Source organism: Salvelinus alpinus, chromosome 19 (assembly GCF_045679555.1).
Source record: "Salvelinus alpinus chromosome 19, SLU_Salpinus.1, whole genome shotgun sequence".
NCBI lineage: Eukaryota > Metazoa > Chordata > Actinopteri > Salmoniformes > Salmonidae > Salvelinus > Salvelinus alpinus.
Window position 1 is genome coordinate 11,464,898 of NC_092104.1, and position 288,358 is coordinate 11,753,255.

A 288,358-nucleotide genomic window follows, 5' to 3' on the forward strand; every position below is an offset into this window, starting at 1 on the left:
CACGGTTTCTGGTTTGGGTCGGTTTTAATAGTCACAGTGGGAACAACATTCCCTATAAACTTCCTGATGAACTCAGTCACTGTGTCCGTGTATACCTGAATGTTATTCTCAGAGGCTACCCGAAACATATCCCAGTCCGCGTGATCAAAACAATCTTGAAGCATGGATTCCGATTGGTCAGACCAGCGTTGAATAGACCTTAGCATGGGTACTTCGTGTTTAATTTTCTGCCTACAGGAAGGGAGGAGCAAAATGGAGTCGTGATCTGATTTTCCGAAGGGAGGGTGGGGAGGGCCTTGCAGGCTTTTTGGAAGGGGGAGTAACAGTGGTCGAGTGTTTTTCTAGAGTGAGTACTACAGTCAATGTGTTGATAAAACTTCAGTATTGTTTTCCTCAAATTTGCTTTATTCAAATCCCCAGCTACAATAAATGCTGCCTCAGGATATGTAGCTTCCAGTTTGCATGAAGTCCAGTGTAGTTCCTTGAGGGCCGTCATGGTATCGGCTAGAGGGGGAATATACATGGCTGTGACTATAACTGAAGAGAATTATCAAGGGAGGTAATATGGTCGGCATTTGATTGTGAGGTATTCTAGGTGGGGTGAACAAAATAACTTGAGTTTCTGAATGTTATCACAATCACACCAACAGTAGTTAATCATAAAACATACACCACCGCCTTTCTTCCCGGAGAGTTCTTTATTCCTGTCTGCGTGATGTTCTGAGAACCCAGCTGGCTGTATGGACGGGACAGTATATCCAGAGAATGCCATGATTCTGTGAAACAGAATAGGTTACAGTTCCTGATGTCTCTGTGGAATGAGATCCTCGCCCTGAGCTCGTCTACTTTATTGTTTAGAAACTGAACATTAGCGAGTAATATACTCAGAAATAGTGGATGGTGTGCATGCCTCCTGAGTCGGATTAGAAGTCCCCCCGAATACCTCTTCTCCGCTGGCGGCGTCTTGGAGCAGCCTCTGGGATAAGTTCAATTGGGGTACGTACAAATTATCCAATTCGGGAAAGTCGTATTTCTGATCGTAATGCTGGTGAGTTACCGCCGCTCTGATATTCAAAAGTTATTTCTGACTGTATGTAATAACACAAAAAACATTCTGGACTAATAATGTAAGAAATAACACACAAAAAAAACTAAATACTGCTAAGTAGCTTAGAAGCTAGAAGCAGAGCCGCCATGTCTGTCTGTCGACGCCATTCCAGCAGTAGTGACCAGGACCCTGTTAAAATAATGTAAACATGAGTGGATTCAGTTGCTCTTTACTTTAACTTTCTATCATTAAGGCTACATAACACTGTCATATACTGTATACGGAGGATTCAAGTGAAAACTTACTTGGATCAGAAAAAGCTGTGCACTTAAAACAGCTCTGAAACAGCTCTGAAAAACCAAAGTAGCCAGCCATATGCTTGTTATCTAATTGCCCGGTAGATAATCTAGATTGATGTCTTCTGTATACTGTTTAACATCAAATCTACTGATACAGCTGGCTGACTGGAGGCTGAAGCTAAGGTGAAAAAAAGAAAGAAAGAAAAATGCTCAAGTGAGTCGTCTTTCAGTCTTGTACTCTGTCATTAGCCCCAAAACATTTTTCATTGTTCTTAGAAAGACTCATTCACTGACCCCATGCCTCCCTCTGCATGAACGCTGTCTGTTTCATTCAATTTAAACAATGGAGCATCTCCTATATTATTAAACCAGGCAACTAAAGCCTCTCGGACATGAGAGGTAGGCTTGTTCGGTATCCAGATTGTCTTGCCGACCTTGTGCCATTCTATAATAACAACACTGCCGCTATGAATGAAATTAATGGTAAATAATTTATTGCCATTTTCGAGTTACTTTTATTCTAAATAAGAATATGTTTCTAAACACTTCTACATTCATGTGGATGCTACCGTAATTACAGATAGTCCTGAATGAATCATGAATAATGATGAGTGAGAAACTTACAGATGCACAAATATCATACCCCCAAGACATGCTAACCTCTCACTGTCACGCCCTGACCTTAGAGAGCTGTTTTATTTCTCTATTTGGTTAGGTCAGGGTGTGATTTGGGTGGGCATTCTATGTTTTCTATTTCTTTGTTTTTGGCCGAGTGTGGTTCCCAATCAGAGGCAGCTGTCTATCGTTGTCTCTGATTGGGAATCATATTTAGGCAGCCTTTTTCCCACTTAATGTTGTGGTTAATTATAACTTTTTCTGTGTGTGTTTGTGTGCGCCACGGTTGCGTCACGTTTGTTTCTTTTTACCTGTTCTTTTTGTGAAAGTTTCACTACGATTAAAAGAAATGTGGAATTACATGCACGCTGCGCCTTGGCTCATCTATGACAGGGAGTTTGAAGACAGTGAACGTGACACTCACCATTACAATAACAGGGGAGGTTAGCATTTTTCGGGGGTTATGATATTTACGCCTATTTGCCCAATAATTTTTGTCCCCGAAAATGGGGGGCTATGTACAATAGTCTGCACTTTAACCTCAAAGTCATTGTATAATTTCAAATCCAAAGTGCCGAAGTACAGAGCCAAAACAACAAGAAATGTATAACTGTCCCAATACTCTTGGAGCTCACTATATATGGGTATTTCTATAAACTAGGGTACCAGACACTAGACAATTTGTTACATCTGTTGATAAGTCATAATCAGCCAATTTTTACATTAAGATAAGGGGGATCATACTTAGGTGCTATCTAGAACCTAAAAGGGTTCTTCAGCTGTCCCCATAGGAGAACCCTTTCAAGAACAATTTATGGTTCCCGGTAGAACCCTTTTGAGTTCCATGTAGAACCCTTTACACAGAGGATTCTACATGGAACCCAAAAGAGTTCTACCTGGAACCAGAAAGGGACAGCCGAAGAACCCTTTTGTAATCCTTGTATATTCCATCAATATATGCATTGCAAAATCGAATGCTTCTAACTAAAAGAGTCACCTTACCTTGATACTTAAAACCTAAATCGTTACTGTCGTTAAAACCTCTTAAGGATCCGCCCTTTAAAAAAAGAAATGTTGCCTAAAATGGCATACCCACATCTAACTGCCTGTAGCTCAGGACCTGAAGCAAGGATATGCATACTCTTGATACCATTTAAAAGGTAACACTTTGAAGCTTGTGGAAATGTGAAATTAATGTAGGAGAATAGAACACATTAGATATGGTAAAAGATAATACAGAGAAAAAAACATGAATTTTTTTTGTACCATCATCTTTGAAATGCAAGAGAAAGGCCATAATGTATTATTCCAGCCGAGGCACAATTTAGATTTTGGCCACTAGATGGCAGCAGTATATCTGCAAAGTTTAAGAATAATCCAATATATTGTACCAAGACTGCCCAAATGTGCCTAATTGGTTTATTAGTACATTTTCAAGTTCATAACTTCATAACTCCTCAAACAATAGCATTGTATTATTTCACTGTAATACCTATTGTAAATGCGACAGTGCAGTTAGATTAATAAGAATTTAAGCTTTCTGCCAATATCAGATATGTCTATGTCCTGGGAAATGTTCTTGTTACTTACAACCTCATGCTAATCACATTAGCCTACGTTAGCTCAACCATCCCACGGGGGACCCACCGATCCTGTAGAGGTTTTAAAATGGTTCTTCAATAATTACGCATAATACTTGTTGGATGCCATTTGGTGTCCAGCTGATTAGTTAAGGCATGATATTTTCACACATCCTCATCTGATCCAGGAAGGAATTGTCTGAATGACAGTCAAGTGATGAACAGCTGTTGTGGTAGTGCATGCGATTAATATTTTGGTGTCTCATTCTTTACTCTGGTGAAGACAGTTGTGTCTGGATCCACGTTGGATCTAATATCCCTAGCAAATGGATGTTGATCATCTGTTGTTGTCTGCTTGATTTACAGCAGAGTCTAGTTAGATTTAACATAGAAAGCATGAAAGTAATGAGTTCATGTTTCCAGATGCTTTTGTGCCTTGGAGTGGACACCAAGTCAAGTATGTGAAATCGTGTGAAATCGTGTAGTATACACTATTGCGCAACACCCAGAGCTATTCCTATTAATTATTCTGGATATAATGACAACAATTACATAGCCTAGTGGGCTTATTGACAATATAATCTGGTAATGAAATAACATGACAAATACACTTTGTTACCATGTTAGACCTGCAATTTTAATCAATACAAGGGGCTTGAAGTAGCCTACTTGAACTTGAATTTGAAGCTCAGAAATTCAATACTGAAGTATGCTTACCTAGAAAATCTGACATTTCCTAAATATGTTGCTTGAAAAGTTATTGTAATTATTGTAGCCAATTTATAAGATCTTCTGCACCCTTATAATTATCCGTAAATTCATTTTTGATCAGTTTTTGTGAGAGATGTGGCCACTTTCAGGTTGCTTCATTTGAATGGTGTTGTGCTACTCTGTTGCAGTAAAACCACGTGAGGTTATTATGAGGACAACAACATCTAATGTTGCCTTCAACTTGGCTTTCCATAAAAATTATTAAAAAAGGAACCTGGTTTTCGGTCACTTTCTCATGATAAAAACAAAGATGATGAGATTAATGCTACCGCTATGCATGGCTTTCTTATGTGTGCCTGCGTCGGCTACACAGGCTACAGAACATCTCTATCTGGTCAGGCAATGTCCACGTTATTCTCACATATTTTATAATAATTTGAATATCAGCGCATTGGCAAGGCCTAAAAATATTTTTTTTTCCCTAAAGTGGCCTACTTTTTTGACACTTTCTGTATACTTATTTTTTGGGGGGGAGGCGGTTCTATATTAGGCCCTATATGTACAATTATATAAATGATACAAGTGTATAACATTGAGTTGCCATTGTCTGGATGAACCCTGCTTAAAGGATGCATAGTCCTAGGCCTATGATGTTGCATATATTCACTTTTTTACTTTTTTCACTAAGTACACATGTGGAACTGCATAAAAATCATTTTTATTTTGGTTTCAAACCATTTTGAAATATTGATCCCAATGTCACACATTGGCCCCATTATTTATAGAAAGACCCATATGGTATACCGCCCAAGCCTAATAAGAGGTCCTTCAATAAAGAACAAGGTCATTCTGCCATCCTTATGATGGGTGAGGTGCATTCCTAATAGGAAATAAAACAGACAGACAGACACCTGCTCTCACAGCCCACTTGCTTCATTCGAGAGCACATCCTTCTCTCTTCATGAAAAAAGAGAGATAGGGAAACAAACAAAATAATCTCACTTTGTGTGAAATATGTTCTGCAGGGCACCAAAGTGCCGGTGGTTCCCTTGGTAACCAACGCTTCCCTGCTGAAGCTCAACCTCAGAGATAATTGGATGGAAGGGATGGGCGGGGCCACCATGTTAAAGGAGAACTGTTACATCACAGGGGGTGCTCTTCCAACCTCCGCTCCGGGGCCTCAGGGAGGCGGGGGTGCCACCCACACACACCTGTGTGCCACCCTCACCCCCTGCCACCCTGGTTGTGCCTCGACACCTACAGTAGGGCCCTATTTAAAATTGTCAGTGTCTAGCTAGCGCCACACACAGTTCATGATCCAGGGGAGAGGAGTGAGAGGAGAGCGAGCGTTGTTATTTTTACATAAAGGACCCTGGTTGGCCCTTAAGGGTCTACCTGCTGACGTTCATTCCCTCAGCAGTCGATATGTCAGATTGTTTCACCGCTGAGTGTATCATTATATTCACCGTCACAATTCCAATTGTCCTTACTGCAAACCTAATAACTGTCACTCCCAATGCCTTAATGACACTGCTATTAGAATAATAGGTTAACCGCTGACAAGAAGAGTATAGAAAATGATCCACTGTGGGATATACACGTAGATATCTGCTAAATTCAGATCACGTTAGGTTTTTACCATTGCATTAAGGAGCTCCATTTTCCCTAGAAACATCAAGACTGGAACAGACAAAACAGAATGCTTTAACTCCACTGTAACTCACCCTGCTTGACCTCAGTGTGTTCCTCTGCCAGAGGTTGACCTGGGGGAGAACAGACTGGGGAAGCATGGTACCCGGTCCCTTTCCATTATGCTTCTGGAGGACACCATCCTGGTCTCACCTCTCCAGGAACCAGCTCCCTGACAGGGATGCACAGCACCTGGCCCAAGCCCTGACCTCCAACACCAAGCTGGAGACACTAGCTCTCAGTCACAACATCATGGGAGATGCAGCCGGTAGGGTGTGTGTGTGTGTGTGTGTGTGTGTGTGTGTGTGTGTGTGTGTGTGTGTGTGTGTGTGTGTGTGTGTGTGTGTGTGTGTGTGTGTGTGTGTGTGTGTGTGTGTGTGTGTGTGTGTGTGTGTGTGTGTGTGTGTGTGTGTGTGTGTGTGTGTGTGAGACCTTAGCCACAACACCATGGGAGATGCAGCCGGTAGGGTGTGTGTGTGTGTGTGTGTGTGTGTGTGTGTGTGTGTGTGTGTGTGTGTGTGTGTGTGTGTGTGTGTGTGTGTGTGTGTGTGTGTGTGTGTGTGTGTGTGTGTGTGTGTGTGTGTGTGTGTGTGTGTGTGTGCGAGACCTTAGCCACAACACCATGGGAGATGCGGCAGGTAGGAACGTGTGTCTTGGGTGGGGTGTGGTGAGGTGCTGAATGGAGAGGAACTGTGCATTTACAATTAGAACAGCAGTGGTCCAAGAACAGCCTTGAAGAACACCTCAAATGTGCTAAAGAACATACCCAGCCATCACCTTCGTCTTAAGGTGTCTCGAGTCGAGGAGACATCAAGTTGGGACGTCTTGAGACACTTTGAAAGAGTATAACAAAATTCCAAAATAGGCCGTAAAAACATGACATTTTCCTATTCTTCTGGGCGAGGACTTTTTCCATTAAAGAATATTCTGTCCTGGCCTCCCGAGTGGCGCAGTGGTCTAAGGCACTACATCGCAGTTGCTAGCTGTACCATCAGAGATCCTGGTTTGAGTCCAGGCTCTGTTGTAGCCGGCTGCGACCGGGAGACCCATGAGGCGGCGCACAATTGGCCCAGCGTCGTCCGGGTTAGGGGAAGGTTTGGCCGGCAGGGATGACCTTGTCCCATCGCACACTAGCAACTCCTGTGGTGGGCCAGGTGCAGTGCACGCTGACACGACCGCCATGTGTACTGTGTTTCCTCTCACACATTGGTGCGGCTGGCTTCCAGGTTAAGTGGGCATTGTGTTAAGAAGCAGTGTGGCTTGGTTGGGTTGTGTTTCAGAGGACGCACAACTCTCCACCTTTGCCTCTCCCAAGTCTGTACGGGAGTTGCAGCGATGAGACAAGACTGTAACTACCAATTGGGGAGAAAAAGAGGTAAAAAAAACAAGATTATGTGTTCGAGTCACACAGTTATAAAGAAATGACTGTTATAAAGAAGACTGGATTAAAGTCTCCAGTCCACCATCACCTCTGGTATACAGTGCCTTGCAAAAGCATTCAACCCCCTTGGTGTTTTTCCTATTTTGTTGCATTACCTGTAATTTAAATTGATTTTTATTTGGAGTTCATGTAATGGACATACACCATAGTCCAAATTGGTGAAGTGAAATGGAAAAAATTACTTGTTTCGAAAAAGAAAAAAAAATTAAAAATGGAAAAATGGTGCATGCATATTTATTCACCCCCTTTGCTATGATGCCCCTAAATAAGATCTGGTGCAACCAATTACCTTCAGAAGTTACATAATTAGTTAAATAAAGTTCACGTGTGTGCAATCTAAGTGTCACATGATCTCAGTATATATACACCTGTTCTGAAAGGCCTCAGAGTCTGCAACACCACCAAGCAAGCGGCACCATGAAGACCAAGGAGCTCTCCAAAAGGTCAGGAACAAAGTTCTGGAGAAGTACAGATCAGGGTTGGGTTATAAAAAAATATCTGAAACTTTGAACATCCCACAAAGCACCATTAAATCCATTATTAAAAAATTGAAAGAATATGGCACCACAACAAACCTGCCAAGAGAGGGCCGCCCACCAAAACTCACGGACCAGGTAAGGAGGGCATTAAATCAGAGAGGCAACAAAGAGACCAAAGGTAACCCTGAAGGAGCTGCAAAAGCTCCACAGCAGAGATTGGAGTATCTGTCCATAGGACCACTATAAGACGTATACTCCACCGAGCTGGGCTTTACGGAAGAGTGGCCAGAAAAAAGCCATTGCTTAAAGAAGAAAATAATTAATTTTAATTTCTTCTTTGGCGAACACATTTGGTGTTCGCCAAAAGGCATGTGGGAGACTCCCCAAACATTTGGAAGAAGGTACTCTGGTCAGATGAGACTAAAATTGAGCTTTTTGGCCATCAAGGAAAACACTATGTCTGGCGTAAACCCAACACCTCTCATCACCCCGAGAACACCATCCCCACAGTGAAGCATGGTGGTGGCAGCGTCATGCTGTGGGGATGTTTTTCATCGGCAGGGACGGGGAAACTGGTCAGAATTGAAAGAATGATGGATGCCACTAAATAAAGGGAAATTCTTGAGGGAAACCTGTTTCAGTCTTCCAGATGTTTGAGACTGAGACGGAGGTTCACCTTCCAGCAGGACAATGACCCTTAGCATACTGCTAAAGCAACAAAGAAGTGGAAACATTTAAATGTCTTGGAATGGCCTAGTCAAAGCCCAGACCTCAATCCAATTGAGAATCTGTGGTATGACTTAAAGATTGCTGTACACCAGCGGAACCCATCCAACTTGAAGGAGCTGGAGCAGTTTTGCCTTGAAGAATGGGCAAAAATCCCAGTGGCTAGATGTGCCAAGCTGATAGAGACATACCCCAAGAGACTTGCAGCTGTAATTGCTGCAAAAGGTGGCTCTACAAAGTATTGACTTGGGGGGTGAATAGATATGCACGGTCAAGTTTTCAATTTTTTTGTCTTATTTCTTGTTTGTTTCACAATTAAAAATATTTTGTATCTTCAAAGTGGTAGACATGTTGTGTAAATCAAATAACACAAACCGCCCAAAAATCTATTTTAATTCCAGGTTATAAGGCAACAAAATAGGGAAAATGCCAAGGAGGGTGAATACTTTCGCAAGCCACTATAGTTCCCAGCACTTTGGCTGTTAAATGAACAGATGTATGTCCTAACTGCTCAACAAAAGTGAATCCCTTCAATTTCAAGGTCTCAATTCCCTAATCAATCCCTCAATGCGAGCGTGTTTCTCAGCCTTAATAACATCCGTTGCAGACAACTGAAAAGACTGCAGTCGGTGACGATCATTGAGTTTATAAAACGCATGCACTCACTCACACACACACACACACACACACACACACACACACACACACACACACACACACACACACACACACACACACACACACACACACACACACACACACACACACACACACACACACTAGTGGTGACATTTTGATGCAGAGCAGGCAGCCACAGACCACAGCTTCTGTAGTAGATTGTGGCATTCAAAGGTCAAGAAATCTCCTTCATTAAAAGTCTACTCAATTAGGACGTGGATGAAATTTGTGACATAAACCTTCTGGTGCTGACGAGAGTGAATGACAAACCAGACTGTGCAGGTTCAGACAAGATCTGCATAATTGAAACAGAGACAATTGCTTCGTTTAAGTAGGGGGAGAGGAACCATCTCCATGGTAATGTTATTTTTGAGCTTGTTGGTTGTACCTGCACCAAAACTCCAGTATTTTTCTTTCATAGCTTGTTCTCCATCTTCGTTCTAAATAGGGAGCAAAACAGGTGTTTTATTATGGCTCTTTCTCGTCCCTCTGCAGCAGACAGATGGTGAGCAATATGTTTGTGGAACATCGTATCACAATAAAACCACAGAACCAAATCGTGAGAATTGCAATACATATCGTATCGGTACCTAAGTATCTTATCGTGAGGTCCCTGGCAATTCCCCGCCCTAATGATTAACTGTGTCAATCAAGATATACTGACATTTTATTGGTTTACATTCACCTTTCTTCAATGCCACATTAGGTAAATTGAGAGCCATCACTATCTATAACGGTTAATACCATGTTTTGGAAGGAGTTCTGATCATTGTGATGAAAATGTCTTCACTGACGGTATTGCTCTCTCTTGCGTTTCATCTCAATTAGTCTACAGTGGCTCCCTCTCCTCGTCTGCAAATTGGAATTGGACTGGTGAAACCCAATTCCTATTGGGGTGCGGGGTAAATGTCAGATCATTTGACTAAATATTGTAGGCTACTGATATAATGCTGCCTTGGGGTAACACACCTAGTCCCTGGTTGACTGGACACCACCGCAACCTGACGCAAGGCAGGGGAGACCACGAGCTCTGAGGCCCCATGTGTCTGTCATCGATATCTATCCGCCAAAACGTCATTCATAAACCTTTTTAATTTCCATATGTACTAGGAAGCTAAGTGTTTGTTTCCTGGGCTTCAAGAATGTGACTGATCAAAGTGCCTCAGGCCTTGAAAAAATAATGATTGAACTGATTTAAAGTAAGGGAATATCGGTAAACAAATGTCATGGTCAAGACTATGGTGGAACCAGTGCAATGAATGAAGCTTACTCAGGTGTTCAAGAGCTCATATCAGACCGAGAGCCTAATGATGCTTAGGTAGATCTTTATGGGGTTTTATCAGGTTTCAGGTAAGACCCAAGTGCAGACTGTGTTGAAGTTACAATGTCCATTGCAACAACAGCGGCAGGCAAACGACAGGTCAAGGCAGGTAGGGCTCGATAATCCAGAGTAGCGGCAAAGGTACAGGACGGCAGGCAGGCTCAGGGTCAGGGGCAGGCAGAGTGGTCAGGCAGGTGGGCTCAAAGTCAGGACAGGCAAGAGTCAAAACCAGGAGGATGCGAAAAAGAGAGACTGGGGAAAAACAGGAACTGAGAAAATGCTGGTTGACTTGAACAAACAAGACAAACTGGCACAGGCAGACAGAAAACACAGGTATAAATACCCAGGGGATAAGTGGGGAAGATGGGCGACACCTGGAGTGATGTCAGAGACACGCACAAGGACAGGTGAAACAGATCAGGGCGTGACAGTTTTAGTTTAGAAAACAATCTTTCCGCAGAAGAGACAGTTACAGGGATGGTTAAACACAGCTTGATTGCCATAGCAACATCAGGGAAACTGGGCAGAAGGGAGTGGTGCTTCAAATACAGCAATTCTGCAACATCTTTAATTGAGCCTCTCATTCTCCTTAATTGCCGGCCTCAGCACATTACAGAAAGAAAGCTCTGGGGACAGGTCGTCTGGATACTGGACAGCCAATAAATTGGCAGATGCAAACAGATATTATCTTTAGTGGACAACATTACTTGAGGGCTCAAACAAAAAAAGCAGTTTGCGATTTCGTTCATACTGGTGAACCGGCATTTGAGATGTGTGGTAGCAAAATCAACAGTCTTATCTCTGGTATATCTTGGCGTGCATCATTCAAGACTAAGTTTAAATTGTGTGCAGCGCAATGGACATAATGCACAATGTCTCAGAAAAGACTGTCTGGGTAGCTACTATGGGCCGCTCACATACTGTAGCTACTATAGGCCAGTCACATACTGTAGCTACTATGGGCCGCTCACATACTGTAGCTACTATAGGCCAGTCACATACTGTAGCTACTATAGGCCAGTCACATACTGTAGCTACTATAGGCCAGTCACATACTGTAGCTACTATAGGCCAGTCACATACTGTAGCTACTATGGGCCTCTACATAGAACAAAAGAGAGAGAATACTTCAGGAGAATTGCTCGATGTATCATTTTTTATAAAAGTCTATAGTAAATAGCAGCTAAATACTGTATATAGCTATAGATAGTAAGCTACACTGCAAAATGAAACAATCTCTAGTAAGCTAGTGTTATTTTTATTTAACTAGGCAAGTCAGTTAAGAACACGTTTTTATTTACAATGATGGCCTAGGAACAGTGGGTTAACTGCCTTGTTCAGGGGCAGAACGACAGATTTTTACCTTGTCAGCTCGGGGATTCGATCTAGCAACCTTTCCGTTTAGCAACCTTTCGGTTACTGGCCCAACGCTCTAACCACTAGGCTACCTGACGCCAAGGTGGACTGACTGTATTATTTTGCATTAATAGACTAGTTTAAGCAAAACAACTTTCTATCCAAGCTGGGAGAGTGCGCGAGGACTTCTCATGTCATGCAGGTTGAGGTAGGCTTTACAGGACAGTTGTAAATGGTTTTTAAATCAATTGGTAGCTGATTAGTATGCTATTGCATCAAAAATGTATTTTACAATCTGCATTATTTAAAGGTCGAACTTTAATTTAAAAAAAAGTAATTACGTTATTGTCGCCAACCAGCAGTCTAAATGACAGCATTGCGACAATGTGTATAGCTCCATAAAATGTTAGGCTTAACATGAGAAAATTATTAGGCATCCCATATAAACATTTATCCATTAGCTAAAGAAAAGCTGTAGGCTACATGCCCTGGCACAACAGAAAGTATATAATCGATTCGATAGGCAGCCGCATACACATTTCAGCACCTTGGACAGCGATCGGTAGTCTATACTTTGTGAGTGGCTGTCTGGCTGACATATTCAATTTATTTGATTCTTTTTTAGGAAGGGGGGCCAGAGAAACCGTGTTACGCCAGTGCACCTAGTCCTCACCGTTTGAACGCCAGAGGCCAAAGAAAGCATAATGATAATTGTTAACCCATTTATATTGATTTCTCTGATCTTGTTTAAATGATTGATTAGGTGATCTATATCTGTCCCATAACGGTCTGGGGAAGGATGGAGCAGTAGCTTTAGGAGAGGCTCTAAGAGAAAACAACACTCAAGAGGACATCAATATAAGGGTTTTTGCCTGTTATGCTTATACACTTTTCTCAACTAACATTCAGAGTTATTAAACAGACGCTCCTAATAAAGACAGCATTGTAAAACAGAAAGTATTGGATTTAAACTCATGACTTTACTTGTTGAAATGTTGTTGCAAATCTTTATAAGACTTATGCCATCACTTCAGAATGTAAGAAGGTTCTTTGAAAGGCAACAGTTTTATTTTGCTTGCCTCACACCCTAAACACTTATTATTGTCTCTCCCCCACAGTAACAATCGGGTACCCCCTGAAGGTGCGATCCGCTAAAAAATAAAATAAAAAGTAACACAATAAAATAACAATAACGAGGCTATAAACAGGGGGTACCGGTACTGAGTCAATGTGCGGGGGTACAGGTTAGTCGAAGTAATTTGTACATGTAGGTAGGGATAAAGTGACTATGCATAGATAATAAACAGCGAGAAGCAGCAGTGTAAAAACAAAGGGGGGAGAGTGTCAATGTAAATAGTCTGGGTGGCCATTTGATTAATTGTTCAGCAGTCTTATGGCTTGGGGGTAAAAGCTGTTAAGGAGCCTTTTGGACCTATAATTGGTGCTCCGGTACCGCTTGCCGTGTGGTAGCAGAGAGAACAGTCTATTACTTGGGTGACTGGAGTCTTTTTTTGGCCTTCCTCTGACACCGCCTAGTATATACAGTACCAGTCAAAAGTTTGGACACACCTACTCATTCAAGGGTTTTTCTTTATTTTTACTACTTTCTACATTGTAGAATAATAGTTAAGACATCAAAATGATGAAATAACACATATGGAATCATGTAGTAACCAAAAAAGTGTTAAACAAATCAAAATATATTTTATATTTGAGATTCTTCAAAGTAGCCACCATTTGCCTTGATGACGATTTTGCACACTCTTGATATTACTTGGTTGTCAAAACAACAAATAGTTTGCATGGTACTTATTCTGCCACTCTAATTTATTACCCAACTTGCTAACACTGACAGCAAAGCTAGTAAAGCTGTTGCCTTATACTTACGTCACTGTTTGTTTACCCCTAGTTTTTTAACCTGTACGCTGGCCGGCTAGCGAGAGAAGTTAATCTCAATCTATTTCGCTGGTCTTAGATATATCACGTAACTGTAACGGGTGTTCTCCTCCTCTTCGTCTGAAGAGGAGGAGTAGGGATTTGACCAAAGCGCAGCGTTGTGAAATGACATGATATTTATTAAACAAGACGAAAAACGAACTATACTTGAATAATTAACAAAATAACAAAAACGATGTAGACAGACCTGGACATAAGAACTTACATACAACGAAGAACTCACAAACAGGAAAAATGACTACACAAACGAACGAACGGACAAACAAACCGAAACAGTCCCGTGTGGCGCGACAAACACAGACACAGGAGACAACCACCCACAACAAACAATGTGAAACCACCTACCTTAATATGGCTCTCAATCAGAGGAAATGTAAACCACCTGCCTCTAATTAAGAACCATATCAGGTCACCCATAAACCAACATAGAAACACATAACATAGACTGCCCACCCAAACTCACGTCCTGACCGACTAACACATAAAAAAATAACAGAAAACAGGTCAGGAACGTGACATAACCCCCCCCTCAAGGTGCGTACTCCGAACGCACCACCAAAAGTCTAGGGGAGGGTCTGGGTGGGCATCTGACCACGGTGGTGGCTCAGGCTCTGGGCGAGGTCCCCACCCCACCATAGTCAATCCCAGCTTACGTCTCCCCCTCCGAATGACCACCCTCCTATTACACCCACTTAATTTAAAGGGTAACATTGAGATAAGGGGCAGCACCGGGACAAGGGGCAGCACCGGGATAAGGTAGCTCAGGACAGAGAGGTAGGTCAGGATAGAGAGGTAGCTCAGGATAGAGAGGTAGCTCAGGATAGAGAGGTAGCTCAGGATAGAGGGGCAGCTCCGGACTGAAGGGCAGCTCCGGACAGAGAGACAGCTCTGGACTGAGGGGCAGTTCTGGATTAATGGCAGCTCCGGGCTGAGGGGCTGCTCATGGCTGGCTGACGGCTCTGGACGCTCATGGCTGGCTGACGGCTCTGGACGCTCATGGCTGGCTGACGGCTCTGGACGCTCATGGCTGGCGGACGGCTCTGGACGCTCATGGCTGGCGGACGGCTCTGGACGCTCATGGCTGGCTGACGGCTCTGGACGCTCATGGCTGGCTGACGGCTCTGGACGCTCATGGCTGGCTGACGGCTCTGGACGCTCATGGCTCGCTGACGGCTCTGGACGCTCATGGCTCGCTGACGGCTCTGGGTGCTCATGGCTCACTGGCGGCTCTGGCAGATCCTGGCTCACTGGCGGCTCTGGCAGATCCTGTCTGATTGGCGGCTCTGGCAGATCCTGTCTGGTTGGCGGCTCTGGCAGATCCTGTCTGGTTGGCGGCTCTGGCAGATCCTGTCTGGTTGGCGGCTCTGGCAGATCCTGACCGACGAATTGCTCTAGCGGCTCCTGACTGACGAACGGCTCTGAGAGCTCGGGACAGACGGGCGGCTCTAATGGCTCGGGACAGACGGATGGCTCAGATGGCGCTGGGTAGACGGATGGCTCAGATGGCGCTGGGTAGACGGATGGCTCAGATGGCGCTGGGGAGACGGATGGCTCAGATGGCGCTGGGCAGACGGATGGCTCAGATGGCGCTGGGCAGACGGATGGCTCAGGTGGCGCTGGGCAGACGGATGGCTCAGGTGGCACTGGGCAGACGGATGGCTCAGGTGGCACTGGGCAGACGGGCAGCTCTGGCCGGATGAGGCGCACTGTAGGCCTGGTGCGTGGTGCCGGAACTGGAGGCACCGGGCTAAGGACACGCACCTTCAGGCTAGTGCGGGGAACAACAACAGGGCACACTGGACTCTCAAGGCGTACTATAGGCCTGGTGCGTGGTACCGGCACTGGTGGTACCGGGCTGAGGGCACACACATCAGGGCGAGTACGGGGAGAAGGAACAGTGCGTACAGGGCTCTGGAGACGCACAGGAGGCTTAGTGCGTGGTGTCGGAACTGGAGGCACTGGGCTGGAGACACGCACCATAGGGAGAGTGCGTGGAGGAGGAACAGGGCTCTGGAAACGCACTGGAAGCCTGGTGCGTGGTGTAGGCACTGGTGGTACTGGGCTGGGGCGGGGAGGTAGCGCCGGAAATACCGGACCGTGCAGGCGTACTGGCTCCCTTGAGCATTGAGCCTGCCCAACCTTACCTGGTTGAATGCTCCCCGTCGCCCGACCAGTGCGGGGAGGTGGAATAACCCGCACCGGGCTATGTAGGCGAACCGGGGACACCATGCGTAAGGCTGGTGCCATGTATGCCGGCCCGAGGAGACGCACTGGAGACCAGACGCGTTGAGCCGGCTTCATGGCACTTGGCTCAATGCCCAATCTAGCCCTACCAGTGCGGGGAGGTGGAATAACCCGCACCGGGCTATGAACACGTACAGGAGACACCGTGCGCTCTACTGCGTAACACGGTGTCTGCCCGTACTCTCGCTCTCCACGGTAAGTACAGGCAGTTGGCGCAGGTCTCCTACCTGACTTCGCCACACTACCCTTTAGCCCCCCCCCCCCCCCCCCCAAGACATTTTTGGGGTTTACTCACAGGCTTCCTACCGCGTCGTCGTGCTGCCTCCATTCGCCGGTATCCCTCCTCGCACTGCGCCAGAGAATCCCAGGCGGGCTCCGGCATTCGCCCTGGGTCGATCGCCCACCTGTCGATCTCCTCCCACGTAGTGTAGCCCAGATCCTTCTCCTGCTTCCGAGCTAGTCCACGAGTCCTGTTTTTTTGGCCGCTGCTGCTGGTTCTCACGCTGCTTGATCCTTGTTAGGTGGGTGGTTCTGTAACGGGTGTTCTCCTCCTCTTCGTCTGAAGACTGTTTGTTTACCCCTAGTTTTTTAACCTGTACGCTGGCCGGCTAGCGAGAGAAGTTAATCTCGATCTATTTCGCTGGTCTTAGATATATCACGTAACTGTAACGGGTGTTCTCCTCCTCTTCGTCTGAAGAGGAGGAGTAGGGATTTGACCAAAGCGCAGCGTTGTGAAATGACATGATATTTATTAAACAAGACGAAAAACGAACTATACTTGAATAATTAACAAAATAACAAAAACGATGTAGACAGACCTGGACATAAGAACTTACATACAACGAAGAACTCACAAACAGGAAAAATGACTACACAAACGAACGAACGGACAAACAAACCGAAACAGTCCCGTGTGGCGCGACAAACACAGACACAGGAGACAACCACCCACAACAAACAATGTGAAACCACCTACCTTAATATGGCTCTCAATCAGAGGAAACGTAAACCACCTGCCTCTAATTGAGAACCATATCAGGTCACCCATAAACCAACATAGAAACACATAACATAGACTGCCCACCCAAACTCACGTCCTGACCGACTAACACATAAAAAATAACAGAAAACAGGTCAGGAACGTGACAGTAACTACTGTACACTGAACAGAAATATAAACACAACATGTAAAGTGCCGATCCCATGTTTCATGAGCTGAAATAAAAGATCCCAGAAATGTTTCATACGCATAAAAGCTTATTTCTCTCAAATGTTGTGCACAAATGTGTTTACATCCCTGTTAGTGAGCATTTCTGCTTTACCAAAATAATCCATCCACCTGACAGGTGTGGTATATAAAGAAGCTGATTAAATAGCATGATCATTACACAGGTGCACAATGCTGGGGACAAGAAAAGGCCACTGTAAAATGTGCAGTTGTGTCACACAACACAATGCCACAGATATCTCAAGTTTTGAAGGAGCGAGCAATTGGCACGCTGACTGCAGTAATGTTGAGCGGTTGTCAAATAATGAAATGTTAATTTCTCTACCATAAGCCGCCTTTTTTGGGCGAATTTTGCAGTATATCCAACTGGCCACAGATTACATGTAACCACACCAGCCCAGGACCTCCGGCTTCGTGATCAGCGAGATCATCTGAGACCAGCCACCCGGACAGCTGAGGGATTGCACAACCAAAGAATTTCTGCACAAATTGTCAGAAACCGTCTCAGGGAAGCTCATCTCTGTGCTTGTCGTCCTCACCAGGGTCTTGACCTGACTGCAGTTAAGCGTCGTAACCGACTTCAGTGGACAAATGCTCACCTTCGATGGCCACTGGCACACTGGAGAAGTGTGCTCTTCACAGATGAATCTCGGTTTCAACTGTACGAGGCAGATTTGCGGATGTCAACATTGTGAGCGGTGGGGTTATGGTATAGGCAGGCATAAGCTACGGACAATGAACACTATTGCATTTTATCGATGGCAATTTGAATGCACAGAGGTACCGTGACAAGATCCTGGAGGCCAATGTCATGCTGCCATCACCTCATGTTTCAGCATGATAACGTACGGTCCCATGTTGCAAGGATCTGTACACAATTCCTGGAAGCTGAAAATGTCTCAGTTCTTCCATGGCCTGCATACTCACCAGACATGTCACCCTTTGAGCATGTTTGGGATGCTCTGGATTGACCTGTACGACAGCGTGTTCCAGTACCTGCCAATATTTACAGCCATTAAAGAGGAGTGGGACAATATCCCACAAGCCACAATCAGCAGCCTGATCAATTCTATGCGAAGGAGATGTGTCACGCTGCATGAAGGAAATGGTGGCACGCCAAGATTCTGACTGCTTTTCTGATCCATGCCCCTAACTTTATTTTAAGGTACCTGTGACCAACAGATGCACATGTGTTTTATTTTAATTTTATTTATTTCATCTTTATTTAACCAGGTAGGCCAGTTGAGAACAAGTTCTCATTTACAATTGCGACCTGGCCAAGATAAAGCAAAGCAGTGTGACAAAAACAACAACACAGAGTTACACATTAACAAACGTACAGTCAATAACACAAAAGAAAAGAAAAATAGAACAATCTATGTACAGTGTATGCAAATGTAGAAGAGTAGGGAGCTGGGCAATAAGTAGGCCCTAGACGTGAAAATAATTACAATTTAACATTAATACTGGAGTGATAGATGTGCAGAAGATGAATGTGCAAGGAGAGATACTGGGGTGCAAAAGAGCAAGAGTGTAAGTAATAATATGGGGATGAGGTAGTTGGGTGTGCTATTTACAGATTGGCTGTGTACAGGTACAGTGATCGGTAAGCTGCTCAGACAGCTGATGCTTAAAGTTAGAGAGGGAGACATAAGACTCCAGCTTAAAAATCTTTTTTAAATTCGTTCCATTCATTGGCAGCAGAGAACTGGAAGGAAAGGCGGCCAAAGGAAGAGTTGGCTTTGGGGATGACCAGCGCAATATACCTGCTGGAGCGCGTGCTGTGGGTGGGTGTTTCTATGGTGACCAGTGAGCTGAGATAAGGCGGGGCTTTACCTAGCAAAGACTTGTTTGGCGACGGATATGTAGTGAGGGCCAGCCAACGAGAGCATACAGGTCGCAGTGGTGGGTAGTATATGGGGCTTTGGTGATAAAACGGATGGCACTGTGATAGACTACATCCAGTTTGCTGATTAGTGTTGGGGGCTATTTTGTAAATGACATCGCCAAAGTCAAGGATCGGTAGGATGGTCAGTTTTATGAGGATATGTTTGGCAGCATGAGTAAAGGAGGCTTTGTTGCAAAATAGGAAGCTGATTCTAGATTTAATTTTGGATTGGAGATGCTTAATGTGAGTCTGGAAGGAGGGTTTATAGTCTAACCAGACACTTAGGTATTTGTAGTTGTCTACATATTCTAGCTCAAAACCGTCCAGAGTAGTGATGCTAGTCGGGCGGGAGGGTGCGGGCAGCGATCGGTTGAAGAGCATGCACTTAGTTTTACTAGCATTCAAAAACAGATGGAGGCCACAGAAGGAGTGTTGTATGGCGTTGAAGCTCATTTGGAGGTTTGTTAGCACAGTGTCCAAAGAAGGGAGAGATGTATACAGAATTGTGTCGTCTGTGTAGAGGTGGAGAGAGAACCACCATTAGCAAGAGCGACATCATTGATATACACAGAGAAAAGAGTCGGCCCGAGAATTGAACCCTGTGGCACCCCCATAGAAACTGCCAGAGGTCCGGACCACAGGCCCTCCGATTTGACACACTGAACTCTATCTGAGAAGTAGTTGGTGAACCAGGCGAGGCAGTCATTTGAGAAGCCAAGGCTATTGAGTCTGCCGATAAGAATACGGTGATTGACAGAGTCGAAAGCCTTGGCCAGGTTTATGAAGACGGCTGCACAGTACTGTCTTTCATCGATGGCAGTTATGATATCTTTTAGGACCTTGAGCGTGGCTGAGGTGCACCCATGACCATCTCGGAAACCAGATTGCATAGTGGAGAAGGTACAGTGGGATTCGAAATGGTCGGTGATCTGTTTGTTAACTTGACTTTCGAAGATTTTAGAAAGGCAGGGCAGGATGGATATAGGTCTATAACAGTTTAGGTCTAGAGTGTCTCCCCCTTTGAAGAGGGGGATGACCGCGGCAGCTGTCCAATCTTTAGGGATCTCAGACGATACGAAAGAGAGGTTGAATAGCCTAGTAATTGGTTGCAACAATTTCGGCTGATAATTTTAGAAAGAGATGGTCCAGATTGTCTAGCCCAGCTGATTTGTAGGGATCCAGATTTTGCAGTTCTTTCAGAACATCAGCTGTCTGGATTTGGGTGAAGGAAAAGTGTGTGTGGGGGGGGGGGGGGGGGGGTTGGACAAGTTGCTGCGTTGCTGCAGGGGGTGCTGAGATGTTGGCCAGCGTAGGGGTAGCCAGGTGGAAAGCATGGCCAGCCGTGGAAAAATGCTTAACAAGAAATGTGTGGAGTGTTTGAAAAACAAGTTTTAATGACTCCAACCTAAGTGTATGTAAACTTCCGACTTCAACTGTACTTTGAAGAATCTCCAGGTTTGCATGAATATCCAAATGCAGAAGAATATTACAGCTGTTATTTGGACAGATACAGCTCACTAGTCCTAACTACAAGCTAACTATCAAGTTTTATGAAATACACATAGCTATTTAGATACAAACAAGAGTTAGCGACATACTAGTGATGAAGCGCTTCGAACACAGATAAATGTATCAAGCAACCGGAGCCCACAGCTTTCCATCATCATCGCGGCGTAATAGCCTGAAACCATGAGGTTCTTCCAACCTGGTTCTTGGGCAGTTGATGAAACTTCATTTGCTGTTCTTTTTCTCCTACTATTGTTCAGAGAAAACAGTACGCAACAGCTTTTCGGCATCTTAAAAGCAGGGTTACCTCGTTGGCTGATAATTGTGATGTACAGTGCATTCTGAAAGTATTCAGACCCCTTCCCTTTTTCCACATTTTGTTACGTTACAGCCTTATTTTAAAATGTATTAAATAAAACATGTTCCTCATCAATCTACATATAATACCCCATAATGACAAAGCGTAAACAGGATTTTAGAAATCACATTCACATAAGTATTCAGTCCGATTGCTATGAGACCCGAAATTGAGCTCAGGTGCATCCTTTTTCCATTCATCATGCTTGAGATGTTTCTACAACTTGAAGTACACCTGTGGTAAATTCAATTCAATGGACATGATTTGGAAAGGCACACACCTGTCTCTATAAGGTCCCACAGTTGACAATGAATGTCAAAGCAAAAACCAAGCCATGAGGTCGAAGGAATTGTCCGTTGAGCTCCGAGACAGGATTGTATTGAGGAAAAGATCTGGGGAAGGGTACCAAAAAATATCACCCGTCCAAACGGAGCAATCGGGGAAGATGGGCTTTGGTCAGGGAGGTGACCAAGAACCCGAAGGTCCCTCTGACAGAGCTCCAGAGTTCCTCTATGGAGATGGGATAACCATCTCTGCAGCACTCCACCTGCCACCATCACTTCGGTGAAGCATGGTGGTGGCGGCATCATGCTGTGAGGATGTTTATCAGCAGCAGGGACTGGGAGACTAGTCAGGATCGAGGGGAAGATGAACGGAGCAAAGTACAGAGAGATCCTTGATGATAACCTGTTCCAGAGCGGGGCTGGAGCGAAGTTTCAAAAAGTGAAGGGGTCTTGTAACGGAAAGCAAGTCGGAAAGCAAGTGCAAGTGGTGAGTTTAATAATAAACGGAACGTCAAACAATATAACAAACACGAGTAGCATATAGACATGAAACACATAAACAATACTGACTGGGGAAAGAACCTAAGGGAGTGCCAGTTATAGGGGAGGTAATAAGTGATGTAATGGAGTCCAGGTGTGTCTGATGATGACGTACAGGTGCGTGTAATGATTGATGCCAGGACCGGTGGTTAGTTTACCGGTGACTTCGAACGCTGGAGGGGAGGAGCAGTAGACATGACAGGTATGATTACTTTCCAAATGCACTGTAAATTCCAAACAACAGTCTATCTGTTCATGCTAACAAAAAATGGGTCGATATTATTTTTTTTTTTTTAGGTATGTTATAGTTTGTTGATTCAGACGATGTGGAAGTATGTTAAAAACGACCTAACAAGCATATACAACATGTTTATAGAATGATACAACATTTAATTATAATACTAATACATCCATTGTCGGGTTATGAGTAAAGTAGACAATTTAACATAGAAGTAACGAGAGTACCCTAAGGCTGTACCCTACTCGGAGGCGTGATCACGTTAAGCCCTATCTCGCCGTGCGTATCTATAAGGCAAAACAGACGGGGTTGGCATAGATTGTTGACAACATGTAAACTATATTTTGTCTCCAATGTTTATTGAAAACATAAAAACATTTTCACAATGGGTACTAGTCTCTCAAATCCATTGTTACAGTTGTTGGTTAGTTAGCTAGCGAATTTGAGACATATTAACATTGACATGAAATCAGTCAAAACACATTAAAAAAATATGAAACCTTTATTTAACTAGGCAAGTCAGTTAAGAACAAATTATTATTTACAATGACGGCCTACCCTGGCCAAACTCTAAACCGGACGACACTGGGCCAATTGTGTGCCGCACTATTGGACTCCCAATCACAGCCGGTTGAATATTGTCCAAAATAATGAAAAAACAGAGCACAGTAGCGTACAGTGCTGAGAATGTTCTTTCTTATCTTTTAGGAGTACGGTAGGTTAATGAAGAGCAGCTGATTGGATTACCAATTTTGAAGAATCCATTTGAGATATCCAAACTGGTGGAGAGAGTACTGGGTAAAGTGAAGGCTGTGAGGATCACGAGAGGAGGACTTGTTTCGATTTTTTTTATTTCTGAGGATCAGAAGGAATGTGTGTTGCGTCTTATCCGATTTGAGAAGTTTGACGTGTCGGTTGTGTCTCTTTGGAACATGACACCCCTCAAGGGGGTAATATCTGGCGTCTCTGGGAAGTGGATGTTGCAGAGATTAAAAATATTAATGGAGGGATTGATGCACATGGGATGAATTGTGTGGTGAATGAAGAAAAAGTGAAGGATATAAGTTATTTCGTTTTTTGATATGGAGTCTCTCCCAACTCAAGTGCAGTTGGGGTATATTAACTACAGAGTCAGAGCATTTATCCCAAGACCAGTGCAGTGTGATCACTGTAAAGCTTTTGGACATGTTTCAAGTGTTTGCAGAAAGTTGAAGCCAAGTTGTGGAAAATATAATTTAATGTGTTATAAGTGATGAATATGTGACATGTTGTAATTGTGGTGGGAACCATGAAGACACGTCTTTGGAATGCCTGACAAGGCTGAAGGAGAATGAGGTAGCCAAAGTCAGGGTTGTCCAGAGCATTTCATATGCAGTGGCTGTTAAAAAGATTGAGGGTTTGAATGGTGCTTCTGAAGAGTCCATTTGGTGGATAGGCCTTCACTGCAGGCTGCAGGGGTTGCCTTTCACCAGCAGGACCCAGATATGTTATAAAGGTTAAATAAAAAATATAATAAATATGTTAAAGGTTAAGAAGGTGGACTTTGTGGCCTTTATAGCTATGGTGATTAATGGCACTGCCAAGGTGGAGAGGAAGTCCAGGAAAATAGATATTGTGTATGTGGCTCCTGGCTGAGCGGTTCCTGGCTGGGACCGAAAGACTTCTAGGCAGAGGAGTTGCATGGAGTACTGTCACAAGCCTTTACCACCCTCTCAGGCTCTTGATATGGAGATTTGAAAGAAGAAATTAGTGGGAGTTTTGTTTTTGTCAATGTACTATTTTTATTTGGGTGGATTAAGTTTGTTTTCCCTATCACATATGAATTGTATTTTTACCTTGTTTTTCCAACCCTGTCCAGTTGGTGGGGGCAATACAGCTTTTTGGTTTGTAGTCTGTCATAAATCCCACACAAGAACAAGATGAAACGAGTCACTTACGATTCCCCACATGGCAGTTTATTTTCATCGTTGGTAGCTATCTGGCCATCCAGAATCATAACTCACAGACTTCTGCCACATTGAAGTGTGCGCATCGTTTTTGTGAAGTTGTCAGCTAACTTATGACAACAGGCACAACTCTGATATAAAGTATAGTTGTCGCTATTCCACGCATCTCCACATATATCATTCGATTCGTAACAACCTAACCATTACGAAACTTCTATTCAATCAAATAAGCCTCACGTAGCAAACTAACAATTGCTTTTTTTGTTGACCAAATTCGATACTCATTGTCTTCCATACAAAAAATCCCTCACTTCGTGGGTTTATTTTCGTGGACAGATTTTGGGCAGAGTAAAACCTCTCGCTTCGCCTTTTCCTCTCTGACTACAGCTAACAGTCAGATACTTATCCTTGGTTAAATATTAAACGGTTGATTCTGTTTAGCTCTCGTCATAACGTCACTACATAGCTCGTATATATAAAGATTCACACAAACGAGCGAAAGGTTTCCATTCAGTGTCTGGGGAAGATGGCGGCGACGTGTTCAATATTGCCCAAGGGCCAACTACTATACAGGAATGCTGTCAAGCTGCAGGTCGCAAGGTAAAGTGAAACCGTTGGAAGTTTTAAATGCTAACATTTACTCGCATCTTTGTTCAACAGAGCATGTACTTAACCTAATCTTACAAAGCGCAATTAAATACTTTGAGAATGTGAACCCTAATTATGTGAACTAGGTCGCTTTGAATCGTAGAGGGACGATATATCCAACAATAACTGCCTGCTAAATGTGTACGTTATGTGCAATTGTTGGTCAAATGATGAAGGTTCAACGATTGAAAGGAGGATACATCCTGATTAATGATGAAAAAGTTGCACTAACTGAGTCTACTAGCCTACTTTAATAATTTGCTGGGCACCTGAACTTTGACCCATTTCAAATGGGATCAACTGTGTGGTGTTATCACTTTTCCAATGCTGACACAATGTAACTAAACCCTTTGACAACATGGCATCTGAATAAAACAAACAACAACTACTCTATCCTTTCCTCCTACTGCAAATTCAAGTCAGCATGCAATATTCCATATTCTATATTTTAAGCACTAATGCCCGATAAAGTGTGGTATATGGCCAATATACCATGGCTAAGGGCTGTTCCCAGCACGACGCAACGTGGAGTGCCTGGATACAGCCCTTAGCCGTGGTATATTGGCCATATATCACAACCCCTGAGGTGCCTTATTGCAATTATAAACTGTTTACCAAGATAATTAGAGCAGTAAAAAATCAATGTTTTGTTATACCCGTGGTATACTTAAGCAATAAGGCCAGAGGGGTTGTCGTATATGGCCAATATACCACGGCTAAGGGCAGTTCTTGAGCACAACACAACGCGTAGTGCCTGGACACAGCCCTTAGCCGTGGTATATTGGCCATATATCACAATCCCCCGAGGTGCCTTATTGCAATTATAAACTGTTTACTAACGTAATTAGAGCAGTAAAAGTGTTTTGTCATACCCGTGGTATATGGTCTGATATATCACAGCTGTCAGCCAATCAGCATTCAGGGCTTGAACCACCCAGTTTATAATGTCTGTTATACATGCTATATTGGCCATATACCACACCACCTCTGGCTTTATTGCTTAAATATACCACGGCTGTCAGCCAATCAGCATTCAGGGCTCGAACCACCCAGTTTATAATCCCACTTTTAAAGTGATCCACTGCTAGCCTACACTCAGCTTTTAACTGCTTTGCCAGCTTTTGTAACGGCGTTCCTCCTCCTCTTCATCCGAAGAGGAGGAGCAGGGATTGAACCAAAATGCCGCGTCTTGATATGACATTATTTATTAAAGAAAACACGAACTTCACTTGAAACTAACAAAACAACAAACGGAGTAGACAGACCTGGACGACGAACTTACATGAAACACGAAGAACTCACAAACAGGAAAATGACTACACAAAATGACGAACGAACGAAACAGTCCCGTATGGTGCAACATAGACACAGACACAGGAGACAACCACCCACGACAAACACTGTGAAACTACCTACCTTAATATGATTCTCAATCAGAGGAGATGAAAACCACCTGCCTCTAATTGAGAACCATATTAGGTAGCCATTAACCAACATAGAAACAGAAAACATAGACTGCCCACCCAAACTCACGTCCTGACCAACTAACACATACAAAACTAACAGAAAACAGGTCAGGAACGTGACAGCTTTAGCATTTCCATTCAATCCATCTGATTTGAGTCAGTGACACCAGAGCAGATGATCTGTAGGCCTGTCAGACTGCTTGGTCAATAACTTGATTCAACCAAGTTCTTCTGAGCCACTACTAATGGACAAATCCATGACACTCTTGGATTTAAAATGGTAACACATCTTCACAAGTAATATTGGAAATCTTCTATGCAATATCCAAGGCAGGTCCTTGTAAATAACACATGAGTAATGCTGTTCTCATTCAACTGACCAGACTAACATAAATGGCTATTGATCACACTCATACCCAGGGTGTAGGCTACTCATCATAGCGTGATAATTGCAGTGCCACCAGTGGACTCATTTAGATTTCATGGCCTATACTGATCAGACATGTTTCTATTGTATATCAATGCCAAGTTGCCTGATCCTGCAAAAACTCTAAATTCTTTTGATTCTTTAAATTCTCAACAACAAAAAATTGTGAAGGAGGTTTTCAGATAAAGGATGGTTCCAGTCTATGTTTGTGCACGAAGTGGAGGCCAGGAAAGATGCCCACTCCAACCTGCTGTCGAAGAGTGAGACCAGCGACCTCTACAAAATTCAGTGTATGTAATAATATATTATATCCTAGCTGCATCAACACATCTATATACTCTTCTGCAGGAGTGGTTGAGGTTCAATAATAAACTAAATGTGAGACAAATACAGAAAATGATGTTGAATTGGATTCATTTGCTTTGTACACGGCATAGCCTCTGTGTGACATTTTATCGATCCGTCTCTTTGGAAAACAGTGAAAGGATCATCATAATTTAAGGCATATTATTACACCAAGGGACCTACAGGAAGATGCATGCAGATCTGGGGCTAAATAAAGTGAGAATGTGTAATTACATGGTATCATTACAATGCTATCATGTGTTTTGTTGTGACAAAAATGTCATTAGAAATGTCTAGTTCTCATCACATACTTTAACTTTGGATAGTTTGTCCTTTGACTTGTCTATAACTTTAGCCTGACCATTATAACCAGCAGGGAAATTGGGTAGGAAGACGATGATCCAAAAATAGTTTATTTGCAGAAGGAATAACGCATTAGTCTAATAATATGACTGATGCTGCTGAGTATGTTATATGATATTTCCCTTTTTTTAGCCTAATGTCCATCCACCAATATTCAGACTAGCTTATTCTGTCCCTTTCTCTCTCAGTTCACAATGTCAAGCCAGAGTGTCTGGAGGCGTACAACAATCTAGAGTGAGTTCATCTTTCATTTTTAGTTTTGCTCATATGTGCTGTAAATACTAACTGACAGTCTCCTCTTTTGGTAATTCACAGTAGATGTTTACTAGATATCTGTGAGTAGGACTGCACAATCGATGAAAATGCAGACATATACAGTATCTGTGATATTGTGTCTTTATACTTTCCCCCATGAATTCAGGTCTGAGGTGCAGCGCAAACTCCACTTAGACCAGGACTATCCCTGTGATGTTGTGGGGAGCTGGAATACTTGGTATGGCGACCAGGACCAAGCTGGTAAGTGGCAGAGACATCGGTGCATAACAACAGTGTCACGAAACCCTAATCGACTGTTATCTAATATGATCTGTTGATGTAATCTTATGTTCTCTGTTAACCCTGATCTAATGTTATCACATACCTTTTCCTGAAGATAGGCCTCTTGTACAATGATGTCACTCACCAGAAGCATCTAGCTGATGGAGGTAAACAGTTTGGCCAATACATCACTGACCTCTGCTGTCTGTTTGTTGCAGTGCACCTTTGGCGGTATACAGGAGGCTACCCAGCATTGACTGAATGCTTGACCAAATTGAACAACAATAAGGTAGGCTGTGTAAACTATATGTTTTTAGCATTTTAAAAGCAATTAGAAAGGATGTTCTGGACAAATCAGTACCACAACAGATCATTCAAAATGTATATCAAGTTATGTCAAATATTTGTAAATCTGATATTGTTATATACAGTTGAAGTCGGAAGTTTACATGCGCTTAGGCTGGAGTCATTAAAACTCGTTTTTCAACCACTCCACACATTTCTTGTTAACAAACTATAGTTTTGGCAAGTCAGTTAGGACATCTACTTTGTGCGTGACACAAGTAATTTTTCCAACAATTGTTTACAGACAGATTATTTCACTTATAATTAACTGTATCACAATTCCAGTGGGTCAGAAGTTTACATACACTAAGTTGACTGCGCCTTTTAACAGCTTGGAAAATTCCAGAAAATGATGTCATGGCTTTAGAAGCTTTTGATAGGCTAATTAACATCATTTGAGTCAATTGGAGGTGTACCTGTGGATGTATTTCAAGGCCTACCTTCAAACTCAGTGCCTCTTTGCTTGACATCTTGGGAAAATCAAAAGAAATCAGCCTAGACCTCAGAAAATAAATTGTAGACCTCCACAAGTCTGGTTCGTCCTTGGGAGCAATTTCCGAACGCCTAAAGGTACCACATCCATCTGTACAAACAATAGTACGCAAATATAAACACCATGGGACCACATAGCCGTCATACCGCACAGGAAGGAAACGCATTCTGTCTCCTAGAGATGAACGTACTTTGGTGCGAAAAGTGCAAATCAATCCCAGAACAACAGCAAAGGACCTTGTGAAGATGCTGGAGGAAACAGGTACAAAAGTATCTATAAAACGAGTCCTATATCGACATAACCTGAAAGGCCGCTCAGCAAGAAGAAGCCACTGCTCCAAAACCGCCATAAAAAAAGCCAGACTACGGTTTGCAACTGCACATGGGGACAAAGATCATACTTTTTGTAGAAATGTCCTCTGGTCTGATGAAACAAAAATGGAACTGTTTGGCCATAATGACCATCGTTATGTTTGGAGGAAAAAGGGGAGGCTTGCAAGCCGAAGAACACCATCCCAACCGTGAAGCACGGGGGTGGCAGCATCATGTTGTAGGGGTGCTTTGCTGCAGGAGGGACTGGTGCACTTCACATAAAGGATGGTATCATGAGGAGAGAAAATTATGTGGATATATTGAAGCAACATCTCAAGACATCAGTCAGGAAGTTAAAGCTTGGTCGCAAATGGGTCTTCCAAATGGACAATGACCCCCAGCATACTTACAAAGTTGTGGCAAAATGGCTTAAGGACAACAAAGTCAAGATATTGGAGTGGCCATCACAAAGCCCTGACCTCAAGCCTATAGAGAATATGTGGGCAGACCTGAAAAAGCGTGTGCGAGCAAGGAAGCCTACAAACCTGACTCAGTTACACCAGCTCTGTCAGGAGGAATGGGCCACAATTCACCCAACTTATTGTGGGAAGCTTGTGGAAGGCTACCTGAAACGTTTGACCCAAGTTAAACAATTTAAAGGCAATGCTACCAAATATGAATTGAGAGTATGTAAACTTCATGTCCACTGGGAATGTGATGAAAGAAATAAAAGCTGAAATAAATCATTCTCTCTACTATTATTCTGACATTTCACATTCTTAAAATAAAGTGGTGATCCTAACTGACCTAAGACAGGGAATTTTTACTAGGAGTAAATGTCAGGAATTGTGAAAAACTGAGTTTAAATGTATTTGGCTACGGTGTATGTAAACTTCCGACTTCAACTGTATAAATTTCAGAGTATCCTCATTGTTTTGGGGGAAAGCATGGCTCTACTACTCGCTGACGTGAAACAACTATTCTTCTTTAGTTTACTAATTCATGAATTTCAAACAACATGAAACTATTTTAAAGGAGTATCTGCACTTCAGGAAGGAGAGGAGTAAAATGCTGGTCTCACGGCGGAACCAGCTTCTTCTAGAGTTCAGTTTCTGGAACGAGCCAACACCCAGAAATGGACCCAACATATACGAGATGCGCTCATACAAACTCAAGGTAAGACACTGATTGGAACTAGAAACATGCAAACTGTGGTCATACAAACTTAAAGGGATACTTCAGGATTTTAGCAATGAGGCCCGTTATCTACTTCCCCAGAGTCCAATGAACTTGTGGATACCATTTTTATATTGCATTCAGTTTTAAGGAAGTCCGCCAACTAGTGGTAACGCAATGACTGGACGTCTATGGGAACAGCTAGCATGCAGACTTCCAGTCATCGCTCTAATGCTCTAGTTAGCATTTGTTCGCAAAACTACCTCTTAACTTCCTTCGTACTGGACGCAGATACATAAAATAGGTACCCACAAGCTAATCTGACGCTGGGGAGGTAGATAAAGGGCTTCATTGCCAAAATCCTGAACTATCCCTTTAAGATAAGTCCTTCGATGACCTAGACATACGAATTGCGCTCATAGAAACTCAAGGTAAGATACTGCTGTGAGGACACCCAGAGATATACAAACAGTGGACCGACAGAACACAATGGACATCATGTACCTAAGATAAGATAAACGTCTACTCTCAAACACAACCAACATGTCTGGCTTGACTGTATCTAATGAGTATGTAGGCCTACATCACACTGCATTTTGTACAGAACTGTATGTTTTGATTGCAGCACCTGCATGTCTAGGAGTATGGTATGTAAATGGGATACTGTTGCATTCTGTTGGTGAAGGACACGGGTGGTTATGAAGTTAAACGTTTCCTGTGTTCATACTTCAGTGTAATTATCTCCAGTAGCTAGATTTCCATCTAATTGGCGAAAGATTTTCATGTGAATATTCTAGAATCCGCATTAAGAAAATATGTGCATTTTTCCACCAGTGGCATGTTTCCAGCAAATGGACTTGTTCAGGGTAACAATCAGTATGTGATGATGTAGTGCACATAAAATGTACTTTTTCGCTTAAGTTTTCATGTTTTATTTTGTTTTATTTTACCTTTATTTATCTAGGCAAGTCAGTTCAGAGCTAATTCTTATTTTCAATGATGGCCTAGGAACAGTGGGTTAATTGCCTTGTTCAGGGGCAGAACGTCAGATTTTTACCTTGTCAACTCGGGGATTCGATCTTGCGACCTTTCGGTTACTAGTCCAATGCTCTAACCACTGTAGAGAATAAAAATCTATGTGTTCAATATGTTTACATTGCATTTTCAACTCTACCGATTAGTTTTATCACAGAAACGGTTGCATTAAATAGCAAATGTGCCTACTCTGGTCTTGCAACCTGCGCAATAGCTAACAGCTCGCAGATATACTGCATGTAGGCTGTGTGGGTTGTCTAGTCTACATCAGTGGAGGCAGCTGAGGGGCGGAAGGCTCATAATAATGGCTGGAATGGAGCAAATCAAATGTTATTTGTCACATGTGCTGAATACAACAATAACCAACAGTGCTGTTTTAAGAAAAACATTTTTTAATGAAAAATACAGATAAAGACTAAAAAATATATATTATAATTCTATAAGAAAAAGATGAAAATAAGATATTTTTTTTTACAATATCAATATTACAAATAATTAACTAGCAACAGTAGCGAGGCTATACACATGGGATTCCGGTACAGAGTCAATGTGCGGGGGCACCGGTTAGCCGAGGTAATTGAGGTAACCCGCACTGAACTAAAGGGTAGAGCTGCCGCTTTCAAGGAGCGGGACTCTAACCCGGGAGCTTATAAGAAATACCTCTATGCCCTCCTATGAACCATCAAACAGGCAAAGCGTCAATACAGGACTAAGATCGAATCGTACTACACTCTGACACTCGTCGGATGTGGCAGGGCTTGCAAACTATTAGACTACAAAGGGAAGCACAGCCAAGAGCTGCCCAGTGACACGAGCCTACCAGACGAGCTAAATAACTTCAATGCTCGCTTCAAGGCACTGAAACATGCATGAGAGCATCAGCTGTTCCAAATGACTGTGTGATCAAGCTCTCTGCAGCCTATGTGAGTAAGACCTTTAAACAGGTCAACATTCACAAGGCCGCAGGGCCAGATGGATTACCAGGACGTCTACCCCGAGCATGCACTGACTACCGGACGCCGGGGACTTCCGGAGTTCATCAGATGCAAGGTGGGATCCTTGAGTGAGCGATTGGGACTGCAATCGGACCTCTTCTCCATCCTACGTTCCCGTAGCCGATCATCGATCCGGATGGTTAAAGCGATGAGTGAGTCGAGATCCGTTAGTAGTTTTCGGGTTGCCAGCTCATCCTTTACCTCCTCCGATAATCCGTGCAGGAATGTGTCGAACAGCGCTTCAGGATTCCATGTACCCTCCGCTGCTAGCGTGCGGAACATCACCGCATAGTCTGCCAAACTGAGGGTGTCCTGCCGAAGCTTGAGTAACTTCCGGGCAGTCTCTCTCCCGGACACCGGCGCCTCAAACTTTTCTCACCTCCGCCACGAATACCTCCAGACTGAGGCAGGAGGCGGATTGTTGCTCCCACACCGCCGTGGCCCAGGCGAGTGCCCTCCCGGACATTAGCGTAATAATGTACACTATCTTTGAGTGGTCTGAGGGTAACGAAGAAGGCTGCAGCTCGAAAACGAGGGAGCATTGGGAGAGAAAAGCCCGGCCGGTTCTGGTATCTCCATCGTAGCGCTTCGGGGAGGTAAGCGGGGTTCCCGGGAAACCGGGGTGATTGCGCTGCAACCAGCCGGGTTACCGACTGGCTGGGAGGTTACCGTCGTGGTAGGCTGCCTGGTAGGCAACCCACGGAATTGCTCCCGCAATGCGTCCAATGCTAGGTCGTGACATTCGGCCACGTCCTGGAACCCTTCCATCAGAACGTGAAGCAACTCCTCATGTCTACTATTCATTAACTACAGCTCAACGTTCAACACCACAGTGCCGTCACCACAGTGCCGTCATCAAGCTCGAGACCCTGGGTCTCGACCCCGCCCTGTGCAACTGGGTCCTGGACTTCCTGACGGGCCGCCCCCAGGTGGTGAGGGTAGGTAACAACATCTCCACCCCGCTGATCCTCAACACTGGGGCCCCACAAGGGTGCGTTCTGAGCCCTCTCCTGTACTCCCTGTTCACCCACGACTGCGTGGCCATGCACGCCTCCAACTCAATCATCAAGTTTGCGGATGACACTACAGTGGTAGGCTTGATTACCAACAACGACGAGACGGCCTACAGGGAGGAGGTGAGGGCCCTCGGAGTGTGGTGTCAGGAAAATAACCTCACACTCAACGTCAACAAAACAAAGGAGATGATTGTGGACTTCAGGAAACAGCAGAGGGAACACCCCCCTATCCACATCGACGGGTCAGTAGTGGAGAAGGTGGAAAGTTTTAAGTTCCTCGGTGTACACATCACGGACAAACTGAATTGGTCCACCCACACAGACAGCGTTGTGAAGAAGGCGCAGCAGCGCCTCTTCAACCTCAGGAGGCTGAAGAAATTCGGCTTGTCACCAAAAGCACTCACAAACTTCTACAGATGCACAATCGAGAGCATCCTGTCGGGCTGTATCACCGCCTGGTACGGCAACTGCTCCGCCCACAACCGTAAGGCTCTCCAGAGGGTAGTGAGGTCTGCAGAACGCATCACCGGGGGCAAACTACCTGCCCTCCAGGACACCTACACCACCCGATGTCACAGGAAGGCCATAAAGATCATCAAGGACAACAACCACCCAAGCCACTGCCTGTTCACCCCGCTATCATCCAGAAGGCGAGGTCAGTACAGGTGCATCAAAGCAGGGACCGAGAGACTGAAAAACAGCTTCTATCTCAAGGCCATCAGACTGTTAAACAGCCACCACTAACATTTAGCGGCCGCTGCCAACATACTGACTCAACTCCAGCCACTTTAAAAATGGGAATTGATGGGAATTATGTAAAAATGTACCACTAGCCACTTTAAACAATGCCACTTAATATAATGTTTACATACCCTACATTACCCATCTCATATGTATATACTGTACTCTATATCATCTACTGCATCTTGCCATCTTTATGTAATACATGTACCACTAGCCACTTTAAACTATGCCACTTTATGTTTACATACCCTACAGTACTCATCTCATATGTATATACCGTACTCTATACCATCTACTGCATCTGCCATGCCGTTCTGTACCACCACTCATTCATATATCTTTATGTACATATTCTTTATCCCTTTACACTTGTGTGTGTGTGTAAGGTAGTAGTTGTGGAATTGTTAGGTTAGATTACTTGTTGGTTATTACTGCATTGTCGGAACTAGAAGCACACGCATTTCGCTACACTCGCATTAACATCTGCTAACCATGTGTATGTGACTAATAAAATTTGATTTGATTTGCCTTCAAAACTCATCACTAAGCTAATGATCCTGGGACTAAACACCTCCCTCTGCAACTGGATCCTGGACTTCCTGACGGACCGCCCCCAGGTGGTGAGGGTAGGCAGCAACACATCTGCCACGCTGATCCTCAACACTGGAGCTCCCCAGGGGTGCGTGCTCAGTCTCCTCTTGTACTCCCTGTTCACCCATGACTGCATGGCCAGGCACGATTCCAACACCATCGTTAAGTTTGCAGATGACACAACAATGGTAGGCCTGATCACCGACAACGACGAGACAACCTATAGGGAGGAGGTCAGAGACCTGGCCGGGTGGTGCCAGAATAACAACCTATCTCTCAACGTAACCAAGAGTAAGGAGATGATTGTGGACTACAGGAAAAGCAGGACCGAGCACGCCCCAATTCTCTTCGACGGGGCTGTAGTGGAGCAGGTTGAGAGCTTCAAGTTCCTTGGTGTCCACATCAACAACAAACTAGAATGGTCCAAACACACCAAGACAGTTGTGAAGAGGGTACAACAAAGCCTATGCTTACTTACAGTCGTGGCCAAAAGTTTTGAGAATGACACAAATATTAATTTCCACAAAGTTTGCTGCTTCAGTGTCTTTAGATATTTTTGTCAGATGTTACTATGGAATATTGAAGTATAATTATATAAGCATTTCATAAGTTTCAAAGGCTTTTATTGACAATTACATGAAGTTGATTCAAAGAGTCAATATTTGCAGTTGTTGACCCTTCTTTTTCAAGACTTCTGCAATCCACCCTGGCATGCTGTCAATTAACTTCTGGGCCACATCCTGACTGATGGCAGCCCATTCTTGCATAATCAATGCTTGGAGTTTGTCAGAATTTATGGGTTTTTGTTTGTCCACCCGCCTCTTGAGGATTGACCACAAGTTCTCAATAGGATTAAGGTCTGGGGAGTTTCCTGGCCATGGACCCAAAATATCAATGTTTTGTTCCCCGAGCCACTTAGTTATCACTTTTGCCTTATGGCAACATGCTCCATCATGCTGGAAAAGGCATTGTTCGTCACCAAACTGTTCCTGGATGGTTGGGAGAAGTTGCTCTCGGAGGATGTGTTGGTACCATTCTTTATTCATGGCTGTGTTCTTAGGCAAAATTGTGAGTGAGCCCACTCCCTTGGCTAAGAAGCAACCCCACACATGAATGGTCTCAGGATGCTTTACTGTTGGCATGACACAGGACTGATGGTAGCGCTCACCTTGTCTTCTCCGGACAAGCTTTTTTCCGGATGCCCCAAACAATCGGAAAGGGGATTCATCAGAGAAAATGACTTTACCCCAGTCCTCAGCAGTCCAATCCCTGTACCTTTTGCAGAATATCAGTCTGTCCCTGATGTTTTTCCTGGAGAGAAGTGTCTTCTTTGCTGCCCTTCTTGACACCAGGCCATCCTCCAAAAGTATTCGCCTCACTGTGCGTGCAGATGCACTCACACCGGCCTGCTGCCAATCCTGAGCAAGCTCTGTACTGGTGGTGCCCCGATCGCACAGCTGAATCAACTTTAGTAGACGGTCCTTGTGCTTGCTGGACTTTCTTGGGCGCCCTGAAGCCTTCTTTACAACAATTGAACCGCTCTCCTTGAAGTTCTTGATGATCCAATAAATGGTTGATTTAGGTTCAATCTTACTGGCAGCAATATCCTTGCCTGTGAAGCCCTTTTTGTGCAAAGCAATGATGACGGCACGTGTTTCCTTGCAGGTAACCATGCTTGACAGAGGAAGAACAATGATTCCAAGCACCACCCTCCTTTTGTAGCTTCCAGTCTGTTATTCGGACTCAATCAGCATGACAGAGTGATCTCCAGGCTTGTCCTCGTCAACACTCACACCTGTGTTAACGAGAGAATCACTGACATGATGTCAGCTGGTCCTTTTGTGGCAGGGATGAAATGCAGTGGACATTTTGGGGGGGGATTCAGTTCATTTGCATGGCAAAGAGGGACTTAGCAATGAATTGCAATTAATCTGATCACTCTTCATAACATTCTGGAGTATATGCAAATTGCTATCATACAAACTGAGGCAGCAGACTTTGTGAAAATTAATATTTGTGTCATTCTCAAAACTTTTGGCCACGACTATATATGTAGGTAGAGGTAAAGTGAATATGCATGGATAATCAACAGAGAGTAGCAGCAGCGTAAAAATGGAAACCATGTGTTTGATGTATGTGATAGAATTCCACTTATTCCGCTCTAGACATTAACACGTGCCCGTCCTCCCCAATTAAGATGCCACCAACATCCTGTGGTCTACATGATGAGATTATTATGGAAAATAGCGCTAATATTTTTATTTGTCAAAAGGCAGTCAAACATCGATCATCATGTCACCAAAGTAAGACCCTCGATATTTGTTAGAAAGCAGTGTCAAGCTCATCACCGTACACTTTCACCACCCTGTGAAGTTCATCATTACTTATTTCATCTGTAGCCTAATAAACGGCATGGTTTTCCAAGTCATGGTGGGAGGACCACACATTATATCATTGCATGACTCCAAGTTTACTTCAATATGATGGTTATTATATAAATATTTGTGCATCAAAGCCTTTCGACAGCCATTTCCCGCATAATTAATTTTACAGACACAAAAAGATCCCACCATGTCAAACTAACACATTATCTGTCGACATTTATACATTTATGTCGTGAGAGAGGCGTGATCATTTTTTTTATACGATATGACTTTACTTGCATAAAAACTGGATGGAAAAGTGGTTAAAGACATTGTTTTTCTTTTTCTCAACCAACTTTTAGCCTGGAACGATGATTGAATGGGGGAATCATTGGTAAGACTTCTCATGAGACTGCAATATGTACATTGTTTGAAAGAAATGTGCATGTACCATATGCATCTAAGTTGCATGTCATTTTGTAAATAATTAATGCAGAAATAAAGCTGGTATACAATAAGTAATATCAGTAAATGTTTCAGTAGAATGTCAAATATGTTCAATATTGACTGTATTCATTACCTATCTTGATAGGGCGAGGGCTATCAAACATCGACAGGAGAACGATGAGGCAGTTGGAGGGTTCTTCTCTCAGATAGGAGACCTGTATGAAGTTCATCATCTGTGGGGTGAGTCAGCTGATGATGCATAACGTATGCATAACAATGACACTATTTTATCAAATGAAGCCAAACAATGCTGTGTTTTTGGAATTATCCCAATGAGTTTGTGACAGACAGTTTACTACTATCAATACACGCACTATGGTGCAACACGTTGGATTATTGTTTATTATGTATGTCAATGTCTTTTGTACCTGCCCCTATTTGTATATTATGAATACATGCATACTAAATAATTTATTCCATCTACAGCCTATAAAGACCTTCAATCCAGAGAAGAGACAAGAAACTCTGCCTGGCAGAAGGAGGGATGGGATTCTAGTGTCTATTATACAGGTAGGAAAGAATACACACAAAACAAACACATAGACATCAATCAAAACCTCTCTGGCAATGCATTGTGCTTTTTGTCTTCAACTGTGAGAGAGGCTTCAGAATAATCATGTTTTTCAATTGCATCAAACTCTCAGTATTTCACTATGTTTGTATGTCTAAATGAATTGTCTTGTGGGTTGTCGGATCAGACACTGAAGTACATCCGTGAATACTGATAATTTCAAATAATTTAATGAAAACCATGTATTACTCCGTCTTGACAAAATATAGGCTGCTGTCTTTTTATCAGTGTTTCCCAACTTCGTTCCTCGGTTACCCACAACAGTACCCTGGACAAACTCATCCAGGGCTTGATGATTAGTTGACAAGTTGAATCAGGTGTGCTTGTCAGTGGCTACAATAAAAATGTGTACTGTTGAGGGTACTCACGGATTGGAGTTGAGAAACACGGTTTTAGATGTTTGATGTTGACCTCTAACCTCTCTCTCTGTCACATCTCCTCTCCTAGTGCCTTTGATCAGGAGCATGGAGTCTAGAATTATGATTCCTACAAAGAGTTCACCTCTGCAATAACCAGATTCAGTCAAGTTCCCGTTCTGGAAGACCAAAGCGAGAACAGATTATGGGCATTTTTCCATCGTGTCTCTCTCTGTCTTTTTCTCTTTTGTTGTAGGTGCAGATAACTTAGGCCTACATGTAGAGCTTGAATCTATGAACTGTGGTAGATGGAACATTTTGATGAAAACTAATGTTTTGATGCACTGGCAAGCCCTCAGTTTGAAGACTGCATTCAAAATAGAATCCAGTTTCCATTTTTGCTACCATGGTGAATAGGGGAGAGATTTTATTTCACCTAAATTGATAGATAAATTATATTTCAGGTGAATTATGTGCCAAACAAGGGAAAGGCAATCTTCAATAACTTCAATAAGGTATGAAGTAGCTATGAAACTGTGAATTAAATAGCTATGATAGGGAAATGAACTTGTTGCTACTGTATTATGATTATGCATCTTGAGTGTGTGAACATACAGGAGTAAGAAATGCCTACTCAGTGGACATGTAGAAGCTAATGCCATATCTCAGGTATAAGAAACCTATAGGTCAATGTGGGCTAATGTGAGTCTCTTCCCTTGTCAACCATCTGAAGAAGCGAATCAATAGACATAAGTAGATGCATCTTTGAACTGAGAAACATGAACACTGGATTATTAAATGCTAAGTAATCTTTTTCTATGTTTCATTGATTGTGTTTTATCTTCTTGTGATAGTGTCATGTTAATCTATTGAATTTAAAATAAAAAGTTATACATATTATTTGACCTGGAAATGTATTAAATGTATGGAAACATGTTTTTGCAGTGGTGGTATTTCAGACCCCAAGTTACAAACAGTGTTCTAGAATTGTTATTGTTTTGTGTATAGGTGTGATAATTAGGCTATGGGTATCAGATATTGTTATATCAGAATATGTTATTATACACTCTCATTCGTATTTATTTGGACAGTGAAGCTAAAACTTTTAATTTGGACAAATTCACTTGTGTAGCTTTAAGAGCAGGGGGCGTGTTATTATATGATGCCTTTTATTTGAATATACAGTAGTGGAGTCAGATTGCGTCTGATGATTTTCCTCTTTATCTGTGACTGACTAATTAATGCAAGACATACAGTTAACTAAGCAGCGAGCGTCTAGTACCCAGGAATGAAAATAACTCTCAAAACGTTAATTTAGGAACCTTTTATTGGATCGTTCATGCAAATAGTCAGGGATTCATTCAAACCAACGAGGGGATTGCGCTATTCAGAACCATGGATTTGCACATTCTGGATCACAGACTGCGAGTGACCAGCATTTGCAAAAATGGTCTGGTCAATTTCACTCACCCCCTCATCAAACTCATTTTCCTGCGGAACAGAGCAAGGTAAGGTTGTTTGCATGTCGAGATTATTTTAGCTAATTTAAAATCGTCAGCGATCCTAAAACCCGCAACAACAAAAAATAGTTCACACTCGCTGATAGCAGACATGCTTGCTAGCTAACGTTTGCTAATTTGTTAATCCTGTCTCACATTCATTTGCTATGTAAATGTTATGATATACTGTAGTTAGCGACGCTATCCCGTTCAATTAAGGCCGTAATTGTGCATGTCATGCTATGTCAATGTAGCCAGCTGCACCCCTAAACAATGATTAAAACGTGGACCAAAGGTAACCAAACAATTTAATGTGGTACACTGTTTATTGTACTTGTCGTCAATGAATGAGCACACCAGTTCAAAATGTATTAGTGTTTAATTTTCAATACTAATATCAGTCTTTCATTTGCTGAACAGTAGCTCAGTAAATGTAGCTAGTATTTGAGTGATCATTAGAAAACCTAAAGTATGTTTAGTTGTTATAGGCCTATTGGTAACTATGCCAACAAACAAAACACGTATTCAGTGGTCAGATACAGGTAGTCTTTGGGCAAAGTAATTAGGCTAGTCAACCCCACCTCACTTTCACTGTTTTCTATTCAGGTACTTGTCTGTTCTTACATGATATGATGATGAAAGCACTTTCCTTTCAATGGGACCTGATCACTTCCCTAAGACTTGTCTTGTCATGGCAAAGGCAGCTCTCTGGAAATTCATCTTTAAAGAGCCTGAATATAAAGCTTTTAATGTGTCTGGAACGGATGGTGGCTGCAGTGGCAATTTTTAGTTAATCCCTGGAAATCCTGCCTTTGTTATGTAATTGTTTATGACTCGGCCTGTCCTGCATATGCATCAGCCGGAAGAAAGGATTAAACATCTGGCAGATACTATACAGGCTAGCAGTATATTATATAGTAGTAGCCTATGTAATGGTAGGCCTATGTATTCAGAGGTGGAAAGGAGGCTCAACATACACGGTAGGCCTACATAGTTTGGGAAGAAATGCCATCCATGCCAAGTTGGAGAAGGCTTGGAGAAGGTGATTTTATAGCCTAGACCCCACTTTGTGTTCTGCGAGGTCTAAGCAGCTCTACCGGCTGTCTTCAAGGACTTGCTTATCATAAAAGTTTCACAGATCAATCCAGTAACATCAGTCTACCAGTTCAGGCGCCGTACTCCTCTGACAAGCGTCACTGATGATAGATTTGGCCTTGACCCAACCCCCCACCCCCCCCGACACTTCCTTTAGACGTGTAGAGACATGTACACACTGGATATATTGCTCAATGATAGCTTCTAAAGGTGTTAGTCACCTAAAGAGTTTCTCAGCTTCTCCCTCCAGTGAGTCATTAGTAGGTTATTCATTGTACCTGCTGGCCTATGGGTACACTTCATGACAGGTCAGCTACTAGGGTTGAATCCAAAGAAAAGTCAGAATGAAGTAGAATTGCCCTGTCATGCAGTAACAGCTTAGGGACTTAGGCTGTTAGCCTACATGGGTTTTGTCTCTCTTTGTTGTTGCTTTTCTAGTTATGTCATATTCTGTTGTGTCCTGGTTGTTTTCCTGTTTTGGGGTAAGGATCAGGCCATGTGGAAAAATAATGGTTTAGACTGAATTGTTTTGAGTTACCATGAATGCATTTGGGGAACATAACAACAACAATCCTAATATAAACAATGTTTTTTTTAGACCGCTTCACAATATAATTGGTTTTAGACTACAGATCTCCCTCTGCAATAAATTAGAATATTTGGCACAAAATCACTCAAAAGCAAACAACCATAGAAGGAATTTTAAGGATAGGCTACCTAACCACTCGGCAGTCAGCACAGTATAGTAGTAAACAGATCTTGTAGGCTGTTTTCTTGTTACAGCTCTGTCTGACAGTTTCTTCAGTAGCACCATTTTCATTCCTCAACAATCTGTTGTAGAATATCTGTAGGAGTGTATTATTGAATCTTAAGTAGCCTACTCTAGTGTTCAGCTGGTAATGGTAACTTTATTGATCATCTCTCTCTCTCACCAAGTTTCTGTTTCTTCTTGTCAGTGTTATTCTTCTGCTGAAATAAGCACTGTCAGCCTACATGATAAGGGTTTGAAGGAAAGGAGAAGGATTATCTCTCACCCAGCTGAATTTAGTGTCTGCTACAGTGTTCATCTGTAAGGCTGTGGTGGTGGTCAGGGATGCACACTCATACTGTATAATGTTAGCCAGTAGCCTATGTTGCTGCCTGCCTGCCCCCTTACCTCTGCAGCTTGCTAACGAGAGAGCATGGGTAGCAACTCTTTTTTTTTTTCATTTGCCTTCTACAGTAGGCAGTCACGGGCCCTGGGTTAGCAGCAGGGGGAGAGCTGGGTAAACTTCATCCATTGTTCATTGGAAGACATTCTGTGAAAGTGGAACGCCCATTAGGTCAGCCTCTAGCCAACCACAAGTTTAGACACAAACACCATGTTCATCCAGAGTTGGTGGGAGATGGTTCATAACACAGAACGCCATCACGGCTCACAACCCTCACCTTTCCTCTGATGGAACGCCAGTTCTCTCCTCTGTATTGGTAAAGAACATCATTTTGAGTGCCATTTTTTTCAAGTCTCTCTCTTTCACACTCACTTTTTCTCTTTCACTTGCTCTCTTCCCCTCACACCACAAAATAAATAAATAGTTTATCACCAATCATAAATGTGCTGACTGTGCCTTTTGTTGCATCATGGAGACACATGAGACTGGGGACACATGAGAATGGATGTTTACTTTTATCATCTAAGGCTGGAATAAAGAATTAGAATGTTAAACCTCCGTGTCAGGGCCGCAGATGTTTTGTAGAAGCTTTTATAGAAAATGTAGAATGACTAGCACAGAAACAGGAAACTATCCTAACCCAGCAACAGCGTCACGTAGATAGGAAGTTAAATACCCAGCTCCAAACCATTTTAAGAATGTGCCTGCATCAATTAGGCTACACTCTCCCTTTGGTAAAAAAAATATTATCATTAATGAGCTTTTAAATGTTTGCAACCTTAACAAAGCAGACTACCTGTTAGCACCATCCTCTCCCCCTTCTTCTTGCAGGCTTTACAATAACACGTCGGAAATCTAGCACTAAATTCCGAGGTTGAGAATGAAGCAAACCTTCACTGGCCTCGTTCATGCTCTGACGGGCACTGGGCTACCTAGCCGTATGTAGCTGTAGAGCCGGACAGGGTGAGAGGTCAACAGGAAGGGCTGACTGTGAGGTGACAGTAGACAATGGTCTGCTGAGTTAGCTCGCTGCCTTGCTCGCTCTACAGATGGCTGGGTGGAGCTATGTATTTTGTCCCCTCTCACTGGTTGCGTCCGAAATGGTACCCTATTCCCTACTGTATGGTGTGCAGTACACTACTCTGTAGGGAATAGGGTGCCATTTCAGATGCACGACTCTCTCTGGATTGATTGCCCTCTCTCATGAAACCAGCGGATTACGTTTTGCTGAGTAGAACCCTGTACAGGATTCTAGTGTTATACAGATGGGTGGATAGCCATGGGGGGGGGGGGGGGGGGGCGACGTTTTCTAACGACAGCAGAGAGGGATGTTGCTGTCTGTTGCTGAGGCAGAATAACACTGAAGAGGAAGGTGTTGCGCTGTTTAATCATCCAGAAGATTGGTCTGACTAACTCTGCGTTCGTGACAACGACCATAGGAGTTGACTATACAAGTCTACAGGACCAACTGATCTGGGGCCAGGCTATTTCCTCCTCTGTTTTGCAGCAACCTTGCAAGGGAGAAGAGGTGTGGTCTTGAATGAGCCACATACTGTATGTTTATGCTGAATGGACTTCCTGTTCTTTCACTCCTCTCCTGCAAAACTTCTACTTTGTATTATGCATAGTCCTCGTGAACCGATCTCTCCTGCTGGCCAGGGGGCAGTCTGCCACAAAGACAACATTGTGGACAGAGTGTCTCCAAAACTCCTCTGTCTCTGAGACCAAAGTATTTTGGGTTCAGGCCTGAAATAATGAAGCCAGTCGGAGTCCCCCGCTTACCCCAATGTACCCAGTGTTCCCCACTGCTAGGCAGCACAGCATTTGGCCTAATGAATGGGGCCCTCGAAAGAAGGACCGATCTGCCGTCCCATCTCAGAACGGCCGGGTTTGGCTCGGCTCTCTCTAGGATTAAAAAACACAGTGGGTGATTGAAGCAAAGCAGAGCCTTGTTCGATTGGGTGCACACATTGTGAGCAGACCAGGCATGCCGGGGGAATATTGGCACAGTGAAGACTAGAGTTTGGTGCTTGGCCAGAGGGCACTAGGTTTAAATCACCCCTAACTCACACACCATCGCCATACTACACAGTAACACTCATAGTGGCAATATGTTTTAGTTTGTTCTGAAAATGGTGATCTAATCTTCTCTCTCCCTTTCTCTCAGATGCAAGTTCTTCAGTTTGACAGAGACCCCAGAGAACTACACTGTTGTACTGGATGAAGAGGGATTTAAAGGTAAATGAGTCCTCCTTTGTATCAACCAGAGATGCACCACTTAACAAACCTCCACCCCCAGCCTATTCTCAATCACACTCCCTTAACATCCTGAAGTCAACAACTTCAACGTCACGTTTTTTTTTATGGCCGATACTCTTTTTCTTTGGAGGTATTTTATTCCCAATGTCTGTATCTCACAGATGTAGTTGACATTACAGGCACATATTGCCTCCAGGCCTTCTCTCTCTTTCTGTCTATTTTAAGAGGTGAAAGCTGGTGCAGAGAAGCCACAAGGGGCTGCTTCTGACAAATGATTCCAACCGGAACAGTTCCCCTTTTGAAGGGGAATAGATAGAGAGAAAGAAGCAGAGCAGAGCCTTGCAACACAATTAGACCCAACCAAATCATGAGAAAACAAAAAGATAATTGCTTAACTATTTGCACATCATTACAACACTATATAGACATGTCATTTGAAATGTCATTATGCTTTTGGATCTTTGTAAGTGTAATGTTAACTGTTCATTTTTGAGAGCGAGATCAGAGTCCTGGCACTGTTGTGAATAAATACCCTTAGTTTCCCAGCCTGAAAGTGTTGTTTTTCTTCATCCCCTGAAGTAATTGAAGTTCACTTCACACATTTTTAATTCAAACCAGGCTCATCCCTGAGAACACTGAATTGTTGCATGACAGTGCTCTTTTTATGTGGAATGAAATAGTCTCTATAGCAACTAATATAGAAACGCATTGCTATATAAGATTAAATAACATAGCAACAAAATACACTGAACAAAAATATAAAGTGTTGGTCCCATATTTCATGAGCTGAAATAAAAGATACCAGAAATGTTCCAAACACACAAAAAGCTTAATTCTGTCATTGTGTGCACAAATGTGTTTACATCCCTGTTAGTGAGCATTTCTCCTTTGCCAAGATAACCCATCTACCTGACAGGTGACATCTACCTGGTGTGACATATAAAGACCAGTACACAATTCCTGGAAGCTGAAAATGTCCCAGTTCCTCCACGGCCTGCGTGCTCACCAGACATGTCACCAATTGAGCATGTTTGGGTTGCTCTGGGTCGACATGTACGACATCGTGTTCCAGTTCCCGACAATATCCAGCAACTTCGCACAGCCATTGAAGAGGAGTGGGACAACATTCCACAGGCCACCATCAACAGGCTGATCAACTCTATGTGAAGGAGATGTGTCGCGCTGCATGAGGCAAATGGTGGTCACACCAGATACTGACTCGCATCCCTACTTTTTTTTGGTATCTGTGACCAACAGATGCATATCTGTATTCCCAGTCATGTGAAATCCATAGATTAGGGCTTAATTTATTTATTTAAATTGACCGATCTCCTTATATGAACTGTAACTCAGCAAAATCTTTGAAATTGTTGCAGGTTGTGTTTATTTCAATTTATTTTGGTAAACAATTTGTTAAATCCAGTACGATGCATCTGCTAGTGTATTTCACTGTATTTCAAAAGGTGATTGTGCACATATCTCAGTATACAACCCAATATCCTAGTGCACTTTCCTCCCACTTCCTATACTTCCTGTATAAATCAAATATTACATTAAAAGTTTCCCTGTACCGTGCCCATCCTGTGTGAATAGACTGATGCAACTAGAGCGGAGAGTGAGAGGAGGACCTGGTTGAACCCTCCCTGACCCTTGACCCCTTCTCAGACCATAAACACACACACACACACACACACGCTGTTAAGAAGTCTAGCGATAGAAGTACTGCACCAGAATCAGCTTACTCTCCCCAAATCTTAGACTGACCTTAGATCAGTCTCTGGGGGCACTTCATCCTACTCCCAAAATACTGTAGGAACGATGGTGGGGATGTATGGGATGGTGGAGAGTGGATGGCAGTGGGGGTGGGGTCCAATCAGAGGAAATGACTTAAAATAGCTGTGTAGACATAAGGTCAGGTTTGGAAAGTAGCAACTTTGCATTGGGCCTGTATGTACGATTGCTTTTAGAAAGAAGGCTTAACTTAGCTGTGGGTTTTCTGCTCAATACAGTATAGACCATTAGTGGATAGTCTTTGTTTGAGTGAAGTGGTGTGTGTGTGTGTGTGTGTGTGTGTGTGTGTGTGTGTGTGTGTGTGTGTGTGTGTGTGTGTGTGTGTGTTCTGACATTACCTAACCACCCCTCTCCCCCTGCAGAGCTGCAGCCCTCGGAGCATCTACTGGTCGAAAGTTCCGTGTGGCTGCCACTCAACGTGGTCTCCAACGGCAACTCCTCCAGCAGCTCGCAGGCGGTGGGCGTGACCAAAATTGCTAAGTCTGTCATCGCCCCATTGGCCCAGCAGCACGTGTCAGTCTTCATGCTCTCGACCTATCAGACGGACTTCATCCTGGTGAGTCCCCTGTCTCTGTGACCCCTTCAGTTATTACCTGCTGGGGCTTATTGAGTTGTCTGATGTGATTCTTTCATTGTTTTTCAATGTAATGTAATAGGCCTACAGGCCTCTGAACATTCTGTAACGTTACTCCCTCCTAAACGTGCCCCTGGTGTCTAACCATTACAACAGTTGCTAAGCGATAGCCATAGGCATCATGCCCATAGGGGGCACAAGGGCACAGATTTGTCCTAATTTTTCAGATTTTAAATGAATTACTGATCTTCCTTTTTAAGCCCACATGTTATCATTATTTATAAAAAGGAGGAGGGGGCACACTGACTGGACCAAGTAAAGTGTGCCCCCCCCTATTTTCCCAAGTAAGTGGTTCCTTCCAAGGTGCGCCTCAGAGCAAAGACACACAGCGTTTGATCTCCCTATAGCTGCCCGTGATGTGCAGGACTCTCAGGAGGTATGCTTGTAAATTAATTTGATCAAGCTATGTAGCCTACTGATTCCTTCTTGATGAGTACATTTAAAAATATATATATTATTGGTTCTCTCTAATACCTCATAACTAGCTACCAAGCCATTTTAGGCTATTAATCAAGTTCGAGTAGCTTGTCTAATTATCTTAGCTGGCATGCCTGCTGGCAAGGTTGCTAGACTTTAGAAAAGCAAGCAATAACTAAATACTGAATAAGACTCGCATTCCTTTCAATATTTTACCCAGATTTTAGCAGAGAAGCATATTTAGTTCCTTTAACAAAAGAACCATCAGTCAGGAGGATACAGACAGCTCAAGAGGTATGCTTTAATATGCAGAAAAATAAACAGACTTTTGACATAGAATTAAGCATAGGGATTATGACTCTATTGCAGGAATAAGCTGTTTCAGGTGTTTGAATTTTTTTAAATTCTCGAACTCAAACCTGCCATCCTCACTTACTTTGTGTCCCCTCAAATCCGTGTCAAAAAATAGCATATTACACAATGATGGAAGCAATGGGTCAAAACAGTGGGTCAAAGCGTTGCATGTAACGGAAGACGGCGATGATAAGTTGTGATGAAGTAGGTATAGCTTTGCAAAGCAGTTGCATTTGTCCCACTCCAAACGTAAAATAAATTTTATAAGTACAAATAGGCCATTAGTCTATTAGAAGTAATAGAAGTGACTACAATGTAGCTTCTTTTTATTTTTCTCCCAATGTCACTGACTGTCAGCCCGTATGTTGTCCGCTTACTGTAGGTGAGGTAGAAGGACCTGGCTGTCGTTATTAATACTGTCTTACTGTAGGTGAGGGAGAAGGACCTGGCTGTCGTTATTAATACTGTCTTACTGTAGGTGAGGGAGAAGGACCTGGTTGTCGTTATTAATACTGTCTTACTGTAGGTGAGGGAGAAGGACCTGGCTGTCATTATTAATACTGTCTTACTGTAGGTGAGGTAGAAGGACCTGGCTGTCGTTATTAATACTGTCTTACTGTAGGTGAGGTAGAAGGACCTGGTTGTCGTTATTAATACTGTCTTACTGTAGGTGAGGGAGAAGGACCTGGTTGTCGTTATTAATACTGTCTTACTGTAGGTGAGGTAGAAGGACCTGGCTGTCGTTATTAATACTGTCTTACTGTAGGTGAGGGAGAAGGACCTGGTTGTCGTTATTAATACTGTCTTACTGTAGGTGAGGGAGAAGGACCTGGCTGTCGTTATTCATACTGTCTTACTGTAGGTGAGGGAGAAGGACCTGGCTGTCGTTATTCATACTGTCTTACTGTAGGTGAGGGAGAAGGACCTGGCTGTCGTTATTAATACTGTCTTACTGTAGGTGAGGGAGAAGGACCTGGCTGTCGTTATTCATACTGTCTTACTGTAGGTGAGGGAGAAGGACCTGGCTGTCGTTATTAATACTGTCTTACTGTAGGTGAGGTAGAAGGACCTGGCTGTCATTATTAATACTGTCTTACTGTAGGTGAGGGAGAAGGACCTGGCTGTCATTATTAATACTGTCTTACTGTAGGTGAGGGAGAAGGACCTGGCTGTCGTTATTCATACTGTCTTACTGTAGGTGAGGGAGAAGGACCTGGCTGTCGTTATTCATACTGTCTTACTGTAGGTGAGGGAGAAGGACCTGGCTGTCGTTATTAATACTGTCTTACTGTAGGTGATGTAGAAGGACCTGGTTGTCGTTATTAATACTGTCTTACTGTAGGTGAGGGAGAAGGACCTGGCTGTCGTTATTCATACTGTCTTACTGTAGGTGAGGTAGAAGGACCTGGCTGTCGTTATTAATACTGTCTTACTGTAGGTGAGGGAGAAGGACCTGGCTGTCGTTATTCATACTGTCTTACTGTAGGTGAGGGAGAAGGACCTGGCTGTCGTTATTAATACTGTCTTACTGTAGGTGAGGGAGAAGGACCTGGCTGTCGTTATTCATACTGTCTTACTGTAGGTGAGGGAGAAGGACCTGGTTGTCGTTATTCATACTGTCTTACTGTAGGTGAGGGAGAAGGACCTGGCTGTCGTTATTCATACTGTCTTACTGTAGGTGAGGGAGAAGGACCTGGCTGTCGTTATTCATACTGTCTTACTGTAGGTGAGGGAGAAGGACCTGGCTGTCGTTATTCATACTGTCTTACTGTAGGTGAGGGAGAAGGACCTGGCTGTCGTTATTCATACTGTCTTACTGTAGGTGAGGGAGAAGGACCTGGCTGTCGTTATTCATACTGTCTTACTGTAGGTGAGGGAGAAGGACCTGGCTGTCGTTATTAATACTGTCTTACTGTAGGTGAGGGAGAAGGACCTGGCTGTCGTTATTAATACTGTCTTACTGTAGGTGAGGGAGAAGGACCTGGCTGTCGTTATTCATACTGTCTTACTGTAGGTGAGGGAGAAGGACCTGGCTGTCGTTATTAATACTGTCTTACTGTAGGTGAGGGAGAAGGACCTGGCTGTCGTTATTAATACTGTCTTACTGTAGGTGAGGGAGAAGGACCTGGCTGTCGTTATTAATACTGTCTTACTGTAGGTGAGGGAGAAGGACCTGGCTGTCGTTATTCATACTGTCTTACTGTAGGTGAGGGAGAAGGACCTGGCTGTCGTTATTCATACTGTCTTACTGTAGGTGAGGGAGAAGGACCTGGCTGTCGTTATTCATACTGTCTTACTGTAGGTGAGGGAGAAGGACCTGGCTGTCGTTATTAATACTGTCTTACTGTAGGTGAGGGAGAAGGACCTGGCTGTCGTTATTAATACTGTCTTACTGTAGGTGAGGGAGAAGGACCTGGCTGTCGTTATTCATACTGTCTTACTGTAGGTGAGGGAGAAGGACCTGGCTGTCGTTATTCATACTGTCTTACTGTAGGTGAGGGAGAAGGACCTGGCTGTCGTTATTAACACACTGGAGGAAGAGTTCAACATCTACAGAGAGGTGGGGGGAGAGTACTCGGCTGTTCTCTGCCAAGATGTCCGCAATGGCTTCCAGAAGAACGGCAAAGAAGGTACGTCGCAGCAGGGGGAGGGGAGGGGAGGGGAGGGGTGAGACTGAATGTATTGGAGGGAGTCACAGAAAGGGACAGACAGAGAGAATATATAATCTGTCTGTGCTGTTTTTTGAGGGAACTATGGGTAACAGAATAGCAATGTTTTCCAATAAAATCCCCCCACATGATAAAGTGAAGACATGCTTGTACTCTATAACACTACTTCTCACTGTTCCAGTGCTATAGGTTATTTCAGGTTGGGCTCAGGTTCTAAACTATTATTACCCTTCTGTTTCATATCCAGCCCCCCAGCTGACAGTGCACCCTTTGCTGATACCTCAGAACCAGTTCTGTGTGATGAGTCTGGACCCAGACACTCTGCCTGCCATCGCAACAACACTCATCGACGTGCTCTTCTACTCCAACAGGTGAGCTCTGCTCCACGCAAAACCCTTGTCCCTTTTATCAGAGTTGTTGCCTTACCAGTTCAAGTCAAGATGGCTGCAGTGTGAAATCCCTCGTTAATGCCGGGTTTATCCTTACTTACGGTAATGCTTCTGCCATATTTTTGTAAAAAAAAACAAAAAAACAGTTGTTTTAAGACGGCACATAAGTGTTCTTATTCTGAGTCTATGGTGTAAATGATTTTCTTCCCCAGTCCTAAAGAGGGCGCTCTTCCCAGCCAGGACCTGGATTGTATCAAGTTCTTTTCCTTCTCTCTGATCGATGGCTACGTCTCTCTGGTCATGGACACAGAGGCACAAAGACAGTAAGACTAATCTCCTCTCACTTCTCTTACATCTGAGCTGCCTTAGTTTCACTTTGTGGGTGGTCAATGGTGGCATAGCGGTTAGAGCAGTTAGAGCGTAACCAAAAGATTGCTACTGTAGTTAGAATCCTTGAGTCAAGACGGTAAAAAATGTCTGTGCCCTTCAGCAAGGCACTTAACCCTAATTGCTCCAGGGTCCCCATTGATAATGGCTGACCCTGGCCGTGACCCCACTCTCTGAGGGTCTTAAGATATGCAAAACCAAACTCCCCCATCTCCATTTCACACATGCGTATAATACACACAGGAAATAGGACATATAAGCACCCACCTAATTATTATTTGTAATATTTTTTTCTTAGCAGTCAAACTGCCGACGCGTTCATGTCATGTGACATGCACACGTCATTGTAATAGTATTTGGAAGATGAATACACAACGCAGAGTTTGAGAGGACTAAAAATTAGAGTACTAATGGTCAATAGCGAATTGTAAGTAGGAGTTGTGTTTCAGTTCAACATCTGTGGAATGTCACTCCTGAACTCAGAGCAACGTGTTCTACGTGGGCCACGTTTTCATTGGTCTGTACATTGAGTCTGGAGTTGGATACTTGTTATTTGGCCATTGGCCAAGTTGTCCTGCAAGGACTTCTGATTGGTCAACCCCAGGCTAGGGTGGGGGGTTATAAGTGGCATCCTGTCCTTTGTTCTGAAGGGGGGAAATGCTGAGGACAGGGGGAGACTGAACATCTGCCTCCCAGCATAACATCTTGATTTGTCCTCTCTGAATAAACCTATTTTTCTACCCCTGATTTGCTTTGGAGTTTGTGTTATTGAAGAATAGACATAAATTGCTAACATCATGTAGACGTTGTTTACACGTGACACTTACATGTTACGTGTCAGTTTAATATTTCATATCTGACAATGAACATGTACATGAAATGTCCATCTTATACAATGAAACAAATCTTATAAGACAACCCTATGCTTAGCATGACAGTAATATAGTACATGTAGCTAAAATAGGCCTATCACAAAGAACAGTAACAACTTGTTTTATGGTATATAAGAAAAAAGATTAGGCTAGTTAATATGCAGCCGGCACTCCTGGATCTAGGCCTAAAGTGCCATCGCAATGTATTCAGACTCTTTTTGTTATTATTCCACATTTTGTTACATTACAGCCTTATTCTAAAATGGATTACTTAAAAAAAAAAAAAATAGGAACATGTTTCATTTCATCCATTTTAGAATAAGGCTGTAATGTAACTGTGGGAAAAGGGAAGGGGTCTGAATACTTTCCGAATACACTGTATTTCAAAAATAAATATGGACAGCACCCAGTGCTGAAAGTTGAGTAGGCCAATTTACTAAAAGCTTTATTGGAGCCCTATTTAAGAAATAAGTAGGGTAGTCTTACCTGTTTGACAGACCCAATTATGCTATATTGGTCGTTATTTCCTCCAATAGGGAGAGTCTCGCCAGATCTTTCCAAAAGTGCTAGGAAATCAAATGCATCATCATTTTTACCCAGGCCTATTATTTTCCCATTTCAATCGTATATGACAACACCATGCTTGACATGACTTCTATCAGAAATTTTGCACGGAAACCTCCTCGGCCCTAAAAGTCCTCGCTTCCGGTCCTAAAAGTCCTCGCTCCGTGAGAGAAGCAGACATGAAAGAGAACTTTAGCCTACCGATGTCAACTAGATTTTTCATGCATTCATCATTCTATTGATTTATAACATTATTATGGTGAGCAAGGCTTCAATTCGTATTCTAGAGTAACAAGTAGGCTAATGACAAGCTGCATGTATCCAATTTTTGTTGACGAACAAATAGCCTACCAAATGGCAGAAATTATCAGCAGAAACATATCAAAAAAACAATAGAAATTAAATGTTTCAAGTTGTCACATGCACAAGTACAGTGAAATGCCTTTCTTGCAAGCACTAAACATAACAATGCAGTAATCAATAACAATGTAATACAGCAAATAACATGAGGCCTAGTGCTTATTTGACTCTTTTTCACACCTTGCTTTATTTGAAAGGATTTGACGATGGTTAGTTTAAGACTTCGAGGAAAACAGTGCAGCGGGTCATGATAGGCCTACACAGTTGAAGACATCACGCACGGGCCCCAAGGGCTATAAGCAAAGCAGCAAAGTTGATGGACACCTTAGAGACAGTGGATTGATGCATGTTGTATATATTACTATTGTTATTCAAAATGTGCCTGCAGTGCCATATAAGACATGTCAAACTCACAGAGGGCCGAGTGTCTCCGGGTTACGCTCTTCCTTTGTACTTGATTGAGGAATTAAGGTCACTGGTTAGTAAGGAACTCTCCTCACCTGGTTGTATCTGTCTTAATTGAAAGGAAAAAACAAAAACCAGCAGACACTAGGCCCTCCATGGAATGAGTTTGACACCCCTGATGAAAGAGGACACTTCTTTTGAGCCTAAAATAGAATAAAGAAATATGTAGACCCTCCCGCAGTTGAGACTTTACGGTATTATAATAGCACTATGGCTCCAGGCGTCACACAGACGCTAGTCAGGCGTTCAATGGTAGGCGATAGCCAGATGGTGGGGCTATTGCTCCTCCTGAATTCAGGCCTGTGATACTTGGTAGCAGCAATGACCAACACTGTGTGTGTCTGTGTGTATTCTAGGTTCCCTGCTGATCTTCTCTTCACAAGTTCCTCCAGGGAGCTGTGGAGGATGGTGCGCATTGGGGGACAGCCTCTGGGTTTCGGTAAACTATCTTTTAATCCATCCTCTGAAAGACCCACTATAAGTATGTTAGGATCATGCCCAACTCTAGCCTGGGTAGACTGATACTTATACTGATACCACAAATACTTAATTGTTGATCACTCCATCTCTCTTCTCTTCTCCAGACGAGTGTGGCATTGTTGCCCAGATATCCCAGCCCTTAGCCGACAACGACATCTCAGCCTATTATATCAGCACCTTCAGCTTCGACCATGCCCTGGTGAGCAAGCCTTTAGCTGCTGATGTGACACCCTCTGTCACCCAGCTTTACTCTACAGAACATGGAGTATAGAACTTTAGAAGAGGGTGTGTTCTGATTCTGACCAACAGAGGGCACTGTTCACCCCTGGATAAAGGGTAACGTGTAGTTTAATGACTGTGATCGGTTTTTTTATCCAAGAATACAGTAGCAGGTGTTTGCAACAGGGCTTATAAACATCACAAGAACGTCAGCAGCGCTATCAGATGACAGAATGAATGTTTGATTTGTCAGAGGATGCTAAATCAACCGCTTCCTGTGGACTTTCCAGCTTTTGTTGGTTTGACGTGTCTTCTGCACTATCTGCATAGTTGACACCTGAATGACACCGATAGTTTGACGTGAGATACCTGACTAAGAGATAAGCTGTCAGTCAGAATGCTTCTCATGCTGAAGACAATCGGATTATAAATGGAAAACCATCACGTCGCGGAACCTGACATATTGCTCCTGGACACGCTAAACACCTTCTTCGCCCACTTTGAGGATAACACAGTGCCACCGACGCGGGCCGGTCCCGAGGACTGTAAGCTCTAGTTCTCCGTAGCCGACGTGAGTAAGACGTTTAAGCGTGTTAACCCCCTCAAGGCTGCCTGCCCAGATGGCATCCCTAGCCGCGTCCTCAGAGCATGTGCAGACCTGCTGGCTGGAGTGTTTACGGACATATTCAATCTCTCCCTATCACAGTCTGCTCTCCCCACTTGGTTTAAGATGTCCACCATTGTTTCTGTACCCAAGAAAGCAAAAGTAACTGACCTAAATGACTATCGCCCCGTAGCACTCACTTCTGTCATGAAGTGCTTTGAGAGGCTAGTTAAGGATCATATCACCTTAGCTGACACCCACTGCAATTTGCATACCCCCCCAATAGATCCACGGATGATGCAATCGCCATCGCACTGCACACTGCCCAATCCTATCTGGATGAGGAATACCTATGTAAGAATGCTGTTCATTAACTACAGCTCAGCCTTCAACATGTGGCGATTATGACATTTTGTCAGCTGGGGATTGTCAAGCAAATAACTGCCGGTCTCAAGGTAATTGACTGTTAATTACGTGAACACATTTAGCCTACAAGCCACAGATGCAGACCTTTGGAACATCTACATTTAAAAAAAAGTATAATAAATCAATTTAATATACGCCATCACAATAAATCCATTATTTATTTTGGGTCATAGAAACATGATATGAAGGGTCAGAATATTCAGAAGGCCAGAATAGCGTACGCTTAGTTGTCTGTATGTTAGGCCCCAATATGGCTATGGGCTACACTAGTTCATTTAGCAGACAAGATATGCCTAAAAATCTGTGGTATTATTTTATGGTATGTACAATACAATTGAACTGAATAAAATAGAAAGGTTATTTTTTTCAAACGATTTCCAAGGAAGTGCGCACATGCGGGTATTCTGTGTTGAGTGGTTAACAAAAACAGGTCCTCCTATATGCAAAATCTAGAGTTGTCTTTGCAACTTTAGTTGTGATACAAATGTTGGGTTATATGTTTAGATTTTTAATACATTCTAAGGCTGCATGATGCGACTAATGATGATTTTGAAAAAAGTTGCATGAAAGGCATGAGCTCTGCTTAGTTTTTTGTGCAGGCTGCATACACTTCATCAGTCTCTCATGCACAATTTTTAACAAGCACTTGATAATCTACTAACCAGGCTTCCAGCGTAATGCCATCTAATAAATCCATGCCCTTTGCAGCCAGAGTGGCTGTTGTGCCCTTGGGCTGAATATATTAATTTTAGTTCCCTTCTCCCAAGCACCTCTCAAGCACCTCTCCGAAGCACTCCCTCACATGGCTCGCTCGGATATCTAAATTCTTATTAGCCAATTTCCGTCACGTGATCGGGTCCTTCTCACAGGTATCTCAGCTACAAAAGTAGGCTACAAGTGAATACCAACATATCGGAACGCAACTGCATTCTGAATTCTGAGACGCATATTGAAGATGTTAGAAGAACTGTCTACATTTAACCTTCAACAAGATGAGTAGGCCTAACGAACATTAAAAGCACTAGCCTATGTCAATCTACTCTCCCCCATTAGTACAAAAGTTGACCTATTCTAAAAGTTGTCCTTCTGTGCAATTAATAAATATTCCAAACCTACTCTGGGACAGTTGTGGGACGTGATAGATCCCAAATTAATACAACCACTCGCATGAAATAAAACACTTTTTTAATGCAACACGTTTAGCTTAAAAGGTTGATAGACTATTTCTTCACATTTATAAGCGCAGCAATGCGCACACAGCAGATGGCTATAAGCGCAAATATTCAAAAATGCAATTAACTAATGACCAGCAGCATCAGAGCTTGAAGAAGCCTAGTTACCATGACTAAACGGTCACGATTGGTGACCTCCGGTGTGGCGGTAATACTGTCACTGTAACAGCCCCACTTCAACCCCATAGTACCTTCCAAGCTCATCATTAAGCTCAGGACCCCCGGTCTGAACCTTGCCCTGTGCAACTGGGTCTTGGACTTCCTGATGGGCCGCCCCCCAGGTGGTTAAGGTTGGCAAAAACACCTCCACTACGCTGATCCTCAACACATGGGCCCCACAAGGATGTGTGCTCAGCCACCTCCTGTACTCCCTGTTCATCCATGACTGCGTGGCCACACACGCCTCCAACTCAATCATCAAGTTTGCAGATGACACAACAGCAGTAGCCTGATTACCGACGACAGACGAGACAGGGAGGAGGTGAGGGCTTTGGCGGAGTGGTGCCAGGAAAATAACCTCTCCCTCAAAGTCAACAAAATGAGGAGCTGATCTTGGACTTCAGGAGACAGCAGAGGGAGCACGCCCCCATCCAAATCGAAGGGCCACAGTAAAGAATGTCTTGTTAACAAACTATAGTTTTGGCATGTCGGTTAGGACGTCTACTTTGTGCATGACACAGGTAATTTTTCCAACAATTGTTTACAGACAGATTATTTCACTTATAATTAACTATCACAATTCCAGTGGGTCAGAAGTTTACATACACTAAGTTGGCTATGCCTTTAAACAGCTTGGAAAATTCCAGAAAATTATATGGCTTTAGAAGCTTCTGATAGGCTAATTGACATCAATTGAGTCAATTGGAGGTGTACCTGCCTCTTTGCTTGACATCATGGGAAAATCTAAAGGAATCAGCCAAGACCTCAAAAACAATTGTGGACCTCCACACGTCTGGTTCATCCTTAGGAGCAATTTCCAAATGCCTGAAGGTACCACGTTCATCTGTACAAACAAGTATAAAGTATAAACACCATGGGACCACGCAGCCGTCATACCGCTCAGGAAGGAGACATGTTCTGTCTCCTAGAGATGAATGTACATTGGTGCAAAAAGTGCAAATCAAATCCAGAACAACAGCAAAGGGCCTTGTGAACATGCTGGAGGAAACGGGTACAAAAGTATCTATATCCATAGTAAAACGAGTCCTATATCGACATAATCTGAAAGGCCGCTAGCAAGAAATAAGCCACTGCTCCAAAACTGCCATATAAAAGCCAGACTATGGTTTGCAACTGCACATGGGGACAAAGATCGTACTTTTTGGAGAAATGTTCTCTGGTCTGATTAAATAAAAATAGGACTATTTGGCCATAATGACCATCGCTATGTTTGGAGGAAGAAGGGGGAGGCTTGCAAGCCGAAGAACACCATCCCAACTGTGAAGCACGGGGGTGGCAGCATCATGTTGTGGGGGTGCTTTTGCTGCAGGATAGACTGGTGCACTTCACAAAATAGATGGCATCATGAGGGAGGAAAATGATGTGGATATATTGAAGCAACATCTCAAAACATCAGTCAGGAAGTTACAGCTTGGTCGCAAATGGGTCTTCCAACTGGACAATGACCCCAAGCAGACTTCCAAAGTTGTGGCAAAATGGCTTAAGGACAACAAAGTCAAGGTATTGGAGTGGCCATCACAAAGCCCTGACCTCAATCCCATAGAAAATGTGTGGGCAGACCTGAAAAAGCGTGTGCGAGCAAGGAGGCCTACAAACCTGACTCAGTTACACCAGCTCTGTCAGGAGGAATGGGACAAAATTCACCCAACTTTATTGTGGGAAGCTTGTGAAAGGCTACCTGAAATGTTTGACCCAAGTTAAACAATTTAAAAGCAATGCAACCAAATACTAATTGAGTGTATGTAAACTTCTGACCCACTGGGAATGTGATGAAAGAAATAAAAGCTGAAATAAGTAATTCTCTCTACTATTATTCTGACATTTCACATTCTTCAAATATAGTGGTGATCCAAACTGACTTAAAACAGGGAATTTTTACCAGGATTAAATTGCAGGAATTGTGAAACTGAGTTTAAATGTAGTTGGCTAAAGTGTATGTAAACTTCCGACTTCAACTATATATTGTGTATTCTAGTCAAGGCCATCCTATTCAACTATTGCTGTACATATACAATTGTATCCTACCTATTAATCAGATACACTATATGTTCTATCCACATACTGTCCATTTTTTGTCTTTTATCCCGTCCTATATACTTATACTCCGACATTGCTTGTCCTAATATTTCTTAGTTCCATTCTTTTACTTTTAAATTTGCGTGTATTTTTGCATATTTAAGTGATAATGCCTGAGAAGCCGGTGTTTGGAGGATATATTGGCACGGAGGTTGTTAGGGCCGAGACTTTGTCCCGGGCCTGCAAACCGTGCCAATATATCCTCCAAACACCGACTTCTCGGGCATTATCACTCTTATACAACTGGTTACTAATTTTTTTCAAATAATAATTGACATATTGTATTTAAAAAAATATATTTTGATTAATTTATTCATATTATTTCATTCTTCAAGTAGATATAATCCCGACACACATCTAGGTTTGCTACACAAGTGGGCTGATCATTCGTTCTATCTGTTCAGTTCTGTTCTGTTCGTTCATTCTAAATGTTCCATTGCCATACTGGTTGGCAATGTTCTTATCCCTTGGTTGCTAGCTAGCTAACTACAGCTAACTTAGTCATGTCAAAAAGCCAAAATAACAGCAAAATAGGGACATTTGCGTTTAAGGTGTTTTATATTGACATTTATTTGGATACATCTATATGCGCCCGAGTGGATTATTAATTCTTATTATTAATCGATTATAAATGCCTTTTTTTAAACTTTTTTTGCATGAACTGGTGCACGCATGTTTTGGGGCAGGGCTAGCTGAGAGGAAGTGATAGCCTGTGTGTGTCAGTCAATCACTCAGTTGGGTCTGTACTCCGACTGAGTGATTGACTGATACACTCACTCACAGTCTCTCTCTCTCTCTCTCTCACACACACACACACACACACACACACACACACACACACACACACACACACGGCAGGTGGTTAGAGCGTTGGACCAGTAACCAGAAGGTTGCAAGATCGAATCCCCGAGCTGACAAGGTCAAAATCTGTTCTGCCCCTGAACAAGGCAGTTTACCCACTAGGCCGCCATTGAAAATATGAATTTGTTCTTAACTGACTTGCCTAGTTAAATAAAGGTTACATAAATAAATAAATGAGCTAATGAGGCACGATTTCGCCTGGCATAGAAAATGTGCTCACTCGTCTGGACACTGTCGTTCAGAGGAGCTAACCAACTACACAGCTAACACAATCACTTCAAACTGAAGCTGGAAAGACTGCAAACTAGCTGCATTTTGTTTCGTTTTACCTTTTTTTAAATGACATTTCTTTGTACATTATGGCAGCTGATTCATGATTCATGTCGGAGAGACAGCAAGGTTTATACAAATCTCCGCTGTTGAAAACTAAAATGTTAGTCTAAAGGAAATGTGAGAATGACAAGATGATTTTTCTAGTGGAGATCAAGTTTATTAAGTGCCTGGCTGGACTGATGAGACCGTGGATTGCGCAGTCAGATGGAACAGAATAAATAGGCATTTCAACATCATAGATTTAGCCGGTGGTAACTTGTGGAATAGACAACAGTTGGAATGTGGTTTTAATCTATCAGCATTCAGGATTAGACCTGTTGTATAATGTTAGATATTACTGCACTGTTGGAGCTAGGAACACAAGCATTTCGCTACACCCGCAATAACATCTGCTAAATATGTGTATGTGACCAATATCATTTGATTTAAGATGCTGGTGGAGTAGGAATTGGAACCATATTCCATTCTGTTCTCTTCTCCTGTGTTCTACTGTAGGTACCTGAAGAGGACATAGTGAGTGTGACTAAGATGCTCCAGCAGCACAGGAAAGAGCCAGCCTGCTGATGGCGACCTGACGGCTTGGTCCATACTACTCCCCTCTCCGTGTCCTGGGGCAGTACAGGGCTGAAGAGAGATGCGAACTCCGTGCCTAGACTAGCACTGCAGCGTGAGCAGTATTAACCATAAACTTTGTTGCCATGACCACCAAAAGCGCTTCAAGGAAGGGGTGTCTGAAGAGAGCATCTTGTCTTCCCAGAATCCCCTGGGAGACGCACTGATTGAACGCTGCCAGGACCGCCGACCAATGCACACAATGGGTCAAGGGGATTGGTGAACTGAAGTACAGTTGTGATGATGGTAACACTGTACTTAAGGCCTGCAGGTATAATGCATTATGATGCGGTTATGTTTTCATTAGATGACTTGTTATAGGCATATATAACCCCCTCATGTCTTGTTATCGTCTCATAAAGATCCTGACTAAATAACAGCCATCGAGTCATAGCCCAAGCCTTGTAATAACGCATTATAAACGCTTGTACATGTTTATAACATGTAATAATGTATAATACCTGCAGTTTATAAAATGTAACCGTGAGGGATTTTCTTATGCTACTTACCTGCTTGCCGCAGGGCACAAACATGTTACTAGTACTATAAACAACACGACTGTCTTCCAGTGATGTTTATATCGTAATGCTGTGTCAGAACGCCACCCTTTGTGTCAAAGGTCAAGTTATTTAATGGTTGAGTGAATTATGTGAAGCACAACTTATGCATTGGTAAAAAATGATTCTCCATTGGTGCTTTTTATTCGCCATATCTTCACAAATTGTACTTGTAAGGCACGTAAATGGGATAATCGCACAAAAATAACTGAAGCTGCTCAGTGATGTGTCAGCACAAGTCTTATTTTGGACAATCACATTAGAGAAAAAAGACATACCAAAAAAATAAAAAGTAAAGTTTGAGGTGTATTGGTGGAAATTAGTGTTAATTGTTAAATATATCAGAATTATATTTTCTTGAAAAACGTACGCAGGCAAAACTAGGGGGAAAAAATAACATCCCATAATTACCAGGTTAAAGAGTAGCTTTATTCAGTGCCGTGATGCAGTTTCAACATCAATATTTTTTTAAGGGTCAACATTTCTGTACTTTGTCTTATTCTTCAATTTTCTTTTTCAATTTGCACAATTTAAGAAATGTATTATTAAATAATGTATTGGTTCTGGACTTCATTATGGATACGTTGTCACCTCATTTTTCCCCCAGTTAACATTTGATTGTTAATTTACTTTTGTATGGATGAATTTACACTAAAATAGCTTAGATATGGGTTTGAGACATTACACATACTTTGTCAAACTAAGTTATGCAATGTCTTCATGACAACCGTTGTGTTTCTTCAGTCTTGTTGAGTGGACTTGTAATCTATATTAGATGAGTGGGTGTGCATTTAAATGGGAGGAGAACGTTCCACACTAAACATGACATTTTTATAGAAATTCAAAGAAAATGTGACATTTCCTTTATTGGTTGTGGTTGAGACACCACTCTTATACTAGAGTTGATCAAGCCATCATAAGTGTCTCCTTCGCTCACCAGCACAGAAGAACTCTAACAGACTTACAATATGTTTGGTAAATATTTTTACTATACTCTTACAACAGTTAACCATTTGTGACATACTTGGATTGTTAAAAGAATAACCTACTATTGTTTGATTGTCAAGTTTTTGTGTGCATGCGTAAAGTGTGTGTTATGTCCCTAAGTATACATACACACTGTATAGCAACCATTGTAATAACCATGTTGCCCTTCACCAGTTTTACTCAGCGTCTTTCTAGTGATCAAGTTGGAGACAGCCCGTGCAGCACCCCACTCTGGAAATGTGGACAAGTATCAGAAGGCTTTAGTCCAAAACATAGAGCTTTCCAAATTGTCAGATCATGAAGCTGGCATCCTCCTGACTAGTTACGTAAGTAACAAGATGGAATTGAGGTGGTTCGGTCAATATCTTTGCCCGAGACCTGATGAATTGCATTAGCTCCCCAGGATAATGACTGGGCTTTATCTCAGTGGGCTAACCCAAGTATTGAGGGCCTGTAGGGAACCGGGGGTCACCGTGACAAACCGTAGTGACGGCCTCTTCTAGTGAATGAAATTCCCAAATTCCTCATGATTCGAAGTGATGACTTAACCATATGAGATCACGTGGGTTTTCTCAGAACTGCCCGTCGCAGTGTCACGGCAATTATTGTTTGAAGCTCAACTTTCTGCCAATATTCCACAGGGTTAGACAGTGATGACTGTTAACCCACATGATTTCATATGCTTTTCTCAGAACTGTATTATTCATGGGAAAGCTGTAACTACTGTGTAACAACCACCGATTCAGATCATAGGCTATAACGGTACCTTTTTACACTGCTCAGCATAGTTCTGAACTATACTAGAAAACAGGTCAATTGCACAAGGAGAATGTCAGTGAACTGATTTGAATTACCCCCCTCGTGTTTGCAGATGAAAACGAATGGCTTCCTGAACGGCCAGCAGGCCCCCAGCATGGATGGGGTTCCCTCAGCAACCATCGCTATCTCCACCACTAAGAAGAAGCTTCGGAACATCTCCAACAAAGCCATGATCTTCCACTGGCACATCAACGTGGTAACCAAATACATGACTGACATGTTGGAGGTCTCAGATAATGACACTCAGATTCTTCTGGGCCTCCTGAGGGATTCCAGGAACCGTCTCAAGAAACTCTCTGGCCGCGTAGAGGTGCTCCTGCAGATTCTGGACCCAAACACACCCACTACTACGTCCACTAAGCCCCAAGATGTGCTCCGTGATGACTATGAGAAGAAGATCTACGGCTGGGCTGTGCTAAACAGGCACAAGGATTTTCTGGCCATGGTGTTAAAGGAAGTTGCTGGCTTTAAGGATCACAGTGTGTGAGGATTATACGAAGTGGTTTGTCACCCAAGGGTGATTTTAGGATATTTATTCCAAAATAATCAGGTATTTCATGTAACTGAAGAATCGGGACAAAGGCCAACCGCCAATAATATAAATATGAAAGAGAAGAGTGTGATTGCTACACAGTATATATTTTATATCTATTTTTGAATTTATTTTTTGTTATTATTTTCAAAACAGTCTAGAACACTGTCTTGAAACAGTCTTGAATCAAATTCATTGGTTTGCTCTTACAGTTATCAAATGTTGTATTCATATTTAAGATACTCAGTTCACTCTCTTTTTAAGCTATTTTGTCCCTACTGCTCCTTGTCTATGGAGCCTCAATTATTCCCTTATGCCCCACACATGGCAGATACATTGAGGTCAATGAGGTAGTGGACAGTAAACCCAGTTTAGGGTTAGGGATCTATTTACCCATGAAGCTCAGGGATTTTGCGCATCAATTTTTTTATGACAACATCCCTGGTTGAGGGTATCCTGGTCGAATGAGTCAAAATTGAAGGAGCATCTCCTCCTGACTGAGCTGATGCACAGGGGTGATGGTGGTTGTGGTTATAGAGTGAAGTAGAACCACAGGAAGTAGTACAGGCACTTCCAGGACGATCAGGAAGTCCCAGACAGTGAAAGGCTATGTCTCAAATGGCACTCTATTCTCTAGTGAACTACTTTTGACCAGAGCCCAAGTAGTTCACTAAATTGGGAATAGGGTGCCATTTGGGACGCAGTCACTGCCTCCCTAATCAGTCACATCTCATGACTTCCTTCCTGCATCCTCACACAACACAGAAAGCAGGCTGACGTCTGTCAGTTTCATTCTGATGCTGGATACTAAAGCGTTGCCTATGCCATAGATGGTCATTGTATAATACAAATGTATGCATCCGTGTACTGTAGGTTGTTTTCGATAAGTGTCTGCTAAATGGCCTATTTAACGGTACACTATATGGGTTTGTGTTTAAACTTGCCACTTTTGGTCTCTTAGCTACGTCAAGTAGTGGTGGACTTTTTATAAACTGGACATTTGTGTTCAATTTGTCATGCGATTGATATGAACACCTCAAAAAGAAGAATCAAATGGGTGATGTTCCCTTCAAGAACTGGAGCTGTAGGTAGTAAACACTGTAAATGTTATATTTAATTAAAAAACAATATGAATACTGTAATGAATGACTACTTTTACTGTGTTTGTTTTGCCATTCATATTAAATGCTCAGTGTAGCCAAAATTCTGTTTTTCCTTTGTTTTGTATGAAATGTGTACAACAGCTGATGAAACAAACACTGTACATGTGAAACATGTGATCAGTGTTATTTCCCCAATAGTTGCCGGTTGAAAATCAACACAGAACCTTCCATTCTGCAGGTTCTGCATGGCTGGAGCTGTGGATTGACTCAGGACATCACCAGGCAAAAATAATAAAGACTCTAACAAACGTCTATGCCAATAACCGCTAGCTTTCAGGTTACATATTCCTACCATTAAGCTTCTATGGTAATGCACTGCTCAGGTCCTCTTCCCCGCTCCAATTCTAACTGTGGTGTCACACCCTGATCTGTTTCACCTGTCTTTGTGATTGTCTCCATCCCCCTCCAGGTGTCGCCCATCTTCCCCATTATCTCGTGTATTTATACCTGTGTTCTCTTTTTGTCTATTGCCAGTTAGTTTTGTTTCCCTGCTCCTGTTTTCTAGTCCCTCCAGGTTTTGACCGTTCTGCCTGCCCTGACCCTGAGACTGCCTGCCGTTCTGGACCCTTTACACTAGAGGTCGACCGATTATGATTTTTCAACGCCGATACCGATTATTGGAGGACCAAAAAAAGCCGCTACGGATTAATCGGACAATTTTTATTTATTTCTTTGTAATAATGACAATTACAACAATACTGAATGAACATTTATTTTAACTTAATATAATCCATCAATAAAGTCAATTTAGCCTCAAATAAATAATGAAACATGTTAAATTTGGTTTAAATAATGCAAAAACAAAGTGTTGGAGAAGAAAGTAAAAGTGCAATATGTGCCATGTAAGAAAGCTAACGTTTAAGTTCCTTGCTCAGAACATGAGAACATATGAAAGCTGGTGGTTCCTTTTAACATGAGTCTTCAATATTCCCAGGTAAGAAGTTTTAGGTTGTAGTTATTATAGGAATTATAGGACTATTTCTCTCTATACGATTTGTATTTCATATACCTTTGACTATTGGATGCTCTTATAGGCACTTTAGTATTGCCAGTGTAACAGTATAGCTTCCGTCCCTCTCCTCGCTCCTACCTGGGCTCAAACCAGGAACACATCGACAACAGCCACCCTCAAAGCAGCGTTACCCATGCAGAGCAAGGGGAACAACTACTCCAAGTCTTAGAGCGAGTGACGTTTGAAACACTATTAGCGCGCACCCTGCTAACTAGCTAGCCATTTCACATCGGTTACACCAGCCTAATCTCGGGAGTTGATTGGCTTGAAGTCATAAACAGTGCAATGCTTGAAGCATTGCGAAGAGCTGCTGGCAAAACACACAAAATTGCTGTTTGAATGAATGCTTACGAGCCTGCTGGTGCCTACCATCGCTCAGTCAGACTGCTCTATCAAATCATAGACTTAATTATAACATAATAACACACAGAAATACGAGCCTTAGGTCATTAATATGGTCGAATCCTGAAACTATCATCTCGAAAACAAAACATTTATTCTTTCAGTGAAATACGGAACCGTTCTGGCACAGCCAGAAGAGGACTGGCCACCCCTCATAGCCTGGTTCCTCTCTAGGTTTCTTCCTAGGTTTTGGCCTTTCTAGGGAGTTTTTCCTAGCCACTGTGCTTCTACACCTGCATTGCTTGCTGTTTGGGGTTTTAGGCTGGGTTTCTGTACAGCACTTATATCAGCTGATGTAAGAATTTGATTCTGTATTTTATCTAACGGGTGGCATCCATAAGTCTAAATATTCCTGTTACATTGCACAACCTTCAATGTTATGTCATAATTACGTAACATTCTGGCAAATTAGTTCGCAACGAGCCAGGCGGCCCAAACTGTTGCATATACCCTGACTCTGCGTGCAATGAACGCAAGAGAAGTGACACAATTTCACCTGGTTAATATTGCCTGCTAACCTGGATTTCTTTTAGCTAAATATGCAGGTTTAAAAATATATACTTCTGTGTATTGATTTTAAGAAAGGCATTGATGTTTATGGTTAGGTACAGTCGTGCAACGATTGTGCTTTTTTCGCAAATGCGCTTTTGTTAAATCATCCCCCGTTTGGCGAAGTTGGCTGTCTTTGTTAGGATGAAATAGTCTTCACACAGTTCGCAACGAGCCAGGCGGCCCAAACTGCTGCATATACCCTGACTCTGTTGCAAGAGAAGTGACACAAAGAAATTCATGTTAGCAGGCAATATTAACTAAATATGCAGGTTTACAAATATATACTTGTGTATTGATTTTAAGAAAGGCATTGATGTTTATGGTCAGGTACACGTTGGAGCAACGAGTCCTTTTTCGCAAATGCGCACCGCATCGATTATATGCAACGCAGGACACGCTAGATAAACTAGTAATATCATCAACCATGTGTAGTTAACTAGTGATTATGATTGATTGATTGATTGTTTTTTATAAGATAAGTTTAATGCTAGCCAGCAACTTACCTTGGCTTCTTACTTCATTCGCGTAACAGGCAGGCTCCTCGTGGAGTGCAATGACAGGCAGGTGGTTAGAGCGTTGGACTAGTTAACCATAAGGTTGCAAGATTGAATCCCTGAGCTGACAAGGTAAAAATCTGTTGTTCTGCCCCTGAACAAGGCAGTTAACCCACCGTTCCTAGACCGTCATTGAAAATAAGAATGTGTTCTTAACTGACTTGCCTAGTTAAATAAAGGTGTAAAAAAAAAATTGTCCCTAATTAATCGGCCATTCCGATTAATCGGTCGACCTCTACTTTACACCCTTTGTGGATTACTGACCCCTGCCTACCTTGACCTGTTGTTTGCCTGCCCCTGTGGTTGTAATAAACTATTGTTACTTCTACAGTGTCTGCATCTGGGTCTTACCTAAACGTGATATGTGGTTAATGCACTGCTCTGGTCCCCTTCCCTGCTCCACTCAGACAGCCTTAGCAAGATTATAATTTTTTTATTCCTTTTTGACCATTTAATGGGAAACTAAACTCAGCAAAAAAAGAAACGTCCTCTCACTGTCAACTGCGTTTATTTTCAGCAAACTTAACATGTGTAAATATTTGTATGAACATAACAAGATTCTACAACTGAGACATAAACTTAACAAGTTTCACAGACATGTGACTAACATAAATTGAATAATGTGTCCCTGAACAAAGGGGGGGTCAAAATCAAAAGTAGCTGTCAGTATCTGGTGTGGCCACCAGCTGCATTAAGTACTGCATTGCATCTCCTCCTCGTGGACTGCACCAGATTTGCCTGTTCTTGCTGTGAGATGTTACCCCACTCTTCCACCAAGGCACCTGCAAGTTCCCGGACATTTCTGGGGGGAATGGCCCTAGCCTTCACCCTCCGATCCAACAGGTCCCAGACGTGCTCAATGGGATTGAGATCCGGGTCTTCGCTGGCCATGGCAGAACACTGACATTCCTGTCTTGCAGGAAATCACGCACAGAAAGAGCAGAATGGCTGGTGGCATTGTCATGCTGGAGGGTCATGTCAGGATGAGCCTGCAGGAAGGGTACCACATGAGGGAGGAGGATGTCTTCCCTGTAACGCACAGCGTTGAGATTGCCTGCAATGACAACAAGCTCAGTCCGATGATGCTGTGACACACCGCCTCAGACCATGACGGACCATCCACCTCCAAATCGATCCCACTCCAGAGTACAGGGCTCAGTGTAACGCTCATTCCTTCGACGATAAACGCGAATCTGACCATCACCCCTGGTGAGACAAAATCGAGACTAGTCAGTGAAGAGCACTCATCGCCAGTCCTGTCTGGTCCAGTGACGACGGGTTTGTGCCCATAGGCGACGTTGTTGCCGGTGATGTCTGGTGAGGACCTGCCTTACAACAGGCCTACAAGCCCTCAGTCCAGCCTCTCTCAGCCTATTGCGGACAGTCTGAGCACTGATGGAGGGATTGTGCGTTCCTGGTGTAACTCGGGCAGTTGTTGTGGCCATCCTGTACCTGTCCCGCAGGTGTGATGTTCGGGTGTACTGATCCTGTGCAGGTGTTGTTACACGTGGTCTGCCACTGCCAGGACGATCAGCTGTCCGTCCTGTCTCCCTGTAGCTCTGTCTTAGGCGTCTCACAGTACGGACATTGCAATTTATTGCCCTGGCCACATCTGCAGTCCTCATGCCTCCTTGCTGCATGCCTAAGGCATGTTTATGCAGATGAGCAGGGACCCTGGGAATCGATCTTTTGGTGTTTTTCAGAGTCTGTAGAAAGGCCTCTTTTTAGTGTCCTAAGTTTTCATAACTATGACCTTATTTGCCTAACGTCTGTAAGCTGTTAGTGTCTTAACAACCATTCCACAGGTGCGCGTTCGTTAATTGTTTATGGTTCATTGAACAAGCATGGGAAATAGTGTTTAAACCCTTTACAATGAAGATCTGTTTAGTTATTTGGATTTTTACTAATTATCTTTGAAGGACAGGGCACTGAAAAAGGGACGTTTCTTTTTTTTGCTGAGTATATTACAGCAAGTAACTTACTTGTTACCCAGAACAATTTGATATATTGAGATAAAAACAGCTGGACTGGGCCTTTAATAGATGATTACACACAACATGAAAAACATGGCATTGTGAATGTATTCTGGTTCATAAATCTCAATGCATATCTTCAGCCTGAGCCGAGCTTTCTGTAGTGGCAGTTGCATCACTTTCTTGCACGTCAACTTCCTGAAGTTGAGAAATAGGTAGGTGTCATGGGAATAATACCGGCTGATTCAGTGGATATTTAGACATGCAACTCATCGGCCACGAAAACAAACTGAAGATGGAGTTTGGTTAAGCAAATAGCCACATAAAAGGAAACATCTTAATTGATTTTTCTGATGGGTTTTTACCTTGTGTGATGTCACATTGTAAGATATGAAGGAAGTTGATCATATCCTCATAACTTTTTTTCAACATGTGACGAAGCAAGATGAATATAAGACTGTGACCACTGTCAGTGGGCTGAGCAACTCATTCTTGGCTAAACTGACAACATAAGCAAGGAAAAACTAAATATATAATGACATATCAGATTTTATATGTGAAGTTAACTGCAGGTAATATTATGCAACATCTGTGTCCACAACTACACTCAATTACAACATATTACAGCAAGAAAAGTTTTGCAAATTATACACAAAAAGACCTACTCGAAAACCATGTGTACTTTAATTCATGTCTTTCAGTATTGGAAAATATTGTTGTAATTTTGCGTTGACTTCTTTCCCAGGACTTCTTAAAGCATTGTGCATATTGGTGATGATGGTCACTCTGGAGGCTCACTCTTTTCGCCGAATGAAATCACCCAGGGGCTGCAGGGTCAAGGAGCTAACCACTCTCACCAAAACACTCATCAATGACAGCCTAACCAGCTATGTAAGTAGCTACATCTGTCTTAATATGCCATTTAACAGACGCTTTTATCCAAAGCAACTTACAGTGAATATATAAAAATGTTGTATGTGATCCCAGCAGGAATTGAACCCACAGCCTTACTTGGAGTTGCTAGTTCTGCCATTCTCTTACCAACTAAGCCACACACCACCTGAACCAAACAATCTTCAGTAGCTATGTTTCCATTAACTTCCCCATTGATTTTTTTGTTGTCTATAAATGCGATAAATGCATTCTAGGGTGCTTTGCCATTTCACTATTTTGTTTCGATAAAAACAGCTGGTCGTAATGACGTCACACCTATACAAAAAATTAACAATTGCGAAATACTTTTGAAGGTACGCAGGCACGTACATAAAAATGTGGTGGTTAAAGTGTTTCCATTACCCATTTAGACAAATTGCGCATTAATAAATTGGCGACAGCCTGTATGCCCTCCCACCTATCTGTGTCATGCCTCAGGTAGCCCGCGAAAGCCAGCATGGATAGAATGCAATAATTTACTAATGTGTGTCATATAATAATTCTCATGTGCCAACGTATCGCCAAGGTCCGTGCCATGGTGAAACTTACCCTCCTGTAGATCTGAAATAATTGGATGTTGAAACTTACCAGCCAACCAGAAAAGCAAACCGATGCAGTTCAACCCGCCCCCCCCCCCCCAATTTTTTTTTTAAAATTGTATTTTGCAAACATTAGGCATTTAGAATGACATGTGGAGTGAAGGTTGTGGTTACATGATGACAACACGTGCCCCACGTACCTTCAAAAGTATTCGGCAATCATAATTTATTAGAAAAACTGTTTCCATCGTCATTTGTCGAAATTAAGTTCACAAACGAAAAATCCACCTGTAGAAAGGATAAAAATGTTGTCCATATTTAGAAAATGTCTCCAATCTTCCGTTTCCATTACACGTGATTTTTTGTTGTTGCCAATATTGCTTTTGTCGAATACACCTGGGTCAATAGAAACCTGCCTACTGACTGACTTTAGTAACCGTGTTTACTTACATACTGTACCTGTACAACTACTACTGTCCTGTTCCCTTGGGTCCCATCATGATCCTTTCAGTTCTTTACTTATTGATCCACGCAAATTCCAACATCTTCCTTTCTGCCAATTTGGAGAAAGACAAGTCAGTTCATGGGTCAAAATACCAACTGTTGTTACTGGGATAGTAATTGCCCTCTTTATTTAACTGAGACATTCTGTCCATGATAAGTAACAACGGAAAAACATTGACTTAAAACAGAATTTACTGAAGACATTCCATCATGTCAGAGTACATATTCTATTTTCAAATATTTTTTCCACAGATGGCAGCCAATGGACAGAACCAACCTTTTGCCCTGGGGTTCCCAGATCTGGACCTCAACAGTACCTCACCTTCCCCTCTGGAGAGAGCTCAGTGTGGGCTACACTTCATTGGCAAGACCCTGGAAAAAGTCGTCAAGGACCAAGAGAGTGACCTGAACCCAGATCACATATCAATGCACAACAACCTGAATGACTCTGTTACCATGGTGTGGAGGCTATCTGCCTGTCTGAAGATAACCATTGGGGGTGACTGCACCCAGAAGCCAGCCCACCCCGAGATGCCCAAGCCCCCCTTTCAGAGGAAGCGGTGGAGCATTACCCTGCTGGAGGAGTCACGGGACTTCCTGGTTTGGGTGGAATCTGTGGATTACAGAATAGTGAATAGTGGAGTAGTGGATTCCAGAATACCATAGATTCTATAATCACTGAGTTATATTTTATTTATTATAATATTAATGTATTTGGTGAATTTAAGGTATTTATTCGTCTTAAATGCTATTTATTCCGATATATTTCCTACAAATTTTATGGATGCTTTCTTTTAGTACAAAGTTTCAGCATATTACCAGCTCATGTCTATCTTGACTACAGCAACAGCATTTCTGTTTTCTTATAAAGCTGATTTGTATTGGAAGTTCTGCAATAATAATAATAATACCATTGCCAAACAGTGTCATGATGACATAGTTCTAATAGTTTGTGCTAAATTAAACTGTTTGCATACTTAGTGGACAGGCCTACACTGTGTTCCCTTCCCATGTGACAGTCATTAATCAAATTGCCATGAATGAACATTTGTCAGGACCTTAATATATTTTCTAATTACAAGACAGATTCTGTTTTCACAGCTTTCAGGATGATTAATTGTTTAGCTCTGGCCATGTTTCCCAAGTGGATAATTTAAAGGCATGAGAATTATTATATCTGCAGAGGGCTACTGTGCATCCCAAATGGCACTCTATATAGGGGCGGCAGGTAGCCTAGTGGGCAGGCAGGTAGACAAGTGGTTGGGCCAGTAACTGAAAGGTTGCTAGATCGAATCCCCGAGCTGACAAGGTAAAAATCTGTCGTTCTGCCCCTGAACAAGGCAGTTAACCCACTGTTCCTAGGCCATCATTGTAAATAAGAATGTGTTCTTAACTGACTTGCCTAGTTAAATAAAATAAAAATATACCTGCACCCTACATAGTGTATAAATTACAACCACTGAAAGCCCCTTCTTCAAATGAAGCGAGATGCTTCAAGCTCATCAAACACTTCTGAAGTTGATGTGATACTGTCCAAGTTTCTTATCTGCCACTTTGTGAAAAACTAAAAGATGTTTTCATTTTGTCATACTGTATATTAAAATATGCCAATTCTAGTTGATACAGCTCTGACCCCCGATAAACATCCAATATATAGAATGCTTTCATAGTGTGAAATACATAAACTTATTTAATAAAATACTGAGAATTATTCTGAAAGGGTCTGCGCAATATAAACCGTGAGCCGATTACTTTCACAGTCACTTTATTAAATAACCAGTCAGTCAATATCCATGCACGACAACACACAAAAGTAAAGACACATCTGTTATCATATTCAATAGTAAGGACTAAACAACCGATATCAACCTTCAGTATATCGTCAGGCTTTAAATACAGACCTTTATAACATGGGTCGTGTTCATTTTGCACCAAACAAAAGAAAACAGACTAAAACATGGGAGACTCAAACATTTTTAAACATTTTCTGTTGCGTGCCCTAATGAACATGACCATAATGTGGAACAACGGCAGCATGAGGTGAATCCTAACTGGTCTAAAGAGCGAATGAGACCTGATGATCATCACTGATGAAGTTATGAAGCTATGCACTTATGAAGTGTAAATAATATAGCTATATCACATAATATATATCACATATATATCACAGTATTTGTCCATTGTTGTGAGGTTACGATAGTGTTCTTCAGAGCCATATGTAGAGACTGTTACTCACATTACTTTATCAAAAGTTTCAACATGGCGTCTGTTATTGTCAGTCAAATCCCCTCTATACAGGGTTTGGTGGCTCCCATCTGTTAAGCACCGTATGGTGTCAGACGTTTCAAGGCCATTATGTCGACACAAGACGAAGGGGAATTCGGTCGTCCCACGGAGCATCAAGGTGTGTCTCTTGGCTCTTAGTTGGACCATTTCTTTACATTCTCGTAAGTCCCAGACAACCGTTATTAGTTTCTATACTGTCTCGTAGGTCCCAGAGGACCTTTATTCATTTCTATACAGTCTCATAGGTCCCAGAGGACCGTTATCAGTTTCTATACAGTCTCGTAGGTCCCAGAGGACCGTTATTAGTTTTTATACAGTCTCATAGGTACCAGAGGACTGTTATTCATTTCTATACAGTCTCGTAGGTCCCAGAGGACCGTTATCAGTTTCTATACAGTCTTGTAGGTCCCAGAGGACCGTTATTAGTTTCTATACAGTCTCGTAGGTACAAAACAATCATATAGGCAGGAGTTCAGGTGGGCTTTCTCCATAACAGTATTTTGCTTGTGGATTTCTGTAGGTATTTTCATGTTGGACACTCTACAGGAGCAAAAAGAGAGGGTAAACACAACCATTAGAATGTTTTACATCAATCTCTCTTGCCATCTCTGCATGACAGGATGTGGGTAGGGTCAGGGAGTGATCAGAGACCTGGGCCCAGATTCACAAAACCTTAAGAATACATTTCTCATTAACTGCCATTTTTTCAATAAAAGCTAGTTACATCGGTTGCCTAGCAACAGACATCTTAAGAAGCTTCATAAGAAAATCATTCAATCTTGTTAAAGAATTGCACTTACAAACTATCTTATGAACTTATTTTTTTCTTAAGAAGCTTCTTACATTTTCGCATAAGACGTGTTTTGTGAATCTGTTATCCTTGTTTGTTTCATGTAGACAACTCAACCTACCTGCGATGAAGTCCGACACTTGGCTAAACACAGCTCAAAGTGGTCCTCCACGGCTGTGAATAGGTTCTGGAAGCCATCTGCAGCTCTGTTCAGGAAGCTCTCTAGAAGAGGTTGCTGAGAAGGAGAGAATATGAGAAAGAAAGAGAGGGGTAGAGGTGCAACAGTCAGATCAAAATCTGGTACTTCTCACATGGATTAGTCATAACACAACCACTGCAAAAGGTTCAGATGAAAACAACGTAAATTTAAAGATGCCAGGGTAAGAGAGAGATCTGACTCCATCGACTGAAAATCCATGCACCCAAAAGATGTACATGCAAAAGATGCAAATTCTCATTTGGAACAAAACATTTTGCTGTTGGATGCAGCTCAACAACAGTGCCACAGCTTGAATACCTTATCAGGCTGGAGGCAGCAGGACACACAGTGCTCGTAGATGTTGCAGCAGCCATTGGCCAGACAGCTTTTACAAATGTACTGTCTTGAGCTGGGGGCATTGACATTACAGCAGCCATTCACCAGCAGATCATTTCTGTCACACACATAACCTGTGGGGACATTCACATGTACAATGGATTAGTGACTTGAATATTGAAGTGGTATTTTATAATACCTCAATGATAGGGGCTTTTCTCACATCATCTTTCCTTAAAACCCATTGGGGAAGAAGGACAGGGGGAGGGACCTTGGGCATTCTTCTCAAATACGGTTGAAAAGGGGGTGAGGAGATTGTGAGGAATCACAGAGAAAACAGTTGGAGAAAGAGGCATTATTTCCTAAGGGATAACAAGTGAGTGAATGAGTCCAGTTAGGTTCATAACTCACCCAGTTCATCTGTGAGCAGCGTTTTGCCCTGAATGGAGTTCCGGCACTGAGTGATCTGCCTGCTACTGTTGCCCAGGCTGAACCTGACTTTCCATGGGATCCGGTGATCCGGGTCCCTGGCCTCCAACAGGTTACGATCCCGTATGGTTCTCTCCTCCTGCATAACACATCACAACATATATCTCACACACACATCTTGTATAGCCAAAAGTCAAGACCTTGCTGCATGACAGATAGATAGTCAGGTGTGGTTTGACAAACTAGTTTAGCCTAGAGCTGGACCTCATATCAATCAAATGTATTTATAAATCTGTGTTCTGTGGACTAAATATAAACCTGAGATGTCAAGAGTTTAAATACCTGTTTCAGGGTGCTGGTTAGGAAGTAGATCAAAGACAGTCCAAACACCACACCTAGCACCCAACGTTTTCTCAGTAACCTTCTTAGCACCATGGCATGACGTTATTGGGAGATCCCTGATTGGATTGCAGCAATGCTAACTAGATAATGTTAGCTGGATAAACCATATGGTAGCTAGAGACTTCTGGTTCAACTGGGGTGTCTGGTTATGATTGGCAGTTTAGAAATCACGTTCAATAACTGAGAGCTTCGTTTGGTCAACACCACAACCTAACCCATTTTGCTGGCTAGCTAGCAATGCTAGGCAATAAACCATGGTAACTAACGTTAGCTAGCTATCTGTATACAAATACGCTGTAGAGAAGGACCACAGCTGTGCTAGGTAGGTAGCTACAAAGTAACGTACATATTCGCTAGCCGTTTTGGATAAAGACTGCTTTGTTAGACTGCGTCGCTGGAAACAAGCTAACGATGCTAGGCTAACTACTCACCCAGCTAGCTAGACTGACAGTTAACATTAGCTAGCTAACATTACCTGCCGTGAGATGCATTAGCTAGAGTTAGCTGGCTATAACTCTACAAAACATCCCCTACTGACAAATACCACATATTGTTGACGTTGCCTTCAGATACATGAGAGAAAGCTTAGAAAATAAACAACGTTTTCCCATGAAATCTGACGTCCACCATCAAAACAATTACCTATCACGGATGTGTGGTGGGAAAGTGAACGCTGATTGGCCGAGAGGAAATTTCAGTGACGTCATACAGGAAAAACATCGTCGGGAGCCAGGCCAGGCAAGCCGCAGGGGTGTGTAGGCAAAATAACTACACGGGAATGAGAATAATAAACAGAACGATGATTCAGGTGAGACCACCAATTCCCGTGGACAAATATTAATTAAGAATCATGCATATAAATCATGCAATAGAGAAACCAGTAAACCATTGTACTGTACATGTAAATGGTGGCGTGATGGTGCGACTGCCAACCATCATAGCTAGTTAGCGTTAGCTATCTGCGGTTAGCTAATTGTTGCAATAAAGTCTAACCAACCATCGATACTCTCCTTGCGGCGTTGTACTGTATTCACTTATTGCAGTCTGTGTGTCTGTCTGCACCCCACCATAGCCCTGGATCACTCGGGGATGAACTGGATGTGCCATGCAGAGAAGACACAGCAGCAACACGGATGGCATGCCCTTTGAAAGGTTTGAGTTCACGTCCTAGGACACAGGCATTTGCAGGTTCATCATCACAACCTGAAATTGTGCACTAAAGAGGATTAAATATATATATATAACTGGTTAACTTCAGGAGCCAAATCCATTGAAAGGCAATGCAAGAAATAGACAATAGACGACAGTCTTTGAACCGTCAAAAGATGCAGCTGATCCTCTCTCTGCTCTCCAGGAGCCGTAGCCAAACCCTTGGATCAGAAAGCAGCCTGGATGAAGGAGGTGTGTTTGACTGCCTGAAACCCGACTCGCCCACCTCCCCCCAGCAGCTCTTCTCCGGCCTGGTTGGGGTCGGGGTTCCCTCGGGATCTGGTGTGCCCTCCGCAAACTTTCAGGCGGCTGGCCTTGTTCTGGGGACTCCTCCAGACGTCTTCATCCAGATGACTGCCTCCTCCAGGGAGGAAGGGGGGCCACACCGCTCTGAGTGTGGGCCCTACCTCCCCCGCCCGCCCCCGCACCATCATCACAACCACCACCACTTCCACCAGCCTCTACAGCACCGTACATCCGGAGAGAGGCATGGGAGCAGGGAGGAGGCCTCGGAGGACCCCTCTACACCGGCTCCGGCCTTGTCGGAGCTGAAGCCTGTGGTCACCTGGCTACAGAGGGGTTTCCCGTTCATCCTGATCCTCCTGGCTAAAGTGTGTTTTCAGCACAAGCTCGGTAAGACTGGTTTTAGATCGCAATAAAAAAAGTGACTCTTACACTTGTGTAGTAACACCAATACTACACTGAAATACATACTATACTGATAAATACCTCACTGATATAAATACTACACAGATATGCTAGACTGATATAAAGACTACACTAATGACAATGTTTTTGTTAGTAGTTGCTTGGTAATTGTATAGCATTGGAGTTGGTCGTTTTGTGGAATAAGTAGAATAAGGAACATTTGGAAACTTTGGACGTGTCAGATACTGTGTGTGACTGACTGGTAACTCTTCTGTTTCTCTCTGGTAGGTATTGCTGTGTGTGTTGGGATGGCCAGCACGTTTGCCTTCGCCAATTCATCATTCAAGCACCAGGTGTCACTACGGGTAATTTTCACCTTTTGTTCAACTTTGATATGAGCGCATAACTCTTATACTTTTTATAAAAATGTGAGCTCATTATTTGAGTGTTATCGAGTCTATGTAAATAGCTAGCTCGAGAGAAAGTGAGAATATGCGTACATTAGTGATTAGTAAAGTATTTGATTATTTACTATTTGTCTGTCGGTGCATATCAGGAGGAGAGGTCTGTGGTTGTAGCTCTCTGGATGATCATGTTCCTATCTGGAAACATAGTGTATCTCTACTACACATTCAGTGCTGAGGAGCTGTACAACAGGTAGGGTAAAACCATGTCTTGTGGTTCTTTCTTATGGTATTGCACTGAAAACACTACAATGCACTGAAAACCTTACATTGTCAACCATCCAATATTTAGGCCTTATGGTTTACAGTTGGCTGACATTGACATTTACCTCTTTGATATTATTTTCTTTCTCATCGATCTGTATACTGTATGACTGTGGTAATTTATTCATTCAGTTTTGTCCTTTTTGTTGTTGTAATATGATTTTCATTGTCTTTAGGCATATGTTACCATGTGCCTTCTTGTCCTGTGAGTATTGATTTTCGTTTATCATTTCACCTGTTTTCACATTTTGTTTTGTCCTCAACATTTTTAGTCGTGTTGTTAATTTTTGTTAATGTCTTCAGTTGATCCATGAATGTCTCCCTTGTAACCATTAGAGACCAGACATAAGATATCACATCCATCCATGATCAAACCTCAACCTGTAAAGTACTGAAGTCTGTCTCATCTCTGCCCCCCCCCCCCCCAATCAGTCTGATGTTTGCAAAGCCCAACATAAACAGCTTTGACTTCTTTGATCTAATCTGGGCGGTGGGGATCACCGACTTTGTTCTCAAGTACTTTACCATCGGCCTGAAGTGTTTCATCCTGTTTCTACCCAAGATCATCCTGGCCTTCAAATCCAGGGTAAGAGCCTGTGTTAGTGTGTTTTTATATTCATAAAAGTTTTTACTGTTATCCTCAGGGTCACAGCTTGTGTGTGTTTTATGGTCATTAAAGTTTCCCTCGTGTCCTTGGGGTCACAGTGTGGGAGTGTGTGTATTGATGTCTTATCCACATGACAGTTTTGCTTATAACCTGTGGTCACAGAAAGAGTGTGTGTCTGTGATTGTGTATCTGTATGTGTACTATCAGTGTGCAGGTTTTGCACCTGGGGCTCACAGTATGTTTTGACCAGTGATTTATACATACACTAGATGACTGATAGGGGGCGCTGTGTCGAAGCCACCATGCCTCCATATTGGCATTCCTATACCTTTGTAAAAAATATTCTGGAATCTATAGAAATGCATTTATTAATGTCTATTTGTTTTTGCCATATTTATTCTGTTACAGACACCTTAATGCATACTTTTAAATGACATGTGAGCTAAACATATATTTTTAAAATATATACAAATATTTGCTTAAACTATATATTTTTGAGATTACTAATGCCACTGGCCCCACTACAACAACACATATTTAAATACATGTCATTTTGTCCATGAAACATTTAATTGAAATACTGTAGAATTCCATTAATTCCTATGGACAGCTGCTCCTACTGGGGAGTGCCAAAATTGCTGACCGGTGGCTTCAAAGCCTCTCATTGGCCAATATATAAAATCAGGGTTTATATACATCATTGGTTTTGACTCGGCTAATAAACAGGCCGATCAGAGAGTTAGGCTGCTGCCACTGAGCTCATTCACCCTGGGGGACTGCAGGGGTGCGGTCATCACTCCCTGGGGCTGGACCATTACTGTGGTGTGTGTGTGTGTGTGTGCTCCCACTACCCCTCACTTTCGGCTGCTGGGGAAGCCCGCGCCACGCAATCACTAAACCGACCGACCTACCAACCCCCACCTCAGCCACCATCCTCAGCCTTCCTGCCCCCCCCCCCCCCCCCTTAAAGAAAAAGACAGGCCAGACTCATGTACATTGATTTATTATTTGATTTAGTTCTACTCTACTGTTTCTTCAACATTGCTCCTTGGCTGGCTACATTTTTGGCACTGTCAGTACACTCCACTCCAGGGAAATGTATTTTCTAGTATCCATGCATCCACCTGAAGCAAGATTTAATGAAAACATGTTTTTAGCAGCTGAGGGGGATAACTCATAACAGTGGCGTACCCTGACTGCTGGTTAGGTTTTGATTGGTAGTCTGAGAGGTCAGCGTCACTAATGAAAAAAACCCAGCAGGAAGTCCCAGAATGCGTTGGAACTGCTGCCGTGGCTCAAAGTTTCTGGCTGGTGTCCAGTTTTTGTTTGACACATCCAGTGTGTGTGTGTGTGTGTGTGGGGGGGACAACAATGAGGAAAGATGAATTTCCTGCTTGCGGAGGTCTCCCACCCTCAGTCTCTCTGCTACAGGGGTTCCAACCCAGAGTGATTAATCTCTGTCAGGTGATATCCACATAACCATTATACATACTGTGATGCCACTGGGAATCCATTTCCTGTTCGTGTTGGCCTTCTGTTTTTGAACCCCCCCACTCCTCCTACACACACAGCAACAACAGGAACTTTTTATTTTTGAAGAGTACTGTCGCCTTGTCCTCCTAACTTCCCCTGTGGCATCCATTGGAGAGCGAGGAGGAGTGGCCTCTTAAAGAAAAGATGGCTGCCCCCGCAGGTTGACTTGCCTAGGGCTATACTGTGTGGGTAGCAGGTGAAGAGAGCCAAGTGGCTGCCAGTTTCTCTTGCAGTGTGGGGAAATTGCCTTTACTCCTGTGAAGCTGCAGCCTGCAGAGCCCTTGCCGGTGGCCATGCTTAGGCTGGAGCTTGTTGCTTGCAGTGTGCTGCTCCTCAACAGATAGGACTAGAGCTAGCCTTATATGTGCTGTTTTTTGGCCGTTTACTTAAACTTAAAGAAAAACTGACTCTATATTGAGGGAATATACACTTGTCTTTGAAGATTAAAATTAGTTTGTGATGAAACCTCAGTTTTTTTCTGTATTTCTCTTTTTCACACCATCTCAAACCACCCATCAACCACAGATATTGTTCAGATGAAACATAAAACATGTATTACATGCATTTCCAATGTCTTATCAGTGTCCTCCATGTGTGTGTATGTCGCAGGGTAAGTTCTACCTGGTGATAGAGGAGCTGAGTCAGTTGTTCAGGGCCTTAGTGCCCATCCAGCTGTGGTACAAGTACATCATGGGAGAGGACCCGTCCACCAGCTACTTCCTAGGAGCCATGCTCATTATCAGCTACAGCCTCTGCAAGGTAACGTAGCGCTAATATATCTCACCCACAGCCTCTACGAGGTAACGTAGTGCCAATATAACTCACTCACAGCCTCTACAAGGTAACGTAGCGCTAATATAACTCACACTCAGCCTCTACAAGGTAACGTAGCGCTAATATATCTCACCCACAGCCTCTACGAGGTAACGTAGTGCTAATATAACTCACACTCAGCCTCTACGAGGTAACGTAGTGCCAATATAACTCACCCACAGCCTCTACGAGGTAACGTAGCGCTAATATAACTCACCCACAGCCTCTACAAGGTAACGTAGCGCTAATATAACTCACCCACAGACTCTACGAGGTAACGTAGCGCTAATATACCTCGCCCACAGCCTCTACGAGGTAACGTAGCGCTAATATAACTCACACTCAGCCTCTGCGAGGTAACGTAGTGCTAATATAACTCACACTCAGCCTCTACGAGGTAACGTAGTGCCAATATAACTCACCCACAGCCTCTACGAGGTAACGTAGTGCCAATATAACTCACACTCAGCCTCTACAAGGTAACGTAGTGCTAATATAACTCACACTCAGCCTCTACGAGGTAACGTAGTGCTAATATAACTCAGCCTCTACGAGGTAACGTAGCGCTAATATAACTCACACTCAGTCTCTACGAGGTAACGTAGTGCTAATATAACTCACACTCAGCCTCTACGAGGTAACGTAGCGCTAATATAACTCACACTCAGCCTCTACGAGGTAAAGTAGCACTAATATAACTCACTCCTTTATATGTAGGTGGTGGTAGTTATATTCAACTCTGTATATTCAATGGAGTTGTTGGTATTGTGATTGCTAAATGTGGGTGGGTGGGTGGGTGGGTGGGGGTAGTGTATGTGCAAGAAATGCATGATAAATAGGCTAAAGCATGAAGACATCATGGGTGGCTACAGCTTTCAAAGTATTATGGGTTGAGATGAGACACTGGAGAAATTGAGTCAGAGTTGTTCATAGATGTGTGTCCTCAGAAGATTGCAAAATGGGACAGGACACTGCACCTCACTGAGTGGTTAAAGAATAGAACATTTCATTCAGCTAAGAATAGAAAAGGAACCAAAATATATTGACCTAGTAGAGAATTGTGTTAGTTAGAAAGAACGTCATAAGTTAGAATTTTGTAATGTTTTCAGGATAAAATTCAGTGGTCACCAACCCTGTTCCTGGAAAGCTGGAGGTGCAGGCTTTTGTTCCATCCCTGCACTAATGCACCCGATTCTAGAGGCTTAACTGTTTGTGTTTATCTTTCAGTCGTTTGACCTCTGTGGACGAGTATCAGCCATACGCAAGGCCATGGCAATTCTCTGCAGTTCTCAGGTGAGAAATTATTACTTTTTGTAAATACAAGTATCTGGGTCAATTCGCAGCCCACTTCACTATCCTATAGCCATTGAAGTAATATTTCTAGCAAAAGTAGTACACCTTCAACTGTCAACTGGTTGTGCCTGATCTTGCACTCTGATTTGAGTTATATTACTACATATACATTATTAGAACGCACAACATATACACTGAGTTGACACTGTATGGAATGGGAAGGTAAACATTTAAAAAATATATATGATTTAGTAATTTAGTAGGCGCTCTTATCCAGAGCGACGTACAGGAGCAATTAGGGTTTAAGTGCATTGGTCAAAGGGCACATCGACCGATTTTTCACCTATTCGGCTCGGGGATTCAAACCAGCAAACTTTTGGTTACCAGCAGCCTTTCGGTTAACCGCTAGCCTACCTGCCTTTGTCTCTTTGTGACCACCTACTTGCTGCTCTATCACCCATAGAGTTATGGTGTGAGAGCCAGCAGCCAGCAGTGCAGTGAAGCCGGGGACGTGTGTGCTATTTGTCAGGGCGACTTCAGAGACCCCATCGTTCTTCTCTGTCAGGTGAGGGGACATATATGAACCCATGGCCCTGGCTCTAGCTACTATCATCACTAGTATGTTATTCACTGCTAAGAGTTCCATGTTACATTTGTGTCACGTTGTCATTTTTTACCAACAGCTGATTGTGTGATATTGTGGGCAATCTGTGGTGTAGACAGTAAGTAGAGTAGTGTCATGTCATGGGTGAAGGAGTGCATGTAACGGTAAACTTAATTTTGTCTGTCTGTCTCCCCTCTAGCATGTGTTCTGTGAGGAGTGCCTGTGTCTGTGGTTCGACCGTGAGCGAACGTGCCCCCTGTGTCGATCTGCGGTCATAGAGACGCTGCACTGCTGGAAGGACGGCACCACCTCTGCCCACGTCCAGATCTACTAGTGATTGATGGCCAGATGCCCACCAGACACTGGGGGGCACTATGGAGTCCAATTTAGTATGCCATTAATGTATCAAGTCAGTTACTATACCTTCTCTACACCGCTGTCACTATCCCTATCACACTGCTTGTCTAAGTTTGGCTTCAGCCATGTCTTGCAAAGAAATAGAATATTAACTTATCTCAGTGTGACCCAGCACCGTGTGGTATGGGTTAGTATTCTGGCAAAGGGTACCTATAGTAGTATCTCAGTACATCAATTACTTGTTTGCTCATGTATTTAGTTTTATTTAGTTACTTATGCATTTCACCTGATTTCTAGTGTAGATTCAGCTTATGTTTAATGACATTATTTAAAATACAAAAACTTTCTAGAAAGTCACAGGTTCTGTTGTCTTTCATTGTGTTTCAGACTTTCCAATTAAACCATGATTTATGCAGTATTGTTCAACATTTATTGAATATTTTATGTTGTCACGATATTACTCATTGCATAATAATGATAGTATGAATGCATTTTTACTTTTCAAACTTGTATTATCTAGATTGAGCACAGAATTCACAATGTAATACATATTTAAATAGCATGTAAAGAACACATTCTTTATAAAAGACACAGATTCAGCGCTGCAAATTGAAAACTACAGTTTTTGTGATATATAAAAACAGCTTATGACTGTAAACATATAAATAGCATGCCCTTATATTTGCACATGATTTCTTGCACGGTTTCATTAACATTATCTGCATGAACACTGCTACAAAATGCTGAGCCCCCAAGACCATTTCAAAAGTTCCAAAAATTGTAACAGTTGATGTATTCCCCTCTCTTCAGTCATCAATATTTGATACAGCCCACAGCATTATTCACCTAATAAAAATAAACGACTATAGAAACAAAAAAACGGTAGGGAAAAAAATCGTATCAAAATTGATTTTCATCTGTAGTGATGGTAGAGTCCAGACTTTACATGGTCTATAATTATTACAGAAGCTTATCTAACAAGTACAGTGCAATTGTTCCACTGAGCACCATTTCAAGAATGCCCATCACAAGAGACAATGCGCCTAAAAGTAGGCTGCACACATTCTTACATGTATGTTTTTGCATACCAATAGGATATTTCAGTTAGGTAATTGACATCGTATATAGTGCATCGACAATTCAAGTGTAAATTCATCAACGTATGACAGTTACGTGGGCAATATAAGTACGTGTTTCCTTTGGTAACCGTCAGGGGAGAATGACATCACCGTTCCTTACTCGGAAGAACCGCCAGACATTGAGAGTGATGATACAAGTTACGTCAATTCATATCTGAATACAAATGAATTCAAAGCAATGAGTCAAATTATCTAATAAATGGGGGAAAATCGCACTGAGAAATGTATTCACGCAGTACTGTATCTTAGACCCACATGTCCTAAAGTATTATTTGAATTGAAAATGTTACTCAATCTCTGTGACATAATGTTATGTCACCTGAATTCAGAAGCACAACATTTTCCTTAGCCAACATAAAGTACAAAGAATATATGTCCTTTTGATTTTGATCAGATTCCTTATTTTTCAAATACCTGTTCCTAACAGTCTTGCTGCATGTGTGGCATGTTCATCATGACGACATGTCAGTGTGCACGCTGGACCTCGGCGCTCTGGCAGGCTGACTGGCTGGCATCCATTTTCTCAGTGCAAATATTCTGACAGCTTTCTCTCCTCTTCGGGATCATCTAAAATGGATAAATAAATAAATAAAAATGTTAGTGCATAATAAACTTTTAGATATTTAGATTTTTGTTCATAGTCTTTGAATAGTCCAACATAGTTTTGCTTATGAATAACTAAATTATAAATATTCAAATTGTAAATAAACTACATCTTACACCAACTATAGTTACATATTTATAACCGCAATTTACCTGCTGAACATTGTTGGGGAAAGTTGACAATCAACCGTCTATACTTGCAACCAAATTTGTTTGCGTTACTCATATGCTGCGTTCAAAACAACTCGAAACTGGGAACTCGGAAACCTCCGACTTCAGACTTCAGTACGTTCAAAACAACTGGGAACTCGGACAAAAACTCAGACTGGGAAAAATTATTTTGAACGGTCATTCAACTCGGAATTCGAACTCGGGAACTCGGGCCTCTTTCTAATGCTCCGACTTTCGACCAGAAGATTACCGACGTCATGATTTGACCTCGTATTTTTCCGAGTTCACAGTTGTTTTGAACGTGGCAATAGTGATGACGCGTACCTGTGAAGCTTACCTGTTGCTGGTTTTGCCTTTGCAGTGTCTTGCACCTACAGGTGTCGCTTTCTGATAAAGAGCATGAGGACTGTGATTTGTATTGCTGTGCATACAACGCGTTTAAAGTGGACTTTTCTATTAAACTCCAGTTTATCGTAATATCTGTTGTCTCGAGAGCCAACCGTCCAGTTTTTATCCATCTCGTCCCCGATCCTCCGTAGGCGGGAGGCGAGCGACTGGGTCCCGGAGCATGGTGAGGGTCCTTGGGCACAGATAATCGAGTCACCGGGTAGAGGCAGAGGCTGGTCTATCGGGAGCCAGCACATGTTCTCAAAAAATCTATGTATATTTATTATCTGTCCCTGTCCCCTCCTCTTATCCACTCATCGGTAATATGATCCTCTTTACTGTACGGATCAGATCTGGACTGTGTTGTTTCTCTCTCTCTCTTTCTTATATTATTCATGATTAAAGAGTCACATGGTGTGAGGGGTTTACATCATATTCTCCCAAAAGAGAGAGGTAATCATTAACTCTTAAAAACCCGCCGTCTCATTTTATCCGCGGAGGCTTTTGTTTGATATAATGGTCAAAGAGAGGTCTAGTTGAATAATCATAGGATTTAAAATAATAAGTATAATACATTTGAGAGTACTGTACCTAGAAAGTACACAATCGGGATCATAAACCGTTTTCTTTAATAATTGTGCATTTTCATTTAAACTTTATTCATTGTACGCGTTATTCTTTTTGAAATTAAAATATGAAACAATCCACTATTACAGACCCATGCGCCCATAATAAACTATGAGGAATTACATTTTGCGGAACTAATCTGATAGCAAAGTCTCTAGTCGGACAGGTTTTGGTACAGGACCTTACTGTTTTTTGTTTTGAGATGGGCTAGCTACAAAAATGTTAACCCTACCGCTTTGTTATTTTGTCTAAAAATAACAAGTTAAAGAAATATGTTGTTGTAACAATGGTAGAAAAATATGGCAGCGTTTACAGAGCGTTTGAACCAAGAACTGACAAGCAACATACCCGCACATTGACTCGGTACCGGTACCCCTGTATATAGCCTCGTTATTGGTATTTTATTGTGTTACTTTTTTCCTTCCGTTTTTATATACACTTTTGCAAATAATTTCTTACTTACTTTTAAAAACAGTTCTGCATTGTTGGTTAAGGGCTTGTACAGCCGTGGCCGTGGCCAAAATTTTGAGAATGACACAAATATTAATTTTCACAAAGTATGCTGCCTCAGTTTGTATGATGGCAATTTGCATATACAGTAATCCCTCGTTTATCGCGGGGGTTACGTTCCGAAAATGACCCGCGATAAGTGAAATCCGCGAAATAGAAAACTTTTTTTTTTTTTACAATTAGCAACTATTACATGTATACAAATACAGTGACTCACGTGTAGGCCGTTTCGTCGACATTATGGGTTTAGGAGATGTTCGAAATTACAAGATAATTTGGCCAATTTAATGTAAATTTGCCAAGCTGTTTTATGTACGTACACATAACTGCACGAGACGACAAAATGATAGCACAATTCGTAGCATGTTTTGATACAAGAAGCGGGAGTGAGTTTTTAGCGAATCAGAATGCAGAGCACAATGCACCAAAAAAAAAAAAAAAATGCATTATGAAAATCCGCGAAATAGCGAATCCGCGATAAGTGAACCGCGAAGTGGCGAGGGATCACTGTACTCCAGAATGGTATGAAGAGTGATCAGATGAATTGCAATTAATTGCAAAGTCTCTCTTTGCCATGCAAATGAACTGAATCCCCTAAAAACATTTCCACTGCATTTCAGCCCTGCCACAAAAGGACCAGCTGACATCATGTCAGTGATTCTCTCGTTAACACAGGTGTGAGTGTTGACGAGGACAAGGCTGGAGATCACTCTGTCATGCTGATTGAGTTCGAAATAACAGACTGGAAGCTTCAAAAGGAGGGTGGTGCTTGGAATCATTGTTCTTCCTCTCAACCATGGTTACCTGCAAGGAAACACGTGCCGTCATCATTGCTTTGCACAAAAAGGGCTTCACAGGCAAGGATATTGCTGCCAGTAAGATTGCACCTAAATCAACCATTTATCGGATCATCAAGAACTTCAAGGAGAGCGGTTCAATTGCTGTGAAGAAGGCTTCAGGGCGCCCAAGAAAGTCCAGCAAGCGCCAGGACCGTCTCCTAAAGTTGATTCAGCTGCGGGATCGGGGCACCACCAGTACAGAGCTTGCTCAGGAATGTCAGCAGGTAGGTGTGAGTGCATCCGCACGCACAGTGAGGCAAAGACTTTTGGAGGATGGCCTGGTGTCAAAAAGGGCAGCAAAGAAGCCACTTCTCTCCAGGAAAAACATCAGGGACAGACTGATATTCTCCAAAAGGTACAGGGATTGGACTGCTGCGGACTGGGGTAAAGTCATTTTCTCTGATGAATCCCCTTTCCGATTGTTTGGGGCATTCGGAAAAAAGCTTGTCCAGAGAAGACAAGGTGGGCGCTACCATCAGTCCTGTGTCATGCCAACAGTAAAGCATCCTGAGACCATTCATGTGTGGGGTTGCTTCTCAGCCAAGGGAGTGGGCTCACTCACAATTTTGCCTAAGAACACAGCCATGAATAAAGAATGGTACCAACACATCCTCCGAGAGCAACTTTTCCCAACCATCCAGGAACAGTTTGGTGATGGACAATGCCTTTTCCAGCATGATGGAGCACCTTGCCATAAGGCAAAAGTGATAACTAATTGGCTCGGGGAACAAAACATCGATATTTTGGGTCCATGGCCAGGAAACTCCCCAGACCTTAATCCCATTGAGAACTTGTGGTCAATCCTCAAGAGGCGGGTGGACAAACAAAAACCCACAAATTCTGACAAACTCCAAGCATTGATTATGCAAGAATGGGCTGCCATCAGTCAGGATGTGGCCCAGAAGTTAATTGACAGCATGCCAGGGCGGATTACAGAGGTCTTGAAAAAGAAGGGTCAACACTGCAAATATTGACTCTTTGCATCAACGTCATGTAATTGTCAATAAAAGCCTTTGACAATTATGAAATGCTTGTAATTGTACTTCAGTATTCCACAGTAACATCTGACAAAAATATCTAAAGACACTGAAGCAGAAAACTTTGTGGAAAATAATATTTGTGTCATTCTCAAAACTTTTGGCCACGACTTGTATTCGGTGCATGTGACAAATACAATTTGATTTCATATAAACGCCGAGCAACCGAACTCCAATGGTGACTCTCTTGGCCAACCAAGTCGGGAGGACTCTAAAAATAAGATTTTTTGTGAAAACGTAAGTGGAACTGAAAGAAGACAGAAGCATGTGTCATCTGCAACTTTACAGGGGAGCAGTGAATGAGAAGAGGACCAACCACAATGTATCGATAGGCCGAGGGCTTGCTAGGTGGAAGGACCAGTCCCTTGTTGGAGAGGATTCAAGAGGAGAGGATACGAAGGAAGAGTCAATACTACAGTGTGAAAGTTAACAAAACAAATTGGTGGATCAATTCATTCAAGACCTGGTAAGATGATGATGATCATGACAAGCCTACCAGTAGAGGTAGCCTACCTACCACTTCATTAAGTGGAACTCAATTTCATTGCTGATTTACTTATTTTTTGCAGAATGAGATAAATGACATTCCCTTCTTTGACGTTGAGTCGCCCTATGAGTTAGCTCTGAATATCTTCCAATATCTCAGATGGACAGAGTTGGGATGATGTGCTCAGGTAAACTAAGATCATGATCAGATCTGTCAGTCGTATAGAACTCAGAGACTACTCTGTTTTCACTTGAAGCATAAGTAGACCTGAACAGACCTTACACTGTTTTGTGCAACCCTAATGTGACGTAGGCCCTAGTAAGTGATGATGACCACTATCCAACATGTCCCCTTCAATGTCCTCTCCAGGTCAGCACGATGTGTAGTATAAGTACACCGTTCTACTTTGTTGTACCTAGTGATGATCACTCAATATGCTTCCACAGGTGAGCAAGGCGTTGGCCGTCCTGGCGGAGGACGATGTGCTGTCATTTAGGATGTGTCTGAAGGATAGTTATCACCACGGTACCTCTGTCTCTGACTCCCCCTGTTGGAAGAACACACTACGAGACTGCAGGAACTCTGAGAACACTGTGCACTCCAACTGGGAGGTAGGGGACAGCTTGGCTTGATAGGGTTGTGTGTGTCTGACTGCTTGGCTGTGTGTGTGGCACTTTAACTCAATGCATTTTTTTAGATAACACTTCATCTGAGTTTGCCCTTAAACCTGTGTAACGATACAGTATTAACTTAAACCTGTGTAATAATACAGTATTAACTTAAACCTGTGTAACTATACGATATTAACTTAAACATGTGTAACTATACAGTATTAACTTAAACATGTGTAACTATACAGTATTAACTTAAACCTGTGTAATAATACAGTATTAACTTAAACCTGTGTAACTATACAATATTAACTTAAACATGTGTAACTATACAATATTGTGTAACTATACAGTAACTTAAACCTGTGTAACTATACAGTATTAACTTAAACCTGTGTAATAATACAGTATTAACTTAAACCTGTGTAACTATACAATATTAACTTAAACATGTGTAACTATACAGTATTAACTTAAACATGTGTAACTATACAGTATTAACTTAAACCTGTGTAACTATACAATATTAACTTAAACATGTGTAACTATACAGTATTAACTTAAACCTGTGTAATAATACAGTATTAACTTAAACCTGTGTAACTATACAATATTAACTTAAACATGTGTAACTATACAGTATTAACTTAAACATGTGTAACTATACAGTATTAACTTAAACATGTGTAACTATACAATATTAACTTAAACATGTGTAACTATACAATATTGTGTAACTATACAGTAACTTAAACCTGTGTAACTATACAGTATTAACTTAAACCTGTGTAATAATACAGTATTAACTTAAACCTGTGTAACTATACAATATTAACTTAAACATGTGTAACTATACAGTATTAACTTAAACATGTGTAACTATACAGTATTAACTTAAACCTGTGTAACTATACAATATTAACTTAAACATGTGTAACTATACAGTATTAATTGTAGTAATAACATTGTAATTGCATAGGGACGCCGATAAACATTTCGACTTGCATGTCTTCCTACTCCTAGAATCGTGTTGGATCAATCAGCTAACTGCAGTACGACCTTTGAGAAGGTGCTGTGTGACATCAGTTTCTGTGACAGCTATGTTGTTGCCGATGTAAGATATACAGTATATTACTTGTTTTCAGTGTCAGAAGGGGCATGCAGCTGTGTTGATCAGCACATTTCCAGCCCACTGAAGGGAGATCAATAGACATTGAGCTGCTGTTTTGACTCAATAGACATTGAGCTGCTGTTTTGACTCAATAGACATTGAGCTGCTGTTTTGACTCAATAGACATTGAGCTGCTGTTTTGACTCAATAGACATTGAGCTGCTGTTTTGACTCAATAGACATTGAGCTGCTGTTTTGACTCAATAGACATTGAGCTGCTGTTTTGACTCAATAGACATTGAGCTGCTGTTTTGACTCAATAGACATTGAGCTGCTGTTTTGACTCAATAGACATTGAGCTGCTGTTTTGACTCAATAGACATTGAGCTGCTGTTTTGACTCAATAGACATTGAGCTGCTGTTTTGACTCTGTACTAAAAGAGACCACCACTTGTCTTTTAACTCCTTTTTTTTCATGTTCTTTTAATTCAACCTGTTGTGAAAACACAACAGACTTCAGCCTCTATGTTATGTCCCTTACAGCTACGGATTCTCACATGAAGTAAGCTACTTAAATTCGACTGGGCCTGGTGTACAGTAGGATGATAGTGTGACTTGAGCTGCTCAAATGAGACTGTTAAATGTTGTTTCAGGAGGCTGGGGCCCACAGGTGGTGGTCTGATTAAATTCTCCTCTGGCGCTGGTGAACTCTGGCTGGGTCCCAAAAGGCACTCTATTCCCTACATACAGAGGGCTGCCTGCTGCAGCAAATTGTATTCTCCCAGAATATCATTTCTTCTCCCTCAGGAGGCTGAAAATATTTAGCATAGGCTCTTGGATCCTCAACAAGTTTTACAGCTACACCATCGAGAGCATCTTTACTGGCTGCATCACTGCTTGGTATGGTAAATGCACCACCCTTGACCACAAAGTGCTACAGAGGGTGATGCGGACAGCCTAGCACATCGCTGGGGCCGAGTTCCGTGCCATCCAGCACCTCTATATCAGGTGGTGCCAGAGGAAGGCTCGAAGAATTGCCAAAGACTCCAGCCACCCAAGCCATAGACTGTTCACTCTGCTACCGTCCGGCAAACGGTACCGGAGCATCGGCTCTTGGACCAACAGGCTCAGAGACAGCTTCTACCCCAAAGTCATAAGCCTGCTAAATAGTCAATTAATGGTACCCAAACTATCTGCACTGACTCTATCTACGCACACTCAGTGAACTATATACACACCATATATACAATCACCCACACACACTACATTGACACTCCCACCCAAAACCCAAACCCACACACAGTCACATACAGTACCAGTCAAAAGTTTGGACACACCTACTCATTCAAGGGTTTTTCTTTATTTTTACTATTTTCTACATTGTAGAATAATAGTGAAGACATCAAAACTATGAAATAACACATATGGAATCATGTAGTAACCAAAAAGTGTTAAACAAATATATTTTATATTTGAGATTCTTCAAAGTGGCCACCCTTTGCCATGATGACAGCTTTGCTTGCATACTCTTGGTATTCTCTCAACCAGCTTCATGAGGTAGTCACCTGGAATGAATTTCAATTAACAATTGCGCCTTGTTAAACATAATTTGCTGCTACGCCCCTGTTGTTTATTTTACTCTTATTATTATATATCCTGATGCCTAGTTACTTTACCCTGCCTTAATGTACATGTCTACCTCAAATACCTCATACACATGCACATTGATCTGGTACTGGTACTCCCTGTATATAGCTTCACATTGATCTGGTACTGGTACTCCCTGTATATAGCTCCACATTGATCTGGTACTGGTACTCCCTGTATATAGCTCCACATTGATCTGGTACTGGTACTCGCTGTATATAGCTCCACATTGATCTGGTACTGGTACTCCCTGTATATAGTTCCACATTGATCTGGTACTGGTACTCCCTGTATATAGCTCCACATTGATCTGGTACTCCCTGTATATAGCTCCACATTGATCTGGTACTCCCTGTATATAGCTCCACATTGATCTGGTACTGGTACTCCCTGTATATAGCTCCACATTGATCTGGTACTGGTACTCCCTATATATAGCTCCACATTGATCTGCTACTGATACTTCCTGTATATAGCTCCACATTGATCTGGTACTGGTACTCCCTGTATATAGTTCCACATTGATCTGGTACTGGTACTCCCTGTATATAGCTCCACATTGATCTGGTACTCCCTGTATATAGCTCCACATTGATCTGGTACTCCCTGTATATAGCTCCACATTGATCTGGTACTCCCTGTATATAGCTCCACATTGATCTGGTACTGGTACTCCCTGTATATAGCTCCACATTGATCTGGTACTGGTACTCCCTGTATATAGCTCCACATTGATCTGGTACTCCCTGTATATAGCTCCACATTGATCTGGTACTCCCTGTATATAGCTCCACATTGATCTGGTACTGGTACTCCCTGTATATAGCTCCACATTGATCTGGTACTGGTACTCCCTATATATAGCTCCACATTGATCTGCTACTGATACTTCCTGTATATAGCTCCACATTGATCTGGTACTGGTACTCCCTGTATATAGTTCCACATTGATCTGGTACTGGTACTCCCTGTATATAGCTCCACATTGATCTGGTACTCCCTGTATATAGCTCCACATTGATCTGGTACTCCCTGTATATAGCTCCACATTGATCTGGTACTCCCTGTATATAGCTCCACATTGATCTGGTACTGGTACTCCCTGTATATAGCTCCACATTGATCTGGTACTGGTACTCCCTATATATAGCTCCACATTGATCTGCTACTGATACTTCCTGTATATAGCTCCACATTGATCTGGTACTGGTACTCCCTGTATATAGCTCCACATTGATCTGGTACTGGTACTCCCTGTATATAGCTCCACATTGATCTGGTACTGGTACTCCCTGTATATAGCTCCACATTGATCTGGTACTGATACTTCCTGTATATAGCTCCACATTGATCTGGTACTGATACTTCCTGTATATAGCTCCACATTGATCTGGTACTGGTACTCCCTGTATATAGCTCCACATTGATCTGGTACTGATACTTCCTGTATAAAGCTCCACATTGATCTGGTACTGGTACTCCCTGTATATAGCTCCACATTGATCTGGTACTCCCTGTATATAGCTCCACATTGATCTGGTACTGGTACTCCCTGTATATAGCTCCACATTGATCTGGTACTGGTACTCCCTATATATAGCTCCACATTGATCTGCTACTGATACTTCCTGTATATAGCTCCACATTGATCTGGTACTGGTACTCCCTGTATATAGTTCCACATTGATCTGGTACTGGTACTCCCTGTATATAGCTCAACATTGATCTGGTACTCCCTGTATATAGCTCCACATTGATCTGGTACTCCCTGTATATAGCTCCACATTGATCTGGTACTCCCTGTATATAGCTCCACATTGATCTGGTACTGGTACTCCCTGTATATAGCTCCACATTGATCTGGTACTGGTACTCCCTGTATATAGCTCCACATTGATCTGGTACTGGTACTCCCTGTATATAGCTCCACATTGATCTGGTACTGATACTTCCTGTATATAGCTCCACATTGATCTGGTACTGATACTTCCTGTATATAGCTCCACATTGATCTGGTACTGGTACTCCCTGTATATAGCTCCACATTGATCTGGTACTGATACTTCCTGTATAAAGCTCCACATTGATCTGGTACTGGTACTCCCTGTATATAGCTCCACATTGATCTGGTACTGATACTTCCTGTATATAACTCCACATTGATCTGGTACTGATACTTCCTGTATATAGCTCCACATTGATCTGGTACTGATACTTCCTGTATATAGCTCCACATTGATCTGGTACTGATACTTCCTGTATATAGCTCCACATTGATCTGGTACTGATACTTCCTGTATATAGCTCCACATTGATCTGGTACTGATACTTCCTGTACATAACTCCACATTGATCTGGTACTGATACTTCCTGTATATAGCTCCACATTGATCTGGTACTGATACTTCCTGTATATAGCTCCACATTGATCTGGTACTGATACTTCCTGTATATAGCTCCACATTGATCTGGTACTGGTACTCCCTGTACATAGCTCCACATTGATCTGGTACTGGTACTTCCTGTATATAGCTCCACATTGATCTGGTACTGATACTTCCTGTATATAGCTCCACATTGATCTGGTACTGGTACTCCCTGTACATAGCTCCACATTGATCTGGTACTGGTACTTCCTGTATATAGCTCCACATTGATCTGGTACTGGTACTTCCTGTATATAGCTCCACATTGATCTGGTACTGATACTTCCTGTATATAGCTCCACATTGATCTGGTACTGGTACTTCCTGTATATAGCTCCACATTGATCTGGTACTGGTACTTCCTGTATATAGCTCCACATTGATCTGGTACTGGTACTTCCTGTATATAGCTCCACATTGATATGGTACTGATACTTCCTGTATATAGCTCCACATTGATCTGGTACTGATACTTCCTGTACATAGCTCCACATTGATCTGGTACTGATACTTCCTGTACATAGCTCCACATTGATCTGGTACTGATACTTCCTGTATATAGCTCCACATTGATCTGGTACTGATACTTCCTGTATATAGCTCCACATTGATCTGGTACTGATACTTCCTGTATATAGCTCCACATTGATCTGGTACTGGTACTCCCTGTACATAGCTCTACATTGATCTGGTACTGGTACTTCCTGTATATAGCTCCACATTGATCTGGTACTGATACTTCCTGTATATAGCTCCACATTGATCTGGTACTGGTACTTCCTGTATATAGTTCCACATTGATCTGGTACTGATACTTCCTGTATATAGCTCCACATTGATCTGGTACTGGTACTTCCTGTATATAGCTCCACATTGATCTGGTACTGTTACTTCCTGTATATAGCTCCACATTGATCTGGTACTGATACTTCCTGTATATAGCTCCACATTGATCTGGTACTGATACTTCCTGTATATAGCTCCACATTGATCTGGTACTGGTACTTCCTGTACATAGCTCCACATTGATCTGGTACTGGTACTTCCTGTACATAGCTCCACATTGATCTGGTACTGGTACTTCCTGTATATAGCTCCACATTGATCTAGTACTGATACTTCCTGTAAATAGCTCCACATTGATCTGGTACTGGTACTTCCTGTATATAGCTCCACATTGATCTGGTACTGATACTTCCTGTATATAGCTCCACATTGATCTGGTACTGGTACTTCCTGTATATAGCTCCACATTGATCTGGTACTGGTACTCCCTGTACATAGCTCCACATTGATCTGGTACTGATACTTCCTGTATATAGCTCCACATTGATCTGGTACTGGTACTTCCTGTATATAGCTCCACATTGATCTGGTACTGATACTTCCTGTATATAGCTCCACATTGATCTGGTACTGATACTTCCTGTATATAGCTCCACATTGATCTGGTACTGATACTTCCTGTATATAGCTCCACATTGATCTGGTACTGGTACTTCCTGTATATAGCTCCACATTGATCTGGTACTGATACTTCCTGTATAAAGCTCCACATTGATCTGGTACTGGTACTCCCTGTATATAGCTCCACATTGATCTGGTACTGATACTTCCTGTATATAACTCCACATTGATCTGGTACTGATACTTCCTGTATATAGCTCCACATTGATCTGGTACTGATACTTCCTGTATATAGCTCCACATTGATCTGGTACTGATACTTCCTGTATATAGCTCCACATTGATCTGGTACTGGTACTTCCTGTATATAGCTCCACATTGATCTGGTACTGATACTTCCTGTATATAGCTCCACATTGATCTGGTACTGGTACTTCCTGTATATAGCTCCACATTGATCTGGTACTGGTACTCCCTGTATATAGCTCCACATTGATCTGGTACTGGTACTCCCTGTACATAGCTCCACATTGATCTGGTACTGATACTTCCTGTATATAGCTCCACATTGATCTGGTACTGGTACTTCCTGTATATAGCTCCACATTGATCTGGTACTGATACTTCCTGTATATAGCTCCACATTGATCTGGTACTGATACTTCCTGTATATAGCTCCACATTGATCTGGTACTGATACTTCCTGTATATAGCTCCACATTGATCTGGTACTGGTACTCCCTGTATATAGCTCCACATTGATCTGGTACTGATACTTCCTGTATAAAGCTCCACATTGATCTGGTACTGGTACTCCCTGTATATAGCTCCACATTGATCTGGTACTGATACTTCCTGTATATAACTCCACATTGATCTGGTACTGATACTTCCTGTATATAGCTCCACATTGATCTGGTACTGATACTTCCTGTATATAGCTCCACATTGATCTGGTACTGATACTTCCTGTATATAGCTCCACATTGATCTGGTACTGATACTTCCTGTACATAGCTCCACATTGATCTGGTACTGATACTTCCTGTACATAACTCCACATTGATCTGGTACTGATACTTCCTGTATATAGCTCCACATTGATCTGGTACTGATACTTCCTGTATATAGCTCCACATTGATCTGGTACTGATACTTCCTGTATATAGCTCCACATTGATCTGGTATTGGTACTCCCTGTACATAGCTCCACATTGATCTGGTACTGGTACTTCCTGTATATAGCTCCACATTGATCTGGTACTGGTACTCCCTGTACATAGCTCCACATTGATCTGGTACTGGTACTTCCTGTATATAGCTCCACATTGATCTGGTACTGGTACTTCCTGTATATAGCTCCACATTGATCTGGTACTGATACTTCCTGTATATAGCTCCACATTGATCTGGTACTGGTACTTCCTGTATATAGCTCCACATTGATCTGGTACTGGTACTTCCTGTATATAGCTCCACATTGATCTGGTACTGATACTTCCTGTATATAGCTCCACATTGATCTGGTACTGATACTTCCTGTACATAGCTCCACATTGATCTGGTACTGATACTTCCTGTACATAGCTCCACATTGATCTGGTACTGATACTTCCTGTATATAGCTCCACATTGATCTGGTACTGGTACTTCCTGTATATAGCTCCACATTGATCTGGTACTGATACTTCCTGTATATAGCTCCACATTGATCTGGTACTGATACTTCCTGTACATAGCTCCACATTGATCTGGTACTGCTACTTCCTGTATATAGCTCCACATTGATCTGGTACTGGTACTTCCTGTATATAGCTCCACATTGATCTGGTACTGATACTTCCTGTATATAGCTCCACATTGATCTGGTACTGATACTTCCTGTACATAGCTCCACATTGATCTGGTACTGATACTTCCTGTACATAGCTCCACATTGATCTGGTACTGATACTTCCTGTATATAGCTCCACATTGATCTGGTACTGATACTTCCTGTATATAGCTCCACATTGATCTGGTACTGATACTTCCTGTATATAGCTCCACATTGATCTGGTACTGGTACTCCCTGTACATAGCTCTACATTGATCTGGTACTGGTACTTCCTGTATATAGCTCCACATTGATCTGGTACTGATACTTCCTGTATATAGCTCCACATTGATCTGGTACTGGTACTTCCTGTATATAGCTCCACATTGATCTGGTACTGATACTTCCTGTATATAGCTCCACATTGATCTGGTACTGGTACTTCCTGTATATAGCTCCACATTGATCTGGTACTGATACTTCCTGTATATAGCTCCACATTGATCTGGTACTGGTACTTCCTGTATATAGCTCCACATTGATCTGGTACTGATACTTCCTGTATATAGCTCCACATTGATCTGGTACTGGTACTTCCTGTACATAGCTCCACATTGATCTGGTACTGGTACTTCCTGTACATAGCTCCACATTGATCTGCTACTGGTACTTCCTGTATATAGCTCCACATTGATCTGGTACTGATACTTCCTGTATATAGCTCCACATTGATCTGGTACTGGTACTTCCTGTATATAGCTCCACATTGATCTGGTACTGATACTTCCTGTATATAGCTCCACATTGATCTGGTACTGGTACTTCCTGTATATAGCTCCACATTGATCTGGTACTGGTACTCCCTGTATATAGCTCCACATTGATCTGGTACTGGTACTCCCTGTACATAGCTCCACATTGATCTGGTACTGATACTTCCTGTATATAGCTCCACATTGATCTGGTACTGGTACTTCCTGTATATAGCTCCACATTGATCTGGTACTGATACTCCCTGTATATAGCTCCACATTGATCTGGTACTGGTACTCCCTGTACATAGCTCCACATTGATCTGGTACTGGTACTTCCTGTATATAGCTCCACATTGATCTGGTACTGATACTTCCTGTATATAGCTCCACATTGATCTGGTACTGATACTTCCTGTATAAAGCTCCACATTGATCTGGTACTGGTACTCCCTGTATATAGCTCCACATTGATCTGGTACTGATACTTCCTGTATATAACTCCACATTGATCTGGTACTGATACTTCCTGTATATAGCTCCACATTGATCTGGTACTGATACTTCCTGTATATAGCTCCACATTGATCTGGTACTGATACTTCCTGTATATAGCTCCACATTGATCTGGTACTGGTACTTCCTGTATATAGCTCCACATTGATCTGGTACTGATACTTCCTGTATATAGCTCCACATTGATCTGGTACTGGTACTTCCTGTATATAGCTCCACATTGATCTGGTACTGGTACTCCCTGTATATAGCTCCACATTGATCTGGTACTGGTACTCCCTGTACATAGCTCCACATTGATCTGGTACTGATACTTCCTGTATATAGCTCCACATTGATCTGGTACTGGTACTTCCTGTATATAGCTCCACATTGATCTGGTACTGATACTTCCTGTATATAGCTCCACATTGATCTGGTACTGATACTTCCTGTATATAGCTCCACATTGATCTGGTACTGATACTTCCTGTATATAGCTCCACATTGATCTGGTACTGGTACTCCCTGTATATAGCTCCACATTGATCTGGTACTGATACTTCCTGTATAAAGCTCCACATTGATCTGGTACTGGTACTCCCTGTATATAGCTCCACATTGATCTGGTACTGATACTTCCTGTATATAACTCCACATTGATCTGGTACTGATACTTCCTGTATATAGCTCCACATTGATCTGGTACTGATACTTCCTGTATATAGCTCCACATTGATCTGGTACTGATACTTCCTGTATATAGCTCCACATTGATCTGGTACTGGTACTTCCTGTACATAGCTCCACATTGATCTGGTACTGATACTTCCTGTACATAACTCCACATTGATCTGGTACTGATACTTCCTGTATATAGCTCCACATTGATCTGGTACTGGTACTTCCTGTATATAGCTCCACATTGATCTGGTACTGATACTTCCTGTATATAGCTCCACATTGATCTGGTATTGGTACTCCCTGTACATAGCTCCACATTGATCTGGTACTGGTACTTCCTGTATATAGCTCCACATTGATCTGGTACTGGTACTCCCTGTACATAGCTCCACATTGATCTGGTACTGGTACTTCCTGTATATAGCTCCACATTGATCTGGTACTGGTACTTCCTGTATATAGCTCCACATTGATCTGGTACTGATACTTCCTGTATATAGCTCCACATTGATCTGGTACTGGTACTTCCTGTATATAGCTCCACATTGATCTGGTACTGGTACTTCCTGTATATAGCTCCACATTGATCTGGTACTGATACTTCCTGTATATAGCTCCACATTGATCTGGTACTGATACTTCCTGTACATAGCTCCACATTGATCTGGTACTGATACTTCCTGTACATAGCTCCACATTGATCTGGTACTGATACTTCCTGTATATAGCTCCACATTGATCTGGTACTGGTACTTCCTGTATATAGCTCCACATTGATCTGGTACTGATACTTCCTGTATAAAGCTCCACATTGATCTGGTACTGATACTTCCTGTACATAGCTCCACATTGATCTGGTACTGCTACTTCCTGTATATAGCTCCACATTGATCTGGTACTGGTACTTCCTGTATATAGCTCCACATTGATCTGGTACTGATACTTCCTGTATATAGCTCCACATTGATCTGGTACTGGTACTCCCTGTACATAGCTCTACATTGATCTGGTACTGGTACTTCCTGTATATAGCTCCACATTGATCTGGTACTGATACTTCCTGTATATAGCTCCACATTGATCTGGTACTGGTACTTCCTGTATATAGCTCCACATTGATCTGGTACTGATACTTCCTGTATATAGCTCCACATTGATCTGGTACTGGTACTTCCTGTATATAGCTCCACATTGATCTGGTACTGATACTTCCTGTATATAGCTCCACATTGATCTGGTACTGGTACTTCCTGTATATAGCTCCACATTGATCTGGTACTGATACTTCCTGTATATAGCTCCACATTGATCTGGTACTGGTACTTCCTGTACATAGCTCCACATTGATCTGGTACTGGTACTTCCTGTACATAGCTCCACATTGATCTGCTACTGGTACTTCCTGTATATAGCTCCACATTGATCTGGTACTGATACTTCCTGTATATAGCTCCACATTGATCTGGTACTGGTACTTCCTGTATATAGCTCCACATTGATCTGGTACTGATACTTCCTGTATATAGCTCCACATTGATCTGGTACTGGTACTTCCTGTATATAGCTCCACATTGATCTGGTACTGGTACTCCCTGTATATAGCTCCACATTGATCTGGTACTGGTACTCCCTGTACATAGCTCCACATTGATCTGGTACTGATACTTCCTGTATATAGCTCCACATTGATCTGGTACTGGTACTTCCTGTATATAGCTCCACATTGATCTGGTACTGATACTCCCTGTATATAGCTCCACATTGATCTGGTACTGGTACTCCCTGTACATAGCTCCACATTGATCTGGTACTGGTACTTCCTGTATATAGCTCCACATTGATCTGGTACTGATACTTCCTGTATATAGCTCCACATTGATCTGGTACTGATACTTCCTGTATAAAGCTCCACATTGATCTGGTACTGGTACTCCCTGTATATAGCTCCACATTGATCTGGTACTGATACTTCCTGTATATAACTCCACATTGATCTGGTACTGATACTTCCTGTATATAGCTCCACATTGATCTGGTACTGATACTTCCTGTATATAGCTCCACATTGATCTGGTACTGATACTTCCTGTATATAGCTCCACATTGATCTGGTACTGGTACTTCCTGTATATAGCTCCACATTGATCTGGTACTGATACTTCCTGTATATAGCTCCACATTGATCTGGTACTGGTACTTCCTGTATATAGCTCCACATTGATCTGGTACTGGTACTCCCTGTATATAGCTCCACATTGATCTGGTACTGGTACTCCCTGTACATAGCTCCACATTGATCTGGTACTGATACTTCCTGTATATAGCTCCACATTGATCTGGTACTGGTACTTCCTGTATATAGCTCCACATTGATCTGGTACTGATACTTCCTGTATATAGCTCCACATTGATCTGGTACTGATACTTCCTGTATATAGCTCCACATTGATCTGGTACTGATACTTCCTGTATATAGCTCCACATTGATCTGGTACTGGTACTCCCTGTATATAGCTCCACATTGATCTGGTACTGATACTTCCTGTATAAAGCTCCACATTGATCTGGTACTGGTACTCCCTGTATATAGCTCCACATTGATCTGGTACTGATACTTCCTGTATATAACTCCACATTGATCTGGTACTGATACTTCCTGTATATAGCTCCACATTGATCTGGTACTGATACTTCCTGTATATAGCTCCACATTGATCTGGTACTGATACTTCCTGTATATAGCTCCACATTGATCTGGTACTGATACTTCCTGTACATAGCTCCACATTGATCTGGTACTGATACTTCCTGTACATAACTCCACATTGATCTGGTACTGATACTTCCTGTATATAGCTCCACATTGATCTGGTACTGATACTTCCTGTATATAGCTCCACATTGATCTGGTACTGATACTTCCTGTATATAGCTCCACATTGATCTGGTATTGGTACTCCCTGTACATAGCTCCACATTGATCTGGTACTGGTACTTCCTGTATATAGCTCCACATTGATCTGGTACTGGTACTCCCTGTACATAGCTCCACATTGATCTGGTACTGGTACTTCCTGTATATAGCTCCACATTGATCTGGTACTGGTACTTCCTGTATATAGCTCCACATTGATCTGGTACTGATACTTCCTGTATATAGCTCCACATTGATCTGGTACTGGTACTTCCTGTATATAGCTCCACATTGATCTGGTACTGGTACTTCCTGTATATAGCTCCACATTGATCTGGTACTGATACTTCCTGTATATAGCTCCACATTGATCTGGTACTGATACTTCCTGTACATAGCTCCACATTGATCTGGTACTGATACTTCCTGTACATAGCTCCACATTGATCTGGTACTGATACTTCCTGTATATAGCTCCACATTGATCTGGTACTGGTACTTCCTGTATATAGCTCCACATTGATCTGGTACTGATACTTCCTGTATATAGCTCCACATTGATCTGGTACTGATACTTCCTGTACATAGCTCCACATTGATCTGGTACTGCTACTTCCTGTATATAGCTCCACATTGATCTGGTACTGGTACTTCCTGTATATAGCTCCACATTGATCTGGTACTGATACTTCCTGTATATAGCTCCACATTGATCTGGTACTGATACTTCCTGTACATAGCTCCACATTGATCTGGTACTGATACTTCCTGTACATAGCTCCACATTGATCTGGTACTGATACTTCCTGTATATAGCTCCACATTGATCTGGTACTGATACTTCCTGTATATAGCTCCACATTGATCTGGTACTGATACTTCCTGTATATAGCTCCACATTGATCTGGTACTGGTACTCCCTGTACATAGCTCTACATTGATCTGGTACTGGTACTTCCTGTATATAGCTCCACATTGATCTGGTACTGATACTTCCTGTATATAGCTCCACATTGATCTGGTACTGGTACTTCCTGTATATAGCTCCACATTGATCTGGTACTGATACTTCCTGTATATAGCTCCACATTGATCTGGTACTGGTACTTCCTGTATATAGCTCCACATTGATCTGGTACTGATACTTCCTGTATATAGCTCCACATTGATCTGGTACTGGTACTTCCTGTACATAGCTCCACATTGATCTGGTACTGGTACTTCCTGTACATAGCTCCACATTGATCTGCTACTGGTACTTCCTGTATATAGCTCCACATTGATCTGGTACTGATACTTCCTGTATATAGCTCCACATTGATCTGGTACTGGTACTTCCTGTATATAGCTCCACATTGATCTGGTACTGATACTTCCTGTATATAGCTCCACATTGATCTGGTACTGGTACTTCCTGTATATAGCTCCACATTGATCTGGTACTGGTACTCCCTGTATATAGCTCCACATTGATCTGGTACTGGTACTCCCTGTACATAGCTCCACATTGATCTGGTACTGATACTTCCTGTATATAGCTCCACATTGATCTGGTACTGGTACTTCCTGTATATAGCTCCACATTGATCTGGTACTGATACTCCCTGTATATAGCTCCACATTGATCTGGTACTGGTACTCCCTGTACATAGCTCCACATTGATCTGGTACTGGTACTTCCTGTACATAGCTCCACATTGATCTGGTACTGATACTTCCTGTATATAGCTCCACATTGATCTGGTACTGGTACTTCCTGTATATAGCTCCACATTGATCTGGTACTGATACTTCCTGTATATAGCTCCACATTGATCTGGTACTGGTACTTCCTGTATATAGCTCCACATTGATCTGGTACTGATACTTCCTGTATATAGCTCCACATTGATCTGGTACTGGTACTTCCTGTACATAGCTCCGTTCTTCTTTATTTTATTCCTTGTGTTACTATTTTATTATTTTGAAACTGCATCTTTGGGAAGGGCTCGTAAGCAAGCATTTCACGGTAAAATCTACACTAGTTGTATTTCACGTTAAAGTCTACACTAGTTGTATTTCACGGTAAAGTCTACACTAGTTGTATTCCACGGTAAAGTCTACACTAGTTGTATTCCACGGTAAAGTCTACACTAGTTGTATTCCACGGTAAAGTCTACACTAGTTGTATTCCACGGTAAAGTCTACACTAGTTGTATTCCACGGTAAAGTCTACACTAGTTGTATTCCACGGTAAAGTCTACACTAGTTGTATTTCACGGTAAAGTCTACACTAGTTGTATTCCACGGTAAAGTCTACACTAGTTGTATTTCACGGTAAAGTCTACACTAGTATTCGGCGTATGTGGACAAATAACATTTGACTTTTTTCGATTTGGGTCACTGCATTTTCTAAGATACTATGCATCACTATGAGATCCTTGTATAACCAGGGCTGAGTTTTAGCTGACTTTTTTTCCCCCGATGGTTTTTCGAGGTAAACTGATCAAATATTTCTCTCACTTTCATACAGTATCTTGTAGATGCACTGAGGAAGCAGAACTGCAGGTTGTGCTCTGATCTTGCCTAAAATTGATACATAAAACTTTTCATGGCTTGGAAGAGGGAAAGGCATGAATTTCTCCTGTTGATTCTTGGCTGAAGGACGATGCACTAATTATGTTGAGTGTTGTTACCTTCCTGACAAACCCTGAGATATCAGATGGAGTGTTTTAGCCTCCTTTCTCCCTCCCTCCCTCTGTCTGTCTGTCTGTCTGTCTGTCTGTCTGTCTGTCCCATTTCCTCATGCTGGGAGGCCGATGCTCAGTGAAGTGGGTGGTGCAGTAGCTAGCTGAAGTGGTATAAGTGATTGTAGCATGTACATTGGGGAGTTGAAGCTAGCTATCTTACCATCTTGTTTGTGCCACAGTGTCATTGGGAGCAAACTAGCTGAACGGGTTTATCTGGCAGCCCTTTGGTGCTACTCTCTGTGGTTATCTCTGTCTGCAGTTCTCTCCAACAGCCCAACCCAGCACCAGTCCTGACCCACATCCAGGTTCCAGCACCGTAAAGGAGCTGTGTCCATCTGAGGCAGCCCAGGGCAGCTGGTGCTGGGGTGGACCTGGGGTAGCTTGTCTCATGGCTCTTCTCATGCCGACTGTGAGGAACTCAGCTGCCACCTCACTCACTCTGCATGTCTCCAATTGACTAAGCTGCAAATGGGAAACTTGGGAAGCATTTGGTGTTTCTATGCATGTGCACAGAGAGGACTGTCTAAAGCTAGGATGAGCTAGCTATATCTGCTTAGAGCTACTGTAGGCCATAACTGATACCTGCCTGGTCCTCTTGAGCAGTATACATCAATGCTTCGTAAAAAGTGACTGTTTTAGGCTTCTATTCACTATGTCGCGAATCTCTTTAATGTTAATATAATCCCTCGTGTTGTGTAACGTTGTTTTCCGTCCCCCCAGGTACACGTCAGGGGATGTGAGACTGTGGGACACCCTCCACTAGGACTCTGCAGCCTCCTTCCTGAGGCCCCCTTCCTGCGGTCCAGCCCCCTTGACTGCAGACCTCAGCCCCAGACCTCACATCAGTCACGTCTGGTGTGGCTTCCTATGGCTATGGTGAGTGGGAGTCCTCAACTCTCCAGTCAACTTAATGGCTATTCCACTGGCTAGCCTTTTCTGGGAATTGTACAGAAAACGTTTTGCTTTCACAAGACTTGAAAATAACAGTTTCAGGGTGCGATTAGCAAGACACACATTCCACATTAGCGAGCTAGCTGGGCAAAAGGTTCCACGTGACTCGTGCTGCTGCATCTTGTACTCTGGTCTTGGATCTTGGACCTGCTACTCATGCAAGTCCCGGATTAGTTTCAGCCAGAGTTTGTTTGTGTTTCACACATGATTTGCAGCACAGATCAGGGTTCCAGATCCCTGGGAGGGTCCACACCCTGGCTCTGAGCCTGGAGAGCCCCACCTTAGGTACTGCTGCTGGGCTAGACGTCCGGCTGGACCAGCCTGATGACGGGCTACTGGAGGACCCTCTGCCAGGCCACGCTTCCCAAACCTGTGAGTCTCTCTCTCAATTCAATTTCAATTCAAAGGGCTTTATTGGCATGGGAAACATATGATTACATTGTCTCTCTCTCACTCTCTCACTCTTTCTTTCTCTCGGTCTGTCTCTTTCTCTCTCTCTGTCTGTCTGTCTCTCTCTCTCTCTCTCTCTCTCTCTCTCTCACTCTCTCTCAGCTTGATCATTTTAAAGAGGATTATGATAGAATCCCCTGATGCAATGATAGGGTGTCTACATTGATCCAGTCTGCTGTTGTGATTTCTCATATTTTAATTCCTCTATCTGTCACAGTCAATCCATTATGTACCATATTAGTTCAGTAGCAGTGCAACTGGACTTTTCATATGTGAGGTACTTTACTGTCACATGGAGTGAGAAGTCTAATCAGCAGGCTGAATAAAGTTCTAACTTTCATAACAGAGGCTCTGGTCACAGGAGGAGTCTATGGTCCTAGTGCCAGGGGCTGGGGGGAGAGGAGTGGACAGTGGCCCCCTGGTGGCCCTCTCTGCTGGGGAGACAGTGTACCTGCTGGCCCCTGAGGACCTGGAGCCCCGGGTGCTCCATACCGTCTACGGCCTCCCAATCACCTGTCTGGACGCCTCAGTGACACACGCTGCCCTGGGGGTCAAGAGCTGTGGCTGGGCCATGAACGATGGAGGCAAGGTAGGTGAATCAACATTGAATTGATTACAGTCTTTTGACAGGGTCGTATTCATTAGGGCATTCATTGAAACATGACAGACAATGAGGGTTTCTAATGAATACGACCCCGGTGGTGTTTTTGATCTACCGTACCTGGAGTTAGGATCAGGGTTACATTAAGGTAGCTATGCCAAAGCTAAGCACTAAGCAAATACTGAAGCCCAAACCATTATTTTTCCGAGTGCTCAACGCATTTGGGCGGCTATAAATTGGCCACCCTTTAATGTTTGTTTTTTAATTATATAATTATAGGGCTTAATTGAAACCCGAAGTGAATAGCATCCCTATCGTCACTCCAAACCTGCATTTCTCTGAGTCTGAGTAGCAAAACACCCATCTGAGTCTGAGTAGCAATGCACTAATCTGAGTCTGAGTAGCAATGCACTAATCTGAGTCTGAGTAGCAATACACTAATCTGAGTCTGAGTAGCAATACACTAATCTGAGTCTGAGTAGCAATGCACTAATCTGAGTCTGAGTAGCAATGCACTAATCTGAGTCTGAGTAGCAATGCACTAATCTGAGTCTGAGTAGCAATACACTAATCTGACTTTGAGTAGCAATACACTAATCTGAGTCTGAGTAGCAATGCACTAATCTGAGTCTGAGTAGCAATACACTAATCTGACTCTGAGTAGCAATGCACTAATCTGAGTCTGAGTAGCAATACACTAATCTGAGTCTGAGTAGCAATGCACTAATCTGAGTCTGAGTAGCAAAACACCCATCTGAGTCTGAGTAGCAATGCACTAATCTGAGTCTGAGTAGCAAAACACCCATCTGAGTCTGAGTAGCAAAACACCCATCTGAGTCTGAGTAGCAATGCACTAATCTGAGTCTGAGTAGCAAAACACCCATCTGAGTCTGAGTAGCAAAACACCCATCTGAGTCTGAGTAGCAATGCACTAATCTGAGTCTGAGTAGCAATACACTAATCTGACTTTGAGTAGCAATACACTAATCTGAGTCTGAGTAGCAATACACTAATCTGACTCTGAGTAGCAATACACTAATCTGAGTCTGAGTAGCAATGCACTAATCTGAGTCTGAGTAGCAATACACTAATCTGACTCTGAGTAGCAATACACTAATCTGAGTCTGAGTAGCAATGCACTAATCTGAGTCTGAGTAGCAAAACACCCATCTGAGTCTGAGTAGCAAAACACCCATCTGAGTCTGAGTAGCAATGCACTAATCTGAGTCTGAGTAGCAAAACACCCATCTGAGTCTGAGTAGCAAAACACCCATCTGAGTCTGAGTAGCAATGCACTAATCTGAGTCTGAGTAGCAATACACTAATCTGAGTCTGAGTAGCAATGCACTAATCTGAGTCTGAGTAGCAATGCACTAATCTGAGTCTGAGTAGCAATACACTAATCTGAGTCTGAGTAGCAATACACTAATCTGAGTCTGAGTAGCAATGCACTAATCTGAGTCTGAGTAGCAATACACTAATCTGACTTTGAGTAGCAATACACTAATCTGACTCTGAGTAGCAATACACTAATCTGAGTCTGAGTAGCAATGCACTAATCTGAGTCTGAGTAGCAATACACTAATCTGAGTCTGAGTAGCAATGCACTAATCTGAGTTTGAGTAGCAATACACTAATCTGAGTGTGAGTCTGAGTAGCAATACACTAATCTGACTCTGAGTAGCAATACACTAATCTGAGTCTGAGTAGCAATACACTAATCTGAGTCTGAGTAGCAATGCACTAATCTGAGTCTGAGTAGCAATACACTAATCTGACTTTGAGTAGCAATACACTAATCTGACTCTGAGTAGCAATACACTAATCTGAGTCTGAGTAGCAATGCACTAATCTGAGTCTGAGTAGCAATACACTAATCTGAGTCTGAGTAGCAATACACTAATCTGACTTTGAGTAGCAATACACTAATCTGACTCTGAGTAGCAATACACTAATCTGAGTCTGAGTAGCAATACACTAATCTGAGTCTGAGTAGCAATACACTAATCTGAGTCTGAGTAGCAATGCACTAATCTGAGTCTGAGTAGCAATACACTAATCTGACTTTGAGTAGCAATACACTAATCTGACTCTGAGTAGCAATACACTAATCTGAGTCTGAGTAGCAATGCACTAATCTGAGTCTGAGTAGCAATACACTAATCTGAGTCTGAGTAGCAATACACTAATCTGAGTCTGAGTAGCAATACACTAATCTGAGTCTATTAACAGTCTCTGGAACCCCAACAGGGAGGTGCACCCCAGTCTGGGTAATCTGAGACAGAAATGGGGCCAGTCGCTGGGGATTGTGGGTATAGAAATAGCTGAACTACTCATACTGGGCCGTGTTCCTAATTACTGTAGTATTTAGTTTACTCTTTACTCTTGATCCACACACACATGCACACACACACATACACCCACTGAACATGTTGAGTCTATTTCCCAATGTATCTGCTATTTGTATATACTGTATTATTGTGGTGTATCTAAGGGCCCTGCTCCTAACTGAGGCTGGTACCTTCATTTAGCCCTCTGCTAATTACAGGAGACTGATTTCATGAGGCTTTTTCTTCGAGCAAAACGCAACAGTGAAGGTACAATGCTGCGTACAGAGCCCTCCACACACAGTACTACAATACGTTGAGTTCCCCACAGCTGTGAAGCGAGCTGTAGCCTATTGTGTGTTTGTGTTAATGAGTCTGTTGTTAAAGAATGGGAAACAATGTTGTGTATGTTATTGTGAATTTTCCAGTACATATCTGGCAATTATTTATTTCAGAAGTTGTCTGCAAAACTAGTACTCTGTATGTGCTCTAGGTCATTGGACACCATTAGATATGCACCTGTCGGTTATTCTTGTAACTGTTATGGCCAACTATGGTTACACCTGCTGGGTCTTTTCCAGAACAGGGGTGTCCCTTTCAGAAGAGTTAGCAAGATGACATGTATTGGTTATTCCTGTAGAGTGCCAAGGTCTGTTGCTATGGTCCTACATGCATTATACTATTTCTGTGACTACATGTTCCATGTCCTAATATCGAGGCAATATGATAACGGTGGCTAAATGCCAGAGGTGATGAGCCATTAAGAGGAGTTAGTATGAGTATGACGTAAGAAAGACAAATGTATAACACGTGTGTGCCAAGACTGGAAGGAGTTGTATTCATGAACCAGCTCGGCTTTTATGATGAAGTAATAAAAAGTCTATTTGAACTCACATGCTCCGGTATTTGTGAAATATGATTGACCAAATATTTCCACGACAATGTTTGCTACAGCTTTTGTTGTTGCCTAAAATTAATTTGTAGAATATTATACTGTACAGTGCATTCGGAAAGTATACAGACCCCTTGACTTTTTCCACATTTTGTTACGTTACAGCCTTATTCTAAAATTGATTGAATTGTTTTTTCCCCCCTCATCAATCTATACACAATACCCCATAATGACAAAGCAAAAACAGGTTTTTAAAAATGTTTGCTAATTTATAAAAAATGTAAAACTGAAATATCACATTTATGTAAGTATTCAGAACCAGAGCGTCGCTGCACAGCTATTTTCAGGTCTCTCCAGAGATCTTCCATCAGGTTCAAGTCCGGGCTCAGACACTTGTCCCGAAGGCACTCCTGCGTTGTCTTGGCTGTGTGCATAGGGTTGTTGTCCTGTAGGAAGGTGAACCTTCGCCCCAGTCTGAAGTCCGGAGCGCTCTGGAACACATTTTTATCAAGGATCTCTCTGTACTTAGCTCAGTTCATCTTTCCCTCGATCCTGACTAGTCTCTCAGTCCCTGCCTGGTTTCCTCCAGACGTGACGCTTGGCATTCAGGCCAAAGAGTTTAATCTTGGTTTCATCAGACCAGAGAATCTTGTTTCTCATGGTCTGAGAGTCCTTTAAGTGTCTTTTGGCAAACTTCAAGCGGGCTGTTATGTGCCTTTTACTGAGGAGTGACTTCCGTCTGGACTCTCGACCATAAATGCCTGATTGGTGGATTGCTACAGAGATGGTTGTCCTTCTGGATGGTTCTCCCATCTCCACAGAGGAACTCTGGAGCTCTGTCAGAGTGACCATTAGGTTCTTCGTCACCTCCCGATTTCTCAGTTTGGCGATGATGGTTCCAAACTTCTTCCATTTAAGAATGATGGAGCCCACTGTGTTCTTGGGTACCTTCAAGGCAGCAAACATTTTGCGGTGGACATTTTTTGGTACCCTTCCCCAGACTTGTGCCTTGACACAATACTGTCTCGGAGCTCTACGGACAATTCCTTCGACCTTATGGCTTGGTTTTTGCTCTGACGTGAACTCTCAAATGTGAGACCTTATATAGACAGGTGTGTGCCTTTCCAAATCATGTCAAATGAATTGAATTTACCACCGGTGGATTGCAATCAAATTGTGGAAACATCTCTATGATGATCAATGGAAACAGGATGCACCTGAGCTCCAATTTGAGGATCCAATTTGGGCTTTAGTTGTAAATCGGTGTCATGCATTTCAGTGTGTTTCAAGATAAATATTTGCAAGATGTAGTTTTGTGACAAAAACCCTGTTTGAAAAACCCACTTAGTTAAACACCTTCGTCTGTCTCTCTCTGAAAGTTGAATGTTTTGTTAGGCACAGATGCTGGTACTTAAGTAATTAGTCGAGTGACTAGGGACCGGACCTAAATGGAACCTCTCTCTGTTGGTTAGACATTTCTTTGGCAGAGCTATCCCACTGACATCATTACAATGTTCTCATTCCTGATGATGTTATATTATCACTAAAGCGCCACATATTGGGCCGAGGAGAACATTTGAGGGAGAACTTTGCTGCAGTGCTTCCTCTCAAGGTTACAGCTAAAAAAAATTTTTTAAATCTTGTAAAATCAAGAGAGATGTCATATACAATGGCAAGAAAAAGTATGTGAACCCTTTGGAAATACCTGGATCTGATCTAGGTCACAACAATAGACAAACACAGTCTGCTTAAACTAATAACACACAAACAATTATATGTTTTCATGTCTTTATTGAACACACCATGTAAACATTCACAGTGCATGTTGGAAAAAGTATGTGAACCCTTGGATTTAATAACTGGTTGACCCTCCTTTGGCAGCAATAACCTCAACGTTTTCTGTAGTTGTGGATCAGACCTGCACAACTGTCAGGAGGAATTTTGGACCATTCCTCTTTACAAAACTGTTTCAGTTCAGCAATATTCTTGGGATGTCTGGTGTGAAGCGCTCTCTTGAGGTCATGCCACAGCATCTCAATCGGGTTGAGGTCAGGACTCTGACTGGGCCACTCCAGAAAGGCGTATTTTCTTCTGTTGAAGCCATTCTGTTGTTGATTTACTTCTGTGTTTTGGGTCGTTGTCCTGTTGCATCACCCAACTTCTGTTGAGCTTCATTTGGCGGACAGATATTCCTCATATTCTCTTGCAAAATGTCTTGATAAACTTGGGAATTCATTTTTCCATCGATGATAGCAAGCTGTCCAGGCCCTGAGGCAGCAAAGCAGCCCCAAACCATGATGCTCACTCGACCATACTTTACAGTTGGGATGAGGTTTTGATGTTGGTGTGCTGTACCTTTTTTCATCACACAAAGTGTTCTGTGTTCTTTCCAAACAACTCAACTGTAGTTTCATCTGTCCACAGAATATTATGCCAGTAGCGCTGTGGAACATCCATGTGCACTTTTGCAAACTTCAGACGTGCAGCAATGTTTTTTGTTGGTGTCGTGGTAATTTCCTGTATTACTAAATGAGGAGAGTTTACAAACCACACACAAGTCAGAGTTATATTTTAAACTCCATCTTTAATTATATGAGCTTCACCATAGCCCTTTGACTCTCAGATCAATTCAGTGTCTATAAATGAATTCTCTGAGAGTGCTTACAAAAGAATACTTAGTATCTTTTATAGCCAAGATACACCCCTCTCAACTCACATGACGAACCACAGATCTTAGGAACTTCACAAAGGGCCTTTTACTTGAGAGAGGAGTATCCCATAGCCAGATAGCATTAGCTATGAATTATCATTCAGTTTGGTCTCTTAGACGAGATTCTACTTCTCGTTCTTGGTACTTCCTAGTACCAAAATGTTACCTCATCCAATGGCATATATCAATTGTCAATTCTAGATACCCCCATCTCAAATACCTTCCCTCCTGGACAAGCTCACGGAGGGGAGTGAGCCTCTAGGTCATATACTAGGTCAAGATTCATGGAACATCAGAGGGGTAATACAATGGTTCCAGACACTGCCATACTCCTCCCCCCAATGGGAAAAGGAGGGAATGACTGGAGTACAGACATAGTGGAGCACTTCACATGGTTTCACAGATATATTCACCTATGAAGACAATGTTCAAACCTGACTTCTCCCTTTCTGATATTCTACATATTACCAGACATGTAAAAGACAAGCCTGACCTCTCCCCTCTCTGGGCCCCAAGTGACTTTTCCCTAGAGGAGAAAGGAAAATGCAACTGCCAACAGTATAGTCCAAAAGAAGACATTCTAATGACAAGTATAGAGTAAATAAAACATCTTATTTATCTATGTTACCTAACTAATTCTGATTCAGCTACGACATTGGACAGCAATATCTTCTTCCGTGGTGTCCTCTCATGAACACCATTCTTGTTTAGTGTTTTACATATCGAAAAGATGTTCACATGTTCCAGAGATTTCAGTCTTTAGCTGACACTAGGATTCTTCTTAACCTTATTGAGCATTCTGCGCTGTGCTCTTGCAGTCATCTTTGCAGGACGTCCACTCCTAGGGAGAGTAGCAACAGTGCTGAACTTTCTCCATTTATAGACAATTTGTCTTACTGTGGACTGATGAACATCAAGGCTTTTAGAGATACTTTTGTAACCCTTTCTAGCTTAATGCAAGTCAACAATTCTTAATCTTAGGTCTTCTGAGATCTCTTTTGTTTGAGCCATGGTTCACATCAGGCAATGCTTCTTGTGAATAGCAAACTCAAATTTTGTGAATGTTTTTTACAGGGCAAGGCAGGTCTAACCAACATCTCTAATCTCGTCTAAGTGATTGGACTCCAGGTCAGCTGACTGCTGACTCCAACTAACTTTTGGAGAAGTCATTAGCCGTGGGGTTCACATACTTTTTCCAACCTACACTGTGAATGTTTAAATGATGTATTCAATATAGACAAGACAAATATAATAATTTGTGTGTTATTAGTTTAAGCACACTATGTTTATCTATTGTTGTGACTTAGATGAAGATCAGATAACATTTGATGACCAATTTCTGCAGAAATCCAGGTAATTCCAAAGGTTTCACATCCTTTTTCCTGCCACAGTAGCCTACCAGCTCCACAGGTCTTCAATCTGACTAGGCATACATGTTGATGTCTCACGTCCTGTCCAAAATACTGCCGCTTAGGCCTCTTTTTTCCATATGAATTATTCTAAGACAACACTACTGATTGGATAATATTTGATATGGTAGTGATCATGAATTAAATCGAGCATTGAGTTTTCGTCTGTTTCATCTCTCCACTATAGACCTAGCTAGCTCATCTTCTCTGAATTATGCCAATTCATGATTAGCACGTTTTCGCTTCACTAATTAAACTGAAGAATTACAGCTTTTAATCAGCTTTAACAAGTCTATCGGTTTCATAGTGTTTCTGACAGCATGTTCCTTCTGCGAAGTGGGAAGTAAGAATTGCCAACAGACTCTGAGGCAGAATGTGTTATTTCATGAGAAGACATATGCCTAATTAAAAGCTGTGAAAAGAATGGAGGTGGCATCCAGACGTTTTCTCTTCACACCGAGGAGTTGAGGCATCACTAGGACTTGTTGCTTTTCCAGCTACATGTTTTAGAGGTATTATGACATGAATGGTCTTTGTAATGATCCTGTCTCTGTCTGTCTGTCTGTCTGTCTGTCTGTTTGCTCATGTGTACGGTATGTTGCTAAGTGTCTACATGTCTCGTGTATTTGTCTGTCTTATTCATGTCTTTGTCTATTGGCCTGTCTGTCTGGTGTCTGTGAGAGTCGGCCAGAGTCAGCTAAACGGTCAGTCTCCCTCTCCTCTGGACCTGCACCCTCCTACCCTTCCCCAGCCCAATTCCTCCCTTCCCTCTCTCCCCTCCCCAGCCAGTGGACTTGGGGGTCTAGACATCTGCTCAGTGCTCCTGTTACCCTGTACCCTGTACCCTGTACCCTGTACCCGCTGCCTCCATAGGTTACACACAACACATCCATGACATAGATTTGTTCAGTGAAAAGTGTGGCATGTTCCATTAGGATCCTTTCGTCGTTTAGGATCAATGGTCTGGATTAACTTCTGACAGTTGCTTTGAATGTGTCTTCAAACTCTGTGAGCTTGATATACTGTATTCATGCCAATGTTTGTTCACATTGGATCTATAAGTTAGTTCTACTTGTTTTTAAATGCATTAACCTACCTGACATCTGAAAGTCAAGTGTAAAAACAATGCAACATGAACTCAACTGACTGCATCATTTGACAATCATTTAGGGACATTCATCTTCATTTACTTAACAAAGGAACTCGTGAAGGGAGCGATTTAGGACAAATTATAGATGTATCATTTTATTTTTGTTCTAACTATCCCTCCAGGAATCCAGCAGCCACATTAACACGATGACTCTGCTGTAGCCAAAGCCACGAGGCCTTTCATCAAAGCATGCTGAGGTGCTCCCTAAACTGTTTCCATATTAGCGTCAAACTGCCTCTATACTCCCTTTCGCTGACAGCTCCTCCACATAATAGCTGGTTTGGGTTGCTTTTTAATCAAATCCCTTCCCCCCAAAACTGAGATGATTCATCGAAAAAAAGACAAGCAGACAGCCCCCTCTCATCCACTCCTGTCTCCTTCCCTCTCCTCTCCCCTCTCCTTCTCTCTCATCTCCCCTCTCTCCTCTCCTTCCCTCTCCTCTCTTCTCTATCCTCTCCACTCTCCTCTCCTCTCTTTCCATCTCCTCTCCCTCTCCTTCCCTCTCCCCTCTCCTTCCCTCTCCTCTCTCCTTCCTCTCATCCCCCCTCTGCTCTCTCCCTCCCTCCTCTCCTCCCCGCTCCCCTCTCCTTCCCTCTCTCCTCTCCTTCCCTCTCCCTTCTTCTGCTTCCTCCTCTACTTCCCTCTCCCCTTCTTCCTTTTCCTCTCCTTCCCTCTCCCCTCTCTTCTCCTTCCCCCTCTCCTCTCCTTTCCTCCTAGGCCCCTTCCCGAATCCCATCAAGCTGTCATTTTAAAGTCCTGTGTGTGTTTGTGTGTGTGAGAGTGTATCCTGTGTATGTCCTGTGTGTGATTTTGGCTTGCTCCGCTTGGGGCTAGCTCACATTAAGGCTGCCTGGCCCAAATAGGAGACACAAAACAATTGGCATCTTCTCAAGCCTTACATCATGCTGCTTGCTCCCTCTCTCTCTCTCTCTCTCTCTCCTACACACTGTGTCTCTCTTCTCTTCCCCCCCCCCTCTTCTCTTTTCTCTCATCCTTTGTTTAATGTCTTTATCTATCATTCCCCATTCTGTCTGAAGGTTGGCTAGTTTGTTTAGTGTTGTTTTGAAAAGAGAACCGCTCCAGCCACTAATTGACCAATTATAACACAGCCAGATTACATCATTTAAATAACATTTTAAAAGGCTTTTGTTATGGAGCTGGAGGGAACACAATTAATCATTCTCTTTGAATTAATATTGATATGCTTGTGGGTCAATGTCTTTCCTATCATATTCAAACCTTTTTGTTATTTAAGCTTTACAATACTGTATTCATAGCCCATTTTGCCAAGAAAATGTAGTGTTTATAATTACTGACAACCATTTTATTTAATTTAGATTCTGTTAATGTCGCTCCCTTAACAGCACAGAGATGAATTCCTGTGTAAAAGCGTAGGCAATGGAAAGTGTTGTGATGAGTCTCAGAGCTCAGACAGACAGAGACGGTGTGTGAGAGAAAAAAGTTGTGAGGATCAACGTCTGTCTTCACTGCTGCATGTCTCATGCTGCTGCTAGATGTAGAGTACACCATGAGCACGTTTTACACTCTGCTCAATCTGCTAAAATCCAGGTGTTATCTAACTCATGCTGCAGTGTCTGTAGCAACAGTATCCATTGCCAAATAACTCTGTTTCTATGTGTTACCTCTGTTTATATTCTGGTGCAGAATAATTTTTAGTAGCCAGTGAAGGAGTCTAACCCTCTGTGTAGTATTGTGTACAGATCCAGATATACAGTCTATAGACAGGCCAGTCTGAGGTGTCTCTGGGAAACTCAGCAGCAGACTTCTCCTGTGTCAACCTAAGAGACAGCCCCCCTCACCTGATGGTGTGAGGAAACAAAGACAGGAGGTATGGGACCCAATGTGTCATTACACCTGCTGAGTGTACACACACACACAGACATACATACACACACACTGGCACATTATTTTGCCTGTCAGATTTTAGCACCACAGTAGTACCAGATTAGATCCAGTGGCTCCCTTGGGTACACCTGCTGGGCTCTAGTCAGAAACAAACCTGTTTATTACAACACAATATTCCTCAACACACAATCACAGCTGATGAGAGAGAGAGAGATCAACTAAATGTATTGAAAGTAGTCTACAAAGTAGTCTATGCATACCTGGCAGAATGATATCATGATTATTTGCATCAATCCAGTGGGTAGTTGTTTTGCAAACTATACTAGCACACGTTCTACAAAAACACAGCTCAACAACAGCCTCTTGCTGGAATTAAAGGATAACTACACCCAAAAATCCTAGACCTCAAAAGTGCTCTCCTGGTGTGTTTTAAGCATTATTGTGGACTTACAACCAATATAGTTGTTTTTCTATAATAAACAAAATCTGATTTTGAGAGCGAATACCTGAAAAAACAGGAGAAACGGAAACCTGGAAAAACTAAACAGAGAAAACCTAAATGAAATCAGGCAGAAAATAAAATAGATTTTATAAGAGGGAGCTACGTGGATCAGCAGAGTGTTATAGCCTGGGGGTATTTGTGAGGGAGACAACGGGAGACAGATGCTGGCAGCCTTCACACTGCTGTCCTGTGGCCTCGCCATTCAGCCGCTAAAACACACACACACACACACGCGCACTGCATCTGCAACCTGGCTCTCAGAATGGGGGAAAGAAAGACAGAAAAGGAGCCAATTTCATTTGCACTTGTCCCTGACAGCGGTACAGGAGTTGGCAGGTAAAATAAATAAAAACGTTTTGGGCAGAATCCTTACCAATCAAACTCCTGCCATGACTTTCCTACCAAATTCATCAGGCAATAAGTAGACAGACTAATGCAGACAAAGCCCAGACAACTCTATGACTCGTTGTGAATAGCCAGTCTTTTAAAGGTGGAACCCCCAGCTCACCTGCAACAACAGCCAAAGTAGAAGAGTTAACTTTGTCCCTCCGCCTTATGTAGTCTTGTATGTAGTCAGTCTCTGATGTAGTAGTCTTGTATGTAGTCAGTCTCTGATGTAGTAGTCTTGTATGTAGTCAGTCTCTGATGTAGTAGTCTTGTATGTAGTCAGTCTCTGATGTAGTAGTGTTGTATGTAGTCAGTCTCTCTGATGTAGTAGTGTTGTATGTAGTCAGTCTCTCTGATGTAGTAGTCTTGTATGTAGTCAGTCTCTGATGTAGTAGTCTTGTATGTAGTCAGTCTCTGATGTAGTAGTCTTGTATGTAGTCAGTCTCTGATGTAGTAGTGTTGTATGTAGTCAGTCTCTCTGATGTAGTAGTGTTGTATGTAGTCAGTCTCTCTGATGTAGTAGTCTTGTATGTAGTCAGTCTCTGATGTAGTAGTCTTGTATGTAGTCAGTCTCTCTGATGTAGTAGTCTTGTATGTAGTCAGTCTCTGATGTAGTAGTGTTGTATGTAGTCAGTCTCTCTGATGTAGTAGTGTTGTATGTAGTCAGTCTCTCTGATGTAGTAGTCTTGTATGTAGTCAGTCTCTGATGTAGTAGTCTTGTATGTAGTCAGTCTCTCTGATGTAGTAGTCTTGTATGTAGTCAGTTTCTGATGTAGTAGTGTTGTATGTAGTCAGTCTCTCTGATGTAGTAGTCTTGTATGTAGTCAGTCTCTCTGATGTAGTAGTGTTGTATGTAGTCAGTCTCTCTGATGTAGTAGTCTTGTATGTAGTCAGTCTCTGATGTAGTAGTCTTGTATGTAGTCAGTCTCTCTGATGTAGTAGTGTTGTATGTAGTCAGTCTCTGATGTAGTAGTCTTGTATGTAGTCAGTCTCTCTGATGTAGTAGTGTTGTATCTAGTCAGTCTCTGATGTATTAGTCTTGTATGTAGTCAGTCTCTCTGATGTAGTAGTGTTGTATGTAGTCAGTCTCTCTGATGTAGTAGTCTTGTATGTAGTCAGTCTCTCTGATGTCTGTTCTGGCTGTGGGGGGCTGGAGTCTGTTCTGGCTGTGAGGGTCTGGAGTCTGTTCTGGCTGTGGGGGGCTGGAGTCTGTTCTGGCTGTGAGGGGCTGGAGTCTGTTCTGGCTGTGAGGGGCTGGAGTCTGTTCTGGTTGAGGGGGGCTAGGGGCTGGAGTCTGTTCTGGCTGTGGGGGGCTGGAGTCTGTTCTGGCTGTGAGGGGCTGGAGTCTGTTCTGGCTGTGAGGGGCTGGAGTCTGTTCTGGCTGTGGGGGGCTGGAGTCTGTTCTGGCTGTGAGGGGCTGGAGTCTGTTCTGGCTGTGGGGTGCTAGGGGCTGGAGTCTGTTCTGGCTGTGGGGTGCTAGGGGCTGGAGTCTGTTCTGGCTGTGGGGTGCTAGGGGCTGGAGTCTGTTCTGGCTATGTGGGGCTAGGGGCTGGAGTCTGTTCTGGTTGTGGGGGGCTGGAGTCTGTTCTGGTTGTGGGGGGCTAGAGTCTGTTCTGGTTGTGGGGGGCTAGAGTCTGTTCTGGCTGTGGGGGGCTGGAGTCTGTTCTGGCTGAGGGTGGTTGGAGTCTGTTCTGGCTGTGGGGTGCTAGGGGTAGAGTCTGTTCTGGCTGTGGGGGGCTAGGGGCTGGAGTCTGTTCTGGTTGTGGGGGGCTGGAGTCTGTTCTGGTTGTGGGGGGCTAGAGTCTGTTCTGGTTGTGGGGGGCTAGAGTCTGTTCTGGCTGTGGGGGGCTGGAGTCTGTTCTGGCTGTGTGTGGTTGGAGTCTGTTCTGGCTGTGGGGTGCTAGGGGTAGAGTCTGTTCTGGCTGTGGGGGGCTAGGGGCTGGAGTCTGTTCTGGCTGTGTGGGACTAGGGGCTGGAGTCTGTTCTGGCTGTGTGGGGCTAGGGGCTGGAGTCTGTTCTGGCTGTGTGGGGCTAGGGGCTGAAGTCTGTTCTGGCTATGTGGGGCTAGGGGCTGGAGTCTGTTCTGGCTGTGTGGGACTAGGGGCTGGAGTCTGTTCTGGCTGTGTGGGGCTAGGGGCTGGAGTCTGTTCTGGCTGTGGGGTGCTAGGGGGCTGAAGTCTGTTCTGGCTATGTGGGGCTAGGGGCTGGAGTCTGTTCTGGCTGTGTGGGACTAGGGGCTGGAGTCTGTTCTGGCTGTGTGGGGCTAGGGGCTGGAGTCTGTTCTGGCTGTGTGGGGCTAGTGGCTAGAGTTTGTTCTGGCTGTGGGGTGCTAGGGGTAGAGTCTGTTCTGGCTGTGGGGGGCTAGGGGCTGGAGTCTGCTCTGGTTGAGGGGGGCTAGGGGCTGGAGTCTGCTCTGGTTGAGGGGGGCTAGGGGCTGGAGTCTGCTCTGGTTGAGGGGGGCTAGGGGCTGGAGTCTGCTCTGGTTGAGGGGGGCTAGGGGCTGGAGTCTGCTCTGGTTGAGGGGGGCTAGGGGCTGGAGTCTGCTCTGGTTGAGGGGGGCTGGAGTCTGTTCTGGCTGTGGGGGGCTGGAGTCTGTTCTGGCTGTGAGGGGCTGGAGTCTGTTCTGGCTATGGGGTGCTAGGGGCTGGAGTCTGTTCTGGCTGTGGGGTGCTAGGGGCTGGAGTCTGTTCTGGCTGTGGGGTGCTAGGGGCTGGAGTCTGTTCTGGCTATGTGGGGCTAGGGGCTGGAGTCTGTTCTGGTTGTGGGAGGCTGGAGTCTGTTCTGGTTGTGGGGGGCTAGAGTCTGTTCTGGTTGTGGGGGGCTAGAGTCTGTTCTGGCTGTGCGGGGCTGGAGTCTGTTCTGGCTGAGGGTGGTTGGAGTCTGTTCTGGCTGTGGGGTGCTAGGGGTAGAGTCTGTTCTGGCTGTGGGGGGCTAGGGGCTGGAGTCTGTTCTGGTTGTGGGGGGCTGGAGTCTGTTCTGGTTGTGGGGGGCTAGAGTCTGTTCTGGTTGTGGGGGGCTAGAGTCTGTTCTGGCTGTGGGGGGCTGGAGTCTGTTCTGGCTGTGTGTGGTTGGAGTCTGTTCTGGCTGTGGGGTGCTAGGGGTAGAGTCTGTTCTGGCTGTGGGGGGCTAGGGGCTGGAGTCTGTTCTGGCTGTGTGGGACTAGGGGCTGGAGTCTGTTCTGGCTGTGTGGGGCTAGGGGCTGGAGTCTGTTCTGGCTGTGGGGTGCTAGGGGGCTGAAGTCTGTTCTGGCTATGTGGGGCTAGGGGCTGGAGTCTGTTCTGGCTGTGTGGGACTAGGGGCTGGAGTCTGTTCTGGCTGTGTGGGGCTAGGGGCTGGAGTCTGTTCTGGCTGTGGGGTGCTAGGGGGCTGAAGTCTGTTCTGGCTATGTGGGGCTAGGGGCTGGAGTCTGTTCTGGCTGTGTGGGACTAGGGGCTGGAGTCTGTTCTGGCTGTGTGGGGCTAGGGGCTGGAGTCTGTTCTGGCTGTGTGGGGCTAGTGGCTAGAGTTTGTTCTGGCTGTGGGGTGCTAGGGGTAGAGTCTGTTCTGGCTGTGGGGGGCTAGGGGCTGGAGTCTGCTCTGGTTGAGGGGGGCTAGGGGCTGGAGTCTGCTCTGGTTGAGGGGGGCTAGGGGCTGGAGTCTGCTCTGGTTGAGGGGGGCTAGGGGCTGGAGTCTGCTCTGGTTGAGGGGGGCTAGGGGCTGGAGTCTGCTCTGGTTGAGGGGGGCTAGGGGCTGGAGTCTGCTCTGGTTGAGGGGGGCTAGGGGCTGGAATCTGCTCTGGTTGAGGGGGGCTGGAGTCTGTTATGGCTGTCCATCAGGGTGGCCAAAGGCCAGGGCCTAATGCACGTCTTCCTCCTCTCCTCCTCTTCTCCAAATTGGTTGCTCTCTCACTCTTTTTCTGGAGTTTCCAGGGAGCAAATGAGGGTCCTGATTAGACCGGGGCTGTCTGGAATACTGCCTGATCATAAATGCCCAGGCCACAGATGGGGAGAGGGAGAGAGAGCCAAGGTCGTGCCCAGTGGTCCTGTGCCAGTAGCAAAATAGCCTGTCTGCAATGTCTCCTCTAGTAGGCTTTCTGTTTCATGGCAGTCTGTGACTCTGCACTATGTGTTAAAACATCAAATAGTTAGTCTAGTTTTCAACATACATTTATTGACCTCAACTATTAAGATTATGTTACAGTATTTGAGTGTCCACGGTACGATGATGTAATCCCAATCTGGTTTATGCAGGCCCGCTCTCACTTTGCTGTGTTTTCTAGTAGAAAACAAGGATCGGGATGATTAATGTGTAGTAGCGTATTCACTGGCAGCTTAGGAAAGACAGGGGCACACTTCAAACAGACTGCCAGACAGTAACTTTTAATCCCCTGAAACAACACCACTCAGCAGCCACGACCATGGCTGCATTTTAAATTGCACCCTATTCCCTATATAGTGCACTACTTTTGACCAGGGCCCATATGACCTAGGGAATAGGGTGCCTGTTGGGACACAGGCCATGTCTCGCCATACGTCTTAGTTACAATACTAATGCCCATTTAGCTATGCAACCCTGATTCGTTTAATTTCTTGAAGCGGAAATTTAATCTGTTCACCCCCAAATAAATTAGATTTGGTGTATGAACTTTTGGAAAGCTTTTAGCATGGACTCATCCTCTGGCTGTTGCTGGGGACCCAATAAACTGAAGCGGTGATGAACAGATGGGGCTGAGGTCCATGGGGCATGTGTGGCTCGTCAAACCAGACCCAAGAATCCTCCTCTTAGTTTTATTAATGCTACAGCACTGCCATAACACGGCCCAAAATGTCACCATATTCCCTATATAGTGCACTACTTTTGACCAGAGCCCCATATGGCTCTGGTCAAAAGAAGTGCACTATATAGGGAATAGGGTGGGATTTGGGACAGAGATCATGTTTAATCAGTTCAGAACACCTAAAATATTTGTAGCTTTGAGTGAATTAGTGTTATTGGTGGCTATAGTAACGACATGTTGGTTTATATGAGGGCAGAAGCAGATGAAAACCTCTCCATGCCACCTGCTCTTGCTGTTTCTACCTGTCTTTGTTGGTGTGTATCTTCTCTGATCATGTTTCACTGCTTCTCTGTTAGTTCCCTCTGTAATGAATTGTTCTGACACACCGCAGTTGCTCTGGTAACCTAGTAAAGATGAAATTACAACTTCCTCTCTGTGTGTTCCGTTTCAGTGTGAGGGTGTTTTACCGGTGCACCGGCTCCTCTGTGACATCACTGTATGACCTCCGTACATGACCTCCACATGACCTCCGTGCAGGCAGACGATTGGAAGATTGTGAGCGGCGGAGGCGAGGGATTGGTCTGCGTCTGGGAGATGAGGATGGGAGCCAACCTGTGGAAGGTGGGACAAGAGAGTTCTTTCTCTTGGTTGTTTAGTGTGCATCTGTTGACACATCTATTTGTTTGTGCCACTAAAGGCAGGTAGAGGACGGACATGTGCTGTTCTGCACTTATTCATATCCTCATTTATGTGTCTTGCGGTTCCTGTCACTTGTATGCATTTAAAAAATATTCAGCAATATGCAACATTGACCTATCAGGCTGACATTGGCAGCAAACCAACAGGTGCATCAGTATTGATTGATCAATTCTCAGCTCCTTAGTGAATGTGTTTGGGTTTGTGAGTGTTTGGGTTTGTGAGTGTTTGGGTTTGTGTGTGTTTGGGTTTGTGAGTGTTTGGGTTTGTGAGGGTTTGGGTTTGTGAGTGTTTGGGTTTGTGAGTGTGAGTGTTTGGGTTTGTTTGAGTTTGTGAGTGTTTGGGTTTGTGAGTGTTTGGGTTTGTGTGTGTTTGGGTTTGTTTGGGTTTGTGAGTGTGAGTGTTTGGGTTTGTTTGGGTTTGTGAGTGTTTGGGTTTGTGAGTGTTTGGGTTTGTTTGGGTTTGTGTGTGTTTGGGTTTGTGAGTGTTTGGGTTTGTTTGGGTTTGTTTGGGTTTGTGAGTGTGAGTGTTTGGGTTTGTTTGGGTTTGTGTGTGTTTGGGTTTGTGAGTGTTTGGGTTTGGGTTTGTTTGGGTTTGTGAGTGTGAGTGTTTGGGTTTGTGAGTGTTTGGGTTTGTGAGTGTGAGTGTTTGGTTTTGTTTGGGTTTGTGAGTGTATGTGTTTGTGTGTTTGGGTTTGTGAGTGTAAGTGTAAGTGTTTGGGTTTGTGAGTGTTTGGGTTTGTGAGTGTGAGGGTTTGGGTTTGTGAGTGTTTGGGTTTGTGTGTGTTTGGGTTTGTGTGTGTGAGTGTTTGGGTTTGTTTGGGTTTGTGAGTGTTTGGGTTTGTGTGTGTTTGTGTGTGTTTGGGTTTGTGAGTGTTTGGGTTTGTGTGTTTTTGTGTTTGGGTTTGTGTGTTTGGGTTTGTGAGTGTTTGGGTTTGTGAGTGTTTGGGTTTGTGAGTGTTTGGGTTTGTGTGTGTTTGGGTTTGTGTGTGTTTGGGTTTGGGTTTGTGTGTGTTTGGGTTTGTGAGTGTGAGTGTTTGGGTTTGTGTGTGTTTTGGTTTGTGAGTGTTTGGGTTTGTGTGTGTTTGGGTTTGTGTGGGTTTGGGTTTGTGTGTGTTTGGGTTTGTGTGTGTTTGGGTTTGTGTGTGTTTGGGTTTGTGAGTGTTTGGGTTTGTGAGTGTTTGGGTTTGTGAGTGTTTGGGTTTGTGTGTGTTTGGGTTTGTGTGTGTTTGGGTTTGTGTGTGTTTGGTTTTGTGAGTGTGTGTGTGTGTTTGGGTTTGTGAGTGTTTGGGTTTGTGTGTGTTTGGGTTTGTGAGTGTTTGGGTTTGTGTGTGTTTGGGTTTGTGTGTGTTTGGGTTTGTGTGTGTTTGGTTTTGTGAGTGTTTGGGTTTTGTGTGTGTTTGGGTTTGTGAGTGTTTGGGATTGTGCGAAAAATATATAAAAAATATTTAATTGTAATAAATGGTGTTTGTTGTTTCTCCTTCCTGTCTATTTTCAGGCACCCAGTCAGACACGTCCGGTTCAACACCAGCTCCCTGGTGAAAACCAACATCCCAGACGAAAGTCTCCACGAGGGGCCTGCATCACAGACGACGACCTCACAGCCTACTGCAGGTGACTGATAACGCACAGACCCTCCCTCACCCCTCTAACACTGACTCCCGCTGACACTCTAAACCCTGAAGGCAGTTTGATGCTAATGCTATTCATAAACATGGCATACCCCGGTTCTAAGTACTTCCTCAGGCTGTCCTATCCCAATACAGATCATTGCACAAGAAAATACTTCTCATACGTATACGTTTTGGGCTTAGTGCACCTCTACTTTGTTCTGCAGAGAACATTATGCAGAGAGCATTGGCTCATTCTCTCTGTCCACACGACACAGGGGACAGAGAGTAGTGTCTGTTGTTTAACTCACCTCATTCTCTCTGTCCACACGACACAGGGGACAGAGAGTAGTGTCTGTTGTTTAACTCACCTCATTCTCTCTGTCCACACGACACAGGGGACAGAGAGTAGTGTCTGTTGTTTAACTCACCTCATTCTCTCTGTCCACACGACACAGGGGACAGAGAGTAGTGTCTATTGTTTAACTCACCTCATTCTCTCTGTCCACATTAGACACAGGGGACAGAGAGTAGTGTCTATTGTTTAACTCACCTCATTCTCTCTGTCCACATTAGACACAGGGGACAGAGAGTAGTGTCTGATGTTTAACTCACCTCATTCTCTCTGTCCACATTAGACACAGGGGACAGAGAGTAGTGTCTGTTGTTTAACTCACCTCATTCTCTCTGTCCACATTAGACACAGGGGACAGAGAGTAGTGTCTGTTGTTTAACTCACCTCATTCTCTCTGTCCACATTAGACACAGGGGAGTGATCTGCCACTAGGACTTCTCTGAAGACTCTTCCTCCCAGGACCATGTTTTGCCCATCTGCAGGTCTCACTACGTAGAGTCATCTGGTTACAACATCGGCCTGGCCGTTCCCTATGACATCCTGTCTTGCTCTCACCCTTCCTACTGACCCACGTACCCAATCTACAACCAGGATTTTTATACACTGGTTGTGGGCCTCTGGACACTATATACTGTATGTGATGTGTGACTGCATTGTTCTCATATCCTGGTTAAATCAAAAATCGAATCAAATGTTATTTGTCACATGCGCCGAATACAACAGGTGTACCTTACGGTGAAATGCTTACTTACAAGCCCTTAACCAACAATGCTTTAAGAAGTTTTAAGAGAAATAAGTCTTAAGTAAAAAAAATAATAATAATTGAAAGTAAAAAATTTAAATGACAAATAATTAAACAGCAGTAGTATAGTAGTAGTATAACAACAGCAAGGTACAGAGTCAATGTGCGGGGGCACCGGTTAGTTGAGGTATTTGAGGTAATATGTACATGTAGGTCGGGTTAAGTGACTATGCATAGATAAGAAGACTGAATGCTGTGCTCACTGTTGTTTCATCAGTGTTCAGTCTGGTTTAACCAGGATATGGGGTCTGCACAAATCAAACCAGCTTTTATAAATCTGTTTGATTTTCCAAACTGAATTTAATTTTGAATTTTGTTTGTGAAGGTAGTGGTCCGTATTTTTTTTTAAAGAACCTCATGTTTCCTTATAAAGGTTGTCACGATCGTCGTAATGTGGAAGAGAGGAGGACCAAGGCGCAGCGTGAAGTGAATACATTCTTCTATTTAATAAACGAAGAAACGAAGAACCCTTGACAAACTTACAAAACAACAAACGAACGTGACGCTATAAATAAACAGTGCAGACACAAGCAACTAACACATAGACAATAACCCACAACACAAAACAGGCTACCTAAATATGGTTCCCAATCAGAGACAACGCAAAACACCTGTCTCTGATTGAGAACCATATCAGGCCAAACACATAGAAATAGACAAACCAGACATACAACATAGAATGCCCACTCAGATCACACCCTGACCAAACAAAACATAAAACATACAAAGCAAACTATGGTCAGGGCGTGACAAAGGTGTAAATGTACATTCAAAGCATTGGTTTTAATCTTGCTATCCACATTTTGTATAGTGAGTTGTTTAATTGAACTTCTGATGTAAAATAAATGAATTCAGAATAAATGCATTGTCATGATGGGATTATATTTTGTTAAAGAGATATTGAACTTCACACTGATACAGTATGCTCCATAAATTGAACAACAATCAACTAATCTTTCTGCTTAATTTACTTCAGTGGAACTGCGTAAAGTGCTTCTGTATTCACAAGAAGATGCACGCAAAACACAAATAATGTTGACATTTTTCATCACAATTTATTTATTTTGAATTAATAGAAAATGTATATAAATTACTGTCAAGGCTATTGCAAGTTCTTTGGGCATAAGGCACAATATCCATTTAATGTATTAGAAATAGAATTTAAACAAAAAAGTAGTGGTGAAACTTACAACTTACAGAGAGTGCTGTAAGTCTCCCTACCAAGGCCATAGCAGAGGACAGTGTCCAGTGTTTCAATTGGAAATGCACAGACATAATAAAGCTCTGTGAAGTAGATAAATGAGTCCCAAGTGTATTCTCTAGCCCTGTAGGAATGCACTGTGCCCTGTGTCTCAGGCTCTGAATGTGAGCCAGAATAAAAGTGACCCTGGATGCCATTGCCAACTCTGATCCTCAGAAGTGATCCACATAACAGGTCATGTGAACATCTAGGCACTCAAAATGTCAGTACTGTAAACATAACATTGACATGAGGGGGGTGGTATGAAGGGGGGGGGGGGGGGGGGTATGAAGGATGAGGGGGGTATATGTAGGCAATATTGTGCATTTACATGTCATGTATCACAATGTATTATTCTGATAATAATTTCCCATTAATAATTAAAAGTATGAAAACATTAGTGCATATTAATTGTATTTAAATATTAGTGCATATGAAAGGTATTTAATTACACTTTAGTGCATGAAAAGTATTTTATGAAAAGTATTTGGCTTCATTACAGAGGAAGACGGGAGAGATTAATTCAACAAAAAACAGCAGTACAATAACGATGTCTCTTAAAGGAGACCTGGGCTCATTTAGATTTTCCACATCGCAAGGTTGCAGTGTCCATGTTTAAGAAGCGAACATGCATCCTCGTCTCAATATCGAAGGTGTTTAGAATCTGAGGGGAGAAAAGGTAGTGGAATGTAAGACTGATATGGTAGTATACAGTATGTAAAGTATACAGTATGTAAAGTATACAGTACAGTATATAAATAAACAGTATATAAAGTAAACAGTATAAGGTATATAAAGTAAACAGTATATAAAGTAAACAGCATAAAGTATATCAAGTATACAGTATTTAAAGTATACTGTATATAAAGTATATCAGAATTTAAAGACACCAAATGTCACTGTTTTAATAGCTTGTGTTTGCATAACTCATAGTGAAATGGCATTTCCTTTTTTTTTATGTAACAGCCAATTTGAATATCTTGTGCAATACACAGTAACACCATACCTGTAGAAAATTTTCAAAAGTGATTCCTTCATAGAATTCATCAGGTTCCTGAAAAACAAAGTAACCCAATTTAAGCAATAAGGCATGATGACCTGTTCTTAGGCACGACACAAAGCAGTACACAGTAGAACAGTACTTTGCACTTCAAAATAAGGTGTGGTTCACTGTAATGAATCGTGCTATCAGCATATCTTACTCATATACCTACTTCATAACTATTTGATCAGTAGTACAATAAAGCAGTGTTAGTGATATCCCCGTTACCATTTTGCCCCTTGTAGTGCTTGCCACTTCCAGCATGGCAGCGTCTGCGATGGCTTTGGCGGTCTCCTGCCCGATAGTGCCAGCCTTAGATAGGAGCTCCTCCACCACCTAGATAGAAAACAGCACAATGGTCCATAAAACATTTATTAATTTATTGTGTTATCTTGAACTTCTGATGTACACGCAATTCAGCTTTAAAGCTGCCATGTATATTGGAATAAACTCAATTTATACTAAAATGGTCAATGATAAACCGTCCATCACAAAGCGTCACAGGGATAGGAGTGCTGACAGGATCAGTATTGCGTTTTAGATCCTAATGTAAAAGATAACTATGTGGACAAGGGGACCTGATGCTACATCAGCACTACTTCTCTGAGACACTTTGGGGGGAATTCCGACCCGAGTTAAACACACCCGTAAATGGAAAGTCCCTTTTATGCACTTTTCTCTCTATGAGTATACTGACCTTGAACTTAAGCATGAGAATAGCATGCTATTCACCCTGCTATTCACCCTGCTGTTCACCCTGCTATCCACCCTGCTGTTCACCATGCTATTCACCATGCTATTCACCCTGCTGTTCACCCTGCTGTTCACCATGCTATTCACCCTGCTATTCACCATGCTATTCACCATTCTATGCACCATGCTGTTCACCCTGCTATTCACCCTGCTATTCACCCTGCTGTTCACCCTGCTATTCACCATGCTATTCACCCTGCTGTTCACCCTGCTGTTCACCATGCTATTCACCCTGCTATTCACCCTGCTGTTCACCCTGCTGTTCACCATGCTATTCACCCTGCTGTTCACCCTGCTATTCACCATGCTGTTCACCCTGCTATTCACCCTGCTGTTCACCATGCTATTCACCCTGCTGTTCACCCTGCTGTTCACCCTGCTGTTCACCCTGCTATTCACCCTGCTATTCACCCTGCTATTCACCATGCTGTTCACCCTGCTGTTCACCCTGCTATTCACCCTGCTGTTCACCATGCTATTCACCCTGCTATTCACCCTGCTATTCACCATGCTGTTCACCCTGCTATTCACCATGCTGTTCACCCTGCTGTTCACCCTGCTGTTCACCATGCTATTCACCATGCTATTCACCCTGCTGTTCACCCTGCTGTTCACCATGCTATTCACCCTGCTATTCACCATGCTATTCACCATTCTATGCACCATGCTGTTCACCCTGCTATTCACCCTGCTATTCACCCTGCTATTCACCATGCTGTTCACCATGCTGTTCACCCTGCTGTTCACCCTGCTATTCACCCTGCTATGCACCATGCTGTTCACCCTGCTATTCACCCTGCTGTTCACCATGCTGTTCACCCTGCTGTTCACCCTGCTATTCACCCTGCTATGCACCATGCTATTCACCCTGTTATTCACCCTGCTATTCACCATGCTATTCACCATGCTATTCACCATGATATTCACACTGCTATTCACCATGCTATTCACCCTGCTATTCACCATGCTATTCACCATGCTATGCACCATGCTATTCACCATGCTATTCACCCTGCTATTCACCCTGCTGTTCGTTTGGGGTGGAGATCAAATAAATGATGGTTTGGCTGTGGTGTCTACAGATACACCGTATTCTGACCTTGACTTCATTCCCACCTTTACATGCGATGAAACTGTGAATAAGATCGAGCAACCTGTTGGTTCCAAGTGGAACAACATCAACTTCTCTGATAGAAATAACACCATTCTCCATGCACTGTAATTTACAGATTGATAAGAACTATTGAAAAGAGCCTAGGTAAATGAGTAGGTAAATGAGTAAGCCGTAACGACAGGACCATTGTCATCACAGTTCCATGATTATTAGGGTAGATTTATAGGACTACTGTTCAACCCCTATTGTACACTGTTCTCACCTTCCGATATGTAATGGATTGAACAATTGAATATGGTAACTTTCAGGATGAATCAAACAGGTGTATTTTTTATTTTATTCATAAATACTTTCCTAACCCTAAATAATATACAAGATCAGAGTATTTTTAAATCTACCAATTGGTTCTGAAACAGAGATGAATATGCATATATTTAGATGGCTTTCATTAATTGATCCCTAATATTCTGAACCCTTCTCTCCATAAATTCTAGTGAGTCTGTCAAGAAAATTCAAATTAAAGATAGGCCTACACTAAATTCAAAGGGATTGCTTCAGATATATTTACTGAAAAACATATTGAATGAAAACTCCACGAGAAAATCTGTTGGCCAGCAATTGGGACAGTTTTCAGCGGTTTAATTAAATTAATTCAGTGCGCCAAGGGAAACATGCCTGCAAAGCCTGTTACGCACCAGCACAAGATGAACACCAACTACTGAGAAGTGTGTAGGAAAGGCGTACATTTCCCAAGTCTGAGTCGGGCCCTTTGTGAATACAGGCCCTGGGTCTGGAGGACTATGGTGAGGAGAGAGAAGTAAAGAGAGGCGTTACCCGTCTGTACTCCTCCAGGTTGATGGTGCCGTCGCTGTCTGTGTCATGCATGTTGAACAGAACTGAAGAGACAATAAAGAGGAACAAGCTTAACAGTATGTTTTTTACCAAATATTTTCTTACTATCATTGTTCAGGGGAAGGATATGACTCTAATGGCCTATTCCACATGTAGGAGGAAGTAATGAATGATTAGAAAATAATTGGTCTCTGAGATTCAACCATGATTATGAGGATCAAGACAGACTAGTTGGTGCACTTTAGGCCCTATTTAGATTCTAGACAAGAGTATGATTACTGAACTGAAACTTTGTTAGAATTATATCTATGCTTGAAGAATAGCCCTTAGAATAGCAACTCAGAATATGTGTTTTTTCTTCAATTATAAATCTTGGTGTTGACTTAGTATCAAACCCATGTATTCTGCATGACTCAAGACCACGTTAGCTCACTGAGTTAAAGCCTAGGCATTAGCCCAGGGTACTAACACAAGTCTTAGACAATCTTACTTTACTCATCACCAAACCAAACTCACATCGTAGTTTCTCCCTCCTCAGGTTCTCCCTCTCCTCCTCCGTTAGGCCCATGGCTGCTGGGCGGAAGTGAGTCATCACCATAAGGAACTCCTCAAAGCCAATCTTCTGGACTGTACCCGTCTCATTCTGATGGAGGTTTCTGTATCAGGTATACAGAGGAGGCATTTAGCTGGTTAAACCAGAGGGCAGGGTTCAGTTTGGTTCAACCAAACAATTAGAGAGGCATAGAGTTACAGTTACATGGCAATTCACTGACTGCCATGTGCTGAACATGCTTCACGACTAAAGCCTTTATAGCATCACTGATTACTTCATGAACAAATCTCTTGTCTATGTGTAATAACTTGGTTATAACAGTCAATGGCAGTAAAGATGTATTGCATGAGTGATTTCAATATTTTCAAATATTTTTTTAATTTTATATATTTTTTACCCCTTTTTCTCCCCAATTTCGTGGTATCCAATTGGTACTTCTCATCACTGCAACTCCCGTACGGACTCGTGAGAGGCGAAGGTCGAGAGCCGTGCGTCCTCCGAAACACAACCCAACCAAGCCGTACTGCTTCTTGACACAATGCCCACTTAACCCGGAAGTCAGCCACCACCAATGTGTCGGAGGATATTTTCAATATTACACTTAGGCTATATACTCACCTTTTATCAAAGAATGCATTAATAATTTGAGCCCGGATTGGATTGTTATCTAGAGCAGGGATGCTGGCCAAATCCTCTCGACTGCAGAAGAAACATGATATGACAATACGTAAGTAACAAGTCAACAACAAAACAGAAAACATGATATGACAATATGTTCGTAACAAGTAAACAGCAAAACAGAAAACATGATATAACAGTTATTTACCTCTAGTAATCAAAGTTAAAGGGTGTCTTTTTTCTAAAGGTCAAGGTTATTGTTCTGTCAATACATATTATTTAAATTCAGTACAGTATAGAATATCAAAATAAATACTTGTACACTCCCTCTCCTTTCTTTTTAAAGGGAAGGCATGTGCAATCTATCACTATGTCACTATGCAAGGCAACCTGCCAATGATGAGTGATTGTGTGTGCGCCTATGTCTGTGTGTGTCCATAACATACATACCCACAATGCAACACATTCAAAAGGACTTAGCAGGCACTATTTTAGGCCTAGATTCAATCAGATCATGCGTTGACCGGCGATAGCCGACACCCGCATAGCTGCTGTTTTGGAGGTGTCGGAGGTGGAACTTCTGAGCAGCTGCTCCGGTTCATTGTCACGAAGCCACACTCATCCCACTAATATTAGTTCAGAAGGAGAACATGTGGGCGATATAGAAATAATGACACTCACATTTAACTGATTAAACAAAATGATGAGGATTTCTATCGGCCTAATCGAGGTGTAGATTACATCTCACATTCAAGTGTTCAAACTTGTAAACAAGGCTGCATGAGATTTCTCACAATGCGACTCCGTGCAGGCAGGTGTAGATTTATAAAGGTGGGAGCACATATATTGTCAAGGTCTCCATTCTTACTGTTCAACTTAAGTTTACCACTTACCAAATAGAAGTTTCTTTGGCATCTCATGTTCGCTTTAGGTATTATGCCAGGAGCTGCTTGTGGATTTGACAGCTCTAACACAGTTTCACCTCCGACACCGCCAAAACAACCGCTATGTGGATGTCGGCTAAAGCGGATCTGATTGAATAGTACCCTTAGTTTAGGTAAATAATACTCAACGTGTTTCAATGAAGAGGGGTGTGTTATGAATACATGGATATGGGTAACAGACAATGATGGACTGACTATATGTTGGTGTTGGTGACTATATGTTGGTGTTGGTGACTATATGTTGGTGTTGGTGGACTGAATGAGGGTGTTGGTGGACTGTATGAGGGTGTTGGTGGACTGAATGAGGGCGTTGGTGGACTGAATGATGGCGTTGGTGGACTGAATGATGGCGTTGGTGGACTGAATGAGGGCGTTGGTGGACTGTATGAGGGCGTTGGTGGACTGAATGAGGGCGTTGGTGGACCGTATGATGGTGTTGGTGGACTGAATGAGGGCGTTGGTGGACCGTATGATGGTGTTGGTGGACTGAATGAGGGCGTTGGTGGACCGTATGATGGTGTTGGTGGACCGTGTGAGGGTGTTGGTGGACCTTTTTAGGGCGTTGGTGGACCGTATGAGGGCGTTGGTGGACCGTATGAGGGCGTTGGTGGACCGTACGAGGGCGTTGGTGGACCGTATGAGGGCGTTGGTGGACTGTACGAGGGTGTTGGTGGACCGTACGAGGGCGTTGGTGGACCGTACGAGGGCGTTGGTGGACCGTATGAGGGCGTTGGTGGACCGTATGAGGGCGTTGGTGGACCGTACGAGGGTGTTGGTGGACCGTATGAGGGCGTTGGTGGACCGTACGAGGGCGTTGGTGGACCGTATGAGGGCGTTGGTGGACCGTACGAGGGCGTTGGTGGACCGTATGAGGGCGTTGGTGGACCGTATGAGGGCGTTGGTGGACCGTATGAGGGCGTTGGTGGACCGTATGAGGGCGTTGGTGGACCGTACGAGGGTGTTGGTGGACCGTACGAGGGCGTTGGTGGACCGTATGAGGGCGTTGGTGGACCGTACGAGGGCGTTGGTGGACCGTACGAGGGCGTTGGTGGACCGTATGAGGGCGTTGGTGGACTGTACGAGGGTGTTGGTGGACCGTATGAGGGCGTTGGTGGACCGTATGAGGGCGTTGGTGGACCGTATGAGGGCGTTGGTGGACCGTATGAGGGTGTTCGTGGACCGTATGAGGGCGTTGGTGGACCGTATGAGGGTGTTCGTGGACCGTATGAGGGCGTTGGTGGATTGTACGAAGGCGTTGGTGGACCGTATGAGGGTGTTGGTGGACTGTACGAGGGCGTTGGTGGACTGTACGAGGGTGTTGGTGGACCGTATGAGGGCGTTGGTGGACCGTACGAGGGCGTTGGTGGACTGTACGAGGGCGTTGGTGGACTGTACGAGGGTGTTGGTGGACCGTATGAGGGCGTTGGTGGACCGTACGAGGGCGTTGGTGGACCGTATGAGGGCGTTGGTGGACCGTACGAGGGCGTTGGTGGACCGTACGAGGGCGTTGGTGGACCGTACGAGGGCGTTGGTGGACCGTACGAGGGCGTTGGTGGACTGTACGAGGGCGTTGGTGGACTGTACGAGGGTGTTGGTGGACCGTATGAGGGCGTTGGTGGACCGTACGAGGGCGTTGGTGGACCGTATGAGGGCGTTGGTGGACCGTACGAGGGCGTTGGTTGACCGTACGAGGGTGTTGGTGGACCGTACGAGGGCGTTGGTGGACCGTACGAGGGCGTTGGTGGACCGTACGAGGGCGTTGGTGGACCGTACGAGGGCATTGGTGGACCGTATGAGGGCGTTGGTGGACCGTGTGAGGGTATTGGTGGACCGTACGAGGGCGTTGGTGGACCGTGTGAGGGCGTTGGTGGACCGTGTGATGGCGTTGGTGGACCGTACGAGGGCGTTGGTGGACCGTACGAGGGCGTTGGTGGACCGTACGAGGGCGTTGGTGGACCGTATGAGGGCGTTGGTGGACCGTACGAGGGCGTTGGTGGACCGTACGAGGGCGTTGGTGGACTGTATGAGGGCGTTGGTGGACCGTACGAGGGCGTTGGTGGACCGTATGAGGGCGTTGGTGGACTGTATGATGGCGTTGGTGGACCGTGTGAGGGCGTTGGTGGACCGTATGAGGGTGTTGGTGGACTGTATGAGGGCGTTGGTGGACCGTACGAGGGCGTTGGTGGACCGTATGAGGGCGTTGGTGGACTGTATGAGGGCGTTGGTGGACCGTACGAGGGCGTTGGTGGACCGTATGAGGGTGTTGGTGGACCGTATGAGGGCGTTGGTGGACTGTATGAGGGCGTTGGTGGACCGTACGAGGGCGTTGGTGGACCGTACGAGGGCGTTGGTGGACCGTATGAGGGCGTTGGTGGACTGTATGAGGGTGTTGGTGGACTGTGTGAGGGAGTTGGTGACAATACCTTAGTGTCTCCTCATTGTTACTCAGCTGTCTGAATCTCTTGTTGATGTTGCCAATCTGCTCCAGGGAAACTGAAATAAACCAATCACAGTAGTTTAGAGCATATTAGCACTAGCAATTTATCAGTAGTGAGCCACTTAAGACTTAAAGTCCTAATAACTTGAGAGTATTCTATTTCCAGATACACCACCCTCCTAGACTGGTTGGATATCTTTACACTGCTTTTAATTTCATTCAAGCTTTCCTTCTGGATTCTATCTGTTGTGAAATGCAAAACATGTAAATGAACTGTAGCAAAAAATAAGGTGCAAACAGGTACAGAACAGATAAACCTGTTCAGAACTGTGACAACAATGGGCCTACGACACAATCAGCCTGATGATAAAAACACAATCAGCCTGATGATAAAAACACAATCAGCCTGATGGAAAAACAAACACACGGGTGTGATTATATTTGCATTCAAAGGGAACATTGAATTATTGACTTACGTGTGGGCTAATGTCTTCACATGAGCATTTGAATGTTATGGTTGCTAGATACAGTTATAGAACCACAGATTGTGATATTTGGAAGAGGTTATTTAGCCAACAATAGTGTTTATTTTAAAGGAGGAACTTGCTTCTCCTCTCAGTGCCTGTTAAGAGCACATACTCAAATGGATATTTACAGGAGCAACAACTACTGTAGGTGAATGTGCTTCAGTAACCACAGAACAACAGGCTACCACAAACTAGACTTTGCACAGGCAGGTGTACAGATTCATGTAGGTGGCGGTGCATTCATTCTCAAGATCTCCATTCTCACTTTACACACATGGTAATAAACTTAAGTTGGAATTTTATTGGAAACGGTCCATGATCAATCAGAGTAATATTATCAGTCTTCATTGAACTCTCTCACCGCTCTCTTCTGAAAATCAGTCATCCCGTTTATGCAAGCAGCCAGCTGATAAGATTAACAGATCAACGTTCCAAACACCTAGGTACTGCTTCAAACCTGTACTTCATCCACGTGTTATACACTGAGGGGAAGCAAACCTGTACTTCATCCACGTGTTATACACTGAGGGGAAGCAAACCTGTACTTCATCCACGTGTTATACACTGAGGGGAAGCAAACCTGTACTTCATCCACGTGTTATACGCTGAGGGGAAGCAAACCTGTACTTCATCCACGTGTTATACACTGAGGGGAAGCAAACCTGTACTTCATCCACGTGTTATACGCTGAGGGGAAGCAAACCTGTACTTCATCCACGTGTTATACGCTGAGGGGAAGCAAACCTGTACTTCATCCACGTGTTATACACTGAGGGGAAGCAAACCTGTACTTCATCCACGTGTTATACACTGAGGGGAAGCAAACCTGTACTTCATCCACGTGTTATACGCTGAGGGGAAGCAAACCTGTACTTCATCCACGTGTTAGACACTGAGGGGAAGCAAACCTGTACTTCATCCACATGTTATACGCTGAGGGGAAGCAAACCTGTACTTCATCCACGTGTTATACACTGAGGGGAAGCAAACCTGTACTTCATCCACGTGTTATACACTGAGGGGAAGCAAACCTGTACTTCATCCACGTGTTATACGCTGAGGGGAAGCAAACCTGTACTTCATCCACGTGTTATACACTGAGGGGAAGCAAACCTGTACTTCATCCACATGTTATACGCTGAGGGGAAGCAACACTTTTCACTTCCAAAAATATTGTGATATTTGTTTGACTGTCAATTAATTTTTAGATACATAATTGACAGTGTAATATTGAAATCACAAATTATAATTTTATTATTTTCACTATAAAGTAAGACATCGGACTATAGAGTAAGCTGTAGACTCAACATATTAATCTTGCATGGAGCCATATTGGCAAGTTGCATGACATTCTATACATCTGGTTCAATAAACAGTGGTCCCTCTGTCCTTACCTACCACCCTCTAATCAGATTTTCAATGGAATGACAGAAGGACAATCCAACTATTGTCTATTCATGTGAAAACAGCTGGAATACAGCATCTTATTCTGTGCTCTTCAGAAGACTGACCAAAGTAATGCGACTATGCAATTCAGAATTCTAGTTTGAAATATGAAATGAGGAGGCACTTCTAGATTTGCTACACTGCCCCGGTCAACTGTAAGTGCTGTTATTGTGAAGTGGATACATCTAGGAACAACAGCGGTTCAGCTGCGAAGTGGTAGGCCACACAAGCTCACAGAACGGGACCGCCAGGTGCTGAAGCGCGTAGCACGTACAAATCGTCTGTCCTCGGTTGCAACACTCACTACTGGGTTCCAAACTGCCTCTGGAAGCAACTTCAGCACAAGAACTGTTTGTCGGGAGCTTCATGCTTCATTTTACTTTTGCCTTGCAGCCGCGCACACAAGCCTAAGATCACCATGCGCAATGCCAAGCATCGGCTGGAGTGGTGTAAAGTTCGCCGCCATTGGACTCTGGAGCAGTGGAAACGTGTTCACTGGAGTGATGAATCACGCTTCACCATCTGGCAATCCAATAGACGGATCTAGGTTTTGCACATGCCAGGAAAACGCTACCTGCACCAATGCATAGTGCCAACTGTAAAGTTTGGTGGAGGAGAAATAATGATCTGGGGCTGTTTTTCATGGTTCGGGCTAGGCCAATTAGTTCCAGTGAAGGGGAATCTTAACGCTATAGCATACAAAGACATTCTAGACAACCCTGTGCTTTCAACTCTGCGGCAACAGTTTGGGGAAAATGTTCCTGTTTCAACATGACAATGCCCCCATGCACAATGCGAGGTCCATACAGAAATTGTTTTTCGAGATCGGTGTGGAAGAACTTTACTGGCCTGCACAGAGCCCTGACCATCGAACACCTTTGGGATGAATTGGAACGCCAACTGTGAGCCAGGCCTAATCGCCCAACATTACCGACCTCACTAATGATCTTGTGGCTAAATGGAAGCAAGTCCCTGCAGCAGTGTTCCAACATATAGTGGAAAGCCTTCCCAGAAGAGTGGATGCTGTTATAGCAGTAAAGGGGTTACCAATTCCATATTAATGCCCATGATTTTGGAATATGTTCAGTGAGCAGGTGTCCACATACTTTTGGTCATGTAGAGTATTTTTCCCTTCATCAAAGTTTAGGCTATTTATTGATAAATAAGGAGTTATTTTGCATTTGATTATAATCAAATAGAAAGTGAAATAAAACTGAGTATTGTAAAGCCTAGGCTACTTACATCCAGTTCGATCAGCCATATCTTGGAACTCGTGTTCAGTGCCCGCAGACTGCGAGGCTCCCATTGTGATTATTCTCAAAAGAGCTGCAATTGCGCATTGAAGTTCTTTCAGGAGCGCGCTATGATCTTAACCGCAGGTAAAAACTCCTTGAGTTGTACTGTCCTCACTAGTACCAAGAAGCTCTTTCCTCTGCTTTTCATAAGTTAGTTAGTAACATACTCTTTATTATGGTCCATTGGGAGAGACGCTGTGCTGACTTCCCCAAGGTCCTAAAACAGTGTACCATTGTGGAGGAATAGATTTTTTTTTTTTTTTTACATTAGACAACTCAGAATGAATCGACTGTGTCCTTGAATTAATTACTGGTAAATGTGATGGATGAACAATCATAGTCATTAATGGCAGAATGAGACTTTCATTTCAAATGTAATCTTTGCGTGTAGTAAAAAAGGCATTGTCATTGAGTATAACGTAACAGACCCTTATCTTTAAAAAACATATACCTACTATAATTTCAAGTCGGAGTACATTCTAGAAGAAATAACAGAAAAAAACTGCAGTAGGCTTATGTAATAACACAGTCAAGACCAAAAGAAACATTGAAACATTTTATTTATATTTATTAAGTCTCACAACCCATTCCTGTTTCAAGTCATTGTAGTCCTGCAATGTTTCACTTGTAAATATACAGAATTTTTAATAACACGTTCTAGAAATGTGAAAGTCATCCTTTCATAAGTGCATGAGTCATTATTATAAAGTAATGTGACAGAAGAAAAGAGGGACACCTTGTCAGTTGTACAACTGAATGTATTCAACTCATGTGTGAGCAGATACTGTAACGCTCATTTTCATATCTTTTCATACTGTAACACTCATTTTCATACTGTAACGTTCGTTTAATACTGTAAAGTTAATTTTTCATATTGTTTCATACTGAAAGGTTCATTTCCATATTGTTTCATACTGCAAGGCTCATTTTCATACTGCAAGGTTCATTTCCATATTGTTTCATACTGCAAGTCTCATTTTCATACCGCAAGGTTCATTTTCATATTGTTTCATACTGTAAAGTTAATTTTTATATTGTTTCATGTGGAAGTGGGAAGGGGTATAGGGACTAGGGAGTCAAGTCTGGGAAGACCTCTTCTTGACAGATGTTGGAGAAAGTATATTGAGGTGGAGAGAGCTAGAGTAAGTGTTTCGATCTCAGTAAGTCTTCATGAAGTTAGAGAGAGAAAAGGGGCTTTGGCTTTGACTGGTGTTGGTTGGCAGGCGGTGGTACAGCACATGATCCTGGTACTGAAGCATTCATGGATCGGTATTCAAAATAAGCTTCTCAGAGGAAGAGCGCTGATCTAGGACCAGTTTTGCCCTTAAGATCATAGTGAATAAGATAATATGGACAGGGGGAGGACCTGATCGTAGATCAGCACTTCCTACTCAGACTCTGTGAATACCGACGACCCTGATGGTTTTGGGGACAGGATGTTGTGTCAAGTAATGGAACTGGATGGGGAACAGAGGGCCCTGTCCAGAAACAACCCCTAGACCCTAGTAGTAGCTCCACCCTGCCCTATGATAAGCTAGTAGTAATGCCTCCCTGTCCTATGAAAGGCTAGTCGTAGCGCCAACCTGCCACACAATAGGCTAGTAGCACCCTTAGCGGCATTGGCTGAAAGCGGATGTCTGGTTTTCAACCTAACTTCCATTTCCCCTGAAAAACGGAAGTGAGGACTCCGCTCAGGCATCTTTCCACGTTAGGTTAGGCTAGTAGTAGCTACAATCTGCCCTATGACAGGCTAGTTGTAATTCTGCCATATTGTTTATACACATCCAATCCTTTCAGATGTACCTGTGCCTAGGTGGTAGGAACTAGGGGTTGTTTTGAATGGGGCCGAGGAGTAGTGAAGGCTTAGCTATGTGGGCATGGTGTCCTGGTTCTCCTGGCTGCCCTGGTTCTCCTGGCTGTCCTGGTTCTCCTGGCTGTCCTGGTTCTCCTGGCTGCCCTGGTTCTCCTGGCTGCCCTGGTTCTCCTGGCTGCCCTGGTTCTCCTGGCTGTCCTGGTTTTCCTGGCTGCCCTGGTTCTCTTGGGAAGGTCCCTCTGGGCCGTTGGGGCTTTCCTGTTGCACTGAGCTGGGCATCAGTCTGTGGTAGAGGTCCCGTACGGTGCCCAGGGTCTCTGCCATGTCCTCTGGGTAGCGTGTCTGCAGCTCCTCATTGGCAACATAGTGGCTGTCATGGAACTCTGAGAAGTAGCGTCCCACCTCCGGGTGAGCAATCTCCAGAGGGGCGGAATGGGGCTCTAGATTTTCTAGGAGACAAGAGAAAGAGGCATAAAGATACTAAATATAGTATCATTTAACAGGAAATCTCAAACTGAGCCAAGGCAAGTTACTGTACAAGATAGCTGCATATTCTGTGTACATTTGAAAGTATATAGGCCTACACCTTAGCAGCACCTTACTCATCCAGCATGTATAACTCTTCAATAAGCATTTCAAGTATTACATTTGTCATGTTTCTTCTCAGAATGCCTCCTTAACGAACTACCACTGCCCTGACATTGAGAATGACATACTGTACATGTCAATGAAAGATAATGTCTCTGGTATAGATGTACCCTGAGCAGCGTATCGGCAGGTGCCGTCCTGCACCAAGACGTTGTAGAAGGGTTGGTTAGCCCCGCTGGACAGCTGGTGGACCCTCATGGTGGTAATCCACTCCTGGCTCATGGTGCACTTGGGGTCCCAGCCATAGATAGCACAGTTATAGCCAGACCTGGAGAGAAGGGGGACAGTCACACAGTGTCACACATGGGGAAAGGGCACACTACAGGTTGTTAAATCACAATGATTATAATAAAAAGTATTATTCCATAAATAGCTATTCTGCCATTCAACAGAGTACAGTAGTTTTACATTGACAGTGTTAATCAACAGCAGAGGATGGCAGCTTTACCAGATAGAAGCTGGTGGAGGACAAACAGCTGATTCAGGGATGGATGGAAGGACAAACAGATGGAAAGATTGAGGGATTGATAGACAGGAAGGATTAATAGACAGACGGAATGGATAAACAGACAGACATGCAGACGGACTGTTTGCTCGGACAGGGAAGCAGGCAGGCAGGCAGACAGACTGCTCAGACCCACCTCTTGTGTTTCATGATGAGGCCTACACTGTACTGCAGCTCTAGGTGTTCGGGGGCGCTGCGTCTCTTCACCTCTGGCTCTACAGGCTGTTTCTTGTGCTGGATGTGTTCCAGGGTGTGTTGTACCAGATAACCCACTGCCCCGTGTTGGGACGGGTCCAACGCCTGGATGTGCTGCAGGATGTCGAGGACCTGGAAGAGGCAGGAGAGGGGTCAGACACCAGTCATTATCAGTTGGGAAAAGCTTGTCCTCTGCTCTGGACTGTAGTAACCAGGTAGAGGCAGGTAAACGGATAGAGCATTGGGCCAGTAACTAAAAGGTTGCTGGTTCGAAAACCTGACCAGACGAGGTGCAAAATATTATCTGCCTATGTGCCCTTAAGCAAGGCACTTAACCCTTATTTGCTCCAGGGGCCCCGTGTAAAACAACACATTTCACTGGACCTATCTGGTGTATGTGACAATACAACTTTTAAAAAAGAGAGGCAGACCAATTTTTGTTTTAACCCAAAAATCTGCAGTATCAAAGCCAGGGTAAAGCCATTTGGTCCAATTACAAGTACACTACATGGGCAAAAGTATGTGGACACCTGCTCGTCAAACATCTCATTCCAAAATGGGAGTTGGTCCTCCCTTTGCTACTATAACAGCCTCCACTCTTCTGGGAAGGCTGTCCACTAGATGTTGGAACAAGGTGTTCGATGGGGTTGAGCCAAGTTTTCCCACACTGAACATTTCCGTATGGACCTCGCTTTGTGCACGGGGCATTATCATGCTGAAACAGGAAAGGGCTTTCCCCTGTTGCCACAAAGTTGGAAGCACAGAATCATCTAGAATGTAATTGTATGCTGTAGCGTTAAGATTTCCTTTCACTGTAATTAAGGGTCCCGAACCATGAAAAACAGCCCCAGACCATTATTCCTTCTCCAACAAACTTTACAGTTGGCATTATGCATTTGGGCAGGTAGCGTTCTCTTGGCATCCGCCAAACCTAGATTCCTCTGTCGGACTGCCAGATGGTGAAGCGTGATTCATCACTCCAGAGAACACGTTTCCACTTCTGCAGAGTACAATGGTGTTGAGCTTTACACCACTCAAGCCGACGCTTGGCATTGTGCATGGTGATCTTAGGCTTGTGGCTGCTCGGCCATGGAAACCCATTTCATAAAGCTTCCGATGAGCAGTTGCAACCGACGACAGACGACTTTTACACCATACGCGCTTCAGCACTCGGCGGTCCAGTTCTATGAGCTTGTGTGGCCTAAAACTTTGCGGCTTAGCCGTTGTTGCTCCTAGACGTTTCCACTTCACAATAACAGCACTTACAGTTGACCAGGGCAGCTCTAGCAGGGCAGAAATTTAACAAACTGACTTGTTGGAAAGGTGGCATCCGATGACGGTGCCATGTTGAAAGTCACCGAGCTCTTCAGTAAGGCCATTCTACTGCCACTGTTTGTCTATGGAGATTGCATGGCGGTGTGCTCGATTTTACACACCGGTCAGCAACGGGTGTGGATGAAATAGCCGAATCCACTAATATGAAGGTGTGTCCACCTACTTTTTGGCCATGTAGTGTATTTGGGTTTCGTGGGGCTCAGTTGGTAGAGCATGGTGCTTGCAACGCCAGGGTTGTGGGTTCGACTCCCACGGGGGAGTCGCTCTGGATAAGAGCGTCTGCTAAATGACCAAGATGTAAATGTAGATATGCCGTGTTGAAATATCATGCTAACCTTCTCAGGCCAGATGCCCAGGTGGAAGTAGAGTCTGGCCTGTAGTAGAAGGTATTGGACGTTGTCTGGGTTGATGGTGAGGTAGAGATCCAGAGAGTCTCTCAGCAGCTGGTAGGATTTTTCATTGCCCTCCCTGCATGACATAGCACAGTGATACACAGTGTTGTTTCATACCACAACAGCGACAGTTGAGTGTAGGAATTTATTTTTGACCAACTCTAACATTACCTCAAGGATGAGATCCTGAGGACAACATAGAAAATCAGGAAAAAAGAAACATTTGGATTGATTCAATTCCATGATGTACGGTTGGAGATTTTCTGATGTCAGAAAAGCATAAATTATATATTAGTCAAAAAAAAAAACATCCCTATGTTCATAAGTCTTACCCTCGTTTGCCGATGTTCAGCAGATTTCCCACCATCCTTAACAGCACTTCTGTTGTACTGATGGCATTGTAGTAGTCTGCAGTCACCTGATGACCAATGAGGTACTCGCACTCCTTAGCTGTCAGCTGCTTGCCTTTACCGAAGGCGTCAATGTACGCAAAATCATAGATGTCTCCACTCCTGAAATGAGACATGAGGTTTTATCAATACAAGTACAAACATGTTACTTTGACGCGATGTCTGGCGTGCAATGCAGACAATGCTACATCGGGTATATAGAAAACCAGCATTTTTGGGAGCGCAATACTGAATTTCACCCAATCATGAACTAGTTCAAAACTAAACATTAAACTATCCCATCAAGATCAATTAATTTTATGATTGTCTCTATGCACTACAACTATACCAGTGGATGGAAAAACGTATAGTCTTTGATCACTAAAGAAGCATTTGCCTTCCATTCACTTCCTCTCACACTTTGGCCCCTTACCCTCTTTGTTGCTGGCACCAGCGAAGCAGGAAGTGATTGGGGAAGTTGACAGGCTCCAGTTGAACCCCCAGTTTCCTGGCCAGCGTCATGTAAAGGACAGAGAGGCTGATGGGAATGCCTGTCCGGCGGAGCAGCACCTACGTAGGGAGGAGACATGGGAGAATGAGAGCCACATAGTCTGTCATGTTTCGTAGTTGATTGATATAGCATTATAAACGTCCTATATAGACTTTCACTTTATTTTAATAATCAAGTCCAGGGCCCATATTAACAAAGTCTCAGATTAACAGTGCTGATCTAGGATCAGGTCCCCCTCTCCAACTACTGTTATTCATCATGATTGAAAAGACACACTGATCCTAGATCAGAACTAAAACTCTGACATGCTTTGTGAATACTGGCCAAGGAAAACATCATCATCCATGTCCTCTATAACCTCTCTGAGCTACTGTACCTGATGTATGTAGGAGTTGAGCGGGTTGTAGTAGCTCGTACCTGGTGTATGTAGGAGTTGAGCGGGTTGTAGTAGCTCATACCTGGTGTATGTAGGAGTTGAGCGGGTTGTAGTAGCTCATACCTGGTGTATGTAGGAGTTGAGCGGGTTGTAGTAGCTCATACCTGGTGTATGTAGGAGTTGAGCGGGTTGTAGTAGCTCATACCTGGTGTATGTAGGAGTTGAGAGGGTTGTAGTAGCTCATACCTGGTGTATGTAGGAGTTGAGCGGGTTGTAGTAGCTCATACCTGGTGTATGTAGGAGTTGAGCGGGTTGTAGTAGCTCATACCTGGTGTATGTAGGAGTTGAGAGGGTTGTAGTAGCTCATACCTGGTGTATGTAGGAGTTGAGCGGGTTGTAGTAGCTCATACCTGGTGTATATAGGAGTTGAGAGGGTTGTAGGAGCTCATACCTGGTGTATATAGTAGTTGAGAGGGTTGTAGGAGCTCATACCTGGTGTACATAGGAGTTGAGAGGGTTGTAGGAGCTCATACCTGGTGTATATAGGAGTTGAGAGGGTTGTAGTAGTCACACTCGTTGCCCTTGTACTGAAGCTGTTCGTATAAAACAGCATTGAGGGTAACGACCACCTGTCTCTGGAGATCAAAGTCGTCTACAGCAAAACAATCGCCTAGAACCCGACACAATCAGAAAACAGGATCACGTTGTAAAGTACATCAGTGAAGAATAGGGTTGAGAATTAAACAAAATTATATTTGCACTCAAGACCTACAGTTGAAGTCGGAAGTTTACATACACTTAAGTTGTAGTCATTAAAACTCGTTTTTCAACCACTCCACAAATGTCTTGTTTACAAACTATAGATTTGGCAAGTCGGTGCATGACACAAGTCATTTTTCCAACAAATGTTTACAGACAGATTATTTCACTGTATCACAATTCCAGTGGGTCAGAAGTTTACATACACTAAGTTGACTGTGCCTTTAAACAGCTTGGAAAATTCCAGAAAATTATGTCATGGCTTTAGAAGCTTCTGATAGGCTAATTGACATCATTTGAGTCAACCTGTGGATGTATTTCAAGGTCTACCTTCAAACGCAGTGCTCCTTGCTTGACATCATATTAAAATCAGAAGAAATTTGCCAAGACCTCAGAAAATAAATTGTTGTTGACCTCCACAAGTCTGGTTCATCCTTGGGAGCAATTTCCAAATGCCTGAAGGTACCACGCTCATCTGTACAAACAATAGTGCGCAAGTATAAACACCATGGAACCACTCAGGAAGGAGACGCGTTCTGTCTCCTAGAGATTAACGTACTTTGGTGTGAAAAGTGCAAATCAATCCCAGACCAACAGCAAAGGAGATGAAGATGCTGGAGGAAACAGGTACAAAAGTATCTATATAAACAGTAAAACGAGTCCTATATCGACATAATCTGAAAGGCCGCTAGCAAGAAATAAGCCACTGCTCCAAAACTGCCATAAAAAAGCCAGACTACGGTTTGCAACTGCACATGGCGACAAAGATCGTACTTTTTGGAGAAATGTCCTCTGGTCTGATGAAACAAAAATGTAACTGCTTGGCCATAATGACCATCGTTATGTTTGGAGGAAAAAAGGGAGAGGCTTGCAAGCCGAAGAACATCATCCCAACCGTGAAGCATGGGGGTGGCAGCATCATGTTGTGGGGGTGCTTTGCTGCAGGAGGGACTGGTGCACTTCACAAAATAGATGGCATCATGAGGCAGGAAAATGATGTGGATATATTGAAGCAACATCTCAAGACATCAGTCAGGAAGTTAAAGCTTGGTCGCAAATGGGTCTTTCAAATGGACAATGACTCCAAGCGTACTTCCAAAGTTGTGGCAAAATGGCTTAATTACAACAAAGTCAAGGTATTGGAGTGGCCATCCCAAAGCCCTGACCTCAATCCTATAGAAAATTTGTGGGCAGAACTTAAAAAGCGTGTGCGAGCAAGGAGGCCTACAAACCTGACTCAGTTACACCAGCTCTGTCAGGAGGAATGGGCCAAAATTTATCTAATTTATTGTGGGAAGCTTGTGGAAGACTACCCGAAAAATTTGACCCAAGTTAAACAATTTAAAGGCAATGCTGCCAAATACTAATTGAGTGTATGTAAACTTCTGACCCACTGGGAATGTGATGAAAGAAATAAAAGCTGAAATAAAATCATTCTCGCTAACATTATTCTGACATTTCAGATTCTTAAAATAAACTAGTGATCCTAACTGACCTAAAACAGGGAATGTTTACTTGGATTAAATGTCAGGAATTGTGAAAAACTGAGTTTAAATGTATTTGGCTAAGGTTCCGACTTCAACTGTACCTGGTTAGATATTTTAAAGGGCGAGTTAACTCTAAAATCAAGATTGACATTTTCAGAACAAAAAAGGATCGTATGTCAATATGAATGTGCATGGACTCAAAACGACAGACTAATTATTCTGCTTCAAATCCACATGAAGACTACTTTTCCACATGAAGACTACTTTTTTTTGCCTTGGTATCAGCTCTTTGTATTCATTCCTAAGAGACACTGAGAGAACATGTGTTTCTCTCCAACTCCTCAGTCCAGACCAACCTTGTGTGACCCTCAGGCTTGGATGAGAGGGGTTCTTTATCCGCAGCATCTTCTTGATCTTGTCAGTGATCTCCTCCAGCTGGGAGGAGATACCGTCCAATGACACATCTGCCAGGGGGTTACAGTACTGGTCTACCAGCAGAGCTCCTACAACAGGAGAGGAGACAATAGGAGACTGTAAAAATACATGGTTAAAAGCTGGTTATACACCACATTTTTTCTTATGACCTGAACACTTTCACTCTATGATATTTTCAAAAACCACAATGCAGAGGGAATCAGACATTGTTTTTTTCCCTAAACACCTCATTATTTCCAACATTATGCCCAAGATTCCCAACATTATTCACAAGAAGACGATGCTTACCAAGCTGTTTCTCTGAGTTTGTTACCACTAGTCACTAGGATAAGAGTGTATTGTGCAGTGCAGTGTATGGCTAAGCCCACGCAACATGTATGTTATTATGTACATATTATTCAGCGTTACTTTGTTTGAGTGGTGTAAAGTACTTATGTAGAAATACTTTCAAATACTACTTAAGTCTTTATTTTTGGTATCTGTACTTTACATTACTATTTTTTATTTTTGGACGACTTTTACTTCACTACATTAGAAAATAATGCACTTTTTACTCCAAACATTTCCCCTGACACCCCAAAGTACTCGTTACATTTTGAATGCTTGCAGGACAGGAAAATGGTCCAATTCACACACTTATCAAGAGAACATCCCTGGTCATCCCTACTGCCTCTGATCTGATGACTCACTAAACACACATGCTTCGTTTGTAAATTGTGTTGGAGTGTGCCCCTGGCAGGCCGTAAATAAAAAAAAATATATAAAAAATGGTGCAATGTGGATTACTTAATATAAGGAATTTGAAATGATTTATACTTTTACTTTGATACTTAAGTACATTTTATCAATTACATTTACTTTTGATGCTTAAGTATATTTAAAACAAAATACTTTAAGACTTTTACTCAAGTAGTTTTACTGGGCGACTTTCACTGGAGTCATTTTCTATTAACGTATTTTTATTTTTACTCAAGTATGACAATTGGGTACTTCTTCCACCACTGCTTTGTTTACACTGCAAGTCTTGAAAGTGTATTATTAACCTAAGTGCAGTGTAGTGTATGGCTAGGCCCATTCCACGTCCATGACTCACCCTCTAGGGCTGACTGCTGCTCTGCAGGCTGTTCCAGAAACATCTTTAAACTCCTCAGGATGTTCTTCTGGCGCAGGAAATAAAGGATTTTCTTTGCATAGTACTTCAGTGTCAGGCTTTTCCTATGGGAGGCAGAGAGAGTGTGAAGAGAGACAGGAGAAAGAGTGAGCGAGGGACAGAGAGAAGGCACAAGGAAGCGAGAGCAAAAGAGGGAGAGAGAGCAAAAGAGGGAGAGAGAGCGCAAAAGAGGGAGAGAGAGCGCAAAAGAGGGAGAGAGAGCAAAAGAGGGAGAGAGAGCGCAAGAGAGGGAGAGAGAGCGCAAGAGAGGGAGAGAGAGCGCAAGAGAGGGAGAGAGAGCGCAAGAGAGGGAGAGAGAGCGCAAGAGAGGGAGAGAGAGCGCAAGAGAGGGAGAGAGAGCGCAAGAGAGGGAGAGAGAGCGCAAGAGAGGGAGAGAGAGCGCAAGAGAGGGAGAGAGAGCGCAAAAGAGGGAGAGAGAGCGCAAAAGAGGGAGAGCGAGCAAAAGAGGGAGAGAGAGCGAGCAAGAGAGGGAGAGAGAGCGAGCAAGAGAGGGAGAGAGAGCGAGCAAGAGAGGGAGAGAGAGCGAGCAAGAGAGGGAGAGAGAGCGCAAAAGAGGGAGAGAGAGCGCAAAAGAGGGAGAGAGAGCGCAAAAGAGGGAGAGAGAGCGCAAAAGAGGGAGAGAGAGCGCAAAATAGGGAGAGAGAGCGCAAAAGAGGGAGAGAGAGCGCAAAAGAGGGAGAGAGAGCAAAAGAGGGAGAGAGAGCAAAAGAGGGAGAGAGCAAGGGAGGTGAAAATGAGAAAGAAAGATAGATTGGGGAGAGTGATGAGAAAGAAGGCAAGAGAGGAGGGAGAAAAACAGATTTTCATTGTCCACTGTTACAACGCTCCAGGGAGGATTAACACAGAACACAGAATTAATGGCCAAAGATAGTTGTTCGTGCTGGACTGGAGTGTGGACATGATTCTTACCTCCTGTCTGAGTTGAGTATGGAGAGCAGCTCGTCTTCACAGAAGTGCTCTGGGGCGCCGAGGGACTCGATCTCAGCAAAGCTGTCCCCCAGCACCTGGCCAACGCAAGGCTGCGTTACAGATCTCTGGGTTAGTGCTAAAGAGGCCAGCCCAGCTCACACACACTCAAATACGGACACCACTACACGCACGATGCACATATACACCATCAGGCCAGCCCAGTCACATTGAGCATGATGTGGTGGGGTTAGGATGGCCAATAAATACAGTATCTTTCATGCACATTTTTTACAATGTTAGTAACACCTCTTTCCGTCTCCACGAAGTACACTGAACAAAAAATATAAAATGCAATTCTAGGCCTGCCCAGTCATGAGAAATCCATAGATTAGGGCCTAATGAATATTTAAAATGTACGGATTTCCTTATATGAACTGTAAATCAGTAAAACATTTGAAATTGTTGCATTTATATTTTTGTTCAGTATAGCTAGGCTGAATCAGAATGACAATAACGATGGCAGCTTACTAAAGACATCACTTACAACTTCCGTGAAGAATCTCTGGGAGATGGATACAACTGTTCGTCGTATTTGTAGACCAACAGTGTGCCGCGTTCTGTATTCTTTCAGCCAATCAAAACACTCATTCTGGCGGTAATGCTTCTGCAATCTTGGCCATCTGGGGAGTGTAGGAAAAGGGACTGCAGTCAGAAAGTTAAGGCAGACAGTTAGCCATGTAAAGTATTGACTTGAGGTGTGTGACAGTCTGACACATGATCACTCACAATAAAACAATCCAAAAAGCATCCAATGTCTGCAATCTGCATTAGGCTTCAATTTAGTGCTGAACGATTAACCAACATTTCATTTTTTGGGTTATTAAACAACTAATTGACCAACGTCGGTTCAATTACTTCAATTCTGTTTTTTGAAGCCTAACGCGCCATTTCTCTAGAGAGAAATCAAATCATTCACAAAAGAAACCAAATCAAGAACCATGTGGTATGCAGGGATTAAGGAAGTTGTAGTTTTCATTAAGCAAATATTCAACCTAGTTCAGCTCAGAAACATAGTAATTAACAACAATGATCATAATTCCTTACAGCAGTCTTTTTGCGGTTCAGACAGATCAGAGAGGAAGAGGTGAAGCGAAAGGTTTTACTCTAGCCAAACTCTGTCCAAAACAAGCCCAATGTGTTTCTATGGGTTTATTTTGGACCTAAGTTTGTCACCTGCCTTGCCACCTTTGGGACAACGACTCCCATTGTTAGGGCGGAGACATGAGCATCTCGTCATTAGATACAGATCTCTGGACGAATACACCTGTACATCTGCTACGTTACGTTAGATACACACAGACCACCTGAGCGAGGAACGTACACAACAACGACAAGAGGGCCAGAGACAATGTGAAAGTATGCCTTACTTTGAAGAACTAGTCAAATGATTGTCAGACAGCTCTGCAGCACACTTTGGCAGCCTAGCTATACTGAACAAAAATATAAAAAGGCAACATGTAAAGTGTTGGTCCCATGTTCCATGAGCTGAAAAAAAAGATCCCAGACATTTTCCATATGAACAAAAAGCTTATTTCTCTCACATTTTGTGCAGAAATTTGTTTACATCCCTGTTAGTGAGCATTTTTCCTTTGCCAAGATAATCCATCCACCTGACAGGTGTGGCATATCAATAAGCTGATTAACTTCTCTAGGATAGGGGGCAGCTTTCGGAATTTTGGATGAAAAGCGTGCCCAAATTAAACTGCCTGCTACTCATGCCCAGAACCTAAGATATGCATATTATTAGTAGATTTGGATAGAAAACAATCTGAAGTTTCTAAAACAGTTTCAATCATGTCTGTGACTATAACAGAACTTATTTGGCAGGCGAAACCCAGAGGACAAACCAGTCATATTTTTTTGTTTTTGAGGTCACTCTCTTTTCAATGGTTTTTCATTGGGAATCCAGATTTCTAAAGGACCTTCTTGCAGTTCCTATCGCTTCCACTGGATGTCAACAGTCTTTAGAAATTGGTTGAGGTTTTTCCTTTGAGAAATGAAGAAGTAACACTGTTCAGAATGAGGGTAGAGGGAAGTGTACTCTTTGTTAGAGGCGCGTGACCTGAAAGCTAGCTACACTTTGTTTTCCTCAGGTATTGAACACAGTATATCCCGTCTTCAATTTTATCGATTATTTACGTTAAGAAATACCTAAAGTTGTATTACAAAAGTAGTTTGAAATGTTTGGACAAAGCTTACAGGAAACTTTTGTAGTCATGTTGTGCGAGTTGGAACCGGTGTTTTTCTGGATCAAACGCGCCAAATAAATGGACATTTGGATATATATCGATGGAATTAATTGAACAAAATAACCATTTGTGATGTTTATGGGACATATTGGAGTGCCAGCAGAAGAAGCTCGTCAAAGGTAAGTGTAACGGATGTGAAATGGCTAGCTAGTTAGCGGGTACGCGCTACTAGCGTTTCAATCAGTTACGTCACTTGCTCTGAAACCTAGAAGTAGTGTTGCCCCTTGCTCTGCAAGAGCCGTGGCCTTTGTGGAGCGATGGGTAACGATGCTTCGTGGGCGACCGTTGTTGATGTGTGCAGAGGGTCCCTGGTTCGCGCCCGTGTCGGGGTGAGGGGACAACGTAAAGTTATACTGTTACATAAGGCATGAATTATATCTTTATTTCTGCGTTTTGTGTCGCACCTGGAGGGTTGAAATATGATGGTATGTGTTTGTTTGCTTGGTTGCTGTCCTCAGATAATAGCATCGTTTGCTTTCGCCGTAAAGCTTTTTTGAAATCTGCCATGTTGGCTGGATTCACAACAAGTTTAGCTTTAATTTGGTATATTGAATGTGTGATTTCATGAAAGTTAAATTTTATAGTAATTGAATTGAATTTGGCGCTCTGCATTTTCACTGGATGTTGGCCAGTTGGTACGCTAGTGTCCCACAGAGAGGTTAAACAGCATGATCATTACACAGGTCCACCTTGTTCTGGGGACAATAAACAGCCACTCTAAAATGTGCAGTTGTGTCACACAACGCCAAAGATGACTCAAGTTGAGGGAGCGTGCAATTGGCATGCCGACTGCCAGAGCGTCCACCAGAGCTGTTGCCAGAGAATTTAATGTTAATTTATCATAAGCCCCTTCCAACATCGTTTTATAGAAGTTGGCTATAAGTCCAACTGACTTCACGTGTAACCCCGCCAGCCCAGGACCTCCACATCCTGCTTCTTCACCTGCAGGATCGTCTGAGACCAGCCACCTGGACAGCTGATGAAACTAAGGAGTATTGTCTGTAATAAAGCCTTTTTGTGGGGGGAAAAATCATTCTGATTGGCTGGGCCTGGCTCCCAAGTGGGTGGGCCTATGCCCTCCCAGGGCCACCCAGGGTCACACCCCTGCTCAGTTATGTAAAATTCATAGATTAGTGCCTAATTTATTTATTTAAATTGAGTGATTTCCTTAGATGAACTGTAACTCAGTAAAATCTTTGAAATTGTTGCATGTTGCGTTTACATTTTTGATCAGTATAGCTAGGCTAAGTCAGAATGACAACCATGGTAGCTTACTACTAAACAATCTAGAAGAAAAAGAAACGCACACCTATTTAGGCGAGGTGCTGGCTAGCGGAGTAGAAAACTTGAAAATAAAAGAGAGCTGCACACTCTAGGAGCTCAGATGCAAAATGAAGACAGCTTGGCTGTCGAAACGTTGGATATTACATTTTTGCATCTGAGCTCCTAGAGTGTGCGGCTCTCCTTTATTTTCAAGCTTACTACTAAAGACATCACTTACAACTTCCTTGCATGTTGCATTTATAATTTTGTTCAGTATAAATAGGTTGACTAAAGACGGTACAATATGGGGATGACAATCTTAGATGTCCTGGCTGACTGCTACTGCCTGAGCAGAGATGAGATGGTCAGTTAAGGAATGAAAAATAAGAAAGTAATCAAATAAAAACTAAGTAATATACACAACTGAAATATTACATAGTAATTTCCTATGTTCCTATTGATGTCTACCCAATGTGGACCTGATCAGAGACAATGGGATATTTTCTGTTTAGGCTGTGGAATTTCCATTAAAAAGCTCGAAAAACATTGTAAAGTCATCGTTTCATGATGCATTTCATGTTTAAAAATAATAATAATCGAAACTGACCTCAAAAGGCACTACCTAAATTGCAAATGATAAGTAGCTTGCTGATAGTTCGTGGCCTTCAAAGAATACCAATAGATTCTGAACCACTACGTTACTGCATGGGGCTCAGAGAAAAACAATCAGCCAAGTGCCATGTCAAGCCAACTGATTTTTGCAACAACTAACGTTACACAAGACCTGCAGTCCAATCACTGTATTTCCCACCATTCAAGGTCACACAATTTCAATATCTGTCCTCAGCGGCACGATACGGTACAAGACAATAATTGTGAAATTGTTAATTTTGACTGAGACATTTTAGTAGTACAGCTGCCTAGCTAAACTGGCTATAGTACCTACTGCTTTGTGTGATGTCAAATTTGGTGCATCAGCAGAAAATCAACGGCCGTTAATCAGCTCCCTTGCTTGCTCGCTATAACGGATCTGTCCTGACTGTACTGAAATAGATATACTATTTCAGAGAGGCAACTGCGATTTAGATGCCAATTAGCGTTATATAGTCAAATCTCTAGTTAGCAAGATAATAATGTCAGTTCACCTGAGTTTGTACTGGTGTCCCCAGACCTTCCCCCTGCCGTGGCAAACGTCGTGTAGCCGCTTGCAGCTACAGGAAACGTTGCAAATGTCGACATGTTTGAGGACAGGAAAGCATAAGATGTACTCAAGTAATTCGGCTGGTAGGTCTGTAAATTGTTTCTGTTCTATCTCGGAAACGATCCCGTTCAGGCTGGAGCCCCCCTCTCCTGCTCCAGACGTCGCCATCTTTACTGTTTACTCCGATTACCTCAATCCACAAGCCCGCCCCTTTCTGGCGCAAGGGGCCGAACTTCTAGATCACCCAAAACTGTCAATAGGGTCAACAAACCGTCCGGAGGGGCACATTAATTTCGAAGATTTATTATTATTATTTTTTAAATAAATGTGTTTTATGGAATCAATTCACTGTTGTTAATAACAACAAGACAAGTGTATGCTGCATACAGTAGTGATATATCAACATGCCATGGTTTATATGTTAGGAAGTCAACAAATGTAAATTCAATTGTACACACACAAAGTATATCTGACCAAATTATGAAAGACAAGCATTGTCAATTTGAATTCCGTAAAGTAAGTGCCGAAGAGGTGCAAAAATTATTGTTGTCTATCAACAATGATAAGCCACCGGGGTCTGACAACTTAGATGGAAAATTAATGAGGTTTATAGCGGACAATATTGGCACTCCTATTTGCCATATCTTAAGTATAAGCCAACTAGAAAGTGTGCGCCCTCAGACCTGAAGGGAAGCAAGAGTCATTCCGCTTCCTAAGAATAGCAAAGCCCCCTTTACTGGCTCAAATAGCCGAAAAAATGGTGTTTGACCAGATACAATGCTATTTTACAATAAACAAATTGACAACAGACTTTCAGCACGCTTATAGAGAAGGACATTCAACAAGCACCGCACTTATGACTGATGATTGGCTGAGAGAAATTGATCATAGTCTGCTGCTGGAAAAACGTATGTGTTATGGCTTTACACCCCCTACTATATCGTGGATAAAGAGTTACCGGTCTACAGTGGCGATTTTAGCATGCACATCTTGGTGGGGCAAAAAAAGAGAAAGTAGGATGCATGCCACCAAAGCCACTACACAATACAATACATCAACCACTATAACCGTGACAAACGGTGCCCACAAACGGCCTACATAAAGCTGTCCCAACAGCAGTCCAAACACCTTACCACTGCTACACCTGGCTATCAGCGGAGCCTTGTCTGGCAGCGAAATTGTTCATTCAGCCTCATTTACTGCATTTTAAAAATATATAGCTGATATGGCTGACTTGCTTAAACAAATATAGTAGAGATAGTAGAGATAGAAAAATTAGAGATAGAAATAATGGGGTGCAAAGGAGCAAAATAAACAAATAAATACAGTAGGTAAAGAGGTAGTTGTTTGGGCTAAATTATAGATGGGCTATGTACAGGTGCAGTAATCTATGAGCTGCTCTGACAGCTGGTGCTTAAAGCTAGTGAGGGAGATAAGTGTTTCCAGTTTCAGAGATTTTTGTAGTTCGTTCCAGTCATTGGCAGCAGAGAACTGGAAGGAGAGGCGGCCAAAGGAAGAATTGGTTTTGGGGGTGACCAGAGAGATATACCTGCTGGAGCGCGTGCTACAGGTAGGTGCTGCTATGGTGACCAGCGAGCTGAGATAAGGGGGGACTTTACCTAGCAGGGTCTTGTAGATGACCTGGAGCCAGTGGGTTTGGCGACGAGTATGAAGCGAGGGCCAGCCAACGAGAGTGTACAGGTCACAGTGGTGGGTAGTATATGGGGCTTTGGTGACAAAACGGATGGCACTGTGATAGACTGCATCCAATTTATTGAGTAGGGTTTTGGAGGCTATTTGTAAATGACATCACCGAAGTCGAGGATTGGTAGGATGGTCAGTTTTACAAGGGTATGTTTGGCAGCATGAGTGAAGGATGCTTTGTTGCAGAATAGGAAGCCAATTCTAGATTTAACTTTGGATTGGAGATGTTTGATGTGAGTCTGGAAGGAGAGTTTACAGTCTAACCAGACACCTAGGTATTTGTAGTTGTCCACATATTCTAAGTCGGAGCCGTCCAGAGTAGTGATGTTGGACAGGCGGGCAGGTGCAGGCAGCGATCGGTTGAAGAGCATGCATTTAGTTTTACTTGTATTTAAGAGCAAATGGAGGCCACGGAAGGAGAGTTGTATGGCATTGAAGCTCGCCTGGAGGGTTGTTAACACAGTGTCAAAAGAAGGGCCAGAAGTATACAGAATAGTGTCGTCTGCGTAGAGATGGATCAGAGAATCACCAGCAGCAAGAGCGACATCATTGATGTATACAGAGAAGAGAGTCGGTCCAAGAATTGAACCCTGTGGCACCCCCATAGAGACTGCCAGAGGCCCGGACAACAGACCCTCCGATTTGACACACTGAACTCGATCAGAGAAGTAGTTGGTGAACCAGGCGAGGCAATCATTAGAGAAACCAAGGCTGTCGAGTCTGCCGATGAGGATGTGGTGATTGACAGAGTCAAAAGCCTTGGCCAGGTCAATGAATACGGCTGCACAGTATTGTTTCCTATCGATGGCGGTTAAGATATCGTTTATGACCTTGAGCGTGGCTGAGGTGCACCCATGACCAGCTCTGAAACCAGATTGCATAGCGGAGAAGGTATGGTGGGATTCGAAATGGTCGGTAATCTGTTTGTTGACTTGGCTTTCGAAGACCTTAGAAAGGCAGGGTAGGATAGATATAGGTCTGTAGCTGTTAGGGTCAAGAGTGTCCCCCCCTTTGAAGAGGGGGATAACCGCAGCTGCTTTCCAATCTTTGGGAATCTCAGACGACACGAAAGAGAGGTTGAAAAGGCTAGTAATAGGGGTGGCAACAATTTCAGCAGATAGTTTTAGAAAGAAAGGGTCCAGATTATCTAGCCCGGCTGATTTGTAAGGGTCCAGATTTTGCAGCTCTTTCAGAACATCAGCTGACTGTATTTGGGAGAAAGAGAAATGGGGAAGGCTTGGGCGAGTAGCAGAGGGGAGGGCAGTGCTGTTGACCGGGGTAGGGGTAGCCAGGTGGAAAGCATGGCCAGCCGTAGAAAAATGCTTATTGAAATTCTCAATTATAGTGGATTTGTCGGTGGTGACAGTGTTTCCTATCTTCAGTGCAGTTGGAAGCTGGGAGGAGGTGTTCTTATTCTCCATGGACTTAACAGTGTCCCAGAACTTTTTTGAATTTGTGTTGCAGGAAGCAAATTTCTGCTTGAAAAAGCAAGCCTTGGCTTTTCTAACTGCCTGTGTATATTGGTTTCTAGCTTCCCTGAAAAGTTGCATATCACGGGGGCTGTTCGATGCTAATGCAGAACGCCATAGGATGTTTTTCTGTTGGTTAAGGGCAGTCAGGTCAGGAGAGAACCAAGGGCTATATCTGTTCCTGGTTCTAAATTTCTTGAATGGGGCATGCTTATTCAAGATGGTGAGGAAGGCATTTTTTAAAAATATCCAGGCATCCTCTACTGACGGGATGAGATCAATATCCTTCCAGGATACCTCGGCCAGGTCGATTAGAAAGGCCTGCTCGCTGAAGTGTTTCAGGGAGCGTTTGACAGTGATGAGTGGAGGTCGTTTGACCGCTGACCCATTACGGATGCAGGCAATGAGGCAGTGATCGCTGAGATCTTGGTTGAAAACAGCAGAGGTGTATTTGGAGGGCAAGTTGGTTAGGATGATATCTATGAGGGTACCCGTGTTTACGGAATTGGGGTGGTACCTGGTAGGTTCATTGATAATTTGTGTGAGATTGAGGGCATCAAGCTTAGATTGTAGGATGGCTGGGGTAGGTCGCCTAGCAGCACAAGCTCTGAAGATAGATGGGGGGCAATCAGTTCACATATGGTGTCCAGAGCACAGCTGGGGGCAGAGGGTGGTCTATAGCAGGCGGCAACGGTGAGAGACTTGTTTTTAGAGAGGTGGATTTTTAAAAGTAGAAGTTCAAATTGTTTGGGAACAGACCTGGATAGTCAAACAGAACTCTGCAGGCAATCTTTGTAGTAGATTGCAACACCGCCCCCTTTGGCCGTTCTATCTTGTCTGAAAATCTTGTAGTTGGGGATGAAAATGTCAGAATTTTTGGTGGTCTTTCTAAGCCAGGATTCAGACACGGCTAAAACATCCGGGTTGGCAGAGTGTGCTAAAGCAGTGAACAAAACAAACTTAGGGAGGAGGCTTCTAATGTTAACATGCATGAAACCAAGGCTATTACGGTTACAGAAGTCATCAAAAGAGAGCGCCTGGGGAATAGGAGTGGAGCTAGGTACTGCAGGGCCTGGATTCACCTCTACATCACCAGAGGAACAGAGGAGGAGTAGGATAAGGGTACGGCTAAAAGCTATGAGAATTGGTCGTCTAGAACGTCTAGAACAGAGAGTAAAAGGACGTTTCTGGGGGCGATAAAATAGCTTCAAGGAATAATGTACAGACAAAGGTATGGTAGGATGTGAATACAGTGGAGGTAAACCTAGGTATTGAGTGATGATGAGAGAGATATTGTCTCTAGAAACATCATTGAAACCAGGTGATGTCATTGCATATGTGGGTGGTGGAACTGAAAGGTTGGATATGGTATAGTGAGCAGGGCTAGAGGCCCTACAGTGAAATAAGCCAATAAACACTAACCAGAACAGCAATGGACAAGGCATATTTACATTAAGGAGAGGCATGCTTAATCGAGTGATCAATAAGGGTCCAGTGAGTAGAGGTTGGTTGGGGTCACGGCGATCCAGACCGGCCGGGTAGATGGCTATCGGTAGCAAGATAGCATAGGATGGAGGTCTATTTTTAGACACCTCGTGCGTTTCCGTCGGTAGATTAGTGGGGTTCTGTGTGGTAGAGGGGATCAATCCAATTGGCAAAATAGATATAGTGACCCAAGAAAAAAAATTGTCCGATATACTTATTCAGATAGCAGCCGATAAGACAGCTAACGATTAGCGGGCCCCAGATGAGCGTTCAGGTAACGTCGCGACGGAGGTGCCAGTTGGATAACTCCCTCGGGCAGATAACGTCGGCAGTCAGTCGTGAAGGCCCGGTGGGGCTCCGTATCTGCAGCAAAAAAGAAAACGGGTCCTGATAGGTGACTGTAGCCCAGGAATGGCTGATGGAACTCCTCAGCTGGCTAGCTCCGGAATAATTTAAGTTTGCTCCGGGATCGACGTAAGCCAATAGTCACACGGTTTGCAGCTAGCTAGCTGCGAAATCAAGGTGCAAATGTCCAGAGCCTGCGGCTGAAATCCGGGGAAACTGAGAGAAAAAAAAGGCCCGGTATGCTCCGGTCCGAGTCGCGTTGCACAAAAGTGCCGGTAGATTATCGAGCTAAAGGAATAGGTTATGACCACAAAACGTGGGCAGCTGAAACACCAACGCTAGCCAGCAAACCGGCTAACTTCTGGGCAGCTTCAGATTAGCTTTCGGCTAGCTTCTGGTTAGCTTTCTGGCTAGATTCTGATTAGCCCCTGGCTAGCTTCCACTGTGGATTTTCAGATTTGAGGTAAATAATACTTTTTTTTTTGTAATTGGTGAGGCGGGTTGCAGGAAAGCTTTTGCAGGAAAGCTTTTGTAGTTGAGTTCTTGGATAATAAAATATATAAAAGATATGCGAAGAAGGTGTAAATATATATATATACAGGACAAGACAGTACGAGGACAAAAATGACGTCTGAACTGCTAAGCCATCTTGGAACAAGGATATGACAAGGATTAAAAAGGATTTGCCAGTAGATTGTCGACTTGATTCATGATGATGATTGCTAGCTAAGATTTTGAAAGTATGATGTTGACATGATCAGTCCAAAGCTACTGTACATGTAATGTGATTTAACGTCATTTTATCTGTGGCCAATGACCTTTGAGCCTTCTTGGATGGGCACTTCCAATGTAACTCTATGCCAGCACCCAAGGGGCTAGAATTTTCTAGATCTACCCTTAGACTTGGCGGTGACGTAGTGTCCCCAAGAGTGACATTACACTGAGCCAATCACAGCACAACGCTCCGTATTTTCTGCTGGCTTGCCCCACCACCACAGAAAGCACTGAGCTAGGCTGAAACACCTGCATTCTGGAGCTCCCTTACTCAAGAAAGCAAAAAAGAGACCATGTTTGTATGCGGCTTTATTAACTCAATGATATATATATATTTTTTACGTTGTTTGCAAACTGGTATGTGACAAGTATTATGCCAAAATAACATGCAAAACAGGCAAGGCCCCCCAAAAACAATCATATTTTTTTATTTTGCTAAAAATGTGGGTCAGAGCCCCACCTACCCTGAATGGCGGGTTGCCACTGCCTGTCTAACAGAACACAGAGTGTGTTCTTTAATGGAAGCCTCTCCAACATAATCCAGGTAGAACCAGGAATTCCCCAGAGTAGCTGTCTAGGCACCTTACTTTTTTCAATCTTTACTAACGACATGCCACTGGCTTTGAGTAAAGCCAGAGTGTCTATGGATGCGGAGGACTCAACACTTTACATCTCAGCTACTACAGCGACTGAAATGACTGCAAAACTTAACAAAGAGCTGCAGTTAGTTTCAAAATGGGTGGCAAGGAATAAGTTAGTCCTAATTATAAAAAAAACTAAAAGCATTGTATTTGGGACAAATCATTCACTAAACCCTAAACTAACTAAATCTTGCAATGAATAACGTGGAAATTGAGCAAATTGAAGTGACTAAACTGCTTGGAGTAACCCTGGATTGTAAACTGTCATGGTCAAAACATATTGATACAACAGTAGCTAAGATATGGAGAAGCCTGTCCATAATAAAGCGCTGCTCTGCCTTCTTAACAACACTATCAACATGGCAGGTCCTACAGGCCCTAGTTTTGTCACGCATGGACTACTGTTCAGTCATGTGGTCAGGTGCCACAAAGAGGGACTTAGGAAAATTGCAATTGGCTCAGAAAAGGGCAGCACGGCTGGCCCTTGGATGTACACAGAGACCTAACATGAATAATATGCATGTCAGTCTCTTCTGGCTCAAAGTGGAGGAGAGATTGACTTCTTCACTACTTGTATTTGTGAGAGGTATTGACATGTTAAATGCACCGAGCTGTCTGTTTGAACTACTGACACACAGCTCGAACACCCATGCATACCCCACGAGACATGCCACCAGAGGTCTCTTCACAGTCCCCAAGTCCAGAAAAGACTATAGGAGGCGCACAGTACTACATAGAACCATGACTACATGGAACTCTATTGCACATCAAGTAACTGATTCAAGCAGTCGATTCAGATAAAAAAAACTGATAAAAATACAGGCACAGACACATGCATACACACCCATGATAGATATGTGGTAGTAGAGTAGTGGCCTGAGGGCATATACTTAATGTGTGTGCTTAATGTGCTTAATGTGTTGTGAAATCTGTTGTGATTGTATTGTAATGTAATGTAATTTTTTTAAATAAACTGCTTTAATTTTGCTGGACCCCAGGAAGAGTAGCCTCTGCCTTGGCAGGAACTAATGGGGATTCATAATAAATACAAATAAGCACACACTGTCAATTTGCTGGCCGGCACCTTTTTTTGTCTGTACGTATTCACAGTATTTCACAGGTGTCTTCTTCCATTTTGTTCTTTCTATTTTAGAGTCAACTAAACATCCAGCAGATTGTCAGTTAAATAAATCAGCTTCTTTAGGGGAAACTGTTGCTTTGATGGGCAATGTATCCATGACTACTTATCAAGTCATCAGGAAAAAAGACACAGTTGTGATTTTTGCTCTTATAAAACTATGAGCAACTTCCCTTCAGACAGGATGAATGTTAATCCTGTTACACCTAGAGATGAGGATCTCTGATGTGGAGCTGACTGACACATGGCTCTACAATTGTGCATTAACAGGTGTATGGGGTGTAAGGACAATGAAGTTGAAATTGACCATCATAGGTAGCCATATCCTCTGATCATCCTTATCCATTCCTGTCGGAATACTTATCCTCTGATCAATCCTTGTCCATTCCTTATCCATTCCTGGCTGAATACTTATCCTCTGACCAGCCTTATCCATTCCTGGCGGAATACTTATCCTCTGATCATCCTTATCCATTCCTGGCTGAATACTGAATACTTATCCTCTGATCAATCCTTGTCCATTCCTTATCCGTTCCTGGCTGAATACTTATCCTCCATTCCTGGCTGAATACTTATCCTCTGATCAATCCTTATCCGTTCCTGGCTGAATACTTATCCTCCGTTCCTCGCTGAATACTTATTGCCAAATACTGCAGCATTATGTTCAATCATGTTCTCTTATTTTACCAGATAAATCACATTATAAATAAACAAATTATAGAATATACTGGTAACAATTTTTGTCTAGGACCATAGTTAATGCACATGCTGTACTATATGTACATCTTCATTTCATGTGTTGACCAACAGGTGTTGATGCTGGTCCTCATAGGAGGGCTGTACTTTACTGGGCTTCTCATCACTTGCCACAGTTCCCGAGTGGCGCAGCGGTCTAAGGCACTGCATCTCAGTGATAGAGACGTCACTACAGACCCTGGTTAGATCCCGAGCTGTATCACAACAGGACGTGATCGGGAGTCCCATAGGGCGGCGCACAATTGGCCCAGCATCGTCCGGGGTAGGCCGTTATTTTAAAATAATAATTTGTTCTTAACTGACTTGCCTAGTTAATTAAAGTTTAAATAAAAATAAATAAATCACCAGGTGTATATGTCAGGTAACATAGCGCTCCTCTTCTGATACCTCAACAATAACATGTCACACAACGGATATACCACACCACACCCTACATTCTCTACACATTTGTGATCATCACTTATATCTACACTTCACCATTCAATCCCTCAAACTAGTATAACGGTGATGATTGTCTCTTTCTGATTGAATGGGTCTAATATTGACAGATTGGGTGATGGTGGGTTGTTACTATTAGTATACTGTGAATGTTGTCTGTTCTGCTGCACTTGTATTCATTCAGGGATATTTATGTCTCTCTGTGTTTTCAGAGACAAGCATCGGTGGCCCAGGACTCTGCAACTCAAAGGAGAGACAGGAAGAGGAAGTCAGCTCAGAGAAAGTTCTTCATTCACGAGAGAGCAGGACAGGATTAATGCATGATGGGAGAAACAGTGTCATATACCCACAGCTTGCTTTTGCTTCTATTAACTAATTTATTCAGCATAATCAATGGCTTAACATACAGTATTTGCAGATATAAATAATATGTAGATTGATGTGAATGTAAATGTCAGGTTGATCTTCACTGCTTGTGATATAGATAAGGGCCCACTGTGTACTGAACAATACACTATGTGCTATTGTCAATAACTTTGCTTACACTTAACGTACTAACAATACAAACGTTTTCCTTAGCTACTGACCGAACCTATGACTCTCTGGTTTTGCCAATATCACTTAGACATCACACAAGCATAGTTCAAAATCACATCACCTCATTTACACAAGGCAATGTGGTAGTGACATGAGTAGACAGCAACGACAGTCCTATGCACAGACCACTGTATAAGATAGAGCTTCTTCAAGCTGTATCTCATAGCCTTACATGTACTGTGTGAGTGGGCTTTGGATGTTTGCAGCAGTCATAAACCACCACAAGGGGTGATAACCAGTGGTTATTTAAAGGGTAGTCTTGGACATGAAAACGTAAGCTACAGCTTCCTCAGCTGTACGTAAGATTGAAATGTCAGAGGGAGGTGTGTGGTGGGGTATGAAGTATAAAATGACCTCATGGACCTCACTCTTTTCTTACTCTTATCTGCTCTGATCATGAAGAGTCTGACGTGCTGAGCACCTGGAGACACACACACACACACACACACACACACACACACACACACACACACACACACACACACACACTGTGGCTATACAGCATTTCACAGTTGTCTTCTTCCAATGTTTCTTCTTTTTTTAGAGTCAGTAAATAAATCAGCTTCTTTGGGGGAAACAACTACTCTGGAAAAAGGACAGTGTTATTATTATGGAGAGGCAGGTGTTGGCACTGGTCCTCAGAAGAGGGATTTGCTTTCTTGGGCCTTTCGTCTACTACCACTTCCTCAAGCGCATATGACAGGTATGAGAAACCTTTAAAAAAAATGTATTAAGGCATTCGTTTTATTTTTTTCGATCCGATAGTGAGAGGATGACAGTGGGGAAAGATAGAGAGAGGTTGTGTCAAAGGCGGTCTGACAGGGGCATATTTGGCAACGATTGTTTGATTGTATGTTCTGCTGTGCTTTTAGTCATTGGTAGATTATGTCTGTGTATTTAGAGACCAGCAGCAGGTCAGGAGTCTGCAACCAGATATGATGATTTATTCCTCTAAGTCTGAATCCTATCTTTGCTGCAACTCAAAGGAGAGACAGGAAGAGGAAGGTCAGAGAGGCCTTCATTCCCTGAGAGCAGACAGGCTTGACGAATGATTGGGAGAAACATTGTCAAGTACACAAACATTTCATGATATGAATACTAATTTATTCAGTATATTGAATAGCATAACATTGCAGATAGAAAAGCCTTTTTTAAAACCAGATTAATCTCCACTTCATGTAAATTTGGGTCCTCTGTTTAGGTTTACAATCAACAATTACCAGTAAGTGCGATTGTCTTTACCATTGTGCTTATGTAAAGGACGCCACACTGCTTGCTTAGCGAGTACTACTTTATCCCGATTCGGCCCATACCTGGTGCGAACTCGGGACCACTGTGGGGATACTTCAGGCTGAAGAGTAAGTTTTACACATCCCAATGTGCTATATTTACACTTAAAATGTATTTATTTACACTTAAAATGTTTTGCAAACTGACTGAAGAGAACCGATGACTCTATCATTACCAATATAGGGTCTACTGTTGGCTACTAAAAATACCAGTATGATCAATGTCATACCCATCTGTTGTATCACAAGAAGATGTCGCTGTATGCTAAAGTTGCAACCAAATAAGATAATGCCACTTTTAATCACCTCTACATGAGTAAAATGACATTTAAACTTACTTTACTGGTTTTCTGTGCAGTTTGTTCTTCAGCAGTTTGAGGCAAAATATCCACGGGAAACTATTGTTTACCCAACCTTTTAGAAAGCCGGTAGTTATATCATTCGGTTTGGCGCCTAGGTAACGTTTTTTATATTGGATATTTGGTACTCTTTCGTCAATAGCTTTTGAATCAATTCAAATAAATAAAATAAAAAAGACAAAAAGTGTGGATTGTTCCCCAATTCTCCCCTGATTCAGAATATACAATTTTCATGGCATGCTTGGTTCAGTAGCTATTGGCAAGAGAAAACCAAATATCCAATGTAAAACTAATTTGACCTCGGTGTCAAACTGAACCATACAGTATATCTACCTGCTCTCTAAAAAGTTGGGTAAACAGCTTGAGCAGCTGAAGGACAAACCCCACAAACAGACATGGAGTTCAATGCCCCTTCTTATGTTTCGCTCTCAACAGGATCCCTCTCTCTCCCTCCCTCTCCTTGAGCAAAGCACTTAACCCTAATTGCTTCTGCTCTGAATAAGAGCGTCTGCTAAATAACAAAAATATAAAATGTACCACAAGATGGCAGTGAGTATCTATGAATGTCCTTCTGGAGAAGTGTGACTCAAACTTTACAGGAATCGCTCACAGTGTAGCCAAAATCAGCAAGGTCTTCCTTTCTTATTTATCAGCTCAGATGCACGGGAAACAAAAACTTGCAGATAGATGTCCCTGATGTACAGCTGACAGACCCAGCAAAAGGGGCTAATGAAAACATTTATCCTATCATACAACATAAATCAAAGTGGAAATGATAGGCTTTAGGCTAATACCTGTGCAGATGTATAGTATTGAATAGGCCTTATATTACTTTTAGTCCTCTATGCCTTTCAGGCCCTGTAATGCAATTGACTCCCATAGAAGCCAGCTTAATGAACATTGCCTAGAGCCCTTGGCTATGCAAAGAATGCATCATAATAATAACTTGGAAAGGACATCAGTACAGGGGAAGCAGCCTGGACCAAGGTTGGAATGTAAATGAGTAATAACACAGATCTGCAGAATGCAAATTGCAGGTTTGGGCTGACTGCTGTCTGTACCGGGATGATAATTGGATGAATTATATGCTTGGTAAACAGTAATTATATGAGTGTTTGGCCATTTGAGGTGCAGAGTCTTAGAAGTGCATTACTTTTCAATATTTCCTTGTGCATAGAGTTGTATGGTTTGTGTAACTTTGCAAACAGTGGTTTTTGAGGAAAGAGGACATCATTTCATGGAGTCTGTGAAGGCAGAAATCACATGGAAAAAGTGGTAAGTAAAGTCCAAAAAACTGATTTTCACCAAGTCAAATTCATTTAATGTGTTGAGAGGTTTCATGATGCTTGTATCTACACCAATGTAGATCGTTTTATACATCAGTTGGGGTCTCTATAAGCTTCAATATGAGGTCCTAAACCTACCATGAAAGTTTATCCCTGTAGCTGTGTGGGCTAACATAATCAATATGTTTGCCTTTTGGTAAGTTGAGCCAATGGTTGAGCCAATGGCATGTGGAGCAAATTTAAGTGTTTTCTTCCCAGGCATAAGGCAAGGCATTATCACTGGGATATGAGGTAACAACAGGTCCTGGTCTATGTTAAAAAAGTACAAAGTGTTTGTTAGGTGTTAAGTCTGTTTTAAAAGATGCTTAAAATATTTTAAAGACAAAAAGTGATTGTGATTGTGTTGATTTGTGTTTGGGAAATAAATATAGACATGTTTTTTTATCATATTTAATTCAGTAGAGAAAATTGTAGGCAGTTTAACTTAGGCTACCCTGTCCCATGGCTCAACTTACCCCATACCCGGGGTAAAATATGCTAAAAGACCACTTTTTTCGGGCAAACTATGTTTTAAAGCTGTAATGTTTACATTCATTCTGATTATTTCCACGCGATACAAAACATTCTGTTAAAAAGAATACTATATTTCCCTTGACGGAGTACATTTTTTTTTCAATTTACCCTTCTCTCCCCAACTGTTAAAATGGAGCACGTTGAATTTAAGCAGTCAGAGATTATAGCTTTTTTAATTGGGAACAAATATGCATCTGATATGTCTCTGAGCTTTGAGCTTGATGTATACCGTATAAAGACTTTTAGCGGCTCCCTGCCTTGAACGGAGCTGATGAAAGATGGACTGTCTAATCTTTCCCTGCATTCCAGGACTTCTATACCAGGTGGTGTCAGAGAAACTCCCCAAAAATTGTCAGACTCCAGCCACCCAAGTCATAGACTGTTCTCTCTGCTACCGCACGACAAGCAGTACCGGAGCACTTAGTCTAGGACCAAAAGGCTCCTGAACAGCATCTACACCCAAGCCATAAGACTGCTGAACAATTAATGAAATGGCTACCCAGACTATTTGCATTGACCCCCCTTTTTAAATTTTTTTCACTGACATTTACATTTACAGTGACTCCACACACACACACACACACACACACACACACACACACACACACACACACACACACACACACACACACACACACACACACACACACACACACACACACACACACACACACACACACACACACACACTGAAGTTAATGTGCTTTATAAATTTTAACCACTCTGCTATTTTTGTTTGACTTTTTACCTATTTATTGTTGGGAAAGGGCTCGTAAGTAAGCATTTCACGGTAAAGTCTACATTGGTTCTATTCGGCGCGTGTGACAAATACATTTGATATGTCCAGCCTGAACAAATTTAGTTGTAGCCTCCTTGGGAACAGACTCTCATGACTTCGCTTACTCTCTGCCTTATTTTTATTTACACTTTTTGCTCTGTCAATCATTCACTCACATTATGAGACTGTTCCCAATCCCAAATAGGTTATGTAGTGCTGTATGTACCCTACTGGAACATAATAGAATAGAATGTTGAATTTACTGTCAATCCATTCTTGCTACTATCTGGTTTTTCAGGTTAAAAGGAAAGGATCTTTTGGATCTGGTGTGTCAGGCTCTAGGACAGAGACATCTGGTGTGCCTGGCTCTAGGACAGAGAGATCTGGTTCTGGTGTGTCAGGCTCTAGGACAGAGACATCTGGACCTGGTGTGTCAGGCTCTAGGACAGAGAGATCTGGTTCTGGTGTGTCAGGCTCTAGGACAGAGACATCTGGATATGGTGTGTCAGGCTCTAGGACAGAGACATCTGGATCTGGTGTGCTGGGTTCTAGGACAGAGACATCTGGTGTGTCAGGCTCTAGGACAGAGACATTTGGTGTGTCAGGCTCTAGGACAGAGACATCTGGACCTGGTGTGTCAGGCTCTAGGACAAAGACATCTGGATCTGGTGTGCCGGGCTCAAGGACAGAGACATCTGGTTCAGGTGTGCCGGGCTCTAGGACAGATACATCTGGTGTGTCAGGCTCTAGGACAGAGACATCTGGATCTGGTGTGCTGGGTTCTAGGACAGATACATCTGGTGTGTCAGGCTCTAGGACAGAGACATCTGGATCTGGTGTGCCTGGTTCTAGGACAGAGACATCTGGATCTGGTGTGTCAGGCTCTAGGACAGAGACATCTGGTGTGCCTGGCTCTAGGACAGAGATATCTGGTTCTGGTGTGTCAGGCTTTTGGACAGAGACATCTGGACCTGGTGTGTCAGGCTCTAGGACAGAGACATCTGTTGTGTCAGGCTCTAGGACAGAGACATCTGGACCTGGTGTGTCAGGCTCTAGAACAGAGACATCTGGATCTGGTGTGCCGGGTTCTAGGACAGAGACATCTGGATCTGGTGTGTCAGGCTTTTGGACAGAGACATCTGGACCTGGTGTGTCAGGCTCTAGGACAGAGACATCTGTTGTGTCAGGCTCTAGGACAGAGACATCTGGACCTGGTGTGTCAGGCTCTAGAACAGAGACATCTGGATCTGGTGTGTCAGGTTCTAGGACAGAGACATCTGGATCTGGTGTGTCAGGCTCTAGGACAGAGACATCGGGTTCTGGTGTGTCAGGCTCTAGGACAGAGACATCTGGTGTGCCTGGCTCTAGGACAGAGAGATATGGTTCTGGTGTGCCAGGCTCTAGGACAGAGACATCTGGATCTGGTGTGTCAGGCTCTAGGACAGAGACATCTGGTGTGCCTGGCCCTAGGACAGAGATATCTGGTTCTGGTGTGTCAGGCTTTTGGACAGAGACATCTGGATCTTGTGTGTCAGGCTCTAGGACAGAGACATCTGGATCTGGTGTGCCGGGTTCTAGGACAGAGACATCTGGTGTGCCTGGCTCTTGGACAGAGATATCTGGTTCTGGTGTGTCAGGCTTTTGGACAGAGACATCTGGACCTGGTGTGTCAGGCTCTAGGACAGAGATATCTGGTTCTGGTGTGTCAGGCTTTTGGATAGAGACATCTGGATCTGGTGTATCAGTCTCTAGGACAGAGACATCTGGTGTGTCAGGCTCTAGGACAGAGACATCTGTTGTGTCAGGCTCAAGGACAGAGACATCTGGATCTGGTGTGTCAGGCTCTAGGACAGAGACATCTGGTGTGTCAGGTTCTAGGACAGAGACATCTTGTGTGTCAGGCTCTAGGACAGAGGCATCTGGATCTGGTGTGTCAGGCTCTAGGACAGAGACATCTGGATCTGGTGTGCCGGGCTCTAGGACAGAGACATCTGGATCTGGTGTGCCGGGTTCTAGGACAGAGAAAGATCTGCATATTTGGGTTCCAGTATGATGTCAAAATCTCCCACACAGGTTGATGTGTTGGTTGGTACTCAGTGTTCCTCATATTGCTTGTGAGGTGAATCGAGATTTAGTTCTGTTCACCCGCCATATACGTCTTCCAGGGATGTCAAGAGCCTTGCAAGCAACTGTCAGGCTAATTGAGTTGTAAAAATATAAAGCTTAATGGTGTTTATGTTGTTTTCATCTGTCTCGCAGGTTTTGGACCACAATCCCACTGGGAACAGACATCATTTCAATGTCTAGTTTTGTCAACTAACGTGAATTCAACAAAAGATTTCACCATGTCATTGGATTTTGGTTAAAAGTTGAGTGAAAGGGGGGCGCTGGTGAGCAGCAACATGTGAAGACGCGTTTTCTTGGTGCTTCTATCCAGGGCAAATAATTTACTATTAATACTTGACCAACACCTCAGGCTCTAGGACAGAGACATCTGGATCTGATGTGTCAGGCTCTAGGACAGAGACATCTGGATCTAGTGTGTCAGGTTCTAGGACAGAGACATCTGGATCTAGTGTGTCAGGTTCTAGGACAGAGACATCTGGATCTGGTGTGTCAGGCTCTAGGACAGAGACATCTGTTGTGTCAGACTCTAGGACAGAGACATCTGTTGTGTCAGACTCTAGGACAGAGACATCTGGTGTGTCAGACTCTAGGACAGAGACATCTGGTGTGTCAGACTCTAGGACAGAGACATCTGGACCTGGTGTGTCAGGCTCTAGGACAGAGACATCTGGACCTGGTGTGTCAGGCTCTAGGACAGAGACATCTGGACCTGGTGTGTCAGGTTCTAGGACAGAGACATCTGGACCTGGTGTGTCAGGCTCTAGGACAGAGACATCTGGTGTGTCAGGTTCTAGGACAGAGACATCTGGAGTGTCAGGTTCTAGGACAGAGACATCTGGTGTGTCAGACTCTAGGACAGAGACATCTGGTGTGTCAGGTTCTAGGACAGAGACATCTGGACCTGGTGTGTCAGGCTCTAGGACAGAGACATCTGGACCTGGTGTGTCAGGCTCTAGGACAGAGACATCTGGTGTGTCAGGTTCTAGGACAGAGACATCTGGACCTGGTGTGTCAGGTTCTAGGACAGAGACATCTGGTGTGTCAGGTTCTAGGACAGAGACATCTGGACCTGGTGTGTCAGGTTCTAGGACAGAAACATCTGGTGTGTCAGGCTCTAGGACAGAGACATCTGGACCTGGTGTGTCATGCTCTAGGACAGAGACATCTGGTGTGTCAGGTTCTAGGACAGAGACATCTGGACCTGGTGTGTCAGGCTCTAGGACAGAGACATCTGGTGTGTCAGGTTCTAGGACAGAGACATCTGGAGTGTCAGGTTCTAGGACAGAGACATCTGGTGTGTCAGACTCTAGGACAGAGACATCTGGTGTGTCAGGTTCTAGGACAGAGACATCTGGACCTGGTGTGTCAGGCTCTAGGACAGAGACATCTGGACCTGGTGTGTCAGGCTCTAGGACAGAGACATCTGGTGTGTCAGGTTCTAGGACAGAGACATCTGGACCTGGTGTGTCAGGTTCTAGGACAGAGACATCTGGTGTGTCAGGTTCTAGGACAGAGACATCTGGACCTGGTGTGTCAGGTTCTAGGACAGAAACATCTGGTGTGTCAGGCTCTAGGACAGAGACATCTGGACCTGGTGTGTCATGCTCTAGGACAGAGACATCTGGTGTGTCAGGTTCTAGGACAGAGACATCTGGACCTGGTGTGTCAGGCTCTAGGACAGAGACATCTGGTGTGTCAGGTTCTAGGACAGAGACATCTGGACCTGGTGTGTCAAACATGTACTATTAATACTTGACCAACACCTCCCCCATGATGTTAATTTTGTAACGTTTCATTTGGAATTGAACCCAATTTACTAATGTATTTTTTTGGTGAAAAGTTTGGACTTTTAATCATAAAATGTCGAGACAACAACGGCCGCGGGCCACAAAGGAGCAGGCCTCTGCTGAAGCCTCGGGCTCACCTAACACGGGCGCTGATCCCTTCGACCTAGCCATGGTAATGGTGGCTATCATTAAATCTGAACAGACTGTGCTGGCTAAGGTGGAGTCATTATTCACTGACCTACCCGCACAAATAGCTATTCTCACCTTCGAGGTCAACATAAAGATCGACTCCGTTAATGAAGACTTGGGGAGACATGACACCCGTCTGAATAGCCTGGAAGATAGCGCAAATATTTACTCCGACAAAGTGGTGACACTGGATGAGCAAGTCACCTGGCTATCATCAGATACCTCGAGAACAGACAGCGCCGGGGGAACGGTCACATTTTCCTTGTGAGAGAGGGACTCGAGACCGTAGGCGGAATGTGGCCTACCCTGTCCATAGCTAATCTGCTACAGAAAATTCTAGGCCTCGATTACGCCCCCACCCTTGACCGTGCGCACAGAAGCATACAGTTCCGCACTGAAGAATGGGTAGCCGTCCCAGATACGTAGTAGTTAAATTCCACTACATTCAGGAGAAGGAGGATGTTTTCCGTAAGGCAGCGCAAGCGGCTCCCTTCACCCACGACGGCTGGAATATTCGCATTTACCCGGACTACACGGCGACAGTCATGAAGATGAGGTCAGCCTTCAACGAGGTGAGGGGGCTCCTACACCGCTGTCTGGACACCAAGTTCTGCTGCGGCTGTACAGTCACGTTGCCAAGTGGCACGGTAATAATTAGCCTAGTCGCTACCTAAGGCTAGCCACTGAGCTCTCTTTCCATGCCTTAATAGGATACCCTACTGTGGGCATGTTTAACAAAAAACATACATAATACATTCAAGTTTATACTCCCAAAGGACCAGGTGTATTATTCTTTACTATTTGACTGGTTGGTCCACCCTGGTGCTTATTGGCGGAGAGCACGGTTTTGCAGGTTGTATAGCCGAGCGAACATTGCAGCTCTGCAGGACAGGTATTAATTACCAAGCATTTGCTAGTCAATTTTACGTGTTCTGGCTTGTTAGGATGTTCAACAGAGGGTTACATTTATACAAATGTTGAATTTGACTGGGTTTGTTCTCCTATTTACATGTACTTATTTCATTAAATGTTTTTGGAGTATATGTATGTGTGTATGTATGTATGCATGTACAGTTGAAGTCGGAAGTTTACATAACCTTAGGTTGGAGTCATTAAAAGTCGTTTTTCAACCACTCCACAAATGTCTTGTTTACAAACTATAGTTTTGGCATGTCGCTTACTTGCATGACACAAGTCATTTTTCCAACAATTGTTTGCAGACAGATTATTTCACTTATAATTCACTGTATCACAGTTCCAGTGGGTCAGAAGTTTACATACACTAAGTTGACTGTGCCTTTAAACAGCTTGGAAAATTCCAGAAAATGATGTCATGGCTTTAGAAGCTTCTGATAGGCTAATTGACATTAGCCTACAGTGTACCTGTGGATGCATTTCTAGGCCTACCTTCAAACTCAGTGCCTCTTTGCTTGACATCATGGGAGAATCAAAAGAAATCAGCCAAGACCTCAAAAAATTGTTGACCTCCACAAGTCTGGTTCATCCTTGGGAGCAATTTCCAAATGCCCGAAGGTACCACGTTCATCTGTACAAACAATAGTACTCAAGTATAAACACCCTGGGACCACACCACGTCATACCGCTCAGGAAGGAGACGCGTTCTGTCTCCTAGAGATGAACGTACTTTGGTGCAAAAAGTGCAAATCAATCCCAGATCAACAGCAAAGGACCTTTTGAAGATGCTGGAGGAAACAGGTACAAAAGTATCTTTGTCCACAGTAAAACGAGTCCTACATAAGCTGAAAGGCCGTTCAGCAAGGAAGAAGCCACGGCTCCAAAACCGCCATAAAAAAGCCAGACTATGGTTTGCAACTGCACATGGGTCAAAGATTGTACTCTTTGGAGAAATGTCCTCTGGTCTGATGAAACAAACATAGAACTGTTTGGCCATAATGACCATCGTTATGTTTAGAGGAAAAAGGGGGAGGCTTGCAAGCCGAAGAACATCATCCAAACCGTGAAGCATGGGGGTGGCAGCATCATGTTGTGGGGGTGCTTTGCTGCACTTCACAAAATAGATTACATCATGAGTCAGGAAAATGATGTGGATATATTGAAGCAACATCTCAAGAAATCAGTCAGGAAGTTAAAGCTTGGTCGCAAATGGGTCTTCCAAATGGACAATGACCCCCAGCATACTTACAAAGTTATGGCTTAAGGACAACAAAGGCAAGGTATTGGAGTGGCCATCGCAAAGCCCTGACCTCAATCCTATAGAAAATATGTGGGTAGAACTGAAAAAGCGTGTGCGAGCAAAGAGGCCTACAAACCTGACTCAGTTACAGCAGCACTGTCAGGAGTAAAGGGCCAAAATTCACCCAACTTATTGTGGGAAGCTTGTGGAAGGCTACCCAAAATGTTTCACCCAAGTTAAACAATTTAAAGGCAATGCTACCAAATACTAATTGAGTGTATGTAAACTTCTGACCCACTGGGAATGTGATGAAAGAAATAAAATCTGAAATAAATTACTCTCTCTACTATTATTCTGACATTTCACATTCTTAAAATAAAGTGGTGATCCTAACTGACCTAAAACAGGGAATTTTTACTAGGATCAAATGTCAGGAATTGTGAAAAACTGAGTTTAAATGGATTTGGCTGAGGTGTATGTCAACTTCCGACTTCAACTGTATATATATTCTAAGTCATCCCAGTGGATGGAGTTGGTCGGGGGGGGACATACCTATACCTCCTTTTTTATATATATCGTTTTACTATCCTTCAATTATGCATATTGCATAAGATACCTTGGGTGGTTGAGGTGGTACCCTTCAGAATCCCCTTCCCTAGGTTTAAACTTGATTATGTTGGCCCTGGATAGAGCTCTACTGAGGTTCAGTTTAATGTGGTAGTATTTTGCTCTAGTCTAGGAGAGGTAGATGCAGCCTTCCAACAGGGGGAAGGCCAGCATAGTGGTCCAAGGTTTTCTTCTCTGTATTTTGTTGTTTTTAGCGTTTTTTTCTTTTCTTTATATTGTATTACTCTGACCTTTCAGCACACAGGCCATGTGATCGTACTAACATTCATTTCTGATTACTATGACTATGCCTAATTCACATACTCTAGGCTCCACTTGCTTTATCAGCTGGAACGTGAAAGGAATTAACCAGGTGGTCAAGCTTAGCCGAGTGTATTCTCATCTTAAGTCCGGACATTGTAATTACTTCGCCACTACGGTCTATTTATTGCCTTACCTCCCTAATCTTACCTCATTTTCACACACGGTATATGGATTTTTTCTATTGTGTTATTGACTGTACGTTTGTTCATTCCATATGTAACTCTGTGATGTTGTTTGTGTCGCACTGCTGTGCTTTATCTTGGCCAGGTCGCAGTTGTAAATGAGAACTTGTTCTCAACTGGCCTACCTGGTTAAATAAAGGTGAAATAAAAAAAATAAAACAAGTTTTTCTCCAAGAGACCAATCTCTGGTCCAGCAACCATGATAAACTAAAGAGTGGATGGGTAGACCAGATATTTCACTCCAACTTTGGTGCTAAGGCCAGAGGGGTAGCCATCATCAGAAAAGGCACCCAGTTTGTCTCCTCCAAAGTCATTTCAGATACCAATGGAAGATATATTATAGTGATGGGGAAAATTGTTTAGCACACAGGTTATTCTGGCTAACCTCTATGGTCCTAATTGGGATGATACTCAATTTCTCTCTGACCTCATCACAACACTTCCTGACCATAACTCATCATTTGATATTGTGCAGAGATTTCAATTATGTATTTCATCCAAGTCTAGACAGATCCAGACCGAAGCCCAACAATGTAATTTCTAAATCAGGCGCAGTAATCAACTCATTTCTAGAATCCTATAATTTGTCTGATCCATGGAGGAGGAGCAATCCCACTTCTTAACAGTACTCCTTTTTTTTCTCCTGTCCACCGCTCATACTCTAGGATTGACTTTTTCCTGCTGGACAATAGCCAATATCACAGCATCATTATCTCTGCTTTCCGGACAGTACTGTGTCACAACGCGTGTGACGACTTGACCCACTACTACTATCCTGTAGTGCCTTCAAAAAATACATATCAACTCACATTGATGTCTTTTTACAGATCAACTGCACCCCTGACGTGTGGGAGTTGTTAAAAGCATATCTAAGGGGCTACATTATTTCATACACAGCGTATGACAACAAACAGAGCACCAAACACTTATTGGAGCTATGTCAACTCATTCTAGATGTGGACTACAGATATGCCTCTTCTCCGACTCCTGAACTCTACAAAGAGAGACTGCTACACCAATCGGAATTTGACAATCTTTCCACCAAACAGACTAAGCAGCTTCTGTTTAACTGTTATGGCTAGACATGCCGCTAGTGGGACACCTCAACAACATCCGGTGAAATTGCAGAGCACGAAATTCAAACTACAGAAATATAAATATTTAACATTCATGAAAATACATGTGTAATACATCAAAATAAAGCTTAACTTCTTGTTAATCCAGCCGCTGTGTCAGATTTCAAAAAAGCTTTACGGCGAAAGCACACCATGCAATTATTTGAGGACAGCACCCCGCTACAAAACCATGAAAAATATTTTTCAACCAGGCAGGTGCGACACGAAAGTCAGAAATAGCGATATAATAAATGCCTTCCCTTTGAAGATCTTCTTCTGTTGGCACTCCAAAAGGTCCCAGTTACATCACAAATGGTCTTTTTGTTCGATAAAGTCCTTCTTTATATCAATAAAAACTCAGTTTAGCTGGCGCGATTCAGTCAATAATCCACCGGTTTCCCTCCATCAAAATGCATACAAAATGAATCCCAAACGTTACTAATAAACGTTTCCAAACAAGTGAAACAACGTTTATAATCAAACCTTAGGTACCCTAATACGTAAATAAACTATCAAATTTAAGACGGAGAATCGTTATTGTCTTTCCCGGAGAAAAATACCAAAGAACGTGCTCTCATCCACGCGCTTGGAAACACTACAGCCAAAATGGGAGCCACCTAGAAAAGCTACAATTTCTGGCTCATTTTTCCAAAAACCAGCATGAAACTCTTTCTAAAGACTGTTGACATCTAGTGGAAGCCCTAGGAACTGCAATCTGGGAGGATTTCGCCTTATAATATCAGTGACAGCCATTGAAAACAGTGGTAGGCAGATTTTTTTTTTTTGGGGGGGGGAATGGTTTGTCCTCGGGGTTTCGCCTGCCACATCAGTTTTCTGATGATGACATTATTTTAACAGTTTTAGAAACTGTAGAGTGTTTTCTATCCAAATCTACCAATTATATGCAGATCCTAGCTTCTGGGCCTGAGTAACAGGCAGTTTACTTTGGGCACGCTTTTCATCCGGACGTCAAAATACTGCCCCCTAGCCCAAAGAGGTTTTAAGTCGAGGCAAAAATTCTAAATAAAAATAAGTAAATAAAAAACCTTGGAACCCATGTTTTGAACCCCATTGTTTAGAACTCCCTTAAAATCTGGTCCCAATTCCAAAGTCACTTTAGCCTTAAACAAGCAAGCGACTTCTCTCCATTAACATCTAATCCCAGCGTCACAGATTGACACGGCATTCCAGTTCTGGCATAGGAATGGTCTGATGTTTTTTTGTGACCTATTTGTTGAGAACACATTCGTCTCATTCGATACTCTGAGGGTTGACCATAATATTTCCAACACCCACTTTAGTAGATACCTGCAAACTCGCAGCTTTGCCAAAAAACATTTCCCTTCATTTTCACTCGAGCCTACTAAGTGTCCAGTCGAGAGGTGCTTAGATCTTAACCCTTATTTTAAGTGCACAATCTCCAGATTATATGACATAATACAGAACATTAATCCGCCTTCCTTTGCAAATACAAAATCTGCATGGGACATAGGTGGCATAGGTGGCGAGCTAGACATAGGTGGCGAGCTACCCGATGATATATGGCAACAAAGTATTGACGGTATCCACACATAATTTTGCATAAGGCATGGGCTTATTCAGTTTAAGGTTTTTCACCGTTTCCATTACGCAAATGACAGATTGCCAAAAATATACCCAAATGTTGCCCCCAAATGTCTGAGATGCCACCAGAGTCCATCGACTGTGGGACACGTGTTTTGGTCATGTCAATCTGAGTGGCCTCTGGGACCCCATTTTTGAGGCATTCTCACATATGTGTAATACAACTGTTAGCACCAACTCGGTCACTGCCATTTTTGGGGTACTTCTCCTAGACCAGAATGCTACCACGCATCGCTGCTAGCTCACCGCCTTGTCCTCTTTCACTGGAAGTCTGCAAAGCCACCTTCCTTTATGCAGTGGGTTAAGGAGGTGATGTCATCTCTGCCCCCGGAGAAGGTTAGGTACACTGTGCATGGGTCCCGACAGAAGTTTGACTTAACCTGGTCCCCATTAATACAATACGTGGAGAGCCTGTCTTTTACTTAGAGTAACTTACATAGTTTGGTAGCAGTCATGTATGTTCTAGTGGCTATTTGTGCTGATAAGAATATTGATTTAACTTTTTCCCCCATTGTTTTTGTTTCTATTACTGCTTGTTTCTGTTTTTCCTTTCCTATTTAACTTACATCTATAGATGCCTTGGTGGGTGGGTGGTTTGGAGGGAGGGAGTGGAGAGTGGGAGGGAGGGAGGGAGGGATGGAGTGGAGGCGATGGATGGATAGGAGAATGAGGGGTTGGGGTTGTACTGTTTTTGTTATATCTGAATCTCTAAATAAAGTAAAAAAATAAAATAAAGTTCAGTGAAAAACATACACAATTCCTTTACATTGATGACTTTTTGCTAATCCAATTAGTTTCCATGTTGATTCAACTTCATCCCATCGATTTTTTTTGTTGCTGAAATGATGTGGAAACATTGTTGATTCAACCAGTTTTTGCCCAGTGGGATGTGTCCAAGGAGGAACCAATCACCCTTAATTTCCTGGCCAAGTTTTACCCTGAGAACGCAGAGGAGTTGGTTCAGGACACCACTCAGCTTCTCTTCTTCCAACAGGTGACAACGATTGGCACACTCATTCCTGCTCATCAACTCAATTCATATCTATATCAATGTATGAAAGACACATTTTAAGGTAGAGCTGGCCACCAATAAGGGAGCCTAGCTCTAGTCATTGTTTGAAGGAGGCTCATTTTCAATACTTTTAATCTAAGATTTGAACAAGCGTATATTTCTCTCTTCAGACTAAATTTTTTTTTTAACCATTCAACTTTACCTCAGAGGCCTGTCCATAAAATGTATCTCTCTCTGCTCACTGACACTTACTGACATATCTGCTTCTTTTACTCTTTTAATGTTTACAAACCTGAAATCACCAAACACTTCGGCTAAATCCAAAATGGCAACCTATTCCTGACATGGGCCCATAGGACTGTGGTCAACAGTAGTGCACCATCTAGGGATTAAGGTTCCATTTGGTAAGCATTGTTGTTCTTCTAAATCCTGCAGATTGCGCATCTTCAACCTCAGGATGCTGAAGAAACTTTTACAGATGCACAATCGAGAGCATCCTGTCGGGCTGTATCACCGCCTGGTACGGCAACTGCACTACATGCAACCGCAGGGCTCTCCAGAAGGTGGTGCGGTCTGCCCAACGCATCACCGGGAGGGAAAACTACTTGCCCCCCCTCCAGGACACCTACAGCACCCGATGTCACAGGAAGGCCAACAAGATCATCAAGGACATCAACCACCCGAGCCACTGCCTGTTCACCCCGCTATCATCCAGAAGGCGAGGTCAGTACAGGTGCATCAAAGCTGGGACCGAGAGACTGAAAAATAGCTTCTATCTTAAGGCCATCAGACTGTTAAATAGCCATCACTAGCCGGCTTCTACCCGATTACTCAACCCTGCACCTTAGAGGGTGTTGCCCAATATAAATTGACTTGGAATCACTGGCCACTTTAATAAATGTTTACATACTGTTTTACTTATCTCATATGTATATATGATTATTTGTACATTTTTTATTTAACTAGGCAAGTCAATTAAGCACAACTTCTTATTTACAATGACGGCCTACACCGGCCAAACCCTAATGACGCTGGGCCATTTGTGCCGCCGCCCTATGGGACGCCCAATCATGACCGGTTGTGATACAGTCTGGAATCAAACCAGGGTCTGTAGTGATGCCTCTCGGGAGCCCCGTATTTACTGTATTCTCTTCTACCATATTTTAATCAATGCCACTCCGACATTGCTCGATCTAATATTTATATATTTCTTAATTACATTATTTTACCCTTTAGATTTATGTGTATTGTTGTGAATCGTTTTTAGATACTACTGCACTGTTGGAGCTAGGAACACAAGCATTTCACTACACCCGCAATAACATCTGCTAAATATGTGTATGTGACCAATAAAATGTCATTTGATTTGAAACGTAAAATGTGACTGACATGCCTCTCGGAGCATGCTGCTGCATTACTCTCTGTCTGGGCAGTGACAGTGTAGCTTTTTAAAAATGTGTTCAATCTTCCCAGTGGCTTTCCTCACTTCGCTGGCCACTTTTAAGAACGTTAAAATAAATACTGAGGTGTATTTCAGGTCAGTTTACTTCTGAAAAGCTTTCAATGTTTCAGTGAGAATCATACAGTCATTGCAGACCTTGAGACAGCATGAAGAGACATTTTGCTCTTTAGGCACTCAGCCCATCAATGTAATAATACTCCATTAAATAAACGGTTATGTGCGCTCTCACAGTTCTTTGACCAGTGATCCCATTGAAATGGGCAATATAAAGCAACTGAAGCTACATCACTGATCTCTTCAGGCAGACTGCCAATAAAAGGCAAATGTTCACATCTAGTTTTTCTGGTTACTACAGTGTGAGCGACAGAGCCCTCTCAGCCAGAGCCCTCTCAGTAATACACTTTCCCTTTATCCCTCTCTGTGTTTAGCCATGTGGAATCAATGCACTGCATATTACCACTGTTCTTTCTCCCCTGTCCTCACACTATGTGGAGAATTCCTTCCCAGTCCTGACAAACACTGTTGTGTCCCAAATCGCATCCTATTCCCTATATTGTGCATTACTTTTGGTCAGACTACCCATCGACACCAAAATTATCAGAAGCATCCAAAATCCATTTTTCTATTTTGTAGTCTGAACAAGCATTTATTTGGTCTTTTTTTAAAAGACTTCAATGACGGCCTAGGAACAGTGGGTTAACTGCCTTGTTCAGGGGCAGAACGACAGATTTGACCTTGTCAGCTCGGGAATTCGATCTAGCAACCTTTCGGTTGCTGACCCGTTAACTCTTCCACCCTATCTATTGCTATCTTTATCCATGATTATTATTATCGTTATTATTGTTGTTACCTCAGAGGCCTGTCAGATCCACAACTGGAAAAGACATTTAAAGACCCTCCGCGGGTAGTCTTCAGACGCACCCCCAACATCAGTCAAATGGTGGTGAGGGCCACCGGTGCCACGTAGCATCTTCCTAGACAATGTGCCGGACGGTAATAACAGATGTGGCCGATGTACTCAGGGTAACTTAACGAACAAATGCACAATGTTCAATCTAAATGGCAAGGCCATTAAGGGCGTCATTACGTTTTCCACAAAAAATTTGATATACCTGATCAAGTGTACTTGTGGCCTATGCTATGAATGAAAAAGAAAAAGGAGCTCTGAAAACAAGAATAGCAGAACACAGGAGTTATATCAGGACACTTGACCAGAGAAACCCTGTGGCTGCGCATTTCATGGAGACTCATCACAATAGTAGCTCTTGGATACATTGGTGTTGAATATTTTAAAGACTCCTGTGGTCTTTACTGGGGGGGGTATACTGATAATCTATTATTGAGAAGAAAATTGTATTGGATCCACCGTTTGTGCACCATGTCTCCTAAAGGTCTAAACCAAGAGTTTGACATCAGACCATTTCTTACATGAATATGTCACTTTGATTTGTCATGCCTTCCAGGTCTCCTACTTGGTCACTTTGAATTGCATTGTTTCCACGCCCACCATGCGTCATGTGCGTAATGGTCATGTGAGGTGAAATGTGTATATTTTGGGGTTTGAGCACTCAGTTTGTTTGACCTGACCAAGATCCATTTCAGATGGAAACGTTGTCAATAATGTGGTCAATTGGCAGCTTCAACGTGTCTCCCACATTTATCAATGACCTCATTAGGCGTTAAAAGCTCAACTGGCCACATTTATCAAATCAAATTTTATTTGTCACTTGCGCCGAATACAACAGGTGTAGACCTTACCGTGAAATGCTTAATTACAAACCCTTAACCAACAATGCAGTTCAAGAAATAGAATATTTGCTAAATAAAAGTAAAAAATTAAATAAAAAGTAACACAATAAAATAACAATAACGAGGCTATATACAAGGGGTATGCATAGATAATAAACAGCGAGTAGCTGCAGTGTAAAAACAAAGGGGGGGGATTGTCAATGTAAATAGTCCGGGTGGCCATTTGATTAATTGTTCAGCAGTCTTATAGCTTGGGGGTAGAAGCTGTTATTGAGCCTTTTGAACCCAGACTTGGCGCTCCGGTACCGCTTGCCGTGCGGTTGCAGAGAGAACAGTCTATGACTTGGGTGACTGGAGTCTTTGACAATTTTTTGGGCCTCTAAAATGTGCAGTTGTGTCAGACTACACAATGCCACAGATGTCTCAAGTTGAGGGAGCGTGCAAATTCCATGCTTACTGCAGGATTGTCCACCAGAGCTGTTGCCAGATAATTTTATGTTAATTTCTCTACCATAAGCCACCTCCAATGTCGTTTTAGAGACTTTGGCAGTATGTCCAACCAGCCTCGCTTTATCTCTACCTATATGTACTTATCTATCTCAATTACCTTCTACCCCGTACATCAACTCAGTACTGGTACCCCGTGTATATGGCCAAGTCCATCGTATTGTTACTCATTGTGTATTTGTTACTTGTGTTATTATTATTTTTTTATTTCCCCCCAAAGGTTCTACATTGTCATTCTATGCAATGTCTAAACATTTCATTGTTAGTCTACACCTGTTGTTAACAAAGCATACGACAATTTTTTTTATATATATATTTGATCTGTTTTAAAGCATTTAGGAGGGGATGTAGCGGTTTTAAAGAGAGAAATCTCCTACCACCCGGAAAACGATTTAGAGGACCGGCTATTAAAGCCTATAACATTCAGGCGACAAATTAACAACAATTTAAAATGGATGCTGCAAGAATAAATATGGACAAGAATACAAATGACTAAATGCCTTGTAAAGCGTTTTTCCTTAATAGTCACATTAATTCAGATGTTTTGGGAGCACTGCTCCTCCTTCTCCTCCGCTCAGATAGTGTCAAGACCACCGATTACTGCTTATCAGAAGACATCACCATCCCTGTCTCACTGTCTGCATCCCTAATGACAGCCTTTTCCCCTATAGGGCACTACTTTTGACCAGGGCCCATAGTCAGTCCTCTGAATACGGTAACAGAGAGAGATACATTTTGGCCCGTCAGAGGGGCAAGCGCTGACTAGTCCTTGGGCATTGTCCTTTGTGTTTTGCTGGGCCATTTGCCATGGGGCCGGAAGTGACAGAGAGCACATAAATTAGGGCCAAGCCGACATATACTACGTGGCCAAAAGTATGTGGACACCTGCTCGTCAAACATCTCATTCCAAAATCATGGGCATTAATATGTAGTTTGTCACCCCCTTTGCTGCTATAACAGGCTACACTTTTCTGGAAAGGCTTTCCACTAGATGTTGGAACATTGCTGAGGGGACTTGCTTCCATTCAGTCACAAGAGCATTAGTGAGGTTGGGCACTGATGTTGGATGATTAGGCCTGGCTCGCAGTCGGCGTTCCAATTAATCTCAAAGGTGTTCGATGGGGTTGAGGTCAGGGCTCTGTGCAGGCCAGTCAAGTTCTTTCACACCGATCTCGACAAACCATATCCGTATGGAGCTTTCCTTGTGCACGGGGGCATTGTCATGCTGAAACAGGAAAGGGCCTTCCCCAAACTGTTGCCACAAAGTTGGAGAATTGTCTAGAATGTCATTATATGCTGTAGTGTTAAGATTTCCCTTCAATGGAACTAAGGGGCCTAGCCAGAACCATGAAAAACAGCCCTAGACCATTATTCCTCCCCCAACAAACATTATATTTGGCACTATGCAGTTGGGCAGGTAGCGTTCTGGCATTCGCCAAACCCAGATTCGTCCGTAGGACTGCCAGAAGGTGAAGCGTGATTCAGTTGACTGGGGCACCTCTAGCAGAAAATAAATTTGACAAACTGTCTTGTTGTAAAGGTGGCATCCTCTGATGGTGCCACGTTGAAAGTCACTGAGCTCTTCAGTAAGACCATTCTATTGCCAATATTTGTCTATGGAGATTGCATGGCTGTGTACTCGATTTTTATACACCGTCAGCACCGGTTGTGGCTGAAATAGCCAAATCAACTAATTTGAACGGGTGTTCACATACACAGTGCTGTATATACAAAATTATCTTTGAGTTCATCTGTATAACTTTCTTAACTTCACATAGTGTGTAGTTGCCAGGTAAGCGTGGTGAAAGACTGGGTTGAAAGCAGTCCTCTACTTTTAAAGCAGTGGTAGCAGGCAATCCTCTCCTTTTTGTTCAGGAGCCACAGAGATATCTTCCTGTTCTGTTGGGACCTCTTCATTGTCTCTAAAGTAGTGGTTCCCCCAATCCTGAGGGGAGGGAGGATGACAGAGAAAATAAGGAGAGAGGACCACATATGGTTTATGCGTGCGTTTGTCAATAAATCACATTTATTTATAAAGCCCTTTTTACATCAGCAGTTGTCACTAATTGCTTATACAGATACCCAGCCTTAAACCCGAGAGAGCAAGCAAAGCAGATGTAGAATGTACACTACCGGTCAAAAGTTTTAGAACACCTACTCATTCAAGGGTTTTTCTTTATTTAAACTTTTTTCTACATTGTAGAATAATAATGAAAACATCAAAACTATGAAATAACACATATGGAATCATGTAGTAACCAAAAAAAGTGTTAAACAAATCAAAATATGTTTTATATTTGAGATTCTTCAAATAGCCACCCTTTGCTTTGATGACAGCTTTGAACACTCTTGGCAGTCTCTCAACAGGCTTCACCTGGAATATTTTCCAACAGTCTTGAAGGAGACCCCACATATGCTGAGCACTTGTTGGCTGCATTTCCTTCACTCTGCGGTCCAACTCATCCCAAACCATCTCAATTTGGTTGAGGTTGGGGGATTGTGAAGGCCAGGTCATCTGATGCAGCACTCCATCGCTCTCCTTCTTGGTAAAATAGCCCTTACACAGCCTGGATGTGTGTTTTGGATCATTGTCCTGTTGAAAAACAAATGATAGTCCCACTAAGCCCAAACAAGATGGGATGGCATATCGCTGCAGAATGCTGTGGTAGCCATGCTGGTTAAGTGTGCCTTGAATTCTAAATAAATAATGGACAGTGTCACCAGCAAAGCATCACCACAGCATAACACCTCCTCCCCCATGCTTTACGGTGGGAAATACACATGCGAAGATCATCCGTTCACCCACACCGCTTCTCACAAAGACACAGCGGTTGGAACCAAAAATCTCCAATTTGGACTCCAGACCAAAAGGACAAATTTCCAGTCTAATGTCCATTGCTTGTGTTTCTTGGTCCAAGCAAGTCTCTTCTTCTTATTGCTGTCCTTTAGTAGTGGTTTCTTTGCAGCAATTCGACCATGAAGGCCTGATTCACGCAGTCTCATCTGAACAGTTGATGTTGAGATGTGTCTGTTACTTGAACTCTGTGAAGCATTTATTTGGGCCGCAATTTCTGAGGCTCGTAACTCTAATGAATTTATCCTCTGCAGCTGAGGTACCTCTGGGTCTTCCATTCCTGTGGCGGTCCTCATGAGAACCAGTTTCATCATAGCGCTTGAAGGTTTTGCAAATGCACTCAAAGAAACTTTCAAAGTTCTTGACATTTTACGTATTGACTGACCTTCATGTCTTAAAATAATGCTGAACTGTTGTTTCTCTTTGCTTATTTGAGCTGTTCTTGCCATAATATGGACTTGGTATTTTACCAAATAGGGCTATCTTCTGTATACCACCTCTACCTTGTCACAACACAACTGATTGTCTCAAATGCATGAAGAAGGAAAGAAATTCCACAAACTAACTTTAAAAAAAGTCACACCAGTTAATTTAAATGCATTCCAGGTGACTACCTCATGAAGCTGGTTGCGAAAATGCCAAGAGTGTGCAAAGCTGTCATCAAGGCAAAGAGTGGCTATTTGAATCTCAAATATAAAATATATGTTGATTTGTTTAACACTTTTTTGGTTACTACATGATTCCATATGTGTTATTTCATAGTTTTGATGTCTTCACTATTATTCTACAATGTAGAAAATAGTAAAAATAAAGAAAAACCCTTGAATGAGTAGGTGTTCTAAAACTTTTGACCGGTAGTGTATACAGTATGTGTGTAAAGAGGATATGTGAGAAGTGAGTGGTAGAGAAGTGAGTGGTAGAGAAGTGAGTGGTGAGTGGGAGAGAAGTGAGTGGGAGAGAAGTGAGTGGGAGAGAAGTGAGTGGGAGAGGAAGTGAGTGGGAGAGAAGTGAGTGGGAGAAAGATGAGAGAACTGGCATGAGGGTTGAGATAAGAGAAATCGTACAGACTTAAGATCTGTAATCTGATTTAAATGAGAGCAGAGACCACAGGACAACATAAGCCGTGTAAAGCCTAGAGGTCATTAGAATGCAAGAGACGTAGAGACAGAGAGACTGAAGGAGGGAAGATGGAAAAAGGGATTAAAAGAAGCAGAAAGGTGTGTGTGCGTGCATGTACGTCTGCATGTCTGGGTGTGCGTGTGTACGACAGTAAGCCTAAACCTGCATGGCCGTGTGTGTGTGTGTGTGTGTAAAATTAAGGTGAGGTCTGTGTGTATGTGTGGGGCGGTTCTGTCTGGAGCTGTTTAGTATTCTGCGGGGCACCTCATCCGGAGACGTGTTGACTGGAATTTCAAGCAACAGCTGCGCCAAAAAAACTCAGGCAGTTGCCTGGCCAGGCGTTCACTCACTGGCTGTAAGCCATGACTAGCGGACTGGAGAGAAGGCGTGACTAGCCTAGCGGACTGGAGAGAGGGCGTGACTAGCCTAGCGGACTGGAGAGAGGGCGTGACTAGCCTAGCGGACTGGAGAGAGGGCGTGACTAGCCTAGCGGACTGGAGAGAGGGCGTGACTAGCCTAGCGGACTGGAGAGAGGGCGTGACTAGCCTAGCGGACTGGAGAGAGGGCGTGACTAGCCTAGCGGACTGGAGAGAGGGCGTGACTAGCCTAGCGGACTGGAGAGAGGGGGTGACTAGCCTAGCGGACTGGAGAGAGGGCGTGACTAGCCTAGCGGACTGGAGAGAGGGCGTGACTAGCCTAGCGGACTGGAGAGAGGGTGTGACTAGCGGACTGGAGAGGGGGTGACTAGCAGACTGGAGGGAGGGGGTGACTAGCGGACTGGAGAGAGGGGGTGATTACTAATATAAGGCCGATCCTGGTAGAGCACCTAATGATAAGCTTTAGACCAAACTATCTACCAAGAGTTATCTATATTATTCGTAGCCGTCTATTTACCACCATAAAACGATGCTGGCACTAAGACCGCACACAGCGAGCTGTATAAGGCCATAAGCAAACAAGAAAATGCTCATCCAGAAGTGGGGCTCCTATTGGCCAGGGACTTTAATGCAGGCAAACTTAAATCCGTTTTACCTAATTTCTACCAGCATGTCACGTGCAAACAGAGAGAGAGAAAAAAAAAAAAAACTCTAGACCACCTTTACCACCTTTACATACAAAGTTCTCCCTCGCCCATTTGGCAAATCTGACCATAATTATTAGGGTTTTTATTATTATTATTTATTTTTTATTAGGGCACGATATATCGGAATCGGCTGATATTAGCTAAAAATGCCAACATCGGCATTGGCTCTATGTATAGTTTAACGCCGATGTGCAAAACTGTTGTCAAAGTTGACATACATACCTGTATAACACAGGTAGATGTGATGACGCCATGAAAAATACAGCGCTACATGTGCAACACAGCATTCCTTACCTAGCCCACACAATCTGCTGTGTGGATCTATTTTGAAGTTTCAAAGGAAGATAACAAAAAGGCCATATACAACGTTTGTGCTGCTATTATTTCCCGAGGAGGGGAGAATGTGAAATCTTTCAATACCACAAACCCAACTACTCATTTGAAAGTGCATCACCCCCAGACGTTCAGAGACTACTTCGAACAAAAGCAAAACACTAAGCGCATACTTGCAACAACTAAACAAGTTCAAGTTGAGCAGTCATTTGAAAGAGAAAAGCATTTCAGCGAGAAACTCAAAGGCAAAATCCATTAACTTCTTGACGCTAGGGGTCAGATTTTTTTTATAAAAAAAAAAAAATAACGTTCCCAAGGTAAACGGACTATTTCTCAGGTCGAGATCGTAGAATATGCATATAATTTACAGATTAGGATAGAAAACACTCCAAAGTTTCCAAAACTGTCAAACTATTGTCTGTGAGTATAACAAAACTGATTCTGCAGGCGAAAACCTGAGAAAATATAACCCAGAAGTAATATTAAAAAAAAAAAATCTGTGTTTCCTGGCCAGTCTTTCTTCCATTTAAAGGGGTATCAACCATATTCATATTCCAATGGCTTCCTCAGGCTGTGACCAGGCTTTAGACATAGTGTCAGGCTTTTATTTTGAAAAATGAACGAGATTTTTCAAAAGTAGTCAGGTGTCCTCTGAATAGTTCCTGCGCGCGAGAGGGGAGCTCTCCATTTTCCTTTTCTCTCTTATTGAATAGGTTATGGTCCGGTTGAAATATTATCGATTATGTTTGTTAAAAACAACCTGAGGATTGATTATAAAAAACATTTGACATGTTTCTACGACCATTACGGATACTTTTTGGAATATTCATCGAACGGAACGAGGCTGTAGTTTTCTGAACATAACGCGCAACCCAAGCGGCGTTTTTTTCTTATAAAAGTAATATTTATCGAACAAAAATAACATTTGTTGTGTAACTGGGAGTCTCGTGAGTGCAAACATCCGAAGATTATCAAAGGTAAGCGATTAATTTTATTGCTTTTCTGACTTTCGTGACCAAGCTAACCAAGCTAATATAAGGCTAACTGTTCTAGCATTGATTGATACACTCACAAAATCTTAGATTGCTTTCGTTGCAAAGCATATTTTCAAAATCTGACACGATAGGTGGATTAACAACAAGCTAAGCTGTGTTTTGGTATATTTCACTTGTGATTACATGATTATAAATATTTTTAGTAATATTTTTGTATCTGATACGTTTGGGAATTTTCTTCTGCCTTTCAGCACCGGAACGAGGAGGCTGTAGTTTTCTCAACATAACGCGCAACCCAAATTGTGTTTTTTTGTTATAAAAGTAATATTTATCGAACAAAAATAACATTTATTGTGTAACTGGGAGTCTTCTGAGTGCAAACATCCGAAGATTATCAAAGGTAAGCAATGAATTTTATTGCTTTTCTGACTTTCGTGACCATGCTAATTTGGGGCTAGCTGTTGTAGCATTGATTGATACACTCACAAAAGCTTGGATTTCTTTCTCTGTAAAGCATATTTTCAAAATCTGACACGATAGGTGGATTAACAACAAGCTAAGCTGTGTTTTGATATATTTCACTTGTGATTGCATGATTATAAATATTTTTAGTAATATTTTTGAATTTGGCGCCCTGCAATTCAGCAGTTGTTTAGGGAAATGATCCCGTAATCGGGATCTGTGCGCAGAAAGGTTAATGCCAAGATAATGGAAATTATTGCTATTGACAATCAATCGTTCTCTGTTGTGGATGATGTTGGCTTTCGCTCACTGGTGGAGCACCTCGAGCCCCGTTACACACTACCAAGTAGGCGCTATTTTTCAGATGTTGCTCTACCGGAGTTGCACAGTATTGTTGAAACGAAGATCCATGAGCTACTTGCTATGGGCGTCACTGCTATTAGCTTCACGACTGGCATTTGGACCAGCGATGTCAGCCCCAAGAGCCTGCTGAGTCTGACAGCAGAGTGGGTCGACAAGAATTTCATACTGAGGAAAGCCATATTGCATGCTCAAGAATGTGCTGGTTCTCATACCGCTGCTGCCATTTCAATGCTATTTGAGAACATGTTTGAAACTTGGAAAATCCCCAAGAACAAAGTACATGCTGTGCTACGTGATAATGCACGTAACATGACAAAGGCTTTGGAGGAATGTGGAGGCGCCAGTTTGCCATGCATGTGTCATGACGTGGCCCTCTTTGGGTATAGCGAGTACCCTCCCTCTCTCTCTTACCACCTCTCTCTCCCACCTACCAAGGCTCTGTTTTCTCAGGTCGTAAATTCCATGAGGAGACTCTCTTCCCCCCCGGCCATGCGGTATAGAGAAAGGGTTCACAGTAGAACAAAGGAACTTCTCCTACCTTACAGAACTTGAGAACTGAACAATATCCATGTTTTGGAGAATGTGAAATGGTCGGTGGAGAATTCAGCTACGACCGGTCCATTTTGTTATATGATTGTGACCTCAGGAAAGACAATACAGCCACATTACCATAACTCTGTTTATACAGGAGCCTCCGTTCCGAGGCTTGCATCTAATTATTGTATAAAATGAATGAGTAAAGAAACTATTTGTGAAATTGTGTAATGTGATTTTAAACCGTTAATGTGAGAGAATTGTATTACTGTTTAAAGTTTCACTAAGTCATTGGCAAGCCCCCATGAGCACAGACATCGATCTGGCGTCATGGGACAGCTTTTCCACAGATCCGAATAGAACCCCCACCTGGAGAAGCCCACTTTAGACCATGCGTACTTCGATTACCGAGAGGGCTAAGGTTTGAGTAGAGACCATGCGTACCTTCAGTATAAGCTTTTTTTTTGCCAGCTTTTTCAAGCAGAAATTTGCATCCTGTAGCTCTAACTCCCAAAAGTTCTGGGACACTGTAAAGTCCATGGAGAACAAGAGCACCTCCTCCCAGCTGCCCACTGCACTGAGGCTAGGTAACACGGTCACCACCGATAAATCCGTGATAATCGAAGACTTCAACAAGCATTTCTCAACGGCTGGCCATGCCTTCCTCCTGGCTACTCCAACCCTGGCCAACAGCTCCGCCCCCCCCGCTGCTACTCGCCCAAGCCTCCCCAGCTTCTCCTTTACCCAAATCCAGATAGCAGATGTTCTGAAAGAGCTGCAAAACCTGGACCCATACAAATCAGCTGGGCTTGACAATCTGGACCCTCTATTTCTGAAACTGTCCGCCGCCATTGTCGCACCCCCTATCTCCAGCCTGTTCAACCTCTCCTTCGTATCATCTGAGATCCCCAAGGATTGGAAAGCTGCTGCGGTCATCCCCCTCTTCAAAGGGGGAGACACCCTGGACCCAAACTGTTACAGACCTATATTCATCCTGCTCTGCCTATCTAAGGTCTTCGAAAGCCAAGTCAACAAACAGATCACTGACCATCTCGAATCCCACCGTACCTTCTCCGCTGTGCAATCCAGTTTCCGAGCCGGTCACGGGTGTACCTCAGCCACGCTCAAGGTACTAAACGATATCATAACCGCCATCGATAAAAGACAGTATTGTGCTGCCGTCTTCATCAACCGGGCCAACGCTTTTGACTCTGTCAATCACCATATTCTTATCGGCAGACTCAGTAGCCTCGGTTTTTCTAATGACTGCCTTGCCTGGTTCACCAACTACTTCGCAGACAGAGTTCAGTGTGTCAAATCGGAGGGCATGTTGTCCGGTCCTCTGGCAGTCTCTATGGGGGTACCACAGGGTTCAATTCTCGGGCCGACTCTTTTCTCTGTATATATCAATGATGTTGCTCTTGCTGCGGGCGATTCCCTGATCCACCTCTACGCAGACGACACCATTCTGTATACTTCTGGCCCTTCCTTGGACACTGTGCTATCTAACCTCCAAACGAGCTTCAATGCCATACAACACTCCTTCCGTGGCCTCCAACTGCTCTTAAACGCTAGTAAAACCAAATGCATGCTTTTCAACCGGTCGCTGCCTGCACCCGCACGCCCGACTAGCATCACCACCCTGGATGGTTCCGACCTAGAATATGTGGACATCTATAAGAACCTAGGTGTCTGGCTAGACTGCAAACTCTCCTTCCAGACTCATATCAACATCTCCAATCCAAAATCAAATCGAGTCGGCTTTCTATTTCGCAACAAAGCCTCCTTCACTCACGCCGCCAAACTTACCCTAGTAAAACTGACTATCCTACCGATCCTCGACTTCGGCGATGTCATCTACAAAATAGCTTCCAATACTCTACTCAGCAAACTGGATGCAGTTTATCACAGTGCCATCCGTTTTGTTACTAAAGCACCTTATACCACCCACCACTGCGACCTGTATGCTCTAGTCGGCTGGCCCTCGCTGCATGTTCGTCGTCAGACCCACTGGCTCCAGGTCATCTACAAGGCTATGCTAGGTAAAGCGCCGCCTTATCTCAGTTCACTGGTCACGATGGCAACACCCACCCGTAGTACGCGCTCCAGCAGGTGTATTTCACTGGTCACGATGGCAACACCCACCCGTAGTACGCGCTCCAGCAGGTGTATTTCACTGGTCACGATGGCAACACCCACCCGTAGTACGCGCTCCAGCAGGTGTATTTCACTGGTCACGATGGCAACACCCACCCGTAGTACGCGCTCCAGCAGGTGTATTTCACTGGTCACGATGGCAACACCCACCCGTAGTACGCGCTCCAGCAGGTGTATTTCACTGGTCACGATGGCAACACCCACCCGTAGTACGCGCTCCAGCAGGTGTATTTCACTGGTCATCCCCAAAGCCAACACTTACTTTCCTTCCAGTTCTCTGCTGACAATGACTTAAATGAATTGCAAAAATCACTGAAGCTGGAGTCTTATATCTCCCTCTCTAACTTTAAGCATCAGCTGTCAGAGCAGCTTACCGATCACTGTACCTGTACACAGCCAATCTGTAAATAGCACACCCAACTACCTCATCCCCATATTATTGCTTACCCTCTTGCTCTTTTGCACCCCGGTATCTCTACTTGCACATCATTATCTGCACATCTATCACTCCAGTGTTAATGCTAAATTAAAATGATTTTGCCTCTATGGCCTATTTATTGCCTACCTCCCTACTCTTCTACATTTGCACACACTGTACATAGATTTTTCTATTGTGTTATTGACTGTACGTTTGTTTATGTGTAACTCTGTGTTGTTTTTGTCGAACTGCTTTGCTTTATCTTGGCCAGGTTGCAGTTGTAAATGAGAACTTGTTCTCAACTGGCCTACCTGGTTAAATAAAGGTGAAATAAATAAAATAAAAATAACATTGGCAATAGGCTACATTTGTTCCTACCAACTTAAGGATTTATTTCATACCCCCATGTAGCCATGCTGATCACTTATCGCAGGCATTTTGCTGATATCGTTAAGTACGATAAGTTAAAAAATCTGCATTGTTGGCTAAGGGATTGTACTGTAAGTAAGCACATCTGTTGTCTCTACTATCCAGTGGTCTACATTTCTGGTCTGGCACCTGTCATGGATGCTTTGATTAATTGACACATCCTAGTGGAACATTGTTTACCCAGTAGTTTACCGCTGAAGAGCGGCAGCTGTCATCATCAGGTCTCCCCAGTCTTTCATTTTAGACCCATTGCCTTTGGCCTTTTGGCAATTCCACATCGAAAAACCTAAGTGAAAAATCTGAGTCTCAGCATCATTCTTTTACTGTAGAATTGCCCCTTTTGTACCAGTCTGGAAGCTAGCGTCCTGGTCTGTCTGAGTAGCTAAGCCATAGAACAGCAAGCCCAGTGCAGTCCTTTTCTCAGGTCAGCGGTCCCATGTCAGCTTGCACGTGGCAGTGAGAGATGCCAGCTATGATGTTACTGCAGCTTGCTGCTGCCCTCACACAATGTATTCTTAGTTACAGAAAGGACAGATTTGAATGTGTGACAGATGCACGCAAGCAAGCAAGCACGCACGCACGCGCACGCACACACGCACACACGCACACACGCACACACACACACACACACACACACACACACACACACACACACACACACACACACACACACACACACACCTTCTGAATTATAAAGGAACGACCACAGTTTCCCTAACCAAGGGGGAGGTCATTTCCCTGTCAGTGGATCATTTTGATACCACCACTGAAGGTCTTTTACATTCCTGTCTTCTCTCGTCTAGTATTATTCACGTCCTATGGAGCGATGATGAGTTATCAATCATTTCTGAAATGACACCATTTCCTGATGACCAGGGAGCTGTGGTGTGTGTGTGTGTGTGTGTGTGTGTGTGTGTGTGTGTGTGTGTGTGTGTGTGTGTGTGTGTGTGTGTGTGTGTGTGTGTGTGTGTGTGTGTGTGTGTGTGTGTGTGTGTGTGTGTTGAAAGTAAATGAGACTCCTCGTTGATGGAAGACTGACCCCTGTCATTTTTACCGATTTGATTCCTTCATCTCTTCATCTCTCCAATACTGTGACTTCATCACATTATAAACTTTATGACGAGATAGAGATATACTATCATATTATAACTACTGGATGTAATCCTGGCCTGACCATATCATTTTAACTGTTTTTCTCTCTTTACTTTGCATTATGGAGACTTTGACCCCAATGCCCACAAACCAGGCTTTCTGGATCAGGAGGAACTATTTCCCAAGATGGTGAGTGACTGTTGTTAGTCTGTTAGCTTGAATGCTGCTAGGAATTGTTGCATGGAAATTAGATAACATTGTGTAGGTCTGATTGATTTTATGGGTCTGAATATGTCGGTCTACACATTGACATTTAAATGATCGTGGTCAATACGTACCTCTGTGTTTCAGGTGATCAACCTGTACCAGATGACTGCAGAGACTTTAGAGGATAGAACCACTGCGTGTTAAGCTGGGCACAGAGGGAGGACAAGGTAAACTTACGCTGGTCATGTACCTGCCCGGTGTTACATATAATTGGTTTCATATAGGTAACTGCCAAAATATGGAAAACACCAACATAAAGTGTCTTTATAGGGCGTTGGGCCACCACTAGCCGCCAGGACAACTTCAATATGTCTTGGCATAGATTCTACAAGTGTCTGGAACTCTATTGGATGGATACAACAACATTCTTTCACAAGAGATTCCAGAATTTGGTATTTTGTTGATGGTGGTGGAAAACGCTGTCTCAGACGCCACTCCAGAATCTCCCATAAATGTTCAATTGGATTGAGATCTGGTGACTGAGACACACACACACAAACAAAGACTGCTGGAAGGGGCCTATGCCAAGATGGTAATTTTGATGACTCACACGGTGAGCCTACTGTAGCCTACCGTGCATGGTATGCTGGTGCGCACCAGGTTGTGCGTTTAAGTATGAAAAAATGACTGAGGATTTTTCTACAATATTCACAACATATTTACACAATTACAATCTTTATTGAATAAAAATCTAATTTCATCAATTACATGTGGGAAAAAATATTTATCAAGCCAGCAGCAGATGAAACAAAAATAGAATTCTCTCTTCCCTCTGTCCCTGTTTTTAGCTTGAGGCTATCACTGTCTAGCTGGCTAGCTTTAGGATATTGACTAGCCCATACCCGTGATAAACTTGGCTATGTTATAGACACATGGCAGGACACAAACAAAATCTAGCTCACTTATTTTGCCAGCTAGAAATAAACAGCCAAAATGTTATTCAGAAATGGAGGACGAGGATAGCTAGCTTTAGCTGATACCTCTTCAACAATAAGCAACTGTGATAAAGTTGATCCTTCATTTTTTTACTTTCCCATTGAACAAAATCCTGTCTGTCTCCGGTACTTCTCCAGAATTAGCCCAGATACGCCATCAGATCCATGACCAAAGCTCCGCATTTCAATTTTGAAAACTACCCCCGGTGTCACAGACACCATCCAACCAGCCATCCACACACAGAGAGCCCAAGTGCAGACCAACACACAACTCATGCGGCAAGCTCCAGAAATAAACATTCCCATTGAGCAAAATCCACTCCTCTGAAGAAAATCTGGTTCCTTTCTCCACACACATAGCAGGGCATGCGTTAAAGCATATTTCTGTATTTTTCATGCAGACAAAAGAGATTTCTTCTTCTAAGATCTCTTCTTCTAGCCATGGTAGCCAAAATATTTGGCAACTGGGTATTGTTATACATTACCCTAAGCATGATGGGATGTTAATTGTTCAATATAGTCAGGAACCACAACTGTGTGGAAGAACCTGCTTTCAATGTACTTTGCATCCCTTGTTTACTCAAGTGTTTCCTTTATTTTGGCAGTTACATTTGCAAGTCTTACATCAGTATGACTTGTTTACTCAGGTGTTTCCTTTGTTTTGGCAGTTACCTTTACAAGTCTTACATCAGTAAGACTTGTTTACTCATGTGTTTCCTTTGTTTTGGCAGTTACCTTTACAAGTGTTACATCAGTAAGACTTGTTTACTCAGGTGTTTCCTTTGTTTTGGCAGTTACCTTTACAAGTCTTACATCAGTATGACTTGTTTACTCAGGTGTTTCCTTTGTTTTGGCAGTTACCTTTACAAGTGTTACATCAGTAAGACTTGTTTACTCAGGTGTTTCCTTTGTTTTGGCAGTTACCTTTACAAGTCTTACATCAGTATGACTTGTTTACTCAGGTGTTTCCTTTGTTTTGGCAGTTACCTTTACAAGTGTTACATCAGTAAGACTTGTTTACTCAGGTGTCTCCTTTGTTTTGGCAGTTACCTTTACAAGTGTTACATCAGTATGACTTGTTTACTCAGGTGTCTCCTTTGTTTTGGCAGTTACCTTTACAAGTCTTACATCAGTATGACTTGTTTACTCAGGTGTTTCCTTTGTTTTGGCAGTTACCTTTACAAGTGTTACATCAGTATGACTTGTTTACTCAGGTGTCTCCTTTGTTTTGGCAGTTACCTTTACAAGTCTTACATCAGTATGACTTGTTTACTCAGGTGTTTCCTTTGTTTTGGCAGTTACCTTTACAAGTCTTACATCAGTATGACTTGTTTACTCAGGTGTTTCCTTTGTTTTGGCAGTTACCTTTACAAGTGTTACATCAGTAAGACTTGTTTACTCAGGTGTTTCCTTTGTTTTGGCAGTTACCTTTACAAGTCTTACATCAGTAAGACTTGTTTACTCAGGACAAACTAAGTAGAAAGGGTTCATAAGCACAACTTGTCCTTTTAACAACATCAACATTCAGCCTCTTGTTTTTTTGTTGCCAGCCACATCAAAATAACATAATTTAAACGTAAAGTGAGCATCAACTTCATGATTTTTGTCAAAGTATGCAAATATTATTTCAAATCCAATCAAATGTTATTTGTCACATGCGCCGAATACAACAGGTGACATAGACCTTACCGTGAAATGCTTACTTACAAGCCCTTAACCAACAATACAGTTCAAGAAATGGAGTTAAGAAAATATTTAGTAAATTAACTAAAGTAAAACATTTAATAAAAAGTAACACAATAAAATTACATAACAATAACAAGGCTATATACAGGGGGTACAGGTGCCAAGTCGAGGTAATTTGTACATATAGGTAGGGGTAAAGTGACTATGCATAGATAATAAACAGCGAGTAGCAGCAGTGTAAAAACATGGGGGGGACAGTCTATGACTAGGGTGACTGGAGACTTTGACCATTTTTTGGGGCCTTCCTCTCTCTCTCTCTCTGACACCACCTAGTTTCCCTACTGGAGATTACCTCGGAGGAGAGTCAGAAAAAAGAAACCAGCTTTTATTTGCTTTCTTCACTACACCACAACATACTGGTTGTTTGAGGCCTCAGAATTGTAACTATTCCACAGCCATTACCTCTCAAGTGCATTCAGGGAATTACTCGACATTAATGTGAAACCCCCTGCTGATGTTTTCACTTAGAGTAACATTGTTATGTGGTGTACCCTACTACACATGATGATGCATCTATTGAGAGTTAGAGAGAAGGCTCTCTCTCTCTCTTTCTCCTTCTTTGTCTTTCTCGTTCTCTTCCACACTCTTTCTCTCTCTCTCTCTTCCTCTCTTACTCTCTCTCTCTCTCTCTTTCTCTCTCTCACTTGCTCTCTCTCTTTCACTCTCTTTATTTCCCTCTCTCCCTCTCTCCCTCTCTCCCTCCCTCTCTTCAACATGATGTTGTGATCTCATCTTCTCTGGTCCTGAAGAAGAGATGAAGTACTTCAAAATTGCTCAGGACCTGGAGATGTACAGCATCAATTCCTTTCCCATCAGGGTGAGACTCAAAGGCTTTTGCTGCTTGTTTCCCATCAGACAATAAGCCTATAGATAGAAAGCCAACCACCCAGTAAGCCCATAGAAAGGAATGTGATGATTCATCCTCCGGTAAGCCAATAGAACGCTATTATCCTCTTGAAATGTTACAAGGTAATAGAAGAAATAAGCTGAAAGTTAAATCCTGTATTGAAACTTCCACTTCAGGAGATTGCAATACAATTTTTTTTATGTGGATCCTTATATATATATATAGTATATATATATATATACACAAGTATGTGGACACCCCGTCAAATTAGTGGATTCGGCTATGTCAGCCACACTCATTGCTGACAGGTGTAGACAATCGAGCACACAGCCATGCAATCTCCATAGACAAACATTGGCCGTGGAATGGCCTTACTAAAGAGCTCAGTGATATTCAAAGTGGCACCGTCATAGGATGCCACCTTTCCAATAATTCAGTTCGTCAAATTTCTGCCCTGCTAGAGCTGCCCAGGTCAACTGTAAGTGCTGTTTTTGTGAAGTGGAAACGTCTATGAGCAACAACGGCTCAGCCACGAAGTGGTAGCCCACACAAGCTCACAGAATGGGACTGTCGAGTATTGAAGTGCATAGCGCGTAAAAATCGCCTGTCCTGTGTTGCAACACTCACTACCGAGTTCCATACTGCCTCTGGAAGCAACGTCAGCACAAGAACGGTTCGTCGGGAGCTTCATGAAATGGGTTTCCATGGCCGAGCAGAAGCACAGAAGCCTAAGATCACCATGTGCAATGCCAAGCGTCGACTGGCCTGCACAGAGCCCTGACCTCAACCCCATCAAACATCTTGATGAATTGAAACGCCAACTGCGAGCCAGGCCTAATCGCTCAACATCAGTGCCTGACTTCACTAATGCTCTCAGTGCCTTCAGAAAGTACTGTAATGAAACAGCAGGGAGCAGGTCTCGAACCCTCGACCTTCTAGCCCGAAGTCCGGCGCGCTATCGACTGTGCCGCAAAAGCATGCTCGAAAGCATGCTCGTGGGGCAGAGTCGATTTCCGTGCTTATAAACCCAGGGTCGTTACAGTACTCATAGCCCTTGACTTATTCCACATTTTGTTGTATTTAAAATTTTTCTCACCCATCTACATCTGCATTGCTTGCTGTTTGGGGTTTTATGCTGTGTTTTTGTACAGCACTTTGTGACATCGGCTGATATAAAAAGGGTTTTATAAATACATTTGATTGATTGATCTACACACAATACCCCAAAATAATAAAGTGAAAACATTTTCACAAATTAATTGAAAATTAAATACAGAAATTCTATTTACATAAGTATTCACACACCCTGTGTCAATACTTCGTAGAAGCACCTTTGGAAGTGATTACAGCTGTAAAGTCTCTGAGAGCTTTCCACACCTGGATTATCCAACATTTGCCCATTATTATTTTCAAATTCTTCAAGCTTTGTCAAATTAGTTGTTGATCATTGCTAGCTTCTTGTCAATATGGGGGTGCTGTTTCCACTTTGGAAAAAATCGTGCCCAAATTAAACTGCCTCGTACTGTATTCTAGATCGTACAATATGCATATTATTATTACTATTGGATAGAAAACACTCTCAAGTTTCTAGAAACTGTTTGAATTATATCTGTGAGTAAAACAGAACTCATTTTGCAGCAAACTTCCAGACAGGAAGTGAAAAATCTGAAAACGATGCTCTGTTCCAGGGCCTGCCTATTGAATTGCCTTATATTTATGGATATGCATGCACTGCATACGCCTTCCACTAGATGTCAACAGGCAGTGGAAGGTGGAATGGGGTGTCTAGCTTGATCTGAAGTCGAACAAGAGCTCTTGGAATGACGTGTCCAGAATTTCCTTTCTCTACCTAGGCACGGGAAGCACCTCCCTATTGTCTTATGATAAGCGTTCGGTATACACGGCTAATATCTCCGGCTTTGTTTTTATTTGATACATATTAGAAAAACATCATAAAGTAGGTTTTTTCAACCGAGTTTCATCAGTTTATTCAACGTTTAATGGGACTTTTGGAGTTTTCCGTTCTCTGCGTCGAGAGAAATTGGGAACGTCATCAACATTGGCTAGCCTTGTGGAGCGAATTCGACAGGAGAGAAGGACATTCTAAAACCAAACAACGATTTATTCTGGACAAAGGACTCCTTGTACAAGATTCTGATGGAAGCTCAGCAAAAGTAAGAACAATTTATGATGTTATTTCGTATTTCTGTGGAAAATGTTGAGTCCTATTATTCGCGTTTTGGCGGGCGCTGTCTCGCTATAACGTAAGCTGTTTGTTATGGTAAAGTTATTTTTAAAAATCTAACACGGCGGTTGCATTAAGAACTAGTGTATCTTTCATTTGTTGTCCAACATGTATTTTTTAGTAAAGTTTATGATGAGTTCTTTGGTCAGATTAGGTGAGTGTCCAAAATAGCTCCGGACAATTTGGTGAATCGATGCTACATATTCACAATGTATAACCACGGTTTGCAGCTCTAAATATGCACATTTTCGAACAAAACATAAGTGTATTGTATAACCTGATGTTATAAGACTGTCATCTGATGAAGTTGGTCAAGGTTAGTGATTCATTTTATATATTTTGCTGGTTTTTGCGATCGCTACCTTTTGCTGCCAATAAATGCATTTGTGTGTTTGGCTATTGTGGTAAGCTAATATAATGCTATATTGTGTTTTCGCTGTAAAACACTTAAAAAATCTGAAATATTGGCTGGATTCACAAGATGTTTATCTTTCATTTGCTGTACACCATGTATTTTTCATAAATGTTTTATGATGAGTATTTAGGTATTTCACGTTGCTCTCTGTAATTATTCTGGCTGCTTTGGTGATATTTTTGATGGTAGCTGCAATGTAAAACTATGATTTATACCTCAAATATGCACATTTTCGAACAAAACATAAATGTATTGTATAACATGTTATAAGACTGTCATCTGATGAAGTTGTTTCTTGGTTAGTGACTAATTATATCTCTATTTGGTCGGTTTTGTCACGACTTCGACAGAGGCAGGCTCTCCTTCCCGTTCGGGTGGCGCTCGGCGGTCGTCGTCACCGGCCTATTAGCTGCCACTGATCCTTTTCTCCCCCTCCCTATGTGGTTATTGGTTACACCTGTTTTGTATTAGGGTGTAATTAGTTGGGCTTATTAGTCAGCCGGCCCACACGTTTCTTTGTGCGGGATTGTTTGTTAGTAAGAGTGGTGTTTGTTTCGTTCAACGTGTTTACTGGACTGTGTTCGTTCCCCCCGTGTCTGGGGTTGTTTGAGGAGTACACCCAGTGTGTTAGTAGGGTGGCCTAGTTTCTCCGTGTTCATTAAAGAACATTTGTTATTGCACCTGCTGTTTCCTGCGCTTGACTTCGCACTCCGACACCCAGGCCTTACAGGTTTTGTGATAGCTACCTATGCGGTAGAAAAATTTTGAAAATATGCGGTTGAGTCTTTTGCTATTGTGGTTAGCTAATAGAAATACATATTGTGTTTTCGCTGTAAAACATTTTAAAAATCGGAAATGATGGCTGGATTCACAAGATGTTTATCTTTCATTTGCTGTATTGGACTTGTGATTTCATGAAAATTATATTATATGATATCCCTGTCACGTTAGGCTAGGCTATGCTAGTCAGCTTTTTTGATGAGGATACTCCCGGATCCGGGATGGGTAGCAATGAAAGGCTAGACAACCATTTCCAGGTCTTGCCATAGATTTTCAAGTAGATTTAAGTCGAAACTGTAACTCGGCCACTCTGGAACATTGATCGTCTTCCAGTGTAGATTTGACCTTGTGTTTTAAGTTATCATCCTGCTGAAAGGTGAATTCCTCTCCCAGTGTCTGGTGGAAAGCAGACTGAACCAGGTTTTCCTCTAGGATTTTGCCAGTGCTTAGCTCCATTTCATTTATGTTGTATCCTGAGAAACTCCCCAGTCCTTAACAATTACAAGCATTCCCATAACATGATGCAGCCACCACTAAGCTTGAAAATATGGAGAGTGGTACTTAGTAATGTGTTATGTTGGATTTGCCTCAAGCATAACACTTTGTATTCAGGACAAAAAGTTAATTGCTTTGCCACATTTTTTGCTGTATTACTTTAGTGCCTTGCTGCAAACAGGGTGCATGTTTTGGAATATTTTATTCTGTGCAGGCTTCCTTCTTTTCACTCTGTCAAATAGGTTAGTATTGTGGAGTGACTACGGTGTTTTTGTTCCATCCTCAGTTTTCTCCTATCACATCCATTAAACTCTGTAACTGTTTTAAAGTCACCATTTGGCCTCATAGTGAAATCTGAGTTAGGAAGGACGCCTGTATCTTTGTAGTGACTGGGTGTATTGATACACCATTCAAATTGTAATTAATAACTTCACCATGCTCAAAGGGATATTCATTGTCAGATTTTTTATTTTTATTTTTTTTACACATCTACCAATAGGTGTCATTCTTTGCGGTGTATTGGTAAGCCTCCCTGGTCTTTGTGGTTGAATATGTGTTTGAAATTCACTGCTTGTCTGAGTGACCTTACATATAATTGTATGTGTGGAGTACAGAGATGAGGTAGTGATTCAAAAATCATGTTAAGCACTATTATTGCACACAGAGTGAGTCCATGCAACAAATGATGTGACTTGCTAAGCACATTTTTTCTCCTGAACATATTTAGGCATTCCATAAGAAAGGAGTTGAATACTTATTGACTCAAAACATTTCAGTGTTTCATTTTAAATACATTTTTAAAAGAAATGTAAAAACATAATTCCACTTTGACATTATGGGATATTGTGTGTCTCAATGTAATCCATTTTAAATGCAGGCTGTAACACAACAGAATTTGGAAAAGTCAAGGGGTGTGAATACTTTCTGAAGACACTGTAAATGGCAACTTTGGCACACGCATGTTTTGGGACATACAGTGGGGCAAAAATGTATTTAGTCAGCCACCAATTGTGCAAGTTCTCCCACTTAAAAAGATGAGAGAGGCCTGTAATTTTCATCATAGGTACACTTCAACTATGACAGACAAAATGAGAAAAAAAAATCCAGAAAATCACATTGTAGGATTTTTAATGAATTTATTTGCAAATTATGGTGGAAAATAAGTATTTGGTCACCTACAAACAAGCAAGATTTCTGGCTCTCACAGACCTGTAACTTCTTCTTTAAGAGGCTCCTCTGTCCTCCACTCGTTACCTGTATTAATGGCACCTGTTTGAACTTGTTATCAGTATAAAAGACACCTGTCCACAACCTCAAACAGTCACACTCCAAACTCCACTATGGCCAAGACCAAAGAGCTGTCAAAGTACACCAGAAACAAAATTGTAGACCTTCACCAGGCTGGGAAGACTGAATCTGCAATAGGTAAGCAGCTTGGTTTGAAGAAATCAACTGTGGGAGCAATTATTAGGAAATGGAATACATACAAGACCACTGATAATCTCCCTCGATCTGGGGCTCCACGCAAGATCTCACCCCGTGGGGTCAAAATGATTACAAGAACAGTGAGCAAAAATCCCAGAACCACACGGGGGGACCTAGTGAATGACCGGCAGAGAGCTGGGACCAAAGTAACAAAGCCTACCATCAGTAACACAACGCCGGCAGGGACTCAAATCCTGCAGTGCCAGACGTGTCCCCGTGCTTAAGCCAGTACATGTCCAGGCCCGTCTGAAGTTTGCTAGAGAGCATTTGGATGATCCAGAAGAAGATTGGGAGAATGTCATATGGTCAGATGAAACCAAAATATAACTTTTTGGTAAAAACTCAACTCGTCGTGTTTGGAGGACAAAGAATGCTGAGTTGCATCCAAAGAACACCATACCTACTGTGAAGCATGGGGGTGGAAACATCATGCTTTGGGGCTGTTTTTCTGCAAAGGGACCAGGACGACTGATCCGTGTAAAGGAAAGAATGAATGGGGCCATGTATCGTGAGATTTTGAGTGAAAACCTCCTTCCATCAGCAAGGGCATTGAAGATGAAACGTGGCTGGGTCTTTCAGCATGACAATGATCCCAAACACACCGCCCGGGCAACGAAGGAGTGGCTTCGTAAGAAGCATTTCAAGGTCCTGGAGTGGCCTAGCCAGTCTCCAGATCTCAACCCCATAGAAAATCTTTGGAGGGAGTTGAAAGTCCGTGTTGCCCAGGAACAGCCCCAAAACATCACTGCTCTAGAGGAGATCTGCATGGAGGAATGGGCCAAAATACCAGCAACAGTGTGTGAAAACCTTGTGAAGACTTACAGAAAACGTTTGACCTCTGTCATTGCCAACAAAGGGTATATAAAAAAGTATTGAGATAAACTTTTGTTATTGACCAAATACTTATTTTCCACCATAATTTGCAAATAAATTCATTAAAAATCCTACAATGTGATTTTCTGGATTTTTTTCCCTCATTTTGTCTGTCATAGTTGAAGTGTACCTATGATGAAAATTACAGGCCTCTCTCATCTTTTTAAGTGGGAGAACTTGCACAATTGGTGGCTGACTAAATACTTTTTTGCCCCACTGTATGTTGTACTGTAAGCAACATGTATAAATGAAGCCCCGCCCCAGGGCTTTGTAAGTATGACATCAAACTTACTCACATTAGTAAATCATGTAGGTTAAGGTCTTTAACTGAACAAAAATAACTACTTTACCTTATATCACAACTGATGTGTTTTAGCATGAAGGAGGGTAATGAATTGAGTTGCCAGGCTGTGCCACAACCACTACTGCCTGTCAGGCACACAGATAGACCCTGGAGTGTTAGCGCAGTCAACAAGGACCACTACCGTGTATGGCAGCTGGCGTGTTTTAGCATGAAGGATAATAATGAATTGTGTCTGTCAGAAAGACAGACAGAGAGACCCTAGAGTGATGATCTGGAGGCTGAGTTTCTGGACTGAATGTCCCTCAGCTACTTACCTGGGTCCCTAAGCAGAGAATCAGTAAATAGCGTGGGCTTTGTCTCTCTCTCTCTCTCTGTCTCTTTCTCTCTCGCTAAATTGTGCCTGTCAGAAAGACAGACAGAGAGACCCTAGAGTGATGATCTGGAAGCTGAGTTTCTGGACTGAATGTCCCTCAGCTACTTACCTGGGTCCCTAAGCAGAGAACCAGTAAATACAGTGGGCTTTGTCTCTCTCTCTCTCTCTCTCTCTCTCTCTCTCTCTCTCTCTCTCTCTCTCTCTCTCTCTCTCTCTCTCTCTCTCATTCATCACCCAATACTTCCTGGAAAATAGTAGCAAGTATTACTGAGTGGACTATCCTGGTTAAAGAAATAAAATAAAATTCAATGTTCTTTTGTTTCATCCTGTTTCAAAGAAGGGTACTGCACATTCAGTAACTTGCAGGTCCATGGTAGAAAAAGTAAACAGATGAAAGAAAGATACCCGTGTACTGATGATTTCTCCTGCACATTAACAGTGCAACATTACGACTTGGTCGTAAGGTCTTTTTTTTGTTTTTTTTTGTTTGTTTGTTTATTTGTTTGTTTGTTTGTTTGTCTCTTTCTTTCAACCATTCATCACTCTATTCTTTGTACTCTCCCAGAACAAAAAGGGCACAGACCTCCTGCTGGGAGTGGATGCCCTGGATGCCCTGGGTCTACAGGATGCCCTGGGTCTACAGGATGCCCTGGGTCTACAGGATGCCCTGGGTCTACAGGATGCCCTGGGTCTACAGGATGCCCTGGGTCTACAGGATGCCCTGGATGCCCTGGGTCTACAGGATGCTCTGGGTCTACACATCTACGACAACAAGCTGACACCCAAGTGGTCCTTCCCCTGGAATGAGATACGCAAATCTCCTACAGTGACAAATCAAATCAAATGTTTTTGTCACATGGTTCGTAGACAACAGGTGTAGACTAATTGTGAAATGCTTACCTACGGATCCATTTCCAACAACGCAGAATTAAAGATAAAACAATTAATCAAAAATAGAAATAGTGACACGAGGAATAAATACACAGTGAATGACTAATAAAAATAAAGAGTAGAAAATAACATGGCTATATACAGGGAAAACCAGTAACAACTTAATGTGCAGGGGTACCAGGTAATTGAGCTACTGTAGCTACAGTATGTACCAGAGGTGGGACCGAGTCATTGTTTTACAAGTCACAAGTAAGTCTCAAGTCTTAGCACTTAAGTCCCAAGTCAAGTCCCAAGTCAAGTCCCAAGTCAAGACAGGCAAGTCCAAGTCAAGTCTCAAGTCAAGACCGTCAAGTATCAAGTCAAGTCTCAAGTCCTAAACTTTGAGTTTTGAGTCCTAAACAAGTCATAATGTGCTCTACACCAAATGTAATACCATTTTATATTTTAACAAGAGTAATAGTTAGTATATTACATTTACGCAAATCATGAATGCTTTAAAAAATATATTTATTACTTTCCAAATAAACGTTATATTTCCATGGAAATACATGGGTAGCCATGAGAAACACCCCCTCCACTCCCCAATAGTGATCGACTATCGAGGATCGCTATGGGGCGCAATCGGGAAATGTAGGCTTGTACACAATCACCCAACCTTAACACACACACACACACACACACACACACACACACACACACACACACACACACACACACACACACACACACACACACACACACACACACACACACACACACACACTCTCTCTGTGTGGTTACAGTAGGCTAACGTATGTCAATGGTTTTAGGAACAGCAGTAACATCGGGCAGGATTTAGGCTACCAACTCCCTAGCCAGTTGTAGCTCAATCTTGGGTGCAATGATCACGTTCCCGCACTGACTGACTGTGTGGAGGCTCATTGAGTTAACGTTATCCTAGCCTACATGATACACTAGTAAAGTAATAAAATATATAGCTGTCGGCTATATTAGCCACGACTTACCGTTCTTTGTGCAGTTTCAAATGTCAAACAAAGTTGGAAATTGTTGCGCCTCCGTCTGTAATTTTCTACCCACATGTTTTGCAAGTTGCAATCCAGTTTTATGTTGATACAGCGTCGTCTTAATATCCAAAAATAGTAATTTGGGGTATCATCTTTCCAAGGGCTCCATCTGAATTCACCTGCCGACGTTCCTCTGCACTGCCACGCACAACCTTTTCTCAGCTGGCACAATTTGATTGGCTGCTGTCTGATTCAAACTGTAATCCGTTAAAATAAGAGTTGATGCGCTGCACACTTTTTTTTAATAGCATCATTTTTAATATTTGGGCTTGGGGAGGGTATCAAGTCAGTTTGGGGAGGGTATCAAGTCAGTTTGGGGAGGGTATCAAGTCAGTTTGGGGAGGGTATCAAGTCAGTTTGGGGAGGGTATCAAGTCAGTTTGGGGAGGATATCAAGTCAGTTTGGGGAGGATATCAAGTCAGTTTGGGGAGGGTATCAAGTCAGTTTGGGGAGGGTATCAAGTCAGTTTGGGGAGGGTATCAAGTCAGTTTGAGGAGGGTATCAAGTCAGTTTGGGGAGGGTATCAAGTCAGTTTGGGGAGGGTATCAAGTCAGTTTGGGGAGGGTATCAAGTCAGTTTGGGGAGGGTATCAAGTCAGTTTGGGGAGGGTATCAAGTCAGTTTGAGGAGGGTATCAAGTCAGTTTGGGGAGGGTATCAAGTCAGTTTGGGGAGGGTATCAAGTCAGTTTGGGGAGGATATCAAGTCAGTTTGGGGAGGGTATCAAGTCAGTTTGGGGAGGGTATCAAGTCAGTTTGGGGAGGGTATCAAGTCAGTTTGAGGAGGGTATCAAGTCAGTTTGGGGAGGGTATCAAGTCAGTTTGGGGAGGGTATCAAGTCAGTTTGGGGAGGGTATCAAGTCAGTTTGAGGATGGTATCAAGTCAGTTTGGGGAGGGTATCAAGTCAGGTCGAGTCATAGGGCTCAAGTCCAAGTCAAGTCACGAATCAAGGCGGTGACCCGTTCCTGTAGGTTCATGCTCTACAACATTCGCAGAGTACGACCCTGCCTCACGCAGGAAGCGGCGCAGGTCCTAATCCAGGCACTTGTCATCTCCCGTCTGGATTACTGCAACTCGCTGTTGGCTGGGCTCCCTGCCTGTGCCATTAAACCCCTACAACTCATCCAGAACGCCGCAGCCCGTCTGGTGTTCAACTTTCCCAAGTTCTCTCACGTCACCCCGCTCCTCCGCTCTCTCCACTGGCTTCCAGTTGAAGCTCGCATCCGCTACAAGACCATGGTGCTTGCCTACGGAGCTGTGAGGGGAACGGCACCTCCGTACCTTCAGGCTCTGATCAGGCCCTACACCCAAACAAGGGCACTGCGTTCATCCACCTCTGGCCTGCTCGCCTCCCTACCTCTGAGGAAGTACAGTTCCCGCTCAGCCCAGTCAAAACTGTTCGCTGCTCTGGCACCCCAATGGTGGAACAAACTCCCTCACGACGCCAGGTCAGCGGAGTCAATCACCACCTTCCGGAGACACCTGAAACCCCACCTCTTTAAGGAATACCTAGGATAGGATAAAGTAATCCTTCTAACCCCCCCCCCCCTTAAAAGAGTTAGATGCACTATTGTAAAGTGGTTGTTCCACTGGATATCATAAGGTGAATGCACCAATTTGTAAGTCGCTCTGGATAAGAGCGTCTGCTAAATGACTTAAATGTAAATGTAAATGAGTCATTGGTGTTAAAGTCAATGTCGAGTTGCAAGTCAATGCACGCAGTCCGGCCAGCCATTTGATTAGCTATTTAGCAGCCTTGTTTAGTAGTCTTATTTAGTAGTCTTATTTAGTAGTCTTATTTAGCAGTCTTATTTAGCAGTCTTATTTAGTAGTCTTATTTAGTAGTCTTATTTAGCAGTCTTATTTAGTAGTCTTATTTAGCAGTCTTATTTAGTAGTCTTATTTAGCAGTCTTATTTAGTAGTCTTATTTAGCAGTCTTATTTAGCAGTCTTATTTAGCAGTCTTATTTAGCAGTCTTATTTAGCAGCCTTGTTTAGTAGTCTTATTTAGTACTTATTTAGCAGCCTTGTTTAGTAGTCTTATTTAGTAGTCTTATTTAGTAGTCTTATTTAGCAGCCTTGTTTAGCAGCCTTGTTTAGTAGTCTTATTTAGTAGTCTTATTTAGCAGTCTTATTTAGCAGTCTTATTTAGCAGTCTTATTTAGTAGTCTTATTTAGCAGTCTTATTTAGCAGTCTTATTTAGCAGTCTTATTTAGCAGTCTTATTTAGCAGTCTTATTTAGTAGTCTTATTTAGTAGTCTTATTTAGCAGTATTATTTAGCAGTCTTATTTAGTAGTCTTATGGCTTTGGGGTAGAAACTGTTCAGGGTCCTGTTGGTTCCAGGTGCATTGGTACCGCTTGCTGTGCGGTAGCAGAGAGAACAGTCTGTGGCTTGGGTGGCCGGAGTCTTTGACAATTTTTGAGGGATTCCTCTGACACAGCATGGTATAGAGGTCCTGGATGGCAGAGACAGAAAACAGAAATTCCAATGCACTTTACTTCCTAAGTTGACTGAATTGAAATGGAATTGACCCCAACCCTGAATGTAACAAGTCTGTTTTTACTGTTTGTTTCACTTCTTACTTTAAGGTTTTAACATGTCTTGTTGTTCTTTCTAATGAATTTAGCCATAACAACACTGGACAAGAAAACCAACATGTTCAAGTTTAACTCCTCCAAGTTCAGGGTCAATAAGTTGGTGAGAATAGTGAGGGATCCAAACAAAACATTTTTGTTTTATTTCCTGATTTAATTCAATTTCAGTTTTCAATTTAAGGGGCATGGGAAACACATGTTAACATTGCCAAAGAAAGTGAAATAGATAATAAACAAAAGTGCAATAAACAATCAAAAAATGTACAGTAAACATTACACTCACAAAAGTTCCAAAAGAATAAAGACATTTCAAATGTCATGTTATGTCTATATACAGTGTTGCAACGATGTGCAAATAGTTTAAGTACAAAAGGGAAAATAAATAAACATAAATATAGGTTGTATTTACAATGGTGTTTGTTCTTCACTGGTTACCCTTTTCTTGTGGCAACAGGTCACACATCTTGCTACTGTGATGGCACACTGTGATATTTCACCCAATAGATATGGGAGTTTAAAAACGTTTTTCAAGTTCTCTCTCTGTTTGTATTTCGGTGGACTGTAACCGGTAAATGGACAGGGGAAACACTTGGGAGAGGCAGCAGAGAGCACCAGGGACGAGCTGGAAAGGAGACTGATGCAGCAACAGGATGAAGCCCACATGGCCAACGAGGCTCTGGTCAGACCAGCGGGGTGTTCTCAGACTCAAACACATCTCATAAAAGAAGATTGTTTACATGGAGAACAGATGGTTTACCCGGGGATGTTGGGTCCTGATTCTTAAAGAAATAACACCTAATCTATTATTCAAAATAATTTAGTATGCAATCGTTCTGCTAAGGCAAAATATATGGTTAACGATCTGTGTCTCTCTCTCTCTTACCCTCCCCTCCCTCCTCTTACAGCCTTCAGATGAGAGAGCAGACCCACTGACAGAGTAGGCCCAAGTAGCTACTTTATTACTGTTTATTAACTGCTTATGAAATGCCTTATGTCTGTCCCCCTATGTAGCTGCGTAGTGGGGAGACAGCGGATCTGTAGGCAGAGTTCGCCCAGACAGATGACGATAAGGCTAAGCAGCTTTATGAATGTTTAGTCCTTCAGTGCGGAGACAGAGTAGTTAATTGTGTTTTTTAATTGTGTACCTACAGGAAGCCAGGGAGTCTGAGGGCCAAGCACAAGATGCTTGAGATCATCAGCTAATCTGCTCGGTAACTGTCTGCACGCACAACACACATTCACCATTTTTGGGGGATTGCATGAGAACAGGGAACAAATACTTACCCTCCTACACAAGAATGAACCACACACACACAGAAACCCACCCACAGGAAGATACAACCCACACACACAGAAACCCACCCACACAGAATCCCACCCACAGGAGAATACAACCCACCCACACACACAGAAACCCACCCACAGGAGAATACAACCCACACACACAGAAACCCACCCACACAGAAACAAACCCACAGGAGTATACAACCCACACACAGAAACCCACCCACACAGAAACACACCCACAGGAGAATACAACCCACACACACAGAAACCCACCCACACAGAAACACACCCACAGGAGAATACAACCCACACACACAGAAACCCACCCACACAGAAACACACCCACAGGAGAATACAACCCACACACACAGAAACCCACCCACACAGAAACACACCCACAGGAGAATACAACCCACACACACAGAAACACACCCACAGGAGAATACAACCCACACACACACCCGCCTACACAATTGCCAACACAGTAACAGTTGTAACAGTTGCAGACCCTCCTACACATACTCCATCAAGTCAGCAGCCCAGCAGCCCGCTACTCACATACATACCCACCTGCATTAGAATAGGACTGACATGTACAACATTCTTGACTTATACATTAGCCTTCATCTACATGTTAGACTTCATGTAAAAACAAAAAAACGATTCCCTCATTGATGCAGCAGCATTCACATCCAAATGTTTATATTAAATGAATGAAAAACTGAATCCATCTACATAAGCTCATCATCCTCCACCATCCACCTAGGTACAGTAGTTAGTCCACCTTAAGCACAGTGGCCTTTACACTCTCTGTCTCCCTCCATCCCTCCCTCCTTGCCTGTCTACCTCCATCCCTCCCTCCTTGCCTGTCTCCCTCCATCCCTCCCTCCTTGCCTGTCTACCTCCATCCCTCCCTCCTTGCCTGTCTACCTCCATCCATGTCTCCCTGCCTGCCTGTAACAGGAGAGTCATTCTCATATTACATCACTTCTCAGTATTACTGAGTAAAGTACATAACATATAGTACCAGACCTGTATTGCTGGGTACAGTACGTAACATAAAGCACCAGGCCTGTATTACTGAGTACCGTACATAACATATAATACCAGGCCTGTATTAATGATTCCAGTACATAACAGATAGTACCAGGCCTGTATTACTGAGTACAGTGCATAGCATACAGTTCAGGGGCTGTATTTCTGAGTACAGTTCATAACGTACAGTACTGGGCCTGTATTCAAAGAGTGTTACAGAGTGCTGATCTAGGATCAGGCCCTTCCTCATTCATTATAATCTAAAAGGCAAAACTGATCCTAAATCAGCACTTCTACTCTGAGACACTTTCTAAATACAACCCCAGAAGTGCACTGTAATCTAATGTGGGCTATCATTTATATTCAACTTGTTTCTTTACAATTTTATTGATAAATATGTGACCCTTATTGTTGGCCTGTATGTCGTGTGTGTCGTGTGTGACACATATTTTATTTGGAAGATATGCCTCTTCAATGCTCTTCACACATATTCCATTCAGCAGATATTTACATTTATATTGTACATTACTACAGCTCTCATCAACTGGGACTGGATGGGCACATGTGGCTAATGCATTCTGAGGTATTTGCATCGACTTCAAAGACACTGACACTGAATTGCCTCTCCATGGAGATCGAGAAAGAGAAATGACTGACTGACCACCTTACTGTCTCTGTCTCTCTCTTCTCCTCATCCATGATCTTTCTTCCTCTCTTTGTTTCTCTTTGTTTTTGAGAAGGAAAAGTGACTGACTGACCACTAGCTCTCTATGTCCAATCACACTATAGTCTCTCTATCTTCTCTCTCTCTTTCTCTCTCCCTCTCTCGCACTCTTTCTTAATATCTCTCTCTAAACAACTCCCTCTGCAACTAGATCCTGGGCTTCCTGACAGGTCGCCCCCAGGTGGTATGGGTAGGTAACAACACATATGCCAAGCTGATCCTCAACAAGAGGGCCGCTCAGGGGTGCGTGCTTAGTCCCCTCCTGTACTTCCCTGTTCACCAATGACTGCGTGGCCAGGCACGACTCCAACACCATCATTATGTTTGCCGATGACACAATGGTGGTAGGCCAGATCACTGACAACGATGAGACAGCCTACAGGGAGGAGGTCAGACACCTGGCAGTGTGGTGACACGACAACGACCACTCCTTCAAATTGAGCAAGACAAAAGAGCTGATCGTGCACTACAGGAAAGGGGGGCCGAGCACGCCCCCATTCACATCAACGGGGCTGTAGTGGAGCAGGTCAAGAGCTTCAAGTTCCTTGGTGTCCACATCAATAACAAACTCATGGTCCAAACACACCAAGACAGTCGTGAAGAGGACACGACAACGCCTCAGAAGACTGAAAAGATTTGGCATTGGTCCTCAGATCACCATCGAGAGCACCATCGAGAGCATCCTGACTGGTTGCATCACCACTTGGTATGGCAACTGCTTGGCATCCGATCGCAAGGCGCTACAGAGGGTAGTGCATGTGGCCATGTACATCACTGGGGCCAAGCTTCCTGCTGTACAGGACCTCTATACCAAGCGGTGTCAGAGGAAAGCCCTCAAAATTGTCAAAGACTCCAGCCACCCTAGTCATAGACTGTTCTCTCTGTTACAGCACGACAAGCGGTACCAGAGCACCAAGTCTAGGTCCAAAAGGCTCCTTGTCAGCTTCTACTCCCAATCCTTAGACTGCTAAACAGTTAATCAAATGGCTACCTGGACTATTTGCATTGACCCCTTTTTCTACGCTGCTGCTACTCGCTGGTTATTAATAAACAAGAAACAAGCAACACAACGCGACTACGTGGTGCAACAAGCACCAACTCAAACAAACAATATCCCACAAACACAGGTGGGAAAAACGGCTACCTAAATATGATCCCCCATTAGAGGCAACGATTACCAGCTGCCTCTAATTGGGAACCATACAAAACACCAGCATAGAAATATAAACTAGAACATTCCCTAGTCACGCCCTGACCTACTACACCATAGAGAACCAAGGGCTCAGGACGTGACATGTACAGAAATGTCACAATACATGTTGTGTTGGTAGAGATGTTGCACATACAGTAGTACTTTTTTTAATGTATTTTTAAATTAATATGTTTTATTTATTGAATATTCGAAACATACAATATACTTGCAGTGAAGCCGCTCAACAACTACATCATACCAGTCATCCAACAGATTCCCATTCAGAGCGACACACAGAAGCATCCAGGGTCAATGCCCTGCTCAAGGGCACGTTGACCGATCTACCACCTGGCCAAAAAACGTGAACCCGAACCCTCCAAGATCCCCCCACAGTTCGCAAATAGCTGTCCCTCAACCATTCGAGACCCCTCCCACAGTCCCCGCCCAAGAAGAAAAATAAAATAAAAAATACTATTAATTCCATTTCCCCCCCAAGAACCCCCCAATGCACCAACAACCAAGAGAAGAACTAAAGAGACAAAAGGAAAAGACAGAATAAAACAGCAAACAATGCAAAAAAAAAGAATACATTTAAAACAAAGGACATCAAGGACAACTAAAATCATAACAGCAATGCCAACTGTATATTTTTGTGTGCATGTCTGGCCCTATTACATGTATGTGTGTGATCTTGTATGTGTTTCTTTGAATGAGAGTGTGTGTGTATATGCATGTGTACAAACATCAGCCTCAGGCATTAGCTGTAAAAACACTGTCCCTCAGTGTCATTCAAATGTACTTTTTTATTATGTTTTATTTAAACTTTTTAATTTGAAATGTTTTACATTTTATCTTTGCCATCATTCTATCTCCCACACAGCAACTTCACTCCCACTTGTCTCCAATTCCACATACCAACCCTCAGCTTCCCTCAGCCCATCCCATCTATCTCTGCTGGCCACCGACTTCGGATTTCTACGCAACACGTATCTTTCAACTATGCTGTGATGTTTAACGTACAATTTCAATCTATCTAACTAAGCTAAGGAACCTGGGACTAAACACCTCCCTCTGCAACTGGATCCTGGACTTCCTGACAGGCCGCCCCCAGGTGGTGAGGGTAGGTAGCAACACATCTGCCACGCTGATCCTCAACACTGGAGCTCCCCAGGGGTGCGTGCTCAGTCCCCTCCTGTACTCCCTGTTCACCCACGACTGCATGGCCAGGCACGACTCCAAAATCATCATTAAGTTTGCAGATGACACAACAGTGGTAGGCCTGATCACCGACAACGACGAGACAGCCTATAGGGAGGAGGTCAGAGACCTGGCCGTGTGGTGCCAGAATAACAACCTATCCCTCAATGTAACCAAGACTAAGAAGATGATTGTGGACTACAGGAAAAGGAGCACCGAGCACGCCCCCATTCTCATCAACGGGGCTGTAGTGGAGCAGGTTGAGAGCTTCAAGTTCCTTGGTGTCCACATCAACAACAAACTAGAATGGTCCAAACACATCAAGACAGTCGTGAAGAGGGCACGACAAAGCCTATTCCCCCTCAGGAAACTTTGGCATGGGTCCTGAGATCCTCAAAAGGTTCTACAGCTGCAACATCGAGAGCATCCTGACCGGTTGCATCACTGCCTGGTACGGCAATTGCTCGGCCTCTGACCGCCAGGCACTTCAGAGGGTAGTGCGTATGGCCCAGTACATCACTGGGGCAAAGCTGCCTGCCATCCAGGACCTCTACACCAGGCGGTGTCAGAGGAAGGCCCTAAGAATTGTCAAAGACCCCAGCCACCCCAGTCATAGACTGTTGTCTCTACTATCGCATGGCAAGCGGTACCGGAGTGCCAAGTCTAGGACAAAAAGTCTCAACAGTTTTTACCTCCAAGCCATAAGACTCCTGAACAGGTAATCAAATGGTTACCTGGACTATTTTCATTGTGTGCCCCCCCAACCCCTTTTTTATGCTGCTGCTACTCTCTGTTTATCTTATATGCATAGTCACTTTAACCATACATTCATGTGCATACTACCTCAATTGACCCGACCAATCAGTGCTCCCGCACATTGGCTAACCGGGCTATCTGCATTGTGTCCCACCACCCGCCAAACCCTCTTTTTACGCTACTGCTACTCTGTTCATCATATATGCATAGTCACTTTAACCATACCTACATGTACATACTACCTCAATAAGCCTGACTAACCAGTGTCTGTATATAGCCTTGCTAAGAGTATTAGTATATTAGTAATTGACTGACCCGGTCTCTCCAGATCTCCTAACAATACTATTTCTAGGGTCAATTTTAGATCAATGCTATGCTTTTTCAGCCATTCCTGAACCTGAGACCAGAAACAGGCTACCTGAGGGCAATACCAAAATAAATGGTCTATTGATTCTGTACCCTCACAACAAAATCTGCAGAGCTTCGATGATTTTATGCCCCAAATATTCAACATTTTGTTGGTGCCAAGAATTCAATATAATAATTTTAGCTGAAAAGCACAAAGTCTTGAATATTGCGTTGTTTTATATATCAACTCATTCACCCTGTACCATGGAATCGGTACATCAAAAATCTGTTCCCAACTATTTTGCAATCTGTATGGCATAGTTGTCAACATCCTGGTCCTCAAATGAACTGGTATACTTTCCTATTTATGCTATTTCTATTCCTCCGCCAGTTTTGATCCTTTATATTGGGCAGACAGACCAGTTCCCTACCTCCTCCCGCTGCCAACTGCCTCATCCATTTTTGGGGTAATGCTGTAATCAATTGGTTGTACTCTTGGATTGAGCAGACCTTCCCGTACAATTCTGATAACTCCATGAAGGACATAACTCTACCATTCCAATTTACAATATAATTTAAGAACAAAATACCCTTTTCAAACATCTTTCCAGCTCTGTAGCCAGCTCTGCAATGCTTGTTTGAAAAAGAGAGATACTTTGAAAAAAGTATCATTTTCAATTAATCGATAATGAGACATGGCAATCTGCACAAAGGCAAAAGGCAATTTTTAAACAATGGATGAGCTTTTCTAAGTAATCTACATGAGAACCATTTAGGGCTCAAATAAAACTTTTGAATGAGTGAAGCTTTTAGAGAGAGGTTTAGTGATTATATTTAATAATCTCAACCCACCCAATTCATATTCATTATATAGATAGGCTCATTTTATTTTGTCTGGTTTAGCTTCCCAGATAAAGCTAAATATTTTTTGCTCATATGATTTGAAAAACAAATCATCAGGAGTAGGCAGCGCCATAAGTGAGTACTTAACAGTAGTACTTAACAGTAGTACTTAACAGTAGTACTTAACATGATGTTCCAGTACTGCAAATAAGTATGTAGACATGTTATTTTATCACTAAAGCCCTTGGGAGGGAGTTATTCTAAATAATTCCAGGGTTTGAGGGCCTTATTGCTTTTATAAAATGGTTGCCAACATATTTAAAAAGATCAATGACACGTTTTCATTAAAAACGTATTACATTGAGTAAAATTGTTTTATTTCGTTCTTTCACAATAGACAATAGTCTGGGAAAAAGCCAGTAGTTAGATCTGAGATTCTGAAGTTGCTAGCCACATGGGCTGGTCGTTCATTCTACTTGCCATGGTTGCTATGCTAAGCAAATCATTGGCATGAAGCTATGCAGGCTAACTACTTCACCCTGAAGCAAACACACATTCACATCTAGCAGCTGAACTGACAGCAAACGATGTGCACTTTTGTTTGTTTTATCTTTGTTTCTATTGAAAGTTTTTGGGATATAGCCATTATAATGATCCTGATAAATGAATTTGCCTGGCTCAGAGAAGCTGTCAGTCTTGTCATGTTCATATGCACGTTACGGTGGAGATTCCCCCCCAAAAACTGCAACATTGTTCCATAGGTCAGAGAGGCAGACAGAAAGGTTTAGACAAACCACAACTGTTGCAATCCAAATGCTAGCCTAGCATCATAGGGAAATATTGTCTAGACACTTTTTCCCAGGGCAGATGAAGTTAATACATTGACTGGCTGGACTGTGGGACAGTGGATACGCATTGATACATCTAATACAACTGTTATCAACCAATCAGCATCCAGGATCCAAACAACCTGTTTTATAAACATGGACAAAGCAACATTTCGAAAGTGGAGGTCCTTGTCAGATACATCCGGTAGTTTTTGTTCTTCTCAGCCTTCTGAGCCCGGGTTTGTTTCTCCATGGAGTTTTTCCTGACCATTTTGCTTCTACTTCTTCTTGCTCTTTGGTGACTAGGTTCCTGTAAAAACACTTGATAATAACTGCTGATGTAATAAGTGTACATAAATACATTTGATTGTATTTTATGTACATTTGATTGATTCATAAATACATTTGATTGATTCATAAATACTTTTGTAGGTATTTATGTACATTTGATTGATTCATAAATACATTTAATTGATTGATGTCTGTGATGTTCTCTCCTCTGCAGGGTTGAGTACACGGAGAAGAGCTGAGGGATAGGAAGACACCTCGGGATGTTCTGCATAACCAGAACACGGAGAAAGGGACCAACACACACACACACACACACACACACACACACACACACACACACACACACACACACACACACACACACACACACACACACACACACACACACACACACACACACACACACACACACACACACACACACACACACACACACACACACACACACACACACACACACACACACACGTATAAACAGACATGCATCTCACACTCCCTCCTCACACACCACTCAAACTCGTCACACACACAATGCTCACACACTGCTTCCTCACTGCTCACACAATCACAGAACCCTGCACAAACACCCTGCACAACACCCTGCACAAACGCCCGTCATACTTCACATCTAACCGTTAGATACCCGTCTATCAACTTTCAAAGTGGCCTGCATTTAGATCATCTGTGAATGTTGAGTATGGATTTGTGGGAGAACAAACAGATCTTTCACCAAAAACACAAAATCAACTTGCAATATCTACATTTAGTTAATGTGCTATACCCACGGTTCGCTAGCCGTGTATATTGTTTTTGAGATAAGTATTGACTTCAGGAACAGTATTTTAAACCTTGCTACTCGCTTACACCCCATCGACTAAAAATTCTGATTCATTTCCCAGGGACTTGTTTTTTTCTGGAGAGAGTGCTATGGTTTTCCTGAGTGATCATTTAAGCTTCAAAGCCATCTGTAAGTGTAGTTTGATTATAGCCGTTGAGTGTAGCAGAGAAAGTCCTCTCTGAAGACAAATTGAGGGTGAAATTGCTTTTGGTATGCAATCACATTCGACTCGTCAGTAAGAGGCCACAGAACAGATATTGACTCTCATTTTGTCGTGAGTGAATCAAGAAAACTTTGCTACCGCCAGCAGCCTAAGATACACAATGTCCAATCATCTTCAATGGACTCCTCCAATAAGCTTCTGCTTTTTACATCGCTAAATCGATTGGTTCTAGATAGAGGATAGAATATCATAGAAAATACTTATTCTGCTATCATCAGAGGCGTTTAAACAAATGAAGCTTGCCATCAATATCTGCAATCCCCAGATTCTTCGTTAATTTCTTAAAACCATTGAGGTGAAATGTGAGCTTTGGCATATCCATAAAAAACACCTCTCTCTCCCTACCAAACTCTCTGTGTGAAATACACTTGTTAGAGTAAGAATAATTGATTTTAGCCCTGCGATCAGTCATTGGAATGGATGGGAGAACCTCGGATGTTTTAAGCTTTAGCCGGGCTAAGTCTTAACATGGATGTTTAACTGAATCAGGGGCATCGAAATCACATTTTGTTTGTCATATGCTCAGTAAATAACAGATGTAGTGAAATGTGAAATGTTTACTTTGCACCAGTAATGGTCCTTTTCAAACAATGCAGAGTTAAAGTGAGCATTCATCTTTGTGTTGGGGACTGTGACTGCTCTGCCACCGCGTACCTCTGTGCCCAGGTGGTACCCAGAGACAGATGCCACTCTCTGGGTCCAGCTTCTGGCCTGGGAGAAGAGATAGGGGGAGACGGGATAGGGGCAGAAGAGATAGGGGGAGAATAGATAGGGGCAGAAGGGATAGGGGGAGACGGGATAGGGGCAGAAGAGATAGGGGGATAAGAGATAGGGGGAGAAGGGATAGGGGCAGAAGAGATAGGGGGAGAAGAGATAGGGGCAGAAGGGATAGGGGCAGAAGAGATAGGGGGAGAAGAGATAGGGGGAGAAGAGGATGAAACGGTTAGAAGAGGGGAGCAGAGAGAGTTGAAAGAAGGTGAGGAGAGAGGGGAGGGAAGGGTGCATAGAGGTTGAGGAGAGAGGGGAGTACGTATGAGTGGGAGAGAGCAGGAAGGCGTGAGGGGAGGGAATGAGGGGGGAGAGAGGCCCGGAGGCGACAGGGACCGATGGATTCTCACGTCATTCCCAGAGAAGATTAATGAGTAGTCTGGGAGGCTTTTTTCAGATGCCAGCACCCCTCAGCTCATACTTACACAGCAGCACACTCCACACACATACACACATACACACGCGCACACACACACACATGCACACATTACCCTGCCAGGCGGGTGGCCAGCTAGTATACTGTATAGGTTTGGCTACTTGCCTGGTGTGAAATAAGAAGATGATACTGTAGCTAGGTAAACACAAGTCTATTTCTCTCCCTCATATTGTGTATCCTGATGAGCTTCGACATCCGTGTCTACAAATTCAGCGAGCGGTTTAGCACCAGTAACAAGGTTTTCCCCACTCTTCTCCGCTGCCATCCCTTCTATTAACTTACATGGAAGACAAGAGGAAAAATACTTTTTTTCAAGCTCTGTTCTACCTGACTGAAATAGATTTGATTTTGTAGATGTTTTAGACAGGTAAGTAGTGGAGCGAGGGCGGGAGGGAGGCAGGCAGACAGTGGCAGAGAGAGGGAGAAAGAGAGAGAAAGAGCGAGAGAGAAATGGGGAGGGGAGGGCAGAGAGAGAGAGAGAGAGAGAAGCACAAAATAAATCCATCAATAGTTATTTGGGGTTTGGGATGGAGATTCTTTACACACCACTTTCACCATCTTCCATCAGGCTCATTTTCACTGTCTGACTGTCTGTCTGACCTGTCTGTCTGACCTGTCTGTCTGACTGTCTGTCTGACCTGTCTGTCTGACCTGTCTGACTGTCTATCTGACCTGCCTGTCGACTGTCTGTCTGACTGTCTGACCTGTCTGTCTGACTGTCTGTCTGACCTGCCTGTCTGACTGGCTGACTGTCAGACTGACCTGCCTGTCTACCTGTCTGTCTGTCTGTCTGCCTGCCTGCCTGCCTGCCTGTCTGTCTGTCTGTCTGTCTGTCTGTCTGTCTGTCTGTCTGTCTGTCTGTCTGTCTGTCTGTCTGTCTGTCTGTCTGTCTGACTGACTGTCTCTCTGACTGTCTGTCTGACCTGCTTTGCAACTGAGCTACTCCAGCACCTGCTAAAGATGGGTATACAATTGCTTTGTCCAAACTAAGATAAAGGGGCATAATTCAAAACTATTCTGTGAATCACACATTGATATCAATGGGAGATTTGTTCTGAAATTTCAGTTACAGTACCTGCACAAATCTCACCTTTATCTCGTAGTCTTTATTAACTCCAAAATAGGGTGTGGGTAGGGATGATGCCACCCCGACTTGCTGCTTCCTCTCTCTCTCCCAAACTGTTGAGACGGTTTTAAAATATATAGCAGAGGCAGACTAGAAAGACATGTCAGTCATCATGACTCCCTCAGATCACAGTCAGAACTGTGAATTTGACAGGCCAACTGAATCATTGACCAGCCAAACCTTACTTTGCTACCTGACAACTGTACGGTTTTTACTTTTTAATTACGTTTATATTTTTTTGTTTTTCCCTCACTCAACTTTTTTTTATTCAACTTTTTCACTCCGTATGTTTTATCTGGACATGGTTAGTCAGAACCTCCAACAGCCGAAGCTAAGTAGTAACATTAACATGATGCCTTCTAATTGCAGTCGCTGTACTCATAATATTCAGGAGAACGATCGCCTTACGACAAGGATAGATGTGCTGCAAGCCCAGCTTCAAACGCAATCGTTAGGCAAGGGTAAATTCAGTGTAGGAAAGGATGAAACAGCATCTGTGCCACCAGTAAGTACAGATAGTAGTTTAAATCCCCTCGCACAGTCCCTGCAGCCGGACAATTTTCTCATGGCTTCTGGAGGGAAATGCTGTAGGAATGCTCAACCGGTGTGGGTAGGTTCAGCCGACAAACTTTCAACCGGTTCTCCTCATTAACCTGTTATGGCTGAAGGGGCAGCATTGAGTAACCTGGAAAGAGGTGGCCATTTCAAACGGCCTCGTATTCAATTCTTGCTCGTACAATATGCATATTATTATTACTATTGGATAGAAAACACTCTCTAGTTTCTAAAACCGTTTGAATTATTTCTCTAAGTGAACCAGAACTCTTTCTGCAGCCCATTTCCTATCCGGAAGTGAGATTTCCAAAAGCGAGGTCTTTTTTCAAGAGCTTGTCTATAAAAGGGCATGTCACTTGGGACTATAGAAACACGTCATACACCTTCCCCTGGGTGTCAAGCGGAAGTGAGAGCAGAAATGACTTGATTATCTTGTTCTGGGATTGAATACATCCTCTTGGAGTGAGAGGTCCGCCATTATTTTTTTTTCCGAAGGCGCGAAGTTGGACCTGGAATCGCCTCCTGGAAAACCGTCGTTATAGGTGAATATGATCTCCGGCTTCGATTTTATTTGATACATGTCACAATATCATCCTAAAGTATGTTTTTTCAATATAGTTTAATTATATTATTGAAATTTATTCCGGACTTTAGACGTGATGCGTTGGAAGAATTTGTTCAAGAAGGAGAGGTTAGCGCCGCACGGCCAGTGTGCTTGCTAATTCAAGAGGGAAATAGTTCGTTCTGGATCCAAACAAAGACGGTTCTGGACAAAGGACCCCTTGTACAACATTCTGATGGAAGATCAACAAAGATAAGGACCCAATTTGGGATGCTATTTCATATATCTGTCGAACTGTGCTATCGCTACCGATTACTTGGAATCAATGCTGTTGTGTGTTAGCTATTGCAGTAAGCTAATATAACGATATATTGTGTTTTCGCTGTAAAACACTTAAAAAATCGGAAATATTGGCTGTATTCACAAGATCTTTGTCTTTCATTTTGCTATACACCATATATTTTTCTGAAATGTTTTATGATGAGTAATTAGGTAGTTGACGTTGGTGTCTGTATTTACTCTGGCTACTCCCGTGCTATTTCTGACTGTAGCTATGATGGTAGCATCAATGTAAAACAGATTTATAGCTCAAATATGCAAATTTTTCGAACAAAACATAGATTTATTGTGTAACATGTTATAGGACTGTCATCTGAGGAAGTTGTTTCTAGGTTTGTTTGGTTGGATCTTGGTTAGTTAGGTTGGCTTTGTGCATGCTACCTGTGCTGTGAAAAATGTCTGTCCTCTTTTGTATTTGGTGGTGAACTAACATAAATATACGTGGTGTTTTCGCTGTAAAACATTTAAAAAATCGGACACGTTGGCTGGATTCACAAGATGTTTATCTTTCAAATGCTGTATTGGACTTGTTAATGTGTGAAAGTTAAATATTAAAAAAAAATAGATTTTGAATTTCGCGCCCTGCAATTGAGCTGGATGTTGTCATAAGTGTACCGACCTCGGGCTTGCAGCCCTATCGCAGCGAGTCGGAGTCAGAGGCCGAGCCTTCTCTGGTCTCTACTCCTCCCGTTACGGGGTCTGAGACGCCGAAGGCTCCCACCATTAGCTCTGACAAATTGAAAACCCTAGTCATTGGCGACTCCATTACCCACAGTATTAGACTTAAAACGAATCATCCAGCGATCATACACTGTTTACCAGGGGGCAGGGCTACCGACGTTAGGGCTAATCTGAAGATGGTGCTGGCTAAAGCCAAAACTGCCGAGTGTAGAGAGTATAGAGATATTGTTATCCACGTCGGCACCAACGATGTTAGGATGAAACAGTCAGAGGTCACCAAGCACCACATAGCTTCAGCGTGTAAATCAGCTAGAAAGATGTGTTGGCATCGAGTAATTGTCTCTGGCCCCCTGCCAGTTAGGGGGAGTGATGAGCTCTACAGCAGAGTCTCACAACTCAATCGCTGGTTGAAAACTGTTTTCTGCCCCTCCCAAAATATAGAATTTGTAGATAATTGGCCCTCTTTCTGGGACTCACCCACAAACAAGACCAAGCCTGGCCTGTTGAGAGGTGACGGACTCCATCCTAGCTGGAGGGGTGCTCTCATCTTATCTACGAACATAGACAGGGCTCTAACTCCCCTAGCTCCACAATGAAATAGGGTGCAGGCCAGGCAGCAGGCTGTTAGCTAGCTTGCCAGCTTAGTGGAGTCTGCCACAAGCACAGTCAGTCAGTGTAGTCAGCTCAGCTATCCCCATTGAGACCGTGTCTGTGCCTCGACCTAGGTTGGGCAAAACTAAACATGGCGGTGTTCGCCTTAGCAATCTCACTAGAATAAACGTTCGTCGTAGTGAGGTCCTCTTTTGGTGGGTAGTTCTGTCACGTTCGTTGTAGTGAGGAGACCAAGGCGCAGCGTGATTTGAAGACATTCTTCTTTAATAAATGAAGAACACTAAAACACTAAACAAACTAACAAAATAACAAAACGAACGTGAAGCTAATTACAACGAGTGCTGACATGCAACTACACATAGACATACAAAAATCCCCATAGATAAACAAAAACCCTAGAAAAGATAAAACACACATACCCACCCTCGTCACACCCTGACCTGACCAAAATAATACAGAAAACATAGAAAACTAAGGTCAGGGCGTGACACCATGGAATAAATGTTGTTGATCTTAAAGTTTTTCCTCATAACCCTTTATTACGTTTGCAATCGCAACAAATAATCTGCTCAGACCCCAACCAAGGAGCATCAAAAGTTGTGCTATAAATTCTCAGACAACCCAAAGATTCCTTGATGCCCTTCCAGACTCCCTCTGCCTACCCAAGGATGTCAGAGGACAAAAATCAGTTAACCACCTGACTGAGGAACTCAATTTAACCTTGCGCAATACCCTAGATGCAGTTGCACCCCTAAAAACTAAAAACATTTGTCATAAGAAACTAGCTCCCTGGTATACAGAAAATACCCGAGCTTTGAAGCAAGCTTCCAGAAAATTGGAACCGAAATGGCACCACACCAAACTGGAAGTCTTCTGACTAGCTTGGAAAGACACTACCGTGCAGTATCGAAGAGCCCTCACTGCTGCTTGATCGTCCTATTTTTCCAACTTAATTGAGGAAAATAAGAACAATCCGAAATGTCTTTTTGATACTGTCGCAAAGCTAACTAAAAAGCAGCATTCCCCAAGAGAGGATGGCTTTCACTTCAGCAGTAATAAATTCATGAACTTCTTTGAGGAAAAGATCATGATCATTAGAAAGCAAATTACGGACTCCCCTTTAAATCTGCGTATTCCTCCAAAGCTCTTGTCCTGAGTCTGCACAACTCTGCCAGGACCTAGGATCAAGGGAGACACTCAAGTGTTTTAGTACTATATCTCTTGACACAATGATGAAACTAATCATGGCCTCTAAACCTTCAAGCTGCATACTAGGTGAATATGTCACTCCATAAACACATTTTTCCAGCAGTTGTGTGGTCAGGCTTTGCGTCCCCAGTGGACGGTGGGCACTTTACACAGTCATTGGCACTTTAAAAATCCCTCCAGCTGTTTAGTAGAACTGGTCCTGGTCAGAAGTGTGTGGTGTTTTTCAGATGTAATAAAAGCTAACTCTAGAGAGCACTAAGACCGCAGTGGCTTACTTCATGGAACTGTAACAGTCTTCAGGATGGTGTGTGTGTGTGTGTGTGTGTGTGTGTGTGTGTGTGTGTGTGTGTGTGTGTGTGTGTGTGTGTGTGTGTGTGTGTGTGTGTGTGTGTCTGGAGAAACCAACAGTACAATTTCTAAGTTAAAAGGTATTAGCTGAACAATAGATAAGTAAAGAAATAAAAACAACAGTAAAAAAGACAGTGAAAAATAACATCAGCGAGGCTATATACAGTAGCGAGGCTATATACAGTAGCTAGGCTATAACAGTAGCTAGGCTATAACAGTAGCAAGGCTATATACAGTAGAGAGGCTATATAAAGTAGCGAGGCTATATACAGTAGCGAGGCTATATACAGTAGCTAGGCTATAACAGCAGCTAGGCTATATACAGTAGCGAGGCTATATACAGTACCGAGGCTATATACAGTAGCGAGGCTATATACAGTAGCTAGGCTATAACAGTAGCGAGGCTATATACAGTACCTAGGCTATAACAGTAGCGAGGCTATATACAGTAGCTAGACTATAACAGTAGAGAGGCTATATACAGTAGCGAGGCTATAACAGTAGCGAGGCTATATACAGTAGCGAGGCTATATACAGTAGCGAGGCTATATACAGTAGCGAGGATATAACAGTAGCGAGGCTATATACAGTAGCGAGGCTATATACAGTAGAGAGGCTATATACAGTAGCTAGGCTATAACAGTAGAGAGGCTATATACAGTAGCTAGGCTATAACAGTAGAGAGGCTATATACAGTAGCTAGGCTACAACAGTAGCTAGGCTATATACAGTAGCTAGGCTACAACAGTAGAGGCTATATACAGTAGCTAGGCTACAACAGTAGAGAGGCTATATACAGTAGAGAGGCTATATACAGTAGAGAGGCTATATACAGTAGAGAGGCTATATACAGTAGCTAGGCTACAACAGTAGCGAGGCTATAACAGTAGAGAGGCTATATACAGTAGCTAGGCTACAACAGTAGCGAGGCTATATACAGTAGCTAGGCTATAACAGTAGAGAGGCTATATACAGTAGCGAGGCTACAACAGTAGCTAGGCTATATACAGTAGAGAGGCTATAACAGTAGAGAGGCTATATACAGTAGCGAGGCTATATACAGTAGCGAGGCTATATACAGTAGCTATGCTATAACAGTACAGAGGCTATAACAGTAGAGAGGCTATAACAGTAGAGAGGCTATATACAGGCACCGTTTGGTCGGGCTGATTGAGGTAGTATGTACATGTAGATATGGTTATGTATGTACATGTAGGTATGGTTATGTATGTACATGTAGGTATGGTTAAAGTGACTATGCAAATATGATAAACAGGGACTAATCAGAGACTAATTTTAAATTGCACTTTATTTTACAATCTACTACAATTTATCTGATATTTACCTTGCAATCTACTACAACTTATCTGATCTTTACCTTACAATCTACTACAACTTATCTGATATTTACCTCATATCACATACAATAACTACAGTTTGTGTTCTTCGTGAAACACTGAAACAAGCACTAGCTGTGTTAAAAAGTAAAAAGTGAAAAATAACATCAGCGAGGCTATATACAGTAGAGAGGCTATATACAGTAAAACACTTCGTGAAACACTGAAACAAGCACTAGCTGTGTTTTAGATGATGTAGAAGTAGCAGTATCCTTACCACTTAAATAATGAGTAATACTAGGTAAATACCACTGAAACATAACAGCAAAATATAATATTATCAAATGATCTATCATGTTACCTCAGTCTCTGGCTGCCTTATGTGATTCTCTGTAAAGGTGTTCTCTAGTACGAAGGTACCAAGTGCACTATCTTTAAAAGCAGCCTTTGAACTCAGACTGGGTGGTGCTTTGAACTAGATAAAGGAATGATAGAGTATTACTTCCCAGTTATCCGGTGTAAACATATAGATCAGTGTTCCGTCAATCCTGGTTCTGGGAACCCAAATGGGCGGACATTTGAGTTTTTGCCCTAGCACTAACACACTAACACACTTCAAATCAAATCAATTGAAAACAATTAAACTAATCAGCTCAAAAAGCATTTGATTACTTACAAATCATTTACATTTGACATTTTAGTCATTTTAGCGGACGCTATTATCCAGAGCATCTTACCGTAGATAGTGGATACGTACTGGTCCCCTGTGGGAACTGGTCTTGTGTAAGTGATAGTACAAACACATTTTTGGGGGGGATGCACATTTGGGTCCCCAAGATCTGGATTGGGAAACACTGATTGTAGCATATTGTAGGAAATATGTTAGGGTTGTTTTTTTGCTCTGTGAACATCAGTTTGCATTCCATTCCATTCAATTTCATTGATATTAATATATGTATTGTTTGTGAATTTGGGGAAATAATAATGTGTGGAAAAAATATATAATATTTTCATGCTGGCATTAAATGAGGACAGTGGAGTGTTTTTATTCTACGTGGGTGAAAACTTTTTAAACATTATACTATTTTATAGAAATACTGTATTTTCGAACTGATGTTCATCTATGAAAAAGTAAACAAATGTCAAGTCCTTTAAATATTTGACCTCTTTTCAAGGACAACCAATATTGCATGAAGCCTTATTTTGTCAATGATACTAACATCCTTAGCCTGCTAAGACTGTCTGCTTCCCCTTTGCTCTCAAAGGACAAAATGTTCTCTACGCAGAGCTGAAAATAACATAAAAGCCACACAGGTATAATTTTGGAATGAATCAAATGTTATATACAAGCCTCCCACTCACCCAGTCAGACACATGCTTTAAAAACAGAAACACACAGATGTGTGTGCAAGTGTGTGCGCGTGTGTGTGTGTGTGTGTGTGTGTGTGTGTGTGTGTGTGTGTGTGTGTGTGTGTGTGTGTGTGTGTGTGTGTGTGTGTGTGTGTGTGTGTGTGTGTGTGTGTGTGTGTGTGTGTGTGTCGCTGTGTGTGTGTGCGAGCACGTGCCTGTGCATGTCTGTGTCTGTGTGCGAGCATGTGATTGTGCATGTCTGTGTCTGTGTGCGAGCACGTGATTGTGAGGAGGTGTGTGTATGGATTGTGTGTGGTGAATGCACACTGAGGGTGTGTGTGCTGCCTAGAAACTGACAGGCTGTCTAGGTAGAGAAGTGTTGAGGAGAGTGGCAGTAAGAGAGAGATGGTTACCGACAGGCCCATCACCTCCAGGTCAGTGGAATGGCTACATGGTGTCAACTCTGTGACAGAGAGAGACATCACCATCCATTCAACCCCCCAGGGGAGCAGAGATCAGAAGAGGGAAAAGGATAACAGGCCACCCACCTTCCTCCTCCTCTCCTCTCCCAACCCCCCCACATCTTTCCTCCAAGGGGGAGAGGAACACCAGACCCCTCCTCACCCACAGTCACCAGTCCCCTCCTCACCCACAGTCACCAGTCCCCTCCTCACCCACAGTCACCAGTCCCCTCCTCACCCACAGTCACCAGACCCCTCCTCACCCACAGTCACCAGACCCCTCCTCACCCACAGTCACCAGACCCCTCTTCACCCACAGTCACCAGTCCCCTCCTCACCCACAGTCACCAGACCCCTCTTCACCCACAGTCACCAGACCCCTCTTCACCCATAGTCACCAGACCCCTCCTCACCCATAGTCACCAGTCCCCTCCTCACCCACAGTCACCAGTCCCCTCCTCACCCACAGTTACCAGTCCCCTCCTCACCCACAGTCACCAGTCCCCTCCTCACCCACAGTCACCAGACCCCTCCTCACCCACAGTCACCAGACCCCTCTTCACCCACAGTCACCAGACCCCTCTTCACCCATAGTCACCAGACCCCTCCTCACCCATAGTCACCAGTCCCCTCCTCACCCACAGTCACCAGTCCCCTCCTCACCCACAGTCACCAGTCCCCTCCTCACCCACAGTCACCAGACCCCTCTTCACCCACAGTCACCAGTCCCCTCCTCACCCACAGTCACCAGACCCCTCTTCACCCATAGTCACCAGACCCCTCCTCACCCATAGTCACCAGTCCCCTCCTCACCCACAGTCACCAGTCCCCTCCTCACCCACAGTCACCAGTCCCCTCCTCACCCACAGTCACCAGTCCCCTCCTCACCCACAGTCACCAGTCCCCTCCTCACCCACAGTCACCAGACCCCTCTTCACCCACAGTCACCAGTCCCCTCCTCACCCACAGTAACCAGACCCCTCCTCACCCACAGTCACCAGACCCCTCCTCACCCACAGTCACCAGACCCCTCTTCACCCACAGTCACCAGTCCCCTCCTCACCCACAGTCACCAGACCCCTCCTCACCCACAGTCACCAGACCCCTCTTCACCCACAGTCACCAGACCCCTCTTCACCCATAGTCACCAGACCCCTCTTCACCCACAGTCACCAGACCCCTCTTCACCCATAGTCACCAGACCCCTCCTCACCCATAGTCACCAGTCCCCTCCTCACCCACAGTCACCAGTCCCCTCCTCACCCACAGTCACCAGTCCCCTCCTCACCCACAGTCACCAGTCCCCTCCTCCCCTCCTCACCCACAGTCACCAGTCCCCTCCTCACCTACAGTCACCAGTCCCCTCCTCACCCACAGTCACCAGTCCCCTCCTCACCCACAGTCACCAGTCCCCTCCTCACCCACAGTCACCAGTCCTTTCCTCACCCACAGTCACCAGTCCCCTCCTCACCCACAGTCACCAGTCCTCTCCTCACCCACAGTCACCAGTCCCCTCCTCACCCACAGACAAAAGACCCCTCCTCACCAGTCACCAGACCCATCCTCACCAGTCACCAGACCCCTCCTCACCAGTCACCAGACCCATCCTCACCAGTCACCAGACCCCTCCTCACCAGTCACTAGACCCCTCCTCACCAGCCACTAGACCCCTCCTCACCAGTCACCAGACCCCTCCTCACCAGTCACTAGACCCCTCCTCACCAGTCACCAGACCCCTCCTCACCAGTCACCAGACCCCTCCTCACTAGACCCCTCCTCACCAGTCACCAGACCCCTCCTCACCAGTCACTAGACCCCTCCTCACCAGTCACCAGACACCTCCTCACCAGTCACCAGACCCCTCCTCACCAGTCACCAGAACCCTCCTCACCAGTCATTAGACCCCTCCTCACCATTCACTAGACCCCTCCTCACCATTCACTAGACCCCTCCTCACCAGTCACTAGACCCCTCCTCACCAGTCATCAGACCCCTCCTCACCAGTCACCAGACCCCTCCTCACCAGTCACCAGACCCCTCCTCACCAGTCACTAGACCCCTCCTCACCAGTCATCAGACCCCTCCTCACCAGTCACTAGACCCCTCCTCACCAGTCATCAGACCCCTCCTCACCAGTCACCAGACCCCTCCTCACCAGTCACCAGACCCCTCCTCACCAGTCACCAGACCCCTCCTCACCAGTCACTAGACCCCTCCTCTGGGTGAGGGAGGGTGGACATAATGATTCTCTCATTATTCTTTATCCCATCCTAATAAATCATTATCCATCTTACAGGGCCTCTCCCTGATGCACCTTTACTGATGTGTTCCCTGCTTGTTACTGCAGATTAGTTTCTATTCTTCACGTATCCTTCTCTCTTTTTCTGCACTAATCTCCTCCCTCTCGTCACACGGCATGACAGATTGGCGGTGCCTGAACATTGTCTGCTAGTCAGACTAATGACGTCGTCCAGCGGGCCCCAGGGGGATTTCAGTCTGTTTTTAAACCCAAATAATAGTAGCAGAAAAAATACCTCAGAACGAACGTCTGGAGGGCATTAATTGGATAACAAGATAAATCTATGTTTTTCTCTTCCTGCCCTGATTAGCTGACACGCTTTTCATATTACCTGTCTATCGTGTTGAGGAGCAGTAGTGAGACTGTGGAGGGACATGGAGGAGGGAGATTTTCATAGCTTTTCTGCCAGAGGCTTCCCCCTCTCCTGGGGTGGATCACACTAGCCTCTCCCCATTTCTTCTCCACCATCTGATTCTGCACTGACTGGACAGATAAAAGACACTTCCTGGTAGCCATCCTCATTTCATTTACCTAGCTTTTGTTTACAGATCAGTGCAGATGAAGGAGAGGAAGCCAGTTTGGACTACTGAGAGGCATCCAAGAGAGGAGGAGGCCCATAGTTGAGCTCTCTGGACCCTAACGAGTCTGCTGGTTCTGTCGGCGAGACAGGACCGGGACCCTGCAGCAGTAAAGGGGTAAATAAATGAGCAGAGGTAGTACAGGAGAGGTAGGAGCAGGACAGTGAGGTAATTCATTGGTAGCTCTGCAGACCTGAGCTGTAAGACACGTCAGGTGCTCTCCTCTTCCTTTGTTTTCCTTTGTATTGATTGGATCCCAGGAGACGTTGTTTCCACGTCATTTCAACCCCCCAAAAATCTATGTGATGACGTTAAATAAACGTGGGAAACTAATTGGATTTGCAAAAAGGTATCAACGTAAGGGCATTTCCTATTTTTTGTTTAAACGACTTGTTGAATTCACATTAGTTGACAACTCAACCAAACATAAAACAAAACTAGACGGTGAACTGACGTCTGTGTCCAGTGGGATGGCTGTGTCTGTGACGGTGAACTGACGTCTGTGTCCAGTGGGATGGCTGTGTCTGTGACGGTGAACTGACGTCTGTGTCCAGTGGGATGGCTGTGTCTGTGACGGTGAACTGACGTCTGTGTCCAGTGGGATGGCTGTGTCTGTGACGGTGAACTGACGTCTGTGTCCAGTGGGATGGCTGTGTCTGTGACGGTGAACTGACGTCTGTGTCCAGTGGGATGGCTGTGTCTGTGACGGTGAACTGACGTCTGTGTCCAGTGGGATGGCTGTGTCTGTGACGGTGAACTGACGTCTGTGTCCAGTGGGATGGCTGTGTCTGTGACGGTGAACTGACGTCTGTGTCCAGTGGGATGGCTGTGTCTGTTTGGATACGATGAAAGACATAGTCACCCCTCAGGATATAGGGAACCACAGGCTTACGTTCTGTCAACACACATCCCAGCTATTTCTTTGCTTCAGTTTCTGGTGCAGAGAGTTAATTTAAACTACTATGATGGAACTCTTTAGAGATGATTTGATTGGTAACTATTTGAATTACTCTGCATGCTTTGATTGTCAAGAAACAGATGGAAAACCCGAGACGTCCACATCCAAGTGAACTGGCATGCTGCATTTGTAGTCTTGGTGATTTGGATACAGTCTACTGTAGTATTATCTGCCAGATATAGTGGCAGAATGCACCACAGAAGGCAGTGCTGGTCCAGTGATATCATTTCACTGTTCAGTGTTCATTCACTGGCCATGCTGCTCTTTGTATTAATATAACAAAGTTTGGGCAGACTTCCTTAGCTTTCTGTTTAACTTTAAGTACACACTCACAAGTATGCACAAACATAAGGACAAAGACACTTGAAAGCCTGCACGCACACACAGCCCACTGGGCACAGACATCAATTTAACGTCTATTCCACATTGGTTAAATTTCATTGAAATGACATGGAAACAACATTGATTCAATCAGTGTGTGCCCAGTGGGAGGGATCAGGGCACCCGTTCTGAAAGCAGAGGAAACAGAACAGAGTGTTTGTGCCTATTTCTCTATTTATAGGCTGGCAGCTAAAAGACACGTCTTGGTTCTGCTCCAGGCTTCTTCCTGCTGTCTAAAATCTGTATTTTCAAGTCGGGACTTGAAAAGACCATCTCCATCTACCCACCCTCGTCTGTCTGTCTGTCTGTCTGTCTGTCTGTCTGTCTGTCTGTCTGTCTGTCTGTCTGTCTGTCTGTCTGTCTGTCTGTCTGTCTGTCTGTCTGTCTGTCTGTCTGTCTGTCTGTCTGTCTGTCTGTCTGTCTGTCTCTCTCTCTCTCTCTCTCTCTCTCTCTCTCTCTCTCTCTCTCTCTCTCTCTCTCTGTTTCCTCTATCCCTCGGATTACGCCTACACATCCTCCCCTCCCTACTTTCGTTTCTTTCTAAAATTACAAAAAATGCTGTGTTAACTCGGTTTGTTTGTGTATTTGCATCGACTAGTAGGTGTTTGTTCAGACAGGTTGCTCAAGAGCAATTAAAATCTGACATCTGTCCAGGTACCCAGGATGCCAGGAGATGCCTCCAAAACCAGCTACTAGGGGCAACAGTGAGCGCTATTACCATCAAGTAGGCTTGTTTTTTTTAGGGTGTTGTGGACATGAATGGGCGGAAGCCACAAGATCCGCCTCCGAGGGTTGCGTGTTCAATCCCACTGCTAGTCACTTGTTTTTTTATTGTTTTGACTCAAACCTTAACCCTTAATGTACAAAAAATTGACCTTTCTTTCAAAAACAAGGACATTTCTAAGTGACCCCAAACTTTTGAACGCTAGTGGAGGTACAGCAGATTGCCTTATTGTATGAGACACTTATAAATGTGCCTGTAGAGGCCATGCAATTCAATACTCATCTTTAAAACAAAAGCAATTTAAGTCAAAATCATTCATATTAAGAAAGGAAATAGAGGGACTAACAGTACAGATAGATAGCAATAAAAACTGTACCATAGAGGCACAGAATACATTAGAGGAAAAACTAAAAGAAATGGAGGAGCTTTTTCAAGAAAGATTATTATGAAAATGAATGGAACTGGATGGAATATGGGGAAAAATGCTAAAATAAATAAATAATATTTCAACATAGAAATGCTACCACAAATTGTTTCCTGAAACTTGTTACAAATGACGGAGTCACCCATGATTCACCAAACAACATTTTGAAAGAGGAAGCAAAGTACTTTAAGCTTACGTTTTCATTTCAGTCTCCTCCATATCCACTGACCGAAGATCCTTATACATTATAAGGATTTTTTTCTATGAATAATGTAAAATTAACATTTGTACAGAAAGACTGAAGGCCAAATTACAGAGGAGGAACTCTTGATGCAATTAAATCCTTTAATTCCAGGAAATTCCAGGTTGAGAGAATGCCAAGAGTGTGCAAATCTGTCATCAAGGCAAAGGGTGGCTACATCATACACATCACAGATAACTATTGGCATACACCATTTTGCCTAGCGGTATGTTGCTGTGGACATGACTGTATATTGGCATAAAGCATTTTGACCAGGGGTATATTGCTGTGGAGATGACTGTTTGTCAGGGCTGCAGAAACACACTAACAAACAGCTCACACAATAATTTCGAAGTTGCTCCCAATGTCAAATTCTGAGATGTTTTTGACACCCTGGGTGTCTCCTCCTGTTGCAGCTGCACCCAAAAGTGCACCGCTGCTGTCGCCGGCTTCTCGCGGCTGGTTAAGTTTAGGCATTAATTCCAAAGGGTTAAAACCTTTTCTCAATAGGGGGGCGCTGTTTTCACTTTGTAAAAATTCGTTCCCAAATTAAACTGCCTCGTACTCAATTCTTGCTCGTACAATATGCATATTATTATTACTATTGGATAGAAAACACTCTCTAGTTTCTAAAACCGTTTGAATTATATCTGTGAGTAAAACAGAACTCAAGTTGCAGCAAACTTCCTGTCAGGAAGTGAGAAATCTGAAATCGGGCACTTTGTTCCAGGGTCAGTTTATTAATTTGCATGTAATCTATGAGTCGACATGCACTGCATACGATTTCCCCTAGATGTCAGTAAGCAGTGAGAATTGGAATGGGGTTGCTAGGTAGATCTGAGGCCGTATAAAGGCTCTTGGAACGGGGGATGCACTCTTTTCAACGTTCGTCATGGCGCAAGACAGACCTCAGGATGGCATTCTGAAAAGCTCTCGTTATAGGCCTTAGATATATCCGGCTCTGATTTTATTCGATATAGGTGTTAAAAACATCATAATGTAGTTATTTTAAACCGAGTTATATCAGTTTATATCAGTATATTGGGATTTTCTGAATTTTCTTTGTGCTGCGTTATGAAGAGTTGGACACGTCTGGGCCACATAGCTAATGTTTGCTGCTAATTCCTAAGTTGAAGACGACAATCTACAACCGAGCAACGATGATTCTGGATAAAGGACAACTTGCACAAGATTCTGATGGAAGCTCATCAAATAGTAAGAACTATTTATGCTGTTAATTCGTATTTCTGTTGAAAAATGTTAAACTATAATTCCGCCCTTAATTTCGGCACGGTCTCGCTGTAACGCACGCTGTATGTCGTAGTAACGTTCATTTAAAAAATCTAACACAGCGGTTGCATTAAGAACTAATGTATCTTTAATTTGCTGTCCAACCTGTATTTTTTAGTCAAGTTTATGATTAGTTATTGATTAGATTAGGTGGCTCTCCCAAGATTTCTTTTGACATTTTGTTTGAAGCTTGGCTACTATTCACATTGTATAACCACGATTTGTGCCGCTAAATATGCACATTTTTGAACAAACTCTATATGTATTGTGTAATATGATGTTATAGGACTGTCATCTGAAGAAGTTTGAGAAGGTTAGTGAAAAAATGAATATCTTTTGCTGGTTTATTTGCTATCGCTAACGTTATGTTGAATGAATGGGGCTGTGTGGTAGGCTATTGTAGTAAGCTAATATAATGCTATATTGTGTTTTCGCTGTAAAACACTTAAAAAATCTGAAATATTGGCTGGATTCACAAGATCCTTGTCTTTCATTTGCTGTACACTGTGTATGTTTCATAAATGTTTTATGATGAGTATATAGGTAATTCACGTTGCTCTCTGTAGTTATTCTAGTTGCTTTGGTGAGAGTTGTGATGGTGGCTGCAATGTAAAACTATGATTTATACCTGAAATATGCACATTTTTCGAACAAAACATATGCTATACAATAAATCTGTTATCAGACTGTCATCTGATGAAGTTGTTTCTTGGTTAGTGACTATTTATATCTTTATTTGGTCGAATTTGTGATAGCTACCTATGCAGTAAAAAAATGGTGGAGAAAAAAAAGTTGTGTCTTTTGCTATCGTGGTTAGCTAATAGAAATACATATTGTGTCTTCCCTGTAAAACATTTTAAAAATCAGAAATGATGGCTGGATTCACAACATGTGTATCTTTCATCTGGTGTCTTGGACTTGTGATTTCATGATATTTAGATGCTAGTATTTACTTGTGGCGCTATGCTAGGCTATGCTAGTCAGCTTTTTTACTGATGAGGGTGCTCCCGGATCCGGGATTGTGTGCAACTAGAAGTTAAAATAACATCAAATTGATCAGAAATACAGTGTAGACATTGTTAATGTTGTAAATGACTATTGTAGCTGGAAACAACAGATTTTTTTATGGAATATTTACATAGGCGTACAGAGGCCCATTATCAGCAATCATCACTCCTGTGCTCCAAAGGCACATTGTGTTAGTTAAAACTTCTTACGGCTGAGATCCCGTTAACGGGATCGATATGACAACAGCCAGTGAAAGTGCAGGGCGCCAAATTCAAAACAACAGAAATCTCATAATTAAAATTCCATTTTACACCATTTTAAAGATAAACTTGTTGTTAATCCCACCACAGTGTCCGATTTCAAAAAGACTTTACGACGAAAGCACACCAAACGATTATGTTAGGCCTGCACCTAGTCACAGAAAAACCCAGCCATTTTTCCAGCCAAAGAGGAGAGGAGTCACAAAAAGCAGAAATAGAGATAAAATGAATCACTAACCTTTGATGATCATCATCAGATGACACTCATAGGACTTCATGTTACACAATACATGTATGTTTTGTTCGATAAAGTTCATATTTATATCCAAAAATCTTAGTTTACATTGGCGCGTATGTTCAGTAATGTTTTGCCTCCAAAACATCCTGTGATTTTGCAGAGAGCCACATCAATTTACAGACATACTCATAATAAAAATGTATAAAAGATACAAGTATTAAACATGGAAATTCAGATAAACCTCTCCTTAATGCAACCACTGTGTCAGATTTCAAAAAGCTTTACGGAAAAAGCGTACCATGCTATAATCTGAGTACAGCCCTCAGAGCCCAAATAAACCATAAAGATATCCGCCATGTTTTGGAGTCAACAGAAGTCAGAAATAGCATTATAAATATTCACTTACCTTTGATGATCTTCATCAGAATGCACTCCCAGGAATCCCAGTTCCACAATAAATGTTTGTTTTGTTCGATATAGTCCATCATGTATGTCCAAATACCTTCATTTTGTTTTCGCGTTCAGTCCAGTAATCCAAATTCATGACGCGCAGGTCAGACGAAAAGTCAAACAATTCCATTACAGTTCGTAGAAACATGTCAAACGATGTATAGAATCAATCTTTAGGATGTTTTTAACATAAATCTTCAATATTGTTTCAACCAGAGAATTCCTTTGTCTTCAGAAATGCAATGGAAAGCATGTTCAGCTCATGCCAGACATCTGACTCAAAGAGCTCTCCTTCCCTCATTCTTCACAGTAGAAGCATCAAACAAGGTTCTAAAGACTGTTGACATCTAGTGGAAGCCTTAGGAAGTGCAATATGACCAATATCCCACTGTATATTGGATAGGCAAACCTACAAACCTCAGATTTCCCACTTCCTGGTTGGATTTTTTTCTCAGGTTTTTGCCTGCCATATGAGTTCTGTTATACTCACAGACATCATTCAAACAGTTTTAGAAACTTCATAGTGTTTTCTATCCAAATATACTAATACTATGCATATCTTAGCCTCTGAGCCTGAGTAGCAGGCAGTTTACTCTGGGCACCTTTTCATCCAAGCTACTCAATACTGCCACCCAGCCATAAGAAGTTAATCCAAGTTTATCATTTTAAAAGGCTAATTAATCATTAGAAAACCATTTTGCAATTATGTTAGCACAGCTGAAAACTGTTGTTCTGATTAAAGAAGCAATAAAACTGGCCTTCTTTCGACTAGCTGAGTATCTGGAGCATCAGCATTTGTGAGTTCAATTACAGGCTCAAAATGGCCAGAAACAAATAACTTTCTTCTGAAACTCGTCCGTCTATTCTTGTTTTGAGATATAAAGGCTATTCCATGTGAGAAATTTCCAAGAAACTGAAGATCCCGTACAACGCTGTGTACTACCCCCTTCACAGAACAGCGCAAACTGGCCCTAACCAGAATAGAAAGAGGAGTGTAAGGCCCCGGTGCACAACTGAGCAAGAGGACAAGTACATTAGAGTGTTTAGTTTGAGAAACAGATGCTTCACAAGTCCTCAACTGGCAGCTTCATTAAATAGTACCCACAAAACACCAGTTTCATAGTTAACAGTGAAGAGGCGACTCCAGGATGCTGGCCTTCTAGGCTCAGCCAACTCTTTTTGTCAGAGGTGAGGCAGAAGCTGGACAAAAGTCAATTATCCCCACTTGCCTTGTGGTAAAAAAAACAAGGAAAAATTGGGTTGAAATGTCCATTTGCCTCTGCATCCTCCCCTCTGCCGGTGTGGGTGCCAAAGGGATGGCATTAACACACATTTGTTCTTAACACATGAGTGAGTTTAATTGGGCAGCTGTTTCGCTGGGGTCTGTCAATAGCAAGCCTGAGAGAGAGCTGGAGCCCAGAGTCTATGAGTACATCCCAAATGACACCCTATTTCGTTTTTAGTGCACTACTTTTGACCAGATGCCTATGGTCTCTAGGCCTCTGGTCAAAAGAAGTGCACTTTATTTCAGGATTGGGTGCCATTTGGGACCCTTACTAGCTTATTTTGCTGGGTAAATTGGCTCCTCTGCCTGTTTCAATTACCATCAATAAAACCCGTGGAGAATAAACTTGTAAAGACGAATCAAAAGACGAGCGCTAGAGGAAGTGGTTAATGCCATTTCCTGGTGTTAGACGCAGCTAAATAAACTATGTTTGGGGACAAAGTGGAACGTTTCGTGCAGTTATGGGTCAAGGCCAAACGAAGTTAGACAAACAAAGTTTAATTCCTTGGGGTAAGGAATCCACCAGAATGTACTGTAGATCCTCAAGTGATGCACACTCAAATACATCCCATGTACAATAGACAACTCAAATATTGGAATATACAGTATCCACGTCCAATTTCCACAGTACATATTTTTATTTGGTGATCAACATACATCATAAGCCAGAATGTTATCCTGCAGATTGTGCTCTTACTGTCATTGAACAAGTTTAGTCAGTCTCCTCCACCTCCACACCATCTGGTTTCTCTCTTCAGCCACTCTTAGTCCCCTAACAATGGGAGCCGGCCGTTATAGTCTCACAGAAATATATGTGTCCCAAATGACACCCTATTCCCTATATAGTGAACTACTTTTGACCAGGACCCATAGTCAAAAGCAATGCACTATGTAGGGAATAGGGTGCCATTTGCGATGCACAAACAAAGTCTGCCTCTCTGCGTTATTGCAGCTGTCAAAAAACAGAACGACTCAGTCCTAGCTATATGAATAAAGTTTATTTATTTATTTAGAGACTCTGAGGAATTTTACTGATGCTTTTTAAAGTTGTGCACTTTCAGAGGTGTAGGAGGACTTTCACAGAGCTATAGGAGGACAACGGTGCAGGGGAAAGAGAGAGGGAAACTGAACAGTGAGACCGTTTATTACACCCTCCAGCAGTCTGTCCTTGTTCAGAGCTGAATATAATGAATTTAACACCACTATAATGAGGCTTTAATATCAACATTGTCATGCAACACTGTCGTTAATTTGTTGACATCTATGGTAGAGATTATATATTTTTATAGTTCTAGCTTACTGCACAGTTTTCCTTCTGTTATTTGTAACTTGACAACATCCTGCTTTGTTTCCCCTCAGCAAGTGTCTAGGCTACTCCTTATAATTGTATCCCCAGGTGCCTTATGGCAACACGAACTGAATATATCACGTCGTTTTACAAAGTAGCTGAGCTTGGCAGTCTACCGTACCTGGCCATTGGTGGTTGCTGCAATGATGTATGAATGTGTCTCTCCCTAGAAATCGCATCTGCCGTTTCTCCTGCCGTCTCTCTCTCTCACACATGTTTGCACGCACGCACACACACACACACGAACATGCACGAACACACGCAAAGGATTGATTTCATTTTAGCATCATGGAAAAATAAAAATAAATGAAATGAGAGGCAGGCTTTTCTCAATGAAAGTCGCCTCTGAGTGAAACCAACAGCCTTCATAACAATATTGGGTAACACTTTACTTGGATAGTCCATCTGTAGATGCTCAACAGATAGTTTGTTGATAGTATAGTGATAGTATAGTGAACTTAATCCTTACCCTATCCCTTATTCTAAACCTAACCCCTAACCGTAACCTTAGCAAGCAGGTGCTTATCAACAGATAGTTTGTTGATAGTATGACCATCTGTAGAGCATCTGGACTATCTAGACTCTCCAAATAAAGTATGACACACTAATGTTATCTCTTTAGCAGCTTAGCATACAAGCCGTATCTAGAGCACTAAGATGGCATCCTCAGAGGGCGCCTCACCTCGAGCTCTGATAAAACATTGCAGGTTTCTACTTTTTTTGGTGTTTTTGTAGTGTTTTCCAAAAACATCTTAAATCAGTTTGTTTCGTGCTATACTACAAACACCTGGGTGTAACTTTTGGAATACAAATCGCTGTGTACTCACCTTCCACCCGACCTCCCTGACCTCCCCAAATTCTCAGCAGGAAAAAAAACTATTTTTGCTTTGTCATTTTGGGGAATTCTACGTAGATTGATGAGGAGAATTTTAGAATAAGGCTGTGATGTAACAAAATGTGTAAAAAGCCCAGGGGTCTGAATACTTTCTGAATGCACTATAGAACCAGTGGGTTTGACAGTTTTTCATGTGGATAGGAAGAGGGCTTTCTCTGGCAAGAGCAAAGGTGGTGGGCTCTGCTTTATTACCAACAACACATGTAAAATGTTGTCCTTTTTACCTTCCGAGAGAGTTCACCGGGATTATCGCCATGGCTGTGTACTCCCCCCCAAGCTGAAACCAAAAAGGCTCTCAAAGATCTTCTTTGAACCCGGAACAAACTGGAGACTGCATTCCCGGAGGCAGCGTTCATTGTTGAGGGGGACTTTAACAAAAGTAATTTGAGAACAGTGCTCCCAAATTATTACCAACACATCGACTGTCTAACTCGCGGAAATTCTTGACCACTGTTACATGCCTTTTCGACACTGTGTAAGGCCCTCTCCCATCCTCCTTTCGGAAATCTGACCATGACTCCATCTTGCTTCTTCCCGCCTCCAAACAGACTCAAGAGGAAAGTTCTAGTGATCAGGTCTGTACAGCGTTGGACCGACCAACCAGAATTCATGCTTCAAGATGTTTTGATCACGTGGATTGGAATATGTTCCGGGTTGCCTCTGGAGATAATGTTTGATGCTATACTACAATCACCCAGGTAGAACTTTGGAATACAAATCGCTGTGTACTCACCATCCACCCGACCTTCCCGACCTCCCCGAACTCCCAGCAGAACAATGGACTAGCTTCTTCTGTGAGGAGTTGAGCTGCTTGGGAGTCCTAACGGAGAGTAAGAAGTGAAAATGCCAACGGAGAGAGACTTAGTGAGATTAATAGGCTGGAGGCAGCGTTCATCGTTGCGGGGGACTTTAAGAAAAGTTATTTGAGAATCGTGCTCCCAAATTATTACCAACACATCGACTGTCTAACTCGCAGAAATTCTACTCTTGACCACTGCTACACGCCTTTTCGACATGGGTTTAAGGACCTCTCCCATCCTCCTTTTGTAAAATCTGACCATGACTCCATCTTGCTTCTTCCCGCCTACAAAACAAAGACTCAAGAGGCAAGTTCCGCTTGCATCACTGCTCAGCTTGTAGGTCTCTTAGCACAAAGTAGGATAGATGTGAAAATATACAACAACAAAAAAAACGCAACACGCAACATTCTAATATTTTACTCAGTTACATATAAGGAAATCAGTCAATTTAAATAAATTGATTAGGCCCTAATCTACAGATTTCACATGACTGGGAATACATATATGCATCTGTTGGTCCACAGATACCTTAAAAAAAAGGTAGGGACGTGGATCAGAAAACCAGTCAGTATCTGGTGTGACCACCATTTACCTCATGCAGAATGACACATCTCCTTCGCATAGAGTTGATCAGGTTGTGGATTTTGGTCTGTGAAATGTTGTCCCAGTCCTCTACAATGGATGAGCGAAGTTGCTGGATATTGGCGGGAACTGGAACATGCTGTCGTACACGCCAATCCAGAGCATCCCAAACATGCTAAATGGGTGACATGTCTGGTGAGTATGCAGGCCATGGAAGAACTGGGACATTTTCAGCTTGAAATTGGGTACAGATCTTTGCGACATGAGGCTATGCATTATCATACTGAATCATGAGGTGATGGCGGCGGATGAATGGCACAACAATGGTCCTCAGGTTCTCATCACGGTACTGTATCTCAATAAAATGCAACTGTGTTCGTTGTCCATAGCTTTTGTCTGCCCATACCATAACCCCACCGCCATCATGGCACACTCTGTTTTTACAAATATCAACTAATGTAAATATGCATGTGACAAACACTAACAGAGTTTTCCTCATTGTGAAGCTCCACAGTGTGAAAAGGCAGATGTTGTGATGGGGTAATATTTGATATGTATATTATTTATACCTCACATGCGACCCATAATCAGACTAAATAATGTGTACTTTAACAACATCTATTAAAATGTTTATCTGACTCCATAAAGATGATTTAGTAATTGTGACGACCCTCCCACTCTGTCTGCCAAATTCTTTCTCTTTGCTCTTGTTTTCCTTAATAGGATGTCGGTGGGCGGAGCCGGGAGGGTGGTCAGCGACATGGGACACACCTGGACCCGGGTGTGTCCCGGGATAAATACTCCTCTTCCCCAAGGAGACTCTCTCTATGCAGACATGCTGTTGGATTTTGGTTGTGGCATTTTTGTGGCTGTTTTATTTGTTTATTTTGACACCTTTCAACACCCCTCATTATCACATTTATGCACGCAACCACTCACTTACACTACTGATTACTGACACCATTGTTAATTGTATTTAGGTTATTTCAGTTTATAATTTTTTTGTTTGTTATTCCTTATCTCTACGTTGTCTCCCTTTTTGTTATGGACTTCGAGCTGGTTCGTGACATAATATACAAAAGATTATAGTTGAGATACAAGAATAGAAAGTTCAAGAAAGGTCTAAGAATTGTCTATATCAACGGCAAATATATTTAATATACAAGGCATGAAGCTTAAGTTACAAAGCATTAACATGTATGAAAGAATGAAATTGTATTTTTGTGTCAAATCGCCAGTTGGTAACCCATCCCTTGTGGGATTATTTGACACATTAACAAACATTACCATAATTCACTGTGATAGTTCTTCTTCTGGTGTTCTCTGCAGTGCGCATTGCATAAAAAATCTGTGGAAAAAACAAAGATAAAAATCAATACAATTAGTATTAAAAGGCATGATCAGAGAGAGAGCGAGTTAGAAAAGTCATAGCCTAAAAGGCCATGCCCCAAGAGTCCCTGGGGTGGAGAGAGAAAGGTCAGGAACAAACAGTGTTGCCAACTCATTTTCAAGGAAAGTTGCTATTGGTTGCTCCATTTGTAGCTAGAAGTCGCTAGAAAACTTCATGACGTAACAGTGACTTAATAACGTTAATTTGTGCATGTGCATAAAAATGTTCCTCAGTCTCTCATGCAATGACAAATTATCCGAAGCAAAACTAAATAGAATGTTTGAAGTTCAACAAAAATATATATATTTATGCCTTGTAGAGCTGTGGTGTCATTTGTCAACAAGGAACCAATTTTTAAAACTAGCAGGGATAGGACCAAGTGGCTAGCAGAGCAGCACAGCTAGGCTCAGCCGAGTGGGCACACATACACAAACAGGGAAGTCGCTAAATCCACCAACAGTTGCTGGGGCAGCCTTAAACAGTATACTAAATTTGTCGCTATACTCTTTTACCAATAATAGTCACTGGAGGGATCTGGTAACTCACTAAATCTAGCGACAAATTTTGTTAAAATGGCAACACTTGAAACAAAGAAAGGGATAATGAAGTCCATTTTATAATGTCTGAGTTGTTGAACAATAAATAACATTACTGTAAAGTTAACCTCCAATCAGATATCAGACCTGCAGAATGTAAAGTCAACGGAACCTCTGCTTCACAGAGATGTAAGACAATGAGGGCAGGAGACAACACAGAGAAGGCTGAAATACTGATGGGGGTTTGTCTCACATCTCCGAATTCCTGAGAAGACAATAAACCCTCTTGCATACAGTTGACAAGAGTCATTTCTGGAGCTGAGCCACCCTACACTGTGAGCTTATGGGCTGTTCACCCTTCAGAGGTAGATTACCTCTGTTGTACCTGGATCTCTCTGAGAGACTGGGTTTATATTCATCCCTAATGTACATGTGCTTGCTGCTGTAGCACTGCAGTAACTCTGAGAGAATTGTCCTGCTGGGGAAAAAAACTATTTCCCGGCAGGGGGGAAAGAGAGAAAGAGAGATCAAGAAAGAGACATACGGACAGTGAGTGAGGAAGGGAAACGAGACAGAGAGGTAGAGCAGAAAGAGTGAGACAGAAAGAAAGACTGAGAAAGGGAAAGAAAAAGAGAGATAGAAAGAAAGAGTGAGAGAGTGAGTGAGAAAGCAACATACAACCAACTTACACACAGAGACAGAGAAAAGTAACGAGAGAGAAATCGGTGGAGAGAAAAGAGAGAGAGAGAATCTCCCATCTCCACCCGTGAGTGAATTCTCAGCTGGGCTGGTGTTCAGAATTTTAATGACTCTGGAGTCAGATATGGGGATTTTCCACAGAACCCCCTTGAGAGAAAGTGAGAGAGAAACAGATAAAAACAGTGAGATGGAATGAGAGGGAGATAGAAAGAAACAAAGAGAGGGATGGAGTGAGAGACAACCCAATGGAGATGGTTTGGGATGAGTTGGACCGCAGAGTGGAGGAAAAGCAGCCAACAAGTGTTCAGCATATGTGGGAACTCCATCAAGACTGTTGGAAAAGCATTCCAGGTGAAGCTGGTTGAGAGAATGCCAAAAGTGTGCAAAAGGTGGCTACTTTGAAGAATCTAAAATCTAAAATATATTTTGATTAGTTTAACACCGTTTTGGTTACTACATGATTCCATATGTATTATTTTATAGTTTTGATGTCTTCACTATTATTCAACAATGTAGATAATAGTACAAATATAGAAACACCCTGGAATGAGTGGTGCATCCAAACTAATGACTGGTACTGTATATATACAGTGCGTTCGGAAAGCATTCAGACGCCTTTACTTTTTCCACATTTTGTTATGTTACAGCCTTATTCTAAAATTGATAAAATAGTTTTTCATCCTACACACAATACCCCATAATGACAAAGCATAAACAGTTTTTTTCAGAAATGTTTGCTAATTTATAAAAATAAAGACCCTTTACTCAGTACTTTGTTAAAGCACCTTTGACAGAGATTACAGCCTCAAGTCTTCGTGGGTATGATGCTACAAGCTTGGCACACCTGTATTTGGGGAGTTTCTCCCATTCTTCTCTGCAGATCCTTTCAAGCTCTGTCAGGTTGGATGGGGAGCGTCGCTGCACAGCTATATTCAGGTCTCTCCAGAGATGTTCGATCGGCTTCAAGTCCAGGCTCTGGCTGGACCACTCAAAGACATTCAGAGACTTGTCCCGAAGCCACTCCTGCATTGTATTGGCTGTATGCTTAGGGACATTGTCCTGTTGGAAGGTGAACCTTTGCCCCAGTCTGAGGTCTTGAGGGCTCTGGAGCAGGTTTTCATCAAGGATCTCTTTGTACTTTGCTTCATTCATCTCTGCCTTGATCTTGACTAGTCTCCCAGTCCTTGCCGCTGAAAAACATCCCCACGCATGGTGTTGCCACCACCATGCTTCAGCATAGGGATGGTGCCAGGTTTCCTCCCTTCTCCCCAATTTGCTCAGTTTGGCCGGGCGGGTAGCTCTAGGAAGAGTCTTGGTGGTTCCAACCTTCTTCCATTTAAGAATGATGAAAGCCACTGGGTTCTTGGGGACCTTCAATGCTGCATAACGTTTTTGGTACCCTTCCCCAGATCTGTGCCTTGACAAAATCTTGTCTCGGCGTTCTACTGACAATTCCTTTGACCTCATGGCTTGGTTTTTGATCTGACATGCACTGTCAACTGTGTGACCTTATATGTGTGCCTTTCCAACTCATTTCTATTTTTTATACATTTGCAAACATTAAAAAAACAGTTTTCGCTTTGTCATTATGGGGTATTGTGTGTAGATTGATGAGGACAATACTTTCCGAATTCACTGTATATAAAAAAAGTATGTGGACACCACTTTAAATTAGTGGATTTGGCTTTTTCAGCCACACCTGTTGCTGATAGGTGCATAATATCAAGCACTCAGCCATGCATTCTCCATAGACAAACTTTGGCAGTAGAATGGCCTTACTGAAGAGCTCAGTGACTTCCAACGTTGCACCATCATAGGATGCCACCTTTCCAACAAGTCAGTCTGTTAAACTTCTGCCCTGCTAGAGCTGCCCTGGTCAACTGTAAGTTCTGTTATTGTGAAGTGGAAACGTTCAGGAGCAACAATGGCTCAGCCGCGAAGTGGAAGGCCACACAACCTCACAGGATGGAACCGCCGAGTGCTGAAGCATGTAGCGCGTAAAAATCCTCTGCGCTCGGTTGCAGCACTCACTACCGAGTTCCAAACTGCCTCTTGAAGCAACGTCAGCGCAATAACTGTTTGTTGGGAGCTTCATGAAATGGGTTTCCATGGCTGAGCAACCACACACAAGCCTAAGAACACCATGTGCAATGCCAAGCGTTGGAGTGGTGTAAAGCTTGCCACTAATGAACACCAGAGCAGTGAAAACACATTCTCTGGAGTGATGAATCACGCTTCACCATCCGGCAGTCTGGGTTAGGCCAATGCCAGGAGAACGCTACCTGCCTGGATGCATAGTGCAAACTGTAAAGTTTGGTGGAGGAGGAATAATGGTCTGGGGCTGTTTTTCATGGTGTAGGGGCTAGACCGCTTAGTTCCAGTGAAGGGAAATCTTGACGCTACAGCATACAATGACATTCTAGACCAGGGGCTGGCAATTCCAGTCCTCGAGGGCCTGAGTGGTGTCACAGTTTTGCCCCGGCCCCAGCTAACACACCTGACTCCAATAATAACCTAATGATGATCTTCAGTTTAGAATGCAATTTGATTAATCAGCTGTGTTTGCAAAGGATGGCAAAAAAGTGTGACACGAATCAGGCCCCCGAGGACTGGAGTTGCTCACCCCTGTTCTAGACGATTCTGTGCTTTCTGTGGCAACAGTTTGGGTAAGTTTCAGCATGAGAATTCCCCCGGGCAGAAAACGAGATGGTTTGTCAAGAAGAACTTGACTGGCCTGCACAGAGCCCTGACCTCAACCACATTTAACACCTTTGGGATGAATTGGAACGCCGACTGCGAGCCAGGCCTAATATATATAATATATATATATATATATATATATAGTTGAAGTCGGAAGATCACATACACTTAGCTTGGAGTCATTAAAACTCATTTTTCAACCTCTCCACAAATTTCTTGTTAACTAACTATAGTTTTGGCAAGTCGGTTAGGACATCTACTTTGTGCATGACACAAGTAATTTTTCCAACAATTGTTTACAGACAGATTATTTCACTTATAATACACTGTATCACAATTCCAGTGGGTCAGAAGTTTACATACACTAAGTTGACTGTGCCTTTAAACAGCTTGGAAATGTCCAGAAAATGATGTCATGGCGTTTGAAGCTTCTGATAGGCTAATTGACATCATTTGAGTCAATTGGAGGTGTACCTGTGGATGTATTTCAAGGCCTACCTTCAAACTCAGGGCCTCTTTGCTTGACATCATGGGAAAATCAAAAGAAATCAGCCAAGACCTCCACAAGTCTGGTTCATCCTTGGGAGCAATTTCCAAACGCCTGAAGGTACCACGTTCATCTGTACAAACAATAGTACGCAAGTTTAAACACCATGGGACCACGCAGCCGTCATACCGCTCAGGAAGGAGACGCATTCTGTCTCCTAGAGATGAACGTACTTTGGTGTGAAAAGTGCAAATCAATCCTAGAACAACAGCAAAGGACCTTGTGAAGATGCTGGAGGAAACAGGTACAAAAGTATCTATATCCACAGTAAAACGAGACCTATATCAACATAACCTGAAAGGGCTCTCAGCAAGGAAGAAGCCACTGCTCCAAAACCGCCATAAAAAAGCCAGACTACGGTTTGCAACTGCACATGGGGACGAAGATCGTACTTTTTCGAGAAATGTCCACTGGTCTGATGAAACAAAAAAAGAAGTGTTTGGGCATAATGACCATCGTTATGTTTGGAGGAAAAAGGGGGAGGATTGTAAGCTGAAGAACACCATCCCAACCATGAAGCACAGGGGTGGCAGCATCATGTTGTGGGGGTTCTTTGCTGCAGGATAGACTGGTGCACTTCACAAAATAGATGGCATCATGAGGGAGGAAAATTATGTGGATATATTGAAGCAACATTTCAAGACATCAGTCAGGAAGTTACAGCCAGCAGCATACCACCCTGCATACCCCTTCTGACTTTCTTCTGAAGCTAAGCAGGGTTGGTCCTGGTCAGTCCCTGGATGGGAGACCAGATGCTGCTGGAAGTGGTGTTGGAGGAACAGTGGAAGGCACTCTTTCCTCTGGTCTAAAGAAAATATCCTAATGCCCCAGGGCAGTGATTGGGGACGTTGCCCTGTGTAGGGTGCTGTATTTTGGATGGGACGTTAAACGGGTGTCCTGACTCTCTGAGGTCATTAAAGATCCCATGGCACTTATCGTAAGAGTAGGGGTGTTAACCCCGGTGTCCTGGCTAAATTCCCAATCTGGCCCTCAAACCATCATGGCTACCTAATAATCCCCAGCTTACAATTGGCTCATTCATCCCCCCTCCTCTCCCCTGTAACTATTCCCCAGGTCGTTGCTGTAAATGAGAATGTGTTCTCAGTCAACTTACCTGGTAAAATAACAGATAAATAAAAAAAGCTTGCTCGCAAATGGGTCTTCCAAATGGACAATGACCCCAAGCATACTTCCAAAATTGTGGCAAAATGGCTTAAGGACAACAAAGTCAAGGTATTGGAGTGGCCATCACAAAGCCCTGACCTCAATCCTATAGAAAATTGGTGGGCAGAACTGAAAAAGATTGTGTGAGCAAGGAGGCATACAAACCTGACTCAGTTACACCAGCTCTGTCAGGAGGAATGGGACAAAATTCACCAAACTTATTGTGGGGAGCTTGTGGAAGGCTTACCGAAACCTTTGACCCAAGTTAAACAATTCAAAGGCAATGCTAACAAATACTAATTGAGTGTATGTAAACTTCTGAACCACTGGGAATGTGATGAAAGAAATAAAAGCTGAAATAAATAATTCTCTCTACTATTATTCTGACATTTCACATTCTTAAAATAAAGTGGTGATCCTAACTGACCTAAAACAGGGAATTTTTACTAGGATTAAGTGTCAGGAATTTTGAAAAACTGAGTTTTAAATATATTTGGCTAAGGTGTATGTAAACTTCCGACTTCAACTGTATATATATTCAGTACCAGTCAAAAGTTTGGACACACCTACTCAGTCAAGGGTTTTTCTTTCTTTTTTCTTTTTTTTCTAATAGTGAATACATCAAAACTATGAAATAACACATATGGAATCATGTAGTAACCCAAAAAGTGTTAAACAAATCAAAATATATTTTAGATTCTTCAAAGTAGCCACCCTTTGCCTTGACAGCTTTGCATACTCTTGGCATGTAGAAAATAGTAAAATAAAGAAAAACCCTTGAATGAGTAGGCGTGTCCAAACTTTTGACTGGTACTGTATATATATATATATATATACTGTATATATACAGTATATACAATATATATATATATAATAATTCACAATAATAACAATCAGGATGTTGTGTCCAGTGGGGTAAATGGAGATGGACCAACCCCATGCTTCAGCCTATGTACATTCTATAGCCACTATGCTGCATCATTTGGGCTACAGGTGATAATGCTTATTGCTTATAGCACATCAAAAAATATAGATCATCCATAGGCTATACGCACGGGCCAATATGTTTATTGTTTTTCCAACTGTTTACACACTAAAATTGGAACTTGAAACGCAATCACCGAAACCTAAAACTCATGTACCAAATCCTTAAACCAAGTCTGCAAAATTGCAAGCACAATTCCTGCTTTACCCTCAGTTTTCAATTTTATATCACACTTTTTGCAAACACTACACACAGTTCTCTACATTAGGCACAACATGCAAAATTAAAATCTCTTTAGTCCCTTTGGAAAGCAACGCCAATCACAATGCCAAGCTCTATACACCAATTGGCAAAACCCACTCCTCACAGGTGTAAACACTAGTTGCTGAATTGTTCACTTAGAAGTCAGAGCTTTAGCACTATAAAAGGCCACAGATGAGCTCTCCTGTTTTGGAGGAAAATGGAATTCAATGGTGAAGAAAGAGCTGGAGGTGAAACAGTGAGAGTAAGAGGAAGAAGAGGAGGACAAGGACGAAGAAGGACAGTTGTCTTAGATGAGATCAGGGCCACATTGGTTGACCATGTGTTCAACCATGGATTGAGTATGAGGGAGGCTGGGCAGAGAGTTCAGCCCAACCTGAGCAGCTACACGGTTGCATCTATCATCTGTACATTCAGAAATGAATACTGGTAAGTTACCTACCATCTACACTATGCTCTTTATGTATGTATACTGTAGTCCGACATATCAGTAGGCCTATGTTACTCAGTGGTTGTTGGCCAATGTTACAGTAATGTCATTTCATATTGAAAGAAAATAGATTATTTTAGCTTACTGTAACCAAACATATCATATTTGTGGATCTTCTGCAGAACTGAGAGACGGCCAGGCCATGGTGGAAGACACCGTCTGTTCACACCAGAACAAGGAGACCGCTATTGTGAACATGGTGGTGGCAAACAATACCATTAGACTACGAGAAATCCAGAACCACATAATTGCAGACAACACAATATTCAATAACATTCACCAGGTGGGCTTGTCTACATTGGGCCGTGTATTACAGCACAACCGAATCCGTATGAAACGGGTCTCCAGGGTGCCATTTGAGCGAAACTCAGAGAGGGTTAAAGAACAGCGCTATGAACATGTGCAAGTAAGTACTATACTGTGAATTTACTATCATATCAGCACTGTATAGACACATTACAGTACTGTAATCCAGTGTATTGTGTCTCACCATATTGACTGCTCAAGGTTTATGTCACATATTGTCTTGTCTGTTTCAGAAAGTCTTGGAGCTGGATGCCGCTGCAATTCAGCACGTTTATATTTACATTGATGAGGCTGGCTTCAACCTAACCAGAAGAAGGGGACGGGGACAGAACATTATTAGCCACCGTGCCACTGTGAATGTCCCTGGACAGCGTGGAGGGAATATCACCATGTGTTCAGCCGTTAGCCAGCAAGGCGTCCTCCATCACCATGCCAACCTTGATCCCTACAACATCGCCCTTCTCATCACATTCCTGGACACACTACATGGCATCCTCATTCCAGCCGAGCAGAGGGGTGGACCAGAGCAGCCCAGGTATGTTGTCATCTGGGACAACGTGAGTTTCCACCGGGCTGCACTGGTCCGCAACTGGTTCATCGCTATATTCCCCATTCTTAAACTCAATTGAAGAGTTTTTTCGGCATGGCGATGGAAGGTGTACGACCGCCATCCCCTCGCACGCATGCCTCTTCTCCAGGAAATGGAGGATGCATGTGGTGAAGTTGATGTGGGGGCTTTCGGCGGCTGGATCCGTCACTCCAGAACATTCTTTCCCCACGGTTTAGCCAGGGAGAACATCGCTTGTGATGTAGATGAGGTGCTGTGGCCAGACCAAAATACGAGGCAGTATGCAGCCTAATGTCCTTTTTTCTCACATTTTGCATGTGTTTTTGTCTTTTTGTGTTTAGAGTTTTGGAAGAATGAGCCACTTTCATTTAGAATTTTTGTGCAGAAAACCCTTTATCTTACTGAATGTTTTTCCTGGTTTTCTCCTGTTGGGTATGGAAAGCGTTACATACAAAACACAAGTGTTAAAAAATACTGCATTTTGGAAATAAATGACAATGTCTTTGTTACTGTATTGCATTTGTGTGTGTTTATTTATGTATATTTGAGTAGGTATACATTACTGGAACAATCTTTTACAACCGGCTACAGTGTTAACACTGAAAATGCAAAAGGCATACTTCTACTGATGGGATATTCATAGTAGTGTTTTGTGTTGAGCAATGTTGTTGGTTGGTAGATAAATCTAGTCAAATAACGCGAGTGTTTTATTTATTTATTTTATTTCACATTTTTTTAACCAGGTAGACCAGTTGAGAACAAGTTCTCATTTACAACTGCGACCTGGCCAAGATAAAGCAAAGCAGTGCGACACAAACAAAAGAGTTACACATGGGATAAACAAATGTACAGTCAATAACACAATAGAAAAATCTATATACAGTGTGTGCAAATATAGTGAGATTAGGGAGGTAAGGCAATAAATAGGCCATAGTGGTGAAATAATTACAAAAAAAATAACAACATGGGAGGAGGTAATTGGGTGGGCTATTTACTGATGGGCTGTGTACAGGTGCAATGATCGGTAAGCTGCTCTGACAGCTGGTGCTTAAAATTAGTGAGGGAGATATAAGACTCGAGCTTCAGTGATTATTGCAATTATTTCCAGTCATTGGCAGCAGAGAACTGGAAGGAAATGCGGCCAAAGGTGGAGTTGGCTTTGGGGATGTCCAGTGAAATATACCTGCTGGAGCGTGTGCTATGGGTGGGTGCTGCAATGGTGACCAGTGAGCTGAGATAAGGCGGGGCTTTACCTAGCAAAGACTTATAGATGACCTGGAGCCAGTGGGTTTGGCGACGAATATGAAGCGAGGGCCAGCCAACGAGAGCATACAGGTCGCAGTGGTGGGTAGTATATGGGGCTTTGGTGACAAAACGGATGGCACTGTGATAGACTACATCCAATTTTCCCAGTAGAGTGTTGGAGGCTATTTTGAAAATGACATCGCCGAAGTCAAGGATCGGTAGGATAGTCAGTTTTACGAGGGTATGTTTGGCAGCATGAGTGAGGAAAGCTTTGTTGCGAAATAGGAAGCCGATTCTAGATTTAATTTTGGATTGGAGATGCTTAATGCGAGTCTGGAAGGAGAGTTTACAGTCTAACCAGACACCTAGGTATTTGTAGTTGTCCACATATTCTAAGTCAGAACCGTCCAGAGTAGTGATCCTAGACGGGCGGGCGGGTGCGGGCAGCAATAAGTTGAAGAGCATGCATTTAGTTGCATTTAAGAGCAGTTGGAGGCCACGTAAGGAGAGTTGTATGGTGTTGAAGCTCGTCTGGAGGTTGTTAACAGTGTCCAAAGATGGGCCAGAAGTATATAGAATGGTGTTGTCTGTGTAGAGGTGGATCAGAGAATCACCAGCAGCAAGAGCATTGATGTATAGAGAGAAAAGAGTCGGCCCGAGAATTGAACCCTGTGGTACCCCCATAGAGACTGCCAGAGGTCCGGACAAGAGGCCCTCCGATTTGACACACTGAACTCTATCTGATAAGTAGTTGGTGAACCAGGCGAGGCAGTCATTTGAGAAACCAAAGCTGTTGAGTCTGCCGATAAGAATGCGGTGATTGACAGAGTCGAATGCCTTGGCCAGGTCGATGAACACGGCTGCACAGTATTGTCTTTTATCGATGGGGGTTATGTTATAATTTAGGACCTTGAGCGTGGCTGAGGTGCACCAATAACCAGCTCGGAAACCAGATTGCATAGCGGAGAAGTTACGGTGGAATTTGAAACTGTCAGTGATCTGTTTGTCAACTTTGCTTTCGTAGACTTTAGAAAGGCAGGGTAGGATAGATATTGGTCTGTAACAGTTTGGGTCTAGAGTGTCACCCCATTTGAAGAGGGGGATGCTCGCGGCAGCTTTCCAATCTTTAGGGATCTCAGACGATATGAAAGAGGTTGAACAGGCTAGTAATAGGGGTTGCAACCATTGCGGCGGATCATTTTAGAGAGGGTCCAGATTGTCTGTCCCAGCTGATTTGTAGGGGTCCAGATGTTGCAGCTCTTTCAGAACATCTGCTATCTGGATTTGAGTGAATGAGAAATGGGGGAGGCAAGTTGCTGTGGGGGGTGCAGAGCTGCTGACCGGGGTAAGGGCAGCCAGGTGGAAAGCATGGCCAGCCGTAGAAAAATGCTTATTGAAACTCTCAATTATCGTAGATTTATCAGTGGTGACAGTGTTTCCTAGCCTCAGTGCAGTGGACAACTGGGAGGAGGTGTTCTTATTCTCCAGTGTTCCAGAACTTTTGGAATTTGTGCTACAGGATGCACATTTCTGTTTGAAAATGCTAGCCTTTTCTTTCCTAACTGCCTGTATATATTGGTTCCTAACTTCTATGAAAAGTTGCATATCGCGGGGGCTATTCGATGCTAATGCAGTACGCCATAGGATGTTTTTGTGCTGGTCAAGGGCAGTTAAGTCTGGAGTGAACCAAGGGCTATTTCTGTTCTTAGTTTAACATTTTTGGAATGGGGCATGCTTATTTAAGATGGCGAGGAAAGCACTTTTTAAGAATAACCAGGCATCCTCTACTGACGGAATGAGGTCAATGTCCTTCCAGGATACCCGTGCCAGGTCGATTAGAAAGGCCTGCTCGCTGAAGTGTTTTAGGGAGTGTTCGACAGTGATTAGGGGTGGTCGTTTGACCGCGGACCCATTATGGTTGCAGGCAATGTGTGCACCCTCAATGTGTGTGTGTCATTTTGCTGCAACATTTTTTGTAAAGAGATTAAACAGTTTTGAATGCAGTGTATGCTTTTGCTAGAGATTTGTAGAGTTTTGCATTTTGTGTTTTTGTGTTTAGAGTTTTGGGACATGTCCCAACGATTCAGCAAATGTGTGTATACAATTGTGGAAAACTGTAAAATCATTTTTACCAATATGTTAATTCTGGAGGGAGATTTTTTTTTAGATAGTGTTTTTAATTAATTTTGGAGTACAATGTCCCTTTAAAAAGTAATCAGAACTGAGCTTCTCAGTCCTTCTACATTAAAATGATCCTAGTGAGGACCCAAGACTTCTAATCAAGGGGACTGGAATTGGTCATACTATTTAAGACACGTACAAAATGATCCTCTTTTTCTAAAATTATGATGGTCATGACTTTCTTTCTGATATGAAAGGGGAAGTTAACTTCTTCCCAGACAATTGATCCGAGATCGACTTAAGTATCAGTCATGTTTTTTGTTTGTTGCTTTAACTTCTGGGAATAGCCTATACCAACTTGACTAATGGAGAAAATAAAATCTGATTACTACAGCTATTTTATTAATCAATATCTTATTTTCTTCTGACAGTCCGTTTTCTTTGTATGATCTTTGTACCACAACTTCTGTAGATAGTCTATAATGCATAGAATATCAGTTAGTACAGGAATATATTTAATTACAGCTGTCACGTTCGTCGTAACATTGAAGAGAGGAGGACCAAGGCGCAGCGTGAAATGAATACATATTTAATAAACGAAGATGAAGAACACTTGACAAACTATACAAAAACAACAAACGAACGTAAAGCTATATAACAAATAGTGCTAACACTACACATAGACATAGACAATCACCCACAAACTACCTAATGACTATGGTTGCCTAAATATGGCTCCCAATCAGAGACAACGATAGACAGCTGTCTCTAATTGAGAACCAATCTAGGCAACCATAGACATACATACACCTAGACTAAACATTGCCCCATAAACATACAAAACCCCCTAGACAATACAAAACACATACATCCCCCATGTCACACCCTGACCTAACTAAAATAATAAAGAAAACAAAGATAACTAAGGCCAGGGCGTGACAACAGCAATGATTATGCAGTAGCTCACTCAATATACTCTTTTGTGAATGAGTCACCATGGATGCCTATGCAATTAGACACCCACGCCTCTTGTGGATACAATCCAAACAGTCGTTTTCAGATGCACTATTCAAATATTTGATGAAAGAATGTGGCACATTGGTTGTACAGACACACTGGCTGCCAAACACACAAGTTCGTACACACACACACAAACACACACACACAACACATACAAAATAGGATGGGTGCGTATATGTTTGTTTGTGTGTGAGTGTATGTGTGTGTGTGTGTGTGTTTATGTGTGTTGTAGTGTGTATGTGTGTGAGACAGGTCGACTATAGTCAAAACAAGCAGAGGGAGTGAGTGGTGTTTCTCGCCTTCACGGATTATGGCAATTAAAGTAAAATACTGCTGACTTGGCTGAGGTGTTGTTGTGAATTCACAGGCAGAATTTAAATGAGAACTGTGCCGCAACACACGACTGTCTCCATAATCCCCACATTTACCAGGCCGGATTGACTAATGCAACTTTCCTTGATTCCTTGTGTAAATTGAGGGTCCAAGTACAAGTGGATGGATTACCATCAGCCGCTGGAAGTATGTCACTTCCTGTATCAATAAAGCTTAACCCCACACAATTAAAGCGTTGAAAAACTAATAATTAGTTACCAGGTAAAGAAACCGGCAAACAGTTATTTCCTGTAACACAGATCAGCAATGTGTATAACTGGCATATAAATTAAATAATTACTCAGGAAATAATCCTACACGTTACCTAAAAACACATTGGAGAAAGTTCTAGGGGATTGACTTTGGTTAGAGAAGAAGGTGACGAGAGAGGACACAGGGAGAGGATGCAAGGAATCGAGGAAAGACAAAAATTGAGAAAGAACCCAATAATCATCTGTGAAAGATGTTATTTCGTGGTCTTGGAGCCATTTCGTTATCCTTCCCTCAGGTTTTCATGGCTCCAGTTTATCATCCTATTAAACATATTTTAACTACTCCTGATACAATCACAATTAATATATTATTCTAGATTTTGATCAAAGTCATTATAATACCTGCTGCTGTAATGAGGATTGATATGAATAAACTGATGTGCATTTATGTGGCATATATTAATGGTTAATGAGAGTCTCTTGTGTTTTGTGAGTTTCATTTCATTAAATTTCAAATTACCCTCAGAGAAGTCATTGACTCTGTTTGAATTAAATAGTGGCTTTCATGTAATCATTTTATGCCCTCATTTATTTTAATGTTCTCTTATCAAAGTGTTGACATTAAAGTTCCTCATTTAACTGCTTGTGCATGTGTGTGTGTGTGTGTGTTTGCTCTTGCGTGCGTGCGTGTACAAGTGAAACAAATTAAAATTAGATCTATCATCTTGGTCAGTTAGGGGGGAAATGCAGAGATACATCAAGTTTAACTACTGTCATGCCCTTGTCACAACAATGAAACATGTCAAATGTAGACATTGACAGTTCAGCGTCGATCTGTGGAATGGTGACAGAACAGAACCAGCCGTGTAAAGACTGCTGCTCTCTCAGCTTCCTAGCAGTTATAAATACATGATAATGAATGATTTTCCAGTTGACAGTGTTGATTTTTAAGCTTGTGGCTGACATATTGTTGTAGGACAAACACATTCACAAGTAGACATTAGCATAATGACAGGTTAGGTCGTTTATGTGAAGGAAAGGGCAATTAGTGACTGACTGGGATGAACGAGATGTGTCTGGTATGGGGATGAGAGATCAGCGACGGTACACCTGTTGAGGTGTGAAACTCTCTAAGTCTGCTCTGATGGGGATGACACACAAACACACAGATGCACACACACACACACACACACACACACACACACACACACACACACACACACACACACACACACACACACACACACACACACACACACACACACACACACACACACACACACACACACACACACACACACACACACACACACACGCAGACACACACACGCAGACACACACACGCAGACACACACACGCACACAGGCACAGACACACACTTCTCTTTCATCCACTTCTACACTTCTTCAACACTTTCACTCTCTCCATCATCACCCCATCAGACATGGCTGTCTATCTGCCTCGCTAGCCAACCCGCTTTCCCCACTTCCATGTCTGCTCGCCAGGATGTGACAGACGGTACATTTCCACACCTGGCCCAGGGCTGGAACACCTGGACCTACAGGCTGTTGACCATGCCCACCTACCGCTGTACCACAAGGCTAGGCTGGTATTAGCTGGACTGGGCTGGGTAAGGTTTGGGCATGGGCCAGTCAGAGGTGGTGAGCATCTGCTCGGCAGAAACTCCAGCGGCTTTCACTCTCCTCTGACTCATCCCTTTTCCATGCTGTTAGTGAGCTCACAGACCAGAAACAGACCAGAAACAGACCAGAGCAGAATCAGACTCCCAGTCAGGAGCCCCCTAATGATCAGGAAGAAACCAGGGAGTCAGATGATGGATGAGTTGGTCAGGGCATAGCTAGTCTCTCTGGTTCTGGGTACAGAGCTTCGGCATGGCAAACATACACTATTACGAGAAAGCAGAGACGGTATAGAATAGCAAGCTAACTTGTGCAAAAACTTTACATGACATACTGTATGCTATCGTAGATTCTACTTGTTAACCTGTTTTTGAACTCTAGTTGTCTAAAGATACGCTTTTTATGAACGTCCATCATAAGATGTTGCTTTAATTGGATGAGCGTCATACGGGACTGCTTCTGTGACCGTGTAATATCATTGGTCTAAACTGCCACTCCAACAGCAACCACATGTAGTTCTAGAGTACTTTAAAACCTGTTGGGGACCAGGAGGTGCTATTTTCACTTTTGGGGAAAATCGTATGATTTTTAAACGGCCTCGTACTCAATTCTTGCTCGTAAAATATGCATATTATTATTACTATTGGATAGAAAACAGTCTCTAGTTTCTAAAAACGTTTGAATTATTTCTCTAAGTGAAACAGAACTCCTTTTACAGACCATTTCCTAACCGGAAGTGAGATTTCCAAAAGCGAACTCTCTCTTCAGGTGCTTGTCTATAAAAGGGCATGTCACTTATGACTGTAGAAACACGTCATACGCCTTCGCCTGGGTGTCATGCGGAAGTGAGAGAAAAAATCAGTTGATTATCTCGACCAGGGACTGAACACAACGTCTTGGACTGAGACGTGCGCACTTTTATTTATTTCCTGGGCGCGAAGTCGGACCTTACTCGGCTCATTGAAGAACCTTTTTAAAGGTGAATATGATCTCTGGCTTCGATTTTCTTTGATACATGTCACAATATCATCTTAAAGTATGTTTTTTCAATATAGTTTAATTATATTATTGAAATCTATTCTGGACTTTAGACGTGATGCGACGCAAGAATTGGTTCAAGAACGAGAGGCTAGCAATGCTAGCTAATGGTGCTTGCTAATTCTGAGGGAAATCGTTCGTTATGGATCCAAATAAAGTCGGTTCTGAACAAAGGACCCCTTGGAGAACATTCTGATGGAAGATCCACAAAGATAAGGACCCAATTTGGGATGCTTTTTCATATATATCTGTCGAACTGTGCTATGCTACCGTTTGACTAGAAGCAATGCTGCTGTGTGCTAGCTATTGTAGTAAGCTAATATAACGATATATTGTGTTTTCGCTGTAAAACACTTCAAAAATCGGAAATATTGGCTCTGTTCACAAGATCTTATTCTTTCATTAGCTATCCACCATATATTGTTCTGAAATGTTTTATGATGTGTAATTAGTAGTTGACGTTGGTGTCTGTATTTTCTCTGGCTACTGCCGTGCGATTTCTGACTGTAGCTGTGATGGTGGCTATGATGGTAGCAGTAATGTAAAACTGATTTATAGCTAAAATATGCACATTTTTCGAACAAAACATAGATTTATTGTGTAACATGTTATAGGACTGTCATCTGAGGGAGTTTTTTCTAGGTTATTTAGGTTGGTTCTAGGTTGGTTCTAGGTTAGTTAGGTTAGCTACTTGCATGCTACCGTTGCTGTGAAAAACTGTCTGTCTGTCTTTTGTATTTGGTGGTGAACTAACATAAATATATGTGGTGTTTTCGCTGTAAAACACTTCAACAATCGGAAATATTGTCTGTATTCACAAGATATTTGTCTTTCATTAGCTATCCACCATATATTTGTCTGAAATGTTTTATGATGTGTAATTAGGTAGTTGGTGTCTGTATTTACTCTGGCTACTCCCGTGCGATTTCTGACTGTAGCTATGATGGTAGCAGTAATGTAAAACTGATTTATAGCTAAAATATGCAATTTTTTGGAACAAAACATAGATTTATTGTGTAACATGTTATAGGACTGTCATCTGAGGTAGTTTTATCTAGGTTATTTAGGTTGGTTCTAGGTTAGTTAGGTTGGCTTGTGCATGCTACCTGCAGCCTACTTGTGCTGTGAAAAATGTCTGTCTTTTTTTATTTGGTGGTGACCTAACATAAATATATGTGGTGTTTTCTCTGTAAAACATTAAAAAAATCTGACATGTTGGATGGATTGACAAGATGTTTATCTTTCAAATGCTGTATTGGACTTGTTAATGTGTGAAAGTTAAATATTTCAATTTTGTTTTTTGAATTTGCCGCTCTGCCTTTTCAATGGAATGTGGGAGGAGTGCCGCTAGCGGCACCCATGGCCTCAACAAGTTAATGAATCTATACGTGTGGCAGCAGTGGCACACACTCTAACTTCATTATTCTGCAGTATTTGTCAGTGAGTGTCCAAGGCAAGCAGTGATTGTTGATTCTGGGGTGGTTCCACGACAACAGTTGTCCAATCATAATGTGTGTGTGTGTGTGTGTGTGTGTGTTTGTGTGTTGTCTCACTCATTGTGATACAGCAGGTATGTAAATGACAGGTGAACTAATGTGGTCCAAGTAAGTGGAGACATTTTGTTACACACACTGAATTTTTATTTTTTGTATTTTTTAATTATTTCACCTTTATTTAACCAGGTAGGCAAGTTGAGAACACGTTCTCATTTACAATTGCGACCTGGCCAAGATAAAGCAAAGCAGTTCGACACATACAACAACACATAGTTACACATGGAGTAAAACAAACATACAGTCAATAATACAGTGAAAAATAAGTCTATATACAATGTGAGCAAGTGAGGTGAGATAAGGGAGGTGAAGGCAAACAAAAAATATATATAAATAAATAAAAATATAAAAAAGGCCATGGTGGCGAAGTAAATACAATATAGCAAGTAAAAAACACTGGAATGGTTGGTTTGCAGTGGAAGAATGTGCAAAGTAGAGATAGAAATAATGGGGTGCAAAGAAGCAAAATAAATAAATAAATACAGTAGGTAAAGAGGTAGTTGTTTGGGCTAAATTATAGATGGGCTATGTACAGGTGCAGTAATCTGAGCCATTTTGGGATAAATAGGAGAGTACGTAATAATACAGAGATAAGAAATTAAAAACAATAAATAAAGTTGCATATTCTGCTAGTGATTTACTAGGCAAATAGATGAGGATGGAGGACTTTAAAACTTGGGATCTAAAATACACGCAACATGGTCTCAGCTCTGTGTGAAGCCAGTGGTTCTCTCTCTCTCTCTCTCTCTCTCTCTCTCTCTCTCTCTCTCTCTCTCTCTCTCTCTCTCTCTCTCTCTCTCTCTCTCTCTCTCTCTCTCTCTCTCTCTCTCTCTCTCTCTCTCTAAAGTCCTATGTATTGGGTGTGAGTAGCTTATACCTCTTTAATTGGAACTAACAGCAAACTAAATATAAAATGTCATACATTTTCCCAGTAAGAATTACGATGATAATCAATCTAATATTGATTAACAGGTCTGCACTTACTTATAATGGAATTCAATTTCTCATTGGACTTGTGATTGACAGACTCTGTGTGTGTGTGTGTGTGTGTGTGTGTGTGTGTGTGTGTGTGTGTGTGTGTGTGTGTGTGTGTGTGTGTGTGTGTGTGTGTGTGTGTGTGTGTGTGTGTGTGTGTGTGTGTGTGTGTGTGTGTGTGTGTGTGTGTGTGTGTGTGTGTGTGTGTGTGTGTGTGTGTGTGTTTGTGCATCCGTGCATGCACACTACCGGTAAGTAGAATTTAAGCTTTGAGCTATGCTCTATCCTAAATCAATTATGAATACTAACCACAACTGTCAGAGAAAGTGTCAAAGAGAAAGTTCAGACCCGTTAATTTAATCACACTGCCTGCCTAGCCAAGGGGCTCCTCATTAACAGCATCGACAATGGCTTTAATAGAGAGAGAGAGAGAGAGATTAAGCGAGAGAGAGAGATTAAGCAAGAGAGTGAGCAAGAGAGAGAAAGACAGAGAGCAAGTGAGAGAGAGATAGATTAAGTGAGAGAGAGAGAGAAAGAGAGAGAGAATAGATTTCTCATATGAAGATGGGTTGGTAGTTCCTGATGTAAAACTCAGGGAGGTAGCTTATGATTTTACCCAATTGGTCCAGCGGGAGGCTGTGGGGCCTTCCTAATCTCCTCTCAGAACCGAAGAGGGGAACGGGGAAGCCGTTTCCACAGTGAGAAGCAGGCAGGGGACACCTTCTGAGCCTAATGAAGATCACTTTCTGTTTCCCACGAGGCAGCAGCTTGATATCCCCCGACAGGCAGTAAGTAATACATTAGCCATCTGAATGTCCCTCCGTTTCCCATTGCAAAGAACAGCAAAGCCAGACGAAGCCTGGGCGCAGCAGGAGAGGAGGGGAGGGGAATGTGGTTTGGTTGTTTTCAGAGGCTTTGACTTCATTCACCCTAGCTCTGCTTTGTGTTTGTCTCTCAACATGCTCCTTTCTGTCTGTGACACAAATACCTTTCAACTTCCTGTCAAGTCTGGAACCTCAGAATGATATGTTTGACTAACTGAAAAAGTAATAAAGAGTAATGTAAACAAATCTTCTAAGAAATGTTAATCAAGACTTTTCACTAAATACACCACCTTAGTATGCTGATATTAGTAGAGTTTGTGAGTTTGTGCCTCATTGGTTCTAATCAAAGCATGAGTATCATTGTTATAGTGATAGCAAGGAGTGCAATGCAACCCCTTTCCTGTCAGCTATTCAGCTATTCAGATCACACTCAGGGTAGCCCCGGGGAGCACATTGTATGTAATGGATGAGTAGCTTCCCATCCCATCTCCTCTCACTGTGAGCGAAACACAGCTCTGACTCATACAGGATTCAGGAGGGTGGAAACAATCTCTAACCCACACACTCTCTTACCATTGTGGGGATCCTGTGGAGGAGAGAGGATAAACACAGTAGAAATACAGTATTTTCACTTGGAGCTGAGGTATATTTAATATAATTTTTTGGAGGACAGTTTTGTCTGGTGTGTAGGTCTATTTGTGATTTTTGGTACCATTGTATACTGTGGTATAATAACATCAAAAATATAGTTGTTTGTTGAGTCAGTACAGATTCTTTGTATTGGTGTACAATGTCTCATGTAGCTCCATTGGTAGAGCATGGTGTTGGCAACCCTATGGTTGTGGGTTTGATTTCCTTGGAAGACCACTATGAAAATGTATGCACTCACTACATGAAGTGTTCATATTAAGCTAAGGCTATCATTTAAAATAGGCTTATTTCACATTGCAACGCCATCTCTCAGTTTTAAATAAATCTGTCTGGCTTGGAGGTATAAGGATGGAGGGAAAGATTATACTTTTTATTTTCTTTCTAATCTCACCCTGACTCTCAGCCTGTCTTTGGGGGATTTGAGATCTACTTAGGTCCTTCTGACCTTGGCAGGGTCCATACCGTGCCCAGACCACTGCGCTATCAACCTGTTTTGGGAAGTAGGCTGCCGAGAATGAAGACTAAGCTTCACAGACCGACTGGAAATGTCTTTGTCTTTGTTTTACTGAGACTGTCCTCAAAGTAGACCAAGTGATACGTTGGCATTCTTAGGTATATTTAGTAGCATATGGTACCAGTTTACACTCTGCTCCATACTAGCACCTGAAGTTTACGCTCTCACTATTTCATTTGTTGCTGAAACTGTGGTTGTGAATGATTTTTCAGGGGCTTAGATACTGTGGTGTCAAATGAGCAACAGTTATGTAAGACATTACTCTGCAGCACAGATTGAATGACTGTTTTAGGAGGCCTAGGAAGGAAACAGCTCTGTGAATGCAAGTACTCTGGTGTATTTGGTTGCATGAGACTCGAGGGTGACCGCACTGGACACCAGATCTGACTTCAAATAGAAGAAACAAATTATGGCGCAATTGTCACGTTGGCATGAAGAGATTCGGGAGACAGGCGCAGGAATGCGTAATAAGGTTTTTTATTATGCCCAAATTACGGTGTGCCGTGTAAAGGCACGGGGACGAAGACCAAACAAACACTATACAAAACACAGGCTTGAAACCCAAACAAAAATACGAGGAGTACCTTGAATAAATAACACACGCGCACAACGATTAACACACGGGACGAGACCCGTAATCATCTGTGTAATCCACAAGGGCACGGAAGCCCAAAACACACAGCACAGGTACTCACATGCACCAATGGACATTGTAACAATAAATAACAGCACCATGGTGAACAAAGGGCACATATATATACAAACACAAGCAGTGGGAATACGGGCCAGGTGTGCGCAATGAAAGTTCCAGAGGGATCCATGACAGCAATGGAACCGATTAAACAGTTCCAAGTCCCAAAAGCCGCCCATCTGGCAACCCAGGTAGGGGTGAATCACCCCAGGTAGGGGTCAATCTAATGCCCAAGGTATTTCTAATAAATCAAATACTACATGAACTCTACTGGACACCAGATGTTTCCTCTAAGAATAGGTTTTAAAGGAGAAACAGATTGATGGATGATGGACACCAAAGAGGAAAAGGAACAACAAGAGACAGACAAATGGACATTCATCAGGATGCATATTATTGAGGCCAGTGCCTGAAAAATGAGCAGGGGTGCAGGACTGAGAGGGTGACAAACAAACAAACGATCAAGCGAATGAACGGTGTTCACATCTGTCTATCTGGCCCACCTGCTGGCATCGCCTCCAGCCCACCCGCAGTCAGTGTTTCCACTCACAACAAGGACACCTGCATGGGTACCAGGTAAACCTGATTGGAGCCCACTGTTCCCCTGAATACGCCTCAGACAGCCTTCCTCTGCTGGGACGAATGCAGAGGGCATTCACTTTTCCCTTACTTTTCTCATTTTGTTTAGTTTTGTGTGTGTGTGTGTGTGTGTGTGTGTGTGTGTGTGTGTGTGTGTGAGAGAGAGAGATTGTTTTATGTCATAATGCAGAATGCTAAGAATAGAATTTTAAAATGCAAGTTTCAGGCTTGAATATGCTTGGAATACTAAACAAGACTATTTGTAGCAATTAGTGTTTGCTCATGTTATTATTATATTATATGTGTAATTGAACCAGATTCATAGAAACATAGATGACCGGGTTTGTCACTTTAAAGATCAACTGAAACATTTTAGTAAGTTAAGGTGAAATTGATAACCAAATGTGATGAAGCATGTTCCTACCCTTAAAACTGCTGTAAAACTCATATATCGGTTAAAAGTTAGAATTGCCTCATCTGACTATCTTGATAACGTGTTATCAAAGACACCACTTAAGATATTGACTCAGAAGCAGACCAAGCCCCGCTCAGGTAATATCTTCCATCCCCTCTAAGTGTTATCGTCGTACTGTTGTCTATACTGCCAGGGGTGTCGTCACTTGTAATCTTGTACCCATTCGTTTGAACTCCACTCTTAAATCTGCTATTGTTAGCTCAAAATAGGAGTCCACTGTGGTCTGCTCACTCAGTGCTTTTAGTTCCAATGTGAATTCCATAAACTTGAAAACCCCCTCGGTTTCAAATCATGTAGAGGGCTTGGGATGTTGCACTATAGCAACCATGTAAGTCAGTTTATAACATTGCATCATTGGTTACTCTGACAGTTCCCATTGACATTGGCTAATTCCAATGTTTTTCTCCTTGCTCTATTACTAATGGGGATAGACCAAATGGTGCAGTTCTATGCAATCTTATAGCCATAGCAACTATATTATATAAACCTTCAGACAGGGCCCTGCATTCGCCTATTGAACATAGATTGTTTGAGTTGGAGTTTCCATGTGACTTACATTTGTTTTTAAATGACTTGGGTTCATGCAGCTGAACATTAGCAGCTTACTTCCTTAACAGGAGTACATTAAGATCTGTGCTATGCTGATGAATCCTGTCTTTCTGGTGTTGAATGAAACATGGATCTCTTGGGACATTTTGGACTTGAGGGTTATCATGTGTTCAGAGCTGACAGACAGGGTAGAGGTGGTGGAATGGCCATTTTTATAAAATTGTATTTCTGAAATCCATTTCCCTTGCCAAAATAGTTGAGCTACTATCTTTAAGCTTTTGAATGGGGAAAAATGTATCCATAACTGTTATAGGGGTCTACCGTCCTCCCTCGCATAACCTTTGTGCACTCGAAGAGTTATCTGGTTTGTTGTAATCTTTTACTAAATCCAAAGTGACCTAAATTACGATTGGGAATGCAGGCTTCAGAAAATCTAAAAAACATGTGTATTGATCGAAACGCAAGCCATACGGTGCCTAAACCTACACTGCCCAACCCTAAAGATCCGTCAACTCTGATTGATCTTAGTTTTTTAACGAATACACCAGAGAAATATGTTTCTACTGGTGTCTTTGCCCAATATATTAGTGACCATTGCCCAGTTGTTTTTGTTAGAGATGTGAGAATACAAAAATCAAAACCTCGTGTCTTCACAAAGATGAACTTTAAAAACTTCAGTGAACAGACTTTCATACACAATCTTTATTTTAGTGACCTTGTTTGTATTTCAGCTATCCCCGGACCTCATTTAGCTTTGAGGCTCTTTGCAGATGTCTGATATTATTGTGGATAATCATGCTCCTTTCAAATGAAGGGTTAAAGGTAGATCGAATGCCTGGTACACTCTGGAATTGTAATTTATAAAAGAGATGATGCTTGGGTCAAGCCCAGGAACACAGGCTTAGGCCCGAACTGGCAAGCTTTTATTAAGCAACTAAGGAATCATTGTGTAAAAGAAATCAGAAAGGATTGTAATGGGAACCCGGATAAATTCTGGAAAACTGTAAAATCCCTGAAGGGTTTTACTTCCTCCTCTCTGCCACAACAAATTAATTCAGACACTGGCCTCATTACAGAAAAAAAGACCATCATTGATGCATTTAATCACCATTTTATTTCAGCAGTCTATCTCTTTGAAAGAACTTCTAAGCCTATCCACAATGCTATCGGGCTGGATGCTGATTGGGGAACCTTGATGAATGATCAGAAAACTATAGTCAAAGCTTCTCTTTGAGGCTATTTCCAGAAAACCAGGTCCTGGATGCTTTGCTAGCAATAGACAACAAGAAATCCACAGGATCCAACCAATTAGATCCTGGTCTGCTTAAGTGTGTAGCACCCTTCATTGTTGGCTCAATAACCCACATTACTTAAATTTTCCCCCCCTTTTTCATGATTACAATCTTGTCTCATCGCTGCAACTCCCCAACGGGCTCGGGAGAGGCAAAGGTCAAGTCATGCATCTTCTGAAACATGACCCACCAAGCCACACTTCTTAACACCCACTCGCTTAACCAGCTGCACCAATGTGTCAGAGGAAACACCATTCAAATGACGACCGAAGTCACCCTGCAGGCGCCCTGCCCATCACAAGGAGTCGCTAGAGCGTGATGAGCCAAGTAAAGCCTCCCGAGCCAAACCGTTCCCTAACCCGGGCGACACTGGGCCAATTATGCACCGCCATTTGGGAGTCCCGAACCCCAGGATGCAGTGACGCCGCAATCCTGCGCCGCAGTGCCTTAGACTGCTGCGCCACTCAGGTGGCCTTCATAACCCACATGTTTTATTTAACATTGTTACCAGGAAATATTCCAAAAGTATGGAAAACAGCTCTTGTGCTGCCACTCCATAAGGGTGGGGATAGTTTTGATCCTCACCACTGAATCCTGTATCAAAAAGTTGGCTGGACTTTGTTAAAGACCCGTAGATCTCTACATTACTCCCTTTTTGATCACAAGGCCCTACTTCATAAACTTACGCCTTATCTAACTTTGCTGTTGAAGTATAGACACCTGAGTTGCCTAACCCGTTCACAGGATTGGTTAACTCTTGATGTTCCTAGGGTCTCCACCGAGGTAGGTAAATCTGCTTTTAATTTTAATGCACCTTATTGCTTGAACAACATTCAAAATACATTTTATCTTGATGTTCTGGTGCCGTTCATGCAATTTAAAGTATTGATTGGGGACTTATTTGTTGAAGAATGTGATTGTTTTTCTGGGTGATTTGTGATGTTTTATTTGTGCTTACCATGACTGTGTTTATGTATTTTAATATTTGTATATATATATTGTGTATAATGTGTATATTTATATTGTATTATACAGGGCACATTTGAAAAAGAGACCTAGGTCTCAATATGTCTTCCTTTTCAAAATAAAGTTAAATAAAATCTCTCACTCACACTTGATCACTCTTTCTGTAGCTGAGTATTGTCCTGCACAGCATGTACTCAAGGTTTAAAAAGGCTTCTAAAGTCCCAAACGGACCTGCCCAGTGTCTGATTTTATGTGGGCAAAACTCATTTTACAGAGCCTCTTGCTTTGAACAGCAAGGACTTGGATACTGTAGAAGATGCATATATTGGCCTTCAACTTCTTCTTCTAACACTGGCAGAGGATCAGGGTTATGCAAATAGTAAAAAAAACTATTGTGGACAAGTTCTCTGCCAAGAAAAAGCAAACGCCAAGATAGGGGAAATGGAGGGGGGCACACACTTACACACAAATCCATGTACACACACACTCTCTCTCTCTCTCTCTCTCTCTCTCTCTCTCTCTCTCTCTCTCTCTCTCTCTCTCTCTCTCTCTCTCTCTCTCTCTCTCTCTCTCTCTCTCTCTCTCTCTCTCTCTCTCTCTCTCTCTCTCTCTCTCTCTCTCTCTCTCTCTCTCTCTCTCTCTCTCTCTCTCTCTCTCTCTCTCTCTCTCTCTCTCTCTCTCAATTCAATTCAATTCAATTCAATTCAATTCAATTCAATTCAATTCAATTCAAGGGGCTTTATTGGCATGGGAAACATGTGTTAACATTGCCAAAGCAAGTGAGGTAGATAATATACAAAAGTGAAATAAACAATAAAAATTAACAGTAAACATTACACATACAGAAGTTTCAAAACAATAAAGACATTACAAATGTCATATTATATATATACAGTGTTGTAACAATGTACAAATGGTTAAAGCACACAAGATAAATAAACATAAATATGGGTTGTATTTACAATGGTGTTTGTTCTTCACTGGTTGCCCTTTTCTTGTGGCAACAGGTCACAAATCTTGCTGCTGTGATGGCACACTGTGGAATTTCACCCAGTAGATATGGGAGTTTATCAAAATTGGATTTGTTTTCGAATTCTTTGTGGATCTGTGTAATCTGAGGGAAATATGTCTCTCTAATATGGTCATACATTGGGCAGGAGGTTAGGAAGTGCAGCTCAGTTTCCACCTCATTTTGTGGGCAGTGAGCACATAGCCTGTCTTCTCTTGAGAGCCATGTCTGCCTACGGCGGCCTTTCTCAATAGCAAGGCTATGCTCACTGAGTCTGTACATAGTCAAAGCTTTCCTTAAGTTTGGGTCAGTCACAGTGGTCAGGTATTCTGCCACTGTGTACTCTCTGTTTAGGGCCAAATAGCATTCTAGTTTGCTCTGTTTTTTTGTTAATTCTTTCCAATGTGTCAAGTAATTATCTTTTTGTTTTCTCATGATTTGGTTGGGTCTAATTGTGCTGTTGTCCTGGGGCTCTGTGGGGTGTGTTTGTGTTTGTGAACAGAGCCCTAGGACCAGCTTGCTTAGGGGACTCTTCTCCAGGTTCATCTCTCTGTAGGTGATGGCTTTGTTATGGAAGGTTTGGGAATCGCTTCCTTTTAGGTGGTTGTAGAATTTAACGGCTATTTTCTGGATTTTGATAATTAGTGGGTATCGGCCTAATTCTGCTCTGCATGCATTATTTGGTGTTCTACGTTGTACACGGAGGATATTTTTGCAGAATTCTGCATGCAGAGTCTCAATTTGGTGTTTGTCCCATTTTGTGAAATCTTGGTTGGTGAGCGGACCCCAGACCTCACAACCATAAAGGGCAATGGGCTCTATGACTGATTCAAGTATTTTTAGCCAGATCCTAATTGGTATGTTGAAATTTATGTTCCTTTTGATGGCATAGAATGCCCTTCTTGCCTTGTCTCTCAGATCGTTCACAGCTCTGTGGAAGCTACCTGTGGTGCTGATGTTTAGGCCGAGGTATGTATAGTTTTTTGTGTGCTCTAGGGCAACGGTGTCTAGATGGAATTTGTGGTCCTGGCGACTGGACCTTTTTTGGAACACCATTATTTTGGTCTTACTGAGATTTACTGTCAGGGCCCAGGTCTGACAGAATCTGTGCAGAAGATCTAGGTGCTGCTGTAGGCCCTCCTTGGTTGGTGACAGAAGCACCAGATCATCAGCAAACAGTAGACATTTGACTTCGGATTCTAGTAGGGTGAGACCGGGTGCTGCAGACTGTTCTAGTGCCCGCGCCAATTCGTTGATATATATGTTGAAGAGGGTGGGGCTTAAGCTGCATCCCTGTCTCACCCCACGACCCTGTGTGAAGAAATGTGTGTGTTTTTTGCCAATTTTAACCGCACACTTGTTGTTTGTGTACATGGATTTTATGATGTCGTATGTTTTTCCCCCAACACCACTTTCCATCAATTTGTATAGCAGACCCTCATGCCAAATTGAGTCGAAGGCTTTTTTGAAATCAACAAAGCATGAGAAGACTTTGCCTTTGTTTTGGTTTGTTTGGTTGTCAATTAGGGTGTGTAGGGTGAATACATGGTCTGTTGTACGGTAATTTGGTAAAAAGCCAATTTGACATTTGCTCAGTACATTGTTTTCATTGAGGAAATGTACGAGTCTGCTGTTAATGATAATGCAGAGTATTTTCCCAAGGTTACTGTTGACGCATATTCCACGGTAGTTATTGGGGTCAAATTTGTCTCCACTTTTGTGGATTGGGGTGATCAGTCCTTGGTTCCAAATATTGGGGAAGATGCCAGAGCTAAGGACGATGTTAAAGAGTTTTAATATAGCCAATTGGAATTTGTTGTCTGTATATTTGATAATTTCATTAAGGATACCATCAACACCACAGGCCTTTTTGGGTTGGAGGATTTTTATTTTGTCCTGTAACTCATTCAAGGTAATTGGAGAATCCAGTGGGTTCTGGTAGTCTTTAATAGTTGATTCTAGGATTTGTATTTGATCATGTATATGTTTTTGCTCTTTATTCTTTGTTATAGAGCCAAAAAGATTGGAGAAGTGGTTTACCCATACATCTCCATTTTGGATAGATAATTCTTCGTGTTGTTGTTTGTTTAGTGTTTTCCAATTTTCCCAGAATTGGTTAGAGTCTATGGATTCTTCAATTACATTGAGCTGATTTCTGACGTGCTGTTCCTTCTTTTTCCGTAGTGTATTTCTGTATTGTTTTAGTGATTCACCATAGTGAAGGCGTAGACTCAGGTTTTCCGGGTCTCTATGTTTTTGGTTGGACAGGTTTCTCAATTTATTTCTTAGATTTTTGCATTCTTTATCAAACCATTTGTCATTTTTGTTCATTTTCTTCGGTTTTCTATTTGAGATTTTTAGATTTGATAGGGAAGCTGAGAGGTCAAATATACTGTTAAGATTTTCTACTGCCAAGTTTACACCTTCACTATTGCAGTGGAACGTTTTACCCAGGAAGTTGTCTAAAAGGGATTGAATTTGCTGTTGCCTAATTGTTTTTTGGTAGGTTTCCAAACTGCATTCCTTCCATCTATAGCATTTCTTAATGTTACTCAGTTCCTTTGGCTTTGATGCCTCATGATTGAGTATTGCTCTGTTCAAGTAGACTGTGATTTTGCTGTGGTCTGATAGGGGTGTCAGTGGGCTGACTGTGAACGCTCTGAGAGACTCTGGGTTGAGGTCAGTGATAAAGTAGTCTACAGTGCTACTGCCAAGAGATGAGCTATAGGTGTACCTACCATAGGAGTCCCCTCGAAGCCTACCATTGACTATGTACATACCCAGCGTGCGACAGAGCTGCAGGAGTTGTGACCCGTTTTTGTTGGTTATGTTGTCATAGTTGTGCCTAGGTGGGCATATGGGGGAGGGAATGCTGTCACCTCCAGGTAGGTATTTGTCCCCCTGTGTGCTGAGGGTGTCAGGTTCCTGTCCAGTTCTGGCATTTAGGTCGCCACAGACTAATACATGTCCCTGGGCCTGGAAATGATTGATTTCCCCCTCCAGGATGGAGAAGCTGTCTTCATTAAAGTATGGGGATTCTAGTGGGGGGATATAGGTAGCACACAGGAGGACATTTTTCTCTGTTAAGATAATTTCCTTTTGAATTTCTAGCCAAATGTAAAATGTTCCTGTTTTGATTAATTTAATGGAGTGAGTTAGGTCTGCTCTATACCAAATTAGCATTCCCCCTGAGTCCCTTCCCTGTTTCACACCTGGTAGTTTGGTGGATGGGACTACCAGCTCTCTGTAACCTAGAGGGCAACCAGTGGGTCCGTCTCCTCTATACCATGTTTCTTGCAGGATGACAATGTCTGCATTACCGATTTCTTTGGTGAAGTCCGGGTTCCTGCTCTTTAGGCCAAAGGCAGATGACCTCAGACCTTGGATATTCCAGGATGATATAGTGAAGGCTTTTTGTTCCATAAAGTGTCCAATGTTGTTGGTCGGGGTTTGGCCTCAGGCCAGTAAGTGTGAGCAGAGCCTGCTGAGCATCTGGTACATGCCGTTGGCTTGGGCGAGTGTAAGAGTGGGGGTTGGGCCAGTTTGCCCGCTCACTACCTGGGCGTATGTGTGACTTCCATGTTGATGCCCTCTTTGCGGGGGTGGGGTGCATGGGGTGGGCAGGAGTGGCATGGGTCTGATCTGAGGGGGCCTAAATTGGGTGTGGGCATGGTTGATGTGGGGGGGGTGTGTAGGTCTAGGGGGGGGTCCTGGAGGTCTTGGAGGGTGTCTCGCTGGTCTGGGTGGGGTGTCTATTGATCTGTTGCTCCTGTGTGAAGTGTTGGGGCTTCGTTTGAGAGCGATGTCCTTTAGAGTCCGGGCAAAGGTGGGCACTGCTGCCTTGTAGAGGTGGACCTGGTCATAGAGGCTGTTCAAGTCCAGGGTGGAGTGGTGGGCCAGAAAAACATTTGGTTTTGAGGCACAGTCACGGGAAATGCTTGCGTTTACCCGCTGTATTGTAGCAGGGTGGAAGTCTTTTCGTGGTAGCAGGGTGGAGATAACCACTTGTGCGTTGGGGAAAGTAGAAGAAGCTTTTTCAATCACTCCCTTCAGTGCTGTGGCCACCCTTTCCTGCTGTGCTCTCAGGTCGTTTGTGCCTGTGTGTATTATTATGTGGCTAGGTGAGCCTAGTTTGTCCTCAGACAGAAGGTCTAGGGCGCGCTGGGTGTTTGGACACCAGAGTTTAGACACACTGTGTTTGGGAAAAAGTTTTTTTTCTTCTATATATTTCCCATTTGAGTCCATAAGGAGAAAAATCTGTGTCTTGTGTTTGTCCTCAGTGGGTGTGGGGGGGTTGTCAGGAGGGCTATCAGGGTGGCTTGACAGGGGGGGTGCTCAGAGGGAGTGAGAGCTGCTGGGCTTGGGGTTTTTCTTTTGTCTGTTCTGCTGTGATGTCGACTCTATGGTCAGGGTCTGGTGTGGACTGTTCTGCTGTGGTGTCGAGACTTTTGTCGGGTGCTGAGGTGGGCTGTTCTGCTGGCGTCTCTGTGGGGATGGCCACCTCCCTAGTGGGTTGTTCTCTGTCACATGCCATCCCCCTCTCGCTCTCCTCCAGCAGTCTGATCCTCTCCTCTAGTGCTCTGTTCTGCTCCTGCTCTTTCTCCTGTTGAAGTTGTCTCACCACTGTACAGAGTGCAGATATGTCTCTCTCCACCTCCAGCTCTCCTGGTCTGGTTAAGGGGTTGTTGTGCTGGACTGTTGTCTGGGTCTGTGCTGACTGGAGTGTAATCACCTGCTGTTCTAGCTCAACCTGCCTTACCTCCAGCTGGGTGAATTTATCCTTCATTTCAATGAGGGAGAAGTACTCTGTACTGGGAGGTTGACTGTCTGCTGAGGGTTGCTCGTCTGTGGGGTTATATGATGAAGAGGTTTGGTCTGACCCACTTGGGGTGGGGGTATCTTTATCAAGGGAGAGCTTCTCCTGCTGGGCTAATTCTTTGATTAGGTAAAAGTCCAGCTGAAACTGTTTGTGGTTGCCCTGTACCAATACTGTTCCAGACTTATATAGATTTATATTAGCTGACTCCTCGTCCTCGTTGTCAAGAATCCTGAGTTTCCACCCCTCGTTAACCCCCCCCTCTCTTAACAGAGGGGTAGTGTGCTAATATAGCACTGTGCCATGCCTGGGGATGGTTTGTGTGGAAGATAAGGTTGCTGATGTTCCCATTTTTGTAATAGTCAGCAAAAAGTGTCTCTTGATTTTCCATAAGGAGCTTCATTTTGTGATCTTTTCTTGTCTTATCATTCTTTACATGCACAGGGTACTGTATTTTAATTACCTCTGAACAGCGGGAGGCAGCTTCTAAGGCCTCTCCATTTGGTTGGGGTAGACTATTCGACTCTCCTGCCATTGTTGGGCTAATGGGCTTTGACACCTCTCACTTGACACTTAAGTGCTAGTTGAAGCTGTATCAAGCTTGGCAGAATTATGTTACTATTCAGTCCTTATAAAGTAGTGTCATGTATTTTTCTTCTTGGCTTTTGGAAATCAAATATAGTTTCAGACTAAACATTACTCACTCAGTTCCAGGTTGGGTGGTGTTCTCAGGTTTCTGTTGTTTTCCAGAGAATTTGCTGTATAGAATAATTAATCCTTGGTAGATGTGAACCATTCAGGTGATTCCGTAAATCCGTCCAAAATCAGGTTGTAGGTTTTGAGTTTTGATTTGAAGTGAGGGTTATGTTGTAGAGGGTAGCATCCTGTATGTGTTCTTGACAAAAAATCCAAGTTTATCTAACTCTAAATGTATCTTTTTTAAAGAAAATGCAGAAAAATGCAGGAGCTCATCTGACCACGACCTCTCTCTCTCTCTCTCTCTCTCTCTCTCTCTCTCTCTCTCTCTCTCTCTCTCTCTCTCTCTCTCTCTCTCTCTCTCTCTCTCTCTCTCTCTCTCTCTCTCTCTCTCTCTCTCTCTCTCTCTCTCTCTCTCTCTCTCTCTCTCTCTCTCTCTCTCTCTCTCTCTCTCTCTCTCTCTCTCTCTCTCTCTCTCTCTCTCTCTCTCTCTCTCTCTCTCTCTCTCTCTCTCTCTCTCTCTCTCTCTCTCTCTCTCTCTCTCTCTCTCTCTCTCTCTCTCTCTCTCTCTCTCTCTCTCTCTCTCTCTCTCTCTCTCTCTCTCTCTCTCTCTCTCTCACACACACACAAGCACACTTGGCCATATACATGCTTGCAAACTTAAACACAACTGCATGTACACACACACACACTCTCTCTCTCTCTCTCTCTCTTTCTCTCTCATTCACACGCAAGCACACTTGGCCAAATACATGCTTGCAAACTTTAACACAAATGCATGTACACACACACTCAATTCAATTCAATTGACTTTATTGACATGGCAAGTTATTATTACTTACATTGTCAAAGTATACATATCGAAAAATTTAAATAAAATATATATGTATATATATACACAAAATATATATATATTTATATATAAATAAATGGTGGGACTAACAGCAATAATAATAGTAGTAGTGGACATGGGATTACCATTAATAACAGCTACAACAACAATATTAATCAGAACAACAATACATTAAAGCAACAGTAGTAGACCAGTGTCAACATGACACTCCCTCTCTCCCTCTCTCTCTCTCTCTCTCTCTCACACACACACGTGCACTATCTCGCTCTCTCTCTCACACACAAGCACACCCTCTCTCTCTCTCTCTCTCTCTCTCTCTCTCTCTCTCTCTCTCTCTCTCTCTCTCTCTCTCTCTCTCTCTCTCTCTCTCTCTCTCTCTCTCTCTCTCTCTCTCTCTCTCTCTCTCTCTCTCTCTCTCTCTCTCTCTCTCTCTCTCTCTCTCTCTCTCTCTCTCTCTCTCTCTCTCTCTCTCTCTCTCTCTCTCTCTCTCTCTCTCTCTCTCTCTCTCTCTCTCTCTCTCTCTCTCTCTCTCTCTCTCTCTCTCTCTCTCTCTCTCTCTCAATTCAATTGACTTTATTGACATGGCAAGTTATTATTACTTACATTGTCAAAGTATACATATCGAAAAATTTAAATAAAATATATATGTATATAGATACACAAAATATATATATATTTATATATAAATAAATGGTGGGACTAACAGTAATAATAATAGTAGTAGTGGACATGGGATTACCATTAATAACAGCTACAACAACAATATTAATCAGAACAACAATACATTAAAGCAACAGTATTAGACCAGTGTCAACATGACTGAGAAGACACATGACCTGGTACGAAAGACAAAACAAAACTAAGCTAAATGGGAAATATTATCAACATTACTTTGCATTTTTCACTGGCTGTCCCTCAGGCTGTGGCAGGAGGACACATATTTGGCTGCCAAAACTGCACATTTTGGCTTTTCACCCAACAAATATTTGAATTTTTCTTCATCTTTTATAGTTTCAAATTCTTTGTATTGAATTATAATTTTGGGAAAGAAATATGCTCTTAGGTCTGAGTATTTGTCACAGTGTAGTAGGAAATGCACTTCTGTCTCTACCTCTCCCCTGGAGCAGAGTGAGCACAGCCTGTCCTCCCTGGGCAGCCAGGTTTGTCTGTGACGACCGGTCTCTATAGCCAGACTGTGCTCACTGAGTCTGTACCTAGTCAATGTTTTCCTCAGTTTTCTATCAGTCACAGTGGTCAGATAGTCTGCCACCATGTACTGTCTGTTTAGAGCCAAATAGCATTGAAGTTTACTTTGATTTTTTGTGGTGTCTTTCCAATAGGTTATATATTTTTCTTTTTGTTTTGTGATGATTTGGTTGGGCCAGATTTTCTGAGGGCTGTCCCGAGGCTCTATGGGGTTGGTTTGGGTTGGTGAACTGAGCCTCAGAACCAGCTGGCTGAGGGGACTCTTCTCTGGTTTCATCTCTTGACATTGTAGAGCTGTGTGATGGAATGTTTTAGGGTCACTTGTTTTTAGATGGTTGTAAAATTTGATGGCTCTTTTTTCTATTCGAATGAGGAGGGGATATTGGCCCAATTCTGCCCTACATGCGTTATTTGGAGTTTTTCTTTGTACTTGCAATACAGTCTTGCAAAACTCTGCATGCAATACTTCAATTGGATGTTTGTCCCATTTAGTAAATTCATTATTAGAGAGTGGACCCCATACTTCACTGCCATATAGAGCAATTGGTTCTATAACTGATTGAAAAATTTTGAGCCAGATTCTAATTGGAATTTCAATTTTGATGTTCCTTTTAATGGCATAGAATGCTCTTCTTGCTTTGTCTCTCAGCTCATTCACAGCCATGTGAAAGCTACCTGTGTTGCTGATATTTAGTCCTAGATATGTGTAGTTTTTGGTGTGTTCTAATAGAACTGTGTCCAAATAGAATTTATATTTGTCATCCTTATTTCCGGACCTTTTTTGGAATATCATTATATTTGTTTTTTTTAGATTAACGGTCAGAGCCCAAGTCTGACAGAACCTGTGAAGATGATCTAGGTGTTGCTGTAACCCCTCTTTAGTGGGAGACAGCAGCACCAGGTCATCTGCGTACAGCAGACACTTGATTTCAGTGTTGTGTAGGGTGATACCAGGTGCTGTCGATTCTTCTAATGTTTTTGCCAATTCATTCATGTAGATGTTAAATAATGTTGGACTTATTGGGCAGCCCTGTTTCACTCCCCGCCCCTGAGAGAAGAAGTCTGTTTGCTTGTTGCCAATTTTAACCGCACATTTGTTTTTAGTGTACATTGATTTAATAAAATCATATGTTTTCCCTCCAATACCACTTTCTATTAGTTTATAAAAAAGACCTTCGTGCCAAATTGAATCAAATGCTTTCTTGAAATCTACAAAACACGAGTAGATTTTGCCTTTGTTTTGGTTAACTTGTTTATCAATTAGAGTGTGGAGGGTGTAAATGTGGTCTGTTGTACGATAATTTTTTAGAAATCCAATCTGGCTTCTGCTCAGGACGTTGTGTTCGTCAAGGAAATGATGTAGTCTGCTATTTATAATACTGCAGAGAATTTTCCCCAAGTTGCTGTTAACGCATATTCCTCTGTAATTATTTGGGTCAAATTTGTCTCCATTTTTATAGATTGGTGTGATCAGTCCCTGGTTCCAAATATCGGGGAAAATACCTGCAGTGAGGATAATGTTGAAGAGTTTGAGTATAGCCAATTTGAATTTGTGGTCTGTATATTTGATCATTTCATTTAAAATCCCATCAGCACCACAGGCCTTTTTGGGTTGGAGATTGCATATTTTTTCCAATAATTCTTCTTCTGTAATTGGGGTATCCACAGGATTCTGATAGTCTTTGACTGCTAATTCAAGGATTTGTAATTTTTCTTGTATATCTTTTTGTTCTGGGCTCTTTGTTATATTGCTGTAGAGGTTTGCAAAGTGATTTCTCCACATATCCCCATTTTGGATAGCCAACTCCTCATGATGAGGTTTGTTTAATTTATTCCAATTCTCCCAGAAGTGGTTTGATTCTATGGATTCCTCAATTCCATCCAGCTGATTTCTAATGTGCTGTTCCTTTTTTGTTCTTAGGGTGCGTTTGTATTGCTTCAGTGTTTCCCCATATTGAAGGCGTATATTTTTGTTGTCTGGTTCTCTGTGTTTTTGATTAGATATATTTCTCAATGACTTTCTTAGATTTTTGCAATCATTATCAAACCATTTTTCATTATCTGTTATTTTTGGTTTGCTCTTATGCTTCTTTAGATTAGCCAAGGAGGCTAATTTGTCAAATATAAAGTTTATGTTCCTAACGGCCAAATTTACACCTTCATTGCTGAAGGAGAATGTTAAGGCTAAAAAGTTGTCCAGGAGAGATTGTATTTTTTGGCTACTAATTGCTTTTTGGTAGATGTCTGTACTGTTTGCACTCCATCTATAGGCTTGTTTAGTACCATGTAATTTATTGGGCCATGATGCTTCATGGTTGGGTTCTGCTCTTCTCAGATACACTGTGATTTTACTGTGGTCTGAGAGAGGTGTTAGTGGGCTGACTGTGAAGGCTCTGAGAGACTCTGGGTTTAGGTCGGTGAGGAAGTAGTCTACAGTGCTGCTGCCAAGGGATGAGCTGTAGGTGTACCTACCAAAAGAGTCTCCTCTCAGCCTGCCATTGACTATGTACAGACCCAGTGTTCGACAGAGCCTCAGGAGCTGTAATCCATTTTTGTTTTTCACTTTGTCATAGTTGTTTCTGTGGGGGTATGTGGGGAGGGAAAGGTTATTGCTTCCTGGTAGGTGTTTATCCCCATGACTGTTAATAGTGTCTTGTTCTTCTGCTATTCTAGCATTCAGGTCTCCACAGACCAGTACGTTGCCTTGGGCCTGAAAGTGACTAATCTCTCCCTCTAGAATGGAGAAGCTCTCTTCGTTGAAGTAGGGTGACTCTGAGGGGGGAATGTATGTGGCACAGAGGAAGACGTTTTTATCTGTCAAGATAGCCTCCTTGTTGATTTTTAACCAGATAAAGAATTCTCCTGTTTTGATCAATTCGATTGAATTAATTAGTTCAGATTTATACCATATTAGCATTCCCCCTGAGTCTCTGCCCTGTTTGATTCCTTTTAATTTAGTGGATGGTATGATTATCTCCCTATAACCTAGTGGACAGCCAGTGGAAACATCACCTCTGCACCATGTTTCCTGTAGTACTAAAATATCAACATCATCAATTTCTTTCAGGAAGTCTGGGTTTCTGCTCTTTAGCCCAAAAGCAGAGGACTTCAATCCTTGTATATTCCAACATGCAACGTAAAAAGACTTCATAACTTTTTTTTTTCTCTTTTCTTTACCTTTCAAAATGAGACAAACACTCACAATCCAAGAAGAACCATTAAAATAGGATTTTTCAATTAAAGTAAACTCTTATTTTGCAAATGTGATTTGTTTATCATTTAAGATAGAATTTGTGTCATGCCACTTGGGTGGATGTAGTGTGAGAATGGTGGAGTTCTTGTGCTCATCTTACCATGACCCTCGGCCCATCACATGTGAGCATAGTAGACTCAGCATTTGTTTAATGTCACTCATTTGGTTGGTGGGGGCTGGGCCAGTTGCTCCTCTCACAGCCTGTGCGTAGCTCTGCCTGCTGGGCTGTGGCTCCTCCAGGTGTGGGTCTGCGGTGGGGAGGAGGGGGGTGGTAGGCCTCATCTGGGTGGCTCTGAAGCTGGGCTGGGGTGGTCTGTGCTGCGCTGGCTGTGGTGGGCATTGAGGTTGGTGGTGCTGTGGTCGTGGCTGGGGGGTCCAGGGTGCTGGTCCGGGATGTTGTCTTGGTGATCTCGGCGGGGTGGAGATTGCTCCGCTGTTCCTGGGTGGAGAGGTCGGGCTGCGGTTTAGAGCGACGTCCTTGAGAGTCTTGGCAAGGATGGGGACTGTCTCCCTGTACAGGTGAACATGGTCATAGAGACAGTCCAGATCGAGGGTGGGATGGTGGGCCAGGTGTACATTGGGTCGCAGGGCACAGTCCCGGGATAGGCTGGCATTTATTCTTTGGATTGTGGCAGGGTGGAAGTCCCTCCTCTGTAGAAGGGTTGACACTATGATTCTTGAGTTGGGGAAGATTGCGGAGGCCTTCTCAATCACTCCCCGTAGTGAAGTCGCCACCCTCTCCTGCTGAGCACGCAGGTCGTTGCTTCCGGTATGTATGATTATGTGGCTTGGCGACCCGAGATGGTTCTTATCAAGCAGCTCCATGGCACTTTGCGTTGTTGGGCACCACACCTTTCTCGTTTTGTGTCTAGGGAAAAGTTTCTTCTCCTGAACATACTTCCCATTTGAGTCCATTAACAGGACGATGTCAGCCAGTGTTTCTTCTGGACTGGGGGGGGCAGAGGGGGGGCTGGTGGGTGTTGGAGCTGGGGTGTGGCTGGTCTGTGTGGGTGCCACTGTCAGTGGGAGGCTGTTCTGTGGGTTGGGGAGGAGGGGTGCAGCAGCCAGGGCTGGGGAAGTCTGGCTGGTTGAGCTGGGCTCCTCTGCTGTGTGAGGGCAGGTCATAGGGTGGTGATCTATCTGCTCCTGCAGCCTGTCCTCTGCTCTCTTTCTCTCCTGCAGCTCCTCTCTTAGTGCGGTCAGCTCCTTATTGCTGCTCTGCCTGTCTTTTTGGAGCTCTCTCACCTCCTTTGTTAGATCAGCCAGCTCTCTCTTGAGTCCGTCTCTCTCTTGCTGAACCTCTTTCAGCTGTGTTGCAAGGCTGCTGTCCTGCTCTGTCCTCACCTTGGTTAGGAGCTCCTCTAAGGTGTGGTTGTCTGGTTGCTGTTTGCTCACGCTCTCCCTGAGCAGGACCACCTCCCCCTCCAGTTTGGTGAACTCATCCCTCATGGCAGCCATGGTGGTGAGGAGGGCCTGAGCCTGCTCTGCACTGAGGGGGTCGCTCTCCTCCTGGGGCGTGTCCTCCACTATGGTGGAAAGAGAGGTGCTGGATGTGCCTTTTTGGGTGGGGAGGGTAGGGGTGAGGGTGGAGTTTGTGTTGTGGGAGGGCATGTCACTGGTGGTGTCCTTCTCTCTCTCCGCTCTCTCTTTAATGGTCTGAAAGTCTGTTTCAAACAGCCTGATGTTACCTTGCACCATGACAGTCCCAGTCTTGTAGAGGTTGATTGTTATCATGGTGCTGTCAGGGTCGTCTGTCTCTTTGATTTTCAGCTTCCACCCATTACAGATTCCCTCTTTCTTTATGCATGGGTAGTGAGAGCAGACTGCTGAGCGCCATGCATTTGGCTGGTCAGTGAGGAAGATGAGATTACTCACGTCACCGTTTTTGTAGAGGTCTGCAAAAAGGGTTTCTGGCCTCTTCTCTAGTAGTTTCTGTTTGAAAGCTTTCCTCATTGTGTCATTTTTGACCTTTTTTGGGTAGAGAATGGATTCTGCGCTGAGGGGGAGTGGGGACATGGTGTCTGTGCGCTCTGCTACTACCGCTACTGCTGCGCTGTTCTGCTGCCCCGTTGCCATGGCAACCGATTTGTTCGTCTGCTGTTCGCGCTACTTTCAAAAAACAGCAAAAATAGTGAAAAATCCTCACACAAAAGACTGAAGATATGTTTACAGTTAGTCCGTGCTCCTTTTTGTTTTACTCACTCAGTTTGGTCGTTTGATGTAGTTGTATTAACTGACCTTGCTAGTTTTGTTCTAGCTCGTTTCTTATGGCTAGCTTGTTAGTCTGCTGGCTGGGTCTTTGTTGTGTAGCTAGCTAGCTAGACTCAAAACTTCTTAACTTGAGGCGCCAAGTTACTTTTTTTTCTATTCTGAATGTATAGAGTTGTTGTTCATCACTTCTTGTCTGGAATTCTTCTTCGATTAGAGTGTTTATCTCATTCTAAAAACCAAAAAAATCAAATATATCAGGAGCTCATGTTGAGCATGACTCTCTCTCTCTCTCTCTCTCTCTCTCTCTCTCTCTCTCTCTCTCTCTCTCTCTCTCTGTCTCTGTCTCTCTCTGTCTCTCTCTCTCCCTCTCTCTCTCTCTCTCTCTCTCTCTCTCTCTCTCTCTCTCTCTCTCTCTCTCTCTCTCTCTCTCTCTCTCTCTCTCTCTCTCTCTCTCTCTCTCTCTCTCTCTCTCTCTCTCTCTCTCTCTCTCTCTCTCTCTCTCTCTCTCTCTCTCTCTCTCTCTCTCTCTCTCTCTCTCTCTCTCTCTCTCTCTCTCTCTCTCTCTCTCTCTCTCTCTCTCTCTCTCTCTCTCTCAATTCAATTCAATTCAATTCAATTCAATTTGCTTTATTGGCATGACGTAACAATGTACATATTGCCAAAGCTTGTTTACAATGTAAAAAATGAGAATCAAAATTGTCAACGGGACAACAGTAACAACAATAACCAAGGGTCAAAATAACCATACATTCAACAATAACAATAAACATACAGTAAAGGACATGTGCAGGTTGATTGGTTTGTCAGACACTGTCCCTCAACTTATGGCAGGCAGCAATGTAGTGCGCTGCCAACCCACAGCTCTCTGCGTCCTCCCCCAACAGGACGGGTAGCCTATCCTCATCAGAGAGGTCTTTGAAACCTTGAATAAGAGTTTCAAATTTGGGGAAATGACACTCTCTAATTGTTTTATATTTTTGACATTTTGTCAGGAAATGCAGCTCCGTCTCAGGTTCTGCCATTGTGCAGTGGTTGCACAGCCTTTCCTCTACAGGGAGCCAGGTTTTCCTGTGTCTACCCTTCTCAATGGCAAGGCTGTGCTCACTGAGCCTGTACTTTGTCAAGGTTTTTCTAAAGTTTTGATCAGTAACCATGGTCAAATATTTAGCCACGGTGTACTGTCGATTTAGGGCCAGATAGCACTGCATTTTGCTCTGTGCTTGTGCTTGTGTTTCCCAATAAGCAATATAGTTTTGTTTTGACTGTGTTGTAATTTGGTTTATCCTGATTGATTGGATGTTCTGGTCCTGAGGCTTCAGTGTGTTAGTAGAACAGGTTTGTGAACTCAGCCCCAGGACCAGCTGGATGAGGGGACTCTTTTCTTTGTTCAGCTCTTGGTATTGCAGGGCTTGGTAATGATATGAGAGGGGGTCACTGTATTTTAGATGTTTCCAAAACTTAATTGCTCTTTTTTGAGTTTTTATTATTAGTGGATATTTGCCTAATTCTGCCCTGCATGCATTGTTTGTAGTTTTCCTCTGGACATGTAGGAGAATCTTACAGAACTCTGCATGCAGGGTTTCAATGGGATGTTTGTCCCATTTGATGAAATCTTGTTTTGCAAGTGGACCCCACACCTCGCTGCCATAAAGTGCAATTGGTTCAATGACATATTCAATTAGTTTTAGCCAAATTTTAATAGGTATTTCAATTTGAATTTGCTTTTTAATTGCGTAGAATGCCCTGCGTGCTTTCTCTCTCAGTTCATTCACTGCTTCATTAAGGTGTCCAGTTGAGCTTATTTTTAAACCTAAGTAATTGTAGTGTGTGCAGTGCTCTATATATTTTGTACCAATTGAGAACTTTGGTCTAATTCCCTGAGATCTGGATCTTCTCTGGAAAATCATTATTTTAGTCTTTTTGGGGTTTACTGCCAGGGCCCAGGTCTGGCAGTACTGCTCTAGCAGGTCCAGGCTCTGCTGTAGGCCATGTGCTGTGGGTGACAGCAAGCATAGGTCATCGGCGAAGAGTAGGCATTTAACCTCTGAATTATGGAGACTAACACCAGGGGCTGAGGATTTTTCTAGAATAGTGGCCAATTCGTTGATGTAAATATTGAAGAGTGCTGGGCTCAGATTACAACCCTGACGAAGGCCCCGCCCCTGGTTAAAGAATTCTGTTCTTTTCTTGCCAATTTTAATGCTGCACGTATTGCCAGTATACATTGATTTAATTATGTCATATGTTTTACCCCCTACACCACTTTCAATAACTTTGTAGAATAGTCCTGTGTGCCAAATAGAATCAAATGCTTTTTGGAAGTCGATAAAGCAAGCGTATATTTTGGTATTATTTTGGTGGACATGTTTATCTATCAGGGTGTGTAGGGTGTAAATATGATCGGTCGTGCGATGTTTTGGTATAAATCCAATTTGGCTTTTACTCAAGACATTGTGCTTATTAAGGAAGTTTAGAACTCTTACATTTATAATACTACAGAAAACCTTCCCCAGGTTACTGTTCACACAAATGCCTCTGTAATTGTTAGGGTCAAATTTGTCTCCGTTTTTAAAGATTGGGGTTATGAGTCCTTGATTCCAGATGTCAGGGAAATAACCTACACTCAGGATCAAATTAAACAGTTTTAATATAGCCAACTGAAATTTTGCACTAGTGAGTTTGAGCATCTCATTTAGGATGCCATCAGGTCCGCATGCCTTTTTAAATTTGAGAGCCTGAAGTTTCTTATAGAGCTCCTGGTCAGTAATTGGGGAGTCCAGTGGATTTTGATTGTCCTTTATAGCTCTTTCTAATCCATTCAACTTCTCATGAATTTGGCGTTGTTCTGCGTTTGTGTCAATTTGAACAGTGTTGTAGAGTGTTTTAAAATGGGTTGTCCAAATGTCACCATTTTGTATCGCTAATTCCTCTTGTTTAGATTTTTTTATTTTTTTCCAATTTTGCCAGAAGTTGTTTGTGTTTATGGACTCCTCAATTAGCGTCAGCTGCTTTCTGTTGTACTGTGCTTTTTTGGTTCTGAGTGTACGTTTATAGAGTTTTAAAGTCTCACAGTAATGAAGGCGTAATTCACCATTATTTGGGTCTCTGTGCTTTTGGTTGGATAGTGTTCTAAGTTTTTTCCTTATAATTTTACAATCTGCATCAAACCAGTTGTCATCTGTGATCTTTTTTGTTTTGTTTTTTATCAATTTCAATTGTGCTTCTTTTGCCGTTTGCCTGAATATATAGTTGATGTTTTGTACTGCTAGATTGATGCCTTCTTTACTGTGAGTGAATGTGGTATCCAGAAAGTTATCTAAGAGTGTTTGGATATTTTGGTTCCAGGTTGCTTTCTGGTATTCTTCTGTGCTGTTTTGGGCCCATCTGTATGAATGTCTGATGTTGTACAGCTTACTGGGCTGTGAATGTGTGGTTGTTTCCATGTCTGTTCTTTTGAGGAACAATGTAATTTGGCTGTGATCAGACAGAGGTGTTAGTGGCTTGACAGTGAATGAGCTGAGAGAGAAGGGGTCAATGTCTGTGATCATATAGTCTACTGTACTGTGGCCAAGAGGTGAGCAGTAGGTGAATCTCCCCAAAGAGTCCCCCCGTAACCTACCATTGACAAAGTACAGACCCAGGCTTCTACAGAGCTGCAACAGATCCCTTCCGTTTTTGTTGACGGTGCTGTCACTGTTGTTTCTATTGGGGAGATTAAGACAGTTAGAAACATTATG

General features: G+C 42.9%; 6 protein-coding genes, 1 long non-coding RNA gene and 1 pseudogene across 12 annotated transcripts; 4 read left to right on the plus strand and 4 right to left on the minus strand.

Annotated features, from left to right (window-relative positions):
- The first annotated feature begins 24,142 nt into the window (after nucleotides 1–24,142).
- On the plus strand, nucleotides 24,143–39,356 carry nipsnap1 (nipsnap homolog 1 (C. elegans)). Its single transcript, XM_071352317.1, has 10 exons — nucleotides 24,143–24,731; nucleotides 26,844–26,962; nucleotides 27,569–27,614; nucleotides 27,802–27,896; nucleotides 28,136–28,206; nucleotides 30,102–30,242; nucleotides 37,349–37,380; nucleotides 37,579–37,673; nucleotides 37,920–38,003; nucleotides 38,512–39,356. Exons 1-10 carry the CDS (start codon nucleotides 24,658–24,660, stop codon nucleotides 38,574–38,576), a joined length of 822 nt encoding a protein of 273 aa, XP_071208418.1. The 5' UTR covers nucleotides 24,143–24,657; the 3' UTR covers nucleotides 38,577–39,356.
- A 225-nt stretch (nucleotides 39,357–39,581) lies between these two features.
- Nucleotides 39,582–61,479, plus strand: LOC139545007 (cytosolic arginine sensor for mTORC1 subunit 1-like). The gene is made up of 9 exons (XM_071352316.1): nucleotides 39,582–39,928; nucleotides 44,333–44,403; nucleotides 46,578–46,771; nucleotides 50,115–50,250; nucleotides 50,537–50,660; nucleotides 50,891–51,001; nucleotides 53,683–53,765; nucleotides 53,911–54,005; nucleotides 60,233–61,479. Exons 1-9 carry the CDS (start codon nucleotides 39,816–39,818, stop codon nucleotides 60,299–60,301), a joined length of 996 nt encoding a protein of 331 aa, XP_071208417.1. The 5' UTR covers nucleotides 39,582–39,815; the 3' UTR covers nucleotides 60,302–61,479.
- Nucleotides 61,480–72,624: 11,145 nt separating this feature from the next.
- On the minus strand, nucleotides 72,625–75,979 carry spring1 (SREBF pathway regulator in golgi 1). Its single transcript, XM_071352327.1, has 5 exons — nucleotides 75,259–75,979; nucleotides 74,899–75,055; nucleotides 74,470–74,621; nucleotides 74,074–74,187; nucleotides 72,625–73,702 (listed from the first exon to the last, which is right to left on the minus strand). The coding sequence occupies exons 1-5, from the start codon at nucleotides 75,349–75,351 to the stop codon at nucleotides 73,619–73,621; spliced, it is 600 nt and encodes a 199-aa protein (XP_071208428.1). The 5' UTR covers nucleotides 75,352–75,979; the 3' UTR covers nucleotides 72,625–73,618.
- A 30-nt stretch (nucleotides 75,980–76,009) lies between these two features.
- LOC139545010 (E3 ubiquitin-protein ligase RNFT2-like) lies at nucleotides 76,010–83,526 on the plus strand. 3 transcript variants are annotated; one of them, XM_071352324.1, is made up of 10 exons: nucleotides 76,010–76,126; nucleotides 76,391–76,470; nucleotides 76,673–77,160; nucleotides 77,464–77,540; nucleotides 77,732–77,832; nucleotides 78,336–78,489; nucleotides 80,653–80,802; nucleotides 82,084–82,149; nucleotides 82,613–82,714; nucleotides 82,953–83,526. In XM_071352324.1, exons 2-10 carry the CDS (start codon nucleotides 76,424–76,426, stop codon nucleotides 83,085–83,087), a joined length of 1,320 nt encoding a protein of 439 aa, XP_071208425.1. In that variant the 5' UTR covers nucleotides 76,010–76,126; nucleotides 76,391–76,423; the 3' UTR covers nucleotides 83,088–83,526. The 3 variants fall into 3 exon arrangements, with proteins under 3 accessions (XP_071208425.1, XP_071208426.1, XP_071208424.1); XM_071352325.1 differs by having other exon boundaries at nucleotides 76,036–76,126; nucleotides 76,362–76,470; XM_071352323.1 differs by lacking the exons at nucleotides 76,010–76,126; nucleotides 76,391–76,470 and having other exon boundaries at nucleotides 76,477–77,160.
- Nucleotides 83,527–83,905: 379 nt separating this feature from the next.
- LOC139545014 (uncharacterized) lies at nucleotides 83,906–85,834 on the minus strand. Its single transcript, XR_011668980.1, has 2 exons — nucleotides 85,361–85,834; nucleotides 83,906–84,816 (listed from the first exon to the last, which is right to left on the minus strand). It is a non-coding gene; the product is annotated as an uncharacterized lncRNA (long non-coding RNA).
- A 3,510-nt stretch (nucleotides 85,835–89,344) lies between these two features.
- On the plus strand, nucleotides 89,345–127,895 carry LOC139546011 (F-box/WD repeat-containing protein 8-like; annotated as a pseudogene).
- Nucleotides 127,896–127,994: 99 nt separating this feature from the next.
- On the minus strand, nucleotides 127,995–140,004 carry LOC139545012 (calcineurin B homologous protein 3-like). The gene is made up of 8 exons (XM_071352326.1): nucleotides 139,733–140,004; nucleotides 136,504–136,573; nucleotides 133,137–133,217; nucleotides 132,482–132,621; nucleotides 131,948–132,009; nucleotides 129,475–129,582; nucleotides 129,211–129,258; nucleotides 127,995–128,868 (listed from the first exon to the last, which is right to left on the minus strand). The coding sequence occupies exons 1-8, from the start codon at nucleotides 139,794–139,796 to the stop codon at nucleotides 128,779–128,781; spliced, it is 663 nt and encodes a 220-aa protein (XP_071208427.1). The 5' UTR covers nucleotides 139,797–140,004; the 3' UTR covers nucleotides 127,995–128,778.
- A 324-nt stretch (nucleotides 140,005–140,328) lies between these two features.
- Nucleotides 140,329–155,677, minus strand: LOC139545009 (F-box only protein 21-like). Of its 4 annotated transcripts, none has more exons than XM_071352320.1 (13): nucleotides 155,428–155,677; nucleotides 151,255–151,390; nucleotides 150,711–150,805; nucleotides 149,724–149,845; nucleotides 148,552–148,698; nucleotides 146,483–146,619; nucleotides 145,496–145,632; nucleotides 145,006–145,185; nucleotides 144,845–144,859; nucleotides 144,617–144,749; nucleotides 142,888–143,078; nucleotides 142,357–142,514; nucleotides 140,329–142,047 (listed from the first exon to the last, which is right to left on the minus strand). In XM_071352320.1, the coding sequence occupies exons 1-13, from the start codon at nucleotides 155,649–155,651 to the stop codon at nucleotides 141,653–141,655; spliced, it is 2,070 nt and encodes a 689-aa protein (XP_071208421.1). In that variant the 5' UTR covers nucleotides 155,652–155,677; the 3' UTR covers nucleotides 140,329–141,652. The 4 variants fall into 4 exon arrangements, with proteins under 4 accessions (XP_071208421.1, XP_071208419.1, XP_071208422.1 ...); XM_071352318.1 differs by having other exon boundaries at nucleotides 150,711–150,820; XM_071352321.1 differs by having other exon boundaries at nucleotides 150,711–150,820; nucleotides 151,255–151,412; nucleotides 155,428–155,651.
- Nucleotides 155,678–288,358: the final 132,681 nt, after the last annotated feature.

Coding starts and splice junctions, on each gene's coding strand:
- nipsnap1 (XM_071352317.1), top strand. CDS start 24,658: ATGGCGGCGACGTGTTCAATATTGCCCAAGGGCCAACTACTATACAGG. Junction 27,897..28,135: donor TGGCGACCAGGACCAAGCTG/GTAAGTGGCAGA, acceptor TGTTTGTTGCAG/TGCACCTTTGGCGGTATACA. Junction 38,004..38,511: donor TTCTAGTGTCTATTATACAG/GTAGGAAAGAAT, acceptor CTCCTCTCCTAG/TGCCTTTGATCAGGAGCATG.
- LOC139545007 (XM_071352316.1), top strand. CDS start 39,816: ATGGATTTGCACATTCTGGATCACAGACTGCGAGTGACCAGCATTTGC. Junction 46,772..50,114: donor ATCAGACGGACTTCATCCTG/GTGAGTCCCCTG, acceptor GTCTTACTGTAG/GTGAGGGAGAAGGACCTGGC. Junction 54,006..60,232: donor TCAGCTTCGACCATGCCCTG/GTGAGCAAGCCT, acceptor GTTCTACTGTAG/GTACCTGAAGAGGACATAGT.
- LOC139545010 (XM_071352323.1), top strand. CDS start 76,599: ATGCAAGAAATAGACAATAGACGACAGTCTTTGAACCGTCAAAAGATG. Junction 77,833..78,335: donor GCTGAGGAGCTGTACAACAG/GTAGGGTAAAAC, acceptor CCCCCCAATCAG/TCTGATGTTTGCAAAGCCCA. Junction 82,715..82,952: donor CCATCGTTCTTCTCTGTCAG/GTGAGGGGACAT, acceptor TCTCCCCTCTAG/CATGTGTTCTGTGAGGAGTG.
- spring1 (XM_071352327.1), bottom strand. CDS start 75,351: ATGGTGCTAAGAAGGTTACTGAGAAAACGTTGGGTGCTAGGTGTGGTG. Junction 75,056..75,258: donor TAACCAGCACCCTGAAACAG/GTATTTAAACTC, acceptor TGTGTTATGCAG/GAGGAGAGAACCATACGGGA. Junction 74,188..74,469: donor GCTGCCTCCAGCCTGATAAG/GTATTCAAGCTG, acceptor TCTCCTTCTCAG/CAACCTCTTCTAGAGAGCTT.
- LOC139545009 (XM_071352318.1), bottom strand. CDS start 155,651: ATGGCGACGTCTGGAGCAGGAGAGGGGGGCTCCAGCCTGAACGGGATC. Junction 148,699..149,723: donor GCAGCAGTCAGCCCTAGAGG/GTGAGTCATGGA, acceptor CTCCTGTTGTAG/GAGCTCTGCTGGTAGACCAG. Junction 143,079..144,616: donor TGGGCATCTGGCCTGAGAAG/GTTAGCATGATA, acceptor TGCCTCTTCCAG/GTCCTCGACATCCTGCAGCA.
- LOC139545012 (XM_071352326.1), bottom strand. CDS start 139,796: ATGGGAGCCTCGCAGTCTGCGGGCACTGAACACGAGTTCCAAGATATG. Junction 132,622..133,136: donor AATGCATTCTTTGATAAAAG/GTGAGTATATAG, acceptor TACCTGATACAG/AAACCTCCATCAGAATGAGA. Junction 129,259..129,474: donor GCACTACAAGGGGCAAAATG/GTAACGGGGATA, acceptor TTTGTTTTTCAG/GAACCTGATGAATTCTATGA.